At 44.3% G+C, this 288358-nt stretch overlaps 2 protein-coding genes across 11 annotated transcripts; one reads left to right on the forward strand and one right to left on the reverse strand.

Moving 5' to 3' along the window:
- Nucleotides 1–416: 416 nt before the first annotated feature.
- Nucleotides 417–39691, forward strand: SSR1 (signal sequence receptor subunit 1). Of its 5 annotated transcripts, none has more exons than XM_033113572.1 (10): nt 417–609; nt 3116–3228; nt 7539–7626; nt 8863–9125; nt 11064–11140; nt 11879–11957; nt 13480–13573; nt 13856–13870; nt 24059–24122; nt 38863–39691. In XM_033113572.1, exons 1-10 carry the CDS (start codon nt 531–533, stop codon nt 38885–38887), a joined length of 897 nt encoding a protein of 298 aa, XP_032969463.1. In that variant the 5' UTR covers nt 417–530; the 3' UTR covers nt 38888–39691. The 5 variants fall into 5 exon arrangements, with proteins under 5 accessions (XP_032969463.1, XP_032969466.1, XP_032969465.1 ...); XM_033113575.1 differs by lacking the exon at nt 38863–39691 and adding an exon at nt 29990–31658; XM_033113574.1 differs by lacking the exon at nt 13856–13870 and having other exon boundaries at nt 418–609; nt 38863–39690.
- Nucleotides 39692–60875: 21184 nt separating this feature from the next.
- Nucleotides 60876–226219, reverse strand: RREB1 (ras responsive element binding protein 1). Of its 6 annotated transcripts, none has more exons than XM_033113650.1 (13): nt 226128–226219; nt 130172–130289; nt 126705–126832; nt 125875–126087; nt 120571–120660; nt 119422–119585; nt 98378–98522; nt 96902–97038; nt 82008–82197; nt 77496–80412; nt 69815–69979; nt 63660–64478; nt 60876–61944 (listed from the first exon to the last, which is right to left on the reverse strand). In XM_033113650.1, exons 4-13 carry the CDS (start codon nt 126043–126045, stop codon nt 61433–61435), a joined length of 5310 nt encoding a protein of 1769 aa, XP_032969541.1. In that variant the 5' UTR covers nt 126046–126087; nt 126705–126832; nt 130172–130289; nt 226128–226219; the 3' UTR covers nt 60876–61432. The 6 variants fall into 6 exon arrangements, with proteins under 6 accessions (XP_032969541.1, XP_032969542.1, XP_032969538.1 ...); XM_033113651.1 differs by lacking the exon at nt 226128–226219 and adding an exon at nt 189789–189934; XM_033113647.1 differs by lacking the exon at nt 226128–226219 and adding an exon at nt 189497–189743.
- Between the last annotated feature and the right edge of the window lie 62139 nt (nt 226220–288358).

Here is a 288358-nt window from a genome sequence, read left to right on the forward strand (position 1 = left end):
GGACGTGGGCAGATAGAGAACAAGATTTACCACTGTGTATTTTTTCTGCGTTTTGGGGTTTTTAAAACAATTATATTTTTTCCAATACCACATATAGTTCACGATCCTTATACCCCTATTATTTAAACTCATACAACGAATTCATCGCGCCGGACACCAGGCAGATCGTCGTTCAAATAAAGTAACCATTAATGATGCCAATTAATTGGAGCGGAACGGGCAAGGCGGAGCAAGCGTCAAACCGCAAGTCGCCAGCCCGCCCAAAGGCGGGAGGCGGACTCTCGCGGGAATCTCGGGGGCCGGGCAACTGGCCACGTGACTCCCCGGGCCGTCCGCGTACCCCACAGCAGAGAGACATCGCAGCCACGTTGACGGCCTTCCTCGGCCGGAGGAGGGGGCGTGACAAATGTCCGTGCGTAGTGCGTGCCCCGCCCCGCCCCTCCCGGAGCCCGGATGAAGAGTAACGCCATTACCGCCGGAGCCGCCGAGAGCATTCGCGGACGGGGACTGGACACCGGACGGGTCGCGCCATGAGACTCCTCCCCCGCCTGCTTGTGCTTCTCTTGCTCGTGTTCCCCGCCACCCTCTTGCTCCGAGGCAGCCCAGGAGGTGAGGCGAGGGCAGTGGGTGACGGGGCTCGGCCGGGAAGGTGACGGCAAGTTTGAAGCTGGAGGCGGCGGCGGCGGCTCGTGGGTCCGGCGTCCACCTCGCCGGCCTCCTTTCACCTCCTCTCTGTCTCCCGAAGGGTAGTAGGGGCCGAAAGGCGCGCGAGGCGAAACCCCCCCGCCAGGGCCTCCGCCCCTTCCACGCGGCGTGCGGGCCAGTGCCGGGCGACCTTGCTGGGTGGCCGCCGGAGGACTTGGGCTTGCCCGCCTGGCCCCGGACCCGCGGCCGCAGCCGCAGCCGGAGCTGGTGGGTCCTCGGCTCGAGGGAGGAGGCGAGGGGCCGTGGGCACGGCTGCGCCCAGAGCTCGCTGCAGCCCTTTTTATTTTTTCTGGCTGCCTCCAGCTCCACTCCACCCCCATTCCTCCGGCTCTGGGCTGACGTGTCTTTAGTTTCCACGCTAGGAGCCCGCCTTCATTCATTTGCTGAAACCTTTGTTTTCTGAACACCTAAACTCTTAAGTGCACCTTTTTTTTCTGGTTATCTTCCCGTTTTTCAGCACCTGGTCCCTGTGTGTGGCCAGGAGTCTTGATTTCAGAACAATTCCCCATCCTTGCTTCCATTGGCCACTCCTATACTCCCAGGTGGACTGAAGAATCCCTGTGGGATGTCTATCACTTGTGCCCCCTTTTCCCTCTTTTTTTTGTAACCATGTTTTGTTTCGTGGAATTATCATATCCTGAAAAACTACAGTCCAATTTGAGTTTTACTTCTTTTAAATTTAGGTTTATTCCTTCCAACAGTTAACCTGGTACAAAAATAACTTCAATAGCAGAACATTAAAAATGCGGTGACTTGGCTACTTTCCCTGCTTCTATCATGTAGTAAAATGTAGTCTGACTAAAGGATCACTGGGATCCTTCAATTCTGTAAGTTTAAGCGAGCTGTGTGGCAAAATGAATGATAGTGACAGCTACCCACGAGTTGTTTTGCAAAGAAAAGTGACTGGTTTCTATTTAGTGGATAGAAAACCAAGTGTGAAAATTAACCAAAACTGTTAATGAATTCATTTGCAGGTTGAGGGATTATTTTCCTTAACCAGTTGCTTGCTGGTGTGTTCTCACTTGCTTTTTAAAGAAAATTTGCCAATTCTACTTGTATAGAATCCAGACTACATTTTTTCATGTTTTAAACCGTTTTCTTTTTTTACGAAACATCAGTATGTAAACTGAACTGGTTTTCTTTAATTTTTTGTGAGGGATGATCTTTTCTTTCAAAAGATGTTTTCGCTTAAATTTTTACAATTGAAAGTGATTAGATTTTATAGGCACAAAATTGTTATTGGCTAACATTAAAATAAGTTATTTAATGTCCACTGAAACATAGGGTTAAAAGCCGTTATGTGTCAGTCCTGAAATTTAAGTACTTTATGTCAGACAGACATTTTTCTTACTGGTTTTTGAAATGACTTGTAAGTTATGAATGCACAATTTTACTCTGTTCAACAAGAAATAGAAGCTGTTTTTCAGTTCATGATGTGTGATTCAGTGTTCTTTAATACTTTGCATAAATCTTAACAGCCATTGAGAACTCAAGGAACTAGAAGAGACTTAAAATGCGTGGTCCTTAATATATACTGTTTCTTCTGGGTATTGCAGTATGTACACATGCTTCCTTCCCCACATTTTTCTCTTCTGAGTTGCCACATCATCATTCTTTCTGAGAAATGTTGGAAGAGTCGCCAGAACTTTGAAATTTCTTTTGAGGGTCTTGCCTGAAATGGATTTAATGTGACTTATTTAGAGTACTTTTACCTATAAAATTATGATTTATTATTTCTTGGCATTACACTTATATTTAACTTTTACTTTGATATTAAGTGTAGAGGAAATAAGGCATCTTAAAACATGTTTGAAGTCATATACAAAAATAAAAGCATGCTTTCTTTCTCTGCTATTAACTCTGAAGTTACCAATAAAGATTTTTTGGATGCCATACAAATATTTTGTTCTTTGAAATTACATGCTGTCAAGTTCTAAGAGTTTGAGCTGTAGTCAACAATGTTTCTTGCCTAGATATTGAGATTGCTGTTTCCCTTTAGACCTGAGTTTTTTGGTTGTTTTTGTTTTGTGTGGTTAACGACAGGATTAAATTTTGGAATTTCTTACTTTTCAAACACACTTATTTTCCTTAATTTGCTTAACAAAATTGCTTGAATTTCTTATTTGGATTTCAAGACATCTTTAGTTTCAGGAGTTCATTTTTTCAACTGTTAGGTGCTTTTTAAAATTAAACAGCATTTCCCATTAAAATTAAATCAGCAGTTGTTAAGATTACTAAAATAAAATCATGTGAATATTCTTAGATGCATTGTAAATTTGACATCATTCAAATGTACTAGGTGATGGAATTACTCCAGGGGGGAATTTTCACTGATTGTTCTTGAGATTAAAAAACATCGGTATTCCAGGATAGTTAACTGCTTGTTTTACGTTTTATGTTTTATTGTTAGGCTCAGTAGCAGTGGCTCAAGATCTTACAGAAGATGAAGAAACAGTAGAAGATTCAATAATTGAAGATGAAGATGATGAAGCAGAGGTGGAAGAAGATGAACCCACAGATTTGGTTAGTTTATGTATGATTTAATGCATGTACGTAATATGTCTAGAGTTTGTCCTTTTTATAGAAAAATTTGGTATTAAAATTCTTGATTTAGAGGTTTGTTACTGTGATCAATGTGGATTAAAGTTGGGAGACTCGGGACCAGTTCTTAGGGATGGATCATAAGTATTTTCTGAAATAGGAAAGGGAAATCACATGACATGACTCTATGAGGGTGACAGTGCAGTGGGAATAGCAGTGGATCATTTACTGGTAGATTTGGGGTACACACTACTTAGTGTTCTGACCTTGGGCACCTTGTCTGTCTGGGTCTCAGTTTCCTCTTTCTTTTTTCTTTCCTTCAATAAGCAAATATTTATTATTGAGTCCCTTCTGTGTGCCAGGCACTGTTGTGGATACTGGGGTGAACGAACCAGATATTTTCTCTGCTGTCATAGAGTTCATGTTCTTGAGGCAGGGTTTGTGTGAAGAATAAAGGGCTGAGAGAAGATCTCTTAGAAGTTTTCCAGCTCTGATGCTTTTATTATAAAATTGTAGTGTGACAATAGGAACATTGAACTAGAATAAAGGTTATTGCAGCATGCTTCTAGCTAATTTCATTCCTCTCTTGGACTACTGTCATCTATCCTACACAGATGCTTATTTTCTTTCTCTTTCCTTATCCACACTTGAATCTGGAAACTTTTATGATTCTAGATTTTGTCTTTTTCTTTTTTAGATTAAACCATATCCTTATTTTTCTGCCATGTCACCATAAAAATAATTAGCTTCACATAGAGATTTCTGCTCCTCTTTTGACTTATCCTGATTTTTATGGAGTAGCTTTCCAACTAAGCTAATCTGCCTGCTATTTTGTCGATATGTAAGTTACTGTTTTTATGCATCTGTACATATTCGTACTGTTTCACTTGACTTGAACACCCTGATTAATTTTTGTACTTTTCTAATTCCCCCTCCTTCAGGAAACCTTTACTGATTACTATGTGTCAAGTCAAGCCTTTCATGTGTGTGTATACCCATACTTTGAGGGTTTATCTGTGCATCTTCAACCCAGTTCATTGGATGCATGACTTGAACTAATTCAGTACATTCCTCCGTCTTTAGACTTGACTGTTAGAGAAGTGCCACTTATGGTAAGATAACTTGGAGTGAACATTGGAAGGGGACCCATCCACGAATTGATTATTAGAGATGGTATTTAGGCTCTGAAATCGGGGCATGTACAGAAATTTTATAATAGATTATATTGTTAAAACCGCCTTTCTGAAATTACTTGGGCTCTCTAGCACTGGAATGTACTTGTGGAGGAAGAGGGTAGAGAAGAAAACAGTTAGATCTTTGTTACATTTACACTTTAGCCAGGACTTTCTATGCCTTGATCGTCTCCCTTGTCTCCACTCCTTACCCTGGCCAGTTAGTTCAAAAGTCTTAGTACCCTTTGCTGTGTTTCCTTTCTCAAAGCAGGAAATGGCTAAGGCATACTGAAGCAGGAAGGCAGGGAAAGTGTTTTCTTCCTTGGGACTAGACTACACAGCAGTGGTAAGCTTGTGTGGGGCCATGTAAGCTAAAAAGGATAGGCCCCTAGGGCCAGAGGGGCTACAAAAGTTACCTCCAGAACTGAGGGTCCTAGAACTTCTGTTGTTGTTCCCCAGGATTTCTATTATCAACTTACACACAACTGCCTTTTGGCATCAAGGAATTAGGGGATATGGAAGGATCCTTTGCCACTGGGCCTGTGTCTGGAGTCAAGGGACAGAAAGGACATTTTCCTAAGATCTGAAATATCAACAGGTTTAGATGCAAGTTACTGGTTTAAAAATTTTCGGTGCAGACTTTTTTTAATTCACCTTGGGCTTTTCTACCCCCTTGATTATCCTTTAGTCTCTAAAGCTGTGGGTGGCAATGTAGCTTGTCATTCTCTAAAAGTATTTTTAACAGAAGTGATGGCAATTTTTGTTTCAATTTTTTATTGAAACAGGCCCTATCATAGTAACACTAGCTAACATAAAAATGTTAGTATTGTTATTTAAAATAGATAATGCATTCAAATGGATCAGAATTTAAAAGATGCAAGGTATATAGTGAAAAGTTTCTCTTGTACACCTCCCTGTCCTCCAGCTGCTGAGGTCATCTCCTCAGTATGACCAGTGTCTTTACTCTACTGGAGGTAGTCTGTAATAGCTGAAATATTTTAGAGAATGACCACGTAGCAGGTAGGTACTAACAATGTACATCATATATATATATACATGTATATGGCTTATGAATTACTTATAAGATAAATGAGTTGTTTGCCAAATGAGTTGTTACTTAGATATACTTCCGGTTCTTCACAACTAGCATTCCAAACATTTACCACTTTCAAACTCCGAAATCAATCCTTCAGTCTTAGCAACATTGCCTTCAGTGTCGCAAAATAAAGGCCATTGAGTGTGAACTCTATTGAATTTTCTACTTTCTGTTTCTGAATATATTCACCCATCATTTTTACATTTTCTTTACCATCATGCTTCTTAAAAGAGTAAACTGTACAGTTTTTCCTTTCTGTTTAGTTCACATTTGTTCTGGTAAGTTGTGTGGTCCCCTGTATCTAGTAAAACTGTTCTTGCTAAGTCACCAGTGAGTGACCCAGGTGCCAAATTCCTGGCCTGTTTGCATTTGTTATCCTGTTTGAGTTCTTTAGCTTTTGCTGATTACCCCTTCCTTCGTGGTGGCTGCTGTGGTACCCTTGCCCAGCTGCTGCTGCCTTCTCTCCTCTGCTCACCCTCTCGTTGATGAAACCTGTGATTTCAGCCACCCCCACCTTCTGTTGATGACTTGCAGATCTCAGTTCTAGCGCCAACCTTACTGCTCCTGAGCTTTATACCTGTATTTTAAGTGCTTTGCAGGGTAGCACCATCTGGGGGCTCAAATTCTGCATGTACAAAATGGAATTCAGCATGTACTCTCCGCCTCACCCCTATAAACTATTTCTTGTTTTCATATGGCTCCAGCTGTTGCCTTGTTGCTTCCATTTCTTTTTATTCCACAACCCATTAATCAGATCTTAGGGATGGTTTGTCATACCCGTTTCTCGAGTATAACCTTTCCTCTTTATTCCTACAGCTTATTCCTTCCTGCCTTCCTGTCTTTGGTCTGTTTTCCTACTTGTGGGTCTTTTCCCAAAAGTAGAAAATCACTAACTCTTATTAAATGAAAATTATCATTAAGGACACTTAAAATATAGTATATTATTGCACATTCACATAAAATATAGTATATTATTGCACATTCATCAAATGTTTAAGTGCCTTGTCTCAAGCATATGAACTGGGTGTGGTGAATTTTTAAAGTATAAAACAGTCTTTGTCTTTGCCCTTGCGAAGTCTGTTTATTGAAAGGAAGTATTTTATGTAAATGAAAAGTTAAAAACCAATAAACAATGGTGCCTATAAGCATCTCGATTTATTAAGGGTCTGGACACTTCAAATATATGAATCTCTGTACACTGGTGCCTGGAGAAAGGCTGCACTGAGGTTTTAAACTAAAATTTGTTCGCATTTTTTAGCAACTTTATTGAGATATTTGCACATCATAAGTCACCTGTTTTAAGCATACAATTCAGTTATTTTTAGTGAATGTACCAAGTTGTGCAATTCTGCAACTTGAATCAAGTTTTAGGACACCTCCATCACCCCGAAGTGATCTCTAGCTGCTTGGTTGCTTTTTTTTACCCATTTCTTCCAGTTGTGTGACGAATTCTCACAGGAAAACTTTTCTGTTTATCAGGATGGAAATCTTTGTAGGCTAATAAGGTGTTGTAGAGCAAGGTCAGGAAAATGTGGCCACACCAAATCCAGTGTTGCCTGTCTCTGCTTTCACACTGCAGCCACATCAAACGCAGCACAGAGTGGAGTGGTTGCGACGGGGACCATATGGTTCTCAAAGCTGAAAATATTGATATGTAGTCCTTTACAGAGAATGTTTACCAACCTGCACTTTAGAACCTTGCCGTTGAAAGTGTGGTTTGAGTACCAGTAACAGCATTTCCTGGGTGCTTATTAGAAAGAAAGAATTTCAGGCTTTAGACCTCAATCAGATCTGTAAAATCTCGGGGGTTGGTATGCACATTACTGTTTGAGATGCACCACTCTAAAATTTTTATTTTAACTGGTGAGATACAGTGAAATTCCTACCACTACTAATCCCAGCAAAGCGTTGGACAGGCAATAGTTTATCCCAAATTGTAGTGAAGTCATTATTTGTTAATGGTGGTTTGTTTCCGTCCTCCCTGCCCCCCCATAGTAATCCCTTTTTAATGTTGTTTTTCTTAGGCAGAAGATAAAGAGGAAGAAGATGTATCTGGTGAACCTGAAGCTTCACCAAGTGCAGACACGACTATCCTGTTTGTGAAAGGAGAAGGTAATAGAGAAATAGTTGTATTAACTCAGAGGAATTTTGTAAATGACAGGGTCACTTTTTTGGGAAGCGTTAGTAATGCTTAAGGTCTTTATTCATCTTCCTCTCTTACAAGTATAGTGTAAACACATTTTGAGAAAACCCTCCTATATATTTATGAATACCCATGTCTGTAAGGTAGTATTCCTGGCATTTAAATTAAGGGGAAACATAAATACTACCCATTCTAACTGGAAATTAAATGTTCCTTTGAAAGAAGACTGCCACAGTAAAATATCTCATATTTTGAGTGGAAGCATTAGTGAAATATTAAATCTTTACAATTAGGCCTTGGTTGGAGACTGGGTTTCATTAAAAGAAAATAAATGTAATGGCTTGTATTTAATGAGGGCTATATGACAGGCACTGTTCTCAGTAGCTTGGCTATATCATGTAATCCTAACAGAAATCCTGTGATGTTAGTTACTGTTGCTGAACTGAGATTTAGAGGGTGAACAACTTGTCCAGGTTACCCAGTTAGTAAATAGAGTGTGGAGACAGGTTCAGTGCTGTGCTGGGTGAAACTCAGCTCTGTAGAGTACGGTATAATTATTGAAGACTTAACTATTTGAAGTTATTTTCTACAAATAACTTCTTAAGGTTTCTGTTTTATTCCCACATATGTTCCAACTTTATGCCTACAAAACGTGTAATTTGATTAAGAGATTTTTTTTTTAAATCCCCATTTATTTTGGTAGCTTCCTCCTTCCGTCTTAACCTTCAAATTTGCATTTTGACTAATTGCTAATTTTTTTTATGTTCTAACAGATATTACAATATTGGTGAACTTCTTAGACTTTATCTTTTTGTCATTCTTTCCATTATTTGCACAGATAGCACAACTGAGTTAGGGAAGGTGACTTCATCAAGATATATAGCCCCACTACAAGATAATGTTAATGCTAAAAGTATACAAGTCTTTCATAGACCACATAATTTGGATGTGATCTGGTCTGAAATTGAGATTCCCAGTTCAGCTGTTAAGTTGGAATATGGAATGTTGGAGGACAGGGAAGGGTTGAAGTTTATGCACCAACTCCAGTTACTAGTTAGTGGATGGTTGGAGTGATCTGTTGAAAGGGCTATGAAACCAAGTCGACACACGTCAGGAAGGGCACCAAAATCCATTAGTAATGTCTGGTTTTATTTTATGCCCTCAGAACATTTTCTAATCTTTCTGCCTCTTTTTTTGTTTCTTAGATTTTCCAGCAAATAACATTGTGAAATTCCTGGTTGGCTTTACAAACAAGGGTACAGAAGATTTTATTGTTGAATCCCTAGATGCCTCATTCCGTTATCCTCAGGACTACCAGTTTTATATCCAGAATTTCACAGCTCTTCCTCTGAACACTGTAGTGCCACCCCAGAGACAGGCAACTTTTGAGTACTCCTTCATTCCTGCGGAGCCCATGGGTGGACGACCCTTTGGTCTAGTCATCAATCTGAACTACAAAGATTTGAACGTAAGGCCCTCTAAACTTCGGCGCTTTTTTTTTAAGTTAGAGATGGATGTGGACAATTGACATTTGGATATTCTTGTACTTACTCATTCAAGTGCCTGTTTTGTGGTTGAAGCTGTGATAGGTACCAGGGAGGCAAAGATAAATTGAACATCTCTGTCTTCAAGTCTGTAATCCACTGGGGGAGATGGATGTAAACAGGCAATATTACAGCATGAGAAGAGGTACATACTAGAGATTAGTGTAAGGCACTATAGTATGAAAGTGGAAGTGATGTGAGCTGGATCTTAAGAGGAAAAGGAGCAGTAAGCCAACACAGTGGAGTCTATAGTCAGCAGTAAGGTTTATGGTTCACGAGAACCCAATAGCCTAATATAAGCTCTGTTGTCTCATGTTTTTTAATCTATATGATATGTATCCAGTGAATGAATGAGAGAAGCCTACCACAATAGAACTGCTGGGATTTGACCTCTAGATGCCAATTATTATGTCCACCTCTAGATAAGAGCTCATCTAAACCATTCCCTTTTCAAAAAGTTTTCAGAGCAGGAAATTTCATCCTCCCTTGGAGGCTTATTCAACCTTTCATCATCTTGGTATCAACATGTTTACCTTATGTCTTAGTTAAATTTCATGTGCTACAATTAAGTTTTCCCTTTGAATTACTTAGTAGAGAGTAGGAATAGTAAGTACTAACTTTGTGCAAAGCATCAAACACTAAAAACAGCTATCGATGTATTGTCCCAGTGTTTGTGATGTATTTGGAAACTGAAATTGTGTAGAATTGACAATTGTTTCAAGATCATGACAGAAAAAAAAATGTTTTAACTGTATTGGGGAATATTGGGGAACAGTGTGTTTCTCCAGGGCCCATCAGCTCCAAGTCGTTGTCCTTCAGTCTAGTTGTGGAGGGCTCAGCTCAGCTCCAAGTCCAGTCGCCATTTTTCAATCTTAGTTGCAGGGGGCACAGCTAACCATCCCATGTGGGAATTGAACTGGCAACCTTGTTGAGGGCTCATGCGCTCTAACCAATTGAGCCATCTGGCCACCCCTCCGGCAGCTCAGCCGCAGCTCATTGTCTTCAATCTAGTTGTGAAGGGTGCAGCTCACTGGCCCATGTGGGATCGAACAGGCATGTGGGAATCGAGCACTGTTGTTCAGAGCTCGAGCTCTAACCTACTGGGCCACCTTGTCCCCCCAACAAAATTACTTTGATCCTGAAAAGTCACCAACCCATTTATTATAAAGAAATTGATTTCCAGTCTCCTGTTAATTTAGAACATGAATTTAACTTTTGTTCAAATCTAGCTCTTAAAATGATCTGCTACTGCAGCTATTGCCGTGTTTCCCTGAAAATAAGACCTAGCCGGACAATCAGCTCTAATGCATCTTGGAACAAAAATTAATACAAGACCCAGTATTGTATTATATTAATTATATTATATACCTGATCTGATAATTATATTAAAATCAGACCAGGTCTTATATTAATTTTTGTTCCAGAAGACGCATTAGAGCTGATGGTCCGGCTAGGTCTTATTTTCGGGGAAACACGGTGCTGTCATATTCATGCTCTTCCTTTCTTGATTTGGAGGATTACACACAACAGAAGCTAGTATTTCTTGTTAGTGTGTCCTGTGGGCTTTGTTTCCTCCTGCACATTTTATCTCATTTTACTTCCCTAGTTCCTCAACGCACCCCCACCCCCACCCCCACCCACCACCAAAGAAAGTGGGACACAACTTTGGCAAACCTGGCAGCATTTTTTGCTTTGTAAGAGAAAGTAACACGTAATATCGAATCCCTGGTACCGAAGTACTGAACTATTAAGTGATAAGAAAGCTGTAGTGTATCTCTTAGGGTGATGGTTTTAAGAAATCTTGTAAGCTTTCATTTTTCCAGTGCATTTCAGATTTGGGGAACTTTTTTTTTTTTAAACAGGGTAATGTATTCCAAGATGCTGTCTTCAATCAAACAGTCACAATTATTGAAAGAGAGGATGGGTTAGATGGAGAAACGTAAGTAAAAGTTGAAATATGTAGATTTCGATCTCATTAAGTAGGACCAGAGGGCTTGCTCTTCTCAACCTATTTTTATTAAATGATGAAAATGCAATGGGTTATATAGATTTGGTGAAATCCTAGCAATGTAAATCTGTACTTACATGATTCTTATATAATAATAATACCAAGTTAGGAAGGATAGTTGAAACTGACAGAAATTTGCTTTAAAAACAACTTTGACTTTCCATCCTTTTTGTCTTCTAAATTCTTTTTCACGCCATGCTCTTTAAGCTGATCATCAGCCTAATCTAAGTTGCATGCCTCTAAAATCGCTATTGAAAACAAATTTACAGTTTTATCTTGAAAAATGTGTTCTTTGTGAATGGTGAATCACTTCTTACTGTATACTCACATGTAATTCACCAAAAGTGCAAAATAATCTGATATTTGAGGGAGACAAAACCTAATACAATTAATAATTCTATTCATTTTAGTACGTATCATTGCTTTTTAAAATTGATGAATTGTTCTTAGAGATAAGTAAAAAATGTATTAAGTTTATTACCTGGATCTATGTTGAATTTAAAATATTTTATCCCTTTTCCCAAGTTATTTGGAAAGCTGATAGCATGGTAGCATTATAGACGTAATTAACTATCGTGTTTCTTACAAGTTAAGACAGAATTATAGTTTTAATTAGCTGTGATATTTCCTGTGAATTAAGACTGTTTATATTTTCTCCTTCTTTGTCAGAATCTTTATGTATATGTTCCTTGCTGGTCTTGGGCTCTTGGTGGTTGTTGGCCTTCATCAACTCCTAGAATCTAGAAAGGTAATTACAGATGAACAGCTCTTACAGCTATACTTTGGAAGTCGTTACAGTACTAAATTAAATACGGTCCAGTTACCTGTGGCTTCCTGGCCTCACTGTGGGTTTGTACATTTACAGGTTTGTTATACCGTTTAAAAATAAAATCCGAAGGTGAAACTTTGGATATGTGACTTGGGATTTGTTTAGACTTTTCTACCCATGTGCGATTAGTGTCCTTATCCACATTCTCCAGAGTGAGCTATACTTTCTTATTGTTATTGTAACTCTAAAGTGTGCTAGACTTTGTATTCCTTAAACTCAGACATCGTTTTTCTGCTTACTGTACTTTTTCATGGACATGTTTGTTATTTCATCTGTAAACACTGCATCTTTTATATTTGCTTTAATATATAACTGTAGGGATAATTCCTAATTAGCATTTGAGTCTTTTCACTTGAAAAAGAATAAATTTGTCTGTATTTGTTCTAATAGTTTAACTTTTGTTTTCTTATTAGTGTAGTAAAGTGGCAACACTAAAGCACCTGCTATAATCATGATTTCTCTGTCTGGACATAATAGCTAATTCCACCATTGTCCTTATCTCACTCCTCCCCGACCGTGCAAAACAAAACAACCCATACTGTTATTCTAAATGGGAACGTATAACATGATTTGTGTCAACTATATTAATATCCACTATACCCTCATATTAAAACTAGCAGTTAGTATTATTAATAAGCACTTGCTCTTTAAAAAGAAAATACTCAGTGCTTAAGTGTTAATTTCCATAACTTTCTTTGCCTCATTTTCATAATAGTCAACATTGTTGCTATATTAGGTATAATGGCACCTCCAACATTTTTCCATTTGAAGGAAGCCATTTCTTAAATTAGCTGAGGATACTTTTCTGTGTATTCAGAGTCGAATTTTTGGACTGTATAATTAATACTCTCCTATGTTTTTGTTTGTTTGTTTTAAGAACAGGACTAAAGAATGGAATTAAATTACTTTCTTTATAGCTGTCTTTGCCGAAAAAACTCCAGGACAGAGTTTTAGGTTGTTGGCTTAAATGAGATTTTATGTTTTTGTTTTATCTATGCCAACTGTTTAAGTATATTTAGCTAACAATACAGGTATCTGCCTGCATGCAACATTTCAGTAATTATCCTGAATTTTGTTGAATGTAGAAATAAGTTCTTTAAGATTTGATTCCCAAAGGGAAAGAAAAACATCGTTTGAGGTTCTTACTTGGCCCACCAGTTGTGTAACGACCTGAAACTATAGCACAGGAAAATGCCTTTAAAGGCTGAAAAGAAATAATTGTCGTGAAGATTTATTTTTTATTCTTTATCATGTCTTAAATAAGTAAGACCTGATTTCGCCCCTCTGATTAATAAAAATTTGAGTTAGGAGTATGTTTTAAAACTAGAAGAGAACATGTAAGTTTATTAAAATATTTAAGTAGCTTGATAGGTCTGTTTTTAAAATCATAGTAAACAATATAATGAAACTCCTTTAAAGTAATGTTTTTATGTTCTCTTAGCGCAAGAGACCCATACAGAAAGTAGAGATGGGTACATCAAGTCAGAATGATGTTGACATGAGTTGGATTCCTCAGGAAACTTTGAATCAGATCAGTAAGTACTCTTATTAAATTGGCTGGGAACTTTTTCTCTTAAATGGAAATTAAATATTTTAGATTTAGCGAAAGTGCTTGGTCAGTGCTATTTAACACTCATCTTTTTCATTATTTGTAAAGAACCTAATGTAATATGGTTGAGTGCTTTAGAATTTTATTCTGTGTAATATTTTTATACTTTAATTTAGAAATGCTTTCGAATCTGTAGTTTATATGCAAATGTGTGAATTCTCTATATTCCTAATCTTTTCCCTGTCTCTCTTCTTTCCTGTTGCTTCAGTGCAGAGTAGAAGAGGTGAGGCGATTAATTTTTTAATGGTATTTGCTGTGTATTGGGGGCTCTTGTATAGCACATGAATATTTTACAGTAAGTTTAATGAATAATGAAACAGTTTTCTAGCACTATATTTGTTGGAAGAACTATCCACTATGGTTTGAAAGAATAAATCTAAAATACTGCCTGATAGTTTACTTAACAGATATATTTCAGTATTGCACATACAATTAGTTAAAATATTTACCTTTGTAAGAGAATGCAGAATTTTTCTCCAGTTGTAAATGGACTTTTAAAAAACATTTATTATAAAAGCGACAAGACCTCATTGTAAAAATATTAATAGTACAGAAGTGAAAAGTTACTATGACCTCCTAGATCCACTAATCCCATTTTCAATAAATAATTGGAATTTATGTGTTATTCTCACTATTTTTCTATACATGTATCAGCATATATGTTTCTGTACATATATCAGCATACATTGTTTCTGTGTGTTTTACACAGATGGCATCATTTTGCACAGTGTTCTACCACCTGAGTTTTCATACCTTGGATATCTTTTTGTGATAGTTACTTACATATTTACCACATTCTTTTTAATAACTAGAATCTATTTTATATAAATGTGTCATGATAGATTAAGCCTATTCCGTATTGCTGTATTGAAGAATGTTTGTTATTTCCAGTTTTTCACTCTTAAAAGTAAATCTGTAATGAGGAAGCTTGTCATATAGCCACTAAGAGGTGGAGCCAGGACTTAAATAATTTGGTGCTACCTAAAGTAGTAGTACAAAGGTGAGTGAGGTATAATTATCAGATAGTACTAAGTGCTCATATGTAGTCATTTATTTTTTAAAAATGGAATGAAGGTTCTTAAATTTATGGGATTTTTAAAAATTGAGATATAATTGACATATAGCATGATATTAGTTTCAGGTGTACAGTATAATGGTTCGATATTTGTATATGTTGCAAAATGATCACCACAATAAATCTAGTTAACATCCATCACCACACATAGTTACAATTTTTTTTCCTACTCTCTTAGCAACTTTCAAATATACAATACAGTATAGCATCCCCGTGACTTTCTTATTTTATAACTGGAAGTTTGTACCTCTTAACCCCCTTCACCCATTTCACCCACTCCCCCCATGGGATTATTTCTTAAAAGTAAAATATCTAGTTCCAAGATGATGTATATTTTAATTTTTATGGAAAGTATCCCATTTTTCTCCCAAAAGACAGTGCCAGTTTATATTCTCATTAATGTACAATACTGCCTGTTTCTCCTCCACTGTCATTTATTCTCAATTATCATCAAATGTTTTAATCTGTTCGTATGATACAAAATTGTGTCTCTTTTTCATTACAATTAAGAATGAGGCTTGGCTTCTTTACAGGTATTTATTGGCCACTTAGTATTTCTTTTCCTGAGAATTGGCTTGGGTTCAAGTTCTTTCTGGGTTTACAGATTGAATTGTTTCCTTATTATTTTCAGTGAGCTCTCTCTATTGAAACATAATTACAGTGTGGTAGGTGCTTTATTAAAAGTGGGTACAAAGTAGAGGGTTAGTTCAGTTGGTTAGAGCATGGTGCTCATAACACCAAAGTTGCCGGTTCGATCCCCACATGGGCGTCTGTGAGCTGCGCCCTCCCTAAAAGAAAATTTAAAAAAAAAGTGGGTACACAGTAATAAGAGCATAGGAAGCACCCCTCCTCTAGGAGAATAGGAAATCCTTCACAGAAGGGCTTGACATTTGGCCAGAGTCTTGAAAAGTTGGGTGAGGAGTCTTCAAGGTTTTATGTGCTATGCTAAGGACTTTTGACTTTCCTTCTAGGTACAAGGCAGCCATCAGATACTTTAAAGCAGAGAAATAACAAATTTATGTTTTAGAAGAAATTACGATTATTTTGTGGAGAATGGCTAGCAAGCAGGAGTTACGGCAAGATGATTTAAAAAAACACAGAGAAGGCAGTAGGGCCTAAACTAAGGCAGTAGTGATGAGAGTAAAAGGGAGCAGAAAGATGCTTCAGCAGTGGAACAGTCTGGGCTTTTGGAGACTTGGGTGTCGTAGGGAGGAGTGAAAGAGTTCTCTGAGTGTGGCTGCTGGGTGGGAGATGAGCCTGTTAATGTGGGGAATCAGGCAGAGGAGTGAGAGTGCATGCGGGAGAGGTGAGGTGGGATTGGATCTGCTGAATGTAGGAGCTCGTGGAACTCCCAGATAAGGAAGCCTTTGGAAGCTGTGTTTAGAACACACGTGGGCAGATGGGACATACAGCATGGGTGGTAGCTGAAGTTATGGGAGTACATCTTCTGTAAGGACAAATCTCCCATGTCATCCTGACTTCAGTGTAGCAAAAAATAGAATTGGGTTGAAATGTAGACCATAACCTCTTTACAATGCATCAAAATTATGAAGCCTGTGGTATCTTGAAATATATGATTTCTTCAAATACAATTCTATTTTAAATGTCTTACACAAAATTAGCTGAAACTACATTTGAAAAGCATTAAAAAATTATAATTAATCAAAGTCACTGTAACAGCTGTGGAGTCAACCTCTTCAAAAGAATTTTTACATGACAAATAGATTGGGAGGTTGGTTTTGTACTATCTTTCTCCCTGCCATTGTTATTTATGAACTTAAATGCTGCAACTTGTTACATTTATAGAGCAAAATTCAAATCATGTACAATTATGTTTTCATTCGGCAAGTACTAAGTATCTACTGTCATAATTCTCTACTAGGTCGAGGGTATGTTAAACAGGAGTTAAGAAAGTTACTATTTTTTTCAAGAATTTACATTTCTACTTGAGGAAAATAATGCACATACATGAAATACTTGAATAATCATATAGTATGTGATTATGTGCTAGATTGAATAATACGGACAACTTGCACGTTAGGAAAAGGGACCACATTAGAGTCAGGGGAGGTCTTGTTGAAGGATAGAATTTAACTTATGTTAGGTGTCTTCTTGCACTCTGCTGCAAGGTCAGTTGGTGAGAAATTGCTCCTAAGAAAAAAGTAACTTGCCATGATTCACAGCTACATTTGTCTCATTCTAAAGCCCATGTATTTTCCCAGTGAGACTTAATACTCAAAGATGGGTACAATTAAAGTCACTAAATATTTTTAACAGCACTTCCTTTTCTTGCTCAAAATCTGATTGTCTAGCCTGAGGACCTCCATGTTTTGCCACCAAAGACACTTTTATTATTCCTTTATTTTCCCATTTAAGTGAAATTCCTTGTTTTTAAAAAAAACTTCATGGACAACAGAACTTCTAACCAGCATTGAGCTAATCCAATTACCCATTTAGGGCGATAAAATGTTTTATCAAATCCAAGAAGGCTTCCATGCTTTGTCCTCTACAAGCTTATCATTGAGAGGCATGTTATTTGTTGATTGTTTTGGGGAATTTGAAAATAGCCAGAAAGGACATAACACCCATAGCTACAGTCTTTTCTCACTATTAATTAATTTTATAGCAAACCCTGGGAGCCCTAGGTGGAGCCTCATCCTGTGAAATCAAAGGGGTCCTGAGAGCATTTCAGAAATTGGGCACAGAGGTTAAGGAGAAGGGTGTGAAAAAATAAGTATAGTTGGCAAAAACATGATTTGTTCTTTTAGAGTATAGATATCTTTTTTCTATACAAAAGCTATCTTTTTAAACTTGCTTTTTTGATTTGAGGTACTTTAAATTATAGACACAATGACACATGTCAATGTAAGAAACTTTCAAACCTGCAGAGAATTTTTATGAGTTTATTTGAGCCTAATTGATGATATGCCGGGAAGCAAGATCTCAAATGTTCTGCAGAATGACAGTTTGCAGTTTCTTTTATACATTTGAAATTAAGGAGGGAATGTAAGGAAGCGTACATGAAGTGGGAGAAAGCAAGGCGGGGAAACATGCTTGGATTACAGGGTCGTTAACAAGACTGTGCTCTCTGGAGGGTAGTTACACTTTCCAGCCTCTGAAAAAGGGGCATTTATTTCAAAGGTGTGTTAAGCTAGGTGCACAATAGACTGGGCTTGCTTAAGGCAAAGATAAGCCTTTCACTAGGGAAGTTATAGGCCTGAGGCGGGACTACCCACCCTGACCTGCCCAGTTAGGAATTTATGATCAGATCACCCTGTGAGGTGACTTTCAGTTTGATTTATTACAGAGCTCCTTTTTTGTCTACATACACTACCTCTAAAATATTTCAGTTTGCAAAGAAATACCATTTTTCTGACAGAAACATCACATTTAAAGGTTTAGTATTTTATTATATGTAACAACCAATCCATATTGAAATTTCTTTAATTGTTTCAAAAATACTCTTTATAACTTTTTTCCAACATAAGATGATGCATTGCATCTGGTTGTTATATCCTTTAGGACCCTTTTAATTTTCTACGGCTCAAGAGATTGGCCACTTGTCCTGTAGAAAAGGGCTTCTCTAACATTAACTGTGTACAAATTTGGAAATCTTACGACGCAGGTTTGGATTCAGCAGCTCTAGAGGGGCCAAAGTGTTGGTGTTTCTAATAAATAAGCTCCCAGTGACCCACTGATCACACTGAGTAATAAGGTCCTAAAAATTCCTGCCTTCCAGTTTTGTCTGATTGTTTTTCCCTGGTGTCTTTTAGCTAAAATTTATTTAACCTGGAAGATAAATCTATAGGTTTGATTGAATTAAAGTTGATCTTTTTTGGCTAATAGCATACTAATCATAGCTCATGAGCATTTCTTCCTCCATTACATCAAGAAACAGTATCTGATTTTCCCATCATTCATTAGTGACGCTAAATTGAGTGCTAGATTAGGGTGGTAGCCACATGCACTTCCCATGTGACCAGGAAAGGTGAGGTCTTTTTGCTTCTTAAAACCTAGAAGTTACTGTGTGGTACTTTGGCGTCACACAGATGCCCAGTTCTCTAAACCATTCACCAGTTTTTAATCTCTCACGAATCAGTGTTTCAGAGGTTGTGATGATTTTCAATAAAGATTTTTATTTTTACTAACTGCCATTCTTTTGTAAAATAGAACTTTCCGTCATCAAGTGGGACTTTTTGATTACCCTACAAACAGTTATTACTGAAAAAGCAGGATAAATGCTAAGTTTTTCCCTTTATTTTCCAATTTTCAGAGTCTATAAAAGCCACCCAAAATGGTGACAGATGAGTTTTTCTAATTTTCTCCTTTGTTTTTTGATTATTGTTTCTAAATTCAGATTTTCATAGAATCAGTATGTTTTAGTTGACTATATTATTGATGCTCAAATTGTTACAGTTTTGGCTGTTGGCTGCCATTTTGAACTGCCTCCAGTCTTTTCCCATTTACTATCTTTGCTGACTCAACAAAAGAATCCAAATTTTCATACCTTCTCTACCTAGACATGGAGCTAGCTGTTTCTCCAAGGACCCCTGGATGACACTAGAAATGAAAATCTAGACTTTAAGGATGTTATTGATACTTGGTGACATTGTTTCTAGACCCATTCTATGAACTGACCTAGAAAATGCATATTTATTCAAATCATAAAATCATTGCTATTTTCAACTTTAACAGTATTTTTAATTTTGTATGCTTGTTTTTTTGTTTGTTTGTTTGTTTGTTTCCCCTCTTACACTTGATTCCTTGGAGCAGTCTTAAATTTTAGCATTCTTCAGAATTACCTGGACTGCTTGTTAAGCTTGCTGAGCCCCACTCCCTAGAGTTTCCAATTGAGTAGGTCTGGGGTGAGACCCAAGAATTTGCATATCTAAGTTCTCAGGTGATTTTGAGGCTGCTGCTCCAGACCACACTTTGAGAACCACTGTCTTAGAATGAGGTTTTCTTAGAATAAAGGGATTGAGCCAAATTGCAGGTGATTTAGGAAAAAGCCATTTCTTTCAAAGATAAGTGCTTTGCATATTTGAGACTAGAATGGAGAAAACCAAGATGCTTTTTTTAAAATTGGGGAATATTGGGGCACAGTGTGTTTCTCCAGGGCCCATCAGCTCCAAGTCGTTGTCCTTCAGTCTAGTTGTGGAGGGCGCCATCCAGTCGCCGTTTTCAATCTTTAGTTGCAGGGGGTGCAGCCCACCATCCCATGTGGGAATCAAACCGTCAACCCTTTTGTCAAGAGCACGCACTCTAACCAACAGAGTCATCCAGCTGCCCCCTGAGAGGTATTTTGAAGATAGTGGAGCAGAGGGTGTGCCTGGAAGCAGAAGGCTTCTCGGGCTTTGAGGAGTTACTTTTGGAGAGAGGTGGTGTGAGAAGTAGGGTATTTAAAACACCAATATTTAATTTGGCAAGAGCTTTTTCATGTCTGTGCCTCCTCAGAATGTAAAGGAAGAAGGGGTGGTTTGAAACAATTTGAATCCATTACTAAGTTTTTTCCTGATATGTTTTGTATTTCAGATTAGGGTACTTCAACCTCCCTGAAGTCTTTTTAAGTGACAGGTTAGCTGATTTTAATAGACAATTATAGGATATTTGCTTAATTATTACTAGTGTTCTAAGTATACTATACATAGGAAAACCTTAATCAGAAACTATAAGAATGAAGTCTTAATTTTAAGTGATTTTACTTTCTTGTTTAACTCACGGATCCATCAGAAAACGTGCAATTTATATCTCAATAAAAAAGTCCATCTGAAAGCTGTTAGGTTGCTGCAAAAGTCAATGCAGTTTAAAAGGTGAAAGATAATTGCAAAAACCACATTTTGGCACCAACCTAATATTTAGAACTAATCCTCTAGGTAAAATAGGGAATCAGATAGATTATGCAGTCTGAGAAAGGCATGAGGGACTGGTTTAAGTTTCTGCTAACATTTTTGCCTTTGTGTTCTGAAAAGGAATAAGTTGCAGTGAGTTACGATTTTACTATAATTGATTAGGCGTATTTCTTTAACATCTTCCCTTTAAATGGGCAGTGCAAGCAATTTTCAGACATGCCACATTTATTTAACATCATTAAACATTATGTTTTTAAGTTTTGGGGTTTTTTTTTTTAACTTAAGTGATTTCTTTTTTCATAACATTTTTTTCTACCCTCTTGAAACCTGAAATGTTTTGACCTTAAATAATTTGTTGGATTCTTCTTAAGTTTTTTAGGATTTGGGGGTGGTGGCAGGAAGTGGGGGAATGGGCTGAAAAGAGTCATTGTACACACCTGCTGTTGTTCTGTGCTGAAATAAAATGCCGTTTACTGGGCTGTTGAGATATTTGGAGCCATTTTCCCAAAAGTTGAGTGACTCCAGGATGCTCTCTTACTCTGTTTCTCATTTGTCTGCTGCTTAACTTTGATGTTCTAGACAGGCAGGTGATGAAGGGTTTTTATTTTTGTTTTTTTCCCCCATGTATTGCCATATTTTAAAACCTTCTGCAGGTGGTTGAAATTGTTGGAAGTCAGTAATCACCACTTCACATCTGCATAGTAACAGCTGTGTTCACACAGATGGCTGTTAGATTCTAAAGTTCTTTTGAGTCCTCAAAAATTATATTCAGCATATTTATTTTTAAAAATTATTTAAAATTGGTCCACGTAAAGGCAGAAGTTGTAGGCTATCTTCATCAGAAAAATGCTTCTATTCTCAGTTTTAGGCAAGTTGAACCCCCTAAACACAACATTACTGAGCTATTTAATAAAGGTCAGTTTTCATGTGATTTGTAGACTCAGTCTTAATATTTCTGAGTCATTAACTCTTAAGCAGAGTTTTAAAAAGAACTTTCAGTTTCTAAATATGCTTGATAAAAATCAATTATATGTTTTTTAAATATGGGTATGATATAGTGATTTTAAAAAATATAAAGATCTTTTAGGCACATTTTTTTCGTACTATTATTCATGAAATGAACCCCATACGCGGGCGAAAACTTACTTTTCTAGCCCTTCACTTTTTTTAAACTGGAAAAGTAATTAAAGTTTGTGGTTTATAACTTACTCCACAAAGAGAGCGTATCTTCCTAATATGAAAAGTGCTTGTACAAAATAAGAAAAGACAATGGTCAGAGAGAAGACAGCCCTTCATTTTTTAAAGAATCTTAAAGATGACTCCTTACTAAATGGAAGTAGAAGAAACTCACCAATTTCTTGTTTACTAGACCCCACTAAGACGCTAACATACGATAAAGAGAGGTAAAAAGATAATGTTTATCTGTGTAGGATTGTTTTAGTATTGATATATACTGTAATCCTTTATCCTGCTGCTTATTCCAGGTAAATTTATGAAATTGCCAATATTATGCAAACTACATGGCTACATTTGTAGATAATTGTCTTTAATTCATAACCAATATGTTTTTTGAACTGCATATTTAATACCTTTTACGCTATTTCTTTTAATTAAAATTTATTGGGGTGACAATAGTAAAATTACATACTAGTATTCAAGTGTACAATTCTGTAGTGCATCATCTGTATATCACACTGTGTGCTCACCACCCAGGGTCAGTTCTCCTTCCATCATCATATTTGATCCCATTTACCCTCATCTACCACCCGTTTACCCCCTCACCCCGTACCCTCTGATAACCACTAAATTATTGTCTGTATCTATGAGTTTTTGTTTCGTCTTTGTTTGTCTTGCTCCTTTGTTGCTTTCAGTTTTATATCCCACATATGAGTGAAGTCATATGGTTCTCAATTTATTTCGCTTAGCATAATAATCTCAAGATCCATCCATGTTGTTGCAATGGCACTATTTCATATTTTTTTTTAATTGGGGAATTATTAGGAAACAGTATGTTTTTCCAGGATGTCAAGTCATTGTTTTTCAATTTAGTTGTGGGGGGCACAGTTCAGCTCCAAGTCAAGTTGTTGTGTTCAATCTAGTGGAGGACACAGCTCACTGGCCAATGTAGGACTTGAACTGGCGATCTTGGTGTTATGAGCACCGCACTCCAATCACTGAGCCAACTGGTCACCCTATTTCATCTTTTCTTATGGTAGACGAGTATTCCATTGTGTGTATATACCACATCTTCTTTATCCAGTCATCGATTGAAGGACACTTTGGTTGTTTCCATGTCTTGGCCACTGTACATAAAGCTGAACATTGGAGCACCTATATTTTTACAGTTAAATGTTTTCAGATTTTTTGGGTAGATACCCAGGAGAGGGATTGCTGGGTCATATGGTAATTCTGTTCGTAATTTTTTGAGGAACCTCCACACTGCCTTCCATAGCAGCTGCACTGATCTGCATTCCCAACAACATGTATGAGGGTTCCTTTTTCTCCACAGCCTCTCCAACACTTATTTGTCTTGATGATAGCCATTCTAACTGGTGTGAGGTGATACCTGTTTGTGGCTTTTATTTGCATTTCTCTGATTATTAGTGATGTTGAGCATCTTTTCATATGTCTATTGGCCATGTATACTGTGTTTCCCTGAAAATGACACCTAGCTGGACCATCAGCTCTAATGCGTCTTTTGGAGCAAAATTAATATAAGACCAGATCTTATCTAATCTAATGTACCAGATCTTATATAATACAAGACCAGGTATAATATAATACAGTGTAATATAATGTAATACTGGGTCTTATATTAATTTTTGCTTCAAAAGATGCAGTAGAGCTGATGGTCCGGCTAGGTCTTATTTTCAGGGAAACACAGTATATCCTCTTTGGAGAAATTCTGTTCAGGTCCTCCGCCCATTTTTAATTGGATTGTTTGGTTTCTTTCGTTGTTGAGTTGTGTGAGTTCCTTATATATTCTAGATATTAGCACCTTATTGGAGGCATTGTATGCAAATATCTTCTCTCATTCGGTTGGTTCCCTCTTTGTCGATGGTTTCTTTTGCTGTGCAGAAGCTTTTTAATTTGATGTAGTCCCATTCATTTATTTTAGCTTTTACTTCCCCTGCTTTTACACTATTTCTAAAGTGTTTATTTATGCAGGTACAGACATGGTAAATTGTAGAATTCAAGAAGATTTTGGGGGGATGGCTTCAACATTACCAATAATCAAGATTAGGTCTTTTCCCACCCTAATTGCAAAGTTTCATTTTAATTGAGGTACCTCTTGAAGGATTATTTTAAAGATTAGTTAAAATACCTAAACTAGGAGAGAGGCATGTACTATTACATGATATTCTTGCACGTGTATTTGTTTTTTTAACTTAATTGTAACATTGAAGGGAAATGCTTTTTTAAATGTCTTTTGAATCCAATATACTTAAAATAGTCAGGCAAGTTAAAACTTTCTCTTTTCTTCCAGACAAAGCTTCACCAAGAAGGTTGCCCAGGAAACGGGCACAGAAGAGATCCGTGGGATCTGATGAGTAAATGTTCCTTTGTGCAACAATTCAGTCTTTACTTAACCTGCCCTAATGTTTTTCGGCCTGATGGGAATTAGTGCAGAGAAGCCATATCACCATAGAAGGCAACTACTACTTATGTGTGGACTGAGCAAGCAGAGTCTATGGCGATAATATTGCTGAAAATGCACTGCATTCATTTTTCTAAAGTAACACATTTGGGTTTTTTTAAAACCATTAAAATCTATGTGTGTGCGTGTGTATGTATGTGAGCAGTTGGTCTTACCAGAATCATTGTTGAACTGACTGAAGGATACCTTTAGAATACTAAATATAATGCTCTTGTCTCTTGTTTTTTGGTTATTTTCTCCCCCAAATCAATATTTGCCCAATATGATTATAGATGTCCTGCCTTAGACTGTTTTTTAAGAAAACAATTTGCTTTTCTTTTTCCTTAGAATAGCTCAAATGCCAATTTATGGCACAAATTAGCATTTTGTTATTGTTGCTGGTTTACAACTAGTATTCTAAAGGCACAAGCAGGAGTAGCTGCTTTTTAGCAATACAACTGTTTTGGTATTTTGCTACTGTTTACTATGATACGCACCTTCAGAAAACTTCCCTAATGAGTTCAAGGAATTTGGGATCTCTAGCAACAAAATTGTGAACCATGAAAATTCTCCTGATTTTAATATATAAAATCAACCTCAGTCTCTTTTTTTATCAAAAAGAAAATGGTATGTTTGTGGAAACTGAGTTGTTGTGTTGTCCATTGTTGTTTTTGTTTCTGATCCAAGGGATAACTTTGGAATGATTTTAGACCTACTTAGTTTTTTGTTTTGTTTTTTAAGAGATCATTTTTCTCTCCTTAATAGAAACATTGTGCTTAAGAAAAGTTGCCTTGGTCTACAGACTACGCAAGAGATCCATTTATAGGGGCAGAGATATATTCCAACTAATTCTAATTTGTTTAAAAAAAATTAGTTGGGTATTTTTAAAATGGCTAACCAATTGTTTTTATCTAATCTTTTGGGGATTTTGGTTGTTGATATTACCTTTTTTTAGTTAATCTGAAGAATTCCAGAACTAAGCACTTAAGATCTAAGAATCAAAATGAAATTAGACTTCATAAGATCCTCTGAGAGAGAGTTACTCTTGCCCTACGTAGTAAATTAAGTTTGACGTTATTGTCAGACTGGAAGAGGGTAAAATATAATAGTACGAACAAATAGGAGGCGTTTCCCTCTGTCTTTAAGCCATATTCTCCCACCTATGTGTTGTAAGGAAATGGTCAGTGAAATTTTAGTGGCTCCTTAATTCCTGCTGGTCTTCATTATAATGAACCAACCCATCTCCATCATAGTTCCCTCCTCCAGCCACGCCCTCACAAAAACAACGAAACAAAACACCAAAAAATCCAAGCTGTTAAGTATTTAAACGTCTGAGCCAAAGCCAATGACAATAAAATAGAAGTTACTGTACAGTTATTAATCGCATTGCAAGTAGGAGCAAAGGGTGTCAGATTACCTGTGTTGGCGTTGCTGAATTATAAACTTTCTATACCTGTAATATACAGTGTTTGAGTTTTTCATTGGGCTGTATGATCCGTAGTTTATTTTGAAAAGGCTCTATGAGCTCTAAGAAACTGCATGGTTTTTTGTTTAATGTAACATAGGAGACCCTCCAGCTTCTCAAGGAATATATTCAGAACATTATTGTGAATGTCCAAGTTTGTGAAACTACTAGAACATAATGCAGTGAGGTGTAATTACAAAATTTAAATGACCTCTGGAGAGTTCTGTTGAATACCTGGTGATACTGAGGCAGTGGCAAAGCCACACTGAGTTACAGGTGCCGGCCCTCCTGACTCCTAAGTAATTTGCCTTACATAACAGCCCTTCCACTTCCGAGGTTCAAATCAGTGCCTCTGAAATTCTCATGTTTTATTTTTTTAGCATAGATTGGGAACACTTGAAAACTCAGATGCCAGGGGTCTTCTCTAGTATGTGTTTAGCAGAAACTAACTCCATACTAAATGGAATTCAATTCCACACATGGTTTGTTCAAGCACACTTAATAAGTAGCCTATTTTTTAAATGTAAATATTTGGATGAAGTTTTTGTTTGTTTTGATATATCCATTTGCTACGTACGTCAACTATGGTTTCAGAATTTACCTTTTGAACAACTTGATTTGAGAATCTGTAAAATGAACTAAGAATCTTGTGTATCGATTCAGATGTGAGAATAATGTGTTCATAAAGCATGGATCTTGCTTTGGTTGTATAGCTTCATCATTCATTTCATGGTCTTGCATACATAGTAAGTGACTTTTACGACTATTCCTGCCCTCGAAGTGTTGGAGGGGGAAAAGGAAGTGGGACCTCCAAAGTAAAAGCTTGAGGAAAACAAATCAGAAGGAAAGGAGCCTTGACTTGATTTTAGTGAAGTTTTTAATTTTAAATAAGCTTCAGAAAATAGTGACTTTGATAGGAAAAGGTAAATTTAGATCTTAAAAAAAATCCAAAACATTGAAAAGCTACTGCCTTGAAGGTGTGTTTGCAGTGCATCAGCCGGAAGTGTATTTTGCCTCTGGGAGAAATAGATGGGGGTAATGTGACAGCGAAACCTTTATTTAATGCCTTGTGTTATTTTGGAGCCACAGCAGTAGGTACATGTGATAATAGGCAAGCCTCTTACAGAGCGTTCGTTTTTTGTGGTACAGTGATACCCACACCCTTGGTATGAAGGAAAATTTACTTGATTAATGCATTTAAATAATGATGTAATTTTTTTTTTTTTACCATGAACTCAGCAATACACATCTCTCACCAAGACTTTGATAGGTTGCACCCTTGATTTTTCAGCTTTAATTTTAGTCCAAAATTAGATGTTAGTTTACATTTTAAAACATTTCCAGGTACACTTGAAGTAATTTGCTACAGTTTGGGACAGCATCATTTATAGCTGTAAAGTTAATAAATTTGTTCTAATTTTATTAAATCCTGCTTTTTTTTAACTTATCTCCAGCTTAGTGAAGAACAGGCTGACATACAAACAAGACCCTTGTTACTGGTGTAGTGGAATGTTAGGTTTAAGCTGATCCTTTCCTAAGAACATCCTCTGGCCTTTTTAGAGGACGTTAGGAAGGAAGAACAAAACTTAATTGACTTACAGATATCTAAATAATTGTTTCTTTGGGATTCTTAAGAACTTCACTAATTAGCATTTGCATGATTTTTATCCTCTTTAACACAAAAAGTTGAACTTTTACAGTAATTATGTAATTTGAAGCTCTGGAGTTTTTCTAGATTTGGGGATTATTTAGGAATATGGCACTATGGTTTCGGTACCATTTAGCTGCCTTTTTTTCCCCTCAAGCCATAGGAGAGGAACTCATTTATTAAACATCATCAGCCCGCACTATGTTGTGCTGGGACTTTTCAATTATCATCTCAGAAGCCACGACACCCCACTGAAGGAAGGTGATACTATTCTCATTTCATAGATGGAAAAAACAAAGCCTCCTGAGTTCAAGAACCCTGTACAAGGTTGTACATTGAGTATGGATTCAGAGCTATCTTATTCTAAAACTCACACGTTCTTTTTCTTGCACTATGTTTTAGAAATGTAAAACCAAGCATTTGGGCAGCTTACAAACACTTGGTTTTCCAGAATCCAGCAATCTGTTCAAATAACCTCCATAGTGAATATGTATAATACACACACACACACACACACTCTTGCTGTACTGTACAGTACTGCAGACATGCCACTCAATTCCAGAACACTAAAACTCCAGAGTTCTGAGCTGTTATAAATCAATTTATGTGTTGTTTGTGTCGTATGGATACTATATAATTATTTGAAATTTGACACCGTTTTTTTATAGAATAGTTACCCACAATGCCCTATTTAAGATCTCTAGCAATGACACACCTCTTTAGATGTCCCCCTGATTAACAAAATCATTGTCTTTGAAAACATTTTCTTTAAAATAGATTCCTAATTTGGGCTTTCAAATTATAAAAGGTTGAAAACTTCACCTTCTTGGTAGAGATGAGAGTGAAGTACCTGTCCTGGGTTATACAGCCGGATAGTGATAGAACTGGGATTATGTTCGGCTTCTGTCTTCTTTCTGTTCAAATAAGGCTTTCCTTTACTCGGCGCCATGGAGTTTTAAAAAGAAAATCTATCACCTAGAAAATCTTATCACCTAAGGACAGCTCTTTATTTAAAGTCCATAAATCACAGCCAAAGATGATTTGACTAGGGCTTTTTTGTTCCCCTGTTGTCCTTTACGTAGCAGTACATATGACAGTCTGTCATCCTGTTGACCTGCCTATCCTTCTGCTGGACTGTGAGCTCTGTATCTTGTTTGACTTTTATTCTCAGCTTCTAGTTCGCAATTATCAGTGGAAACCTATCACAAGTGTTTAAATAAAGAAGAAAATGTGGGCCAGTTTTTCTTTGGGATTGTGTTCAGAAATATTCCCAGGGATGGCCTGTTTCATTGGCAGCTCTGTGAGGTTACACAAAGGTGGCATGGTGTGCTCGCTTGGGGATTAGGACGTGTAGTCAGCCCTGGTCTCAAACCATCAGTGACCTTCCGAAGGCAGCTCACCTTTGGAGTCGTGGTGTTTGCCTTTTAAATTGAGAGATACTTGGAGTGTCAGTCCCAAATTGTCTGATTCTGTTATCTGCATACCTTTACGTAGTACAGTGTTATTAAGTGATTCTTCCTTAATTATAGTTTACTCAGCAAAAGAAACGAACTAGGGTGTAGAATGGATTCGTGTCAGGCTGCCTAAGTTCAAATCCGAGCTCCTTCCACTTAGTTGGAAACAAGATACATAACCACGCTGGGCTTCAAACACTGGTACATAGGAAGCCATGTAATTGCTGCTGCTGCAGGAACAATATCTGTGCAGCATGTGAAGGGGAGTGAATATGGCACTTTTTGGACTTGGATGTGCAGTGACAGTTACATTCTACTGAACAGAAAAGTTAAACAGTATTTTTTAACTAAAGAGTGGAAGTATTTAGATGGACCTGAAATGTGGGTAGCTCTGGACTTAACAATGAACAAGAGTGATAGGGCTTCCAAAGGGAGTCTTTGTCGTCGTCATAAATCTGTTAGAGCCTGAACATCCACTCGAGAATTATCTTCAGAACACTTGGAGAGGCTACGTGTTCTCCAGTGCTGCCATTGCTATTCAGAAACATTTTTGAATTTCTTTCAGCTTCAGACTGTGAGCCACCCAAAGAGAATCGGTCATATTCTTTTCAGAAATCCATTTGTCTGATCACTTGTTCTATCAACATTTGTCGAAATAGGTGCTCAAGTTCTGAAGGCTTTTAGAAAGCAGTGCGAGAAATTGATTGAGCAGATGTGTATCATGCATTCACTCTGTGCTTTTGCACGTACACTGGCATGTAACCCTCACAGCTACCCTAGACGGCCCCGCTATCTGCGGTGAAACAGCCTCGAGGAGACCAGAGGCTGCTTTGGTCCCAGGGTCTGTCCAGCTTTGTTGGGAAAGGTATATGAATACTTCGTCAGGGAGCACATTCACGTTAACGCACAAAATAGACACACCTGTTAGGACTCGCTTGATAACTTTCCCTGAGCTAGGCATGTCTGTCACTGCCCACAGTCAAGCCATGTTTAGAAATACTCTCGTCAGTGGCTCTCCTGAAAGGATCCGTTGCCGTCATCCTCGGTGATCCTCAGTACATGTGGGAACAGGACTTCTCTCCCCTTGAACTCTGCTGGGCTTATTATAGTTGCACGTATTTTAAGGCCTTGCATGTAATGTCTCCTGTTCGTAATCGAGTTACCTTTTCACGGCTAAAAGTGCTGTCCCATGTTTTCTGAATTTGCCCCACCAGATGATGGCAGTGTCTCCACTAAGTGGGAAGTAAGATCTACAGCAGGCGAACGTGCTCGTCCCCATGCTGTCTGCGCGCAGTGGAGGGACGACCACTCAAAGGCGCATGCGAATGTTTTCACTTGACTTTGGAACTTGGTTGAATGCCACCTGGATAACACATCTGGTTTATATGAAGCCACTGCCTAGAATTACTCATTCTGGTCACTACGATGGCTTCTCACATGTGGCTGACGGCCCGGTAGGTCTGGTTTCCAGAGGTCCTGTACATGTGCTGCCGCAGTCGTGTCTGGACAGTGGAGACCTCACTGTGCCCTCACAGCTGTTACTGACATGCTCCTTGTCACCAGGTCCTGTCTAACAGATGCTTGAGAGATTTTATCTCCAGACGTGCACCTCCTGTCCCATCGCCCTCTCCACCTCTGGCCTCTTTCCTCTTATGTCCACCTATATGAAAACCTTCCTGTCTTGAGTCTTTTGCATGATTCCCTTGCCCCTCTAGCTGCATTTCTGTTTTTTGTTTTTTCCCTTTTGTCAGAATATCTCCTAAGCTGTTGGCTTCCTTTTCTTCACCAGGCTTTCAATCTTTTAAGTTTCCTTCAATTTAGCTCCTCCTCCCTCCCAAAACCTGTTCTCTCAGGGTCTCATGGCTCCCTGCGTGCCAGCCTTCTTCAGTCTCCGTTCTCCAGCCCTGACTCATGCATGTAACCTATTGAGCACCAGCCCCCCAGGTTCCCCGTGGCCTCTATGACCCGCTCTGATCTCCTTTTCGTGTTTTATTGAGTTACCCCAACCTCAGGCTCGTTGTCTCACTGTCTGGCCTTGGGAGAGTTCTTGTGGCAGTTGTTATTTATGGCTTCATCTGTTACTATGTTTATTACCTACCTCAGTCCTGATTTCCTAGACCTAAATAATTTTCTTAGTGCCATTCTGTGATTCGTTTTCACTTAAATTTTTTATTGTGACCGCAGACCAACAAATCACAGATGTTTATTTCCCTCCATAAACTTCCCCCATCTTGTCATTCTTCAGTTAAGTGACTCTCCCTTTTACCCAACATTAAATCTTAAACCCAAATGTGGTGACTCACACATAAGGATTTCATAAATTCAGAACTAATTTTAGCTCTGCGATGAATTAAGTTCGATTTCGGTTCTCTTCTCCACTCAAAATCTAACAATTTAAGAACTTTAAAGAAATCTGAATTCATTCAGTATAGGCAAAATACCTCTGGTTCAAAATATATTTCCTAATTCACTTTAGGAGGTCTCGGGTTTGCTATTTTAATTCTAGTGCTTGCACACTCGAAATGTGGTTATTTATCGGGTTATTTATGATAAAACTTTCATAATCAGGTTACTTATGGTAAAACTTTCTTCTGAAGTGTGAGGTTTTAACTGTTGACTGAGAATGTTATCTGGCTATATTTTAGGATTTTCTATTTAATGAAATTAGAGTAGTGAATCCATAAAACATGTGCAGCTTTGAGAAATGTTCCTGTTCTGTAAGTATCTAGAAATAACAGTTTTTCCAGTTTTGTAAACCCCAAAGCACCTTTTTTTCTTGGTTGCTTCCATCAGTCTGACCTATCACTAAAACTGGTCTGTTGTCCTGTCAAATGTATCTTTTTGAATTTACATACTCCTTAATTAAAGGTGACCTTCAAAGTATTTGTGTGCAATGTGAAATGTTTCCTAAAGAGCAAATGCATATTACTGCTAGGTCTTAAAGATGAGAAGCACAAAGTGTATCTAACATATTAAGCAAAATAAAAGAAAAATAACAAAAACTACAATATTGATCTTAATTTTCCCCTGGAATTTGTAAAAAGCTTCACACATTTCCTGCATATAAAATTTAGACATTTTAAATAACAAAGTCTTGTTTTATGATAAAGACTATTTAAGATAAATATTATAGGTGCTTTTTGGCTGGCAGCTAGTTGACTTTCAGATGATGGTCCTAGGAGCCCCCACAGCCCCACCCACACACGTATTGAGAGCTTAGGTCCCCAGTCATTGTAGAGACAGCGTAGTCTGGCCACTGAAACATTGTTAGGCAAGCCGAGATGGTCCTTGGGTTTAACTTCCTCGTATATATATCTGTGAGTCAGTAGTACCTAGACTTGCCTTTCCAAGATTTATTGTAAGTGGTAGAACTGAATTATGCGTTCTTCATCATAGAAAATGTAACTTTTGATTAGAGGCTGTGCAAACTGGAGATTTAGTCTTTGTGACTAATTAATGTTTTCAGTAGTTTCTGCTGAAAGGAAAAAAAAATCAAATTTAATTATGACAGTAAGAACCAGCATTTAAATTTCTTTTCTACAGTATTTGAAATGTTTAGTGTTAAATAAATTTCAAATTCATCTAAAATCTATCTGAAAAAAAAGACATACAAAATGATAAAGCAGTTTTTGTGGTAAGGTAGTGGGTTTTGTTTTTTTTAATGTTTGTAAATGGGCATACATTTTATAACAGAATAAATGTAAATGTTAAGTTTACCCGAGCCTCTTCTGATAAGTATGATAATCACAGTGGTTGTGGGCAGCTTCTCTGTAGCCCAAAAAGAAAATGAGCCCATTTTTAAAACTTGAATGTGTTGTCATTTGACATATTCTAAGAAAGTCAAGACAGATTATTATTGCTGGAAGATACTTGAAATTAGTTTTCATTTAAAGGAACCCAAGCTTCCCATCTGTTATTTTAAAAAAATGAATAAGTCCCCTGTATGTACAGCTGGGTTTGTGCCAGGCACTGGGTGCCGCCCCTCCTGCCCCACTGTTTTCCGCCCAGGCCCTGGGCACTTAAAGGCTGATGGGGCCAGTCCTGCCCCTACAGGCTGGAACCCTCCTCTGCCCTCCAGTTGCACTTAGATGAACACAGTCTCCACCATCGCCCGAAGACCCTCCAGGATCTGGTCCTTGCTGCCTCTCGCCCTTCCACTTCCCTCCAGCCCCGGCCTTGGCAGTGCGCCCCTCTGCCCAGGTCTCAGCCCCCACATTTGCCGCCTGCTGGTCGTTAGCTTTCCCTGACCATCTCACCTCATCGAAGGCAAGCACCGCCTCACATCACTCTCTTGTCCTCCCCTCACCACTGTCTGGAATCACCTTGTCCTTCCATTACCTGTCACCCTTTTCAGATGTTAGCTTCATGACAGCAAGTATTTTATTTAGGTCACCAGATCACCAAGTCTAAAAACAGTACATGGCACATGGTAGATGTTTAATAAATATGGATTACTTAATTATCACAACCACACACTGAAATAGATGCATCCCCATTTTTCAGATGAGAAAATTGAATACCCAAGTTAAATAACTTACTAAAAATCACTCAACTACCATGTTTCCCCGAAAATAAGACTGGGTCTTATATTAAGGTTTGCTCCAAAGGACGCATTAGGGCTTATGTTCAGGGGATGTCAACCTGAAAAATCATGCTAGGGCTTATTTTCCGGTTAGGTCTTCTTTTCGGGAAACACGGTATTAAGTGGCAAAGCTGAAATTGGAACACAGCCTTCACCTGGTTCTGCTGCTGCCTTGTAATATGGAAGTTTTCCAGGTGACCCCCTGGTCACCACTCACTGAAAACTAAGGAGAAAATAGATTGAATTGCTATGCTTTGGGCACATAACACACACAACTTGAGGCTCATGCAGACGGCTGCACCTTGAGGATTCTAGAGAAGAAGGAGCAGTTGCAGTGACCTCTTGGTTGTACACGGCAGCTCCAGCAGGAAGCGTTTACGAAAACAAAACTAAGGAAACTGGCCAGTAAGTGCCCAAGAGCTGCTATGAGTGTGATTCCTGTGAAATCCCTTAGGTGAGTTCTAGAAAAGGAAGTGAAACAATATGGAGGTCACAGCCAGAGCTTCAAAATGAAAAGTTAGCTCCTAAATTGAGTGAATTGTAACCTCAAATATTTTTCCCTTAAATTCATAATGACAAGCTTAGTGAATTATATCAGGTTGAAACAACTAAATAATCCCTCCTGGGTGCACAAAAGCTGCCCACCTACCATTGCCAGAACGTCATGCAAAGGAAACAGGACGTGCTAGCTCCCTTCAAGTGGTGTTTCAAGTCTAGAGACTGTCATTAGGATGCTCTTAAAAAGGCTGATTTCTAATAAGGGAATAATTCATTACTTGCGGCTTTGTTTTTGTTTGCATAATTTTGTTTTCATAATTTTAAATCGGTAGTATTGCTTTGCAAGAATTCTCCAAATGATACGCAAGTTTTTATAGCAAGACTTCCTTTCCTGGCTCCCCTGACACCCGTCAACAGGAATGTGCTTTGCTGCCCTCTGCTGCTCGTGAGTGGTACAGCGGCGCACAACCCACTCCCAAGGCTGCCTGCCCCTGGGCGTTGCCAGAAAGGTGGAGAATTGGCAGGAAGTTAAGACTCTGTGTTAGGAACTGTTCTGTTCTAAAGCACATTGCTTACTGCAACCAGCCTGTGCGTGCCTGTGCTCCCCGCCCACCCCTTAGCGCGTTTGCTAAGACGTCAATGAAATGATTTGGATGTGTAAGCCATTTGAATGATGCTGTCAGAAAAAATGAGTGCTGTAAGAGACACCCCTGTGGGTCACCTGTAGAACTGGCCGACCTCACTCAGAATGTGTTCTCTAGATTTATCTTGTCTGTCAAAAGGGAAGCATGGTCTCAGGAACAAAACAAACAAAGCCAGCCACCCCTCTACTTGTACCTCCATCGTGTCTATATATACATATGTGTTTATTTTGGATGAACTATCTAAGTATTTTCACTCATTGGACATCAGTATAATATGATGGTTAATAGCTGTTGGAATTAGCTCTTGTTTGAATCAAGACTCACCTACTTACTGGCTGCGTAACCTTAGGCAACTCACCTACCTGGTTACCTCGGCCTGTTTTTTTCATTTGTGAAATGGGGATAAGAGCAACTAGAGTTACTAGTTATTAATATCCAATGAATATTTATAAAGCCTTCACTATAGGTCAAGTGTTTCAGTGAATTTTTAAAGATATCTCATTAAAAAACAACAACGAAAAAAAGTGATCCCAAAGCTTGGCCCAGAATAACCTAATTTTCACTATAAGGGATGTGTCTTTTCCTCATTACATAAGCAGTATTCATTTGACAGCCAACTAAAACCCGTCATCAGCAACTTTTTTCCCTAGAACTATGCAATTCTGTTTAAAAGGTGTGGTCCTCTTATTTTACTCTGTACTGATTGGAGCCTCATATAAAAGTCACCCAGTCCATTATTTTGCCCAGTTCGGGACGCCATAGGGACACCTTCCCCCGGCTGGGTCTCGGTGGCCCATCCTGTCTGTGGACAGCTCAACTGTTAGACAGTTCTTTCTTGAACCCAAATAAAGTACCTTGTGGTCTGTACCCTAGTTCTGCTCCCTAGGCTATCTGAGAAAAACACCTGCTTTCTCTACCTTGTGACCGCCCTTTATATATTTAAAGAGATCTATCACTTTTGTGTGTGTGTGTCAGAAATCATCTTTTGTTCAGGCTAAGGTAGAAATAATAATCACCTCGACCTACATGGATCTTTTTTTCTAAAATACCCATAGAGTACATTTTTTTCCCAAGGAAACAGTGCCATTATTAAGATGGGGCATACGGCCTCACATATTTTATTGAATAATATAAATTAAAGGGTCCCAGATGATTACTTGAGATACAGGGTAACAATAATTGACATTAGTTCTTTCCTTCCAAAATGCATTACTTCCACAATTACTTCTTGATTTTAGGCAGCATTCAAAAACTGAATTGCCTATCAGATGGGAGGCTGCTGGGGCAGGAGGAGGTGAGTTTGAAGTGCAGAGTTCAGGGTGCCATCCCCAGAGCTGCTGACTGTAGCTCTGGGCTGGGGCCCAGGAATCTGCATTTTAATAATCACCACTGGTCCTCCCAAAACCACACTGCAGAGCATTTCTCGGGGGCCTGAGGGCACTACGTGGCTGTCACATACGAGCGGCCCTTACCTAGCCCAGTGGCAGGAAAGCACACAGTGGTGGGGAGCCTGGACTGGAATCGTCCCTTTTCCTTGTCCAGAAGTGGGGTTGCTTCACTGGCCCCTTCTGGTTTTCCTACCCTCGTGTGAGAGGCCCGAGAGGCCCGCTGAAATTGGTAGGGGTGGCAGTTGACCCTTCTGAGCACTTCCTCTGATCCAGGGACTCTTCTAAGCATTTCACTTGTGTTCACTCATTGCATTCTCAGGGCAACCAGCCCTATTTATGCAGGTTCTGATATCACCATGTTGCAGCTAAGGAACTTGAACTGAAGCACAGAGCGATAAAGCAACGTGCTTGTGGCCACACAGCTAGTAAGAGATAGGAAGGCCCCCCGAGAATTTGGACACAAGCTGTGGGGCTCCACGAATCCTCCTCCCGCCCGCTCTGCCATAGCTCCTGGACCTCTCCTGGGATCCTCAGACCCATCCAGCCAAGTACCCACTGTCACAAAGTCCCCTCAAACTCAGCGTGGGAACTGGACATCCTTCCCTGAACTGCTTTCTCCTTCAGTATTTGCTCAGTTGGGCCCACCTGCCCACAGGAAACTCCCCTTTCACAGGTTCTCCTGCATCCTCCTACCTCGCAATGGTCCCTTAAGTCCAATTCTTCTCTGTCCTTGCACTGCCGTGCTGCTAGCCCTCGTCCTGGATACATGGGAAGCCCTCAGCTCAGTTCCTGCATGTTAAGGACGCACTTGACGAATGCGGAAGCCCCACGTGGCTGTGGTGCTGGCGTGGCCTCAAGTGCAGTGAAAGCTTCAACCCAGTCTCCTGCTGCCATCTCATCCCCTCCAAACCCACCACCCACAAGCACCGCGGTGATCGGCTTCAAATGGCCTTGTCGCTCTTTCCCCTGCTTCAAACCTTTCAGCGGTTCCCCACAGCCTGCAGGATGCGGGCCAAAACCTCTGCTGTTTGCTTCTGCCAAGCCTTCGAACCTGATCTCTCACTAAGCCCTGCTTTGAACTTGTGCCCCAGCTGAACTGCTGGTCCCCACCACCCCACAGACCACATCTCTGCCACCTCCCACCCTTGCACAGCCTGCCCTCCTCCTAGGTGGAAGATGCTGACACCCTGCCCAGTTTGGGGGTAACCTTTAATTTTGATACAATTCAAACTTACACAAAAGTTGCAAAATAGTACAAAGAAGTTTCCTATACCCTTCACTTTCACCCCGGTTATTATTATTATTTTTTAAGATTTTATTGGGGAACAGTGTGTACTTCCAGGACTTTTTTTCCACGTCAAGTTGTTGTCCTTTCAATCTTAGTTGTGGAGGGTGCTGTTCAGCTTCAAGTTGCTGTCCTTTCAGTCTTAGTTGTGGAGGGCGCAGCTCAGCTCCAGGGCCAGTTGTCAGTTGTTAGTTGCAGGGGGCGGAGCCCAACATCCCTTGTGGGGACTCCAGGAATTGAACCAGGCAACCTTGTGGTTGAGAGCCCACTGGCCCATGTGGGAATCGAACCGGCGGCCTTCAGAGTTAGGAGCACGGAGCTCCAACCGCCTGAGCCACCGGGCCGGCACCTTTCACCCAGATTATTAACATTGTCACACACACACATACACACACACACACACACACACACACACACGTTTTTTTTCTGATCTATTTGCAAGTAAATTGCAGACATCATGCCCCTTTACCCCTGAACATACCAGAGTTTATCTTTGAAGAGCAAACACAGTCTCTGACATAACCCAATTACGGTCATCAACATCAGCAAATTTAACATTAATGCAATGTCTTCTAATCCACAGGCTATGGTCAGATTTCACTAATTGTCTCGATAATGCCCATCACAGCTGTTTTTTTCTGGTTCAGAAGCCAGTCCGAGATCACGTGTTGCATTTAGTCGGCATGTCTCCCCAGTCTCCTTTTAACCTGAGACCTCCAGGACACGCGTTTCCAAGGACTGCGAGCTAGTTGTTTGCAGTGTCCCCAGCTAGAGCTTCTGTGCTGTTTCCTTGTGATTTAGATTCACGTTAATCCTCTTGGGCGGGAACAGCCTGGAAGTGAGGCCACGCCCTCTTGCTGCAGCCAATCAAGAAGCACCTGGTGCTGCCGACCTGTCCCTTTATTGTGATGTTGATATTGGTGGCTTGGGAACAGTGGGGTCTTGTTGAGTTTTTCTACCTTAGTTTTCTTGTCACCTCCTCGAAGGAAGCTTTCTTAGGACCCCCACTGCCCCACAGCGGGCACCCACAGTTAGGTCAGGAGTCTGTTCCCATAATGCCTTGGACTGAGTCTCCATTCACAGTGGCTGGTTGCATCGTGGTGGCGGTGTGCTTGTCTTTCCCACTCTGCTGCAAGTTCCGTGAGTGCAAGGACCACGTCTTGCTCACCATAGCTCCTTGATAAATATTTGTTGAGTGAATGAAGGAATGAGTGAGACTATTTGGGGGCTGATTCCGTTACAAAGCAAAAACCTCCAAATCTCTCCAGAGGAATCTTTGTGGTTTTTTCTGCTTTATTCATGGAGCATGGCTAAGTTTTTAGATTTCTTTTTATGCCAGATTCTCACTGAATGCACGGAAGTCTGACTAAATCCCAACATAGAGGCACAATGTTTATCCTTCCTTTTGGGAGTCCCAGAATGGACTAATTTAAAAAATTTGGAACCCCAATCCAGGAATTTTCGTCTGTTTCTTCATGGGAGGGAGAGTGGGAGTGAGGGGAGATTCTCTGGGTCTGTTGTCACAAGAAATATTTGGACTCGTAAGAGCTGTATGAAAGGCCTTTCTTAGTAAGACAGGCCCTGGCCCCATTGCCTCTGTCCAGCCACACACTGCACACACCGGTAGGGAAGTGATTCAAGGCGGTCCTGAAGCCTCTCCAGAGATCACCTTCTCCCTTTGTTGTTTCAGACGCAGGAGGAGGGAGACACACTGATGCTGCTATCAGACCTCTCCTGCAGCCCTGCTGTCTTATGGTGCCCAGATGCCAGGACTGCACACTCTGCCAAGGCTGCTACAGGAAAACCCCTGGACGTGTGGTTCCTGGACACTGGCCATCCTTTCAGCACTGTTTTGCTATTTGTGAAACTTAGGACAGCACCAGTCCACTCAGCTGGATCCTCAACTGGCTCCTGTGAAATGTCACCGCTGGGAATGGCTGTGTGACCAGCGCTTTGTGGCTTAGGAATAACAGCTGTTGTGCATTGTTTCTGGGTGGAGATTTTGCAGTCAATCAGGCCGTTGCTGGCCAATAGGAAGGGGGATGTAGGTCCCTGCCAGCGAGGACTGGATGAGCCCTGTGACCCCAGCTGTTAGTTCATTCAGTTCAGCTTGCTCTTAGCCCATCACATGGATGCTGACTGAGGTCAGGAGAAAAGTGGCTCTGGGTGAGGTGAGCTCACGAGCCCCTGTGACATGAGGGTTGCAACACATACCTTAGGCGGCTTCCAGTGTCATCTTAGGGAAATGTTCAAACATGAGCTGGGTGGGGAGGGGCCTCAAAAAGGCTTGGGCAACAGCAGCAATCAGTGGGGCCTCAGGTAGAGGAAAGGCTTGGTGCAGAATGGAATAATCCTTCATGTGAATACAAGGCATCGTGGCGTCTCAGTGAGTAGGGCCCTCTCTGAGGCCTGGTTTCCGTGCCTGGGTGCTCCGGATGGGCTCCCAGGCCTCTTTCATTATGCTGACATGAATTGAGTTGCATTGCATTGGATTGAATTGGACTGAAATAAATTGAATTGAAAGATGTACAAACAAGTGTGAATCTCTTGGTGAGTGCCTGTTGGAGTTGGGGGGAGCGGGGGTGGATCACAGATGCATAAGACAGTTTGTGTCTTCACTGTAGCTGGGCCTGTAACTGTAATCCCGTGGACTTGTGGTGAGAACACTTTTGGGAATGGCAGGTAGAACGGGGAGGGAGGAGAAGAGGCTTCAAGAGGAGGTGATCTTTGAACTGAGCCTTCAAGTACCGAGTGGGAATTTTGGACACGCGGGGGGAGAGGTAAGGACATTACAGACCCAGGAAGCAGCAGGAGCAACTAGAAGAGAGGCGGCAATGAAGCAGATGGTAGCTCTCCAGTTGGCAGGTGAGACAAACAGACCTGGCACAGACACATTCACATGGAAAATGTGCATCTCAGATGTGGCCTGTGAACCACGCGTGTCAGAATCACGACAGCAGAATCTCAGGGAACTGGCCCAGGAATCTGCATTTCAAAACAAACTCCATACGTGGATTCAAAGTTGGAGACTCACTGTCAGGAGGTGGGGGCGAGCCTCTGCTAGGTGAGTGGGAGCCACTTCCTGTGCTACGGTGGGAGCATCAGGTTTAGTTCCTGTGGCAAGTGACTATCACTTGCGGGCACATCAGAGTCCCCTGGAAGGCTCGTTGACACAGACTCCTGAAATTCTGAGTCAGTAGTTCTGGGGGGGCACAGGCAAGGGAGGGTTCAGTATTTGCTTTGTTGGTAAGTTGCCAGGTGGGCGGTGCTCACGCTGTTGGGACACAGACAGCTCAAAGGGCACTGATCTGAGAGAGATTTTGAGGAATCAAACCAGACTGAAGGAGGTCTCGCGGCTCTTCTGAGGCTCTGAGGAGGCAAGACAGTCACAGAATATGGAGCCCTTAGATCTGACCGGATGCGTTGGTCTGATCTGTATACCCACCCTCGGTTTCAAACCTTCTGACAGAAGTGTGGCACTTGGGTGTGTGACAGATGCCAGTACTCACTGATCTGAAGGTGGGCAAGCCTGAGCCAAGCTGTCCAATAATGCCAGCCACGGCATTTTCGTGTCCCAGGGTTGTGCTATCTCCCAAGCAGGCCCCGCAGAGGCCTATGGCTCTGAGGCCACCTCGATGCATTTATAGGGATCAATGCAATGCCTAGATTTCTGCAACGAGAAATGGTTTGGGTTTCCCCAAGGTAACAGGTGAAATCCCCAGATACCCCTTGGAAGCCCTTGGGGCCTGGTCACTGCCTCGCTCTGGAGGCATTTATTAGTAGCCTACAAACAATTGAAATCCGGCTCCACTTGAAATAGCAAGTCTGCTGCTCTTGCTGCCATCCCATGTTCCACTGGCGAAGAGCTCAGCACTGCGCTCAAGCCCAAAGGCACAACTAAGCCAATTCCCATACACCAGCTTTGTGGGTATCACCTGGGACTCCTCGTGGTATCAGTTCCCTATCAGTCAAAGTCCAATCAAGAGGAAAACACATGCTAATTTGAACAGGGAAAGCTTGATGTAGCTATAACCAGGGCTTATAATAATGAAGGATTGGCTAGCAAGAAGAAACAGAACTCTAAATAATATAGTAACAACAGCTGTAAGGAGAAGCCTCTCCTCTAACCCACTCAAGGAAGAGTCCCCCACCCCCAGGGCCGAGATCAGTGCTCATTTGTGAGAGCTCTGCGGCAACTCACTGAACGGCCGACCAGTTGCCTGCGGTGCCACACTCGTGGGGCTGGCTGAGAATCCAGCCTCTGGGTTCCCAGGGTACGCTGTTCACTGGGAAGCATCTTACTAGCAGAAGCTTGCTACAGACCATTTGAGGGGGATGCCAGAGGAAGGACCGGCTGCCGGATGCTGTGCCCACCAGGCATTGCAGGAGCCTGGCCTGGAGAATCCCCGCGCGCTGCAGGAGTCAGCTGAGTGAGCACACAGAAACCCAGTCTTCTTGCAACATCTCTCCTCTGTCCTCCACTGACAGAAATTAACATGGTGCCAGCCAGCAAAGCACAAATATTTGAAAGACCCAGATCCACTTTGTCAGAGAGCCAACATATGGTGAATTTGGAGCTGCACAACACTAAATTGATAGGTGGCACAATTCCCAAAGATTGTGTAGTTCTTGACAAAAGAGTCCGGGTTGTAGGAGTTTGGCAAATGTATTCTTTGATCAGAGGAATCAAACTGGGGAATTAGAAGGGGCCTTAAGAGCTTTTCTGTCAAATCCCTTCACATTGTAGATGCCAAATGGCTCGATCCAGGCTATACAGCTAGTTAGGGTGGAGAGAGGGACTGCTAAACCCTCGCTACCTCACTCTGTCTTACACAGGGCTTTGGCATTTAAATGGGCAAGTAGACTGTTGACGCCCATTTTACACCCAGAGTTGAAAAACCTCATTTAAGTGAATAAATACTTCCCCCCCAAAGAGAACTCAAGTCAGAGATTGGCTAATTGTAGGCCAGGGGAATAGCCTGACTTTCAAAAAACCAAACAAAGCAACATTTACTTTCTTATTTTTCTGATTGTATAGAGATATTTTTAATGAAATATGAAGAAAAGACCGTGTGACCAACACAACGCTTTACACATTGAGCTGGGCACTGTAGGGCCCAGCAAAGATTTATTGATTTGATGTATACCTCGCCTGGCTACCTCAGGTGGCACAGCCCTGGGAAACTGGGCCATGTGTTCTCCTCTGGTGAATACCAAGATAACCTTTCCCAGTAATGCTAGTAACAATCCCTAATGTTTATTGAGTGCTGCCTGCATACCTGCCCCTCTGCTATGTGCTTTGCAAGCAGGAGCTCATGGGACTCCATTTTCTTTCTTCTCCCCTCACCCCAAAATAATCCACTTGTCAGGTATCAAGTACACCCAGAAAATCAAACAAGGAAGTATCCTTCCTCTGCTAGGGCTCATAATGAATATCACAGACTGGGAGGGTTAAATGACAGACATTGATTTCCTCACAGTTCTGGAGGCTGGAAGTCCTGGATCAAGGTGTGGGCGGGGCTGGTTTCTCCCGAGGCCTCTCTCCTTGGCTTGCAGAGGGCCACTTTCTCTGTGTCCTCACATGGTCTTTCCTCTGTGCACATGGGGCCTGGTTAGGGTTTCCGGGTGGGAATTCCCGCCAATTCTTGGGAAGTTTTTTCGCTCTTCCGTTTCCGAATCCTGAGAAAAGTTGGTCAGGAAATCAGGGAAAGTCGGCTCCTTGAACCCAAATGGTTGGTAGTATCGGCCGTCACTTTGTGGAAACGATTCATTATGGAGAACAGAAAACAGTTGTATCTCGGGATTCGGGAGCGGGAAAGTGAAAAAAATTCCTGAGAATGGACAGGAATTCCCACCCAGAAACCCTAATCCTGGTGTCTCTCTCTGTGTCCAAATTTCCTCTTATAAGGACACCAGTCAGATTGGATTAAGGGCCACCCTAACAACCTCATTTTAACTTAACTACCTCTGTAAAGGTCCTACCCACAGACACAGTCACATTCAGAGACACTAGGGTTTGAATTTGGGAGGGGTGGGGGGCGATGCAATTTGTCAGAAGTTCAGAAATCATCGAAGTAAAACCAATGAATCAGTGGAGTAGTAATTGGTAAAATCTTATTGTGCACACACCCGAGTTTGCAAACCAGAGCACTCAAACCAAACATGGGGTGAGGCTCAGGGGTGTATTGTTACAACGCAGCTTATGTGGTCAGAAAGCAGTGACTGTTTACTCTTCACAGCGATTGGTTGTATTAGAATTTTCTTAAATGACAGGGAATTAGCCAGTGGTTACCTTATACCAACCTTGGAAAACAGTTCAAGTCTTGTTATTGATTTCCAGAGGCATAAGCAAGAAATGACCCAGGCCAACCTAGTCTTGCAAAATCAGCTAACGTAAGCTCTGTTTGTATGACTAAACTGGTTTGTCTGCCCCGGAATCTTCAAGGCTGGTCTCCATTGGCTTTTTTTTTTTTTTTTTTTAATTTATTTTTAATTTATTGGGGTGACAATTGTTAGTAGAATTACATAGATTTCAGGTGTACAATTCTGTATTACATCATCCATAAGTCACACTGTGTGTTCACCACCCAGAGTCAGCTCCCCTTCCATCACCATACATTTGATCCCCCTCACCCTCATCCCCCACCCCCCAACCCCCTTACGCTCTGGTAACCACCAAATTACGTTCCCCAGATTAATTTTACATATATATAAATTTTATTGGGGAATATTGGGAAACAGTGTGTTTCTCCAGGGCCCATCTGCTCCAAGTCAAGTCATTGTCCCTCAATCTAGCTGTGGAGGGCGCAGCTCACCTCCAACTCCAGTCGCCTTTTCCAGTCTTTAGTTGCATGGGATGCAGCCCACCATCCCACGCAGGAATTGAACTGGCAACCCTGTTGTTAAGAGCTCACGCTCTAACCAACTGAGCAGACCCTGCATTGGCTTTTGATTTTAACAAACTGAACGTATGAATTTTGGGGTGAGGGGAAACAATTCGGTCTATAACAGGCAGTGTTTCCTTCACTATAACGTTGAATATACACATGGTGAAGGGCTTTGAATACTAATTTAAGAAGTACCATCTCTCAAGTGTACGCTGCCCTTCCTTACATCGTGATCCTGTGAAGTTTGTCAGATAAACTTCAGATCAACACGTAAGATTTGCAGCCTCCAAACTCTTGAAAACATGTGAAGCTCATTCCATTTTTAGAACTCTAAGCGGCTTCTTGGTGAACCTCTTTCTAGTATCAATGAGAAATTGAACTCTGGGCCCAGAATGTCCCACCTGTGACGTTATGCAGTGTCTGGTCCAACCACCTGGGACACAGAAGAGACCCACGGCGGTCACCGCCGATGCCCCGCACACAGCCACGGACGGTGCAGCCACAGGAGGACGGGCTCACTCCTTCGTGGACAGAGAGGGGAAGGGGTATTGGCCACAGTCCCGGCCCCTCCTCGGGGCTCGGGTGGGAATGATGCCAGGGCTCACCGACAGCGGGACTCAGCACCAGGCTGTCACAGGCTGGCATGCACCCAGACTGCCTGCCCTGAGTCAGGGGCCCTCGCTGCCCTTCAGAAAATGACAAATTCTAAAATGAATAGGGAACAGATGATCATTTTGTATAACATGTAGAAGCATTTAAATGGGTCAAGTTAGGGAGATTATGAATTGTCCCCTCTATAATCAGAAGTGAAATGAAGGCTTTTCTTTTTCCAGCTCTGTGAAATGACAGGCTGCCACCGTCTGAGTCATAGCACACATTGAAGGGGGCTTCACTGTCCCCACATGTCCCTAGATATGGAAGACTGAGGGTCTACCTCAGTGAAGGCCTTGAGTACTCAAGGAGCCTGGGGCTGTCATTTTAGGGGGCTTCTATGTATTGAAGCTCTGTAGTGTACATTCGGGGGAAATGGGCATTTTATACCCATTTTGGAGACAGATACCACCATCCAGAGGAGCAGGACTGTACACAAAGGGTGAAGCTGGGATTTGAACCCAGGGCTGTTTGGCGCCAAACTGCAGAAGGCTTGCACTGTATCACCCTCCAGGATACTGTGAGAGGCCTGGTCTCAGCTTCCTTTACATTAGAAAGCTCCAGGGAAGGTTTAAAACTCAGCGTGTAGGTGAACCTCAGAGACTGATGAAATTGGCCTGGGATGAGGCCCCACCATAAGGGACCTAAATGGTCCCCAGGTGAGTCCAATAGGCAGCTGGGGCGGAGAACAACCGCCTTCCATGAGAAGCGCTTGGGAAGGTCAAAGCCACAAAGTGTGCTTTCCACGAGGATGAGGGACTCATTAATTGAAAACTTTCATGTCAGCTTGGCTTGGGCAAACACACCAGTCCTGCCTTTGGGATGTCAAAACCTGGTGTCCCATTGTGGGGACAGAGGCCCAGAGAGCAGTTAGCTATTGGCCACTGATACAACTGCCGTGGCTATGCTAGCAAGCGTGGATCGTGGCTCACAAGGTGGGTGGGTTGGTTGGCAGAGAAGCGGACAGTGGATTGCGCATCGTGTGGAGTCTGCTTCCTGTGTCTCCAACCCAGCCGCCAGCGAGAATATAGTGGTGTGGACCCCGCATCTATGGCTCCGTGGGTGTTCTGTTTGGCTTTGCCATGTCCTGCGTTCTTACGTGGGGAGTGGGACCAGAGACCCCGCATGACACCCTGCACGACCCCCCCCACAGAGCCCCCTGGGAACTGCGAATCAGGGCTTCGTTCCCATCTATGAGAACACAGATCTTGAGTAGCTAAAATGTGCAGGGCACTGCGCTAAGTTGTGGAGGAGACACAAAGAAGAGTAATTACCCCTGCCCTGTCCTTCAGTCTAGCTGATAGCACACAACTCAGCCAAAAAAAGGGGAAAAAATGACAAATACATTCCTGCATATGATAAGAGCCAAGTGGCCAGTGATCTTTCAAGGGTAGTCAGGGAAGGCCTCCAGGAGTGGGTGAGGCGGAGGGAGCAGGACCCTCGGGGAAGGGTCTGCCAAGAGGTTGTGCTGGTCTGGGGGTGCTGGCCATGTAAGGGAGGGGCCCATCAGGAGGCGGGGTGGGCTGCGTCAGGTTTGGGAAGCGGAGTTTAAAGGTCATTCCCCACGCCCTGGGGCCATGGGCGGTGCTGGGCAGGGAAGGCTCTTAGGGCGGCCTCATCTGGTCTGTGCCAGCATCCATTTGTCAGTGTGCTCATCCTAGGGCCCCTCCCCCCCACAGCCAAGCACTCGCCCATAGTGACAGCAGACCTGGGAAGGAAAAGACAGACAGGTGTTTGCTATCAAGAGACTCCCTGGTCCCACTGCCGTACACACACACACACACACACACACACACGCGCGCACACACACAGTCACTCACTAAGGCTTCAGAGTGAAGCAGTGAAGCAGGTTAACCTTTCTCCAGGGAAAGGAGAACGTACAGCTGCTTCTGGGGGCCCTGCAGGCAGGAGGAGTGTTGCAGTTTCCCTGGCCAGGCGGGAACTGGTAAAGCTACTTCAGATGCCCCCCTTTTCTACCTGAGGGCAGGGCTGGGGGCGGAGCTCCAGATCAGCTCCCACACCTGCCCCTGCCCCAGGCTGTGGGGCAGGCCCGGCCTCTGCCTTCTTTCCGGGAAAACAAGGGATGCCCTTTGGACCTTCTTCACTCTCCAGCCTAAAAGCTTGAAGTCCCCAGTCCTGCTGCCCTCTCCTCCCCTTCTCCCAATGGGGCCCCCTTTAGGCAGTTGGCTTTCTCACCCCGATTCTCTCTTTTCTGGAAACATCAAAATACTTAGGGGTTGGCCCTGTCCTGATATGAGTCCCTGCCCCTGGCCACAGCTGATTGATCCAGGTTCACCCCTGACCCCAACCAGGCCAATCAGATGTGCTTGCCTGGGAATTCAGAGAAGGCCGGAGGATCCAGCGTCCCCGAGGTGCCCCGCAGAGAAAAGGACCTGCACGTCCACGGACTTAAGCCAGCCACTCTAGTCCTGCTGTTTTGCATTCAAAAGAGCCCAAGTAGGTCCTGTGGTCCTTCCCTCCAGCTCACCTTTCTGCCAGCCGGTCTCTCCCTTTTGGGCTCACCTGCCTCCCGGGCCCCTCCTCTCTCCCAGACCCACCCTCAGTCCCTCCCTCTCAACCCTGGAAAGAAGGCCCTGTTCTTGGATGCGCAGAGATTAACAGAGCTCAGTGAGACTTATCTTGAGCTGAGCTGCATTTGTGTTGCAAACTGAAGCGGGGGTCCTCCTCGCTCACCTGCATCACTGTTGATTCAGCCCCGACTGGTCCCTGTCACTTTGTCACAGGGGCTGCTCTGCACCCCCCTGCCGTCCCCAGGTCCCCACCATCCCTGCCTCCGACCTTGCTCTTTGTGGAGAATCTCTCACTGCCCTGAAACAAGGGAACCTTCTCATCTCCATGTCTCATCTGCAGTTCTCAGTGTTTCTCCTCTAGGGGCCTGCGTTTTCCTCCTTCCTGGGCTCCCTTCTCAGAGGAATCTGGCCTTTAGACCCAGGTCAGCCCTTCCTCACTTTCGCCTCTTCCAGGACCTTAGTCAACTTTCTCTCTTGCCTTGTCAATGATCCCCTCCCCAGTGGGAGAGGGAATTTTCTCCCCACCACTTGAAAAACATGTTCTTTCCTTTGATCCTTGAAAGTCTCCCCGGGACCCTGCAATCCCATCCGGTGACAATCTTACCTCGCTCCTTCCTATCTCTTGTCTTCACATCTTTACCTCCACTCATGTCCCAGCTGCTTCCGTCGAGCTTCTGCCTCCACGCGCCTCCTGCTGGGCGGGTGGCAGCAAGTCACAAACCCTACAGCCTGCCTTCATGCTCCCCATCCTGGCGGGCTCGGTCACCCTGCGTCCCTTTTCTTAGGCAGTACTGGTCTCACCGCTTCTCTGAGATTTTCATCCTCCCACTCCTTCTTCCCCAGGGTGTTCTATTGTGTCTTCTTCTGGGTCTCTCCCTCTCCGTCTCCTTCTCCCTCTCCCTCTCGCTCTCCCCGCACCCCTCTCCCCATTTGTGATCTCATTCATTCCTAGAGCTTCACCTCCCACATGACTCAAATCCAGCCCTGCCTCTCACCTGTCCCCTAAGCGACAGCGACAGGCATCCCAGTCTGGATGCCTGTAGTGGACCCTGCAAACTCTCTTTCTCCTCCTGGCTGCCACCCTGAGTTCTCTTCTTGGGGAACTTTCCATCCAGCAGTTCAGGGACATCTGGCACGTGACCCAGAGATGGGCACGTGGCACAGACCAGCAAGAATGAATAAATCCTGGTGCCCAGTTAGAACTTACAGCTGGGTTTGCCAAAGCATTGATTTGTGAGGGTGAGCTGCTGGGCCGGTTTTGCCTACATGCTGGCTGGGGCGCCCGCTTCAGGACGAAAGCAGCATCAAAGAAGCAGAGCGGGGAGAAGGGACAAAGCCACTGGAAAGCCATCCCGTGAGCATCTGGATCTGGCTGTGCAGAGAGCCCCTGCTCTGGGACGGCCAGCACCGTGGGCTAACGCAGGCCCATCTGTGCGTAAGCTGGTCTGGCTTCTGACCCTGCTGTTGAAGGCCTCCTATGGGAACCTCAAACAAGATTGAATCCACGACCTCCATGACCCCACAGACCAGCTTCTCAGCTTTCCAGGCTTCATTCACAGCCCCCTCCTCTTCCAACCTGGCACCTTCACCTCCGACCTTTGACCCTTCCCTCTCTAGCCTTCCATCAGGCACAGTGCCAAGTGTTCCATCTCCATCGCTCCTCTCTTCTCCATCCCACTTCAAACCCGCGTTATCTCTAGCCTCGACCGTTTTAACACTTTCTCACTGGGCTTTCTGTCTCCAATCTACCCTACGCTCTGCTGCTTGGGTGTTTCTAGAATGCAGCTCTGACCTGCTATCTGATATGCTCCACGACCTTCAGTGACCCCACTTGCCACCAGAATCTAGCTCAAGTATTCAAAGTTCTCCTAATTCACTTGCTCATGTATTTTTCACTGTCCAGGGGTGGGTCAGCCATTCGCCCGCCTCACTCCCCGGGCCGCCCACCCTGCGCCCCAGGTGTCCCTGGGCCTGGCGCGCCTCCCGCCTCTGAGCGCCCACGGTGCCTCTGCACCGTCGTACTGCACTGTCCTCCTACCAGGTTACTTGGATGCATCTTCCCTGCCTAGACTCCTGGAGAGCAGAGTCTGTGTTTCTCTCACCTGTGGATTTCCTACTAGAGCTTGCACATCCTGGGCGCTGACAGGAATCTGCTGAATGAACGAAGGATGGACACACCTGACCACGCAGCCTCCTGGGCCCCAGCTCCTCCTTCGTCCTCTGACCCGCCTCCATCCAGGTGATTCCCACTGGCCAGAGAGCCCCGTTTCCTATCTGCCTGGCCCTGTTCCCCCAACACTCATCTCAGACAAGCCAATCTGCAGACACTTTTCTTGCTCCTTCCTTTCCCCCCAATTAAACAAATAACTTCCTCCCTGCACTCTGCCCAGGGCCCCCTGGCCCTGATGTCCCAACACAATACAACGCAGGGAGGGAGCACAGGAGATTTTTAGGGCAGTGAGATTATTCTGTACATAATGGTGGATGCGTGTCATCACACAGTTGTCCAAACTCACAAAATGTACAAGACCAAGAGTGAGCTTTGATGTCAACCATGGCCTCTGGGTGATACTGGTGCCAGCGTAGGTTCATCGATTATCACAAATGTCCCCTCTGGTGGGGGTGTTGATGGCGGGGGAGGCTGTGCAGGTGTGGGAGCGGGGGCACACGGGAAATCTATGTATCTTCCCCTCAGTTATGCTGTGAACCTAAAACCGCTCTAAAAAAAGTCCTAAAAAAAGAGACAATACACAACAGGGAAATTTGGCATGGTGTAATTCAGTTTCAATAAAAAACTTACTAAGTGTTTTCCTCTGTTTATTTTTACAGCACACATCCTCTGTCCCCCTTGCCCACATCCTCCCTGGATTTTCACTGTGTCCTTTTCACACTGGTGGGGCCCCTCTCGGACTCGCCCTCAGTCTGCCTCCTCCCCTTCTCCCTTCACTCAGGGTCACGGAGCCATGCACATTTCAGCCCTACCTTTCTCCAGCAGGGTCCAAGGCTCTGAGAATCGCCGCTTACCTTGGGCGAGGGAGGGGGCAGGTGTGCTGTCTGGTATGGCGCCTCGTGGCTCACAGGCCCCAGAGCTGGAGGAAGGGAGGCACTGGGGAGCAACCACACGCCACACATCAAGAGTTCTGCGCTTTCACCAAGAGCTCAGGGCAGGGCTTGGCATGGGCCTCGTGTGGTGAGATGGAAGGAAGGCAAACCTAACATTTCTGCTGGCTTCACTGAGCCTCACTCGCTCTGATCATGAAACTAGACATCATTTTCAGGAAAGCAGCAAATACCACTGTTTGCAGACCCAGGGAGAGGAAGTTCTGGCTTGAGGTTAGTGGGGGGACAGCAGCCCCTCAGGAAACCAGCGGCCTGGCCTGAGACACTAAGGCGGGGGCGTTGGGGCTGGGGCAATGGAAACACACAGCTCTGGGTCCTGGACCTGAGGTGAGGGCCTCAGAGAGGAGGGTGGAGCAGTGTCACAGTAGCAGTGCAGTGCCACAGGGAGCTAAGTGCTTGGAGCTCAGTGCTCTCAGGACGCCATCTTGAAATTCTTTATGAGTTTATCTTTGAACTGGATTTTGTAAGTGAAGTCTAATGACACAATGGAAAGTGCGCTGGGGCTTGGAGCCTTGGCTCATGTGTGGTCCTGTCTCCCTCCACCTCCCGCCTCTCTGGGATGGGGTCTTGGCTGCCCACTCCCCACCCTTGCCTAGAGATTGCGGCTCCTTCTGTGCCTTGTGGAGGCCTGGGTGTGGATGCAAGAAAGGTCGGTGTGTGTGTGTGTGTGTGTGTGTCCCACATGCCTGGTTTCAAGGGAGGCCCCAGACACCTGTGGCCACCATGTCTCCAAGGCCGAGGGAGTGTGACCTTAAAAACACCATGGAGGGAGGGAGGGAGAGAGACAAGGGAGAAGGAAGAAGGGAGGGAAAAGGTTTTTCCTGCTATTGGAACCAGGATTCCACATTTTCATTGTGTACTAGGTCGTGCAAAGTACGCATCCAGCCCTGGCTAAGGAACAAGTGGGAATCAGAAGACAGGGCAGCCCAAAATTCCAGGAAGACCAGTCAAGGCGAGGCACTGGCTTGCCAAACATGGTGCCAAGGGACAAGTGAGAGCAGAAGTCTGGGATCGTCTCTAACTTCCGGAGCAGTGGTTTTCACTCTCCTGGGCTTCGGAAGTCTCTGGCCATTTCCTAAAAATGGAAATGGCTGGGTCCCATCTCTTGAGATCCAGAATCAATAGGTCTGAAATGGAAATTTTAACAAGCAATCCAGGCAATTCTTTTCAGTGGGTGGGTTACCCACACTGAGGTCCCTTGTGGGAGGGAGAAGAAACTTCTGGAGGTCCTGGCTCGGCAGACACCTGTGGGCAGAGGGGAACCATCCATGCAGAGCACTGCCCACCGCCAAATCCTGACCCTAAGTTTTGGTGTCATTTGTTTAGCAGCAAAAGAGAGCTGGAACAGTTGGGAATCCATTAAGTGACCTTGGGAACATATGGATGGCACCCAAGTGACAGGTGCTTCCATGTTTCTCAGAAGCATGTGTTGGAGTTGGTCATTAAAAGGACATGACCACTGGTTGACTCTTGAGCTGGGCCTGGGCAATCTGAGGCTCCTCTGTCCTTGACATGTATGTTCTATCCACTGTCCCCATAGTTGGAGCCATTTTCAAGGATGCAGCCTTGAGAGGATAAGATACTGTTGCCACCATTCGGACAGTACATGGGACCCAAGCCAGGTAAGGCCCCTCTATAAACTTTTAAGATTCTGGCACCGGGTGTGGAAATCTCGTCTTGTGATTGCCCAAGACAAGCCTTGTATGTCAGTTCTTTGTTTTTTAAAATTGCCACCTACCAGCCTGGTCTGCCTCTCTCTTCGGTCTCTCCTTGCCCTCTGTGTACAAAGGTTGATGTAAGAACCAAAAGCATGTGCTCCCAGTTTTTGGTAACTACCCTTTCAGTGGACAAGACACATCACAGATACCCCACACCATCTATATTCAGTTTTAGAATTTTTCTGGTGGGCAATTTCATCCTAACAAGGCCACTCATTAGCTGGTCAACCGGGGCAAATCATTTCAACCCTCATCTCTGCTCTGAGGTGATAAGGAATTTTTCCTACCCAGCTTATTGCACGTGGGTGAAGACAAAAACCAAAAACCACAGAAAAACACTCTGCAATGTCCAAAGTGCTGTAAAAAACGTGTCCAAAAATGAGAAAGGAAAAAAAGTTGGGACTAATTAAAACTAATATTCAATGAATAAAAAATAGCATCTGAGAAGCGAGATGACTGCTTCAATATTTTTCTTCATATTTTCTGCAGCTCCCAAATTTTCTAAACTGAGCAGGTATCACTTTTATTTAAAAGTCCTGTAAAAGAGTTGTCCCAGGTCCAAGGACAAAGGCAGGGCCTGGAGAGTGGCTGCCGGGGCGCTGGCCTGCTACGCCGGCCTGCACTGACCCTGCCCGACTGCCAGCAGCAGGGGCCACCAGGTACTGTCACTCCACATTTGGCTGTGGCTTCCTTCCCCTAAAAGTAAATCGGGAAAGGAGCGCCCGCTGGTTTCTTATTTAGGACATTGACTTTGGCAGCCTAGAATCAGAGGGCACTGTTTTGTTGTTGTTAAACAGCAACCTTCAATTTTAAGTTTAAAATAAACCCAGTTGTCCTCCCTAGTTCCTGGTTCCTTGGGGAGTTGGGGATGGAAAAGGAGGGGCCCTGGCTGCTTGGCACCAGACGTGTAGCAGACAGCTGGGCTGTCAGCAGCACTCAGGAATATCTTTCTCACTCCTTGGCCCTTTCAATGAGCCTTTGGAACCCATGAGTAGGGCAAAAGTGTAGAAACCGTGAAGGAGATTTTTGGGTAGCTTGTGTGTTTGGCAGTGGCTGAAGCAGGGGCTGGAGCAATTGCGACCAGGGGGGCCCATGACCCGCACACTCCACAATCCCATCTGGGTCACATTCCTCTTCCTGGGACGGTTTCTCTCTTTTAAGAGAGCATCTTCAGCTGCCTCTGCAGTGGTTGCCAGGGCCATCTTCTGCGGAACCCAGCTTTGGGCTCTGGACGGGACTTCTCACACATTCGCTGTGTGCACGAATCCCTGGGGTCCTGTTACCAGGCAGCGCTGCTGACTCCGCCCTTCTGGGCCGGCTGAGGGGCTCCTTTCTAGCCAGCCCCTGAGCGGGGCGCTCATGCTGCAGGTCCGCAGCCCACACTTGGAGCAGCCAGGCCACAGAGGCTGGGCCTCATCCAGGTGCTGGGGCTGCGCCTGCGTGGTGCCCTCCTGTACACAGAGGGTACTGCACTGCAGTGGGGGAGGCTGAGACCTGGGGCTCCTAGGACGCCACCTGGTGTGAGGGAGGAGTGAGAGCTCAAGGGGCTCCAACACCCCACACCAAACCTCAGGGCCAGACATCTTGGGCCACAGTGATGCTGGTGGCTGGGAGAGGGCAGGTGACTGAACTGCAGAGCCACAGGAGGCTGGCCGCTCTCTGGGACCTTCCTCCTTTGTAGGGAGCATGTTGACTGGCTGGGCTAGGTTGGGACCCCACGCTCCTGCAACCCTGGGTGGGCAGCAGAGCAGGTAGCCCCAGGAGCACGTGGGAGGCTCCTACCATGTTCTCCTGAATCCCTTCTGCTCCTTCAGTCAAACTGGTGAAGGCCAGGCCCACAGAGGGGTGGGAGGAAACATAGGCATTGTGGGGGCCCCCAGCTGACTTGAGATCTCCGGGACTGAGTGGTACCCGAAGCTGGTCAGGATTCAGGACCTTCAGTCCCCCACCCAGGGGTCCAGCCAGCAGGGGCTCTGTCAGCCAGGGAGGAGGGGGTGACCTCCAGGGCAGTGCCTGAAGCTCAGTCATCTCCCACAAGCCCCCTCCTCAGGCTATACCCCAACATCTGTGGAATGAGTGTGTCCTGTGGAGGCTCTGCCCACTTGCCTCCTGGGCAACAACTGCAGCATTCTTAGGAAGAGACGTCCACAGAAACTACAATAACAAGAGATGCCGACGATTCCTGTCATGTTTACTCCGCAGCAGATGCTGTCCCAAGCACTTCATGAGTCTGCACAACAGTCCTGTGAGGCAGTTACTGTTGTTACCCCTTTCTTAGTGGGGAAACTGAGGCACAAGGCCATTGATCAGGCAGAAGAGGTGGAGCTGGAATTTGCATGCCAACCAGCTTGCCCCAAGTCCTAGCTCTTGGCCATTTCTCTACCCCACTTTCTGACGCAGGGCAGACAGCTAGCTGTCTTCAAGCAGGAGGACTTGCCATTTGAGACCCTCCTCCCAGGGGTGGTTCCCCTCCACCTTTGCCCTTGATAAATTCCCTGGAGCCACGTCCCGTGTCTGTGTTCCCACATATCAGACTCTCAGGGTGTTGATTAAGTTCTTTATCTCTTAAAGATTTAAGGTTGTTCCTTTTATAGATTTGCTCTAGAGCCAGTGTGCAAATGGAATACTACATAGCCAGTAAAAATCATATTGTAGTAGAAAACAATTTCTTGACAGGGGAAAATGTTTATGATCTATTGCTTAGTGAAAAGTAACAACTTCCACAGCAGTGTGTGCAGAATCATATCCATTTCGTAAAAACTATAGTGTGTGTGTGCACACATGATATGTATTGTATATGTGTGTATATGTTAACATGGATCCACACATACCTAAAGTGATGAAATGATAAAGTGGACATCCCTGGACGGTGGGACTATCCATGAGTTTCTTTTTCTTTGTGCTCTTCTGTATTTTAAAGTTTCCTGCATTATGCATGTATTACTTTTGTTACTAGAATAAAAATGGTTTTTTTTTTTTTCAGAAAAAATTCTCTGTCTCTCGGACATGTGACGATGTTCTTTCCACTTATATGAGGCACCTAGAGGAGTCAAATACATAGAGACAGAAAGTAGAAAGGAGGTTGCCAGGGGTGGGGGCAGGGAGCAGGAGTTAGTATTTAATGGGAACAGTGCCAGTTTTACAAGATGAAAAGCTCTTCAGGTGGAAGGTGGTGATGGTTACACAGCAGTGTGTGAATGTACTTAATGCCACTGACCTGTACACTTGAAAAATGTTAAGATGGTAAATTTTATGTATTTTATCACACACACAGAAATAACAGGTGTTCTAAGGAGATCAGTGGCAAGAGGTAAGTACTTACTCCATAATGCTATTTCTGGGGGGAGGCGCATGATAAAAGGGCCGGCTTGGACTAAATCCTGAAGGCACAGAGGGACTGAGGGTCCCTTTGTGGGTCAGGAGCCTTGACCTTGGAGTCAAGCAAGCCACACCCAGCCCCACTTACTGGCTGTGGCTCCCCCAGTGAGGGCCAAAGCAGAGGGAACTACCCGCGCATGACTCGCTTGTACTTGTGCCCGCTTTGTTGTCATGGGCGCACTCACTGCCTGGAACAGAAATTAAAAGCAGGGCCCGTTGGGCGACTGTCCACTTATCCCATCAAAGCTCATCTTGCTTGGGCAGAGCCCCCGGGATGCCGTCAGGAACTCGAAATCCTCAGGCTTTCCCGCCCCTCGGGAACAGTTCCATTAGGACAAGTTTTCTGGTGCTCCAGCCTCTTGTCCATCAGGGACAGTCTCAGGGAGGGGCCTGGAGCCTCTGCTGGGTTTGAGACCTTCAGGAGCAGCAGGCAGGATGGGCCAACACTGTACCCACACAAGGATGAGGGCAGGTATCGGGATGGTGGGGGCAGGCCCAGAAATCACCCAGGGGAGAAGAGTGCTCTTTCTTTGGGAGCCACCACAGAAAGACTCCCATGCCCCAGCAGCCACTTCCTAGAAATGGGGTGCTTATGTGGGGTGCAGAGAATATCAAGGATTTCTTCTCTTTTTCTTTCCCTTGGCAACATATCCTCTACCAGGATTGTTTTCCAAGAGTGAAGCTCCCTCTTTTAAAAGTAATTCCAAACGTCTAGAAGTCACGGTTGACCTCCAAGTCTGTGTTCTGGGTGGACTCTCACAGCTTTGATTTCTCTGTACTAGCTCGTGTGTCTGATTTGTCAATCACTCCCATTGGCTCCTCTTGAAAATATACCCCAAACCCAATGTCTTCTCAACGCCTTCACCCCCATCACTGCTCCAAGCCACTGTCGTCACCTCCTGAATCACTGTGGCCGCCTGCATCCGCCCCTGTCCCCTTACCCCACAGTCAGTACACAGCCAGCGCGCCCCTCCACCTCGTCCGGTACTGGCCCACCCCTTGATCACCCACTCCAGTGACGGGGCTTCTGCAGGGCCTGCACGCTCCCTCCCCAGGGCCTTTCTCTTCAGGTTCCTCCCTACACTTCTGGGTGGGTGGCTTCCTGCACGCTGTGCTGAGGCCTCTCGGCCGTCCTGCTCTGTGCCTCCCCGGTCCCGCCCCGCTTGTGGCCTACTCTTACCCTTGGACTTGCATTAACTCTATTCATTTTCCTCATCTAGTCCTTTTACTCTCTCCCACTGTTAAAAACTAAGTTCCACACGGGAAGAAATCTGTACAATGCCTGGCACACAGTAGCTGCCCAGTGAACACTTTGTGGAATAAAAGCATCATCAAGGTTTCCTGGAGCCTGGGCCGAACAGACGGCTAGAACACCCCACAGCTCAGTTTAGGTCACAGGCTTTAGCCGCGGTTTGACAACTACATAAGTAAAACTGATTTTTAAACAGAAGCTCCTTTCATTTTTGCGTTCTAATCAGGAAAGTCAACATCAATGCCAAGAACAGGGTTGAAGTGAGATGCAGAAAGAGCTGACGAAGGCAGCCGTTGGCTCCAGGCGGATTGCCTGTGCTTGGCTGGCATTCTCCGAAGGCACAGCTGAAGAGAAAACCCAAAACCATTTTTTCACTTAATACACACGTTATTCTTCGGGATGAGGCTCAATCACTATTGGAATCAAAAACTAAATTCTGCAAAAAATGTCCACTCTGCCCACGCCTAACTGCCTTCTTCCAAGACGACTACCTGGAAAACTGGACATGACCCAAGACCTGAGCTTTCTCCACCGTCTGTCCTCGGTTTCAGCTAGCGCAAAAGACACTCGAGGGCATGGGGACAGGACCCTGGGGAAAATGAGGGGATGCAGGAGAGCAGCGGGATCATAGGAGCGGGTAGTCATTCCCGAGGCCCGAGTCAGCTCCCAGGCGCCAGCCCACATGCACTGCACCTGCTCAACACCAGATCTCTAACAGGCAGAACTCTTGATAAATTCCATCTTTGCACCTCCTGTGTGCCTTCTCCCAGTGTAGCTCAGACCCAGGGCCGTGCTCCGCGCACGGCAGGCTCTGGGTGGGTGGGCGACATTTCCTACAGGGTCTGCATTCTGGTCTTTTCTATCACATTCCACAGGGCTGCTCCTTCACTCTTCACTTAGACCAGACGGTCCAAATCCCGTCAGGAAAAGGATTCCACCCACGTGGAGGATTGGAAATGTTGCTTGTCGGGGGCCAGTGGCACTCACCATCACAACTGGAAATGTTGGGGGGCTGGTCTCTTGTGAACTGCTTGTTACAACCATTCCCGAGTTATCTGGTTGTTTTACTTAGTACAACTCAGGACCCTTCACTGTTATCTCAGCACAGCCTGTGTCCTGCAGCTGACGGACGGGTGTGTGGCTGTGTATGTGTGTGTTGGGGGCGGGGGGCAGCAGCAGAGGACCCTGGGAAACCTTAAGGACTAGAACACCGTACCTCTCGTTTTGCTGTGACCTGGCGCTGAGAACCCTAGCAGTCAACACATCTGAATCATCGTCTACATTTAGTTTACCCCCAGCCCAGCTTCCTTCAGAGTTGTTTTTCAAGAACCTCCCAGCTTAGAAAACTCAGGACTCTGCTCTTTTGCTGCTTTACAATGACAGACCTTCCCCAATGCAGAGTTGGACCTGGGGTTACCGTCCCATCCAGGCCCCTCTTTTGAATTATGGGGGCTCTCCCCAACCCAGAAGCAACTCTAACTCTTGTAGGTGGGAAGAGAAGGAAACGTAGACGTCTCAGGAGCTGCTGCCTAGAAAACAGAATTCCTGGCTTTAGCTGTTGCTGAAACGCTTGGGGCCCACCCATGGGCCCTGGGAAAGACCATCCTCTGCTCTGGGGATGAAGTCACGGCCATGGCCAAGCTCAAGGGGCCGCTGGGGGATGCAGCTTTCGTGGGTACCATGGATGCGCATGCTGACGGGACGTAGGACAAGCTGACAGGAAGCAGGCAAATAACAGGACAGCTGTATGACAGGCAATCTGCCATTTTTAAAATATAACATTTATTGCTTAGATGGTTTGATACAGAACAGCTTTTCTTCTCATTTTGAATTTGGAAGTACTATACAACTGAATACAAAGAGGAACAAAAAGTACCAAAACCAAACTTGTGATTCTGTTCATGTGGCATAAACCAATTTTGTATATAACATGTAGCAGCAGTTTTTAAGTTCCCTTTAGAAAAATATGAATTCTACACATTTATTATTGTTTCCTGTTTAATGCATGGGCTGAAATCACTAGGATCAACTTCCTTCTTGAAGAAAGAAAGGAGAGGAAAGGCGAACAGAGGATTGAAGGTATGATGAATCTTTCCGAAACCGGCGTCCGACTGTCATGTAGCTTCCCTGGGGGCCACCTGGGAAAATAGCCCTTTGGGTTTTTCGTTTTATTTTCACAGCCAGGAGTTTCATGTAGTGATTGAATCTCAGCATTGTGTCCACAAATCAAAGAGAAAAACAAAAAGAGAAAAACTTGCACCTCAAAAAACTTTTCAGAAGATCCATATATATATATATGTATATATATATATATATATATTTTTTTTTTTTTGTAAAAGCCCTGAGAGAAGGAGAAAGAGAATCAAACAAAATGTATGGAAACAAATTAGCTGGACATGCAAACTAAGCTATGATTCACCCAGAGTTTAAACAAATCACAAATTTCACAGTTTAATATTGGGGGAGAGGGGTCGAACAACAAACAAATAATACATTTCTCAACCTCACTAATAAAATGTGGCAAGACCTTATTGACTACGAGGGTACAGATGAAGGCTAAATAAAGCTTTAAATCAATAGTGATTATTGCGAGCTGCAGCCTCGGCTGTGTTGCCGTGGCGATTCGTGCTACATCTTACTGCAGCGTAGAGTTAAGTCATGGCTTCTCCCCACATGTTGCGCGTTTTAGTGTGGAGAGTTGCAAAGAAAAACAAAATACAAGAAACCCCAAATAATAATAACATGAAAATAACAACAATTGTCATACAAAATTAAGGGATGCATGAACTGGTTTTAACTAAGCAGACCACACTTGGTATGAAGTGATCCAGGGGGATCACTGCTTCTGATGTGTTCATCTAGAGTAAAGAAAACCTCGTTTTGAAACTGGTTCGTACATCCCCAATACAGTTAAAAAATTATATATACCTCAACTTTTTTCCTTTCACATGCAAAGATATCACTTTTCATTACCTCAAGAATATGCATCTTCCTTTGAAGTCTGGGCGGTTGGATTTTGGCCACCAGCAACTGGTGAGGAAACGGAGGAAAGGGTCTGTGCACCTGTCTGAGCACTTAGCTGAGTATAAAGGAGAAGCACTTAGGGTCAGAAGGTCAGGGTCCCGGGGTGGAGGGGGTGGGTGGGACACAGTGGAGGTATGGGGAGGCCCCCCTAGGCAAGGCGAGAGGATCTGAGTTGGGGAGCAGCACAGGAGGCCCCGCAGCACTGAGCCTCAGGCGTCCTAGAGGTCCCGGCTAAAGGACAGGGTGCTGAACACAAGCTCAGCTACAGTAGGATATATTTCTTTTCACTGCTGGCGGCTACAGTGAGGGAAGGCTATCGTCTGCATAGGATGCTCACAAACAAACAAACAAACAAATCCTGCCTTTTTGCACCCAGGGGTTCAGGCTATTTCAGAAACTAGAAATAATACATTATCATCAAGCACCAATCCCAAATCGCAGGAAGGTAAATATAAACCTATTTCTCGTCTTCAATTTTGCATGTGCAGTTTCATTACCAGTAGTAGTATTTCTTCGCTTTGCAAATGACAGTAGCACAGAAGGGTAAGGCTTGGGCTGGGTTTGGCAGAAGACCGGTGAGTTATAGGTCTCCTTGATGCCTGGCTTTCTCAGAAGCCTCAGGCACACGCACCCCTGCTCTCCCCTCTGAGCTGCTCCTCGGCCACAGGCAGAGGACCATTCACGGCCCCTGCTGGATTCTGCAGTCACGGAAGAAAGGCTTGTCTAAGTACAGTAGAAGAGCTCCCACCCAACGGTGGCAAGGAAAGCTGCGGGCAGACGCTTACACGGAGACCTGGGGGGGGGGGGCAGCCCAGGTCTCCAGGACAAATATTGCCCATTTGTTTCTGCTGACTGCAGAGACCAGCAAACTGATGAACTAAAAATAATAATAATAATATTAATAATACATATATCGAAAGGGGGATATCAGATATGTGACATCTGTGTATGTTCTCCATAGATTAAGTTGCCAGGGTAACTCTTCTCTGTAAGTTAAGAACAAACGTCTTGAAACTTGAACAGTAATAGCATGTCTACACTGAAAGAGTGAAAACATGTATGAGGTTGAAGCTAGAATCTTTCCTGGTTTTGGCTTGAACCAAATTGGAAACCTTCATCAACCACATCCTGTAATACCAAGGGCCAAATTATAGCTCCATCATGTAGCAGACAAAAAAAGAAAAAGAAGGTCTATTCAAGAAATAAGCATATCTCATCCATATTTCCTCTGGTAATTTACATGAAATTCACATCATTTTCTTCCAGTTATTGGCTATGAGTGTCCAAGGGCATGTGTTTTCTTGTTTCCAGCTCACAGAACAAACGTTACTATCACAGATTCGCAAGAACAAGCTCACACACACCAACACAGAAGGTAACGTTAATGCTTAAATGAAAAGGTCCTGTCCAAATAATTCATTAAAATATTTGCTCTGTTTTATAGTCATTTTGGGAAAACGCAACACCCAGGACGACACTGAAGGACCAGTAAGTAGTTAAGGCACTCGAATCGTCCGTGCTGGTCTCCTGCACGGGCACGTGTAAGGCTATGGCACCAAGCGTCGGCTGCCCCTGCTTGTCTCTCTCTCTTTCTCACTCCCAGACAGCTGAAGGGCACTGAGGAAACCTCATGAAACATAGATTCAGGATACTTTGCTCTGCTGGCTTTTGTCTGTGTGCTGGGGGACAGTGCGAGCTGTCATTCCATTCCCAGGAGTGGCGAGGCGCCATCCGCGGTGGCCAGGATGGGGTGGGCAGGCCTCTGGCTGTGCAGCTCCAGCAGGTCCTGCACCAGGGCGGCCGGGCTCTCTGGGTCAGGGTCACCCTGTGGCGCCTGCTCCTTGGGGCTGCCCGCGGGAGTGGTCTTGGGGGCACTCCTGCTGGCTTCCGCCTGCCCGGCACCAGCCGTCCGACCTGCCGCCCTCTCCTCCCTGCGGCTGGCATCCTTGGCCAGGCTCTCCTTCCGGCTCCGGGTGACAGCCACGTGGTTGCTGGCTAGCAAAGCAGAGTCAGCCTCATTCTCCGAGACGGGGTTGTTGCCGCTGTGGGTGGACTCGCTCTCACTGTCCTCATCACACCGCTCGTCTTTGTCGCTGTCCTTCCCGTGGTGTTTGGCGTGCCTGGTTTTCTGGTGGACCCGTTGATGGCGAACCAGGCTGTGCTTCAAGGTGAAGGTTCGCTCGCAGGTCTGACATTTGTATGGCCTTTCTCCTGGAGCAATGGGGAAAAGAAATGACGTCCGTTAATGGTTAAGGCCACCAGTCTCTGCTCCATGCAAGAGCAGCCACGAGAGAAAGCCAAGGGATAGTGGGGAGGCCGGGGCCAGGACTCCCTTCTACTCAGGGAAACCCTCTTATTTGTTTGAACTGGCAAAATGGGGAAGCAGAAATGCCAGGGACCAGCCACGGCTTCTCTCCCTTTCATCTCTCAACCTAGTTGTTTCCTGTGCTGAGCCAGGAAACAGAATCTCAGAAGGGGAAGCCTCAGGAACATCCAGACTGGCCTGAAAAGAATCTCACGGAAGGACAGCAGTCGTCCCTCCCACAGGGACCGGCACCATTTCAGAGGGCTCTGCTGACAGTGGCATCTCCTAAGTCAAAGGCAGACGATACTCTGTGTGTTCTGACACGAAGCAGCTGGGGCTTCCCTCTCACAAACACTGGGCTGTGAACAGCTGAGACCACCACCTGCCAGGAGCTCAAGAATCTCTCTGCTGGGGAGCCAGGCCCAGAGCCCTCCAAGTCCCCCAGCCCAGGGCTGGGCTGAGCAGACAAGGTGTGGGGAAGGTGCGGAGCACATGTGTGCACTGTGGGCTGCGGCCAGATGGAAGAAGGAAGCCCAGACAAGACAGAGGGACTAAGTTTTGGTTTTCTGATGGGGGTGGGGGTGGGGGTGGGGACGTGGGCGTGGTGATGTGCTTGCATCGTTTGGCTTCATGAGTATATCCAGATCTCCTTCTTTCTACCCAAACAACGGCCCCTGCAGTGAAGTTTGTGGCCTCAAACCTGTAGCTGGGGAGTAACGACATGTGCAGGGCACGGACGCCCCGCTTGGCCTGTGCGGCAGCCAGGTGATGATCCTGTCACTCCCACTGGCCCAGCTGCTGCTAAGCCAAGACACGAAAAGCCCCTGGCGGGCGGGTCTGCAGCAAACCTCCCACCTGAAGGCTGATGATGACATGAATCCAGATGCATTCCAACAGAGCCCCCCAAGTGCCTGTCCCTACTGCCTGCTCCCCAGGCCGAACCCCACAGTCCTTACAGGCTCAGGACTTGAGGAGACCACAGGCCCAAATGCCCAGCACCCACATTCTTCTACACCAGGGGTGTCAAAACTGCAGCCTGCGGGCCAACTGCGGCCCGCAATCCATTGTTAATTGGCCCGCAGCAAATTCCAAAAATATATTTAGTTTACTTAAATAAACCAGGTGAGGCAACACGTACTTCACCTCGAGTGAGTGGCCCGGCTGTTGGTGTATTTTACTGCATATGGCACCTTGGTAAAAAACGATGAAAATGTTTGGACACCCCTGGTCTAGACGCTCATATGAGAAAAGGCAGCCATCATCCCCGTTCTATAGACAGGAAGACTGAGGCTCAGAAGGCTGAGGGACTCTCACAGTGCTCTGCAGAACACCACTGCTGAGGGGACACGCCACTGCTTCCCTGCAAGGAGCCTGTATATTTCACGTGTTAGGAGAACAACTCACTAAGTTCCTAGTTTACTGGGCATAACGGGGACATGTGCAAGCTCAGTCAATTCTCTCTGGCCTCTGGCCTGGGTTTGGTCACTGCTTGAGGGGAGGTTCCTTCCTCCTCCTGACGTGGGCGGGTCAGAGGGAAGAGGCAGGAACCAAACTCGCCCCCTCAGAGGCTTGGACCGGGTCCTCCCTGACACGACCACGGCCCGGAGCCGCCCGCCCTTACCCGTGTGGGACCTCATGTGCCGGGTCAGGTCCTGCAGAGACCAGAATCGCTTGTTGCACACAGTGCAGACCTTCTTCCTCTTGTCCGCCTTGCTGGGTGCGCTTCTGGAGGAGTCTGTCTTTGGCTTCTTGTCATCATCACTCTTCTCGGAGGACTTCTTCTCGGCCGTGCCCTCCCCGTCAGAGATGCCCTCGGCCTCCTCACTCTGCTTCTCCGCTGAGCCTTCTGACGCGGCCTCCCCATCAGCTGGGGGCTGGGGATTGTCCTCCGGCTCGAGGGCAGGGGTGGCGGGCACAGGCAGTGGCCCTTCGGCCGCCCCACTCTCACCCTGGCCCTCCCGAGGGAGCGCACTGTCCTCCCTGGGCTCCTCCCGGCCATGGGCCTTTCTGTGGCGGCTCAGGGTCCCCAGGAACTTGAAGCTCTTGCCACAGATATCACAGGCATGCTTCTGGTCCTGCTGGGCCACGCCTCCGCTGCCCACGGCTCCGGTGTCACCCTCGGCCAGCTTGAAGCCCATGAGCTTGCTGGCCAGGTTGAGGTCCAGGCTCTTGTTGCTGACGGTGTCTTCCTCAGGGCCGTCGGCATCCGCATCCCTCTCCTCCACACTATGCTTCTCCTCCGGCTCCGGGGTCTCCTCGCCTCCCAGCTCCTCCCTATCTACAGGCTCTGCTGCTCCGGGAGTCACCTCCTCCCCGGGGAGCCCCTCTTTGGCTTGGCCAGGCTCAGGGGCCGCCTCTGATGACGGCTGCTCTTTCTCCCGAGACGTGAGATCCAGCACTTCGCCTCCTGTGGCTGATGTCTCCACATCGGATTGGCTGTCTGTGGGAACAAGCACAGGGGACCGGGTTGAGACCAAATGCCACCACACACTTCCCTTCCAAGGGCTCTGACGTGACTCTCAGCTGGACCCAACCCCCAACCCCAGCAAGGATTTGGCGCACCCTGAATCCTCATCACCCCTTACTTCCCTGGAGGACCCAGATGAATCTGGGGCTAATTTATAAAAGGTAGAAAAAGCCTCTACAGACACACAGGCTGGGGACTCAGGGCTGAGTGTGCCTCGGAACCCCTGCCCTCCCCTTTCCTGCCCACTGGCCGTGCCCCGTGCCCTCCCCTGCCACACACAGATGCTCAGGCCCCAGGAAAGTGTGAGCGCTTGAGGGCAGCGCAGATAGAAGAGACGGCGAGAAAGGCAGAGTTGTTGCATTCCAGAGATTCACAGCGCTAGGGAGGCTGAGGAAGCTGAGCTGTAACAGTTATTTTTCCAGTGCAGATTATACAAACATGCAACATACACGGGACTACCCCAAACACCCCAAACATGGTGTCTGAGGAGGAAATGGCACAAAGCATGTACGCTGCGCTATGGTACACGCTCTCGCCTGACGCCTAATTTCCAGGTCGGGTTCCAAGGCAAAAGGAGACGCATGCACACCTGTGGGCCTTCCTGGCTGCTGTCAGGACTCCCTGCAAGGAATGGAAACACATCTTGTCTCTCGATTTGTTCCTACCTGTCCACTCTCCACAGCAAAACGTATTTAAGGCCTTCTTAAGGAATGGTACTGTGACAAAACTAATGACACTGAACAGATGGCAATATTTATCGGAAGCACCAGTTTGTCTTCACTCAGGTTGAACAAGGACTTTATGACTTTTTAATTATGTGCTGTGGTAGGGAAGCTGTCTGCTGAGACCTACTGTTGTGTTTCCCCAAAAATAAGACTGGGTCTTATATTAATTTTTCCTCCAAAAGACGCATTAGGGCTTATGTTCAGGGGATGTCATCCTGAAAATTCATGTCAGGGCTTATTTTCTGGTTAGGCCTTATTTTCGGAGAAACACGGTATGTAAGTACCAGACCCAATGGCCAATTTATTAGGCTGACGGAATTCCGTTTCACAGCACATGCACGAGCTGCGTCTCCCTCTGGGCTATGGATTCATCACCTAACCTGGGCCCTCACTTGGTGTGGTCACTCATACAACAACGTCCACCGACATCCGTCATGCCCTCTCAGTCACACGCTCAATCAGCTGCCCTCCAGGTGGTTCTGGGGCTGAGGGTAAAGGAGCTGGCACCAGTCCTGCTGGGGTCACACCTGCCTGGGGCTTCTGCTTACCTACAACCCTCTTTCAGCACTTCCACTTACATCATTTCATTGTTTTTATTCTCACCGTACCTTTTGACAGCCAGTGTCTGAGTATCTCAAGAGGTATCACAAGGAAACAAATCATTATGGTGTGAATATAAAATTTCTGACAATGATTTTTGAAAATTATCTGAAAGTTTAAAGAAGAATCCTGAGCTATACACACCAATGTCTAGGCCATATTCTAAGGAAAAACTAGACGCTCATTTTCTTGAATCATGCCAATATGGGAGCATCTATTAAATGGACTTTGGTATAAACTCTACAATAAAAAAAACCGCTCAGTTTCTTATATGTTGGCTTTGTAGATAGTTATATTTTAAAACAGAAGGCTTACTCTCTGGTTACTTCCTATTTGTCCCAGTACATTCTAGATGGTTTCTCTTATTTTTCGCTTCACCAAAGAACATGGATTATTTTCAAGTTTAACTGCAGAACATATTAAGATGACCCTGGAAAAAAAAATCATGCGCTCTGAAACCAAAACCAAGTAAATATACGAAGATCAAATCATTCTCATTCATGGGCTCTTTCTCAGTGTGGATAATGGAGAGCTCACCCTGAATGCAATGAGAGAGGCCAACTTGCTTCCTCTGGTGAACAAAGGGGGCTTGGCTGTGCTCCACCAAACTTCCACTAGGGGGAGTGTTTTAGCAGGGCAGCCCATGTCCTTCACGCTCCAAGCAACTCCAACTGATTTTAATTAGTGCTTCTTGAAACAATAGACTTAACCGCCTCTCGTCACCTCAGGAATATCCAGCTTACAGTACCAGGTCCTATTTTGATCCCTGTCCTTCTCAACCACTCACACTTCCAAATGCAGGTCGCTGAACTGATGAGTTCTATAAGCAATGCTACCTACCTTAACACCTTGCTTCTCTGCCCCAGTCAGTCAGTCCCTCATTGGTGATGCTAAATCTAAGAAAATTGCTAGAGGAAGGAGACAGAATCCTGATGGCACTAGCAGATAATAAACCCACAGCTCCTCCTATGGGAAAATGGAGACTTTCATGTCAACTCGACAATGAAATGAAGTAGCTATTGCTTCCTAGAAAGCCCAGGTTACTTAGCTGATGTGACAACCAACCTAAATACGTACTTAATCTGACTGACTGGGCAAGGGCACAGCTGTCAAAGTCTCTGCTTGCACTTCACCTACCGAGAAGCCCGTCCTGTGGTGCAGTCCACGCTGGCATATGGGGCTTCGGGGCTGGTAAGGGCGGCCACCATTCAGGGACAGTTTAAAAATGTCTACATTTACGCTGATGTAAAAAGTCACATACAGGTGCCCACAAATACGAAGGCTCCTACAGGCAGCATCCAAGGAAGAAGCATGAGTACTCCCCAAGGGCCCTCTCTGCCCCCAGGAAAGTAAATGAAGAGTTTAGCTCTCAATGATCAGTATGCCCTTTAAGCTAGAACTGCCCCCATCATAGCATTTTCAGCATTCCTTTGGGGAAAATCTGGGGTATATTTTCGTGAAAGACCTATGTGATTGAAAAAGTCAGACCTACGTAATAAAACACGTTTAGGGATTTTAAGAGAATGCAACCCAGGCATATAAACCTAGAAAACCCCTCAAGAACTTCCTTGGTCATTTCCTGCCTTTGTGTGTGTGTTTTTAATGGTCTTCCTCTACGGCCTCACTTTTAACTTCATGGGAGGAAGCACCAGAAGGAAACCTTCACCCTCTCCATCATACTCACCTAGCTTTAAAAATTCTCCTTGAAATCACTGAACTCCACCTCCCTGACCCTTTTCTTCCCATTCTTAAATCACAGTCCTCTTTCTTACCATGGATTGTGACCACAATTAAACCAAACATGTATTTTCTCTTTGCTGGTTTCACATTACAACTTTCACTGAATTCTCTTTTTCCAGAGGCCTTGTCCCTTAGAGAAAACCTACACAACTTCCAGGGCAGAGGTGAGGAAAGGCTGATGGGACCTGGGAAAACAACTCTCGTAACTGCAAATTGAAAAACTAAACACACCCACAACGCAAAACTTGGTGCTGAACGGAAGCTAAGATATAAATTCTGATCAGCTGTGTGTCTGCAGGCTTGTACTGCAGCTGCACCCTCACGTCAGTGGGAGCCCCAGATTTGGTGTTTCTCCTTATGATCAACAAGCTGAACCCCAAATATGCATGCAGCACACGGTTATTACACTTTTAATTATCTGCAAACTCGGGAAACGAAGGGCTCCCCTTGATCACCTCAATTATGTTTCTCTCCCTCCTTTGGAACCACTGTGGGTAGAATCACATAGCTGCTTTCTAAACCAGGCTGCGAGGACATATGCTGGCCACCAGGTCACACAGTGCCCACTGTTAAATATTAAGAGTGATTGTTCACAGCAAACTCAAGTTCTGCCAGGGTCTCTGTGGGTTTCCTGGGGGATGAATAGATCGTCCGCCACCTTTGGCTCAAGGGTATCCAAGTCATGGCAAGATTCCGTGAGTGTCCACATCTTTCTTTACTCAAAGATCCTAGCAAATTACGTGGAAATAGAAGCTAGGGGTGGAGCAAGCAAACTGGCCTTCATTTTTGTACCCTTAGTGCAGGAGTGTCCAAACTGCGGCCCGTGGGCCAACTGCGGCCCACGATCCATTGTTAATTGGCCCGCAGCAAATTCCAAAAATATATTTAATTTACTTAAACAAACCAGGTGAGGCAATACGTACTTCACCTCCAGTGAGTGGCCCGGCTGTTTGTGCATTTTACCGCATATGGCCCTGGGTGAAAAACGTTGAAAAAAGTTTGGACACCCCTGGCCTAGAGGGTTTAATTTTAATCAAACGGCCTGGCAGTTCAAGAATTGCTTTCACTGAGGAGGTACGGGGGAGACAGGCAGAGGGTTCCAGATCAACTCCTCTTTCTGGATCTGCTATCCATCCCGACGCACCTGCCCCCCAGTGACTGTGGTAAGGGTAAGGGGGCGATGACTAAAGCCTGACCCTTTAGTCTATACTGACTGGGGGAATGACTCCCAGACAATACAGCTCCCCATCCCCACCCAAATCTGAGGGTGAGAAGCACAGGACGCAATTATAAAACTAGAAGAGTACATTTGGGGGACTCTCATCTGCTTCAAGCAATGAGGAAACGTCAAGCTTTCAAGATCTGGAGACCTGAATGCATACCTGTAAGACTTAGGAACCAGTGAAATGGCCAGCTCGCTGGTATCTAAGTGACCTGCAGCAGCCTTGTATTGTACGGGGGTGCAGAGCCCCAGCAGTTGGAGATGACGAATGTACTGAATACAGGACATAGGTAAATACAGAAGCTGTAAGGGGGAAGGTGGCAGGAGACGCACTGGGCAGCTGTTAATTGCTCTGTGGGGGTTGGAGGAAGGAAGCGCACATCAGTACAGGAGAATACTACCTGGATTCAGGTCAAGCAGAGCTGTGATTAAAGAAAGGACATGCAGAGTGCTATTCCAAACAAGACAAAGTTGTTTGTTTTTTATTTTGTTTTTTTACTGGGAAGAGAGTTATTGAAAAGAAAAACACTCCCACCCCACCCTGCCCCCACCCCTGTCAAGGGCTGGGCATCCCTAGTTCCTGCAGAACCCTGACATCCGTGAGCCCATCCCTGCTCTGCAGGATGCAGTAGAGGCTGGGGTTGGAGAAAACACCCCAGGCCTCTAAGGTTTCACATCCCTTTTCGATGCGTTCCTACCAAGAGCTCAGACTACACCCTCCCTCATGTCCCACCTCCAGTGGAGCCCAACAGCCTGAAAAAAGGGGTCCGCTGGGAAGGCACAGAGCTTCTCTAGCAGCTCAGAGAAGCACCTAGGGGCGTGTCATGGTTCCCCACACCCCCGTCCTGCTGCATTGCTCGCAGCCCTCACCAGGGCCCACCTTTCTGGACTGTGGAGTCCTACAGGGAAGTGGAGAAGGCAGCCCTGCCGTGCTGGGAGGGCTGCAGTTTGCTAGGCTAGCCGAGGCTGACCACTGGCCCTCCTCTCTCCCTCTCCTCCGCTCCATCACCTGGAAGCACTACCTGTGCTATCATGGGGTCCAACATCACTCTCTTTTGACTGGGGGATAAGCCCGTTTCTTCTCAGGGAGCAGTTGGTAACTCCGTGTTTGCGCAACTGGTGGCGTTCACAGTTAGATTTGGTAGAAAAGAAGGCATCGCATTTTTGACAAGGGAAGGGTTTCTGACCTGAAGCAGGAAAAAAAATAGATATTTATCTGGCTTTCTACTGCAATGAAAAAGAAAAGTTGCTTTTGGTTCATTCTCCTGGGATTATCGGCATTATTGTTTCCCCCCCTTCCTCCACCCTGCTCTTTTAAGAAAATAAACAAAACACAGTAAAAAAAAATTACTAAGAACACCAATAAGTCAAATGATCATCTCCATTAGCCTGAGTGGAACAGAGTGAATGTTTTGACTTCAAAATGCTAAAAGTTAACAATGAAACCAAGATACACAAACGTTTTAAGTAAAACAACAGCATTACAATTAAAAATCTTAGTAACAACAATGAAAAGTGAGCACAGCAAAAAAACACCTATAGTCTTGTCATAAGAAGATAACTTGTAACCATTTGTAGCATGGCAAGTACTACACACGCTGGAAAATCCAATGGGATGCCCGGGCCGCCGGAGGAATGTGGAACCCCTTGGATGTCTTTGGAGGCTAGCCCCCTCTTCCTGACTTAAGTGGGCCTGGCCTCCCACAGAGGATGGGAAGCGGTGAATTCTGACTTCTCAGGACTCCTCCTGTCTGAGTTGCAGAGAAGTCCCGCAGTGACCTCTGTTCAAGGTCACTGTGGCCCTAACCAGCAAGTCAGAGGAGGTCGGTTCGCTGCATGAAAGGTTCTTTGTCCCCCTGCTCTAAGCTCTTGCTAGTAGTAAGTGACCAACAAATAACTGAGTTTGCATTAGGAGATCATATGCTCCACTCAAAAAACCTGCATGCAAAGAAAAGAAGTCACTGAGCAGCCCCCAGTCCCACCCACTTCCACGAATGGGGTCACGTGACCGAAGAGGAGCATGACTCCCCTGCCACCCGAGGAGTTACCTGCTTTGGTTTGCCTATCCTCTTTTTACCTGGATTCCTTCTGTACAGTAAACATGATGTTTCAAAATGTAAGCCAAGCTACTCTGCAACTTGTCCCTTGTTTGCGTGGATGAGCAATGGTCAGGGCAGAAAGTGTGGACAGAAAGAAGTAAGGGGGAGGAGGGGAAGTAGGGAAGTGATTAGGTGGGCCTCAGGAGACAGGATGGGGTACAGCATTTACTGTATCACTGGATTCTTCTGTTTTCCCCCAGTCACCAGATTCCAAGGTCCCAGTTTCCGATTTTACAGGGTGAAAAGTTCATAGTTGCAGCCCAGTGTGTCTGTCTCGTAACCTTGGGGTTGCCACAGTCAGACACACATGTTAAAAAGTGGCAAGAAAAAAATAAAAATAGAGCTGCCATACGATCCAGTGATTCTACCACTGGGTATTTAGCAGAAGAAAACAGAAACACTGATTGGAAAAGATGTATGTATGTACCCCTAGGTTCACTGCAGTATTACTAGTAAGACCCAAGATGTGGAAGTAACCTAGGTGTCCATCTATAGATAAATGGATAAAGGATATGTAACACACACACACACACACACACACACACACACACACACACACAATGAGTATTATTCACCAGTAAAAAAGAATGAAATCTTATCATTTGCAACAACATGGATGGACCTAGAGGGTATTATGCTGAGTGAAATAACTCAGATAGAGAAAGATAAATACCATATGATTTCACTTATACATGGAATCTAAAAAAACAAATGAATAAACAAAACAGAAACAGACCCACAGATACAGAAAACAAGCTGACGGTTGCCAAAGGGGAAGTGGACAGGGGGATGGGAATAAAAAACAATAATACAAATAGAAAAAAGTAATAAAAAGGCATGACACTAAATGCATGCAATGCATGAATCCAGACTAGATTATACAGATTGGTAAAAAATAGCTCAAAAGAACATTTTTGGGTTAACTGATGAAATTTAATTATGACTGTTGATTAGGAAAAAAACTGATAGGAAAGTCAACCTGCACATTTCCCTCAAAACACACCAATCATGGGGCATTTAGCCTTCTATTTAGGTTACTATGGAAGTGCAGGTACACAAACCCAGTACTCATTGCAAATGGACAACATGGCTTGGCAGCTGGGCTTTGCAGAAGGGGAAGGGGAAGGACCAGGACCACCAGCACCACCAGCACCACCACCATCGTTGCTGTGTTGCACACTCCAGGGGGAGCCATTCACACAGAGCATCCTGGTGTGTGACCCACCACCACCAGAATCACTGCCTGGCCAAACTCAATCATCAGTACTAATCTGAGTCGAAAGACCCTTTTCGGTGACAGTTCCTGAGCTTTTAAAGAACACAGGTGCCTGGAACAATCAAAGGCATGGAATTAGGAACCTGGGAAACCCAGCATGTGAAATTTTAAGGAACTCCACAAGAGCCTCTAGCATAAAGAGAATCCCCCCCGACTGCTTTAACGTTTCCCTTCACAGAGCTCAGTAGGTCTTTTCTGCTAAAATTATAAAAATGACCACGTTTAAAAACAAAAATGCTTTTGCGTGAAGATTAGTTTTAAAAGTATTTTAGGGGTGGCTGGATGGCTCAGTTAGAGCACAAGCTCTGAACAACAGGGTTGCCAGTGCGATTCCCACATGGGCCAGTGAAGCTGCGCCCTCCACAACTAGATTGAAGATCAGGAGCTGCCGCTGAGCTTCTGGAGCAGCGGTTGGATGGCTCAGTTGGTTAGAGCGTGAGCTATTTACAAGGTTGCCGGTTCAATTCCCGCATGGGATGGTGGGCTGCGCCCCCTGCAGCTAAGATTGAAAACTGCGAACTGCGACTAGACTTGGAGTAGAGCGGTCTTGAAGAAACACACTGTTGGCCAATATTCCCCAATAAAATACTAAAAAAAAAAAAAAGTACTTTAATGTTGATGGTGCACCCTCCCAATTATTCCTGCTTTTGACTAAAAATTGAAAATAATATTTAATAATTACTTGGGCTCTGTTTTAAGGAAGCAGGAAACACTTTAAGATTTCATTGTCAAAAGGCAACATCATGGCTTTTCTGAGTGAGGCCAGATGACAGGGAGAGAACCGGGCTGAGAGGAAAACAAGTCAGAAGCTATTACTAGGAACTATGATAGGATTCTTGATTTCAAATAAAACGATTGGTTTCTTGCTTCTACCTATATTACATGACTTACTCTGTAATTTTCAAATTGGTAAATGTTTTCCTTTTACAGCTGGTTTGGTCAGGCTAAGGTCCCATGATGAAGATAATTCAATGACGACGAAGTATTGTATCAAATTAGGAAGATTCCCCAAGCTACACTAACAGAAGTCCTTAAAAGTTCACATGTCACTGCATAAGTCTTACACTTTAAATAGCAGTGCACTCTCCAGATTGTATGGACAGAGGAAAACGTAAGCCCTTTCAGTACTTTATAATCGTACAGGTTTCAAAAAAACTTGTTGACTGGTCATCTATATGGAAAGTACCAAATGATTTTATTTGGTAACTGCCACAAATTAATGCTTCAGCAGGGGTGTTCCAATTTTCACTCTCACAGAACAGTCAAGAAAGGACAAGAGAAATTTTATACTAGATGATATTATGTGGCAGGCACTGGGGCAACAGAGAGTAGAAGGATGAACGATGAGAATAAGGTACATGACGCGGCTTCACACCTCACACTTCTCTCCATCCTCCCTCCACTCGCGGTGAAGGTTTCTTTCTGTATCTGGCAGAGGTGCACACAGGGCTCGCTGGGTAAAAATGGCCAAAGTTGCCCCTCAAGAAAGTTAAAAGCAGACAAACACACCTGGTGTCAGAAGCGATTTCCACACTTAGGTTTGTACATCTTATTACCTATGACACCTGTGGCCTGAGAACAGTGGGAGGAGAGGTAAGTGGGGAGGGCCCCAGGCTGGTAAAGAAAAGCGGTGAAACCCACCGTGAGAAAGTGAGTGAGCCAGGATCCCAGAATGTCAGAGCTGGAGGGCACCTCAGACATCACAGGGTCCCGACCCTTTCATGTTGAGGAGGAAGGGAGCACAGGAGGAAAAGGTGAGGACAGGCTGGAAACCGACGGGCTGTGTTTTTCTGGCACTCACTCCCCGACCTGTGGCCTGAAAACACATGAGATGCTCTCAAGGTGGAAAAGGAAGGAACAGTGAACTGTCCTCCCCGAAAGAGCCCACACTGTCCAGACAGAGAAAGGTAAGGAATCAGGAAATGTCCCCGATCTACAGGACACCGTGGGCTAGGAGGAATGGGAGGAAAAAATTCAGCGGTGTGCAGAACACACTGGGTGATGTGAAATTGACCCCCGACGCCAGCTTCCTCGTAAGTCACAATTCCTAGAACCCGAGCCACGCAGAAAGGGCCGAAACCAGCTGCTCCTAACCCATAGCAACAGGGAAGCCCTGGCTGGACACGTATATTTGGTCTACTCAATGCTGCCCGTTTGGAAGGTGGGGGGGTCTGGAAGCATGTACGAAACCACGTACAGACATTATGGTAATCCATGCATTTGCTGAGTGGTTGGGAGGAGGCTGACTCTCAAGATACAGACACAGTTCACCCAAATGCAGTCCAAAACTAGACACTGCTCAGAGCTGCTGGCTGTACTGTAGCTAGATTTGAAATGCTACCAAAAAAAGAAAAAGGCTCTTTCCTGTGTAACACTGTTCACAGGATGATTTCAGAGTCCATCTCTAAATTCTATTAATTACTCTTACGTGTGAGCCTTAGTCTTATTTCAAAGTTTCTGAAGAGAGCATGTCTCAGAAAGCTGGGGAGTGGGGAGCTGCCAGCTCAGATTCTTCAATGGCAGAGCTGCCTACAGGAAAACACTGGTCTGTGGCAGAGGGGGTGGACGGGATGGTTCCCCAGGCTCTGTCCAGCTCTCGTGCTTGATGAATGGAAAATTTTCTAACACAGCACCAGACATAGCCAAGCGCTCTAGAAAATGATTTAACAGAGGTGATGCTGAGATTGTCGCTGGAAGCTGAAGCAGTGCCACAGCAAAAGAAGTTAACAGAGCCCAATGGGAGCCACCTTTACATGTCTATGCATGTGGCTACTACCATTCTATGGTCGTTCAATCTCTGTGTTCTAGCCTTTTCTCAAACCTCTTACCAATCTTCCACACTGGGGCATGCGAGGATACAGAGGGAGGAGGCACAGCTTGTGCACCTTCAGATAGAGGACCAGCAGCCACACCACCCTGGCCAGGGGGCAGCTGTAGGGGTCTTGACCCTGGCTTTGAACTCCAGCTCGACCGCTCATTGTTCATCACTCCCGACCATAGGCAAGTTACTCAGCCTTCCTAAGCCTCCATTTCCTCAGGACACTGCCCTCCTGGAGGGGACCGTCATAAAGACTGGCTCGGAAAGCTTTTCTCGAAAAACTCTGAATGTTTCCCCTCATGGGTCAAGGCCTGCAACCCCACTATAAGGACACAGCGTGACGTGACAGGATGTCAGCGACAGGACCAAAACAGACACAGCCATGAAGGAGTCCAGTAACTGTGAAGGGAGAAGTGGCACGACACGTGTCTATTCACACCCACCCACCCTAGCCCATCTTCAACAAACCTCCTACCTTCCTCACTGGGTTTCAGCTGCTACCAAATCTTAAACCAACCAGAAACTTTTGGCATTCAAAAGCCAGGCAATCGAAATGACTGGATTCACAAGGGGAACTGAACCAGGCATCTGCAAAGACAGGCAGAACTCCGGCCAGGCCAGTCCTCCGGGGCAGACGGGTTTGCTAGGAGGAGAACGTCCGGGAACAAATGGCCTCATCACATACACAGGATCTATCTACCAAGCACAGGAACCCCAGCTGGAGGAAGGTGGTGGGGAGGCTGGAAACAGCAGGGGGAGTGGGGAGGGCCAGAGCCACGCTCACCGTCAGGTCCAGACCATCTGCTTTCTGAAAAGCGGTAACAGAAATACTCACTTCTCCAGACTCTGCAGGTGACAAATAGGTGTCACCCAAAAAAGGACAGCAAGAGAGACTGCTGTGTGGGGCACCTTCCCTTTAAGATGCATCTCCTTTTCTGAACTGCTTTCTTCATTAGAAGTGTTACTTTACTTTGTCAGGCTTAATGGATTTCAAATGGAAAGAAAATGGCAGCCTGAAAATGTAGCATATACCTTACAAATCTAGACATTCTGGTTCCTGTTCAACGAGTCCACCGTGGACAAGCATGCCTGACGTACCACCGCTGGATCCCTGGATGCAAGGCCCCTGCACACCAGAGAAAAAGGCCGCACCTACACGGCAACCAGCCTTAGAGACACCCCACAGCTAGAGCTCCCCTCCCATGCCCTTTGTACGTTCCCTTCGATTTCCCCTTCGTAGAAACAGCCTTCCTCTGTGGGCTTCTCCGATGTATCAAGTGAGGACCAACCCTGAATGAAGCATTTCCACCTGGGTGCACCACACAGCTCATACCCATTTCCCACCACCCCCCTCACCACACCGGGCAAGCCTCCTAACCGCCTAGACTTAGCAACTAAAAATACAGGCTGCCCATCTAAATTTGAATTTCAGAGAGATACCAGGTAATTTTTTATCCCAAATACTGCATGAAAAATATGTACACTAAAACATTGTTTGTTACTTATTTGAAATTCAGATTTAATTGGCATCCTGTATTTTATCTGGCAATCCTGTTACAATACAATTCTTTATTTGGTTTTAGGTCCTATCTATTAATATCTGGGTTTTCCAAATATTATCTAAAGGTTACGGATCTCACCCAATTTCTCCTTAGTCCAATGGATATGAATCCCGTATTAATATTCAGTAATTTAGAATTAAGAAGAGAGTTGTATGGTCATTTGAACAACAGAAGTACCTGGTATAAAATTATTTAAAGTATATTTCTTACCTTAAACTTCTCTTTAAAAATGAATGTACAGAAACTAACATTTGAAAAACACTTTTGGGATATTGTTTTGGTAATTTAAGTCTGTTAATTAGAATATATTTATATTTGTGTGTTTCAACAGAACAGCTGACAATTTCAGTATAAAAACTTTTTAAATTCTAAAACTATTCATCACTGATTTTCACAATAAACAAAGATGCCACTACTTTAGTGAAATGAAAGATAACTGCAAAATTTGCAATATTTCCCTTTAGGAATACATGGCAGTCAAAAGAACTTCACAGAATGTTGAAAATTTTAGAAGATGCCTTGAGAACACCAGGATGCAATTCCTCCTCCTAATACCCTGGCCCAATACGTTGATACAAAGTTCCACTTCTCCCGGGCTGTCTCCCTTGGGTAACCAAGTGCATAATCTTGCTACCTTCTTCAGAAGGAATGGGGTGGATGGCAGTGAGTGATCCCATGGGCTTAGGACCATTTTTCAACCTAAAGACACCCTACTTTTCACACTTCCCTTCACCAGCAGCCCTCAAAGGGCTCAGACAATAGAAGGTCATTCTGGTTACCCGAGCACATGGCCCAACCCGGCAAGCCCCCTGCTTCTGAGACTGGGAATGGGGCCGTGGGAAAAGGGTCCCATGCTTTCAACCCCACCCCTCGCGCTCCCTCACCCGGGCCGGTGGCCTGCGAGTCTCCCTTCTGGGAAGCAGCACCCACAGCCTGGTGGGCCCTTACCAGTGTGTGTCAGCATGTGCCTCTGGAGGGAGCTAGCCCAAGGGAAGACGCGGGGGCAGTGGGGACAGTTGATCTTCTGCAAGCAGTTGGCGTAGGAGTTCCGCTTGGCCCTCAGCAGCTTGTCTTCCGGGGGGCTGCCTTGCTCTTCATCACTGGGTCCGTTGTGGTCAGCGGGGGCACCAGCCACCTCATCCTGGGCGCTGTCCTCCGTGGTCTGTAGAAATGGACTGAACTTGTTGGTGTCTGTGGTGGCCAGCATCTTCTCGATGCTGGCAAACTCCCCGCTGGAGTCTAGGTCTACCCCACCACTGCTGGCGCGGGGGCGGCTCCTCAGCCCCCTTTTCCGGCCCCTCTTCTTTGACAAGCCAGCTGGTCCCTGCTCCGTGGGAGAGGCTGCCTCTGGACTGTTGGCAGCAGGGAGTGGGTTGCTGGGTTCTTTTGGGCTGGTGGTGTCGGTGGAGGCGGTGGCAGCTTTGGGGATGGTGCCTCCTAAGCTGTCTGAAGCTGTGGTGTTACTGCTGGTGCTTGTGGGCCCTGGTTCAGCCACCTTGGTTTTCAGCAAGGTGGGGGCTGAGGACACGGATGAGATGATCTGGGCAATGGAGGCCAGTGGGGGTAGCTCTTCTGTCACGGGGGGCTTTGGCAAGAGCAGGGGGGGCTTGGGGCGCAGCGGCCGCAACAAGGCTGGACTGCTTATGAGGGTAGAGTTGCCCAAGAGGGAAGAGCTGTTGACAAGAGCTGATGAGTAAATGGGGACAGCAAGCTGGACGGAGCCCTGCAGGGGCTGAGCGTGGGCTTCCAGAGTGGTGGCTGTCAAGGCTGCTGCCGCAGGGGCCACAGATTTTTCCAGGATCCCACTGGGGCCCAAGGTCACTGGCAGGGTAGGGCACGGTGGTGGACAGGGAGAGGGTACGTCCCTGCTCTCGGCTTCCTGCTCAGGCTTCTTGGCTTCGCTGGGAGCAGCCAACTCCTTGTCTCCTCTCCTGAAGTTCTTGGGGATAGACAGGTCAATGGGCTCCATGGAGTAGTCATAGGGGGCCGAGGAAGAGGGGCTTAGGAACAAGGCCGCGTTTTCCTGCTTCACTTGGACCAGGGCCAGGCCCTTCTGGGAGAAGTCCAAGGGCTCATTGAAGTCCACTGCGAAGTTGCTAGCGGGCTCCAACTTGACCGAGACATGAGGCGGTGGCGGCTGGGTGGGGCCCCCATGAAGATAGCCATTCTGGGACTCCAGGAAGGTGGCAAGGGGTTTGCGCTCGCCAAAGGCCCCGGTCCCCTCCTCCATCCTCCCCGAGGCCTCAGCCACTGGGGCCTCCTTGGGGCCCAGGCTATCAGCTGCCAGGATGTAGTTCTCGATGTCGTGCTCGGGCACATGCAGGTGCTGCTTAAGGATGTGGTGGATGCAGTTCCGCTTGGCCGAGAAGGCGGCGCTGCACTCCTTGCACTCGAAAGGCTTGCGGCCCTTGGGGCAGCCGCCCAGGCCACGGCCGCAGTGCGTGCGCATGTGGATGCGCAGGGCGCGGTAGTGCTTCAGGTCCTCGCCGCACAGCCGGCACACCGTGTCCGGGGAGCAGAAGGCGTCCACCATCTCAGCCGCGCTGCTGGTCACGTACTCGATGTTCTTCTCAATGTCCTTGCGGGTGGCTTTGAGGTGCTTCTTGCGCAGGTGCCGCTCGCAGTTGGCCTTGACCGTGAAGGGGTAGTGACAGATCTTGCAGATGTAGGGCCGCTCGCCACTGTGCGTACGCAGGTGGCGGATGAGTGCGGCCTTGTCGGCAGCGATGTAGTCGCAGATGTTGCACTGGTAAGGCGAGATGCCCAGGTGGGAGCGCACGTGTGCACGCAGGACCCCCGAAAAGGCAAACACCTGGTTGCAAAAGCGGCAGGGGTAGAGCACCTTGCGCATGGCCGGCGATTTCTTGCTGCTGGGGCCCGTCATGATGGCTTTGAGGTCCCCCTCCGTTATCTCCTGCTTGATCTTGGCCTCCATGTTCAGGGGCAACAGGGCCTCGATGATGCTGTCCTGCTCCAGCTGCGTCTTCATCTCGGCCTGGCCTGGCAGATCCACCCGTGGCTGCTGCAGGAAGAGCTGCATGGCCGTGTTTGGCTGGGCCCCGGGCTTGGTCTGCAGCAGGTGGGTGCTGGAGGCCACTTCCACGGAGCCTTTGAGGAGCTTCAAGGGCGGCGGGGGCAGGCTGGGGCTGATGCAGCCCGGGGAGGCCTGCTGGGCATTGATGAGCGGCGGGGGCGTGGAGGTGGCCACCACCGTCCGTGGTGTGACCAGGGGCTTTGGCTTCAGAGGGGGCATGTGTTTGAAAATCGCCTGTAGAGGGGCCGCAGGGGCCTTGGAGAGAGGCGGAAGACTGATCTGAGGCGGCGCTGAGGCTGCCATCTTCAGGATCTGCTGGATGTCCGCCAGCTCGATGGCGGACTCCCCGGAGATGGGCTTGACCACAATGCTACTGTCGGGCTGGATGATGAAGCCCTTCTGGAAGGGCTGCAGGGACAGGTGCTTCATGCCCTCCTTGGTAGCCGGGAGCACCGTGAGAGAACCGCCCAGGGAAGCAGCTTCAAAAGGAGACAGCCTCAGCATGTTGGTGCAGCCAGGGTCCTGAGGTAGCTGACACTTGAGTGTCTGGAGCTGTATTGCTTGGTTGTCGTCCGGCAGGGGCTCCTCGGCCGGAACAGGCCTGCTGTCTTTGGTGTGCTGCAGGCCCAGCAAGGCCAGGAAGACCTTCTGCTCCAGGGCATCGCCAGACAGGCTCTTGGCCTGCAGTCTTTCCCGTCCCTGGTCCGCAGCGATGTGAGTCGGCTTGTGCAGGGCGAGCGAGGAGAGCATGGGGAACGCCTTGTCGCAGATGTCACAGACGAAACGGTGCTGCTCGCTGATGCACCTTCGCAGGTTTGTTTCACACCAGGCCTGCACGGAAGCCAGGTCAGCAAAAGCAAAGAAACACAGAGGAGGATTTAAAAATCATCACTAAACTGAGATGCAGAAAGACTTTATACAACTGCCCAGTACCCAGCCTTTGTCCATAACATTTAAGGAGCTGACCTTTCCCTGTTTGCTAACTCCTGGACTGAATAAGGAAAACCATAAAGCATCTTAAGAATCAGGTTTGCCTGATGAAGGACCAACTCCCAGGGTATCTCGGCAGAGAAGCATGAAGTATGGTTAAGTAATAACACCACGAAGGTAGGATTTGCTTTTTAAAAATGTGTACCCTGCAAAACTAACTCTTGGGGACTACCTACCTGCAATCAGCTACTTCTGTTGTATCTGAAAAGAGGGCACTGCCTGAGAAGGGCACGCATGCGGGTGCACCATCTGGGTGTTATATGAGTGTACACATATGGAGGCCTACATATGGGTGTATACACATGCGATAATTCACTGAGCTTGAGACTTAGGCATCTGAAGAATTTCACTGTTGATACCTTCTATTTCAATTTTTAAAAATTGGAAAAAAATAGTTTGAAAGTAGTTTTAGCAGGTGCTTATAAGCAGAGAACAAATATGGCTCAGGTTAATAATAACCCAAAACATTTTAAATAAAAACTACAATACTGAAAATATTTAGCTGTAAGGCCAATTAAAGCTATAATATAATTACAGAAATATTTAAAAAAATACAAATTCAATTCTGATAGGGCTGGGTGGAGGTGGAAAACAATTCACAACTTTAAATCCAAATGCCCAAGAATGGGCAGAAGTACTGATGAGCTCGACTCAGGAGCAAGTATGAAATTCAACACAAAATAAAAGGCCATCTACACTTCTCGACCCAACAGCCAATAAAGACTAAAAGGGCCAAGCTGAATTTCAAGAGAAAAGTTGTTATTAAAAAAAAAAGGGGCCGGCCTGGTGGCTCAGGTGGTTGGAGCGCCGTGCTTCTAACGCGGAGGTCGCCAGTTCGATTCCCACGTGGGCCACTGAGCTGCGCCCTCTACAGCTAAGATTGTGAACAACAGTTCTCGCTGGAGCTGGGCTGCCGTGAGCAGCTGGAGGTTGGCGTGAGTTGCCGCAGGCTGCTGCAGGCTGCTGTGTGCTGCCGTGGGCTACCGTGTGCTGCCAGGAGCGACTGGTGGCCTGCAGCCAGTGTGAGTGGCCTGCAGCCAGCGTGACTGGCCGGCAACCATCGTGAGCGGCCGTGTGCTGCCATGAGCAGCCGGCAGCCAGCATGCATCGTGAGCGGCCCGTGAGAGCTGCCGTGAGTGGCCGACCAGCGACCGGCAACCGAATGCCTCAGTGGGGTGGGGGTGGAGGGGGCTGCAAGGCTCAGAACACCAGCATGGGCCAGGGAGCTGTGTCCTACACAACCAGACTGAGAAACAACGGCTTCAAGTGGAGGGGGCGGGGGAAGTGGAAAAAGGGGGGAAAAACAAAAAAACAAAAAACAAAAATCCCAACGGACAACACTTTAATTAAGGAAAGGAAACATCAGGGTAAGGAAGTTTAGTCCATCTATGCAGACTGTGGAGGTAGCTTCCAGTTCTCCTGGTCGATCAGCATACCTGAGAAATCCAAGGAAACTTCCTACAGGAGAAGTCAGTGAATCCTAAGTCATGGAAGCCAGCAGGAATGGAAGGGTTGTTCTGGATGAAAGGCCTTCCCATTGCGTCTCTGGGAAGCTGTTTGTGGACAAGCGCATTGTGGCGTAGCAATCCTCGATGTGTCCGAAAGGTGACACAGCAAATGTCACATCTGAGAGAAGAAAGGGACAGGATATAAGGAGGCTGCCAGGTCAGAATTTCCACTTGTCCATTAGTCTTATTATATTTTTTTGTCGCTTCATTTATAAATGAAAATAAAATGATGTAACAAATCATTATAATAAAAATGTTATGACATCAAGAAAACAGTCTGTTCACAGTTAGCAACAAAACTCTTGCTTTAAAAATGTATGTTCTAGCAACTTCTGGATATCCAATCTCTGCAGACAGCACAAGTGCGTACGAGCCACTGTCACAGCCTACTTGTTCTTACCGGAATAACATCACATAGAGTGATCATTTCAGAAGTTTTCTCCCTCCCTCTGCTCAATGGGTTCAAAGCATCAGAAGTGTTTAAAAGCCCAAAGGCACACATTTACACAGCATCTAGAGTAATCACATCAGCATCCCTGGTAACTGATCAGGATAAAATAATAATCAAATTCTCCAACTGAAGTAGTAGCATGTGACAGTGATTATGTATTCAATTCTGATATTGTTATCATCAGCATCTGAAAAATAGCCATAGCTCCTATCCACTGAGCTCATACAGCATGCAGGACACCCCGTGAGGCAAAGCGCTTGGCCCTGGTATCCTGGCGGGCGGGTATCCTGACCCTCACCTTACAGGTGAAAACACTGAGGCTCACGTCACACAGCCAGTATGAAGCAAAGACAAAACGTGAGATCTGTTCATACTCCCACCCTCACCTATCACCAGGCTGCTTCCCTTTTCTAGAAAAAGACCTCACAAATTCAGTCCCTCTAAAGATCATCATGTTTCACTTTAGAGAGGACATGCTCCTTCACCTCCTTCCCCCAGGACACTGTGTCCTGGGCCACACAGATGTGTAATAAACTCCACTTTTCACACCAATGTCGTCTTCTAGGTCTGTGCTGAGAACCACCATCTTGAAAACCATACAATCATTAGGATATTACCAATATCCCCTCGACGGGCACCATTACAGTAGCCACAAAAGCCACATGTGGCAGATTAAATTTCAAGTTTCCTCAGTCACGTTAGCCTCATTTCACGGGCTCCGCTGTGTCAGGCAGTGCAGACCTAGCACATTTCCATGGCCCCCGTGCCCTGTGCCAAGCATCATTCCAGTATTGACACATACAAGCGCATCTGCCACTCCCCAAACCTCTAAGGGAGGTCCTACTATTGTTTTATAGAGAGAGAACTTGGGCGCAGAGGGGTAAAGCAACCTGCTCAAGTTCACACTGCACACACCTTAATGGAAACTTTTTTTGCTTTGAAATTCTTCTCTGGAAATAAAGAGATAACGAAATCACCTGTGAAGCAGCTGAGCTCATTTTCATCTGGTGATGAAAGAAAGAAGTGCCAAGTATGTGCAACTCTGCCCCCCTTATCACGCTGTGGCAGGACACAGCCAGCGCAGCCCTGCCGTGTCTCTGCCTCTCCCATCTCCACTGCTAACGCGGCCCCATCTTGCCATCAACGTTCCTGTCATCATTCACTTACATGTAGAATACCAGGTTCCTCCGAGCCACTCAAAAACGCAAAACTGCTTTTGAGGGAATTATGCTTAAGCTCACCAACTGCGATAGAGGCTCCAGGGGCGCGATGGCTCCAGAGAGCCCCAAACACCTTCAGGTAATCAAAGTTCTCTCAGCCAGGGGCCCAGCCAGTGCAGCTTCCTTTCCTCTCCTGGCCCTGCTCCCTGGCAATCCCTTGCATGTAGGCCATGCTCTTGGGGGATGAACCCCAAACCATAGGAAACATTCCTTGCCAAAAGTACCAGAGGGCTAAGAGACAGGTAGGTAGGGAAGAAAAATGGTTGCAGCCACTCTGGGGGAGGCTCTCTTTGTGGCAGAACACATTCAAGTTCCACACACATGCTCCGGGGCGGCTGCCACCCTTGGAGCCTCACGGCTGCTCTGTCATACTGCCCTTGTTGAGTGCTCTTTCTCTTCTAGCACCCCGACTTTAGTCCTCCCACGCTCAAGTTCAACTGCACACTTCATATACTCACCAACCAATCACCACACCACCAGTCAGCTGAAAGCTCTGTACTGAACTGAAAGGACAAGAGAAACATCCGAATTGGGGAAATTTAACACTAACCAGATATCAGATGATATTAAGATATTACTGTTAATTTTTTAGTTATGGTCATATGTTGGCCACACTTTTTTAAAAAGTCCCTTTCCTCTATAGATATAGAATGAAATATTTATAAATGAAATGTGTTGTCTGGGATTTGTTTTGAAATCTGGGGCAGGGAAGAGATGAAACACAATTGGCGGAACTGATAATCCCTGCAACTGGGTGGTGAGTGTATGGCCGGTCATTAGACTATTCTCTCCACTCCTGCTCATGTTGGGAATATTCCTTAATACAGTTAAAAGAAATCTCTCATGACAAATGGCTAATGAGACTGGGCTGACTTTTGCCTCTTTCTTCAAGTTTCAACAATGTCTACTATCTGCTGCAGGTCCGTGTGTGGGGTGTGCGTGTGAGGAGCCTCAACTTATAAAAACTCTACAAGAGAAGCCCCTACACCGAGTCTCATCGTGGCACAGGTAATGTGAAGGAGCGCATTTCTCCAGCAAACGTACTGGACAATCAGAACCTCTGCGGAACAGTGAAGGGGCCAGGGGGCATGGGATTCACAGGCTGGCAGTGAGCCACCTCGGTTAGGGCGGACTGGGGGGCAAGCCTGTAGCCCACCGAGTGTGGTGCTTTATGAACCAGAGCTACTTCAGATTTTTTTTCTCCCTTCCCCTCTGTCCTGTTGGGGGCATGAGCGGATGAGGTTTGGGGAGCTGTGGGAGATGGACGCGGTGTGTGCCTTCCCTAGAAGGTGCGACTAAGAGAAGGAGGTAAGGAAGACTGGGGCGGGGGCAAGGCGGTAGAGAGCTGTCACCCAGTCGTCCTACAGACACCTTCCACTGGAAGTCTGCACTAACTCATACTTCTCGGATTCTAATTAGCAGTGCCTATATACATTTTGCGTAGAACATTGGCAGAGTGTTTCAAATGAATGCTTACCAGTGCCAGGCACTGTCCTGGCTGCTGGCACGTTTCAACCAATACTGAGACGCATTTCATCCTGATGGCGCAGTGCGACAAACAGCATTAGTAAGAATCAGTGACAGTGGGATTGTTCCCTCACACCCGAAGGGGAAGGCCTGTCCTAGCCCACCTTTTCCCTGTGAAGACAGCAGGGCTTCCTTTGCCTTGGAGGGAGGGGCTAGGTAATTAAAGTCAGGTAAAAGGGGAGAGGGCGCTCAGAATTCATACACACCTTAAATATTTTACTTAACCTATACAGTTAAATACACACAGTTGATCCTCATGATTTGTGGGTTCTGTATTTGTGAGTTTGCCTATTTGTTAAAATTTACTTGCAACCCCCAAATCAGTACTCACAGTACTTTCTCGGTTACTCACGGACATGCACAGCATGGGGAAAACCTGAGCTGCCCTATGCACACACGCCCAGCTGAGGTCGCAAAGGAGACGCTCTGCCTTCTCTTGTCAGCTCTCATGCTGTAAACAAGTGTCTTTCACAGTCTATTTAGTGCCACACTTCTATATAATGCCACAGTCTATTTAGTGCTTTGTGTTGGTGGCTTCGCTGTTTGAAATGGTCCCAAGCGTAGTGCTGACGTGCTGCCTAGTGTTCCTAGGTGTAAGAAGGCTGTGACGTGCCTTATGGAGAGCAGACGCGTGTTCGATGAGCTTCGTTTGGGCATGAGCTGCAGTGCTGTTGGTCATGAGCTTAATGTTAATGAATCGATAGTATTTATCAACCAAGGTGCCTTTAAACAGAAACATATGAAACAAGGTGATGAGTTGATGAACACGCTGTGACCCTGTGTGTCCCCGGGAACAACGGCCCAGCAGTCTGTGTTCAGGGTGACTTTATGGAACACGACTACTGTGTCTGACAAGATTTGGCTGGACAGCCACCTGCCCACTCACGTTTGAGTCTAGTTCCAGGGTCACTGTCATCGCGTGAATCATACTCATAACATCTTTGATTTCCAGTTTTAGACCCTTTAAGGTAGAGCAAGAACCTAGACTTTTATAAACCAAACTAAATCAGAATCCTAGGTTTTTATGATTGTCTCTCTCAACTGTTCATAGGCATCTTGTCCATCCTCAATTTTTTTTTTTTTAATAATAAATTTTACTGGGGGATTTTGGGCAACAGTGTGTTTCTCCAGACCTCATCAGCTCTAAGTTGCCGTCCTTCAATCCAGTTGTGGAGGGCGCAGCTCAGCTCCAAGTCCAGTCACTGTTTTCAATTTTAGTTGCAGGGGGCACAGCCCACCACCCCTTGCGGGAATTGGACCCACAGCTTTGTTGTTGAGAGCTCCTGCTCTAACCAACCGAGCCATATGGCTGCCCCTTGCCCACCTTCAATTTGACAGGGGAAAAAAAAAAATCCAAAAAACCCGAAAAAACAAAAAACAAAACAAAACAAAACAAACTGTCCAATTTGGACTATAAACAAGTCTGCCTAACTTAGTTTTCAGAGACTATTCTTTTTTAAAAAAAACAGTATCTCGTTGGCTTATATAAAATTTAATGAAATTATAGCAAATAGTTACAAGTGTCACTGACATAAACAGGTTGGGAAGAAATAATACGGATTTTTGGTAGCAGGTAAGCGAGCTGTAAAAAGTGAGCAGGTAAGACCTGAGAAGTGGACTGCAAACTTTGGGAACTGTACTTGTAATTAAAACATTTTCGAGCATAAGTCCTTGTATTTGATGTTTAACTGAGAAATGTCTATTGTATCTGATAAGTATTTACATACACACACATATCTGCACACACATATAATATGCCAGGTATATTATAAAATGTAAAAATAGAAATTTTTAAAGGGCAAGATACAGAGAAAGTTATTACTTGTTTTTGTATCCCCCAGAGTTCTTTCTGAACACCCTCCCCCTTTGAGACAAGTGCAGCCTGTTGGCCATAAGAACTCAGTGTGAGGGGCATCATAAATAGGTTTTATAGACACAATGGAGAGGCTCTCCTAATAATCAGAACTTGCTGCACTCCTACTGTAGCAATTAATGTTTAACATCATGTTTTCATCACTTATTTCTACACGTCTAGCTCCTTTATTCTCTAGTTCAGTTGCAAATCCCTCGTTTTTGGCATTTAGGACAGTTTCACACTGATGAGGGGCTCAATAAACACATGGCAGAACGAACCAGCGCCCACCCCAAACCCGTGTCCTCTGTGGAAGGCAGTTGTGGAGCAATGTGGGGATGGGCCCAGGGACCACAGGCACTGGAGGGCAAGCTCAGATTGCGTGACCTTAGATGACTTATTTCATTTGCATTTCAGCTGCCTGCTATGTAAAATTTCCCAAACATGCATGAACTAAGAATCCCCTCATGACCTGTTAAGAAACCAGAATCCAAGTAACTAGAGAATGGGTCCCGAAATCTGTATGTGAACAAGCACACCAGGTGATTCACAGTTAGACAAGTTTGGAAAACAAATTATAGTGACAAGTGAGAGGATCTCGAATCTATAAACACCTTCAGCTACAAGCCTGTGTGAGTTCCTCATCCTTCCTTCTCTAAGCCTGTTTTCTTTCTCATCTACAACATGGGGATTTTTTGAGTTACTCTGAATAACAACAGATAACAAAATGCTTGGAAAACTGCAGGTGCTATTCCAAATGCAGGAAAATGGAATTTTAATTTCAAAAGGATGTGTTCTCTCTTTTCACTCTCAGGAACTTCCCCAATGGTCTCTACCTCTATCTAGTGTTTAATCTTGAGACTTGTGGGGAGAAACGTGTGTTGCTCCTGGTAAACCCTCTGTCCTACATACAACATCTGCTTCCTCACCACGCCCGCCTCGCCTCCCTGGAGCCACAGCTCACCAAGAGAAGTGTGTACCTTCCCAGCCTGCACACCCACTCCAAGCCTTCTAATAACGTCTAAATAAGGCCCTAGATCTACAACTTCACACCTCTGTTTTCATGGGATTTCAACCAAGGTGTATTCCTGTTTCACTTCATAAAAGATATAGAATGTCATCTCACAAACAAGCAGCTCGAAAGCAGCAGAGAAAAAAAAATCTGCTTTGAAACCAGAAGAACATCTTGAGGCTGGTTAAAAAGAAACACACACACACACACACAAAACACCCACAGAAAAACAGTGCCTCCCATCTCATACTTGGCACCTGTTGACAGACCTTAAATAAAACCAGTGTGGAAACCCATCACACAGGAACATTTAGATTGGCCTTTGTCAGCCACAGACATTCTCCTTCAACCAGCCCTCCCAAGGTCCAAGGAAGAATACTTTGCAACTTTGTTTCTAAGCAGCTCTTCAAGGACAATGAAGGTCATTGTAAATCTGTAAGCAATGCTGCTGGATGCAGAGCCTATGCGGGCATCCATTGGTCATGGGGTATTTGCTAACTGCGCGTGGGCCTGTCAGTCTTCATTAAGGCCACAGCCATTGGTCTGGGTGGTCCCCACAACTCTCCCCTTACTCCTAGTCTGGGGGAATCTCTCAACTCTGCCAGGAACTTGTGAACAGAATGATTGCAAAATATTTCAATGGAGTAGAACTGTATCATAGGAGAGGGGAGGATTTCATTCTGCAAGTGATTTTGACAATGTGCCAGAGGGAAATTTTACAAACCCAAGGCTGCTTTCTGATTTTCTGGCACCCTGAGATGGCCCTCTGTTGGAAACTAAGGGTAACTGCTCCAAAGGGAAACTAACTGCCTTAAGACAAGTACATTTGGGACAAAGTGTATCTAACTGAAGGATTTAAACAAGATAATAGAACCCCATCAACTCTCCTAAAAACAAAACTTGTTTGTTTTCTTTTTAAATCACATATGGAAATGCAAATACAAAATACCTTACTCTAAGGAAAACAAAAATTCATCAGTAGAAAAACTGCAAAGGACATTTTAAGTAAAGGTGAGATCACATATGAAACACCTGATGAATGCTAATGTGGGCATTCAACCTGTCCTCAGATTACAAAAGGAGGGTCACCTGTATGAGAAGGCCAAATCCTTTTGCTCACAGACACAGTGTTTCTGTACCAAGGCAGCTCACCTGCGCCTGTCTCACATGAATTCCAGTGCATGTTAGCAAACGCTTCTCTAAGGTAAGAGAACTTAGAAGACTAGAGTGCGATTTCAGCACTCCCCACTCCCCCACATGTGCCATCCCAGCCCCTGAACTGTGGGTCCTGCTTCTCGCAGGGCTGCTCCATCGTGGTGGTTCCTGTGACGGGGCAGGACTCTAGTTAGCTCTGTTAGGGAGTGGGTGGAAAGAAAGGAGCTAGTTTTGGGTATGCAGAGTCGGGCTCTCCTGAAGAGCAGAGGGGAAAAGCACTTGCCTGCAGCGTGTCTCCTCTCTCCCTTAGCACCACTTGTAATGTCACAGAAGAGGCAGGAGTAGGTGTGAAGTACAGACCGGGGAGGGCAGAGGTGGGGTCACAGGGCAGGGAAGTACCTCCTGGCAGCATGCAGTGGGATGAGCCCAGTTTCCACTGTGGCCGCTGGTATGCAAAGGACAGATGGCAGGAATGGGGGCTGCCAATGCTGGGGCCAGGGGGAGGCGCCCCGATCACAGGGGGCCTTCGACATATACTCGCGCCCTCCTTGTGCCTTCTCCTGTGGAAATCTGACAAACGAGCAAAATCCCACAACACACTGGCTCTGGCCTGGAGACTGGCTGGGCTGGAAAGAGTACATCGCTCATGTGGTCAGTGAAGTCTGACTCCCACAAGAACAGCCAGCTGCCCTGGTCCTGAAGCCACAGAGAGACCCAGTCTGCCCGCCAGTGCTGTCCGCCTCTGCCTATGGCTGCCACAGGTAAAGGGACAGCAAGGTAAGGGCTGCAACAAGCCAGCTTTGGTAGTCCGAGGAAATACTCTCCTCCCTTAACTGAGGGTTTGTCCTTTCAATTCTCAAAGGACTTTACTGCAGATGAATGATGCGCTTGCTCATAGGCAGGCCCACTCGTCCTAAGAAAACAAAAGTTAAAGTTTTAAACTTACTGAACTGAGAACTGAAATGTACCACAACTCGCCTCATGGCGCAGGGCACCCCGGTATCGGTTCTTTTTCTTTTCTTTCATTTTTTGAAAGAAACCTGCCTAATTTGGGGTGGGGTAGAAATGCGGTGACAGATGTGACAGATGTGCTATTACGGCATGGGTATGCATTGTGTGCAGGAGCAAGGGTACAAGAAGCCCTAAGTACAGCCAGCTGTTCTGAGGGCACGCAGTAGGACTAACAGGCACTTATCAGGAATGACTGTCACCATTAAAAGAATCAGCCCTGATAACCAGTGACTGAAGCCAAATAACCTTCCCAAAGTACCCAAAATGGGATGGGAGCAAACATACACATCAAAGATTAAGCGTCAGCCCGGGAGGCAAGTTTATCAGAAATGGGGTTTGCAGCAATGGGAAACAAGGCCACCAAAAAGCCTTTTTTTCAAACCTTGTGGCTAAACAACTATAGGATTAGTTGTGACCTTAACTCTCCAGGACAAGAAGATCTTGAAGTCAACCAAAAACGCTTAAGAGCAGCCCAAAACAATAAACCTTGGGCACTTGACTTTTATATCATTCTATCAAGTCTACCATCACAGCAGGTAACGGATAGACAGATAACCCCATTAAGAAAGGGTAAAAAAACAAAACAAACAAACAAAAAAACTTTTTTTGTTAAATTATGCTAAACATATTTTCAAAAGAATGTTTTGGCAAATCTGAAACATAAGGAAACACATTTTTTCAGAATCTCAGGTTTCCCCAACAATCTAAGGAAAATGATGTGTGGTTCTATTACTTAAAGGTATCAAGTCCCTTTACACTTCTAAATATCTGGCTTTCAACACAATACCCACAATATCTGGATTACAAAATTTGGTAGGTAGGACTCAAATCAAATTTAAATAGCCACTCAGTTTCCCAATTTTAACAAAAGCAAAACTAGACAAAAGCAGCTCTTTATAACAATAAGGACTAAAGGACAACCTGCTTTCATGTTCCCTGTCAAGTAAACAGTACCTGGGAGAAACCCAGAAATGTGACTCCTTCTCAATTTCACTGGAACGGGGTACCCAAAAGAGTGGCACAGTACCTGACTGTAAATGTTGTCAGGTTTAAAATATCAAAAAGTACACAATCTGAATAATATCAGAGGTAAGTGTTCACTTAGCATTTGTTACAGTCTGAGGACTATGGACTGCCCCCTTTCTCCTCACAGCAGTCCTCAAATTCATTTTCCAGATGGGGAAACTAAGTCTCAACTCGCTTGTGGCCATGGAGCTGCCATGCAGCTGGCATGGAGCCAGTGGCTTAACTCCTCCCTGCTGTTCTCCTTTGCTGTCTGTTCAGAGGATAGTTATTGCAGAGGCCCAGCTCCTTCTACAACCCGGGCCACATTCTTAATGCTTGACACTGGACAGCGGCCCACGGGGAGCCTTTCCTCCCACCAACTCTCTGCAGGCAGCCAGCAGGCCCAGCCCATCCTCAGAACCTGCGAAATACCTTGCTGAGAAAGCTGCTGCTCGCCACGGCCACTTCCCTGAGACACTGGATTTATTGCTCATTATAGCGTTTTAATCGAGAGACTGACATTCCTTTTTTAAAGGGATTTCATGCTTCATTTTTCCTGCTCTGTTTCTGGAGGCAAGAAGGGCTAAGTGCAAATCACCTCTCAGAACCCCGCCCAATTCAGACATTCCTCTCCCCTCCAGCACACCCTCCCCTCTACATCAGTCCCAGCCGAGAACTGACATCCAACAGCTGCACTAATCTCTCCCAGTTGCTGGGAGCAACAGTGTGGGCCCTGTGACGGCCCTGGCCAGTGGAGGGTGGCAGCCTGCCCTCCCCACACCCAGGAATCCACCAGGCTGCACACCGCCTCCCGACACCCAGCTCAGACTGTTCAACCACAGCAGCGTGCCATGAAGCTGGACAGGTCTAGGACTTCACCATGGGAAGGCCGGGGTGAGCCCAGAAGCTGGGCTGTGCCTGCCCAGCACAGAGCAAGTCAGAGAGGGCCCTTGGGCAGGTGGAGAGGGGGCAGTCCTGACAGAGGCACCTTCCAGCTTCCGGGGTAGAAGCAGGAGTTGGGGGCTGGGGAGAAGGGGCGTGTCCTCCAGCATCATTTTAAATCCGCTTCAGCCTGGCCGAGCCTAGCAACCCTGAGACTCTTAAATACAAGATGCTGACAAACCCCTCCCTATTTTTAGAATGGCATTTGACAAGTGAATTAGGGCCAGTGCGACGTGAATCACTCTGAGGGTCTTCCTGCAGGTGACGGGGGGGGGGGGGGGGGGGGGGGGGGAGAAGGGGGCAGTAAAGGGAGTTGAACACTCCTTGGAACACTTGAGAATCCAAAAGAAAGAAGGTTCTGGCACCTCTTTCCACTGCCAAGATGAGGCCCGGCCCCCAGCCCACCCTCCACGCCTGCAGCGACACTTACCTTCCCCTCACACAGCCGTGCCTGGCAGAGCCTATTCGGGTTCCCCACTTACTAATTCCTGACACAGATTTAAGGGTATCACCTCAAAATTGAAAATCACCTCACCAACAACCAAGATCAATAATTCGACCAGAACGAGGAAGGCGCCCACTGGGGGAAACACAGTGAAGGGCTAACACCCGATATAAAATGCCGAGGGGTGCTGCACCAGCTGATCAGGCTCCTTCTGCTTGGACCACAGGCTCCGTGCCCCGCTCGGCCCTGAATTTACGCCTTTGCTTTGTTTCAGAACAGCCCTTTACTTGTTTTCTGACTGGCCCCTCAGGGGCCCTGTCTCCAATAGCATCATTTTTTCCCTCAAGTCTGGTCAAATGCCTGACACATAATAAGCACTCAATCATTTGCTGGGTACCTTTCAGCTGAAATAATTTAAAAATGATTTGTTACCTGATCTCCTTTAATCAAGAAGCCATGTAAGGTTGCACAACTTTTGCCAATTTTGCCCCCCACTGCAGCCGCATCAATATGGTGACCACCCGCCCAGGGGTCATCCGACCCAGCCTCACCCTGGTCAGCCGGACAGAAGTTGTTCAGACACACGAGCAGGGCCTCCGAGGCAAAGCCGCGGCCTTGGCGCCTCCCACCACCTCGGGCCTGTGTGTGCAGCGGGGCTGCCGAGCCTGGAGGCGCGCCCGTTCAGGCTGAGATGGGCTGGGATCGTACCACACACCCAGGACTGCAAGACTTAGCATGTAAACAAGAAGGTAAAATGTATTACTGACGATTTTTACAGTAAATCTATACTGACATATTTGGGATATATTGGTAGAACAACAAAGCATGATCAATTTCACTTTTTTTTCAAATGTGGCTACTAGAAGAATTTAAATGATCCATGTAGCTCTCATCTTACTTCCGTGTTTCCCCGAAAATAAGACCGAGCTGGACCATCAGCTCTCATGCGTCTTTTGGAGCAAAAATTAATATAAGACCCCAGTCTTATTTTACTATAAGATTGGGTCTTATGTAACATAATATAAGATGAGGTCTTATATTAATTTTTGCTCCAAAAGACGCATGAGAGCTGATGGTCCAGCTCGGTCTTATTTTCGGGGAAACACAGTTGTATGGGTGGGTGCTGACTGATTCCCTCCCAGCTGACTTTATTCACGGCAGTGGATGGCCTGTTACTCTGTTCTATTCTTATAACCAAGCAAAATATTCCACACCCCGAAACAGCCTCGCTCAGGGATGTCCTGTTTGGATCCACCTGCTCAGTGAACACTCTTGCCCGTCACCTCAAGAAGATCTGTGCTTCTCCTGGTCTGGGGAGCTGTACAGAGGGGTGGATTTACTGCCGGTCGTGCCAGGATGCAAGCAACAGCCGGCATCAAGAGCCAGAAGCACTACAAGCGGCTTCGTGTCCTCCTTTTGTTCTGCGCTGACACTTCGTTAATTTGAAACACAGGGGAATGGAGGAGATTGGCCTCAGAGTTTACAGTTTGGATTTCTAATACTTTTTATTAAGAAACAACGGGCACCTTGCCACCTTTCGGGGTGGGGAGTAAGGGCAGGACAGAGAGAAACGAACAGCTGTTTTGAGTTAAAAACTTTGTCTAAACTGGTAGCATCCATCGCACGGTGGTTCCGCTGCCTTTGGAGTCTGCAAATGGAGTTGGTGTCTATTTTAGCTCTGGGTTAACAAGCAGTTTCTCCCACTAGCTACTGTCACAGTTCACTGCTTGGCTGGGCCCTGCTGGCTCCTGCCTGCCCCAATGGCCTCTTCTGATAGCAGCAGGCTATTATGTGGAACGGCAGAGCAGAGAGGAGAAAAGGAAAATTAACTATGTTCTGTAATCAACTCCTTTTGGTTTCCAGACACAAGTCCCACCCCATCTAGCAAAAGCCACCAGACAGGGAATGGCCTGGCTGTTCCCCACAAGGGACACAAGGCAACACTCCCTGCCAGGTGCCGTGGGCGCAGCGTCCAGGGCTCCAGTGGGAGGGAAGCTGCCAGGAGGAGCTGAGTCCCCACCAGACTACAAAACTTCTCACATCAACCCCTCACCAAAGGGCGTTACTACTGAGCAGGCAAGGAAAACACGCAGGGCCTGAGGTTCAACTTCATAGCCCACCGACGACCCTGGGGGCCTACGTAGGAGTCATGGCAAGTGAATTACCCACCGAATCGTGCAGAAAGGAACAACCAGGGCCCCGTGCCAGTCCCATCTCCATCCTCTCTGAACAGCAGCCCAGCCTGGCCCTGGAGTAGGTATGTATCCAGAAGGCCCCGCGCCAGAAGAACCCACACCCTTGTCCAGGCCAGCATTTAAGAAGGGCACACTGATCTTTATCTATCACCGCTATACACTGCTGTGCAGGCTTCAGCCACTCAGACGTCTCTCTTGAGAGTCAACTTCTTTTCCCTGTAAGATAGAATTATCTAGAAGGGGCAAATGGATAGTTCCTAATATCTGAGCACAGAATAAAGCATGAAGTAAAATGAAACACATGAAGCAACTCAGAGACTGACTAGCAGTGTGTTTACTTCGCAGCCTGGGTCAGATGGCTGTTCGGCAGACATGGGAGTCGGGGGTTCCACGGGCTCTTCCTGCCTCTGGCCACGACTCGCCATGTGAGGGTCATCTGGTAACGTGAGCTCTATTTGCTCAGGTCCTCAGTCTAGCAAACTATTTCAATACTCATCAGCCACCACAAGCCCACATCCTGGGGATGCTGTTTACGTTAATGAAACCATGAAGTTCCTGAATCTCTCAGACCTGCAGGGCCTTTGAAAGGAGGAGCCAAACGCCTTTTCCTGGTAGACCGAAGAACAACTGTAAAGGGACAGGTTTCAGAATCACAGAGTTTGAGGCCCGAAAGGGAACACGGGGATTATGTGGCCCAGCTCCCACGTGAGCAGACGCCCCTGGGACCCAGGGTTCCAGCCCACTCCCACACACCGTGCAGTTTCCCGAGACGGGGGGAGGTATGTAAAGACGTTTCCTAGCATTTCAACTGCTCAGCAGTTTAAACTCTTCATAAATCCTTCCCCCCCACCCCAGTGGAAAAATGTCAAGCTAATGTGATTAAGGATAATGATATTTGACATGGCTTTAAGTTACCGTACAATTAGACTTCCCCCTAACACAAACGTCTTCAGCTTGCTCAGACCTTTTCACTACAAGTCATGACCAAGCGCGTGTCTTCAGGAAGGAAAAATAGTCCATATATCGGTGAGCCACACAGATGTCCAGATCTCGCCACTTCCAAGCTGTCATCTGAGACCCCAAGCTGCAGCCACGCACACAGTCACCTCTGCTCTGGTGACCCTGGCAACATGCCGCCTCCCAGTCCTGCCCTGCTGCACCAGGGTCCCTGATGGCACCTCGCTCTTTTCAGTGCTTACAGGCTATGTAACATTTTTAAAGTGGCTGTTCTGTAGGAAAAAGTGCCAAGCCTATCTGCTCACTAAGAACACAGAACTTTCTGCTTGACAAAAATGTTCTCAGAGAAGGTAGGAAAAGAAAGCCAACTCCCCCACCCCGCATAACCCCCGATTCTGCTGGAAAGTCATATAACCATCCACGTTTTCTGCCTGGGAAGGCTGAGGATAAGAGAAAACCAGAGCCAGCAAAGATCTAAAACTGAGGCTGGAGCAGCAGAACAATCACCTATCACTGTTTTCCTGTGACGGGCTTCACTTTGGGTTGACAGTCTTACCTGAAGTAGAACCTGGTCTTACCCCCAAATGCGTTCTTAGTGTTCGGTGCTACCAGGCCAGTCCAGTCCAAACACCTACAGACACCTGATATGCCTTTCCTGTCCTTACCACACACTCATGCACAGCTAACGATCATTTGGGTTGCAACAGCTCTGTGAAGACAATGTGTCTGCTGCCCACAGACCCCTGTGAGAGGAGGCCCCATGCATGGGGAGCTCGGGGTGATGGCTCCAGGGGCCTCGCCAGGAGTGAAGGAAGCAGACGGAACCTCGGTGAACACATCCTGTGGCCACAGCCACCTTGTGTCTCACACCTTTCAGTCCGACTTCTTCCTTACACCACACACCATTCTTAACGGCCTTACTAATGTCATCACACCCAAGTTAAATCATTTCAGCCTAGTGGGAAGTGATGGGAAATAAGGATATGCCAGAAGAAACAGGAAAGAAAACGACCTTTCCAGAGTACAGATATATTCCCCCCTTTCTCCTACCTTAGTGGGTTATCTGAGTGGGTCTCCATGTGGGTCTCCAGTCCATACTTGCAAACAAACTCCTTGAAACATACTGGGCAGTGAAACACTTCATCAGCCTTCTTTTCCAAGTCACCCGACTGCCCATCTTCTACCATCTTAGGAGAAAGGAAAAAAGTGCAGTCATGAAGGAGGCCCCTCACATGTGTTTGCTTCTGAAGAGAAGCCAGCACTAAATCCAGCGGCTATCTAAAAGGAAAGGGATGCCTCCCTCCCAGGTATTAAAGATGCTACTGAGTAGTTCTTCATTCATGTGACAAATACTCACTGAATACTACCATCCACCCACCCATCTACCCAGACATCCATCCACCCAAGCATCCATCCACCCAGACATCCATCCTCCCAGACATCCATCCACTCAGACATCCATCCACCCACCCACCCTCCCATCCACTCAGACATCCATCCACCCAGACATCCATCCACCCACCCACCCTCCCATCCACTCAGACATCCATCCACCCAGACATCCATCCATCCACCCAGACATCCATCCATCCACCCACCCACCCACCCACCCACCCACTCAGACATCCATCCACTCAGACATCCATCCATCCACCCACCCACCCACCCACCCACTCAGACATCCATCCACTCAGACATCCATCCACCCAGGCATCCATCCACCCACCCACCCATCCACCCAGACATCCATCCATCCACCCACCTACCCATCCACTCAGACATCCATCCACTCAGATATCCATCCACACAGACATCCATCCACGCAGTCATCCATCCATCCATCCATCCATCCATCCATCCACCCACCCAGACATCCATCCACGCAGACATCCATCCACGCAGTCATCCATCCATCCATCCATCCATCCATCCATCCACCCACCCAGACATCCATCCACGCAGACATCCATCCACGCAGTCATCCATCCATCCATCCATCCATCCATCCATCCATCCATCCACCCACCCAGACATCCATCCAGACATCCATCCACTCAGACATCCATCCACTCAGACTTCCATCCACCCATCCACCCAGACATCCATCCATCCACCCACCTACCCATCCACGCAGACATCCATCCACGCAGACACCCATCCACCCACCCTCAACCCACTCATCCATTCAACAAATATTGATAGAGCACCTAGCATCTAACAGGCTCTGGGAATAGAAGAGTGAGGAAAAAAAGTCCCTAACACTTATGGAGCTCCCATTCTAGCTGGAAAAACAGAAAAAGCACATGAACAATGGAACAAGCTCTTCATCAGTGGGCTCAGCGAGGGAGCTCCACAGAGGAAGTGCACAGGTCCTCTTTTCTGCAGACACCTTATAAAACAGTGTGGAAAACAGTTAAAAGCTAAGTTTGCATGTCTGCCAAGTCCCCAAAACTGTACAAATAAAGACCAGAGATATCTGCCCCATGTCCCATGGCTAGGCACATCTGTGCTGGGAGCAGAGAGGACCTTTTTAGCAGGTGCTGGGTCTTCCTTCTCCGACTCGGCATCGTGACTCAGTTTCCTTTTGGAGGACAGCCGCCTGCGCTTCAGTGGGGAAGGAGGGGCTGCAGCAGCAGCACTGTTCGGGTCCTTCTCATGGATCTTCATGTGTCTAGAGAACACACACACACACACACAATGTGATTCAGCAAAAAACCGAGTTGGTTTATTTCTGTTAAATTTTTTATATTTAGATGTTGGTAAATTTTCTTTAGTTAGAGATATGGAATTTAATTTATATAGTGACTTCTCTCTTTTTAAGCCTTATAACCGGAACCCCTTAAAGCCTTGCAAATGTTATCTAAAAACCATCACTTAATGCCTTGCTGTCTGTGGGGAGATACTCATGAACTTCACTGGCACTGAGATAAAAACAAACTGTCTGATGACCTGTTCTTATTGAGACCAAGTAAATTATTTGAGGATACATAACTCTATAGAATAAAGAATTCCCAGATACTGCGTTTTCATAAGCCACGTCATCACTGCATTTGCCCCAGAACTCAGCCCCGTCTACTAGTGGCGTATGTCCTCTCTATTCTGCCCTCCGAAGGGTCAAAGCTGAGAAGTGCCAACAGAGCAAATGTCTGGAGTGCTTATGAAGGCCTGAAAGCCCTTCCATGTTGTTCTTGGTATTACATGGATTAATAGATTATGAGAATAGCTGGGACAATGAAATGAGGAAATTACATGTTGCAACCCTGACACCTATGGGACGAGGAGTACACGTATGAGGAAATATTACATACACACACTATATGGATATGGATGAAGAGAGTTTTATGGATGACCTGATTTAAGTGGCCTAACTTTATCAAGTTCTAAAACAAACATCCTAACAATAAGGTACCAAGACCTATAGGGAAAGAATGACATTATACAAAAAGATAGTCAGTCTCAATTTCCTTGCTCTATGACAAAAAAGGTTTAGTTTTCCTAATGACAATCATCACCACCATCATCTCTGACTGGGGTTAAACTGTGCCAGATGTAGGAAAGAAGCCACAGCCTTTTATAAATAGCTCTTGTATAGGATTATCGTAATGGTGACGTTCTTAGGCACGGGAAAACGACAGCCGTGTTTTCACAGACTATCCTGTCACACTTTCAAAAGCAAGTTCAGCTCCCTTTCTGCTGTGCCTTCTCCAGAGGAGGCAGGCTGAGGATGAAAAAGCGAAGAAGCTCGTGAAGCACAAGCAGCAACCATCAGACTGTGAGGTCAGGGATTCAAGGCCAGGGCTAAGAGCACGCCTTCCCTCCCACAGCCCTTGGCCCGCCATGCCTGGGAGACCCCTTTTCTGAGAGTGTGGAGGTAAGACGCTGACTTCTCTTGTTCTGCTTCTACAGACAACTCTAGAATGTGGAGGGGTCCCTGCTTCAGGCCCTGCCCCAAGAGCAACCATTGGCCGGCAGGTGAGAGAGAGGTGGCTTAACCTTTGAGTAAATGGGCCTCAGGGAGCGAGGCGGAGGCCAAACCTCCGTTCTCTTAGGGGGGATCAGTGTGGGGGAGCAGAAACACCTAGTGGGAGAGAATGGAAGGCATCACAACCATCCTGCCCACGGCCACATAATTCCTTGCTTAGATTATTAGGGAAGGATGGTTTCTTATTAGTTCTTGGTCACCTAAAGCCTTGGGAAACTTAATGGAAGCAAGTAGCCTTGTTTGAAGTACCTGCTCTATTCTTAGGTGATTTAAGGCAACCATCATTTAATATCAGCGCGTGGAAGGAAAAAAGAAAGACCGGCAAGTTTCTTTTGACATTTATTGTATGGCACGTTCCATCTTTAGAAATGTAAAAAAAATAAACAAAAAAAGGCACAAACTTTTTTCGAAGCATTAAGAATTGAGGAAGAATGATACTAAAAGATATAAATTAGTACCATACCTACCTTTTTCAATAAATCGCTCAAAATAAATAAAAAAAATCAATACTCTTTTCAACAGTCGACACGTTACTAGTGCAAATCAACATGAAGCTACAATAACCAGTGAGAAATTTGGAAATCGGAGATTGACAAGTGTCAGCAGTTCAGCAGCTTATTTTCTGTCATGATATTAACATTTATAAAATGATGCTTTATGATCCAGTTCTTGGGACTTACGACAGAAGCTGTTTTCACAGGCAGAGGAAGAGGAGGGACCAGAGCGAGCACTCAGTGAGAGAGGACCTAGGTGGAACTCACACAGATTATTTCCATTTTGCAGATGAGGCAGTTGAGGTGTGGAGAGGCTGGCACACCCAGGGCCTCACAGCTGGCACAGACCCAGGTGTGCCAACTCCAAAGTCCATGCTTTTCCTCCAAAGCCTTGGGATCTGCATTCTGGATCACAGGCTGCCATCTTAGGGCTTGAACCTGAACCCAGACACTTCCTTTCTGAGTGACTGTGGCCCAAGGCCCAGCAGTTGTAACCAAACTAATAACCGAATGTCAACAGGGAGTGAAGGGCCCAAGGTCAGGCAGAGAACATGCCCCACCTCTAGTCCTGTCTCTCTTATTCTGAAAAACGGGGGATGCCCTTGAAGTGCACCTCTGCCAAAGCCAGGGAGAGGAGACAGGATCAAAGCTGTCTCAGGAGCCTGGTGGCAAGTACAGGCTGCTGAACACACCAGCCCACTGCAGGTGTCTGACGGAGCTCAGCCAGAGGCCCAGGCTCAGAGCTCAAGCACTGCTCCGTTTTAGGGTTAAATGTCCGGTTGCTGGCCAAGACACAGGCTGTCCCCAATCTGTCCAGTCAGCTACACGCTGACCAACAGCTGCAGGCTCAGTTAAGAACTTAATTCAGTCAATAGTTGAGCTGCCAGGTTCGGAGCCCCAGCCATTTCTGAAGTGGGATGTGATCTGTAGTTAAGGACTCTCCCACCCTGACCCCTGCTCTTCTTCCCTGGCCTCTGACAGGAGCAGCAGCAACACTGGCAGTCCATTTCCTCCCAAATGCTCACAGGAAGTGGGGCGACTCACCACGACGAGCCAGCCATGGCCTGTTTTCCGCAGAATGTGGCCAAAACAGAGGAGGGCCAGTGGAGAGGAGACAATTCTGTTTCTCTTCTCTAGAAGGCCTGGGTCTGTTTTTCTCTTGGGTTTTATTTCAAGGGCAAATTCATTAATTTCCATGTGCCTTAAGAATCAGTAAGTTATAATGAGCCTCGGAACTGGAGAAGAGCTGAGATGCTATCCAACCTCCGACTCAGCACAGGAAGTCCTGTCCACAGCACACTGGAGAGACCATCACTTAGTTCTGCTTGCGGACGTTCAGCCACAAGGACTTCTCCATTTTCCACAGTGCTAACTGTTAAAATCACCTTCCACATGCTGAGTCAAAAATTCCATCCTCCCTTTAAAAGTCTGTCTGTCCTCCGGGACAACGCAGAATCAATCTGCACTCTCTTCACATGGCAGCTCTTCCAAGAGTTCAGCATGATGACCGCATTTCTTAAAATAGAACAACTCCGCTCCTTCAGCTAGGCCCCCCAAGCTCTGCTCTCATGTCTGTTGAATTATACCGATCACTACTAACCCTGGAATACTCTCCAGTCTGTGAATGTCCTTCATGAAATGTTGGATCAGACGCTAACACCAATTTGGATGTGGTCTGAGAGTGAAAGCCACAGGCTGGGACCACCCTCCAGAGGCTGTGTAAACAGAGCGGGTTTCTTTGTGTGTGTTTTACAGGGACGCTGCCCTCTCAGTTCCTACTAAGACCCCCATGATTTCTTCATTCAAACTGCTACTCATTCTGTACCTGAACAATTGACATCTTTCCACGCTTTCCAGATTGGCAAGGATGAAAAGTATGCAGTGGTGGTGTGGTGAAGTCTCTCTCTCGTTCTCTGCACTAGCCCGTGAGGGGGGTCAAATCGCTGAATGAATGAATAAATGAATGAGTAAATATTTGCTGAATCTCTGAATGGAGGGATGGATGAATGAAGCACATGCAGAAAATCTGTTACATGTGCAGTTATCACTACAACACATGTACTGGAACTCTAACACGCTGCTGATGGGAGTGATAACTGGTAATAACTCTTCTGCAAAGTGCCTGAGCTACGGGGATCAGATTTTAAATACGTACACCCTTTTATCTCAGTAATTTCACTTCTAGAAACTTGTCTTAAAGAATGATAATTGGACAAATGTGCAAAGATCTATGTACAAAGATTGATGTATCATCATTCACAGACAGATACAACAGGAAAACACTAACAACAGAGAATTTTCAACCAGCTAGTCTTAATAGTTTAAATCGGCCACCCTGCTTTCCCTCTTTGCCCTCCTACTGTCCACTCTCCACATAGCAGGCAGAGTGAGCATCTAAAACATGGATCAAATCATACCACTCCTGCAGACGGTGCCACTCTTAGAAGCAAGTCTGGCCTCCGCCTACTTCTCTGACCTCATTTGTTTGCACCCTGCCCCAGCCCCACAGCCCTCGGACACACTAGCTCTCTCTGGCTTCCTCAAACGCAGCGGGATCCTTCTGCCTGGGCTGCTCCGCCAGACCTTGGAGGGCCCGCTCCTGCCATCAGGTTTCTCATCAGGTGCCCATCCCACTCCGGCAGATGCTCCCAAGCCCCCTACCCAGGTTTACTTTCTTCACAGCACACAGCAGTAAACTGCAAACATCATCTAATTACTCGTTGGACTGCCTCCTCAGCCTCAGTCGAAAGTAAGTTCCATTACAGTAAGAACCTTGTCTCTCTCATTCTCTGCAGCAGCCCCTGGCAGCACACACCGGTAGTAGGTGCTCAATAAATATCTGCCAATTGCCCAATGGATGAAGCAACGAATGAATAAGTATTTGCTCAGTCACTTAATGGAGGGATGGGCAGACAGATGAAAGATATACAGAAAACCTTTTCTACTTACAGTATCACAAGTGTCACATATGTCCTCAGTTTCCAACACAACTTATAATTTACTAGGATTTAATGTCAGCAAACTTGATGACACTGTATTATAGCAAACAGTGCCACAATGAAGAGATTTTAATGAAAAACACCCCAAATATGAACAGAGGACATGTGCTGATTTTTTTCTCTATTGGAATTTATCTGTGTTCATACATTCAAAGTTACACCTACATTTATAGTAGAGAGAAGTTAATGTCAAGTTGGTCAGCATCTGCTTTTAGATTAAATTCTAGAATTTTCTTTTGCAGGCATGCCAGTTTCATAGCAATCCTGCCACACTGTGGTCTGAGGCAGGAATTTTATCAGAACTCTCAGGAGTCAAGGGAAGTTTTCTCCCATTCGTAACACTTGGAGGGGCTTTAACAGTAATGAACCCAAACAAATACTGCAGACGTTCCTTAAACTAGGAAAAAAAGTCTGAATCTGAGAACTTTTTTGAACTGATAGGGGCCTACTTTGAATTTGGGGATGGATGCTGATTTCCTCCTGTAAAGATAACCATTCATATTCTAACATGTGAAAAGATCCATTGTAGCGAGGGTGGGCTACCTGCAAGGATACAGAATGTATCAGAGCTAAGCCAAATACACCTTGTAAAGGGCCGAATGCAGAGCTAATAAATTAAAGGAGACAGACCCATCTCTAAGGCATATCCCCCCACCTCTCTGAACTTTCCAGGAGCCAGTTCCAAACACAGGAACTTTCTGGGAACCTTTTTTAGGTATGTAAATTCGTCGATCTGGAAATGGAGGGAAACTCTTAACCATTTGAGCACTGGCTTGCTCTAAGAAGCAAGCAGGAATTGGGATGAAAAAGCCAATCTGGGTAGGAAGATGGTACAGGAGAGAGAGACCACATGATGGCAGTGAGGTCTTGGGACAGTCTGGGAGCTGGGAGACATGCCAGAAGCCACTGTCCTGGTCTTACCAACTAATAAACACGGGGACCTCCCAAGTTATTTAGGCGGCCTCGGCTTCAGCTTCCACATCTGACATGTGCCCGGAGAACACCACCTGTCTGCTGGAGCGCTGGTGCTCAAACGGAGCTGTCACCAGCAGCAGAGCATCACTGGGGAGCCGGTTACAAATGCAAGTTCTCAGGCCTGGCCTGGGTTTCCACGGGCCTCCCAGGTGATACTCATGCCAGATCAAGTGTGAGAATCACTGGGTCACAGGAAAATCCGACCCCTTCATACTTTTCACGGGTATGGTTAACGGTCTAAGGTACTAAAACCTCTCCCAGGCTCACCTGCAGTATACCAGCAGTCCCTGCACCACTTTAGCAGGTATAAATACATAACCAAATAAGTTGAGAAGTTTAACATACGTAAAATTATTTTGGGGGTGAAATCCTTTGGAGAACTCTCAACAAGTGTAAAGGATCATGCAGTAGAAGGCGTGAAGGCACGTCTCAAAACTCTTCAAGCTTTCCCATATCTAATTCACGTGTGAGGGTCAGAGCTCAAGTGAGATCTCAACGCTCCCAGTATCTGCGAACTTTTCCGTCTTAATTTCCTCAGAGCTTTTATTCATCCAAGAGCTGAATTAGATTCTCTGAGTGATGGCATTATAGGAAAGGTCATTATTTCAGGACACAGGACACCAACTGTACACAAACAGCGCCTGGCCCGCCAAACTGAAGCCAACAGATTCAAACAGTTTTTACGGCCTGATTACAGACACACCTCACACCTCCACCCCTACCCCGTACCCTGTGCTACCTATGCTTTTCCAACAACGCCTTGTGACAATAACCAAAGAGGGAATGAATGAGATTCAGAAACATCGCAGCTTGACAACCTATGTTTTGAGCCAAAGAAAAGCAAACCTGCAGAAAGATTTGTGTATGTTTCCGTAACAGATGTTTACAGGGGGCGTTTAAGGGTGGGAAAGCTGTGAGTGACATTTGTAATGTCACCCGAGTCTTGTGCCAGCAAAAAAGGGGATGGGGAGTGAAGATGGAGGTGGAAGGGAGGCTGGGGAAAGGCTGGCAAGGTATTCACCAAGCCACTGCCACTGTGGTTCCACGTGTGAGCTCAAAGGCACCTTCTAGTAATTCGGGGGTTGTTCAAGTTCAGTCATGCTTATCCAGAAGGCAGATCGCACCAGCTGGGCCTGGGTGCAGAGGGAGGTTGGACAATGGTGTAAGCTGACCGAGGAGACAGCATTCTCAGAAAGATGTGAAGTGCAAACCTCAGCAAGGCGCTGCTGCTGTCTGCAGGCTGGTTGTGGGAACGCCTCCGCCAGGCTGCCCCCAGGGCTCGTGCGTTGCTGGGCTGTGCGCCCACCCCACAAAGCCAGTGAGATTCCATGACCTCTGACACGGGCAATGGGAGCAGCAGAAGCCAAGGGAAGTTTTGCATTTTGGTCCTAACACTCAGGTTTACTCCTGCTGCCTCTGCTCCCCTGCAGGGCAAAAGAGGAGGGCGGGGTCTAAAAGACCACACCCCGCACACCACCTTGTAGACTGCAGCCTGACACTCGGATGCGCCATCATCCAAACTGTATGAACAGTTAGGGGAGCTTAACTCCAAGTGTGCTGGGGATTCAGGTTCACATTATTCATTAACAATTGTGTTTGTGCTGTCCCTACCACTCCTCAGCCCAAAGCTACTCTCCGACCCAACTCAGGGGCACAGTTCTGCCTGGAACCTCCACCCCCCTCCCCGGCCCACTCTGTTCTCCTGTCCCATCAGCTCCTGTCTCCTTTGTCAGGTTGGAGAAGGGAATTCCTTCTCCATCTTGGTCTCGTGTAAGACCCTGGTACAAACACTTCCTCGTTGATGGACAGCTGGGAGGATGATGTCTGAGAATATTTTTTCCTCAGTGTTCCCAATCTCTCAGCTATCCTCCAGGTAGGAGAAAGGCAACCTTTTGGTTAGGGCATGCCTTTCCCTTTCTTTCGTGCTGATACTGGAAGTTGCTGACCTCAGAACACGGCTGAGGTAGAATGTTTTCCCGTTATTGACTGTCTACTTAGAAAACAGAGAGCCCTTGACTGCTCATTCTAAAACTGCCTCCTCCTCTCCTGACTTTCAAATGCAGGGGAGCTTGGCAGGAGGCCCGTGTCAGTAAATATCAACCTTTAAAAGGTCTTCATTCTAGACTAGACCCTGTTCCTAACTGCCATGCCTTTGAATCAGTACACCCAACACCCTCTTGTACAATTTTTTTCTTTGCCTGCCCTTGTTTTGCTAAAATAGTTTCTCATTTGTTTTAACACTCTTCATACATTATCTGGCTCCCTGGACACCTGTTTATAATACCCACAAAAAGACACATAGTACATATTTCCATATAAAACCACAAGTTCTTAAAAAGCAAACAAAAGACCTCAGCAGTTGGATGAGTTGTCCTCTCTCTCGCCCAGAGAGAGCGGTCTCGGTCATGCAGTGAAATCGGCCTGCCTGGACCTTTCCTGTGCTAATCCAGAGAAATGATACGTGGGAAGTTACCACTTTTCCTTAGGTATTTCCAGGCAGCCACCGTGTTGTAATGGACTCTTCTCCTTCCCCAGGCTCTTCTCCCTCCATTTCTTCAGTCTCCCCTACAGCCCAGAGTCCCAATCACAAGTCAGAGCTGCCCTGTCCCAGGACTCCAGGACCTATGGTCCTACGTGATGGAGCCCATCGGAGCTGACAGCCCCCGAGTGGCCTCCTCAGCCCACAGCCATACCTCTGAGGGAGGCCATCACCACCACACCTGGGAGCAGGCCCTTCTGTGGCAAATGGCTAAAAAACACGGGTCAAGCCAATCCCCAAGCCTATGCTTATGGCACAACGGAAACACACGCTCGAGTCATGAAGTCACAGAGACCTTTTCTCACTTCAGCCCTGAGGGAATTAGCGTTAGCTTTCTTAAGATGGCAGAAGCTGGTTATTCACATCCTCTTTCTTCTTGCAGAGGAGGAAGAGATGATTATCTCCATAATAAGGTGGTGCCAAGTCACTGTTTGCTGCTCCTCAGACACTTCCAAAAGAGGAACATAAAATGCTCGGGCCAGGCCCCTGGAGATGGCCTGCCATGCCACAGAGGGAAATGGCAGGTGTGGGTGGTGGGAGCAGAGAAAGAGCCCTGTGAAAAGGAAAGTCACCACCACTACGGGGACAGCATTTTACACTACTCAGGGGCCGTGGAGGAGGAACGGGGTACCAAGATCAGTTCACCTGTGAGTCAAGAGAGAAATAACGAAAATGAATCCAAAGAGAAACATCACCTGAGAAACCCAACTAGGCCACACAGTCCCTGCTCTGTGACTGCAGCAGGGTGGTCACCTTCTATCTAAAACGGGATGAATGCAGTGCACAGCCTCTGCCTGCCACAGGTGACACGCGTCATCAAATGATGTGTTGCAGGGAGAACATCACCAAGAACCCGGGGAGATGAGGAGCCCAGGAGAAGGGGCCAGGATTTGCTTCCGATCTTGGCTGCACCCCATAACATTGCAGACTTCGGTTTTTCTACCCGTAGACCTAGAATACTCCTCTTGAGTGAGCGGGGTGATATCAGCATGAAGACTAAGAGTGAAGTGCTGACATCACATACCAATGAACCCACCATGCCACTGAGTCTCTGGTTTAAGGAGATACAGTATCTCTCCCCATGGAAGGCCAACTGCTCTCCATCAACCCAGAGCCTTAGAGGAAGCAGAGAAGAGAGGCCCACGGGCACGCACACACGCCCAAGGGGAGGTGAGTGGGACCCAGGGTGACATATACATATGCTAAGATTTCTGCGCTGCTGGATCACTTTTTAGTAGAGGAGTGGGGGCAGATTTTGTTGCTAATCACCTTCCTTAACAAATCAGAAAGAGGTTGACAGTGAGTGGGCAGGTTTAGATGTTTGCTAGCACCAGCTTGTTCAGCCCAAACAGGTTGGACAGGTTGAATATTTAAACAAAGGTGGAAAAATGCAAGGTATAAAGCAGGACGTGCTGTGGAGGAGCTGCAGCCAGCACCTGCAGGTTTAAGTCTGTGATCTAACGCGGGCGCCCCGGCTCGCTCTCCTCCTCCTCTCCACGTTAGTGCTTTCGTATTGTCCAGCGAAACGGGACACCCACTCGGGATCTGTCCAGAGTTCTCAGGACGTCAGGGTGGAGTGGTGGGAGAGGGGCACGCCGCCGGTGACACTCCAGAGCCCCGGCCCGCTCTCCGCTCCTCTTCACACCCCCAGCGAACACATACCGTACCTTCTGTGACCTAATTTCTAGCTCACAATTGCCAGGTTGTTCAAGTGCAGGCAAGCAAGGATGCTGCAGACTGTGATGCCATTCACCAGTTTTACCTGGTGCAACTGAGCTTTTTAAATATTTCAACAAGATATGTCAAAACTGCCATACTACCTGCATTCAAGAGAATATTTCTTTTGCATCTGCTTAATCTCCAAAAGCAAACTAATAGACAAACACCATCTCTGCCAAAACAGAAGAAAACCTAAGTTAAAAACGACAGCATCCAGTTGGCTAAATGACAATGAACTATAAACTATTTAATTATGAAGCAGATCATAAATTTGAGAATCAGCGATAGGATGAAAAAGGCTTGACCGGTGTTGAACACATCCCAAACTTGATGGTTTTATGGACAAACTCTGGCATAACTGAACTTGAACTGGTTCGTCAGAGAAAAATACAGAATCAAAAGTGAGCACGAGCCACAAGCACATTTTTCAAATATCCGTTCAAAAAATGTAAGATAAATTATTCTGATTGTTAAGGAGCACTAGAAAAGAAAACAAAAAACAAAGTGGAGGAAAAAATGTTTCAGAGACTGTCAGTCTAGCAAACATAAAAGAGGCTGCACACAGACCGTCGGCTGAAATGGGTCCTTTCAGCTTTGCTATTTTCTTACACTTTTTTATCTCATTTGAATAATAGTCATGTGACAAATCGCTCTGACCTGTCCCTTTTTAAAATTGAGGTACAACTGACATAGCATTATATTAGTTCCAGGTGGACAATGTCATGAATTGCTATTTGCACACTGACGTGTTTCTTTTCTCAGGGAATAGTGAGTGGTAGCTTCCTACTGTTGTTTACAGATTTCTAGAACGTAAAGAATTCTGAAAGGGACCACAGATGCTCATCTAATAGTATAAATGCTTATCCACATGAAAAAAATAAAAACACCACAGAACAAGCAAGCCCCAAAACAGTGTTCAAATGATGAAGATTTTCACAATTCAGAAAAGGAGATGGGGGCACAGAGCACACAGCTCCCCTACAGATCATGGCTCTCAGGCCGTTAGTTGGGTTCTGAGAACACAGCTTCCGCACGCTGGTGCTTGAAGGGCACAAAATCTACCGTGTTTCCCCGAAAAGAAGACCTAGCCGGACAATCAGCTCTAATGTGTCTTTTGGAGCAAAAATTAATATAAAAAATAATATGTATTATATAAGACCCGGCCTTATATTATAGTAAAATAAGACCGGGTCTTATTAATTTTTGCTCCAAAAGACGCATTAGAGCTGATTGTCCGGCTAGGTCTTCTTTTCGGGGAAACACGGTATTTTCTTGGTTTTGTAAAATACACTTGCTTCCCAGCATGCACAGGGACTGATGGGCTAAACTTTCCTCAGGAAGACGAGAAAGGGAGGGAACTACAATTTGTTGAACATCTTATGTGAGCCAGAGGCTTGGGTATATATGATAGCATTTAATTCCCACAGTAACTCAGTGAGCAAAACATTACCCTGTTAGAGATGAAGAAAAGGGATACGCTCTTCACCATTTCGTGAGCACCTTGTATTTGGTCCTAGGCAGAGAGGGAGGAGGAGCTCGCAGGACACACACAGAGGCCGCCTTTACTGAAACCACTACTGAAGTAAAAATAAAAGCAAACAGGCTTCAATTCTGGCTGATGAGATTTAAAAAGAGGCTAAAATCATTTACATATAACCAAACAACAGACTTCTGATATTTTTTCCCCTCTGGTGAAAAAATAAGTTTCAACCCTTATTAAAGAAATGATTTTTAAACTATACCTGAAGTATGTCTATTTCAGGACACACAGCACTAAAACTGTGTACAGAAACTGCCTTGATACCAAGTACTACCATCAGGAAACTACCAAATACTCAACTCAACACCCGCCATACGTAAGGATCGCGTGTCCAGCACAGTTCATACGGATATGCTGTGTCTACATCATCAAAGTCTCATTGACACAAACCTCTCAACCCCCTTTGTACAGAGCACGGAGCATTTATCATCTTCTAAGTGGAGCTGAGTATCGTAAGATCTTTGAGCATCCTCAAAAGATATTTTCTTCTCATTTGTCTTTCTCCCAAGGGAGAGATACTTAGTTGTAGATAACTTAAATGTTATTATATGATCATTTCCCCCTTCTTTTTAAAATAAGTATTTCCCCCAAAAAAGCAAATGTTCGTAACAGTCCTGAGTAGGGTGACCCACAGATTTTTATTCTACAAATAAATAATTTCTTCCCATGTGAGCTGGCCCGATACCTTCCTTCCCTCACAGGAATTTGTCAGGGGAGCATGCACCTGGAGACTAAGACTCGTTTCAAAATGGAACTAGCTGAGCCTTTCAGTGGTCACTTCCACTTCTGAGAAGGTAGCAAGTGCCAGAGCTAGTTACAATGTGTCTCCAGACGCTCAGTATTACCACGCTGGAAACCCACAGCGCCCTTCCTCTTGATATGCTCCAAAGGTGAAAAGTGAATGCTCCTTCCGAGACACTGGCCCACCTCTGCTCCTTCTGTCCTTTAATGCCAGCCACCTGTTCAGATACCCAAGTTCGGCTGTGCATGCCAAGGGCTGGCTCCGCCTGAGCATCTGAAAGGAGTGTGCTAAATTCAGAGCCTCTGCGGTCTCATTTGTCATGGAGTAGGTCACATTTCTGTGCAGCGAATGTTTTCTTCCAGCATAATAGGAACACATAAGCCTCTGTTCCTGAAGACTGTCCATTATCCAGCGGCATCCTCAGGGGCTATGTTCCTGTACTTAGCAACAGAAAACGTCATGCTCGCTGCAGGAGGAAAGAAAGCCCTTGGCAAACAAGGAGAGGATGTTCCAGGGACTTCCCTCCCTCATCCTCACTCTGCTAATGCCACAGCTGAGATGAGAGCACACCCTTGCTCTCTGGAGAACAAATGGAGAAGTTAGCTGGGACTCCTGCCAGGCTCTTCAGCGTGTCCTTACCATAAGATACATACCACAACTCTCTCTATAGCTTACAAGCCTATAGTTTGTAAAACGAGGAGCAAAGTGGGAGCTAATTTCCTATTTTACAATCTGCAGAAGAGAAAAACACCCATTTCAGAGATAAGATTTCTTTCAAATGAGGTCTGTTTCAACCCTCTCTTTCAAGTATCATCACCTCTTCCTACCTCTGCAGTCCAGCACTTTCTGGAAAGTTTTGCAAATCACAAAGCTCAATGCCCTTTTTCCTACATCGAGCTCTCCCAGAGGGCGTGCTCTGGCTCAGTTTCCCAAGTTTGTTTTGGAAGACAAGCACTGCTCGTTTAAATTTTCAACGTGGGAGCAACTGATAAAGAGTTCTGGGAAGTTAAAAGCTGGAGCCACGGTGATGTTTCCATGATACATGTTTTGTACTTGATGGCAAAGTGTTATCCTGCTCAGGAACTGAGCTGTGGTTAGGAAGGTTTGGGATAAAGGATTTTCAAACCCCAGAAGCACAAAAATCCGCAGACAGGGAAGTGGCAACTTAAAACACTGTACCAGGTATGGTAATAAATTGAGAAGGTCTCTTCCCAACCTTTCTCAAAATGAGCTAGAATTACATCAGTGTTGTCTCCCTAGTTACCAAATATACAATTACTTTTTAAATATTTGAATTTATTCACTAGAATTAAATTATAAGAAGTTTTGGGCTTTATCAGAGCTGCAATGCAACTGTGAACATGATAACACCTAACATAATTTAATATGCTGATTCTGCGGTTTATTTTCTTTTTCTTTTTTGTAAGGAGGGCACAGCTCACAGTGGCCCATGTGGGGATCGAACCGGAAACCCTGGTGTTACTATTAGCACCATGCTCTAACCAACTGAGCTAACTGGCCACCCCAACAGTTTATTTTTTTACTAATATAACAGTTCTATTGAGTTGATTATGTGCTGACGGTCCTCTCATAAAACTAAGATAAAGGAAACTAACACATCCTCATAAAATGACTAGTAGTCAAAGGAAATGCAGTGAGTTGTTCTACAAAGTGAGTGGCTACAGAGAGTACCTCACTACCAGTTAAGAATAACGAATAACATTGAAAAGGACGCAGTTCTTGGGGTCCATGTGGTAAGATGTGGCACGAGGCCCTCTGAGTGTCGCAGCAACAGAAATCTGAAGAGCCCAGACCTGCCTCCTACAGCACGCTGCTCAACAGTAAACATGGGGCGGGCGACGCTTATCTGGAGGAATGTGCACACGCGAAGATATGCATCACACGTGCGTGCACAGGCAACCTTCACAACGGGGCGGTGAGCAGGAGGCCAGGGCAGGTGAGCCACGTGCTTCTAAACACACCGTGTTCCAGGCCCGCAGGAGCAAGGGAGCTGGAAATGCACACGCAGGGACTCCAGTCACAGCAGACATCCCATTCAATCTGCATCCCTCAGGGAGGGGAGCGAGAATCTGAGCACAGAGCGATGATGTCACATGAAGCCTACCGGCAAGGGGGGTCAAGAGCAGGTTACAAACAAGATGAATGGGGACACGGTGGGGGGTGGTGCTCAGGGCACACGAAGCCAGGCTTGAGGGTCTCTAATCTCTCAACTCCGCATGGGCTCCACGCCGCCCCTCCTTCCCCCCAGGGCAGCTCCTGGCTCTGCTCAATCCTAGCTTGTCCACAGACTTTGGGAAGCAGCAGCAGAGGAAGGAAAATGAAAAAAAAAAAGGACTTCGGTCTTCAACACAAACGCAGTCAACTGACTTCCTTCCATGCTTTGTAAAGCAAGTGAGGATGCAGCTGATCGGTTTGGGTTTCACAATTCTGTTTAATTCCTGCACACGTGTCCCAGGGCAGCTCCGGCCCCTGATTAATGTTAACACAGGTATGTGCCCATATCGCAGCTCACTACGCAGTCTGGGATTCTGGAACAGATCCATCCAGACAAATAAATCCAACTCCACTCTCTCTGGCACATTTTTGTAACTATTTTCACATTTTTATAATCTTTTTTTTTCAAAACTACAGTTTCACCAACAAATGAAGATGTTAGTGATTGTGACTGATTACCAAACAGCAAATATTCTTTTAACCCATTACTTGAAATTTTCTTCAGAGAACATAAAATAAACGTGGTGTGATAAACTCAAATATTCTAAATAAGCTTTTTGTTATTTAAATTATAAATTTCATATAGCAAAAAGCAAAACAAAAACAAAAAACAACCTCTCAGTTTATTACCTGGCATTATATGAACGTTTACTTGGTATATTTTCCCTCAGTGGCACACACAGTATTAGTGACCATTTATTTATAAATACTGTTTAACAACCATCAACCTAAACGCTTTGCAAGTATTCATTCACGAATCTCCACAATGTTCCCAAGATGTTAGTGCACGTATCACAGCCTTCTACAGATGAAGTAACTGAGACACGGGGAGGTCAAGTAACGGTCTCGGGTCACACAGCTAGGAGTGGCAGGCCTCTCACAGACTATCACAGGGTGGCCCCAGCTCTAACAATACAAACTCAGGAACACCCCCCACCCGGACATTTCCATAGTACACTGTCAGACTTCACAATGCTTACACAAACATTACTGCATTTGAGCACAAGTTCTAAATGAGGTTTTTCTATGAGGTTCTTCTATGCCATTTTGTTAAAGTGTAGAAAAATTAAAGAGATTTCTGCAAAGTTCTGCAGGATTAGGACTAGAACTCAGTCCCCAACAATTAGTCCTCTCCTCCAAATCAAGATGATTCATAATAAAATCAGTACAAAATCCAAAATTAGCACAAACATCTCTAAGGCCTGCTTTGAAAAAATAACAACTGTAATATATACACTGTTCATAAGTGAGAAATGTGTCTTAGGATAAAATCAAGGGCCGTGCTATAAAAAATTCAAGATCATTTCTAAGTCTATCCATGTATACCCAAACAACACACCGTAATAAAACTCAATAAAAAGCTATTCCATGCTCACCAAATACAATGTACTGTGCTAGTAGGACGGCTGAAATAGTTTAACAGTGAAAATAACACTCTATGACAACATGGAATTGTTTGGTTTTTTTGGGGGTGGTGGTGGTGGGGCGGTACTTTTTTTCTAAGATGCCGAGAAGATGGAAGGTACACAATTATTCCTCAGATTGATGTTAAAAAGTATGGCCTCTAAGCCTACGTGCAAATCCCAGCACTGTCTGTTACTCTGATCCTAAGCAACTTTCCTTATTTGCAAAATGGGATAATAATGCTACAAACCTTACAGGTGGAGTACATAAAAATAAATGGAGATGGACAAGCAAATAGGAGATTTTAACAATGTATATACATCAGCTCATCTAGAGAACACTGCACCCAGCAACAGCAGAATACACACTCTTCTCAAACAGACATGGGATATTCTCCAATATGGACCATATGCTGAGCCATAAAATGAGCCTAAATAAATTTAAAAGGATTGAAATCATACAAAGAAAGTTCACCAACTATTATGGAATGAAATCAGAAATTATTAAGGGAAGGAAATTTGGAAAGTCACAAATATGTGGAAATTGAACAACACACTCCTAAATAACCAATGGATCAAAGAAGAAATCACAAGAAAAATTAGAACATACTTTGTGATGAATGAAAGAAAAATACAATATACAAAATCTTATGGGACACGACTAAAGCAATTTTAAAGAGAAATTTATAAATGCAAATGTCTATATTAAAAAAGAAGTTCTCAAATCAATAACCTCATCTTTTCTACCTTAAAACACTGAAAAAAGAGCAAACTAAACTTAAAACAAGTAGAGGGAGGGAAATAATGTTTAGAGCAGAAAATTAATGAAATAGAGAACAGAAAAGCAATAGAGGAAAAATCAATAGAACTAAAAGTTGTTTCTTTGAAAAGACCAACAGAATTGACATATATTTAGCTACATTGATTAAGGAAAAAAAATAGAGAAGACTCAAATTATTAAAATCAGGAATGAAAGGGGACAATACTACCGACCTTACAGGATAAAAAGGATTATAGGGGAATACTATGAACAACTGTATGCCAACCAATTAGATAACTTATGTAAATGGCAAAATTCCTGGAAAAGACATAAAATACTGAAACTGACTCAAGAATAAATAGAAAGTATGAGCAGGCCCATCGTAAGTAAAGAGACTGAATTAGTAATTTAAAAACTTCTCAGAAAGAAAAACCCAGATGGTTTCACTGGTGAATTCTACCAAATATTTAAAGAATTAATACCAACTCTTTACAAACTCTTTCAAAAACAGAGGAGGAGGAGGAAATACTTCCCAGCTCACTCTACGAGGCTGGTATTACACTGATTAATAGCCATGCACAGACATCACAAGAAAACAAAACCAATCAGTCTCTCCTATGAATACAGGCAAAAATCTTTAACAAAATACTAGCAAACCAAATCCATCAATATATGAAAATGATTATACATGGTGACCAAGTGGGATTTATCCCAGGAATAATGTTAGTTTAATACCCAAAAACAGAATAAAGGACAAAAACAACCTGACCATCTCAGTAGATGCAGGAAAAGCATATGACAAAATCCACTCTGTCATGATAAAAACACTCAGCAAACTACAAATAGAAAGAAACCTGAATTGATAAAAGGGCATTTATGAAAACCACAACTACCATCATATTTAAATGTGAAAAGACTGAATGCTTTCTCCCTAAGATCAGAAAAAAGACAAGGATGTCCATTCTCTTCGTTTCTAATTAACACTGTGCTGGAGGGTCTAACCAGGGCTAGCAGGTAAGAAAAATAAAAGGTATCCAGATTAGTTTCAAAGGAGAAATAAAGCTTCTTGTAGATGCCATGACCTTGTATACAGAACATCCTAAGTAACTATTAGAATGAGTAAACAAGGTCAGTGAGATTGCAGAAAACGAGACAAATATAAATTCTGAATTGTTTTTATACACTAGCAATGCAAAATCAAAAAATGAAATTAGAAAACAATTCCACTTACAATACCACCAAAAAGAAAAAAACACTTAAGAATAAATTTAACAGAATATAAAACTTGCACTCTGTAAACTATAAAATATAGTTGAAAGAAATCCAGTAAGACCTATGGAAATGGAAAATGTCCCATGGTCACAGATTTAATATGGCTAAGATGGCAATGCCCCCAAATTGATCTATACATTTTGCAATGCCTATTATTATTCCAGATGCTTTTTTTGCGGAAACTGACAAGCTGATCCTAAAATTCATACAGAAATGCAAGCAACCCAGAATAGCCAAAACAATCTTGAAAAAGATCAAAGCTGGAGGACCGACACCTCCTGATTTCAAAACTTACCCAAAAGCTACAGTAATCAATATAGTGTTAGCCAGGATACACATGTAGATCAATGGAAGAGAACTGAGAGTACAGAAATAAATCCTTACATTTACGGTCAACTGAATTTTGACAAAGGTGGAAAGACAATTCAATAGGGAAAGAAAAGTCTTTTCTACCAATAGTGCAAAAGACTGAACTTGGACCCATTCCTTACGCTACACACAAATATTAACTCAAATAGATCATGGACTTAAATGTTAAGAACTAAAATTATGAAACTCATGAGATTTCACTTCACACCTATTAGGATGGCTGTAATGAAAAAAGAAAAGCAAGTTAACATGGGTTGCCAAGGATGTGGAAAAACTGGAACCCTCATACACTGCTAGTGGGAATGTAAAGTGCTGACGTAGCTGCTTTGGGAAACAGTGCGGCAGGTCCTTGGGATGTTAAACACGGAGTTCCACAAGCCAACAATTCCACTCCTAGGTATCTACCCAAAAGAAGTGCAAACATGTGTCCGCACAAAAAACTGTTCAATAATGGTCATTATTCATAATAGCCAAAAGGTGGGAACAACTCAAATGCTCAAATGTCCACCAACTGAAGAAGAGATAAGTAAAATGTGGTATCCATACAATGGACTCAATGGACTATCATTTGACAATAAAACGGAATGAAGTACTGACATACGCTACAACACTGATGAATCTTGAAAACTTCATGCCAAATGAAAGAAGCCAGTCACAAAAGACCACGTATTATGATTCCATTTAAATGACATGTGCAGAATATGCAAATCCAGAGACAGAAAGTAGGTTAGTGTTTTCCTAGCGCTGGAGGATGGGAAATAATGGGAAGTGACTACTAATGGGTATGGGTTTCTTTTTGGGGTGATGAAAATATCCTCAAATTGATTGTAGTGATGGTTGCATAACTGTGAATATTAATAAACCCCACTGAATTGCACACTTCAAATGGGTGAAACGTAATGTATAGTGTATAGATTGTATCTCATAAAGACGTGAACAAGTTTTTTAAAAATAAATAGAAAGTGCTTAGCCTGATACACAGTGCACCACAGCGTTAGTTATGACTGTTTTATATATTGTCAGACACGTCACTGCAGAAGGCAGTAACTACGCCTTTTACAGGTGTGTTAACATGCGCCACAGTGAATCACAGATACTGTCTCAAAATGGAAATTCTCCAAATCAGAAGTGATTGGGCCTCAGACCAAAGAGGCTCATGAAGGATCATAAGCAGCAAGTGTCAGGCCCACAGCAGCAGGAGGAGGGTACTTCTCACGAGGTACCCACCACCCTCTGCCCAGTAGAGCTGGCCCTTGGAGAGTGCCACTGAGCAGGGGGCTCGGGAGGAGACAGCAGGGAAACCGCCCAAGAAGGGAACAGACAGGCAGTAATACCTCTAGGACCAGATTCTGAGAGGACAAGTATGTAAGGAAAGACATGGGGGAGAGAGAAGTAGGCAAAACAAAACAAATTGGCAAACAGAAGGCAAAATGATACTAACAGTCTGATACGGTGGGAAAAAGCAAAAAGCTAAAATACAAAATATCTTATTAAAAAATGGCAACGGGATTCACTCCTTCATTGTATCAAAAAGACTCCTAGGAGGAGATGAGGGGCAAAGAGGACTGAAGTTTTTATATGGGGAAAAAACCCAAAACACTTTGTAAAAAGCCCTTTCAGAAAATCATACTGTACTTCATTTCCAACAGTTCAGACTGAGAAATCCATAGGCTTTAAATTATTGCAGTATTACTTAGAAATGCAAACAATAACGAGTAACATTTATTGTCTTACCGCGTGCCAGGACCTGCAACCTGAACGTATTTCCTAGTCCTCATCCTAGTCCAATGATGTGAATACCATTAAAAATAGCATTTTAAAGAGGAGATAACTGAGGTACAAAGGTTAAGTAACTTGCTAAAGGATGGGAAATTTACAAGTGGCAGAGTTCACATTTGAAATAAGGTGCCTAATTCCAAAATCCAGAAATTTAGCACTATACCAATATGTCCCAAATACCATCAGTGGTTCATGAAATGATTTTAGGTGGAACAAACTGGACCATCTTATATTAGTATTTATAGATAAAATTTTAATATGCCCACCACTCAGCTAAACCTCTTTCTCCCTCAGGAAGTAAATTCCTGACGTTTATCAGATTTTTCCCCCTTCATTTTATCCTATCCTGAAGCTCCAGGACCAGATCACTTAACTGTTTATTCAAAGGCCCCAGACAGTTTTTGCAAGGAAAAGACCTGCAGACATCTGCAAGTAGTTTCAAAAAGGCCAGGGTTACCGTGTTACTCCTTGAGGGTTCCTCTATTATCTGATAAGCTGCCCACCTCTGGCACCCAAACAAAGAAACTCCGATTGGCAAAGGGGGAAGGACTCTGTTTCACCCTGATCCCCAAAGGGCCAAAGACCTACCCAGGCCTTTCTGTTTCCCACAGCGAAAAACCCCTACTACACAGGAGACAGTATGCACACCCAGAACCGCTTCCGGCCTTTCCATACAGTGAACAGAACTCAGAACTCAGAACAGCTTTAGGCCACTCTGTCAACCTCCAGACCCAGCCACCAGCCCCGGCGGCCCTCACCCACCTGTGCATGTTCCCATTGGTGGTAAAAGACTGGCCGCACACAGTGCACTTGTAAGGCCTCTCGCCGGAGTGCACCAGCATGTGACGGTCCAGGGAGCTGGCCGAGCTCAGCGACTTCCCGCAGATGCTGCACGAGTGGTCTGCCCCTCCGGTGTCCGTGTTGTGCTGCAGAGAGCAGGCGTCACAGGGGTCACTTGGGAAGATGGGTCAAAACTGGGGGACGCAAATTCAGGGCTTTGTAAAAACCCCGTAAAGCTGCTCAGCTCTTTTTTTCTGTTTCATTTTCAATATCTTCCTGAATGTCAAAATCTATCAGGAACACAGGCAAATAAATACTTTGCACCATCTTCTTTCATTCCCATGTTCTAGTTTTGAAAAATACTTCTTGCGCAAGACTCAGAGAGGTGGAATCTCTGAAGGTCTTTCTTGGAGATACATATAGATTAACTGGCCACATATATGAACATGAACAGAAGACTCTTGGCTATGAAGCAAACATGTGAAATATGGTCAATGTGCAGTCCTCAAGTTTGATGACTCAGTCTTGCTGTCAGGGAAAGAGAAGTGAAACCATCTGAGAGTTCTGGCCTCTGAAATAAGATGGAACATGTCCATCCAAACCCAAGTTACTAAATGATGTTATTCTTCAGTACCATGTTATAATTTTATCACTCCTTCATTGCTCTAGATCCATCAGTACTTTGTTATGAATGAGCAATAGCAAGTGAGGGAGGAGGAAAAAAATCTCCTAACAAAGGACAAGAGCCCAAAGAGATCCCACATCCAGCCAGTTCCCTGCTGCCCGACAAGGTTACAGCAATAGAAAGAACAGGAGTCCACACCTCCAATCTCACTGTACTTACTGTAAGGGGATCTGTTCATGCTGACAAGTGATGCATGGTGCAAAGTCTTCTTTATATGTGGTCAGTTAAGTCTATGCTTGCTCAAGTCTGAAAAGGTATTCTGTATTGACCTGGGACTTTACCACAATAACACGGACACACAAGAATTATTTCATAACCACCCCTCAACATAATTAAAATAGTCAATATAAATTAAACACAGCCACTATTCATCATCAGGATCAAATCATTTTGCCCTCTCTTAATAAGGAATGATTGAAAACAAAAATATAAAAGCAGCAGCAAACCTGACGAATGTGCATAGTTAACTGATGCTGTGTAGTGCAAATCTTTTCACACAGGGGACAGTTATAGGAAGACTTCTCCTCTTTCATTTCCTGAAAAGATATAATAAAGGGAGAATCAATTTCACTTCGCAGTAAACTAGTACCTCTTATTTCTATTATAAGCACCTGTGTCTCAAGAGCTGTAGCAATGAAACAGCTGAGAGCATGGGCTCCGGAGCCTGTCTGGCATGAGCTCGGGCAAGACACCGTCCTGGCAGCCCTCAGTTTCCTCATCTGTAAAATGGGAAGAGTAACAGCATCTAACCACATCACACTGTGATGAGGATTAATTCAGTTAACACATGGAAAGCACTGGAATGGTGCCTGGCACAGAGTAAGTGCTCAGTAAATATTAGAGTTCTTATCAGATCAACACCATTTCATTAATCAGTGATAGTGAGAAATTAAGCACTAAGTCATGGCAGAGCTAAAAAAGGAATATGCTTTTCCCCAAGTCTGACCCAGGATCCTGCCACTATTTTCTACTTGGTCTCGAGGTCCCCAAAACACATGAGAGGCAGTGAAGTTCTCAGGACAAAAACCCACCCTCCCAATGGAAGGCCAGAGCCCGGCTGTGCGCCCAACAGGCATCAGTGTGACCCTTTTACTTGCTGCCAGCCAGCGCCTGCCCAACACTGTTCCTAAATAGCTAAGAATGAGAATGAGAATGTCGGCCTGTCGAAACTGTGATAGGGAATGACATCCCAAACTGAAGACGTCCATAGAGGTGACAAAAGAACCAGCTCACTAGGTGAAGTGGCTCATGTTCTGCTCCCTCAAAATGAATAGGACAGGCTTCCTTCAGGCAATAGATTTTACCTTTTTAAGGAAAATGACAAGCTCCTTCACTGAGCATATGCTGTAAGTCCTCTTTCAAAATAATTCATGGAGGGTTGCCATGGACACGTCTGTCTGTCATCGCCTCCTCACCCACACCGGCCCTGAGCTCCACAGGTCTCTGTCACATCCCCAGAGCTAACGGCATCGAGGCCTGGTCACCTCTCCCAGGAATTTGGAGTAGAGATGCTTAGAGACCAAGACCAGTGGGTTTCCAAAGACCAGTAGAGCTTTCTGAAATACAGATTTCTACCAGACTCATGACAGGCTGAATCAGAATCACTGGGGAAAAGGGGGTCTGAACTCCAGGAATCTGTTTGTTTCACAAGCTCCCCAGGAGATGATGGTACGTGTCCAGGTTTAGGGATGACTGAGTTACTAAGTTACGTGATCACAAGCACTTGATTGAAAAGTTCACGTAGGGTTGGAGCAGTCGCAGCATCGTCGCAAGCCCAAGCCATGAGATGCAGCCGGGGAGAATGTCCACACCAGTGGAAGTGGGCATCATACCAGGCAGCCTGAGAAAGAGGGTGGGCTGGACCCACGGGCATCTTTCAACAGACCTCTTTTTCCTTGTACTCATTTGAATGAGTTTCTGTTCCTTCCAAAAATACCAGTTATTGAACACTTACTATGTGCTAAACTCCGTACATAATAGAAACGTTACTTTTTTCACAACCACTAAGAGACAGCCACTATTACAGATCCCATTTTCTGGATGAGGAAACTGGGGTACAGAGAGGCAAGTAATCAGCCCAAAATCACAAGACTATTACGTAGCAGACCCAGGATTAAAACTCAGGCCAGCTGCTCAGCAGCTCATGCCCTCCCTCACTGTGCTATAGAAATCTGACCAAAAAAATAAAAGAGTAACCCCAAGGCACAGAACAGAAACACCTTTGTGGTTGGCTTATGAGAGATGATGAAAATAAAAGTCAACTTGAAGACTATAAAAACGAATGGCACCATAACGCAGACAGAGTGGAGCGAATGCACAATGATTTGTGTGGCTGTTTACAGTGGTTCTCTCTCTCTCCTCTTAAGAATGACAACTCCCACTGTAAGCAATACAGGAGTCCCCCCCATCCACAGTTCCACTTCTTGCGGTTTCAGTTACCTACGGTCAACTACAGTCCAAAAATATTAAACGGAAAATTCTAGAAATAAACAATTTGTAAGTTTTAAATTCTGAACCATTCTGAGTCGTGGGATGAAATCTTGCGCTATCCGGCTCTGTGCGCCTGGGACGTCAATCATCCTTTTGCCCAGCGTCTCCATGCTGTAGACACCCATTAGTCACTTAGTAGCCAGCTCGGTTATCAGGTCGGCTGTCGTGGTATCACAGTGCTTCTGTTCAAGTCACCCTTATTTTACTTCATAAAGGCCCCAAAGTGCAAGAGTAGTGATGCTGGCAATTCGGACACGCCAATGAGAAGCTGTAAAGTGTTTCCTTTAAGTGAAAAGGTTTGTATGTATAGGAAAAAACTGTGTGTGTGTGTGTGTGTGTGTGTAAGGTTCAGTACTATGCATGGTTTTAGGCATCCACTGGGGGTCTTGTCTTGCAGAGTGTCCCCTGTGGAGATGGGGGGACCACTAGACAAACCGTCTCCTAGTCTGTGGCACTGGGTCTGAGAACTAGGTATGCTATACATTTTTTCACTCTCAAATTTTAAAGAATTACAGATATGAATTTTAAGGAAGTTGATTAACCCACAGACAACAAAAACAAAACAAAACACAAAAAAAACACAAGGAAACAAAAAACCTGTCAGTCTCTCCCAGCCATCCATACACTTCCACTCCTCCCAGAGGTATATTGTGTTAATGTGTGTGTGTTTGGGGTGTGAGGTGCGGGTGTCAGACCTTCTCATCCCAGTTCTACAAAGTCAGAATGGGTCTGGCTAAGAACCATCAAACAGAAAAACGAAAAACAAAAGTAGAAACAACAAAATAAGAGCACTCGCTATAATAATGAAAAATGTCTCACAGCCAGGCCAAAACTCAGTCTTTGGGTGTTTTTGTTAAATTATTAGGTTAGCAATAATATATATTTAAAAATTTTTAAAGATTCATCAGGAGGATGTAAATAAATGTTAAAAAGCCAGGTCTCCAAGTGACCAGCTTCTTGAGGAGGTTCATTAAAAAATGCAATGAAACCATCTTTCATTCCCTTTGAGGGACACACTGAGCAGCCCATGGGGCTAACCGGCCTTGATTCTGGGGTTTATCATGAACTGGGACCCAAACTTTCTTTGAGGCTGGCAGTGGCATACTACAGGCCCACAAAATCCATGGTGGTTTGGGAGAAGGAAGTCTGTGAACTCAGATTTAATTTTTATAATTAAACCAAATAGAAAAGGGAGCAATATGATGCTGAAAGAAGCCATACTGGAGAATTCTGAATCCAGTTATTGGGGCTGTGCAAGAGGAAAGAGCACACTTCCTGAGCTGACAGATAACATTAGCAGCTAATGTGATAACTAACCATTCCATAATGAAACAATCTGGCACCTGTGTCAGCGTCTGGCTGTGGTCATCTGTCCTGGAACTCAGTGCTAGCGCTGACGGGACGTCTCCCCAGGGCTCCCTCGCAGCGCTCCCCATCCAGTCCCAGGTGAGGAGGAAGAACACTCTCTGCCCCCAACTGCACCGTTATTGCTTTTTTTTTTTTAATGCACTGTCGTTCCCATGCTACCTCTGGCCCACCCCTCCCTTTCAAAAACTAAGCTAGTGCCCTGAGGAACCCTGGAGACTACAGGAGGCAGGTGATAAAAGACCCAGGCACACACCTGTACCATTTGCTTCACCACACATGCAGGGTCACCTCCACTTACCACACAAGGATGGAAGTGCTGTGGGTCCCCTCTACAGCTCTAGCTACTGTCTGTGAACCACACAGGGGAAAGGATCCGAGCCTGGACTTGTGCCAAGTCTGCCTGAGCTGGGGCAATGCTGGGCTATTTAAGGAAGAGCTTATCCCTACCCACTGCACTTTTTCCTAGTACAACAGGGGAGGAAGAGGAGACAATGACCTTTTCTATCTCGTTCATTCTGAAATGCTTGAACCCAGGGTAGTACCTGGCAGAAAGTAGGAGCTGGGTATATACTGTGAAATGGATGGATGGAGAGATGGACGAATAGATGGATGGAGAGACAGTCATGTGAGAGTGGAAATAAACCTTTTCTTCCCAGAGCTAGCGCTGCTTCTTGACTCAGGCCACAGTCATACAGGCTGAGTATTTTCTTGGGTACCCATAAGAAGAGAGGCACACGGAGACAAGGGAGAAAAGAGAGAGAAAGGTATCAATGTTCCAACCCTAAAACATTGGTTAACTCTGCCAAGTCTTCAGCCTTGAGGAAGGTGTGGAGAAAGCGGACACTCTCCCACACTGCTGGAGGGACTTCAGGCTGGTACAACTCTTCCTGAAGGGTAAGTTATATCAAAAGCCTTCATTCATGTTCTACTTCTAAGAATTCACAGAAAAATCATCATGGATGTACTAGACAATCTGTATAAGGATAGTCACTGTAGGATTATTACTAAAAAAAGAAAATTAATTCACAAAAGCCGAACAGGTTTACTTTCGTCCCCATCCCTGGTATCTGGACAAACTCATAAGACTGCCTTCTCCCCAAGGGTTTGGTTAAAACCCCATTAAATCAGTTAAACTGAAAACTAAATGTGGAGGAGTCAGTTCCTAGTACGTGGATTCAGAAGAAATGAGAACTATTTGCCCTCTGCCTCATTTCTTGAGTTTCGTTGAAAATGTTGCTAACAGGAGAGCAACAACTTTTCAAGTGGCCCATTTGTACCTTAATTAAAAGATTCATCTTATTTCTCGGGCTTCCATAGCATCATTAATCCTGCCAGGCCCCATCCACTCATTGACTCTTTCCCACTTCTCCTGATCTGTCTGACTAAAAATTCAAAGCCCACTAAAAGTTCAACAGGACGACAATGCCTAAGATCAACTCCCTGAAACCCAGTTCTGTGCTTTGTCTGGATGGGAAGCTGGACAGCGGCTCCCGCACATCGGTCCGTAGTTACTTGTTCCCTAATCTGAAGACACTTAAAAAATAATCAAGGAGATGGCTTCGAAAACCAAATTAACCAGATGTGTAAGGAAATGAACCACATCACGGTAGAGGACTAAGTCAACTTCTTTGTCTTGACCATCACGTGAAGAAAGCTGACATGCAAATCAAATTATAGGGCGCCTTCACCAATATTGACACCACAGAATAGAAAATTTTCTCCACGTGAAGAAACTGGAATAAGCTATGAAAAGCTCGCTCTAAAAAATGGTTACAATTTCTGGGTATGTCTGGTTAATTCTGAACACATCCAAGACTCTGTCTTAGGGAGCTGGGCTCCCAACGTTCTGACTGAAGCCACCACAGCTCCCCACCTGGCGAACAAACGCTTACCTGGTTCCTCCTGCCAATCCGATTTGGTCCTGGTGGCTTCGCGGGGGACTTGACGCTCGGGGGGCTCCCGCCATTCTCCGTGACCTTCCCTACACTCATTACCGCTGACATCATGGTGTTGATGGAAGACAAGTCTGAACCTTCCAAGCCAATGGGCGAACTTGACGTCATTGGGACAAGGGTTTAAGCTTTTAAGAAGCCTCTGTCACAGAACTGAAAATTGGAAATTGCTGATGTGATCCCTGGGAAGTTTGGGCTTCTGCTAGAGCCAGCTGGCACTGGCCATAGCTACCATAACTGTAAGTCAGGGCAAACCACCGAAACCCCTCCTTCTCCGCTTCAAGCTGACACTCGTACGATAGTGACTGCAGCTTTTATCTACATGAAGTATTATCATTCCAAAGAATACCTTTGCTTCCTAGGTGTATGCCACCGACACAACTCCCAGAGCCACCCGAGGCAAGTCTCTTGGCCTTTCCTAATCTTTCATTAGGCAGAGTGGGAAAGGCTGAGCCAATAATTAGGAGGCCCAGGGAGCTGCTATTTGGCCGGCACCCTCCTAATAACCTAACTCATGTACTACTACGGGCATGTTGCAGACCTGACCGCTAACGATGAGAATCGTCAGGTGTCACTTAACTCCACTGCTGCTATCCAGTGATTTCAACAGGGACAGAGTTGTCTATGCCAGCTGAGATGCCAACTCTATCAGGATTATAACCAAATTTCAATCGACATAAAAAAGACTCTTTCTTAAAAAACACACGTAGGTAATATGCCTACACCCCAGAAAATGGACAGAGGAAAACCCAGCCCCCACTGCCAATTACCTCCATTTTCTGCCCCAACTGATACACTACGAAATTTTCCCCTGCTATAGCTATCATCCACGTGGAGGAGGAAATGAGTCTGTGTTTCACTCTTTTTTTTTTCCTTCTCTTGGTATCACTCGTTGACGCTGGAAGGGAAGCAAAGGTAAAAAGATTCAGTGAATGTCTTTTCAGTTAGTGAAGAAAAAAGTGAAACCATTTATTTGCCATCGACTCAGACCATGATATTCACAAGAACACAGGGAGCACAAACAAGATGCAATTTCTAAGCCTTCTTTTCCTTCCCAAACCGTGTTCTGTGGTTGTTTTTCATCCTTAACTGACGTTCCCTGCGGCGCTGTCATCCTCCCTCTCAACAAATAATTCTGCGATTTTTTCCTTTCTGAAGCATATATGTACCGTGTTTCCCCGAAAATAAGACCGGGACTTACATTAATTTTTGCTCAGACAAAAGACGCATTACGGCTTATGTTCAGCGGATGTCAGCCTGAAAAATCATGCTAGGGCTGTTTCCAGTGAGGTCTTATTTTGGAGAAACACGGTATATATATATATTTTCTTTCCTATTCTACCCACCCCTCCATAAGGACTCCCCGACTCCGACTTGACCCACCTCCCACCTCTACCTAAAATTGACCAAAGACAAGCAATTGAGGAATTCGCTAAAGGTTCAGAAACCAGGGAATATGAGAAGAATGATCCAAGGAAAACTGGCCCATGGGCACATCAAAAGTTCCTTCTTCAGGCCTCTTCTAGTTGTATTCCTTGCAACTAGAAATACTACGGCTATAGGTATGGTCCAAACTAAGTTTATGGGTACACAATTTCTCTCATTTTATTTGGGAAGATATTATTTTATAGCTGAGGTCCTGCCAGTAAGCAACAAACCCTACAATCCTACAGTGTGCATTAGAAAATACGACAAGTCCACAAGTGCCACCAAAGATCAAGCTCATTATCTCAACAGCAAAGTGAACGCTTAGGAACAACACATGCGTGCTTAGAAAGAGCATGATTTCTTGTGGTTTCCTCCTCCAACTTTAGGCAAGCGGCCTAGGGTGACACATGGTAACACCCCGAACAACTACAAATGTGTCCAGCACCAGAGCAGGAACGGCCTCCTGGGAATATAAACTTTACGAAGTGATGTTGCCACCAGCTCACAAGTCCTACCTCTAAAATCCTACCAGAGAGTCGCCAAGGATCTCAGGACAGTACTTTTCTTGAAATACAGAAACATACACCTTAAGACAACTGATTCAGCCTCACTTCTCACATATTTCCCCATCAAGAGAAGAACGTTGTGATCAAAATTAAACAAAAAACCAAACTGGTGTCTATGAAGTTTCCCCCCATGGTAGAACACCACTGAAACTTACTAAAAATTGTGCTTCAAACTTCCCATTGTTAACTGTCTTTGAAAGTTTATTTGGCAGATTTCTGTCTAGGAAAAAACATGTGACATGGCGCGCGCGTGCGCACGCACACACACACACACACACACACACACACTTCTTTCGTAATGGATTTCTAACAAAAGTATCATGAGTTTCCTAGAACTGTTGTAATCAATCAGCGCATAGTTGTTTGATTCAAAAAAGTGGACACCTTCAACATCAAAATCATCTTCATCCTTTTAAATATACTTCCCCATAGTTTTAATGTATAGTAAATTATAAAACAACTGACTAGAAATCTTTGCTGTAATTATGTTATGTCAGTAAAAAGAAAATTAACCTTTCTACCAACTTAGGAGTTTAGAAGATGATCTTGCTTTTGTCCTATGACTATACTTCGAAAAGAAAAATGTGGTCGAGTTTACTCAAATCTGGGACTTCGATTAGAGCAAACACCTTTAGGACTAAATATAAAATTTTAAGGTACAAAAAAAATATTTTTTAATTTTATCATTGGAGTTGAGAGGAGGGAAATAGTCGATATGAAATTAACAAAAATGTATTCACTAAGCAGAGCCAAACCACCAGTAAGAACTTTTGTCACTGTCCCTATAACATCAAAGATAAATCCTTGCTTAAGCAACCAGAAAGTGTATACTTATTTTGTAGCTTGTTATGACGCTGAGTTTCTTAGGCTGTTTGCGACAAAGTGCAAAGAGCTTTCTGGTGATTGCAAAGGTCTGTTGTGAAGGTTCCAAGGACTGTTGACTTGCATTCTTGAGGTCACAAACATTTGTAACAGAGGAAAAAAAGACACAGTCTTGCAAACTACCTAAGTGTCTTAAGCATGGGATACCTAGCAATAGTCACTATACCTAAGCAACATAAGGGCTGAACATCCCCAGGGCTCATCCCAACTGGAAAAGGAGAAAAGTCATGCAAACATGTTTCCCATTCTGTGTAGACAGGAAGACACTTGGTAAAAATTTATTTCCTCCTTTGGGATAAACTGTAGTGTGACATTACCCATTGATGACACCAAGATCACCTACGTTTACTTCTTTTTCCTGGCTGAAAGGTAAGTAAACAGCAATTTTTTAAAACAATAGAGACTCTTCTCATTTCTACTCTGAAAGCGCAATTAACAAAATAAAACTCCCAGCTACACTCATCCTTGAAGAGCTGCTTCAGGTGGAACCCAAACCAGCCCCTTGGAGAAAGATTTCACTCCAGTTTGCTCTTGTGTCTTACTCGTGAATTCTCCTTTGGGACTATGGCGCAGGGAAAAGTGAAAGCACCTGGGATGAGACACAATGCAGAACACTGTTCCGTGTTGGGAAAACGATCTACGTGAACACGAAGGCTCATGTATGCACGCATTTAACCGTACGCCAGCTGGCCAGTGTTAGGGAGCTGCACCTACCCCACGTCTGCCTCTGGGCTACGCTGTAACCCCACCCACCCCACCTAAACCTTCGGATACTCCAGCTCAGGCAACGAAAGATAAGGTTAACAGTTTAAGGGCTTTTTACAAAGCACATTTTCCTTTATGGGTATTAATATTTTCACTCTCTCCTTTGCCCCATTTCTTCTCCCTGACAGCATCCACACATCAGCCTCACCACTGCAAATAATAATAATAATAATAAATAAAATAAAAATAAAAACCACTGACCCCATTCTAATACAATCTCCAACTGCAATCAGAGAGGATTGGGAACTCAGATGAAATTCCTAAATCATACATATGAGAAGAAATCACTGTCTTCATGGACACGGCCAAGCAGACTGGCCTGGTATTCCAGCTTTTAACACAACAGTCTGGACTTGGGAGTCGGGAGGGAGAAGCCCAGAATGGGGGTGTCTGAAGTGTAGCTTCTTGTGAGACAAACACTAGACACCCTTTCCAAGAGTTCTCATCCCACACCTCAGGCAAGAACTAGCAATTCAGTTACAATTTTACCGGAGGACCTGCAGAAGAGGGAGGGAAAGGGAGGGAGACGGAGGGAAAGGAAGACTCAACATTCAAAGTTATTGTGACTCAAGGAAAGTCAATAAAGTTTAACTGACCTGTTTACCTCGTCTTATCAAGCTGGCCCTCCTTACTGAGGAACTGGTGCTGGCTGAGCCCAAACGTGGGCAGGGTCACACCTCAAAGCAACCACCTCTGGAGGAGAATCAGAGCAACCTACAAAAAGGAGAAAAGATGAGGTTATGAGGGAGTCAACACCCAAACGATCGCATCTCTGTATCTATTTCTCCACTCAATGCTACCAGGAGTCACAAGCTAAGGACAGCAAAACATTTCCTACCCCTGCCTGCACTTTATAAGCGTCCAGCTCCCAGGTTGATTCCTCCCTGTCGTCTACTAGCATCGGAGCCAGAGCGACCGGAGGCAAGAGTGCCTTGGACCAACGGGAGCTCCCAAAGCACGCTCCCACAATGTCAGGGCAACATCACCTGAGGATGGCTGGGACCACTGGCTCCAAAGGGAGCTCAAGCATCTTAAGGGCGTGTTTCAAGAGTAGAGAAGGATGAGATGTCACTAAGTGCTATCAGAAATAGAGAGGAAAAAAGAAGAGCCAAAGAAAGTAAAACATATGGAACTAAACAGTCCCTCAATGTAAAGGAGAAAGTATTAGATCTCTTCCTGAGTGACGGGGGAAGTGTCCATATAACAGTTCAAATAGGACCAAATGAGTAGTTTTTTCTTTTCTGTAGAGAAGACGCAGAAAACTACTCAAATTACAGGCGCCCTTCAAGAGTTTGAGAATGTCTGCTCTGGGTGCCAAGGGCCTCAAATGCCTGACCTGGGAGAAAACTGTCTGGTCCTCTGCAAAGTGAGAGAAAACTGGAATGCAGCATTTTCCAGAGCTACAGTGTTCAGCCACACTCTCTAGGTCTCTGAAAACAGCATCCCGCAGCTAAGCTCAAGAGTGAAAAACTGGGAGAACTAAATAAGTAAAATAAACCACAACACGGACAAAACCTCTAGAGAAATATTTGCCTGGTATGTGTTCTCATTTTTCTCCCTTTTTGGAGAGTTGGGAAAAGCTACCCAATCATGTGACACACCCAGTTATCACCTTGAATCTCACTCACTTTGTCCACACCACCGCAGTTACTGAGCACCAGAGGTGGCAAACCCCTGCCAGACCGGTCAGTTGGGGGCGAGAAAGCCCCACCAGCCCTTTCTGTTAGAAACAGCTCCTCACAACTTCTGAGACTGAACAGTTTCTCTCTCTTTACATCTCACTGCTTCCATTCGCCATCTTTTTTCCTTTGCGCCTCTCTTGAAAAGTCCTTTGGATTTTGAACAAAGTATCAAGAAACAAGGGGTGACTCATACTGGACAGCCCCTGAATAGGGCAGAGATCCTGTAAGCCTGGAGGGACACTTCCTACTACCCTAGTAATTCTCAATGTTTCTTGGGGGCAAGACCTTCCCTGAGGATCTTATGAAAATTATGGACCCTCCCACAGAAAAATGCACAGTCTAACATTTTCCTTCAGGGGCCCCAGAAACCCATCAGGGAAAGGTACGACAAGAATCCTGGTTTTACTTGATATATAACCCACCTTCCTTGAAACTATGAGTTGAGTCAATTTTTATTAAAATTCTCATGAGGTTTCAGAAATACAGGAACAAAACATCCTTTCAGATCATCTCCACCCATCTGAACTTAAAGATGCCTAAGGTGAAATTAAACACACACACACACACACACGCATACAAAAGCAAGCAAGGTTTCCCTGTTATTATTCATTTTTAAATTAGTGGCAGATTTTATTAGGAAGAAAGTCTAGAGAGGAACAGCTCCATGATTTTTTCTAGAAACCACCAAGATCTCAGAATAAGTGAATTTAAATTCTATACATAATTAACAAAAACACACATCAGAGAAACAAGTCTCTGGAATTAAAAAATTTTTCAGAATATAACTAAGACTCTCATTAAAATTTGGACCCACTCCCTCCCCTCATTTAAAAAGAGACTTTAAAATGTTCAAGTAACCTCCTCGGCACCCGCAGAGGGCCAACCTGACAGACTGGAGCCTGAGACTGCCTTCCTCTGATCCTGGATGGAAACGACCTGAACATTGGGAAGGCCCTGCAATTCAGCTGAGTAACAAGAGTCACCATCCTGTTTGTTTTGGGTTCCACCAGGCTGGAGGGATTCACAGAACTCAGAGAGTGGAAAAGTACAGGACAGATCTTGGAAGAAAATTCAAGATACCCTTTACCTCTATCAACACTGCCTCAGGGGGCGAAAACAGACTGGAGAGGAGAGGCTGCGCCCTAGGAGATGACTCCTGGAGGGACACGTGACAGAAGCCAGGCCGGGGAGGTGTGGGTGTAGTGGCTCCTCAGGGAGGATGCTGGAGTCCTGGATTTGCATCGCTCACACGCTTTGCTGAGGCTCAGACCCAGTGGAAGCGGGGTGACTTGGGGAGGGGAGAGGTCCATCTGTGCAGATGAGGGGGACGGGAAGGCCAGCCCCCAGCCTCCGAGGAGATAAGGGTCAATGCTATGTGAAGCCAGAAAGAGAAGATTTAAGGAGCCTGTCCCCAGGTCCAAGATAGCAAAGAAGAGATGAAAGATAAAGGAGAAGATGCTCTAGAAACAAAGCTTTCCAGCTTCTGAAAAACCTGCAGATTCTTCAAGTGAAATCTAAAATCTGTCCTCAGGCTTCCAGGAAAGACGAGCTAAGTTGAGATGCCTGGGATGACAGAAGAGGCCCCCAGGACGCTGCAACAGTGAGCTTGACAACACCGAACCAGGAAGGTGCAGTGCTGGGCCTGCATGGCCGTCCTCAGACACGTGGGATGATGGATCCAACGGCGGGAACACCCTCGTAACAGCCTGGCTGGCCACTTCTGGCCAACTGGCCAACCCAGGACAGGCTAAAAGAGCTGAAGAGGAGTTCAGACATGAAAATGCTGTGAGCGGTGGAGCTTAACATCTCTGGAGGGATGGGCTGAGGCTGAAAGGCAATGTTCTTGCCCAGTCTTGGCTAGCTGCGGACAGAAGCAAACCAGGCTACATGTGGCACCTTGGCATTGCCTGTTTACTCTCCCCTGCCTGCCAAGCTCAGGGCAAAACCGTCTCCCCTAAGCAGGACAGCCTCGCGTGTGCTCTGAAGGCTAAGACAGCTGTGATGACGGCTCTGAGTTCCAGGAAGTTGATGTGTTTCTTGGCTTAGGGTTCAGTCTGTGCCTTGGATAGGGCGGCAACCCATGCAAGTCACCCTCCCCCCTTGCTGACAGGGACATGGTCAAACGGAGCCTTAGATTGTCACACAGAACATCTGAGCAGGCTCTGCACAAGCGGGTGCAAAGGGATGCTCCAGCCAGTTCTGGATCTTCCCCTGGGTGAGGAGGGACCACTAAGAAGGGGAGGGGGGGGATACACCTCTCGGCCCACGTTCAAAACAGCAGGGGGAGAGGGAGGGGCTGCAGGCCCCCACTTGGGTTGTCTTCTGATCTCCGTCTCAGGACTACAAGAAATGGTCAGACTTTCTAACTTGCCATTCAAAGCCCTCCATGCTCTGGCCTCAGTTTACCTTCTGGCCATCTTGCCCCCCAGTCCCCACTGTTACCTCTCTGTTCCATTGCTTCCCGCAAAACATCCGCCTGCATTCCCCCACCACCCCACCCCTCAGGGGCCACTTTCCACACGCAGCCTCCCTGATGCCCACTGACCCCAAGCTCTTTGTTCCGAACTTGAACTCTATGGTAGTGGTAGCAGCAGCAACAGCAGCAAACACTTTTGAATCCACATGCTTTCACCTTTATAATAAACACCCTATGAGGGTGTACAGATGAGAAAATTAAGGTTTAGGGGTTAAGTAACTTGCCCCCAAGATCATGGTGGTAGAGCGAAGTAAATCCAATTTCTAATCTCTGTTAAGTTTCTTTTGGACAAAATTTGCAACCCTTGGCACATGGCTTGAGAGAACAGATGCACTCCCCTCAGTCACATTCTCTGACTTCTAAGAATCATATCCTGAGTCATTTCTGCCCCTCCAGACTGCTCAGTGCCTGGCCTCTCATTTCTGTGAGAAGAGAGGCAGGAAAAGGTGGTTCTCTCCTCTCGCCTTTACCTGTTCCTTACTTTCTGTACCAGGAGGCAGGACTGCACTTTAATCTCACACTAAAAAGCTTACTGCACAGGGCAAGAGTTTGCAATCACTCACAGCCCTTGCTGAACAAAGGGAACGGGACTCCACACCTGTCACCATTGTGATCTAGAACCACCCAGGCCAGGACCATCCTGTCCGAGTGGCGGAATCCAACTGATCCACCAGTGTGAGAGAGCCTGAGCTCAGCAGTGACCTGTGTGCTCCAGTCACTTCTGCTTCCATGGAAATTGAATGCAGACCTGCAGCAAGAGGAAGCTCGGATGGGGGAGCCCACACGTTCAGGTGCTGGGGTTCCAACAAGGTGTGAGTATAGGAAGTAGTGGGGGGCAGGAGATGGGGAGCGCAGATGGTGGGAGTGAGCAGGCAGACCGGCACAGTTCAAAAATTAAGCAACCACCATGTGAAGAGAACCTTACAAACAGTCTCATCTAGTGAACGAGAAGTTACCTGCCACTAACCCCCCAACACAGCCACCCCCAAAGAGTGGTCTCCATCCAGCAGCATCGCGGACTGTTTTTAGAAATGCAGATTCTCAATACATGAAGTCATTGGATGACACCTTAAACTTACACAGTACCGTGTCACTGTATTTCAAGAAAATAAAAGAAAAAGATTCTCAGGCCTCACCCCTGAACTGCTGCCTCAGAAACTCCTCTGGGCTCCAGGGGACTGTGATCCAACCTTGAGAACCAGGACGCGTGTCTTTTCGAAGAATTCTGGAAGAAGGGTGACCAAGGATCTCCCGGAAAAACCTTCCTCCAGTGAGGGTTCAGGAATAATTGGTTTATCACACCCTCAAAGCAAAAATCAAGGTGCTGGTTCTAATTTTAGCTTTGTTCAACCCAACAAAATAATAAACAAACAAGGAGCGATGAACCTATGCAGGGCCTATTTTAGCTTCCTCAGGAACGGGATGTGTCGGACGTGAGCGTCATCAGGCAGGGCCGGGCCGCTCAGCCCCCGGCCTTGCAGCCCTAGAGCCTCACAACCACCTCTCCAGCAAACGGCCTCACCGAGCTGTGCCACTCGTGGAAAGGCTTCCTGGCGGGTGCTGTGGGATGGTCTCCCACGTGGAGCCCTTTGGCCAGAATTTCCAGTGGTCTTAGACAAACTCATGGTCCCCCCAAATTTCTCTGCTGCCTCTGGGCAGTAAGTGTGCCACAAGGGGCAGGTGAGAAGGAAGAGTTGAGGATAATCCTGAGGGAAAGCAACCCTGTCTATGGTTCCCCCGCCCCCAAACCACCTCACCATCTACCGTGGTTCCTCTCTTACTGAGACTCATGGATGGAGGAGGAAAAACCAAAGGGAGATCATTCCTGCAGCCCAACGCGACTGCCCCTTCCTGAGAGGGTCTCAGGTGCCGCCCAGGGGGGAGGTACCGGGACTAGCAAGCTGCTGGTGCTACTTGTCAAAAGGCACGTTCACTGTCCTTAGGGAAAGGAACACTTTAGTGTTCTGTCAAGTGGGGGGGGAGGGGCTTGCACGCGAGGGACAGGTTCCACGCCAGAAGCAGCTTCTCTCTTAACAGTCACTTAGATATTTTAACTGTTATATTACAAACACGCAACTTCAGCAGGGAGGCAAGTATTGACTAGGAAGAGCGGGTTCTTGCTTACCAAAGTCATCTACGTCAGTCAGATTAAACGTACTGGTTAAAATATGAACTGCTGGAAAGGTGGACAGATTTTCTGGTACAAGCTAGATAAAACTATCCTATGTCCCCCGCCCCCATTCTTCTTCCTGCATTTATCTCTCTGCAGGCTCTTGGCTTCTTGAGAAGGAGGAAATGGGGCAACGTCCGATTATAAGCTTTTCTGTCAGTAAGTAAGACTGTGAAAGTCTTGCAGCCTGGCTCCTGGGAACAGGTCTTACTGACAGGATCTGACCACTGCCAGACCAGAGAAGCCACATGGCAGCCATTAGCCCTGCCTGCTCTTCCGGGAGGGGACCCTGTCACTCTCCCCAGGTGAGCCAGTCTTTCCCTGAACACTGCTTTTCTGCCACCAGGACCTGCATTTCATCACCTTTTTGCCCAACTTAGCAGGAACCTGTACGGTTCTCTATTCTGCCTGAAGAGGCTGGTGAGAAAGCAGGTGGGTGGCCAAAGGGGCCTAATAAGGGAGCATTGCTGCCACCCCCACCCCTGGGGCAGGGCAGGGTCTCCCAGGCTGAGGCAGGAAGAGCACCCTGCAGGGGATTAGCCTGGAGGACCCCGCCCTACCCTAAGATCTCCTCCTGCTGGCTTATCAGGAAAGGGTAGGGAGAGGCCTCCACACCATACCTTGGCCCAGGAGTTTAAAAACAGAAAAGGAGACTATTGCTAGAATAGAAAACAGGGTTTAAGTCAGAGAATGTCAGAAGTCCAGTGTATATCCAATTACGCGTCCCTTCCCCAATAACTGGGGGGTGGGGGGGAGGGTGGCATTAACTATTCGTGACATAAGCTCTAAGGCCAGAAAATGTGTTAGGCCCTTTACATGTATCTTTTCCAAATCTTGTAAGGTAATGATTAGATTATTTGCTGGGTAGTACACAGCTTTTAAGGGGCAGGGCCAAAATTCTTGTACTTTCTGCTGCACCACAAAGAGGATCACTGAAAAATCATTCAGAGAAGGGCCATTAGCAAACTACACGATTGAGAAACCAAGTCAGGGGGAAACAAGAAATGGCTGAAGTAACTAGAGATGCTCAGCCCATCGAAGAGAAAGAAGTGGAGACGGGCAAGGGCAGCTGCGAACATCTGCAGGCCTGGTGCAGGGAAGAGGGGTACACTCTCCCCGCGTGCCCACCACGGCAGAAATAAAGTTTGGGTGGCAGGCACAGAGAACCCCATCTGGGGCTCCTCAATTCTCCCTACCAGAGCTTTGCACCACGAATGCTGCCCACAAAAGGAATGAGGCCCCGGAAGGCAATGAGCTTGCTCTCCCTGGGAGTTTCCAGCACAGAGTCCTGCAGTAGTGGGAGACCGAATCAGATCATTCTTCTCACGTCCGGATTCTGTGCTTCTAAGAGGGCGGTCCCTTTTTGACAATACCGTGAGATTCCAAAACAAGCAGCAGGAAAATAAAGCACGGTAGTGTAACTTAAACAGCACCTGACACAGAGTCTTAAATCTTGGACTGGAAACTCCGCTTGCCATCAATGGAACAACTCCAAGTCTCTGAGCCTCACTGCTCTCATCCAGAAAACGAAGCCAGTAATACCTGCCCTCCACACCTTATTGTACAGAAATCCATCAAAGGAACACTGATTACAACACTTTACAAATGGCACAGCACCCCGCAGGATAAGCTATTGATGTTGTTCTCTTTACCCCCAACATTCTGGTTCACTTAGCCCTGGGCAGCTCTCCCCAACTCCGTGATTCACTCACCCGCCACCCCCTCTGCCAGTGGACTGCCAGTGCTTTGAGGGCAGGGCCAGTTTGATGACCTCAAAAATTCTCTGCTCCAGCCCCTAAGTTTAGCAATGAAATACAAATACAATTTAGCTCATCGTACATGCAATCCCATCAACAGTAAGGAGCAGGAAATAAAGCCCCTCCAGCTTCAGTTCGCCACTGAAACAAGTCCTGGTCAGCTTCACATTTGCTGTATCAAGGGAGTTGGCACTGCTGGCTCCCAAGGGCGAGGCTCACTCTCCCTTACTCTCCCACACCTCGTCCCTCCCAGTGGCAGAATCTGATCCCGTGCAGCAGACACCCAGCCACTAGCTTCCGACTCTCAGGCACTGGACGGACCGTAGCAATGGGACTGTTTGGACAGGACTCTGAAGAGGACCTCAGTTTCTTCAGTCACATTTACAGCTCAGGGGAGCAGGCTGGGGTCAAGTTCAGTCACAGTTTGCTGAGAGTTTTAGGCAATATCCTGCAAGTCTTTAACAGGCTCTAAGGTCGTGAGGCTGGCCTTTCTGACATGCTGAGGTAAAGGGTCAGCAGCTGCAGAAACAGGATTCTCTACTTCCCCCCTTCTCTCCCCCAGAAGGAGCTGGATGCAACCTAAGTACCCCAAGGCAGGTGGTTAACCTACCATCTGGGGCTTTAAATTGCCAGGATTCAGGGCAATTCAGCAGGACAGCCCTTATAAACATAACCCAAATGACCTTGTGAAAGACAGTGTTACTCGAAATGCTTCTACCCTAACAGCTCAAAGAAGGCAGTGGAAGGAGATCACATCTTTCCTCGCCCACTGGAAAAGCGGTCAGCTGTGGTCAAAATTTCACAGTGGGTAACCAGACATTACAAACCATCAGCTGACAATGACTGCGCTCGGTGAATGTACCGGGAGCTGATGGCCTGCCTTTGTGCCTTCTACTGGATGACCTTGTTCCCTGTGTTGCCGCTAAGAAAATTATTCACTACTATATCTATGAAGAAAACAAATACTCCAAGATGTAAGTGGCTGATAAGTGTTTATCGCAGGCCAACCAACCAAAAGCACTAGCAAGCCAATGGATTTTCTTAAAGGAAACTGAGCAAAACCCAAAGGCTACTGCAGGGCAGGATGGGACGTTGGGAGGGAAGGTGACACGTGGGGCAGGTTTCTGCCCCCACCCCCAGCACCAATAAGCTGACCAGCAGAGGCACCTTGAAAGGAAGGCAGGGGTGTGGGCCTGCAGGAAGTTGGAGGCACTGAGGTCCTCCTGGTTATTTCTCTCCTGACCTGCTGAGGGGAGGACAACGGGACACCCTGGGGTGTCTGTCTGAGCTGCTGCTACTGCTGCTGGACCAGCACAAAGGGCCAAGCGCCCCGGCCCAGCAGGGTCTGAAATAAGTATCATGCACCCAAAGCACATTTGTTCCTTTGCGTATTGACGAAGCTCACACGGGCCGCTGACCATGCCCAGGCTCTTCAATGTGGGTTCACATTTTATAAACCCCACCCTGAGAAACAGACAACCCATGTGCAAGCTCCTACAAGCTCCCCACCCCCACACACCAAAGTTACAGAGAACAGGAAGGAAAATCTAAAGGGGGAGAGATCCACACCAGCCTGACAGGTCGCGGCTTCAGCCAGGTATGCGAGTGCCGGCTGTATCCCCACTGGCAAACGGGGTACACGGCTGCAGTGAGGGGCTGCCGTCTCTTCCGCTTGGCCCAGAGACAGCCTGACACTTCCACCAGGTCCCCCTGGGTCACATCCATCCACAGGGAAAATCTCTGGAGCACAAAGCTTTGGAAACCCAAGCTAAAGCCCATTGACTTCAACAGTATACGTAAGGCAAACACTCCCAGTCAAATGGACTGTTTTAGATGAAAAAAGAAGGGCCTCTACCAGTATTTTCATGACAGGAAATTGTTTTAGTGCATTTGTGAAACCATGTCCTGCTTCTCAATAGAGTCCTTCAACGCACTTGCAATCATAAAGCTGAGGGTCTCTTGCTCACCCCCTTCATTTGACTTGAATGTCTGTGATAAAGGCACCCTCCGGTTGTTCAGAAAGAACGTCCCTGCTCTTTGCTTTTATCTTCCCTTAACAGTTTGCCATCCACTGATAGGAGGGGCCTTGCCTCCAACAGTCCACACTTTTATCTCCCGCTGACCACGCAGCAACATGAAGCCAAGGGCTGGATTTCCTGCAGCTCGCCTAGAGGGGCTGTTTGACTTGTTTAAAATATTACTGGCCTCCAGAACCTTGGAATGATGCCCAAGCAACACCTACCCAGCATCCATTTCAGCTTCAACTTTAAAAGGTCTCCAAGTCCAATGTACCAGCATTCCCCGTGCTTCAGTGTGGGAGAGACTTGGCCACTTCCAAGAAAGAGAACTCGGTTTCTGGGCTCACGTACATATCTGCTGTCTGTCTGCAGCAGACAGACGTAAGAGCTATCTTCATCTAAGTCCACATAACTTCCCCAGAAATTAGTTATGGTAGCTCAAGTAAAGCTGAGTTTATACTACTGTTATTACAATAATTCACCAGCACACAGAACAGGACACCACGTGTGTCCTTGCATAAGCAAATGGCCAGGAACACACTGAACCCCTATCTGCAGTGGTGAGACCATGTCCTCTGACGTCCCTCCCAGGCCTGAGTCTGCGTACGAGAGTCGACTGTACTGGCACGCTCGTGTGCTTTTAGGTCCAGCGTCCAAAGCACTTCCACCTCCGAACGCTGTGAGCATTCCCGGGAGTATCTACCCAGAACTAGGAATAGCAGCAAACTCCACTTGTTAATCCAGGCAGTTGTGGGACCATGTGCCACTTACGGGACGGGCTGGCCCGCGGGAGTTCACACATCAGGGCAGAAGACCCTGAGTCCCTGACACTCAAGGCCCGGAGTTCCATCGTCTTGGCATCACATCCGTGTCTGTGAGGTTAATGGGTTCAGAGGATAAGATCAGGTGTTTAAAACAGTCCGCCAGTGTTCCTTCTGGAGTATAAGGAATCTTCCCAGAATCAATTAAAGCAAAGACAAACGTCCTTGCCTAAGGACCCTTTAACCCCTCACGCTCTCAGAGGTAAGAAAGACAACGGAGTGATGACAGTAGGTGCGAGGCTATGGAGAAAATGGTGGCAACGAGCGACAGAAGCCAGGTTACACGTTAAACTCACAAGGTCAATTTCTATGCCAGCTCTCCAAAACTCCAGAGCTGATATTTTTAGGATCTTTTTTTTAAAACAAGGCTAGATAGTAGAGTAACAAAGGGTGTGCAGAAACCAGGGCAGCCATGCTAGCTCCACGCAAAACCTAGTGTGCTGCATTCTGGGTGGCCCCTCACCTATAGCCACAGGACTTGGCACTGTCATTGGCCCATCTGAGAACAGGAGCCAGCTAACCGGTTTGGCCCCACCGGCCAAACGGCAGGCACTCTTTCACATCCTCAGTTCCTCCCAGCCATGAAGTCAGGAACAACCTGTACAGACAAAGAAAGTAGGAAACTTGCGAAACCACGGCATCTACCGTGCTCACTCAATATGCCCGAGGAAACTTTTTCAAAGCCCTTTAAGATGCTTCATTACAATTCTGGGAAAAAAAAGCCGTCCACTACACCCAGGCATGCACATGTTCACACAAACCCAATTTCATGCTCTGCCGGCCCCACAGCTAAAACACACAGTTCAAAATATAACTCAAGAGAGTGGCCCTGGTTGCTTAACAGGTTTGGAATTGTAACTGACACTTTTCCATAAACTCTATTAGAGGTCAGTGACATCCTGGCATGTTCCCAATCTGGAAACAGCCTTTTCCTAAGGAGGGAAAAGAGGTCTAACAGATTATACAACAATTTGCTACCTGGCCACAGTGAAAATGCTGTATGCAGGACGTCAGGAAAAAAACCCTTCGTGTCTCTTTATTCCTAATGCTGTGCTCGGGACAAGGCAAGAATGATCCTTTCAAGGCTGCACCCACAAGAAACTGCTAATTGTGAGGATGATTTTTTTTTTAACCCTACTAGCCAAGATTTATTTAATGGGATGAGAGTTTGGAAGACAGATATGAAAAGTAATCCTGCGTCTGCCTATCTTACATAAAGATTTTGAAAGAACCATACTACTCATATATTCTGTACAACCCAAATTTGTAGCCAAATATTATTATTCTCATTCACAACATTAGGCAAATGCTCCTTTAACTTTTTTTAGCTTGTAGAAAGAGAAAACAAAGGGACACATTACCCCATCAGAGTTGCCAGGACTTAAAACTTTCACAGCCTATTCACACTTATCGTTTCTATGGCTTCCTATGGCTTCGGCCACCAAACAGGTTACATTTCACAAATGGGTGGTCTCTTTAGTTTCCTGCAGTTTGAGTTCCAGGGCCATCCTTGCTCTTTTCAGTATGCTCAAACCAAAGTTTAGGAGAGTGCACAGAAAAATGTACATTCTCTGCACGGTGTTAAAATTAGTTGCTTAAGATGTTTTATACTAGTTTTGTATCCTATACCATTTTTACATAGGGCAAGATTTGGTATCAGTGTGAAGACTTGAAATAAGATCATTCTCGGACATTTGTCTACTAATATTCCAGCTGTTAGAACCATCAGGAGCTGAGAGACAAAGCCCCTGGCCTCCAAGGCTGATGTTCAGGCTGGGGAGATAGAGTAGACATGACACAAAGAGATAAATTCCAATCCAGGGGAAAACGTATTTTGAGTCAAACACTCTGTAAGAGCTGCAGGGCTCCCCAGGGGAGTGTCATCAAGCATGAGGGCAGTAAGCAAAAGCAAACCTGAGCTGGAAGGCAAGATCTGGCTTTCGAAAGACCGGGCCTTCCACTTAGAAGGGAACGCATGTGGGAAAGCACGGAGACCAAAGAGGTGCATCTGGATGGAGCAGGGTCGCGAAAACATTAGTTCCTAAATGCCTGTTTTCACCCTTCTCTAGTGAAGTGAAAAAATTTATTGAGATTCGCACAATGCTGAATGCATTTTCTTTTTTGTTAGGTTAAAACACCCCCTTTTAAAATGAGATGATAAAGATAGCAGATGATGGAGACTGTTTTTTAATGTCCTTATTTGGAAAAAGAAAAAGTGGCAATCCCGTGTCTAACTGCATGAGTTCTGCCTTACGTTCCTGGCCCATGAAAACAGAGCCCCTGGGAGACCCAACTATAGCAGCATGTTGTAGGAAAGGAGAAAGAGGAGTGCGGGAAATGACAAAGAGGGGGCTGGCAAAATTATGTAATTATGCAGAAGTCAAGGTTCCATCTCACAGGGACGGACTTTATCCTGTGGCCATGGGAACCCACTGAAGGGTCCCCCACTTTTGTTTTAACCCTTGGATGAAATAATCATATCCATATTTAAAAAGCTCTGGGCAGCAGTTTAAAAGACGGAAGATTAGAGGCACATACCCAGTTAAGAAGCTACTGCAATATGGTCTAAGGGACAGACATAAGGAGCACCGGGATCCAGAAAATGCCACCAAGGGACCCACCTTGCTGTGAGGAATGAGGATGAGACAGACGCTGGGCTTCTTGCATTAGCAAGAGAATGGGCAGCAAGGCAGTTCACTGAGATACAGGAGAAATTCCCAACAGCAGAGGATAAAGAAAATAGAACAGGAGGAGACTGGGTGTGGAGCAGCAGGATTGAGAGGAGCTCCGTGTAAAAGAAAACCTAAGAATGTCCACAGACAGGAGCAGAGGGGGAGGAGGAGCCGGTGCTGGAGGAGGTGGGAAAGGAGAGCCGGGGGCTCCCAGGCACGGGATGAAATGCTTGTGACTACGGAACACCTAACATGCGAGCCATAAATGCACGTGTCATCGTCAAAGCAGACTCTGCCAACGAAAACTGACCATGATGAGCAGCCGATGTGGGGGAAAGTGCTTAAGCAGCCTTAACTTAAAGTTACAAGTCTACACGAAACTTTACCAAATATAAAACACCAACAAAATCCCTCCTTCCCTCACTCTTCCTAACATGCTAGTTACGGAGTTAAAACACTTTACTGAGTTGATATGCTCTGGAGCAATGCTGTCCAGCTTAGAGTTCTGTAAGAATGAAAACACTCCTTGTATGTGGTGTCCCAGATGATAGCCAGTAGCCACACATGACCATTTGCATTTGAAATGAGGCTAATGTGAGTAGCTAAACTTTAAATTTTTATTTACGCTTCACTTAAAACTTAAATAGCTACACGTGGCTAGTGTCTGTCCGGCTTTTGTATCGGACAGCACAGGTGGATGGTATTTTTTCTCTCTCCAGTAATCTTGGGTTTCTAGACTGTAGTCCTTATTTTGTTTGCTTCCTGGGGTTTTTAGCCTTAAGGCAGGAATAAAAGTGGTCCAGTACGGTTTTGTCTGCAGGCAAGGGAGGGGATCATAAGCTGATCCCTGAAGTAACTTCCTTTGCTATGATTCTTCTTTCTTCCTGGTGTTTATCAGAGTTTCAACGTATAAAGGGAAATAACCCAGGAAACCAACAACAGAGGGACATCTCAACGGACTGTCGCGTCCTAGTAGGTGAGTCATCACCACCATGCCCCATCTTCCCAAAACCTGCTCAGGCCTGGTCCCACCTCAAACACGACGGTCAATGTGTGAAAACATGGCAAAATGTTTTTAAAGTTAGATCAAGTTTAAAAAGCAAGTCAGTACATTTACGCACTCTACGTTCTGAGAATGTATCTATGGACAAAGGCTGGAAGATGCACCCTGAAGTGTCACTGAAATATGGTGATTTTCACTGTAAACTTGATTATTTGTAATTTAAAATTATTTTTAAAAAATATACAAGAAATGGAGTGGCCGGTTAGCTCCGTAGGTTGGAGCATGATACTAATAACACCAAGGTTTGCCGGTTCGATCCCCACATGGGCCAATGTGAGTTGTGCCCTCCTTAAAATGAAAAAAGATAAAATAAAATTAAAAAACAATAAAGAGAATAATCAAACTGCACTCCTTCTTAAGATGTGAAAGTGTTCCCCTTCTTCCCTCCACAATTTATATCTAGTCATAGCCAAGTGCCTGGCACATAGTAGGCATTTGCTTAGTTCACTCTGTAAATATGAGCCTATTATGGGCCACCCACCTATTAGGGGTTGATATGTTCAGGTTCTACTGACAAGTACAAGATTCATACCCATGAAACTTGTATGTAAAAGTATGTAAAAGTATTACCACATATGTAAAATTTATGGGTATTCATTTTGCGGTGGAAGAGTCCATAAATTTGATTAGACTTTCAAACCTTCCTTTTCTTGTAAAGATGAGATCAACCATGTAATTCACTTTAAATAGTACCTGACACATACATGGCAATAACGCAATAAAAGTTAGTGAAATCAATCCCCTGAACAATCTCCCGATGCCTGCTATAAACAGTTATAATTTTAGAACAGAACTCACCCTACAGAAGGGATGGAGGGCCCTTGTGAGCCCCATCTGTGTCACTATGTGTCTGTGGTTTCGTTCTGTCCCAGTTATTCCAGGAATAACATTCCAATAACTGTTAGAAGGCTAATAAGAGGGAGTTTCTTGACTCTGACTATTAAGTTAAAGCTTCCTGAATGCATATTATCACCATCTCTGGACCATCCAAGGCACCAAGGAGTTCTCTGTAATCCGTGTATAGATGTAAATGTGGCTGGCCCAAGCAATTCCTGGGAATCTCAAAGGGGTCCCAGAATAGTGTGTGGTCTTGTGGAGGATGTTTGTTTTCCAATTAACAAAAGGTAAGGGAGGCATTAGTGAGCCTTTTAAATAGAAGCCAAGAACTAAAACCGAGTTCTCTATGCACCTAACAGTTCTTACTTAAATTGTAATGCATAAATAAAATAAATCGGCTATAAAAGGGAGGATTATATCAACTATAAAATTCAACAGTCACAACCAGGGGAGTGGGAAAAGTGTGATTAAAAGGTGTGTTGTTTTTTTTGGGGGGGCTGTATCCTTGTTTTCTCACATGTTCTTTGAAGGTGAAAACAACAAAAAAAAACCTTTCTGAAAAAATAAATGGGACCTGTGATCCCCCTTCAAATGATTTGGGGGGGGGGGATATTCCAGTTAAGGCCCTCAAATATGGCTTGATGATAAACATGCATTTGTCAGTTATCTCAATTAGTTAACTATTGATCTACTACTAGACTTGGGGGTGGGGGAGGGGAGTTCCAAGAGCTCGCCACCTAGCTAAGCTGAAAAAAAGAAAACATGAAAAAGTAAGAGAATTAAGCGTGTCTACGCAATATTAATTTTCAGTCCAGAAAAAAACACTGGCCTGAGTAAGTGAAAGAGGTATCAGAAGTGGAAGAGAGGGTGGAAGAAGCTGATACCAAGTAATGACCAGGAAAAGCTAGGAACCAGGTCCAGATCACAGAGGGTGCATAGGGGCAAATTACGAGAGCTGGGAAAGCTGGGGTAGTAGGAGGTGTCGACTCCGTGGAGGCATGAGAAGATGATGTCAGTTTTAAGAAAACCTGTTTGAACATGGTATGGGGCTGCAGGGGAGAGAGACCTGCCTAGAAATGGGAACAAAGGAAGTAGAGAGGGAAAGGTAAACCTGAACACCTTTCAAAGAACTGCAGGAACCTGGAAGCAGGCCGGTATACAATGCAAAGAGCAGAGGGAGCTAAGGAGTAAGTCACTTTGCCACAGACTAGATTTCCTGGGGCACTTGAATGGTGATTGTTAAGGGGTTGGGCTAAGTCCTTTTCAGACACTCTGGAAAGTGAAGAAAAGGAGAGAAAGCCTTGGTACTATGGGATTAGTATACTGGTGAGAAATTGGAGCTAATGAGTGCACTGGATCAACCTTCTACCGAGAGGTAAAGCCTGAGCTAGGTGAACTGAGACTCACAGAAAGGGTGTCCAGATGGAACACACATTTTAAGCTGCCGAGGTAGGAATAAGGTCTGGTAGGAATGCGGTCTCCAGGAAGGAGGAGAACGTGTGTGGTGTCCAAATAAATGTGACAGCATTAGCAATGCAGGGGCATAACCCTTCTGAGTCTGGAAAGATGAGAGTAACGGAAAGAACACTTGACGGGGTGCTCAGGGAAGCTCACGGTTAGATGGTCTTAATCTTGAGCACATAGTAGGCATTCATGTATTTTACTGATTAGTAATCTCAAGAAAATAGGCAGCTGGTCATGTGCTGTGAGTAGGAGGAAGAGAAAAGGGGAACTGATGGCGTAAGGAGCAAAGGACCCCAAGGAGCTGGCGGGAGGAGCACAGTGGCAGCCACAAGAAAGGCCTCCCGGGGCAGGGATGACAAAGCCGAACAGACGGGGGCTCTCGGTCAGCTTCCATGTTTACAACCACTCGGTCTCAAGGTGCTCTGGAACAAAACCGGGCTGGGGCTGCAGCGAGGACGCCCTCTGGAACTCTCTCCTACTCAGGGTGCGTTTGCCATCCTGTTTCCTACTCTGGATGGCTGGCTCAGGAGGAGGGAGGAAACCCGTGCTGTTTCAAATGGTTGCATCTTTTATTACTGCCATTTGAGGCAAGCCTGTTAACGTTTCTTCCAACAGATGCCCAGTTCATACAGGTAGCTGCTCTCCTAAACAGTAAACACGTGGACTCTCTTCACAGACAGCAAGGGCACCAGGTCTCCCAGAGAAGAGAGAACGTTTTCCCAACACCCAACCCAAAATGGCTTTCACTTTTTTTTCAGGCTGCACTTTGCAAATCTAACCCAGATGCACCTCCGTGCAGAATACCACCGGGACACCGCATGGGACTCGCAGGACTTGATTCGTAGGAGGCACACAGCCCACCCTGAGCACGGGTCCCAGCCTTTCTCCCAGAGCGGGCTGGTCTGGGCAAACGTGCATGCGCGCAAGGCTCTGTGATTCAATTAGTGTGAGTTCAGTTGCTCTTTTTTAGGTCAGTTCTTTCTTTTGTTTAGATCTGACTCAAGATTTACTTCCATTATCTACACCTCCGTTAAAGTACCTAAGCAAATGAAACCACTTAAAGCGATGATGGCAAAGGAAGTGATGAAGGGGAAGGAAAGGAACTGGATCTTTAAAACGTACACAAATAATCTCCACTCTCCCCCCTCCACCATCTTTGTTCTCTTAAATTCCTAGACTCCTAGACAAGGAACTGTTTCTCAAAGGAAAATTCTAGACTCTAAGTCTGAATGTGAAAACCCCTGGTTAAGCCCTGGCTTACAGAAAACTAAAAATTTCAGCAATTCTGGAATGAAATGTTACGTTTAGAGCTATACAAAGCATAGCAGCTGTTCCTAGTCAACATGAAAACCGAAAGGGGTGATGCTATCTTTATCCTCTACCTAGGCTCAAAGCTGGTACCGTCCTGGGCAGAGCTGCCAAGAAGCCGTCTCAGTTCTAGTCTGCTGAGCACAGGAGACAAAGAAGGCAAGGGAATGCATGGGCCAGCAAAGTACACCTAAATAACAACAAATAATAGCTCACCTGTGAGAAAGAAAATGCAGTTAATAATTAAAAATGTTTAAAGGATGCGAGGAAAAAGAACTGCCTGAAAAGTAGTTCTCAATGCCACTTGGAAAATCCTTTTCAATCAAATCAGTTCAAAATCCAAAAGATTAAATCATGTGTAACTCTACCAGAATTTCCCAAGTGAAAGAGGCAGAACCCTTTTGTTAATTTTCTTGGAGGAAAAATACATTTTGCCTATTAAAACTCAAATCCTGCTCATAAAAACTTAACAGAAACCCTCTTCAGACTGTCTCACAGGATCAGGCCCCAGATGAACTTCTCAGAGAGAGCAGATGATGATGGAAAATGGAAGCCACAAGAAGACTCAAAAGGGAAGGTTATGAGCACAGGCTTCTCCCATCAGCCTGAAGCTCACACACCAGTTAACTGAAGAAAATGTTCTTCTGACGCGACTGAACAAGCTCACTCTGAGAAAATACTTCCCGCGAGCAACTCTGTTCTACCCCTCACAACCTCATGCTATTTATCGTTCGGTTTTAAATGACTGGGCAACTGCTGCCTAGCCATGCATCTCCAGGATTGGCCAACACTGCCAACCAGCCCACCACACATGTAAACCACCAACGAATGCAGCTGGTGGTGAGGGGACGTGTAATGTGAACTGCCACCGACACATCACACTTCCTGCTAATTCTGACAGACGGCCTCCATTCAAGAAAACGTGAAAAACTACTGCAGAACCTGGTGTGTTACCACCCTAAACTCAGCAAGCAGAATTGCACAGCAGTTAAGGAGTGGGCTCGGGAGCCACACTGCCCAGGTTCAAATCCTCCCTCTTCCACTTGGCAGCTCTGGTAAGTGGCCTGACTCACAGCACTGCCCGCCCTTAGACGGTATGGAACCTCTTTCTGCCTCAGTTTCCTCATCTGTAAGATGGAGACAATGATAACACCTACTTCATGTGGTTGTGAGAAACAATGAGTTAAATCTGTAAAGTGCTTAAACACAGTCTGGGGCATACAGTACAAACCCTGTAAGTGCTTTTATTCTCACATATGCCCTCACATCTGAGAGGACGTTTACTACACAAACACACCAGCAAGTGCGTGTCAGCACTTCAGGGATGATTCACTAATTATCAGTTAACAGATGGTAGGGACATTCCATTCATCCAGAGCAGTGGTTCTCAAATCTAAGCTCGCATCAGGTTTGTAACAGATTTCTGGGCCCCACCTCTAGTTTCTGATTCAGGAGGTCTGGGGTGCGGCCTAAGAATGTTTTCCACAAGTTCCCAGGTGAGGCTGGTGGCTGGTATGGAAATGAAACTTTGAGAACCACTGCTCTATGGACCGCTTAACTCATGTTCTATGCTTCGGGCCTAAGCCTCACCTATATTTCTGTGTTCAGTGAGCCTGAAGGAGATAAAATAAGAAAGCAGAGTGGCAAATATGCCTGTGGCAAAGAGCTTTGCTGCAAGAGAATACCCCGGTATTCTTCCATGTTGCCTAGCACCCCTACACATCTGCACATGGCAGAGCACATGACAAGTTCTGGCCAGTCGGCTGCTGTAAGGAAAGATGACCCACCTCCCTTCCAGTCTGAAGCTTTTAAAACCTGATGTGTGACATATGCCCTCACATCTGAGAGTACGTTGAGCTGGCTAGCCTTTCCTTACTGTGGTGATCTAGAAGCATGTGTAATGGCAGGGGTAGCTAGAAGATGACAGCAGCCTGGATCCCTGGGCCACTGCTTGGAAAGGAGCTATACTAGAGAGCTGCTAGACCTGCAGCAGATTCCACATGAACAAGTAAAGGCATTTTATGGGGTTGAGCCACTGAGATCTTAAAGCTGGTTTGATACTCAGCCTCACTTAGTTCAACCTGACTAAAACAATTCCTATCATCATTAAAAGGACCTCCACATCAGTCTTACTAGGTCTAACCCATCAAACACAGATGTGAGGCATTTTATAATAAAATCAGTTAGTTGGGATTCCTACCCTACTCTCGTTCACTTCAATTCTTCAAAATAGATGAGGTGTTTTTTCTTAAAAAACCTATTTGGGGTCTGTTTCTCACCAAATATAGAAATTTTTCACTGCAACATAATTATGTAACCGTTGTCAATAATTGAGGAAGCTAAGTATGCTAAGAAGTGTGGAAAATGTGAACATTAAGTACACGGAAAGACTCACATCGAGCCCCACAAAACAAAGCACATGTACTAATGCTATAGGGGCAGGCCAGGGGGAAAGGGTCTCCCATTTTTACTTATCAAATCATGTATGACTTGATAACATATTTTGCCCAAATGGGAGAAGGTGGTCTCTTTAAGGTAAAAACATTACCATTTAACCAGAAAACTGTTCTTAAAATATATATAATAATAATTTCTAGTCAACCTAGGTAAAGTCCTTCTAGGCCATGTGCCATGTGGAATTAAACATAATAAAGATTCTCCTTACACAAAAATTACCACCAAACACACACACGCGAAACAAAGTATAATCTAGAACTCAACTGACAACTCTAACTAGAAAATTTATGAAACACAAAATTTAAAATAATTGAGGAAAAAGAATTTAAAAACATGTACTGGAATGACTTAGGTCTCCTGGTCTAGAGAGCAGCACTTTGCAGGGCCCTTGAAGAGGGCTTTCATTAGTGGGATCGACAACTAATCTCAAAGGTGAGAGAATTCTCCTCAACTCTTTTTACAAAGGGCAGGAGAACAACCCCTTTGTGTACGTACACACACACACACACACACACACACACACACACTCCAACTCATTTTCCAAGGAGCTCAGTGGCTCTCTGCTCCCCAATCCGACTGGCAAAGCTCAACGTTGAGATGGGGGATCCTGCTGCTTCTGGCCTTCTCAAGTTCTTAGGCCATTTGAGTGCCTCCTTCTCTGGGTGTGTCACATTCCACCTGTTTAGGTACTTCCATGTGGCCAAAAAGAAAAAAAAAGGTAAATACTCACGTGATGTATTTGGTCACATATTACAACTCAGTTCTAAAATCAGAGTGGAAAATAATAAAAAGACCCCAATGAGAAAAGCTGAATTTCTCTAATATTAATGTTTTATATGTTGGGTTTCGTTGGTGAATGGTTTTTTTTTTTGTTTTTCCTTTAGGAGACATTTAAAAAATGAAAATCTGAAATTTTAAACGTCTCTATTTTTTTAAAAATCATCTGACATACTACCGTTAAGACATGAGGAAGACCAATAGTCTCCATGCATACCCTACAAAAAGGTTTTATTCTTCACTTTTCATTAAGGAGCTAACACTGGGGGACATTCTCTTAGGATACCAGAGATAATAGGAATAATGTGCAATTTGATAATAGGTGGATGTATTAATAATCACAGAGCTAAAAAAAAAAAAAGCCCAAAACTCAGCATCACATCTTGCTGGCACTCTCCTATAAAGCCCCTGAAAATTCTCTATTAAGCAAGTTGATTTTATAACACTCATAACCCATCCTCAAATCGGAGTCACTGTGTGTGCATCTCTACAAGGGAAACATAATAGGAACATCCGCATTTAGAAAACGAAAACCATATAAAAGATCTCATGTGATTTTTGTAGTTGACTTGCTCGGTTTATTTCTTCCAGTCATCTTCATAATGAGAATCAAGCTATAAGTAAATTCCTGGGCGTTTATAAACATTGTGCTTTATAATATAGCCAAAAGCCTCTTTCCATTAACTTACGCCCAGAAGGGTTTGTGGTTGCAGACTTCTTTCTACACATTGTCCACATGTCAGGAATTGATTTGGGAGCTTAACAAAATGGTTCAGTCCATTCCCTCTGCCCATCCCAGCAGGGCCGGCCACCTCCTCCCAGGCAGTGCAGAGAACTGCGTGTGCACGTCGGCAGAGCTGCTCCCTTTGCTCTCACGATTGCTGCCTCCTCCAACTTGCACCCAAATAAATCTAAAGCCACACAAATGTCATGTCCCTGCGATGTGCCAACTTTTATGCAGACCTAAGACCGCGACCCAAACCAGTTCTTGGTTAAATGAGTCCCAACCTATCACATCCCATGCACTCTGAAGTTCCTGCTCTCTCTCCACGGACTCCTCTGCAGAGACTGCTGCGCGTGCAGTGCAGCTCCTCGGGCTGATTTGCAGATCATATGACTACTGAAACTCCTCGGATAAAAAGCAAGCACTGTCCACTTTTCCTTGAAATCTCGAAATCCCGGTTAAGATCAGCAATCAATTAACACTTCAATCCTCCAACAGCCTCAAATCAATTGATCAAGTTCTTCTCTTTGGCTCTCAACACCCCCTCCCCCTCAACAAATAACGAGATGTCCAGTAAAAGCCATGTCAGTCAGCTTTTAAGGCAGACTGACAGCATTTACTTTATTTAAAAGATTAGGATTCTGAGAAGGAGGGGAAAGCTTTCAAACAAACAATGAACGTTACGGACTGAAATGCTAATAAGTGCCTGGCCAATTTCTGTCATGCCTTTAAAGTGCTCCGGGGGCATCCGAGTATTAACTGACAGCATGCTCCCTTCCTTGTTCACCGTCAGCCTCCAGTCCCACAGATGAGTTCTCTGGGCCTGCGATTCATGGAGGCTGATCGCCAGGCGGCCAGCAGCTGTTCAAATCCATGCCTGGATGTTTTCCTCCCCTGCACCTCCAGCCACAGTTGTCCTTGAGGCCCGCTTACTCAATGGATGCTACAAGCACATCATGTCAGACGGAGCCAACGCCAGGAGCTGCAGGTCACTTCACAGGTTACACACAGAATGAGGCACAAGCCCCCTGTGCCACTTCCCTCCTGCCTGCTGGCCAGCCCTCTCTGCACTGTTCCCACCCAAGGAGTCTCTGCTCCTTGTTTCCTTAGAAGTGATGGCTCTCACTACTTTTCCATCTGCTGTGAGCGTCTAACACCCAGAGAACTGATTCCTATTTCTTATATGCAATTCACATACATTTCCCTTCCCTGACAGGCACAGATGTCTAACCAGAAGAGAATACTTTCCCCCTTCAGCATGGCTATCAGGAGGTACGGTCCCCACCGACATTCAGAAGACCAAATTTCAAAACTAATTACATTTTCAAAGGGAACAATTTCTCTTAATTAAAAAAAAACAACCTACTCGATTCAGGAGCAGGAGAGTTTAAACGAGCCTTACTCATAAGTTAACTATGAATTATAGCAAATCTAAATGCACAAAAGACTTAAATTTAGAATTATTAGGAGCTAATGTGGGAATATTTAAAGCTATGTGGGAGTATGGTTAAAACTTATCCATGCTCCATACTGCTTCAGGTAAAATCAAAATGCTTGAAGTTTAAAACCTTTAGCTACACTGGGGAATTTTCAACCCTGAGATTTCCATAAAAATGTCCGAAAATCCTTAACAATGCCAAGACAGATTTTGGTATACCACCATGGAGTGCCGGGGTCATCTCCATCTGTAAAATGGAGCCACTAAGAAGAATAAAATTGACAAATACCCTGAAAAATATAACAAACTCTGCCAAGGGAACACATTAAAATTTTCAAGTTAGGATTATTCTTCCTGGACAAAAAAGCCATGCAGACGCTACTCTGGGTGACATATTCAATTCTTGGCACAGATATGAATTATGAAAGAAACTTCATTTACTGAGTAAAATGAAGGCAAACTCATAAAAACAGACCAAGTAACTGCCAAAGCCCCTTCCGGCCCTAAATTCTATGGTTCTTAGAATGAGAGTGTAGTTGGGATGAAGGAAAACATACCATTTCTTCCTTCCATTTGTCATCAGATGGTTTAAAGTTAATGTCTTTAAATATTTAAGTTGTCTAAGGCTTCCTTTACGCTTAGAACTCCTTTTTTTCAGAGACTGTGTCTCCCAGGGTTTCTATGATTTCTCTGGTGCCCACTTTTTAAATGTACCTACTTTTTAAAAGCCATGACCTATTATTGTGTATTATTTTAGTTAAAAACATGAAAGAACAATTCACATCAGGAATACAGATAAACAACCTGGTAATGGTATTTGGACATCATACGAATCTGTTAATGAAACACTTTTTTCCTGCAAATCTGGGCAAACTATATTTTAGTAGCTAAATAAGTTATATTTTAGTATACACTGGAAGGTTCATTGTAACCCTTAATGTTCACTCATAAAGCAGCTGCACATCGCTAAGGGATGTTCAGAAGTTTCTTTTTTCTATCAAAATCCTGGGTGGAAATCATTCTAAAGTATCATTCAGACTTCCCCTGTCCTTCAGGCGAGCGTGGTGAATCAATGTATGATGAATCTAACTTTTCTGGTCAGTGACTCAGCGTCATGACAATGAATAACCATTACACAAGAAGCCTTCAAAAGCGAGTGTCACATCCCTCCTGCTTCAGTCCTTCCCCTATACCACATGGCCGCAAGTCAGCCACGCTTTTTTTCTGTTTTAACTGAAAATTTTATTTTTATTTTATTTTACTTTTTTAAGGAAGGCGCAGCTTACAGTGGCCCATGCAGGGATCGCACCGGCAACCTTGGTGTTAGCACCACGCTCCAACCTACTGAGCTAACCGGCCGCCCCTGAAAATTTTTATTGAGAACATTGTGGATGCTGATGCAGTTGTAAGAAGCAACACAGAGGGCTGGCTCCTCTCTTCACTCTGCCCAGTCCCCCCAGTGGTACACAGCTGTGCTGTTTGCGTCCTTCTGTCTCATCCCGTGACATCCTTTCTTACTGCTGTCCACTGCTGTCCGTTGTTTCTCCTTCTGATGGCTTTGCTCCACCCTGAACCACCACTTCTGGCCTCTCATTTAATGTTGACTAGAATTGGGAGCAACAAGGTGGCCAGGGCCTCATCTACAGTAAGAATAAACAGTGCTAAGTGTGACCTAAAGGATCATCATGAATCGAGGGGAGGGTCAGTCCCAGGACTTGCTACACCTGCATGGCTTTTGAAAGCTTTATTTTGCATGTCCCCGCACTTCCTGCTGATCCTCCCTCACTCACATGCTGAATATTCTGGACCTAAGAATGCCAAATAAATGACTTCTATATAAGTGATATATTACTTTTTCATCAATTGAATACTAGCTAATTGGTTGCTGTTTCCATACCGGTAACTGGGACTCTGGCAGTACCCAGTGTCATACTCTGAACATTTTCTAACATGCCCTCCTAATACTTTGAAATGAATACACATAGCCTTAAAAAAATTAATTCTTTTTCTGTACTCACTGATGGTTTGAGGAAGTTTTAACTCATCAGTCACTTGTACTACTTGGAACAATTATATCAGTTGGAGAAATAAAGTTCTAAAAAAGATATGATAGAGAGCATAATAAATGTGCTTTAGAGACTTCAGTAAATAATAAAAAAAACTGTCACTTTGTTCTTTTGCATTAGGAACGTCTCAAACAAAGAGGCTTGATGGAGGCAGACAGAAAGGGGCTTAACAGCTTAAGAAACGGGAAGGATGGTACAATTAACTGTCACACAGTCCGATATAATTCACTCTGATGAGGCCAAAGAAAAAAAAACAAAGCAAAGAAAGTGCCCATCTTGTCTCTTTACATTAATACCCAGATATCCCAGCATCGCAAAGCACCTTTTCCTCAAGGGTTATCTATACATGTGGCCTGAGAAGGAAACAGCCTTTGGAGGGAGGAGGGCGGAAGGAAAAGAAGAGGAAGAGGAAGAAGTCTCTTATCTGAACCACAAGTGCCTCCCAATGCTCACTCCAGCAAGCTCAAGTGCCTAGCCTAGGTATTCCGAGGGAAAAAACAACTGCATTTCTTTCTTATTACTGTGTCCTCTCCGCTTCACAGACCCAATCCTGCCAAGTGCAAAACGGCTGCCATCAGTTCTGTGGAGAGCTGCATGCTTTGCCCTGGCAATCTGAGGGTGAAGCGTTGTGAACACAGGACAGGTCAGGAAGGATCTGAGAGGAAATGGGGCGGGGGGAGGGACACAGACACTACAGCAACTTTTCCACTGGTGCCAGTAACGCACGTTACAGGGGACAGCTCACCCTCACAGTGCTAAGATGCTCCAAAAACAGACAGCTGAAGACAGGGAACCATAAAACACAAAATGTGTGTGCTGTTAAAGATACTAAGAAAAACAAGGTTTTTATTCTAAAACAGATGTACAAGGAGAATTCAGTTTCTCCTCACATGACAACAGTTTCTTTAGTTTTCAGAGTGCCAAACACCCTAGGATCAGAAACATGTTTCAAACAGTGTGAAGACGGAAAGAAGAAAAGCCCACTTCCCCCTGCCTCCAAAAAAGAAAAAAAGAAAGCCACACCAGAAATAGCCCGAGCCTGCTGCTAAGCACCTAGGATCTGTGCATTAGGAGGTTCCCCTGCAATGTTATAGTGAGCTCAAGCATGCCTATATATGGTATGTTTACGGAGGGATTCGACACAAACATCACGCAGAACTTCTATCAGACCAGACTGGCTTGGAAAGAGCTCCGTTTCTCTGCATTTATGGCCACAACATATCCTCTAAGTCCAAGCTAACTCCAGATGCTTCAAGAAGCAGTGTCGCATGACTTCTGGCCCTGGGAGCACTGACTAGCCCTCATGCCTTCCACTCTCCATCCTGACCTCGCCTCGGCCCCTCCTTGCCTCCCACTTCCCCCTCACAGGCACCCGCCCCCAGGCCCACAGAGGCATAAATGCACGCAGAAGAATGTCTCTGCTGAATGGAGCCTATGTTACATGATGAAGGGCACGGACAAGCGCGCCATCAATTCCTTGAGAAACAGCTGGCCAGGCGGAGGCCTTTCACATAGGCTCCTCATCCCCACAAAGTATTTTCATCACATCAAATGTTCTGCCCTGGAGAGGGAAAGCCAGACACTGAAATGGGGGGTGGGAGTGTAGGGGATGATCTGAAGATGTTTTAAAGTCCTGGAGAGGAAAGGGGGAACAGAGGAGGAAGGAGGGCAAGAGAGGGAGAGAGGGAGGTTGGGGGGAGGGGGGAGGGAGGAAGGGGGGGAGAAAGAGAGAGAGCGAGAGAAAGCCAGAGAGAGAGAGAGAGAGAGAGAGAGAGAGAGAGAGAGAGAGAGAGAGAGAGAGCCCGCTTCATCACTGGCTTTAACAGTCTTGCCCAACCTGTTCTGCGGTATGTTCTGTTAACTCCTTTCTGGCAAATGGATGCAAACAGCAACCCTTTTCTTTCCTCTTCTTTCCCACAGCCATATTGCAATTTAAGGCAGGCTTGTATAGAAAGGTCCCAAAGAAAAAGGCTAACCCCATTACTGACCACACTCAAACCCATAATTTTTATCGTATAACTGAGACCCTCACTACCAGCTCCTCGGGCTGTCATCTTGCTGCATATTATGAACTTTCCAGCCGTCTGCAGCTCCTAACCCTTTTCCTCCCTTTGAAAATACAGAAATTGAGGTTAGCTCCTCAAAAATAGGTTAAGTCGAAGTTAGGTTGAGCCAAGCCCAGTTTTCATACACTTGAACAATGCACCGTGTAAGAAGGAAGTATAAAGTTGATGGTGTTTCTTCTTGTTTTTTGCTTGACATTAGGCATTTACACGGTTAACAGACAGCCTGCAGACCAGAAATCTACCTGCTTAGCAACAGAAGCATCAACTAAGCCTCACTGGTTGTTTTGACATAGGAAAAGCAGTTTCTACCTGGTGAAAATACCTGGTGATGTTTCAGTTGCCATTTTAAGCAACACACATATTAATCACATGAGAAGAGCAGTCAAGAAACAATGTGAAGGGAGAAAAGTCCAGGGAGAGCTTACCCAGCCTAAGGGTACAGATCAAAACCAAGCATGAAAATGCAGGACCGCATATGGAAAACAGTGCTCTGAAAGTTAAGAGCAGACGCTCTTGGAAGCAGTAAAACCTGGGCTCACTTTCCCCTGAACTTGTATGTAACTGCTTAGTCTTCAGGACTCTTCAGGCAGTGGGAGACTTAATCCTCACAGAAAAGGCTGATTCCCCCTCTAAATACTGAGATGAAAAAGGAAGCATGAATCTCACAAAAGGTTACAGTTTTTTCCTTAAACATGTTAGTATATCTCAATTTTAACAAAAACGCCAATGCAACCCTAGGCCTCCATAACCTCTTCGAAAGACTGTAACAAATATTCCTTGAAACCCAAATGTCCACTTTAAAATTCAACTACAGAAAGCTTCTTCATTTTCAGCAAATGACTGTTTCATTTTTGGAAGCTCCAGGATGCTGAGGTTGATACAGCTGGTTGCTGTAGGATGCTTACTGCTTTTTTTTTCCTAACAGAAATTTGTCTCCTTAGCCAGAGCAAGGAAGGCCTAAAAGCAGTTAGAACTAACAATTTGGCCCAGTTGTTGAATATGTAAAACACAGCAGAAAAATATGTCAATATACTTTTAACAAAAAAACAATTAAATAAAATGTAAAGAAGGGATTCTATCAAGGTATGTATATATAACACATATATAATTGCAGGGCCCAAGGATATATATGTGACAGAAGCAAAATAGAAGTGAAAATATTAACATTAATGGTATCCTTCTCAGACGGGAACCTGTTTCAAGAGGAGAAAAGGATAAATTAAACTGTTATTTGTGATGATATTCCAACACTTTAGAAGACCACATTGAGAGTTTGATTTTGATAGCTTCCCTTAAATTCAAAACTGAAGACAATACTTCATGAAAAAGAGATTGTCTGTAAAGCTTAAAAAGAAGGAAATACAATGATCCAGGGAAAAGCCAAACTTTCTAACTTCAAAGCAATTTCAAACAAAATATTCAAAGTCACATGGTTCTGAGGTTATGAAAAAAAAGCATGTATGCAAAGCTAAGCCATAACCTCCTCCTTTAATAAAGTAAAAGACTCCCACTCATTCAGAACCCCCCTACTAAGAATTTGAGCAAATTAAACTCTATCTCTGAAACTTACATTTTGAAAATGTTAAGTTGGGTCAAAGCAACTGTAATGTGGATAAAATGGTGGTATTTAAAGTAAAAATCTGGCTTATGCAGAAACACCAAAAAAAGAAAAAAAACAGGGAAAGGAAAGAAAAGGGGGAAAAAAAGGCCACAGTGATGCACTCCGGTCTCAGGCAGAGTGGGCTGCAAGGCCAGTTGTATCTAACAGTTGTGCTCGAAAACAACAAATGGTGCATTCATCAACTGCAAAAGCAGGGGCTGTTCAGAGGCTGTAGAGTCTGCACACAAAATGATGAGCAGCCGTCTCCGCTGTTGTTCCCCAGCAGTGAAAGGACCACTGAATTCAGTTAGAGGGACAGGCGGTCCCCTTCAGCTGCGGCAAAACGGTGAGCAAGAGGATCTAGATAAAGAAGTCCCAATACCCTTTTCTAACAAAAGCTGGGCCCAATGATAATTGAGTAAACACCTCTACATAGATAATACTGCAAGGGCCTTGCGAGGGTAAACGGCCGAGGAGAAACCAGAGTGTACATCCTCCCCCTGCCTTCTCTGAAGAAAACAGTCAGTCAGCATCCCGAAATCCACAGCCTCAGACCAAAGGATTAAACACCCGTAGCCTTATTACCTGTGACATTACCTCTCCATGGCCTCAACAAAAGAAACATCTGGTACCAGCTACTCAGCATCCCTGATAATTCTGTCAGACTGCCAACTTCTTAAAAAATTAATCAGTGGCATTTACACCTGCCAATGGAGATGGCCTATCAGGGTTCTAGCACAGGTACCACAATACCTTGCTCGATAGGAAACTGAGGGTTGCAACAACCAAGCATCAGATGGAAGAATTTCAAGGTTTCTATGTCAATTCCTAAGTCTGTTAAAAAAAAAAAATCCCGGTGCCTCAAATGTATTCCTTTGTCTCATTAGACACAATTCTAAAAGGAACCTGTTTGAATCACCTGGGGAGCATTTTCAAATGGACAAGCCCCAGCCTTACAACAGACCTACTAAATCTCAATCTCCTGAAGTGGGCCCTGGCATGTTGTGTTTGGGAAAAGTTTTCCCCAGTTCAAGACTCACCGTTTTAGATGGTGCAGCCCAGTGAAAAAGTGATCACCAAAGAAATCACACCAAAAATGAGACAAGTCACAAAGTGGAGAGGCTGTACAACGTAAGTCACTGGAATTGTTCTACTGTACTATTATTGCTCACGGAGTAGAGCAAAGTCTCCCTGGTGCAGATGGCAGTGTCCCTGGTTCAGGTGGCTGGCCACCTCGGGTATTGGCCCAGCCACCTAACTGAACAGAGAAGCAGGCAGGAGCCAAGTGCATCGTCTGCTGTGCCAGCTCACAGAACAGGGTCTGCTTGGGGAGGATAGGGCACTCAGCAGGGTGCCTCGGTGGCAGGTGGACGGCAGCCATCAGAAATAGGGCTGATGGTTACCAAAAGACCCATTGTCCTAACTGGTCATCTTTGGGAAGTACAGAACATCAACAAAGTGCATCCCAGCTGAATGGGCTCCACATTCACACGCTGATTCTGGAGGGAGAATGGGGTACCTCACTTTCAGGAGGGGTACACAGGGTCTGACTCCAGCAGTGCTGCGAAGTGGTTGACATTTAAAACCTGAAGCCACTGTCACTTATTTGGTTGTATTTTTGCCCCTCTGCCTCCATTCTCAGAAGGCGGGTCATATTAGAAAGGAGAAAACAGTTGCCCAATACTCTTTGGAAAAGGACAAAAACACCAGAAGCTGTCCTGCCTCCAAGCTCAATGCACCCCACTGCTGACACTCTCCTGCCTCATTACACAGAAGCCGCTCCGCTCTCCTTTCTCCTCCACACCTTCTTTTCCCTTCCAGGTTCAGGTTAGTGCTGCAATGTCCGCACCCCTCCTCCTCGTGATAAAGGGCTCCGCAGGTAGGTTGTGGTTTTTTTTAGCTACATGCTGCTTTCATTTTAAAACAGCAATTAGGTAAACCAAATGTCTTAATGTGGACTCCTTCTGGGAAATAAACACAAAATGTTGAGTGAACAAGCTGACGCCTATGCAAGACTTCTGAAAATTTAGAAGTGGTCACAGGCTAAATGGCCTCAAATTAGCCTCCCCCCAAAGAAAATGGAGGGGGAGGACTTCGCTCAGAGCGCAGACATTCTCTACTCTCTCCCTAAGAGGAATTCATTTTTCAAAAATGAGCTCAATTATGGACTGGGTTCTCTTAAGACCTCTGGTTGGTCATTCAATTGCTACTCCGGAGAGGAGAGCGCATCAAGGGATTGGAAGAGACAGGGGTGCTACCTACCAGGGAAAAATGGCCCCGGGCCCCGCCCCCGCCCCGCCCCCGCTGGCCAATCGCGGCCCGCTGCCCTGACTGACGGCCCCGCTACCCGTTCACCGGGCCGCCCAGCACCCGCGCTGAGGTGGGGCAAATGGCCCAAGAGGGCCGGGGCTGGACCAGCCCTCCGTGGATCCGGTCCTCTGCCCGCTCACCACTCGAGGCACCCACGGGGAACCCTACAGGAATCCCCAGGGTCCGCAGCTGATGCACTTTCAGCGGTGCAAACACTTCAGCTTGGACGGAGTCCCTTATGCACAAAGGCTCCTTGGCCGGAGGGCAAGGCCCGCCTGCCCAGTCCAGGCATCCTCCCGACCCCTCACACGGCCTAGCCCACCTCTCAGGACGCCTTTCTGACGCCCGTCCCCGAGCACAAGACCCAAATCCGGCCTGACAGCCTCAATTCAGTGCTTCCAGGGAAGGGACACAACCCTACGGAGCAACTCGTGTTTTCTCTTTGCAGCTTTACCCTTCAGAGTTGTCTGCGGGGCGAGTAAGTCGCCAGAGCAAAGGCAGGAACCACCGCGCAGCTAAGGGAGCAAAAAACAATGCCCAGTGGCAAACTTTATTTGGGTGCTTCCATACATATTGAATTGAAGGGCAGTAAGAGGATAATGTTATTGTCAGTAAGTTTTTAAAACTTGCATGCCCTTTTAATTAAAAAGCATAAATCACATTCCTGTGTTCGAAAAGGATAGAGAGGGGAGAGTTTTCAAATATTACATGATTTCCAAAAACAAGCATGTTCAATCTATGTTTGGCAATTTTTCACTCTAGCACTTGGTTTATGACTTACTGTGCTAACTCCGGAAATGAAATTGGTTATCAGGGAGCAATCCCAAATAATCTTTGAGAAATTAAACAAAAGGAATCCCTATAAAACTGAAAGAGAGCTTAGCTTCAGAATTGCCATGATAAACGTTGTATTTGGTGGAACCTTGAGAACCTTCATCCTAGACGGCAGCCCTGAATAAAGCCGAGATTTTTTTTTTCCTAATGAAAGAAAAACAATGTTTTTTTTAAAGTCACTTGCCTTGCCATTCAGAGGGAGCATCTGAAAAGAACTGTTTTAACCCCAATACGCAGAAATGGTAGGCAAAGCAGCCTTGTCTTAGGCCCACAAAACTAAAGAGATATTTAGTGTGAAACAGTGTCTTTTCCCTAAATTGTCAAATTTTTAAAAATGCAACATCCATGTGACCTTGGACTCTCTCATTTTCATCTGTCTCTTGCAGTACACTCTCTTTGCTAACAATTCAGCACACTGCAAGTCCTGATAAAAGTAGTTAATGTTTACTGAAACCTGCGCATGAACTGTACTAAACCTGATAGGAGCAAAAAGGCAAAGTTCTGTTAACAGCATCCATGTACAATAACTAAGGGGGGTGAGGGAGAACCAAGAAGGAAGAAATCGGTTTTTTCTTTCTAATTTGAACTTAAATTTTCTCACTGGTGAATAAATTGCTATCCACCACCAAAGATGCTTTTAATCTATTTTATCCTTTCCGGAAATTTTTGACACACATATACTTCAATTATTTAACATTTTTCCAAATGTTTAAAATAGAATTTAAAACTGAAACCAATCTCTTTATAGCTCACGTTCTCTCACTTTTTTTGAAGGCCCAGCTACCTGATCAATGACGAGTTTAAATTATACTCTCAGCTGTTCATTTAAGTGGCTACTTATAGGTTATAGCTGAAGAACTATCTCATGCAAAATAAATTTAACATTTCAATGGTTACCATATAAAATAATTTTTTCCCTTGATTTAGTTTTTCAAATGTAAAAAGATTTAATTTCAGTCTAATCAGATCTTTAATTCTAACATCTCTTACTTAATATTACATTCACTCTAAGTATACTGAGTTAAGTATCAAACTTTCTGAAATTTTTAACTTAATGATAATCTCTTTCTCCCATTTCCACACTATCCCCTTTCTCCCATTATCTTAGTTAAAATAATATTCAACTTACACACATACACACACACCCAGACTGTATCCAGAACAGGATGCTCTCAGGTGTTTAAAAGCCAACTTTCTCTCTCCCCCATCCCCCCTTTGCTTAAAGGGCAGCAATAGAACCAGTCACCTTGGAAACAAACATCACCCAGTGTTTGCAGAACAAACAATGGTACCTTTTCAGCCAGTACCAGGCAGGCAGGCCAAGGGGCAGCCGGAGCAATTCTGGGCCGTACAGGAGTGTTAACATATTGCATTCATTCAGTGCACGAAAAAGTAGTTCAGTGCAGAAAATGAAGTGCTCTCAAATGTGTGAACCTTTGGCTAGAAACCATAGACAAAGCGAGTAAGTTTTGTCAAATAAGGCTACCACTAGTTAGGAAAAAAAAAATCTTTTCATTATTTTTAGAATTGTTTACGTATCTTATAAATATGATAAACTACACTCTTGTCACTGAAAATTACCTTCTCCAGCAACCAGGAAGAAGTTGCTTAAAACACATTTTTTTAAAAAAACATGTTTCATCTAATTACTCCTACAAAACATCATGTCATTTTTCTTTTAATATGCCACCATATATTGGTTTTTAAAACATGTATGTTGCTGAGCACCTTAATCCACTTGTGAATTTTTGGTATTTCATAAATCTGACTCTAAGCTAGAAAATTAGATTCAATTTTTTTAAAATGGCACCAAACAGATACATAAATTTATAAGGGCCCTGAATAACAATAACCACTTTTTAACCTTGAATAACAATTACTAAGCTAGTCATTTATTGAAGATTTACAAAGCTAATCATTTGGGGTAGCTTGAGTTTTCAGGGAGATTCCTGTTACTGTTTTTAAAAAGCTCAACTGACTAGTTAATAAAAAATGTTAAGTGTTCTTCATTCAGATCCTTCAGAATGAAATTTTAAAATGTTAAATATAAGTAACAGTTTCCTCCTTATTCTGGTGTGTGCTGACGTTTTCCTTTTTTTAACCACTTAAGAGAGGAGGCTGGGCCCAACTGAATTATTTGGATGGGAGTTTGATGTCAGTTAAATACCACAGCATTTTCTATCACCTCCAAGCTAAGGGACAATGCCTAATTAACATGGACCAACATGCAGCTTAAACTGGAAAAGTGCCTGTCCTTCTTTCTTTTCTTTTTTCTCAAAGATTCAGGTCTTTAACATCCTTGAGTTAAAGTGCACAAAAGGTGTTTAATGCCATCTGACTGAGGTGTAAAAGTAATGCTTTTTTCCCCAGGGACAGTAAATCAGTCAACAATATTAATCTTCCTCACGGGGCATAAGTTAGTGAGGAGGGCTATTGCAAGGGAGCTCAACGGTTATACTGGGTGCCCTTGAAAATGAAAAGGAACTCTGCAAGTGATGACTGATAATCCTGAAAACTACCGGGTAATACCCGGGAAATACTTTAAAGCACAACCACTGGGCGTAGCACCAGGCCTGATACTCTAAAAACTGAAGCTGCGGTTCCAGGGCAGGGAGAGGAAGAGGAGGAGTCAGAAGGCAGCTGAGAAGTGACTCTCATCTCCCATCCTTTCCTTCCAGCACCACAGAGAGAGAACAGAGCAGGCGCCCAACGAAAGCAGAACTGGAGCCTTCCACGCCTTTATCTGATGTTGCACCTTTCCAAGTAGTTTTTGTAGTAGACCAAACAAAAATTACTAACTGAAGTAGTTTGGGCAAACGACTCCCACAGTTTGGCCAGTTAAGCTTGCTTCAATTAATCAGTAAAACAACTATTTCAATGTTTGGCTTCTTCATTTTATTGCCTATTCAGTACCGCAAAGACGTACATGCATATCACACTTATATTCACAAACCAGAAATTTATCAAATGCATTCACTGAATGCCAAAACCTGCAGACAAAAAGCCAACAGCCAGACAACTTCCGAACCATTGCTTGGTGACCCCCTCCAACCCTCTGAGACTCTGGATTCCAACTCCCTGTCCCCCACCCAGCACCCATTCCAGAAGGCAGCTCTTTCTCTGGTGGCCCAGAGGACAGTGGGGGGAGGGCGGGGGGAACCTGGACTGAGGAAGGCACTTTTCTCAGTAGCTCCCTGCTCCTGCCTCTGCCTCTCAGGCCTTCCCAGGGAAACCGGGACAGGTCTGAATGTGAAGAGTCAGCGCTGGGCTTTAAGGAAGGAACTCCCAGTGCTTAGCCACTCCCTTCCCCAGATCCAGAGTGATGACCCCAACCGCTAGCAGCTTCCTCCATCTTCTCAAAGGGGCAGAGTTGGGAAAGGAAGTGAAAGACGGAGGCCCAGGTGCCACGGTGGCTTTATCTTTTTCTCTCCTCCGTATTTCTATCAAGTTTCTGTTTCACTGCCCCCTCCCATATGGGTATGTGAATCGATGCATACCTTTTAAATGAAATTCTGCAGGATACACAACAGGTTTGATTAAGGACATGCTTTTACAAGCCACCTCATAATAAAGCACTCTTGGAAGTGTCAGGGTCCAGAACTGAATCCATTTTGAATAAAGATCTTTATACTTTGTAGATTTAAATTGCAATGTCTTTAGAGACTGGTATACATTACTTTGTGCACTATTATGCCTAAAAATCATCTTTTCTCCTCAAAGAGAAAACTCTACTTTTGTATTCCTGTTTATTATGTATTCATAATACCCTCCTCAAATAACATCTCTTACAAACAGTTTGGTTGCTATTATTGCCTAGTCACTGGGGTCTGAGGCAAGTTACTGAAGGGGGGAAACCCCAGTTGATTAAACAATTCTTTAAAATCAAGTCCTTAGAAATAATTTATTATTCATTTCTGTTTTTTCAAAAAGATAATAACATCTATAAAACCAAGGCAAGAGAAGGCGCTGATGGGATCCCCTTTCAAATCAAAACTTTTAGAATCAGAATTGTAAAATTGCTTTGGAATTCTTGAAATTAGGCTTGGAGGGTTTTTCCTTGGAGACCTTTGTGAGGTCAGTGTCCCTCAGAAGTGACCACTGCCTTCCGTGCGTCTACAGGAGCCTCACGGTGGCTGAGCGCACAGTCAGGGGAGGCACTGGCCCCACTGGACAGATGGCCACCACCCTGTCACTGAGGTCTGTGGGCTGTAGTCAATGCCGTCTTTCTCACCAGCTCCACTTACTGAATGAAGCACGGAACTCTTTCTGCCTGCTTTGTAAGAATCCCGTTTTATTATTTGCAGAAAAACCCCAACAGCATGGTCTTTTCAGGGGAGTAGTTTCCCAAACCCTATTCTTCCCCAGGCTCAGCCGGTATGCGCTTACTGTGACCCTGTTTTGCTAAAAAAACTGCTTAAGATTCCCTAGAGCAACCTGAAAAGCAACCACAAGTCTGAAATAAAGATTACATTCAATGTTCACCACACAACCAGAGCAGCTGCTCCCAGCCCTGGCTCCTAGGAAAAGGGGAAACACTAGGACAAGTTGCCTTCAGATAGTAAGGGGACGTCAGCAGTGAAGCAGCTTCTTCTCCTACCAGCTTCTTGGGCTTTAAGCAATACAAGAAATTTTGTTGTCAGAGCCCTAGAATAGCATTAGAGGCACCACTGCTAAACAACAAGCACTAAGTCACTAACACCCTCATTTTAGAGAGAAGAAAATCGGACCACAGATAAGGTTTTTGAGGAAGGTCACTCCACTGACAGGACTTTTGGCTGCTGCCCTGCCTTCTGCCTTAAAGAAGCTTTCAGGATGCTTAGAATTCCCAGAACGTGATGGTACTTTTCTCCTTTATATGAAAACAATAGCTTCTAAACTCACAAAGATTTTTCTGTTTGTTTTTACGGAATAAAAAGAAAGAAAATGCTGCCTGGCGCATTATGTCACTTCCTAAGAATATGTTCAAGGAAAGAGATTCGGTCCATTTTACAGATTTCAAAACCAAGGCACCAATGTTATATTTTTTCATTAACTATAATCAAGGTCGGGCTTGGGTTTAAGACCTTAGTTTCTTAGCTAACAAAGTCAGCCCTCCCTATAATAGATCATGTGGGGGCGGCCGGTTAGCTCAGTTGGTTAGAGTGTGGTGCTAATAACACCAAGGCTGCCGGTTCAGTCCCCACATGGGCCACTGGGAGCTGTGCCCTCCTTAAAGGAAGGAAGGAAGGAAGGAAGGAAGGAAGAAAAGATCTAACAGATCACATGAAATTAATTAAAAGGGCTAAGGAAGATAATGCGGTATGTTGAAATGTTTCTGGTTCAGTTCACTTCTCCAACAACATTCCTTCTTTTTGAATGATGAGGAGCATGAAGCAAAGTGGGCAGCTCTAGAAACCTCAGCAGTGAGCAGTTGGGAACAAAATGCGTCTTCCTAACTTGTCAAGCAATGGCCCTCAGAGGCTTCACTTACAGTCAGGCCTAGAGTTGACAATTTCACTCTCCTTTAGAACTGATCTAACTGTTATCTCCCAAACATTAGACCTTAGAGTTATTCATATGCAGATAGATTCTGCATACACATATACTATATGTATTATTATTTCGCAAGTGTATGCAGATGCTGAAGTAATTACTATTGATAAATTCCACTAAAAGTATTTTGAAGAACTTTTTATAAGAGCTTCCCAATAAATTCTAAAAATATCGCTAAAATTATGTTTGCTCTGGAAAAATTTTTACATTAAAAGAGATCTTTATATTTGAAAAGATTGGGAATAATTGCTCTTAAATGTCTAAATAACATACACTGATTAAAGCAAAAATACCCAACTAAAAATACAACCACAGGTAAATGACATATCACACCATTCATTAAATTCACAACACAATATCCTGTAAGATGGAAAACACCTTCCTCTTAAAAGAATTTGACCCTTTACAAGGACTTTTTGAACTGCTTGATTTTTTTCATAGGTGACTCATTTATTTGGAGTAATAAGATGACAGATCATACGTTAATCAAAAAATAAATTTGTTAGTGCAGTATTTTCCTCTTTAGAATAATCGATTTCTGATTAACTGTGTATTCATATACAGAGGGTGCCAAAAAACATATACACATTTTAAGAAAGGAAAAAACTATTAAAATTGTAATATGCAACATATACCGATAATAAAAGATGAATACAAGTCATGTGTATGTTTTTTTGGCACCCCAGGTATTTATAGTAACAATTTTAGTCCCAGATCCACTTCATTTAACATAGGAAAATACCCATCTTCACCTCACACAGAGAATACCCAGGGAATGTAAAATAATTAAAATACTAGCCTGTGACCCCCCTCAACAAATTATCATCAAAATGTGATTTTCATGTCAAATAACATTTGAATACATAAGAAAATACTTATCACTAATTTTAATAGATGGGGCATAATTTAAAGGCATGTAAAAAATGAGCTTTTCTTTATTGTCCACAAATGTAACAAATCTCATTTCTGTAATATGTGTATATAGCCATAGAAAACCATCTACAGGAGATATATAAGTTATCTCTGACTCATGAAAGTAAATAATTTTACTTTATTTTCTTTTGTGTTTTATTAGATTTTTCTTCCTTTCTGTTCATTTAGAATTTATAGTGAGTATGAATTATATGTGCAATGAAATAAAAACTCAACAGGAGAAAATTTTTATACTTAACCAGAGATTACAAAGGAAATATTCCCAAGTATAAAAATTTTTTCCCAGGATGACAGGTGTTTTTTATTTTCTTCACACTCCCTCATATTATCTACAGTGAATATGAACATTTTATAATGACAAAAAATGTTTCCATAGTTCTGTGATTTTGACTCACCAGCTCTTGGTGGGTTCTTGACATATAGTCTGCTCACTAACGTCCTTAGCAGGAGTGATGACGGCTCTACCTACCACACGAGCGCTCACACAGCCCAGAGGGCCTCACCCCGGGACTTGGCAGGGCTGCTGACACGGAAGAGACTCTCATACACAAGACGGAGGTTCCCCTCCAGCCCCGCCCCTGCATCTCTCCCAGCCTCCTGTTTCTCGCCTGTAAGTTAAAGGGGGGTAAGGACAATAACTGGGCAGTGATCCCTGAGGCACCTTCCAGGACAATATTCTGACTGTAAACAGAGAAGATGCAAATACAGTTTAATCAAATCTTGCCAGTCATAACCACCTGCCTAGGGTAGATTCAAACTGATTTCCCCAATTTCACTGCTTGTATCACTTCATAGACAGTACAGCAAAGACAAGAACATTCGATTAATAAAACATGCTTCTACAAGTTTCAGTGGCTAGCAGATTTTCAGCCTGCTGATTTGTATAGCAACCCTGCCCCAAATGGAGGCATATGCAGACCAGAGGCCTCCAACACAGCCAACGCAGTGCCACGCATTGAATGTGCCCACTGTGCCAGACCCTGGCTAAGTATTTATAGTGCTTTATATCATGCTCGATGATCCCATGACATAGATCTGATTACTCCCTAAATTTTACATGGGTGACAAGGATCTGCTGAAAAAAACAAAAGATCTGTGAAGAGCAAAAGTTCTTTTCAACTGTGGTGTGTGCCCGTGGGCAAGTTACCCAACTGCTCTGTCTCAATGCCTGCACCTATAAAACAGGTAAAATAACCCCTGCCTCCTTAACTCATTCAACAAATATTGACTGATCCTTCCGGAAGTGCCAGGCACTGAGGTCGGTGCTCTGAATCATGGGTGAACAAAACAGAGAAAAAGGGACAAAAAGCTCTCCTGGAGCTTACACTCCAGCACCAGGAGAACAGGTGCTACAAGCCGAAAACACAGTGGGTGTGTGACGAATGTTAGCTCTCTTTCCCCCCTTTAGAAACGGAAAAGCACCAGAAAACAAACCCAATAGAAGCCACCAGCTTTAAATCAGCCCCAAACTAGAAATTTTTATTTAGTAAACAAATCCAGAAGAACAAAGGTTAAGAGCACTTGTACTGGAGTACACGGGCTGGGCTCAAATTCTGATTCTGTCACTTATGGCTGGAGTGACCTCAGGTAAGTTATTTATACTCTATAAGCCTCAGCTTTCCCATCTGTAAAATGGAAATGATGACCTCATAAGATCGATGCAACGATTACACGAGACAAAGGACAAAAAGCAGAGAATACAGTGCCTCCTATGTATGAAGGGTACCTGGTATGATCTTGCCAAACCCCATTTCCACATCTGCACAAATGGACAATTATATCAGCTTGGGAGGGCTGTTGTGACAATGAGACAATGCATGAGAAGCATTTAACACAGCATATATGATGGTACATATTTACTTCCTAAAAATGACTATTAACTGGACTTGGAGCTGAGCTGCGCCCTCCACAACTAGACTGAAGGACGACTTGGAGCTGATGGGCCCTGGAGAAACACACTGTTCCCTAATATTCCCCAATAAAATTTATTTAAAAAAAGAAAAAGGCTTATTAAACAAATGAACGGGGAAGAGGCAACGATGGCATCCCCAGGCACAGAGCACCAAAGAGAAAGGGCTGGGGAGGCCACACCTGGGCTTAGGAGCCAGGGAAGAGTGCCCTGCTCTTAACAGAGGCGCTGAGTGTGGTCACAGAGCGGGATCAGATGTAGGTGATTGTGAAATGAGGAATCAACTGAATCGGAGTCACTGGGGTGGCGTCCAGAGTTGGGTAGGTTGTAGGCCCTAGTTCTGGTCACCTCTCCTTTCGGCACTTCCAGCTTCACCAAAGGGCTGAAGAAGCAAAGGAAAGCAGCAGAAAGGGGATTATACTTTACAGGGTTCTAGAGGAAGGCGTGCTGGCTGTGGAGGGGAAAAATGATCTGGGGGATTATCGGTAAAACTCAGACATCCAGACCTCCTGTTGCCCTCAATCAGGGCAGGAGAAGGCATCCCTGCTCTCTTTTTGGGCTGTGGCAGACAATACTAGTATTCCTGGTGGTGATCAGGATGCCAAATGCTAAAGACTTAAGACTGGGGGTGAGGGGGTGGGCAGGCTGGGGCCAAGTCCCACCACGGCTGCCACACGGCCGGCAGGTGTTCACAGCGTGGACCAGGTCTCTCCATACACCACACTGCGGCACACACGTGTGCCAGGAGAGCTTCCCGCCCTACCTTCAGTAAACCAGTGTTCTTAATATGAGTATATAAACCAGCATGCCAACATTATAAAAACGATCAAGTATTTAAGCAAACAACCCCAAAGCGCTGTATCAGACCAAACCTCCTCCGTCAGGGCCCACGCTGGAAGGTCTCCGGTTACCCTGTGCACACTTCACACCACACATCACTCTCTGGACGGTGGCTCACCTGAAGCTGGTAGCTACGAAGTCAAGTACTAAGCCCGAGTATGTGATTCAGCTTTTGAGTAAGTCTGTGGCTGTAAAGAAGTAAAGTCTGCCTGTGTGTGTACATCACTGCAGTGGCTTCGGGCAATTCAGAGACCCCGAGTGCTGCTTGGCGCGTCCTGTACCAGTTGAGTGGGATGTGCTCTCTCTGCCTTGGGCCAGAAATAAACGAAGTGAGCCACAGCAGCCACCCACCACAGCACGGCCACACTCCCCATTCTGAGGACATCTCCAAAGCCTCAGCATGCCACCAGCCACTTCTCTGCTCAAAATCACGGTATTCCCTCCCACGTGGGGGGTGAGGCTGCCCCCCACCTCCCACCTCAGGTAGCCCTCCAACCCTATCATCTTCCAGTACAGGTCCTCAACCCCAAATTCCACCTGAAATTCCACCTCATCATGTGTCTTCCCGTTTGGACCTCAGTCCACGCTTTTTGCTTTTTCTGTAAGCCTCAGCCTTCCGGGGTACCTGGCTCGGGGTCCACACAGCACTGCAAATCCCCTTCATAATACAAACTCCCAAAGGCGACAACAACCATGCTCCACCATGCCTAAACCTAGTGTCCTAAACACAGGAGGTGCTCAATTAGAGGTATTTCAGATGAATTTTCAGGCAGGCAAATAATGCGTTATGCTCAAATCCAAGCAATCTGTTGAAGAATCGAGACAAATGAACCAAGAAAAGGTTCCGAATTGCTGGGCTAGGCACTCTCCAGGTACCAAGGTCTAATGAGATTGTGTATAACAAAAGAACATCCGGTAAGCCTGTGGAGATGGGTCACAAACCTTCCTGGTAGTCTAACTCTGGCTGTACCATCTCAGAAACGTGCAGATCTCTAAGCTTGTTTCCTGTCTTTAGAAAAGGAGAATAATACCTACCCCTCAGCCATGGAATAACAAATGCCGCCATCCAGCACAAGCCCTGGGGAGAAGGGCGCCTTCCTTCCCTCACCAACGTGCTCTGGCTGGTCACCCAGGCACAGGGAACCACCAAGCGGCACTTTCAATGCCTCCTCGCCCCAATTCCCCTCCTGGGCCTCCAAAGCCCCTACAGCTAACCAGCATCCCACTTCCTCCTGCATAATTCTAGTGTAAATGAGAGAAAACATTAAACAAAACTGAAAAAAAAGAAAAACAAGAAAAGGTTGCCAATAGTTTGTTAAATCGTAACATACATAAATGAGTTTTAGGTGATAAAAATTATTAACTTTAAGGTTCTATCCAACATACCCAATCTACACGGGCCTACCTACCCAATTTTTCACAACCGTCTCATCCAGGTCCCTTAGTCCGTGGGTATGGACTTTGAAATAAAGTCACACGTGCAAAACAAGAGAGTATGTTCTCCCCAGAAGACAGAGGACTCTGAAAACCGATGAGTAAAAAGCAACACAGTGTCTCTGCAATAATTAATAAACCAGTAAACTGTCTTTGAGGCCTGCTCTCTGACTCCCTTCACATCTGGGCCAGGGAGTTTTTGAGCCTTGGGCAGCACACAGTCCCCCTTTCCTGGCTAAGCTCACCTGCAGGGAGGGAGCGGGACTCTCAGCAGAGGCCTGGGAACACAGGAAGGGCAGAGCCACTACCTGGGTGAGTGAGGATGCTACGCAGGTGAGCATGGCCCGTTCAAAGTCAGCCCATCTTTATGATCAGATTCTATTTCCACCAGTAGCTTTCAGACCCTAAAACCTTCATCCACAGGGTCATCAAGACTGCAAATCGCCAGCCCTCTGCCTGCTCCCTTTCGAAACCCCACTCACTCCCAGCAGACGACGTCGTGGTGATTATGAGTAAAACAGTCCCCATCCAACAATCAGTGTCCACCTTCAATATTTTCAAGGGAAAAAGGGAGTCTCTCTCCTCTAATTCCACTACCTGATGAGCTTCAATAAGTACCAATGAGTAAAACGCAACTAAGGAAGTTTAAACATTGTTAGATTAAATTCAATTTGTTGAAAATAAAGGTGCCACCTTTCTAATCATTTAACTTCAGATGGCTGCCCACAAGTCCTCGGCTGAAACATCTCTTGGGGAAAAAAAAGAGGGAAAGAAATTATTCTGCTAAATATGGCACCAAATTCCAAGTTCGTCATGCACTGTGTTGAACAGGTCTCCTCTCCTGCCTGATGTTCTAAACGGTTAGCAGTGTTCTCCGCTGAGAGAACTGCTCACACCACGGCCCTGCTTCAAAGCACCTGATGGCCCACAACTGCCGACACAACTGAGCTCCTGGTTTTCTAGTCACCTCTCAATACCCATCTCATTGCAACTCAACACAGCACCCCAACGTGATTCTCTATCACACTGCCGCCCGCCCCATCTTACCCCCCAACAAACCTGTTTGGTACTCCAGGCCTGTACTTACACTGCTCTTTTGCCTAGAAGTCCACTTTCCTTTCCCCACGTGCTTCTCCACGTGGTCAGCGCTTCACAGCTGAAGACATCACTTCCTCTTTCCCATCATTTCCCACTTCCAGGTCCCCTGCTTGTCCTGCTGTCCCTGCTGGTTTGACGTGCTGGTTAATTTTAGGGCAGGGACCATGTTGTACTCATCCCTGCGTCCCTAGAGCCTGGAGTAGGTGTCAAAAAGCTGCTCCTGCTACACGGGAGCTGATGGTGGCACTCCACAGATGAGAAAAAGCACAGAATGCTAGTCGCCCAGTCCAGATTTCTTTTCACTACTCTTCTGCCGAAACTAGGAAATTGCCATGAGCCAAATGACAACTATTACAGTAACAGCAGTAGTAATAGATAAGAGATCGCTCAGTTATAACTGAGCTGGTGGCGCACAAGGCTGAAATTTTCTATTTGTTACTAATTTCCAAACAGTCCTTCTCAACAGACCCATCAGAAACAAGAAACAGACCATCAAGCGCCCATCTTAATTCAACATCTGCCAGTTCCATAACTTGCGCAGGTACCCCCACAAAAGGGGAGGAACCACATACTGGTGACCCCACCCCAAAAACATCCTGAGCCACAGGACATCCTCCTATCACTGTCCTGCCGTGCACATGGCTCCCTGCTGCTTACAAAGCAGAACAAAAATACCCCCTACACATTGTATCCTTTGAATATGGACAAATTTTAAGATTAGGTTAGTAATTCCAATGGTTGTGCCTACTTCACCCCAGATCATTGGGCCTCTTATATCGCCAATCCTGACCCCCAAGACCGATTTTAAGGCAAAATCTTGAATTTATACATTAAATAAAATGACAATCACCCATTATAACATAAAAACAAAGGACCCTGTTTTCAAGGCACTAGCCCTACAGAAACCCAAGCAACCTCAACCCCCCCAAATGCTTACAGAGCTTATAGTTTCCAGGCTCCTCGAAAGTGGCTGACACAACTGCTCTTAGTTAGAAACAGAGCCCAAGCACTTTTCCGGAGGGCAGAGCAGGTGTCCACAAGAAGGAAGCTGCAGGCAGGCGCACGCCCATCACAAGCCCCAAGCCCACCGTCTCCCACTGCAGGAGCGTCTGCCATCATGCGAGACCACCTCCCTTCCACTGCAAACTCTCGAATGGGAACTCGGGGGAAATGTGACCCTCCAGCAATGTGACCCTCCCTCCACGGGGTCTCACACAGGGCCGGCCGGGGCGCCCTGGGGGCAGCCACTTCCCCACTGGCTGACCTGTGAACCAGCACCACCTCTGCAAGTGTCCCCTCCGCATCTCCCACAGAAGTGATGGCCTAACTCGCTGTGTCAAATACCACACAGAACGACCTGCTATTTCCAGAAGCCAACAACCCCCTCACACTGGTTCCTGCCCAACTTTCCCCATGCTGTGCATCGCAGAGCTCTGCCTACGGCATGTTTTCAGGGGATATTTATTTGGTGACTATATCATGCCAGTATGGGAGGTAGTGTGGCAATGGCTGCAAGCACACACGGAAACAGGATGCACTCTTTGACTCTGACGAGCTGGCTGCCTCCCTGGGTCTCAATTTCCTCTCTGAATATTGAGGTTAATGATTATACCTACATCATAGGGTCAAAGAGCGGTGAGGAATGAATGCGATGCTCCATGTCAAGGATTTAGGACAATGGTAACTAGTACTTGCTCAATAAATGTTAGAGCTGGTTACCCCTATTCCCACTACTCTCCTGCTGGCAGTTTTTCCAACAACCAAAAATGGGTGAAAATCAAGGTGGAAAAACTTTAGATTTTTGACTTATCAGACTGGAGCCATACAGATTAACTCTAGCAAGGCCAGAAGACAAACTGAAAGACTTAACTTCTGGCTTATCTGATTTAAAGCAAATATGGGGGTGGGGGCCTTGACTGCTGATGTTTTTCACCAAAGGTGGTCTATAACTCCAAGGCCGTCTGCTCAGCTTACTGAAATGCTCCCTAGGTAGACTCTTTTGTAATCATCGTTTCTGCTACTTAAGGCTGGATTTCTATGCCTCCCGTTCTACGTGGAGATACAGGAGGCAGCAGCACTAACTACTATCAGGCTTCCCCGAGACAAGCCAACCGAAGGCGCCCTTCCAAAATTCCATTTACCACGAAGATAACCATGCCATAAAGCTGCCGGGCCATTTTGATCACGTTCTCTAAATATAATAATATGACCAGTGCTAACCACACTACCTCCCCGATACACATACACTCGCCCCTTTTTATCTTGACTACGACACAACATGGACACATGACTACACACACCATCTACTTTCAGTGGACTGATAAAGACCCAAAGCAAGCTTCAGAAAACACGTGCCACAATCGTTCACCCTATCTACATCAAGAGCTGCTCAAAAGGAGAAACAAAGACAACTACTAAAATGAGGAGAGGGGGAACCACCGGATCGTCAGCCCTTCACCCACAACACGACCCGCCATGCACGGCACCCACCCACTGGGAGGCACAACAATCTTTCCAGCATGCACCCCCATGTCACAGCCTTAGCATGGCCACAGTGGCTGCGGGTTGACACTGAAGGGACATATCACAGACACCCTTAATAAGCAGCACATGGCCTGGCCTGACTGTTACCACTTTGAACTTCTCTGAAGAAAGCTCACTGAAATTCCAAAGCATGTATTTCTTTATTACCTAGTTTCAATAACCTCTTCAAGAGCTTTACATAAGATATATTCAATGTTCATTCAGTTAATCTTAACACAGCAGATGGTCTAACATATCCAGAAGGCAGCGAAGTAGAAGATATTCCAACACCCCAAAGGCTGGGGAACCCAACACCACAAGCCCTTCACAAAGCAACACCAGGGATGCAAGTACACAACTGTTTAAAGAGAAAGGATTATCCAGCAGAGAGAGGGCCTCGGCAGCACTATCTAGCAGCTCTGGATTGGGTGGGTTATCCCAAAGTTGAGCTTATATGCGTTTGTCACCAGATGCTGGCTACTGAATGTGCTACTGACACCAATGCTGGACATTCATTACAAAACCGTCATCTAGAAGCTCCAACATCTAGAAGTTCCAACAAACTTACGAGACCCCCCAAATACACGCTTCTGCTTGGGTCACAGTGAGGTGCAAGACAGCTGTTTGTACAATATCTTAAGATTAAAATTTTCAGAAACCATGTTTAAACCCAGTTTTAAAAAGTTTTCTTCCCGGCATCTCCTTACAAAGCTATTTCAGTTGGACAGAAGTGGGAGGGGGCGAGGTCTTTGTTGAGGTTTTTGCCCCAATCGTTAATCTTATCAAATGGAAGGCTGGAATAAAGTGTGACCTGTTCTCAGGGATTTATGCAGGAACACCCGTGCTCCTAGTCACAGACGGAAAATCACGTTCTCCCCACTGTGGGCCAACAACCAGCTCTACCTGGTGCCCAACGAGACCTTCCGTTTACATCTGTCAGGACCGACATCTGTCAGGACCGACACCATAAAGGAAAAGCATCTTTGGGGCACACTGGGGCTCACCTGAGGTTTTCATGAATCGTTTGGATGACATCAGAGAAAAGCATTACCCAAGTGCTGCTAAGACTTTCTTGTGAGATGGTCTGAAAGGATGTGTCCCAGCTCACACACCAGGGGATGGTGTGCAGGAGTGAGGCAGACACGCCCTCAGAAGCAGGAATTCCAGTACAGGGGAGAGTAACAGAGGGTGGCACTCATGAGTTGCCCAGAGCACTCAAGGATGGAACTCTCGGAGGGTCAGAGTGCACGGGCAGCACGCCTGCGCTCCAGCTTCCAGTTTTTACCTACTCAGCAGAAAAGACATCACTTTCTATCTTGTTCCACATAGATTTTGTTTCCCTTGGGAAAAAAAAAAATGGTTAACGCAGTAAAAACCCAAGGACTGCTCTGCCGTGGTGAGAACACAGCAAGCAGGTGGCCATCTGTAAGCCAGAAAGAGGGTCATCGCCAGGAACCAAATCGACCAGCAGCAGCATCTTGGACTTCCCTGCCTCAAGGAAGGAATGAGTACCAGTGAGAAATGAGTATCTGATCTTTAATCTACCTAATCTACGCTATTTTGTCATAGAAGCCTGAGTTGACTAAGATATTGTTGTATACCTTCTGGATGAAGTGTCTGTTCAGGTCTTTTGTCCATTTTTTAATTGGGTTGTTCATTTTCTTATTGCTGAGTAGTAAGAGTTCCTTGTATATTTTGGGCAACAGCCCTTTATCAGATATGTCTTTTAAAAATATATTTTCACTCTCTTAAGAACTTTATGATGAACAGTCCTAATTAATTATCTTTACCTTAATAAAGTAAAAACAAACAAACAAACAAACAACAAAACCCAAGGACTGCCTGGGGGTAGCCAGTCTGCCATCACCAGAGGTGTTCAAAATACAGACTAGAGATGGCTCAGTGGGGACAAACTCCACTCCTTATGGAAGGGAGTAAGTCTTTTTCTTTGGCACCCGCAGATCTAGTGTATAGCCGGCACACAGCAGATACACAAGTTTTGTTTACTAAATGGACTTTGTTTTCACACAGAATACTGATTAAGCAAAACACTGATGTAGGTTTAAAACGTCAGAAGATAGGTGACCACTGAGAACGATAAATAAATTGGAAAATCAGCTCATGAGAGGAATCCTAGCCCTCCTAAGTAAAGAGGCTCCAGCGGTTTTGAGAGAGTCCTGACTTGGTTCTTACCTCTTGCCTCTCAGCCCACCGTTGTAAGTCCCACTGACAAAGCGTCAGGAAAACAGACAGCAACTTAAATGCGCCCCAGATTTCTAGTTTATATCTCACCTGAAAACCATTCAAAGCTCAGGCTATCTACAGAATCTTCCATGTTCCTTTCGGCATCAGGAAATTAAAAGGAAGGAGGAGCCGTTTCGGTATGAGAACATAACTTCCCTTTCTCACTTTTATTAGTACTTTTGCATGCTTCATCCATGCCAGTGATTATAATTTTAACCAATGGACATGTCATACAAGTAGAGAAAATGCTGAAAAAGTTGATGAAACATAAAATGTAACTCTTCGAAGGGTAGGATATGTACCTTGTTCATAACAAATCTGCTTTATCCCGCATTCTTTTATCGGAGAAAGGCGAAGCACCCATCCACCCGCTAACAAAAGCCGGAGACCTGAAAGTCACCTCTCTCTTCCCCAGCCTACCCCCCCCCATCCTAGCAACCAGCAATTCCTATCACTTAAATCTCTATCGAACGCATCTAGTCTCCCCTGCCCTCTCGCCACCACACTCCAAGCTACCACTGGTTTCAAAGTTTGAAAAACTAGCCATCTCACCAATCTTGCAAACAGAGGCAAAATAGTCCTTCTGGTCCAGTCTATTCTCCACTCCGGACAGGAGTAATCTGTTAAAATGCAAATCTCATCATGCCAATCCTTGGCTTTAACATCCTTTATGGCCTCCCAGACTTCTTAAGAAAATTTCCAAGTAAATGGGAGCTACAAGCAGCATGCTCTAGCCCCTGCCCTACCTCACCATGCGTGTCATTTACTCCTTCTGTCTTTTCACCCTCCACACACATATACCCCGTGTCTTACCTCAGTAGACACCACTCGCCACTCCAACCTCAGGGCCTTTGTACAACTATTCTCCAACGTACTTGTCTTCCCTTCACACATCTTTCAGATATTAGCTCAAATGCTACTTCTGAGGGACGCCTTCCTTGACCCTGCTCCCAGCATCCTCCACTCCTCCCACAGACACAGAGGCCAAACTTCACTTCATATGTTCTTGTCCTACTTAACTTTTAGCACTTAGCACAGATGGAATAACTCAGAGGTTGAATATATCTCTTTCAACATTTATGAAGCAGCTAGCAACTGTCTCTTTCTCATACTAGTACCCTTGGTCCTTATCACAGCTTCACATAGTCGATATTAAAATATTTATTGAATAAATGAAAAATCAACAAATGAAGATCTGTAAATGTTAAAAAAAAAGCAAACAAAAACCACTATGAGGCTGGCAAATTTTGGGTTAGAAAAATGCGTTTTTCCAAAAGGATATGAATTTTTGATACTATAATAGTTTAGGAAAGGTGGGGTTGTGAAACTTTGCTAAACTCCTGAACCACAAATAGTTCTCCGAAACCTTATTTTCACGATGTAAATACAAATTAAATTCAAAGATGTAAGAGTTAGCCTCCTTTTAAATGGTTTAAAATTTTAAGTATCATAGAACAGTCTAAATCTAATATAGGTTTAACTAACCAAGTCATGGGAAACCTGTTGAGAAGTTCATTAAACAGTTTTATATAGTTTTCCCTCAAAACAACAATTAAAAGCCCTAAAGTGGAAGAGGAAAATGGCTTAAAACATGTTTTTAATTCCTGTTTGAAAAGAAAGCCCTTCACATGGTTCAAAATGCCAAAGATACAAAGTCCATAAACAAAACGCCTCTCACCTCATCTTCCTGTTATCTTCCCTATTCTGAAGATATGGTATGTACCTCTTTTTAAAGAAAGAAAAGATTTTGAGATGTTTACGTATATTCAGAAGTTTTTTTTTTTTTTTTTTACAATAAAGTCTCAGCATAAACGAAGCTCCCCTAAAACAGTGAAAATGATTCTTTCTATAAACATTACCTATAATCAACTTCTATCAAATATATATATTGCACACACACAGAAAGCCAGACCCAGACCCCGTAGGTTTCTGGTTTGGTATTTTGTTTTAATCAAGGAGTAACGGGAAAAAAGAAAAGTTAAATTATACACAGACCGACACTCCTCTTAACTCATACCACTAATGAAATAAAAATCTAACTAAGCAGAGAAAATGGGCCCACACATTGGAGCTCTGAAATGATTCTGGTCTTTGATCTCTGTGCCCATCTCTCCTATTTAATATAAACTTCAAACCAAGAGCCATGAAAAGTGGTTATAATTAGTAAGGGCCTGAGTGTGACAGCTTTTAGTGCCAATCAGGCATTCACAAAGATTTTTTTTTCTCTTAAATTTAGAGCAAATTAAGCTGAGCAAATGTCTGTAACTCAAAGTTCTTTCTCACCAGTGTGCACTTAGCACAGATTTCTGCATGATAGGGTGGCTAAAAAACGGTTAGTTTACTTTTGTTTCCTTCTCTTCCTTTGTACTGATATTTAGAACTTAGTTTCCAAATTACGTGTTCTTCTCTAAAAATAACCCACACCTCTTCAAAAACTCATTTTTGTATTAGTAAACAGCTCCAATCAATACACATATCGAATAAGCCCACCTATGCCATCTTGAGCTACGTACAGAAGGCAGAAAATCTGAGTAAAAGTTCCTCCCTATTCTTGATGGTAGGGAAAACATGTCAACAGGTAAATTATGACAGACTGGACAGGCAGGGGTTAAGCATCATTCTGGGTGGAGGACCTAATTCTCCCTACAAGAGATGGTATTTGAGATGCATCGTGAAGAATGATTTAAGAAATGTTTGCTAGAAGTGGATGGGTAGGAAACAGAATGAACAATCCAGGCAGAAGAAAGAGCAGTGAGCCATTACCCAGGGTAGCAATGGTTGTAAGAGAGAGAGTGGCAAGAGCTGGGACTAGAAAGACAGTTTAGAGCTGATGATGATGGCCCTCGAGTGCCAAGGTGAGGAGTTTGGGTTTCTTCCTGCAGACAAAAGGGAGCCAAGCCAATGTTTTCAGCAGGCAAATGCCATGCACAGCTTAGTTTTTGAGCAGAGCAGAGAATGAGCTGGAATAGGGAGACACAGGTGGCAGGAAACTAACTTAGAAGGCCTTTGTGACATGATGAGAGCCTCAGGTCAGCAGCAGTGGGACAGCTAATTATCAGTCAGAATTGAGACACTGGGGGGGGGGGGTCTGGGGACTGAAGCTGAGGCTGGGAGCCCCAAGTCACAGACAGCAACACACTTTCTGGCTGCAAGACTGGGGGGACGGTGAATTTCAGATCACCTAAAAATGAGGAGATGACTTTTATCTTTATAAGTTGCCTCTGAGGTGGCTGCAGGTGTCCAGGTGACAAAGGTCCCAGCTTGTAAAAAGATATACATGGGGACAGACAGCAGGAGCTACCTGCCAGTTTACAGGTTAGAGGAGAGAGCAGGAAAGCACGAGAATCCATGGCTCTTATTAGCAGGTATGGGAGGGCACAGTGGCTTCAGAGCAGGTCACTGGGCACCATCAGCACAAAATGGATCTGAACTGGATGCTGACAGTCTGTCCACTGATTTAGGATGTGAAAAAAAGCTACGTCAAGCGAGTTACCCGTTTCTAGAAGCTAAGTGAGAGCCCATGTCATTTTGGGGGAACTATCACTTCCCACCTCGCAGCCAGCCCTTCCTTTTCTGCATTCTGTCTCTCCCTGCCTTCTTCTCCGCACCAGGATTTCATCCTCGCCTCCTGCCAGTGTGACAGCCCTGGGGGGGACCAGGACAAGTGGCACCTGTGGCTAAACAGATCACTCCTGTCACTATCCAAGACATCTGTGGTCTGAGGAAATGTAGTTTTATATCTGTACGCCACATTTTTTTACTTTAAATCAACCACTTTTTTGTGTATTTGAAGTTTGGACGTCCCAAGAACATAAAAATAACCATGGTACCCTCTCCATCCCTTCCAGCCATCTGCTGTCCACCCTCTCAAGGGAAGATGTATGGACAGAAGACCAGACTCCAAAACACTGCCCTATAAAGAAGGTAGATCCTATGTAAGAATTTTGTGAAAACTGGAGAAAACCAAGTAAGGGAGGACTACTAGTGCAGAAACATGAACTGTCAAAGGAGTACGGGCTAGTTAAAGATGTTTTTAAAAAGGGCAGGGGGGAGGGGTGTACTCCACATGGAAGTTAAAAACATGACGGTGGACAGCAGCTGACAGCACCAGAGCAACCTTCCTAAATGACTGAAGAAGTAACTCAGAAAGCCGAACCACCTACCAGACAGCTCTCCGTGCCAACGAATCTGGTTTGTTTTAGAAGCAGATGAGTTCTAGACTTTTATTTACTAAGAGGTTTTCAAATGCGTTTTAAACGCCACAACGTTTTTCCCCACCCCAAATTTTCTGTGCAACTTTGAACTTGCCAACCGTGGTAACTTACAGGCATGTAATAAGAGCTACTTGCTTTATGAAACTTCAGATGTCCAACTATATCACGTGCAATACTGCGCGTCCACCCAGGCTACCTGTACAGACGCCACAGGTCACAACTGCAGGACCTTTTAAAGCGGGTTTTCTCATCCTGCACTGACACTCGGGGCTGGGTAATCCTTTGTTGTGGGGCCATCACTGTGGGATGGGCAGCAGCATTCTGGCCAGGAGCACCCCGACCCCCCAACCCCCAGCCAAGCCATGAAAAGGTCTCCAGACACTGCCAAATGCCCCCTGGAGGCAAAAACCTCCGCTCAGTACCACTGCATTTAAGGGGGAATCTAAGCTTGCACACTGCCTTGTCCTTAGAATCCAGTCCTACGTAAACTTCACTAAGAATAATTTGCTAGTTGTTTGTCTCGGCACTCAAAGCAAAAGAAAGTGCTGCCTTACCCGATTTGAACATAAACTCCTAGGAAAATTCTGTCTACGGTAATGGTGCACAATTCTGGAAAGGAAATCCAGAGTGGGCACCCACAAAGCTTCCTGAGCTCAAAATATACCACTTTCTTCCATATATAGATTTGGCTTTCTGGACCATTTATTTCATCCTTACAACAACCCCATGATGTAGAAAAATCTACTGAAAAAAATGTGTATAATCATCTTCATCAACAGAAAATGCTGCCAAAGGCTAAAAAATTTTTTTAATTGCCTTACATCTTCAAATTTAACCACAGTACTGTGAAAAGAATCCAGTCTCATTTTAAACACACACACACACACACACACACACACACACACATGAGGCACTGTATATTTAATGCTCAGTCTTGAGGCCATGCTGACTTTAAAAAGCAGGTGTTGTACTGAGCTAGACTGGGCTTAGGAGTTCTGGGTCCTAAGCTTGATTTATTACCAGCCACTGGGTGGGAAATTGGCACAGTTGTAAAATGGGTTAATATACCCACCCAACCTCACTCTGTTGCTCTGAGGATAAAATTGGAATCTTTGTTAAAGGCCTTCACAAAAGCAGGGTGAAGTTAACTTGGTCCAAGGTACACCCTAATGAAAAAGGAAATTTTCAAAGTAATTAAACCATTTAAGGTCTCAAACATTCGTGTAACAATCCTACCCCACAGTCTCTGAAAAGGGGGTAAAAAGAGATTGAGATACCAAGCAGGCCAGGGGAAAAACAAACAGAGCCATTTAAAAGCTTTATCTAATTACCCCCCACTGAGACGTTTTCTCTGCCGTTCTGGCTGGCTGACAAAGAATGTGAAGTTTCCATTGGGCTTTCTCCTCCCTATCAGGACCCACCCGCCCTCATGATGTCTCAAAGGCCTCAGGTGAATCCTGCAGGAGCAGTCAGTACCCGGTCTTGGGGATTTTACAGAGGCTTTCAAATTCTCTTAGCATTACTTGCTTGAATCACACTGAACAAACAGTCTCCACCCTCTCCCACTTCTTTTGTCTGAAGCACCTATTCACAGGCAGCCACCTTTACAGATGGCTGACTGGCTCACCTGTATCCTGAAGTACCATCAGAAACAGATGCACCAGTAGCTGGAAGGAACAGCTCTCTGCGCCCTCCTCTCGGGGCCTCCCTTCCTGTCCACCCCACCCCATCGCCACCAACCAATGTCAGAGCGCAATCTCCAGGTACTTGGCTTGACTTCACACCAGTAGTCAACACCCAGGGAAGGTGACAAGAGAAACTGAGACCAGCGCACTAGATCCCACAGCATAGCTAACATAAAAGGAAAAATGTCCCCCACCCCTCAGTCCCCATCTTCCTCATTCTTCCCCCTCAGTCCTGATGCAAACACAGCAGATGGTCTTCCTCTCTGTATTCTGCCTCTTCTGGAGTGGGGGAAATAAAAATAGGTGATGCATTTCAGAAAGCACATAGTATGCTTCCCTCTGTGTTTCATATGGTACACCTTTTACTTCTGATTTATGGGGAGGCCCCCCAGGGCACGGAAATCACTATCTGACCCCTGCTTTTTGAAGAGGGCCATGTCTATTTCTACTCAAAAATCACTTCCTAAGTCAGAGGGAGAGAAAGCTCATTTTACCCTGCACCCCCTTCAAGAACCCATCCAATTTCTTAATTATATTTGGATATAAAAATATTGCTCAGATCTGCCTGTTCGGTAGGACAGATGTACACAAGTAACCTTACAGCAGGGAAACTTGTGACTTACAGTGGACTGCCTGGTTACTAACTATTGGCTTCAGTTCGATTTCAACCATTTTATCTCACTGAAAAACTCCAAGATCCTTTAACATACTTATGCAGAAATGTAATGTAAATCACAATTTTCCCCCTAATATTTGTGAGGGAAATGTCAGCCCTTTCAAACATACTCTAAACCTAATATAATTATTTTTAAAAAGGTATTAAGAACGGGCTGAATAAACTGAGATGGAGAAGTGAAGTGAAAAGGACAAGCCCTATCAAAGCCTAAGAGAACCTCAGTAAAAAGGGGAAGAAAATTATCGTCCGTTATCAGGAGTCTATATCACATACTTCCTATTGATAGTATTATTTCATTTTTATCTTTATAATGCAAATCTATTAAAAAGGAGTGAAGGAGGACATTGCTTTGTGTATTAGGTAGATTTTCCAAAACAAACTAAACGTTCCATTATTAATAAATGAAATACAGTGATGTTACTCACATATATCCTAGGGAAGGGAAGGTTTAACCTGAACACACGGGTAACAGACAAGAAGTCTGCCCAGACAAGCTGCCATCTGACACCAGAGTTGGTCAGAGAGCATGAACTTCAATTAAAAGACACCGTACAAAAGAAAGAGAAATTTCTTAAATACGATAAAAACAAAAACTCAACATCCTAACTTTTTGGGTCAAAGGACATGGAGAACTCAGAAATTAAATAAATCTAGTAAATAATGTAAAACAGGGAAGGACTCCTTTTCAAAAATGCTTTGGTTAATTTTAGCATCCTTCTGTTTAGCTGCTTAGCAACCCTTATCCTATGACCTTTTAAGCATCACCTACTTTTCAGAAGGATAATGAATTGAAACATCAAAAGGATTCACTTCTGACTGTTTCTAGTGAACATGGTTAACCAATTATTGTAGGACTTCAACTTATATTTACTATGCCATACAAAACCTTAAAAAAGTAGACGTTTAAAACTTTATTAATCAGGAAATATCCTTTGCTGAAAGTAATAAATGATGTTGAAAACTGAGCATATGATTTCTAAACTGACGTAGGAAGTGGACCAACACAGCAATTCAAAATTGAACAGTAAAAATGAAAGCTACCTAATGGCACCTGGCTCCTGCCTGACATACTGCATGTAACTGATAAACAGCTGTTGATCAGGTGCAGAACTAACAACATTAGGTTTTATTTTCCTCCAGTATTCTGTACCTGTCTTAGATGCAAATGAGACCTCAGGAGTCAGCATGAAGAAATTTAAAATAAAAGACCCTTCAATCAAAAGGTCACTTGTTGGATGACGTAAACAGTTAGGAATGGATGAACCACCTTGCCAGCTGAGTCAGACCCATCTTCCCCTTCACATAAACACTTCTCTGCCGTAAGGGCTTAGACTCTGATTTTCTGATGAGAAGTCAGTAGTATCTAGAAAAGCCCAGAGAATGACATACCATATAACAGTAAGCATCAGCAGCATTTAAGAGTAGCACGTAACCAGCAAGTCCTCTTTAAAGAACAAAACATCCTAAAATGCAATCAGTTTAGCAGTAGTTTTAAAAAATGATAAAACAGTGCAAGTTCATTAACAACCGAAAATGGAACACAAGCAAAACAAATAACTAAATCAAAGGGCTCTCTCCCTTTCTTTTGTAAAAGGGGTGAAGGAGGGAAGGTATTTTTTCACACATTTAAAACTTGATAAAAGCCATTCAAATGTTTAATTCATCAGTGTAACCAAAGCTCAAAACACATCAAAGCAGGATCCATCAGCCCTAACCCAGAAGTCTCCCTCCAAAGGGCAGAGGTAAAAAAACAAAAACAAACAAAACCCTAAAATTAGTAGCTCACCTTTGCTTAAATTATTTGAAGAATAATTTCAAACCCATTCCTTCAAAAGTTCTTTGTGACTCTTGAAGGAAGCACAGAACTAAACGTTTGCAAACAAGAGGAAAAAAGTTTCAGCCAAGACTTTGGCCTCTTAGACTTCCGGGTTACATGTCTTAGAATCATACCTGCCCACTAGAAAAAGCACCAGATCTAGAGGATGCTTTTAAGGGCTGTGAAGGTGGATGGGTGGTGCTGGTGGCGGGGGCACCCCAAAAAACAAAACAAAAACCATTCTTTTCTTTGCAGTTCCCTTTTCTCCAACTTCCACTTCAATTAAACTTATTTCAGAATACAAGCACATGCATGCACACACCACTGCATGTCTAAAAGAAAAAAATATCTCAAAAAATATGGGATGCACATTAGCAACCCAGACTTTGCAGAAATCACCTCAAGTCTCCTCTTCAAGACAGAAATACCTCGCTATTTTCCAGCATCCTTATCCAACAGGCAAACTTTATTTCCACTGGCTTTCAAAAGCCTAAGCTTAAAATCTAAACTCTAAAACAAGCATGAGGGTTAATTCTGCTACTGATGAAAACTCTAGGACAGGTTTTTCAGCATACCAAAAAGTTGTATTTTTATTCACCCTTCTTTCTATGGTTCTCCACCACCATCACCATCCCCCCAAAAAGAGGAAAAAAACTCCAAAGTGCCCCGAATGTGTGCTGCTGCTGGCTCTGAAGCCGTGTAGAATTTCGTAATGGAATGTGAACTGCTCGTCCGGATCTGGGCTCACGTTCTATCTTCTAACCAGTAAGGAGCGAGGGAGGGCAAATCTGCTGAGCAAGGAGAAATACTTTCCTCCTCTTTTATAACCCATCACGGATGCACCGCGGCCGCTGGACGCGAGCTGCACGCTGCGCCTGTCAACCGGCCCGCCGGCCTGCGGGTCCCCGCGACCCCTGGGTCCTCAAGCCCCCAGCGCCTCTTCTCTCTCCGGGGCCGCCCCCGCCTCCCCCCGCCCGAAAAGTAAAGTAGCCTCGCCAACAAGCGGGCTCGGCCTCCGCGTCCCGCACTCACGCGCCTCGCCCGGCCCGGAAGGTAGCCGGGGAGCGAGTCACTAACTACATCCTCGACGCGACCCTCGGCCCGGTTCAGAAAACACGCCGCTTCCCAGGGTGGGGGCCGGCGACGGGAAGGACCTCCTCTGCTCCTTAGCAACCATTAAGGTCGCAGTTTCCTAAGAGACCGCGAGCGGGGAGGGGGCGCAGGGGGCCGGGCCCAAGGCGGTGGGGGGGGGCGCACTGGGTCCCCAGCCTCTCGACGCCGCCCCCCCCGCCCAGCTCCGCACAGGGGGCCGGGATGGGAGGAGGAAGGGAAGCCCCAGAACTCGCAAAAAATTGGTCCAGCGGGCGGCGGACAAAAGTTTCCGAGCGCGCTCCACAGCTGGGCGGCGAAGCGGGCCCCGGCGGCCGGCCCCGCCTCGGATGCTCCCGGCCTCCTTCCTGTGCTCGTGACGGCGCCGGGCGCCGACCCCCCCCCCCCCGCGATGCAGGCTCCGCTCCACACCGATGGCTCCCACGAAAACACGGCCAACCGAAGGGCAAGGGAACAATACGCGGACAGGGCTCTGGCCCCCTCCTCCCCTGGTCACCCGGGACAGTGGTCTGCGTGACCCACAGCCACGAGCCCAGAACGGGCGAGGGCGCAGGGTGGCCGCGGCCCCCTCCCAGCCGGCGCCGTCCGCCGGGGAGGATCAAAGTCCGCAGAGCAGGGCGCGGCGGATGCTCCCACCGCGCAGCCCCGAGCGGGCACCCCCGAGCCAGCACCCCAGGCAGGCACTCCGAACGGGCACCCCCGGATACCTTGCGGCGGCGGGCGGGCGCCGTCATCTCCGCGCTGCTCGGCCCGAGAGGGACTCGAAAGTATGTAGGAGAAAAGTTTCCCCTCCCACATGGGGGGGAGGATGTCGGGGGAGCGAGGGCGGAAGATGGAGAGCAGCGCTGGGAAGATGTTTCTGGCCGGCGGTGCGTGCACCATCCGAGTCCCGGCGGTGTTGGTTAAAAATAAATTGGGCGGCGGGCGCGGCGGCGCGGGTCGGGCCGGATTCCTGCGCTCGGACGGCTAATATGGATGCGCATCAGGTCCTGGCGGCGGGGCGCTGCGGCGACCGCGGCGGCTCGCGCTGGGAGCTGGTTGGCAGAGCCGGCAGCTCGGGAAGGGGAAAGGAGCGGAGGAAGGGGAGGAGGAGGAGGGAGGAGGAGGAGCGGCCCGGCGCGCAGCCCGAGGGGAGAGGGCTGCCCAGCTCATCCCCGGCCGGCCCCACCGCCCCGAGCGCACGTAGCGCGGCGTGGGGCACTCGGGTCCTTCGCTCTGGGAAACGGCGAGTTTAAAAAAGTACAACGCGCTCCACAGACTTCACCCTCCCCATCCCCAAAAGTTCTTTAAAAGGTCGCTCCCTCTCAGCCCCAGACATCTCGCTGCCACCCGAGTCCCGCGAGCCGGAACTCCGGGCGCGTACTTACGGCCGGGCAGGGCGCTTGGCTCCCAGGCATGATGCCGTGGGGACCGGTGGGCTTCGGGGAGAGAACGAGGAGAGATGCAAACTTGTTCCGGAAAAGGAATCAAAATGGCGTTTCTGGATGTGCAAAGTTCATCAACTCCGCAGTCACTTCCCCTCCTCCTCTTCTCCCACAGGGAGGGAGGTGGGCGAGGAGCTGACGACCCCGGCGCCCCAGCCGTAGTCCCGGCCCCCGCCTCGGCCCCCCGCCCCGCTTCCTCGCCCGCACGCTCGGAGACTCGCTCTCCCCCTCTCACCCTGATAAGTAGACACATCACGTGTTGCTCCTGCGAGTCTCCTGGGGACGTGTTACTGAGCGGCCGCGGCGGCGGCGGCGGCGTCTCGGGCTGGGGGGTGGGAGGGATCGCGGTACCCGCCTGTAGCCCCCGCCCCGATTTTAGCGGGGTGACCGCAGTTTCCATCCCGGGATGGATGGAGGTGGAGTTCCCCACCCCACCCCCACCGCAGCCCCAGGTTTGCCCCACACCCTCCGCAGGCGCCCCGGGCCAGGGGATGGGCCGGGCCGCCCCAGGGAAAGGGTCTCAGCGGCCGCAGCTGAGCCGGATCTTGGTCAGCCCAGCGCTCGCCGGCCGGCCACCGTGGACCACTTCGCCCCCTCCCCTATAGCCCCTCACTGCTAGCGACTCTCCGCCCCCAGCTTTCCATCACATCACTCTAGAGTTTGTTTCACTATTTTAACAGAGGAGGGGGTAGGCAGTGATGCCCCTGAGGCGCGAGAGGGGCGCCTCGGAGGCCGGGAGGGGGTGGCGTGGGGTCGCGGTCTCTTGGTCTGGCGCCGCCCCTCACAGTCTAGGAAGCAAATGGGAGGGTGAGCCCCACCCGCGCTGTTCCCTCTCCACGCGGTCCTTGCTCCGCATCCAGGTGGGGCGAGTAGATGCTGGGTCAGGAGATTAAGGAACCAGCGCTTCACCCCGCCCCCAACTTTGGGCTGTTTCTCTCCCAGGGCCCCGTTCTTTTAGCTCTGGTGCTGCCGTCCCGGAGCGTGCTCTCCGTCCAACAAATTCAACGTCCACTCGGCTTTTATCACTTTCCCTTCACCACACTCCACAACTGATGCTTAAACGGGGTCTGCTGGCTCCCAAGGGGCCGAGGATGGCAGAGGCTCCTACAGCCAGTGTTCCCACCCCGCGATGGAAAGGCTGATGCTGTGTCATCCATATCGCCCTCTGAGGCATCAGGGAAGCCACATGCAATATCTCTTTCTCTCAGAGGGCTCCTGTTTCAACTCTGAAAAGCAGGGCACTCTCCATCTCTACGGCTCCCACCACCACGCTTAGCTCTGGCTGTTGAGGCCCAAGTTATCACTGAGCCCAAGGAAACCAGGCCTGGGCTGTGCTTCCTCCATGAAGCAGCTGACATGTTTCCAACTGTTAGTATTTTTCCTACTGAGGTTCTGAAAGGGCCTGTTCTCAGGCTTTGGAAAAATCATCAGACAGATAAGAGTGACTGTGGTTGTGGAAAATAAACACACACCTGAAATCCTCAAGACAAATATGCCTCTTAACTAGTTGCAGAGACTACTACTATTGAATTAGGCATTTGAGACTAGTGAGGCAAGGTGATGTTATACAGAAAGCTGGCTACTACTGTAGAATCACGCATTTGAGACTAGTTAGGCAAGATGATGTTATACATACAGAAAGCTGGCTACTCTGCTTACTATGACCTTTCACCCTGACTCCACCACACGGATTCCTCTGAGGACACCTGCACATTATACAAAGTTTTAGGCCCAATCATGGGCCTTTAATTTGCAACTTTCAGGGGAACTCTGGTTTTCAGGGCTGCAGATAAAAGTGTCTATCTAGGGATGGACTAAATGGATGAGTTCTGGCCAAGATAGAACTCTCTAGAACCAAGCAAAAGCAGTTGGGCCATTACCTCTGACTTGAGATAAGTAGGCTAAACCACAACCCAGGAGGGAACTGATTCAGCTGGCTGTTTTCCTGACGTCCAGAGTCATCAAAATTAAGTTTTCAGAACCTGTTATGTTTCCCATGGTCTACTGTTTACTGAGGAAAACTCTACCGGAGAAACTTCGGCACTTGCATTTTTCTAAGTCTCCCCTTCCCCCACCCCATGTCCCCAAGTGTATTATCAAATGCTTTTCTGAAGACAGGCCTGCCCCTGGAGGAAATGGGCAAGTCTCTGAACAGTCACCACAGAACTGGTGTATGGAGCTTCAGACTTTTAACATGTTCCAATGAGAAGGCAAAGGAAGGGCCATTTAGGGAATGCTACTTTATTCATTTGTTCTGCCTGGATTCGGGAGTTAGCCTTTCACGGTCCCATTCAGTTTAGAGTTTGACCAGGAACAACATCAAAGTTGGAATTTTGCTTGTAATTTCACTTATTCTATAAAATACATTCAAACCTGCAAAGCTACATGAATTTTCATGACAAATCACTACTTTTATAATGTCATCTAGATAACATCAGCAACTAAAAAAGAGAGAAAACAGTTTAAAAGTAACTTTTAAAAATTGAATCTAATGATATAGGCCTTGTGTTCATTTTTTCTAGCTAATTAATAAATTTATAAGTCAACCTGTTCAGAGGTGTGTTTATTCGTATTACATATAAATATCATTTATTGGACAAATACCTATTTGTTGAACATCTAATAGGTAAAAAGAGTCATGTTATCAAAACCATGACGAGGTGCTACTTCACACCCACTAGGATGGCTATAATAAAAAAGAAAGGAACAAGTGTTGGCAAGGATGTGGAGAAATTGGAACCCTCGTACATTGCTGGTGGGATTGTAAAATGGTACAGCTGCCTTTAAAAACAGCTTGGAAGTTCCTCAAAATGTTAAACATTGAGTATATAACCTAGCTAGTCCACTCCTAGGTATATACACAAAAAATGAAAACATATCCACAGGAGAACACGTACACGAATGTTCATAGCAGCATTATTTGTAATAGCTAAAAAGTGGAAACAACCCAAATACCCATCAACTGATTAATGGGTAAACAAAATGTGGTCTATCCATACATGGAACATTATTCAGCCATAAGAAGAATAAAGTACCAATATACGCTACAATCTGGATCAACTTTGAAAACATCCTAAATGAAATAAGCCAGACCCAAATGGACACATACTTTATGATTCGGTTTATATGAAATGTCCAGAATAGGCAAATGTATAGAGACAGAAAATAGATTAATGTTTGCGTAGGGCTGAGGGTTTGGGGGGAAATAGGGATTGACTGCTCATGTGTATGGGGTTTCTTTTTGGGGTGATAGAAATGTTCTATAATTGATTGTGGTGATGGCTGCACAACTCTGAATATATTAAAAACCACTGAATTGTATATTTTAAATGGGTGAATGGTAGGGTATGTAAGTTATATATCTCAATAAAGCTGATATGTGTATATATATACATGAAATTGTGTTAGGTTCTACAGTGGAGAAACAATACAAAAATGGGTAATTTATAATCTGTGCCTTAAAACAGTTCAGAATCTAATCTCTGCACAGGAAGTAATCGTGAAATGCAAACCAACAATAAGTAGGAACCATCAAATAGGTACAAAATTCAGGGGTTCAGAGAAAAGAGGTCACTTCTAATAAGAATCATTGGAGAAAGCTTCATGGAAGAGAAAGCAATGGAGCTGAGCCATGGAGAATGGCTAGAAATTTCATAGGTGGAGACAGATTAGAAACAGCAGATTTGCAAAGGCACTATTGTAGCAAGTCATGGGTCCTCCTCAGAGATCACTAAGGATTCCAGTGTGGCTGGATTACAATATGTACAGGAATATTTAGGTAATGAGACTGAAAGGTAAACAAGCTGAAGCTATCTCACAAAGAATTTTTGAATATGATCCATGGAAAACCTCAGGTATGAGGGTGGGGGCAGAGGTAATGGAGAGCAGATGATCAAGAGCCACTTCAGAGGAAGAATTGACGAGAAAGCAACTGGTGGACCAGGAATGGGGGGGTGAAGAAGTGAGGGCCAAGATGATGCCTGGGTCTTAGCCAGGTGCCTGAGAGAATGAAGGACAACATGAGAAAGTCAGAGGTAAGAACTCATTGAGGTAGAAGGTGAAAGACTAGGTGATACTGAGCTTGAGGCAAAAATAAATGGAAAACACAGAGCTCGGCCATGAAAGAGGATCAAGAAGAAAAAGGATGTGGATGTTGGAGAAGGCCACTTAGATGAGGTGACACATTCTGCTGAATCTCATATGTAGGTGTCCCCCAGACAGAGAGGACGGGGCAGGGCCCTCCAGGCAGAGGGAGCAGTGAGTAGTAAACTCAAGGGCACTGAGGTGTAAAACAAGGTCAGTTTCTTGAACTACAAATACCTCACTCTGTGGCTGGAGCAAAGGGAGGAGGGGAGGCAGTAAGAGATGGAGCTGGAGAAACAGCCAGTGGGCCAGACTGCCCAGAGTTCTGTGCAGCGGGCTGCTGACTTGGACTTTATCCAATGGAGAAGCCCTGAAGGGACTTAAGGAATAGGGGAGACAGAGCATCCCTCATGGTACTGTGGAGAAGGGTCTGGAAACCTCGGACAGAAGGTAGTTAGGAATTAATAGATGATCCATCTAAGATACAATAAGGACCTAGTAAACCACTGGCTGGAGAGGTGGAGAGGAATGGAGTGATTTGAGACATTAGGACATGGATTCAACATAATTTGACCAATTTGATGAGAGGAAGGAAAACAAAAATCCCTCTGGAGCACTGACCAAGGAGTGTGCCACCAAAATAAACCATTGCAGTGGTAGAGCGACAAATGACAGTGCAGGGATTAAAGCGAAAACAGTGGGATAGGTGGAGGTAGGAGATGTACTAAAGGTAGGAGATATTAAAGAGATGAAATCCACTGGGCTTGGTCTCAGTTGGTTTTGGGGTGAGAAGAAGAGAGAATTAGGAAGAGAAGAGGAAACCAGGAAGGTTTCTCTGGTCTCAGTTGTGGGTACCTGGATGGGTGGTGGGTCCATTCACCAGGGGCATGAGTCATGGGGGGAGGGTGGTGTGTGGAAGATGAAAGGTGATCAGACCCAGGACAAAGGCCTGGAGAGACATCTGAGGGACAGAGAGGGTGGACAGTGAAGGGCTAGAGGTTGAACCCAGGGAAATGCCTGCAATTAGATGGCTGAAGAAGGAGTGACAAGTGCGCTCTTTACCTCTAAAGAAGCAGAACAGCCAAAGCAGTGGGGGCTGCCAAGGGAAAAGGTGATTAACTGTTAAAATGTAGAGACACCAAGACAAGTAGCTGAAAAAGGGGTGAGATCTAAGAAAGTAAATTGATTTGAGAGTAGAAGACAGGGGCCAGAAAACAAAGGGTTAAAGAGTAACTGGAAGAAGAGGAAGTGAAGCCCATGCTTTGTGAGAAGTTAGGTGATAAAAGGGAGAGAAAGGAAAGTAACAGCATAATGGCAGCTAATATTTACTGAACACCTACTATGTGTCAGGCACTGTTCTAAGGGCCTCAGATGTATTATCTTGCTTAATCCCACCCAGCCTCAGATCTGGTAGGTGCTATTATCGTCCCCATTCTGCAACTGACTCAACGGGAGTGCAGACATCACACAGCTGGGAAGAGGCAGAGATGAGATGCACACCAGGCAGTGTGACCCCAGAGCCCCACTCTTGCATTGCTGTCACCGCTATTGTTAGTTAACTGAGAATTAGTGTGCTAACAACAATGCCTCCTTGATAGTCTCCACTAATCTCAATAAAATGCTCTTGCTTGGACTTTTGCAGAAGGGCCATTATTGTCTGTGCAGTTGTTTAACAAGGATTTAATTGGAAAGATAAGTGAATGTGCAGATGTAAGTGTTGCTAATTTGGTTTCTAACCATCTCTCCTTCACATCAACCTGAAGTACAAACCTCTTTCTGTTCTCCAAGTATTATGATCCATACATGCAGACTACATTCTGAAGTGGTAGCCGGATATTTTATGTACCCAGGGCAGTAGGCCAGAGTTGATCAACCAGAGTCTGCCCTCTTAACGTCTACACCAGCAGTTTTCAACCGGGGTGACTCTGACCCCCCCCCCCCCGAGGGACGTTCAGCAATGTTGGGAGACATTTTTGGTTGTCACAAGTTGAGGGAGGGGTACCACTGGTATCTATGGGTGAAGGCCAGGGATGCTGCTAAACATCCTGCCATGCACAGGACAGCACCCACAACAAAGAATGATCTGGCCCCAAATGGCAGTCATGCCGAGGTTCAGACACCCTGCTCAATGGAGACTTGAAAACTATCAGAGTCTGGGAAAGGGGTTTTAGAGTGGGTAAACCACCCAGACCATGCATGTCAACAGGAAAGGAATGTAAATCCACAGGGGAGAGAATACAGATCTATGAGACAGACACCACCTTTGAAGAGAGGGGTGTGTGTGTCTATGGCAGAGAAAACATGGTAGGAGATCAGCCCTGGGGAAAAAAGAAGGCTAATTCACATTTTACGATAGAAGGGAAGGGAAACACAATAGCAGGAACATACTGAGAAAGAGTGGAGAAGAAGGCAAGCTCTGGGACTTCCCATCAGATGGCCCTGGCTCTGGTAAAGCAGCAGTGTAGGAGAGCCTGGGAGCAGCACGCGGCTGGGACTTAAAGAAACCAGGAATCAGTGGTAGAAAACTTCAGCCCTGTTTCAGCGTCAATGCCATGGAGCCACAGAGGACAAAACACATATGGGAGGGATTACTGACAGTTGGAAATTGAAATGAGTAAAATCCATCACAAGGGGATGACACCGGAAGGGGGCTGAGACTGTGAGAACTAGGAGTGGTCTAGGGACAAGAAGATGAGGAAGAAAAGCAGGTTCAGTGGCTGGGAGGGTGAGGCAAGGCGTGAGGGAAAGAAGGGGGCTGAGGGTGGGGCAGCAGGGACAGAGACCTCAGAGGAGAAAAGGAACCGATGACTCTTCTGAGATGAAGCAGAAAACCTACTCACAGGGTTGAGGAAATGGAGAACACTGTAAAGAAAGGACAGGACATGAGTCTTGATATGGATGGTCCTGTCACTGAAAATGAAGAAGGGGACAGAAGGCTCGAGAGGAAAAATGTGAAGTTGGTCTCTAGGGTTACGGAGAAGGAAGGGTGTCTTAGAGATCAGTAGGTGATTGGGATACAGATGAGAAGCAGGCATAAACAGATGACACCAACATCAAAGGAGGTATTATGGGCTACAATATGTCCCCCAAATTCGTATGTTGAAGTCCTAGCCCCCGGTACCTCAGAATGTGACTATATTTGGAGATAAGGCCTTTATAGAGGTAATTAAGGTGAAATGAGGTAATTGGGGTGGGCCCTAATCCAATAGGACTGGTGTCCTTATAAGAGATTAGTACACACACACACACACACACACACACACACACACACACACACGACCAAATGACACAGAGAGAAGGCAGCATCTACAAGCCAAGGAGAGAGGACTCAGAAGAAACCACCCCTGCCAACACCTTGATCTCAGACTTCCAACCTCTAGAATGTCGAGGAAATAAGTTTCTGTTGTTAAAGCCCCCCTGCCTGTGGTACTTTGTTACAGCAGCCCGAGCTGACGGAACTCAAAGACGACGGTGAGTCAGGTGTGGAAAGGATAGTAGGAAACACATTCGTAGACTCCATGGCCTCCTCCGTGAACTGGGAGAATAGTCTTCCTGAGGAAAGGCTTTTGAATGAAGTGATTATCTCTAAAGAGAAACCAAGTTCCAACTGGAGTGTAGAGGTGGGGAAATGCTGTGGGGAAGGCTGAGAATGAGAGTTTCTTAGAACAAGGGGCTCCACAGCATTCGTGGACAGGACGTCTCTTAAAAGCAGGAACAAGTCTTAGCTAAGGATTTCTCTATCCCAAAACCAGCACAGGACTGGCACACTGCAGGTTCTTAGTGAATAGATTTTTTTAGTGTGCAGAGGTGGAAGAGGCATATAGGAGAAGCGGGAATAACCTGAAAAGGGGACACACGGGGGCATTTTCTGGAGGAAGGGATTGCCTAGGAGTGCCGACTATAGTAGAAGGGTGAGAGGCAGCGGGGGAGATGCCATTTAGAATTTCCCAGTCCCCTTAGTAATGCAGCCAATTAAGCTCTTCCTCTCAGACAAGCAGGGCAGACATAGGGGTGGGCTATGAGAACACCTTTATACAACTTCTGTTATCGTAAATTATTACTTTAGCTACCCAGGTAACTTGAGGAATGCATTATTTCTGATGGTTGACAGTTTTCCCTTTAAGTGTTAACCATTTGGAGCAGAAATTTTTTCTAAAATGTATTATGCACTGCCTCGCTTTTTCTCCCTTTTCTAAAAAAACAAAATCAGAAAGTTAATATAGGAACAAAATGGTATCATACATTTCAAATATTATATGGGATTGTGATACAAAGATATTTCTATAAACAAGATTCAACTTTGTAGAAACAAGATTTATATTAGGCTACAAGATGGTCACATCCTAAGAAATTAGACATCCTTGAGGTATGTAATAGCTATTTGCTAGGATACCCTAGGACTCCACAGTAAATTCCAATTTGATTTTTTGTCTGCTTTTGTCCTCCCTCACTAACTGGTTATGGCTTGTCACTTTTTTCTGAACTCAGTATGTGCCTGCCAATAGCAAGCTCCTCTTCCCTTTCTGATTGTTTCTAAACTACAGTGGTTAGGAAACTGGATAACCAAGATCATTAGAAATGCATGGAAAATAATCACGAGCACCGGCATCTTCCTTTGCTTCTCAGAAGCCAAAAGTTGCTTATTTGTTGATTCTTAGGTGGGTTTTAGATTGATGAGTTGTTAGCATATCTCTAAACTAAAAAAGTTGCTTGAAAGATATTAGAATATTAGGGAAGATTCAATAACTCTTCTAAACCAACTTTCCCTCCATGACATCAGTTCATTACTTACTACTTTTAAATGATTTAGCTTCAGGGGACACGGAAAGGGCCAGCTATCCCTCCTTCTGACTTCAGACAAGATAGCAGATATTAGAAAAAATGATTCTATTTTCATTGGATGAAGATTCTTTCTTTGCCTAAAATACCTGGACTAATAATTCAATATTTGTCTCTTTGAAAGATAGAGCTCTTCATTCACAAGCCGGAGTGTAAATAAGTGAAATAAATACTTCTTCAATAAGAAGTATGTATGTGTACCTTTGTGTGTTCAAGAGGAATGCATAGAACCAAAGTAAAATTTCTGCAGTGTCAGTTAAGTACCCCAAACGGTACTTATAAGTGGAGACCACTCCCAATGCTTTAGTATTCCAATGACTCTGTCCACACTGCCTGGCCACTGGTCACCTTGCTCATAGAACAGGTCCCCATGTTCCCAGGTCAAAGGATCAAATCAGAGTTTTCAGCTGTAAAAAGTGCTGAAGAAGTTGCAGTAAATCACACAATTAGGTAGCCGTGAAAAACCCTGACCATTTGTAAATACTGAAAATAACAATGTGTACTTTGTTATGGCAGCCGTAGGAGACTAACACAGCCTCCAAAGCCTAAACCTTATCTGCCCAAGTGTAGAGAATACCTGTAAGCTAGAACAATTTCATCAGAACTACTGTATAAGCAAGGATGTTGGGATGCCATTGCCTACATGGAGACACAGTGGAATGAAAAGAGCCTAAAGGAGCGAGACAGTATTAGCTGATATTATGGTAAGACAAATTTGTGATAATACCACACGTAAAGGCAACTGGAAGCAACATGTTTAAGAATATGAAAATAACTATTAAAAATATCATGTATCCATGAAATGAATACTTCACACTTATTAAAATGATCCTGGACAGAGACCAAAGGGGTGGTTGCCAGAGGGGAAAGTAGTGGGGAGGTAGGTGAAAAAGGTAAGGGAATATAGTCAACAATATTGGTAAGTTTGCATGGTGACACATGATTACTATAATCAGTGGGGTGATCACACTGTAAGGTATAAAAATGTCAAATCACTATATTGTATACCTGGAAGTAACATAAATAATATTGTATACCAACTACACTTAAAATTAAAAAAAAAAAATCCTTGAGAAGAACAGTTAATTTCATTTTAAAAAATGCATGCTATACTTTTAAGTAAAAAAGCTTACTACAAGTAGATAGTCCCATTTTTGTAAACTACAAAAAGTTATACTTACATACAAATTTTATAAGACAGAAGAGGTAAACAAGAAAAAGTTAACCAGTGGTTATTTCCAGGTAGTGGGATTATGAGGGATTTTCTCTTTTGCCATTCTGCTTATCTATTTTTTTTATTTCTCTATGATAAGCACGCAATGATTTGTTATAAGGACAAAAAGGGGGTTTGGGAGGCTTGGCGAGAAAGGTGAAGGGATGAAGAAGTAGAAATTGACAGTTATAGGAGTCACGGGGATGTACAGTACAGTGTGAGGAATATTGTCAATAGTATTGTAAAAACTGCGTGTAGTGTCAGGTGGGTAGTAGACTTATCAGGGGATCACTTCGTAAATTATATAAATGTCTAATTACTACGTTGTTTTGTAGACCTGAAACTAATAAAAAAATGGGGGGGAAGATACGATATGAATAATAAGGCATTGGCATCCGGCGGAAGTAAACTGCAGCGAGTCACCTTTAAAAAAAAAACAGAATAGTGCCACATCAAGGTTATTATTTCTTAACTGCTACATGATCATCATCCACTTATGAGCATATATATATATATATATATATATATATATATATATATATCTGGATTTATATATGTGTAGATATATATGTGTGTGAGATACTTATAAAGTGAAGTTGCTCATAATCATCTTAAAGTTATTTAAATTATATCATGATGGCAGTAACAAACAAGTAAAACAGCCAACATTATATTTCAGAGTGAAAAGCTAGAGGAATTCCTTTGAAAATAAGAATAAAAATCTCCCAGAAAGAAAAAATTATTTAGTTTTGTCCTGCAGCTTTTTTGGCCAATGCAATAAGACATGAAACAGATAAACAGATCTAAACATTGGGGGGGGAAAGTTAACATTATCATTATTTATAGATGGTATCATTGTCTAGCTAGAAAACCCAAAGAAATGAATGGAAAATTATATTCAAGAGAAAGAGACTAGTAATAGCTATCATTTATTGAAATCTATATGTCCCACACTGCAGTGCTATATTCTCAGAGTCAGGCTCAAACCGAACTCTGACTGATTCCAAAGACTTCACAGACTGTGTTCTTTTCAGTGCTTTGCTCTGTAAAATGGATAGTTATAATGTGCACGCGCTTGTGCGTGCACACACACACATACTTCCTATATGAAAGCAATACCCATCACAAAAGTCCATTTAAAAAACCCCTTTCACAGAGCAACAAATTCAACTATGTTTGTGCATAATCAATAAAAGAAAACAAACCCACTGAGACAGACAGACACACACACACACAAAGAAATAAACATGAAGTGAGATTTAGATAGGAAGAATAAACTTTTATTTTTAAATGTATATTCTAAATTTATATGTTAAATGTAATTCTGATCAAAACCCCAATTCTATAAAATATTTTATAAGGAGAAATATAGCAAGATAATTCCCACATGTGTCTAAAAGAAACAAACAGGTAAGAATAATAGTACAGAAAATTTTGTAAAGAACTATAGGAAGAAGGTGTACTATATATTATAACAATTATAAGTCTATAATTGAAAGAGCATGGGACTATGCAAGAAAAAACAAACTAATTAACAGAACAAAATAGATAAACTAGGAATAGATCTGTCTAATATACTTATCAGAAATCCGTTTATGATAAAGGAAGCACCAGCAATCATCAGAGATGGAAAGAATTATTCAGTAATTAATCATTGTTGGAATAATTGGCTACTAATCTGGGATGGGGGAAATCAAGGTAAATTCTTACTTCACACTATACACCAAATAAATTCCTTAGGAGTAACAAGAGATGTATTTTTAAAACAGAAAAATAAGATAAAGACAAAATGTGTCATACTCCCAGAGAGAAAGAAAAAATGTATTATACCACTATGGTAGAGGGGAAAGAAATTTTAAAACTTGAATGCAAATAGGATTAGACTATGTAAAATTAGAAATTAAAGGGATATAAAAATGAAAACTATAAATAGCTGAACCTTCTCTATGTCAAAAATTTAAAAATGAAAAGAAGAGAAAAAAACGGAAAAAATATTTTGTAATAAAAATTACAAAAGAAATATATATTAGGCAAAGTAGTGTTTAATTTTTCTCTAGAAAAATACCGAAAGTCCACCAAGATGTAATGAAATGAGTGGATATTTTCATATGCTGTATTGCTAATAGCATTGTAAATGGGCATTAGCCTTTTGGAAAGCTTTATTTACATACTTTATGCATGTATTATTACAACTATGTGTTTAGAAAAGTAAAAAAAAAAAACCAAAAACTGGAATTTTACCAAAATGATAAAAAAAATATGAGAGTGATGGAAATGGATTATAGTTTTTCCCATTTCCCAAATTTGATGTAATGGCATTATCATATTACTAATTTAATTAGACTTAATCTTACCCATGTTGAACTTTATGTGTTATCTCCTTGTATGACAGAATCTGGGATTGGAGACACAATTTTCAAAATCATCTAAAAAGCCATCATTCCACTTAAAACATGAACCTGCAATAAATAGGTCTTGTATTTTTCTATTTACCCTGGGAAACTTAGGCTTTTGTTTCCTCTAAAAAGCAGTGGAAGGAGTAGGACATCTCTGTAAAACTAAAAATGTGTCAGTGGTGAGTTAGCCTCCCAGTGGAAGCACACCCCTCAGCAAACAGGTCAATTTAAGTGCCTCTGCTCCTGCCCTCATGCTTCGGAAAAAGATCTTCAAAGAATCCCAACCCACACCAAGTTGCTACATGCTCCTTTCTCCAGGTGGAGCTAAGACCAAGATCTGATCACATGTCTTTTATCTGTAGTTGCCCAAAAGAACCTCAGAGCTTAGCTGGGGCAGACCAGAAGACATGCTGAGATCGCTAGACTCCAGGCAACAAAAGGGGAAGGAGGCTTCTCTTTGAGCCTTGTTCCATCACACAGAAACACAGTTCAGCTATGCATGCCACCAAACATCAACGTTAAAGCAACCATTGTCCAAAGCCACCATGAGATACCACCTTACACTCATTAGGATGCCTAAAAAAAACAAAAAAAACAGAAATCAACAACTGTTGGCAAGGATATGGAGAAAATGGAACCCTTGTGCACTGCTGGTGGGAATGTAAAACAGCACAGCCTCTATGAAAAACAGTATGGAAGTTCCTCAAAAAATTAAAAACAGAACTACCCTATGATCCAGTGATTCCACTTCTGCATAAATACTCAAAAGAATCGAAAGCATATTTTGAACACCCATTATTCACAACAGCTAAAAAGTGGAAGCAACCCAGGTGCTCATAGATGAATGGATAAACAAAATGTAGTATATTCATGTAATGGAGTATTACACCGTCTTAAAAAGGAATGAAGTACTGACACCTGCTACAACACAGATAAACCCTGAAGACATGCTGACTGAAATAAGCCAGACAGGAAAGCACAAATATTGCATGATCCCAATTACATGAGGTACCTAGAGGAGTCAAATTCATAGGGACAGAAAGTAGAACGGTGGTTACCAGGCGCTGGAGGGAGGGGGAATGGGGAGTTAGTATTTATTTAATGGGGACAGAGTTTCAGTTTGGGAAGATGAGAGCATCCTGGGGATGGATGGTGCTGATGACAGCACAACAACGTGGAGGTACTTAATGCCACTGAAAAATGGTTAAAATGGTCAATTTTATGTACTGTATATTTTACTGATATATTTATATCACGTATATTATATATAGAGAGACCATTGTCACACGAATGCTTAAGGCACCAGTCACGTTCAGGGAATATTTTATCTGAAGATGCAGTTGCTCCTGGCAACAACATCCCAGTGACACACAGCTCATACTCGAACCTGTGGCTGAGTACACGGGACATACACGGAGCCGTGGCCCATTCTAGGTAACTGAGAGCAGCGTCGTGCTTGCTTCTTAGGCTTCGCATGACTCAAATCAAAGAACACGGGACACCACAGGAAACTGAATGCTGGAACCATAAAACAGTGCCGAGTAATTTCCTTATCGTCATCTCCTCAACTTAGAATTTTTTACAAAAGTAATTCACACAGGACAAAGTTCTCAGCCCATAGAACTCCTGGGGTTTGGCTCCTGTGGTGCTGACAGAGTTCTTTCATGCTCCGGAGAGAATACCTGAGAGGCTTTCTGTGGAGCTGCAAAGGATGACAGCACAGGAGGAGGGTAAAAGGAGGCCGGCTGAGAGGTCTGGTCTCACTACTTGCTTCAGCAGTCTGAGCTCCAGTTTCAGGGATTATTTTGAGAACTTAATTTAGCTATAGTCAAACATGTCAATTTGTAACTTGCCTAAATAAGTCACCTGTTCCTAAGCCAGGGTCCTGAAGCACCATTCAACTCCTCCAGCATTGTTTGCTGTACAAAGATACAAGCACACTTTTCTTTTTAAAACCTGGTCCAAAGGCTCTGTGAAGCTGTCTTTAGTCTTCTAAAGACTCTTTGGCCACCTACTGGATTTTTTCAGTGCGAGAACTGGGCAGAAAAAGAGCAACTTACTGCCCTTGTTCAAAGGAAAGCGAGAAGAGTTGCAGACTAGAAGCTAGACAGACTTTATTATTCAGTACCCACGGGGATTTGCAAGAGAATAGCTCAGACACAGTCTGTTACTACCCTCCTCTCAAGGAAAAAGCCAATTATTTCTCCTACCTAAAGAGTTTAGCAGGAGTGTGGAACATAAAAGCCTCTACGACATCTTTATCATGGGCACAAGGAGAGAAAAATAAAAGGTGACAAATTCAAGGAACTTTGCTTATTTTTTCTAAGTTACCAGGAGGAAAAAGATTTAAATGACTCACCAGTTTTTTCACATATAAAAAAGGATTATCGGCTACTTTCACTTTCTAACGAACAGCTCTAGTCTTCTAAATGAGTTCTGTGTAAGGCATTTAATTTAAACGGAAGGGATTTTGATTAATAGAGAAAGAGATACTGAAAAAAAACTTTTTTTTTTTTTTTAACCCAAGCATCCTGTTGGATGTGGCCCTTGAGATCAGAGAGCACAGCTAGGGGAAAAAAGAAAGGAAGTTACAATTCCCGCAGGAAGAGCACACCAAGAGTCAAAGATTCATTGATGAGTTTCTAACTCTCAGGCTGTGTGGCAGAAGAGAAGCAGGCTCAAGGTGGAAGCCGAGAAAGGCTGAACTGAGGGGGAAGCAGTAGAGCAGCTGGGCTGCAACGTATGCTGGGAAATGGTGAGTTAGTTGTTTCAGCAACCTTGGTCACAGTTGCGTATGACAGAGTCCAAAAACTATAATTTTTCAAAAATGGATCGGGGTGTGAGAGGTGCTGGTCGTCAGAGACTGCCCCTCAGATGCTAATCCTGACGGGTGGCGCTGCCTCTAAGAAGGGCTGGAGAGAGCGTTTCAAATGCATACACATCAGTGTGGGAAGGATCTCAGGGCCTGAGTAGTGTAGTGTAGACACAGACAGACACACACATTCAGAATACTTATGTATATATAGGAAACTGGGTGCAGAGCAGATGTGACTTGCTGAAGGTCCAAAGCTACACAAAGTGGGAGCCTGGATTGAGGCCTCCTGACTCCCAGAGCTGAGTACTCTTCTCACTCCGGGGAATCTGAAAGCACTCACTGGAACTAGCTAGCATCAGTCAGAAAGCGGCCTGACAAGGCCATGTTGCTGTGTGCAAGCACCGCCCGTGTCTGCTCTGTCCTTGGGATGTATGGCATTGGTACAGATTCCCAGAACCCTGCCAAGCTCTGCAGCTGTCTGGTGGCAGCCCGGTCAGTAGTAAGTCAGCAAAAGAGGGGAAAGCACCTAAGGGCCGGCAGGCTGGGGTGCAAACACACCCAGACGGTTCCCGAGCGTGCATTGCTCTGTGTGCTTTTCATCTGCCTCCAGCCTTTCTCTCTAGCAGTTCTCCCAGCGTCTCAAGTTGCTCGAAGCATTGCTTTTACTTCCTGCTCTGTTCTCTGTCTCTTCCATCTTTCCAAGCAGCTAAAGATCCCCTCACGGACATGTCTCCTTTGGCCTTATTAATGCGAATTGTAGGGGGGTTCAGAGCAACAAAAACTTGCACTGTGAACAGGTGTGGATCATGAAGTCGGATACAAATAAAAGTTCGCATATACCAAGAGCCTTGACTCAATCCTGAGCCCAATGGGTTGCCCACCTGATCTGTTTAACCCTTGTCACTGCCCATGGAGGCAGATATGTGCCCCCATTTTGTAGAAGACAAATTTAGAGAGGTTCAATTGCTCAAGGTTAGGGTGAGCCTGTCTTCCTCTAAAGCCCCCACCTTACAACCACTGTTCCAGAAACCATACCAGTGAGGGTCCCTCCGACTGGGTTGGCCCCTACTTGAAATACGGATTCTGACTCTCTTCAAAGGGGCTGTGGTTAAACTAGACCAACAATTCTAACTTGCTTTGTTCAGACAACTCTGCAGGGCATCAGCCTGCTGCACAGCACCGTCCCGAACGACGTGCCTTACCTGAGGACAAGAAGTGACAGGGCTGCTGAAATGCCAGATGGGAGGGAGAAGCTGACAACCCATTTTCTGAGAAAAGGGAGTAAATTTATGAATGCCTCTTGTCAGCTAAACACACATTTAGCTATAAATACCCTACTTGAATTGCTATTCCCTCTTTTCCCCAGATGCAAACCAAGACTCAGGATTTGAGAAAGGTAGGGAAGGGTCCTTATTTAAACCATGGTCGAAAGAGTTACAGTGATAAGGAGGACTGTGGGATGAAAGGGGGAAAACTGTTCTGAGCACAGAGGTATTGTTTTCCTGCCTGCCCTGCGAATGTACCAAAAGTTCACCGCGCTAACAGGACAAAGGTTAGGGAGCGATTGATAAGTTGGGCAAGAGATCTGCGGGCTGAGATTACTGTAGCTATTTAAATGCTGTGATGAGCAGCCACCAGAAAGGCGAGGAAAGTGAGGAGATGAAACATGGCGTGCACGAGTGAGAGGGCTTCATTTGAAAGCTATAGTAAGTAATTTTTCAACAGAAGAAACCATCCAGAGGAAACTGGTAAAACTGAACGTTTTGAACTCAAATATATGATAAATGGCTTACCACTACCAGCTACCTCTCCATGCTTCATCAGTTACGCTTACAATGAGTGTTGCAAATTATAGAACAATATGCATGGAGTTAGGATATAACTCAAAAATCTGGCAAGCAGAGGCCCTAATTCCATCCTGAAATGAAGAATATTTGTGAGTGTGTATGCATGTGTGCTCTCCATTTGAAAGAGACTTATTTCCAGTTCCTGAGACTTCTGAAAGATTCCAAAGTTGGGCACAAATATTGCACTGTTTTCTGGAGGGAAGTCACTACACTGGGCTCTGACCACAGGTGACAATATCCTTCTGGTAGTTGAGAGAGAAAGTTCTCTGGGAGGGTGGATGTGGGACGGGAGGGGGTGCATTAGAGAGCTCAGAGGAGGCCCCTCCAAGACCAGAAGTACCTGCCGTGGCAGCTGCCAGGAAAACCCAAGGGGCTGAAACTTCCTGGCTTGGAAGCCATAGGTGCTCCTAGATCGGGCCCACCCCACATATCAGGGTCCAAATTACACTATTTACAGGTCCAGAAAGGTCCCCTCTAGAAGACCCCTCAGGATAATCTTCTCTAGCAAAGAAAGAAGAGATTTTACATCGTTACTGGCTGTGGCAGAACGACGGCCTGAGAAAACAGGCCTTGCCATGGTTATTGCATTGGCTGCTTTTGTGGTGGAAGGTTCCCAACTGGACATAGAAGTTTCTATACCATTGCTCTCTGCACGTGTGAGAACATGGTCCAAGACACACTGCCACAGCATGGCAAGGCCAGTCCCTTTCTCTAACCGGGATGTAGGCCTGTTTAAAGGGGAAGTCTATTGTTTCTTTGTAATAGAAAGACTACCTAATCAAAGATGCTATAAATGCACAAATCCTGATTCTCTCTCTCTCATCAGCTGACAACTTAGACAAATTATCTAACCTTTCTGAGTTTCAATTTCTTCACCTACAAAGGCACACGATGTTATATACTACACAAGATTGTTATAAAAGTAAGCAACAGACACAAGCACAGGGCCTGGCCCATAAACGGTATTCATTCAATCAGAGATTCACTTCCTTCCAATTCCAGACTCACAACTGGATACCCACTGTATATACTGACCTTTTATATACAGTACTGCAAATGCTTAACAATCCGCTTTCTCAACATTTACTAGAAATAAGTTCCAAGAGGACAGAAATTGTTTCTGTTTTACTAACTGTCAAAATCCCAGTGTTAACTAAACATCTGTTGTATGAACACATTAATAAACAAAGTGGAAATGCCAACAGTATCTGGAACCATCATGTGTGTTTACCTATCTGTTTGTGTCCAGGCAACGTGGCAGAGGAGCATTTCTCAGATCTTAGGCACCACACTGCTTTGTGTGCCACTAGTAATGCCTGGCACCAACACAGTCCATGGTACGCATACGTCTAACACAGGGGTTCGCACTTTTTAGTTTCCGGACTCCTTTGATGACCCCAAAGAGCTTCCGTGTGTGTCGGTTCTATCAACTGGCATTTTCCATGTTAGAAATTAATCTAAATCTAACTTATCAACTTATCTAAAATAATAATGATTATCACATGTTAACATAAACAGCACATTTTTGTGAAAAATAACGGTTTTCCAAAACCAAACTTAATGAGAAGTGTACACTGCTTTCCATTTTTGCAAATCTCTTTTAATGCTGGGCTCTAGAGATGACTGAATTCTCTGCCATCTGTCATGATACCTCACATCGTACGCTTTGGGTTAGTCTAGAGAGTAAAAGAGTGAAACAGCAAATCTTATTATTGTTATAAAAACAGTTCTGACCTCACGGACCTGCTGAAAAGATATCAGGGATCCCTAGGCTTCCCCAAACCAGACTTTGAGACCCATTGCTTCACCAATGATGACAATAAAACATATTTGCTTCTACTATTAAGGATGGTTTTATTTTATTAACATCTGCATTTCAAATCTGAACGGTATTTTTTTCATTTGCCTTTATGTATATGCTCTGATTTAGCTGCAATCTGCTAGATACTCTAGCTAACCTAACAAGGGGGTGTGTGTGTGTGTAATATAACTTCCCATGCGGGGGGCTGCAAACCTGATGTCCAAAACTGATGCCTTATCCTACCCCCACACCTGCTTCTCAGTGGTGAGGGGACCATAATTTTTTCAATGAAGCACATTTTTCACCTCCCCAAAGTCAAGTCCTTCATGGCACAGACCTGCATCCTCTCTCCAACTGGACCTGATACCTAGAAAGTCCACTCTATCTCAGCTTCTCCCAAACTCATTTTCCCAAGCACTTCCTGAAAATCATGCTTCCTCCTTAGAGTATTCTTCAGAAGAGTAATCGAAAATTCTTCTTTCCTCATCCGGCTTAAACATACACTTCCCATTTACACGCCACTGTTTGGTAGACTTAGAAACTTTATGAATGGATTTATCGGATACATGTAAACGCGCATGGGTTAATTTTCATTGTATCATTGTAACATAAAATGGAAAATAGAATTTCATCAGTTTATGGTCATTTATAAAACTATTTTTGCTCAATTAGGCATGCGTTTTGTGCCACCTGTATATACTGAGACAGAGCCTAAGACACAGCACTATATATCATTTTATTTATTACAGGGAATCCTACCATTTTTTACATCATGTTCTCCAATGAAGACCCACGGAAGGAAGGTCTGCGTGCCAAAGATAAAACTCTGTTTCTCCTGCACAACTGGTTTGTTTTGACATCACAACGGCCCTCTGAATCTTACTACTAATCATTTCCCTTATTTGCTTTGAGTGCTCGGAAGCTCAAAGCCAGCTCTGAAACCCACATTTGGCAAATGGTCTGGATTTCATGATAGAATTTTGTGTTATCCACCTCCCCCAAAATTTAGCTTACAACTCTACGTTAGCCTCAATTCACATACTTGTTCATCTTTAAATACTGGGATACTACGTGTATTTCTGTAATCCCTTCTTGGGATGAAGCAGGGTACGTATGAAAAAATACATAGCGTGAATCTTTAATCTACTTCATACCAAGTTTCTCAGATGAGCCCTTAAAGAGAATGGGCCAAAATCAGTTGTAGCAAAATAGAAAGTAGAGAAACTTTTAGACATTTGTTTTCTGTAGTCTATATTATTAAATACACTTCTAGATTCCTATGAGCTGTTACTTAACATTACAAACTTTCAACTACACACATCTAACCCACTTAGTGGGTGTTCATTTGCAAAAACTCTCCTGGGATTACGGCAAAGAAGAAGAACACCAGGTAAATTATACGTATTATCTTTCACTCCCGACAAATACCTATGAAATGCTATTATGAGGTTGGTACGAAAATAATTGCAGTTTAAAAGGTGAAAAATAATTGCAAAAACCACAGTCACTTTGCACCAACCTAATATTTCTTTCTTATTTGGTAGGTGAGAAAACTGAGGCTCAAAAAGGTCAAGTCCTTTGCCTAAGGTTACACAGGTGGTAAGCGGGGAAGCCAGGTGATGAAACCAGGTCTGTGGTACTCAAATGCTGCCAGGGAGTGCTCATTTGGTGAAATCCAGGGAGCTGTCCTTTTATGATATGTGCACTTTTCTGTGCGAATATTACACTTCCGTAAAATGTTACAATGGAAAGAAATAGGCCCTGGGGCCCTTCTACTATATCTCAGGGTGAAGTCAATGGGACAAGACTAGTATGAAGCGGAACGGAAGGACACAGTGTGAGTTAGAGGCACGGCCCTGATGGCACTGCCTTAACTCAGCACTGATGGACTGTTCTTAATGAATGGATTCTGTATTAGGTCTCCTCCGGGCACATGTTCCTTCTCCAAGGACACTGGGATCGAGGGATGGCGTCAGTTACAACCCAAGCCTGTGTGTCTGAGGCCTCCACAATAAGGTAGGCGGCCTAGAACAGATTAAAAAGTAATAATGATGAGAACAACAATATGTAACTCTTCCTTTTATTATCTCTTTGTTAGGTCTTCTTCTTCATCATTAAAAACATATATAAGCAAATGGAATATCCATAAGTAGGTTTTCCACTTTACTGGGTATTAAACTCTCCTGCAGGCCTGATAGTATTTTAGGAGAGCTTCTCCCAGCATCTGCCATTGTATGTTTAGAGATGTAAAATAACTTTATCACTAGCCTAAATAACACATCATAAGGAAGACAAATCTGCCTTTAAAAGAAAGCCCTACCATATGAATCATTTTGAAGTTAGAATTCTTATGGCTTAGTCATGACATGATTCAGCTTGACTAAGGCAGTGCTGGTATAAAATGAGATTAAAGGGGTAGAATGAAGGTACTGAACTGGGTGTTATCAGGAACCAGGTTCTAGTCCTGCCACTAACCTGTTACCTTGAACAAGTCACTTAATATGTAGATTTTCCTACCCTTTTCAGTAAGATGGAGAAATTGAACTAGATGATTTGTAAGATTTCTTCATAATCAAATACTCTAAAATTCTGAGATGGCCCAAAAATAATTCTATGGAATTCCCACCTGCACATGGCATGATACCAGAGACTGAACATACTATCATGAAAATTAAGCAGCCCAATTAGGGCACAGAAGGCCCACCCCCTTTCGCACAGTGGTCAGCAAATGGAGTACTTATGGGCAATGCTATGATGTTCCTTCAAAACATCTGGGCCTCCTCCAGACATAGACATCCAGTTCCTAGACATCTGTCAATCTTGCTAGAGGCCACGAACCTACCTCCGAAGGATTCTTACCTGGCCCAGAGGCCAGGCAAAGACAAAAGAACCAGGGGTGAAAAGAGGCAGGCCAAGCAAAAGATGAATGACACTATAAGCCATGAAAAGATCAACCTCAGAGTGATCTTAATGACAGGGCTGTCTGGGTCACTGTCACATAGATAGCAATTCTGTAGAAAACAGAAAATGCTATTTGACTTCATAGCGAAGGGCAGAAAATACAGTGGAACAAGGCTAGGCCCTGGAGAGAAAGAGGCATTATGTTCCTATCACAACCACGAGATGTACAAATTGTATGACCACGGGCGAGTTTCTTTATGCTACTGAGCCTTAGTTTCCTGTTCAACTGATTATTAATAGAAGTTAATTAAGAGGGTTCTGGTGAGGAATAAATTGGAAAATACCCGTAAAACACTTATCACAGAAGCCGGTACAAGGTATAGCTCAATGAACAGTGGTTCCTTTATTCCATCCCAAAGTCTCTCTCATCTATACATGAGTATCTGCCAAGAAGTTACTAGTTTGTCTGAGAGACTGTAAGTTTCTTTTGTGGAATCCCTATCCCAGGCCATGAAGAGTCTGAATGCTCAGTAAGGACTTCCTAAAGGAATAATCTGTAAGGCACATAACACAGTACCAAGGTACGCTTATGATCTAAGTAGACCCTTTGGGCCCATGTCTGCTGTAAACCAGTTTTTTTTTTTTTTTTTTTTTTGTAATTAACAAAGGTCAGTTTTGTTTTGAGGATCCACAAAGACAATGACAAATCTGCATCAGCTGTTTGACTGTGGGGCAAGTTATTTAACCTCTCTGTGCCTCAGTTTCTTCTTCTGTGAAATGGCACTAATAACCATACACTACTCCTAGGTTTAAATGTGAAGTGCCTAACACATGGCACTGGATATGTGTTGGATGTATTGTTTTAGACCTCTTGTGAAATGTTCCATTAAGTGATATGTGATCAACAAAAACCTGAGCCTTCCATACCTGAACACTGTGGCCAGGTCCTGCTGACTGTCAGGACCACCAGGGAAACTTTTCAAATATTCAGATCCCTGCCTCCTCCAGTCCCCTTGTCTTATTCCATTGGTCTAGGTCAGGCGCAGGAATCTGCATTTTTAATGAACCTCTTGAGTGAGTCCCAGTCGGTGGTCAGTGAACTGACAAATACTCCTCTGGAACATGCTGAAGAAACCGGATCAAATGTTGGGTGATTCCCCTCTCCCTCCAAGAGACAGATTTATGGTTTGGGTAAAAACCATTAAGAACATATTGGTTTTGTCATTGGTTTCACTTTGAGTTTCTGCCTCCTGCAACACAAAGTGAAATCATACAGAGCCTGACAGTTTGGGTCTTCGCCTCCCACGGGAGGTGAAGCACCACATGACCAGAAAGCTCAGAACCGAAACCAGAGGAACACATAAGTCAAGGGGACTCTCTACTTTTTTCCTTTACTTTCTTTTTATTAAAAAAAAGAAATTATAACACTATAGATGCTTGTGTGACAAATGGAAAAGGAACATGAGCTTTTTGTCCAGATAAAGCTTACTTATGCTGGATGCAAGTCAATGTACAAAGTTGTGACTCCACTCTCAAAGGCTGTGGCATCTTTACTACAGAACTTAAGGAAAAACAAAAGCATTGGAAATAAAACCTACAAGGGTCTGAAGCACTCTGTGGATAGTCCATAAGCAAATTTTGAAATATAATAACCTCATAAATTTAAAAGAAATAAAGAACTGAAAGTAGCCTGATATACAAGATAAAACAAACCAAACTGCCAAAATTCTCAGATGGCTTTCAACAACAGAAGTCAATGGGATACAATGGTTTAAAATTATGCAAAATTCATAAAATGTTCAACCCCATGAAACCAGAGCAGCAACTGTGATGGGCAATCATCCAGATGGAAATATCCAAACATCTTGACAGCTCCTAGAAGCATTGTATGCAACACAAGAACCTAATAATTATTAATCAAGCATGACTATAATCAGCTCATAAAACACATTGCAGACCCCCCAAAAAACTTTAAAAATACCATTTATAACAGCATCAAAAATGGTAAGGTTCCTGGGAATATACATTATATATATGTTTCTATGTTATACGTATATGTAGCAATACATTTTATATATTATATATATAGTTTACAAAGAAAATTATAAAACTTTCTTGGGACATTGAAGAGAATATAAATAAACAGAGAAATCATCACTTACACAGTGCTACCTACGTACCGGGCACTATATTAAGCACTTCACACATATTATATGCAACACATTTAATCATTTAATCCTCCCAATTACCCTACAAGTTAGGTCTTATTATGATCCGTATTTTACAAGTAAGGAAACTGAGGCACACTAAGGTTAAATAAGTTCTCCAGGGTCATAAGGCCACGGAGGAGTGGAGCCAGGATCTGAACCCAGGAAGTTGGGTACCATCCTTTTAAAGACTGCACACTTCCTTGCAGTGTGGTAGACTCCCTACTGTAAACATGTCAGTTCTCCCTAACTTGGTCTGCAGATTCAGTGCAGTCCTAATAAAAACTCCAAGAGGTTCTGTTAGGGAATTTGAGCTGTTTCTAAAATTTATACAGAAAGGCAAAAAGCCAAGAACAAGACATGCCTGAAGAACTAGGGGGAAGAACAGGCCCTCCTGGATGTCATGATTCACGATGAAGCTGTGATAATTAACACAGTGAGGGTCGGGTCAGGGGTTGACAAAGAGAACAGTGGAATAGAATAGAAAGCACAGAAACATACCACTCAAATGGCCGCTTGATAAATGGCACACACAATATTCCAGATTGTGTGGGAAAGATGGGCACGTCAATAAATCGTGCTTGGACAACCATTTATCCATTTAGACAACAAATAAAAATAGATCCCTACCTTACAACACCCATAGAAATCAGTTTTAAATGAATAAAATAACACGTGAAAGGCAAAACTCTAAAGAATACAGTAAAGTATCTTCACGAACCTAGGATAGGGAAGAATTTCTTTTTTCCCCCCTTTCTCCCGCCCCCAACTCTGGTTCAAGCCGTTGTTTCTCAGTCTAGTTGTGTAGGACACAGCTCCCTGGCCCATGCTGGTGCTATGAGCCTTGCGCTCCCCTTGCTGAGGCAGTGGGTTGGCCGCTCACAGCAGCTGCCAGCCAACCTCACCGGCTGCCAGCCACGGGCCACTCGGTAGCCCACAACAGCCCACGGCAGCCCACCGCAGCCCACAGCAACGTCCAGCTGCTCACCACAGCCCAGCTCCAGGGAGAGCCGTTGTTCACAATCTTAGCTGTAGAGGGCGCAGCTCACTGGCCCATGTGGGAATCGAACCGGTGACCTTGGCGTTAGGAGCATGGCGCTCCAACACCTGAGCCATTGGGCCAGTCCCAGAAAGAATTTCTTAAACAAGATACAAAAGGTATTGACCTTAAAGGAAAAGATCAATACATCCAACAATGTTAAAATTAAGAGTTTGTGTGCATCCAAAGGCATCATAAACAAAGTAAAAAGACAAGTTACAAAGTGGCAAAAGATATTTACAACACATAAAATCGACAAAAGATTCACACCAGAATATATAAAAGAGTCCTACAAATCAGTAAGAAAAAGGCAATCCATGAAAAAATAGGCAAAATGTTTGAATAAACACTTAAAATGAAAGAGTATCCAAACGGCCAATAAGCCTCAGTCAGGGAAAAGAAAATTAAAACCACAATGAGACACCATATTACATTCACCAGATTGACAAAGATTAGAAAATCAAGTAATACCAAGTGGTGGTGAAACTGTGAAACAACAGGAACTCTCAATCACTGTTAGAGGGACTATAAACATTTTGGAAAATAGTTTGGAATTATAATGTGAAGTTAGACACACAAATACCCTATGACCCTGCAAGCCACCTCCAATATACACCCTAGAAATCCTTTGCACATATGTGTGTGTGCAAAGAACACACACACACACACACACACACACACACACACACACACACGTTCTTACCAGTCTTTTTTCATAAAAGCCAAAAACTGGAAACAGTTGAAATGTCCATCAACACTAAAATGGATTAATACCCCATTGTGAAAACCAAAAAAACACAGCTATAGGCATCAACGTGGCTAAGTCTTGCAATCATATTGTTGATAAAGACAAACAAGTAAAAAGTAACATATACCAAACACTTGTAAAATTAATTGATGTCCTTTAAGGATACCTACATAATTGTAAGCTTCCTGTGTAGAGAAGAGGAAGGTGGTTTTGAAGTAGAGAAGGTTCTAAGGCAATATTCTATTTCTTAATGTGCATGGGGGCTACATGTGTGTCCATTTGCCAATTATTCATCAAAGCATATACATCCAAATTCTACATTCTTCTGCATGTATGCTATATTTCATAATTTATGATTATCCTCTTAACAAAGTGCAATTCATTTTTCCTAACTAGGAAAGCGACCTGCTTTTCAAAAAGAAAAGCACACCACAAACTTCCAAATTTAAAATTCAAAGATATGTTTCAGAAGATAATCCATTCAAGACTGCAGGAATGTTCAATTACAAGGAGTCCTAAATAAAAGCAACCAAAAGCTCACCAAAATCTGATTTTACTACCATTTTTATGTAAGTTAAAAGACAAACCCTGATAATTAACATAGATGTTGGGATGTATTATACACCTGAGGAATTACCATTAAAATAATTTGAAAAGACGTAAGAAATGCAGAGCAGAGCAAATCCCTGATGATGTTTTAGTCACATTTTAAAGGCAAGCTATAAAATTTAAAAATAGCAATACTTTTTATCTAATAATTCTTCTATATTTCTTCATCTTTATCTTCCTTATTTTTTTAAAAAATAATTAAGAGCCTTTGCCCAAACCTCAGACTTTCCACTCTGAATGCAACTAAGTACAAAACTACACAGAAAGTAAAATTTTCCCCCAAATATCTAAACTGACATTCTGACATCAAATAGATTTCTTCTGCTCAGCCAGAGTTTTCTGAAACCAGTTCTGCATTTGTTTTTACTAGGAGGCCACTTAAATTTTACCCACTTGTTTAGCTGCAAGGATTGAAACAAAATGTTTGCTGGCAAAACAAACACTGGTTTAAAATTCTCCACTTGGGCTGCTGGATAAAACACTTGTTTACTGAAACAAATGTTTTATTTGGAAAACGCCTGCCAGTGTGGACACTTTCCAAGAAATACACCAGGATGTGCTAGGATGGTGATGTCACACCCTTGATAGAAGCTGGTATTTTAGGGCAACTTCACAAAGTTTACTTTCAAAGAATAGAACAATAGGAAAACCTGTTAAAAAAAGCAACCCCCAAGGCCTAAAATGCTCTTACTGTGTCATTAAATAGGCCAGTTCAATCCCCCCAAAAGCTAACCACTTTACATAATCAAATGAGTTTTATAAATGACATTCTAATAATAATTACTATTACTATTTTAGAGCCAAACTCCTCCCTGTACATGTATTGTATGCCTTCTGGCTCTCCTATGTGACATGGCATAGAAAACCATTTCTATCTCTTATAAGATACGCTAGAACCCCGAAATGCCATTATTAACCACAAAATAGGACTGAGCATAGGCAAGTCTAACTTGAAGCCCATCCAAGATTTACTTTGGTAAGTACCAAAATGAAACATTCTGAAGGATATCCTTGGGACCATGTGGTTAGTTTCATATGGGGAGACTCCAGTATGATTCTCAAACATATTATATTTGACCAAATCAGATGTGCTTAAGAATTTTCATCAATAGTTTCCTGCTAATGTCATGCAGATAAATAAAATGGATCATTATTCTCGTCCATAATAATAATGATCTCCAAACTTCTTAAAGTATATTCCCCATATTTAAAAAATATTTTGCATATATCCAAGCATATGCATATTTTAATTTATAAACTATATAGTACTATTAGACATTATAAAACATAGACACAAAAATGGACAACGCAAAGAACTTAATAGACATTCCTCTAAAGAAGACAAACAACTGACCAATAAGCACATGAAAAGATGCTCAACAACATTAGTCATCAGGGAAATGAAAATCAAAGCCACGCGATGCCACTTCATATCCACTAGGATGGCTATGATTTTTAAAAAAAAAGAAAAAGAAAAAAACAAGGGCGGGCAAAGATGGGGAGAAATTGTAACTCTTGTACATTGTTAGTGGGAATGAAAAATGGTACAGCCGCTGTGGAAAACAGTGTGCTGGTTCCTCAAAAGAACTGGAAACAAGGATTTGAACCGATAACTTGTACAGCCACGCTCACAGCAGTATTATTCAAAATCGCCAAAGTATGAAAACCACCCAAATGTCCATCACCAGATGAATGGATAAACAAAATGTGGTTACACAGACAAAGGAATATTATTCACCCATAAAGAGAAGTGAAGCACAGACACATGCTACAACATGAATGAACTTGGAAGACATTATGCCAAGTGAAATAAGCCAGACCGAAAAGGACATATATTGTATGACTCCACTAATATGAAATATATATAGAATGGGCATAAAAGACAGAAAGTAGATTAGAGGGTAAAGGTGGACATGGGGAGTTATTGTTTAATTGGTATGAGGTTTCCATCTGAGGAGAAAAAAATTTTGGAAATAGACAGTGGTGGTGGTTGTACAACACACTGAATATAATTAATGCCACTGAATTGTACTCTTAAAAACTCTTACAATAGCAAATTTTATGTTTTATCTATTTTACCACAATTTTAACAAAGAGAAAAAAAGTACTAACTGAAAATACAGCAGAGGTTCTAAGACTTTTTTCCTCATATTCTAGTGGGTCACCCTGCACGCTACAGGGCTGGGCGGAGGGTGAGGGCAGAGCTTCCAAAGTCAAATCAAGAACTGGTGAATTGGCTATGGGGTAGAGGGAATATTGGGGAGATAACAGGCGTTTTGGTAATGCCTACAATCGAAAATAATTTTATTTTTAATTTCAAAGGAAAGAGGACCCCTTTCTGTAAAACTTTCCACAGAACTGAGTCCAGACCATGTGTGAGTTCTACCATATCTCACACCACAGACCTAGAGCTCCCAATCACTGCAAAAAACACCAGGAAAAGCCTCTTCACTTCTACTACAAAGTGTTCAAGCACCGCCTTACAAAACAGACTGTGTGCTTTTTCAATCGTTTTATGCTCTCAGGTAAGACCTAAATCCAACTTAAAATACTCCTTTTCAAAGTCATTTTCATCACTTTTCCCCCCTCAGGCTCAAGAGCATCAATCATGGGGAAAAGTGACAGGAAATAATAAAAAGATTAACAGCTCAACATCAAGAAGCACCTAGACCGCCTATGCAAAGTGTCGAAGGTGAGGCTGGCCGAGGACCAAGGTAATCAAAAGCTAAATACACAGGAGTCTGAGGGCTAGGCTGACATTTCAGGAGGCAGAAGGTCCTGTTAAACACAGAAATGACAAAGCAAAGGGGCATGGCTGTGGAACAATGTATTTTTGTACTAACATGCAGCACAGAAATGTTTATCACCCAGTTTCACCATAAAAAAGGCTCATGCAGATTGGGGATGGTTTGATTTTAAAAGCTGGAGTATTTTTCTAGCAAAATGTAAAAACTCAGCTTTGAAAGAAAAGTCAAAATTGAGATATGCTGGACCCCCAGGACCATCTGAATTTGCGTTTTTTATAGACTTGTGATGCAGCAGGATGAAGTAACTGCTGCTTTCCTTTTGGGAAATCAGTTGAAGCTCATGATTACACTGCACTGGAAAGGAAAAACCCTTCTAAAACTGCAGTATGAAACAGTTGATTCATACCCTTCAAATCACTCAAGTGATTGACTCCCAAATTAATTCTTTAGAGAGGGCTCTCTCTCTCATCTGATATACTGTATTTTTGTATGAGTACAAAATATTAAAAAATCTATGTCTGCTTCTAAACAGAATCAGTAAATTATAATATATTGCGTGCGGGTGTCTACAGAATTGTGACTATGCAGGTATTGCCTGGTATTGCTACCCTTACTTCCATTGGTAATTAGGTCCTACCATGAAATCTTGGTTTTTAAAAGATGAGTCTCCCAAGCACACAGAAATATATATCATGAATATTCTTGTTAAAAAGAAAATCAGTTTTAGTTCCAACGCTGATATTGTTTCAAAACTCTTTCTCGAGGCCCTCTAGCATGCTATATTAAAATAAGTTGCCAAACTGGTTTTAACACATCTTCTGAGGACTGATAAGCAAAAGTTACTAAAGCAGTTCTGAATAAGGTAAACTCAGGAGGAGTCCATAAGTTTTCTCACATTCGGCAGCACTTTTTAAATGGAAGGTTGGCAATCTCCAAAGCCAGGCAAGATAAATGAAAGCATGTCTCCCTGGTAAAACACGAACCCACAACTTCTTTGGAACTGCAGTTGACATCCTGCTGGACTGACTAGCTTCAAACCTGTTTTGTGGGTATTATGAATGACTGAGTGCAAACAGTAAGGGGTTGTGAAAATAAATTTTCTAATATAAAAAAAAAAAAAAAGAAAGAAAAAAAGTGTCCTGTTAGTAGATTTGGGTTCACTTAAGAACTCCAATGAACAGCAATAAAGTTTCCAATCTTTCCTGTGAATCTTAACTAATTTAACCTTAAAAAGTTTCATTTAATGATGTGAACATTTACATAATAAATGTAGAGGTTCTTGCTCATTTAGAATATTTTTGGTTTTTGATACCCGTATTTTCATAAATAATAAGACGCATTTCACTAAAAATACTAGGATAACAGCTGCAAATATTGCCTACCCCTCAGTGTGCGTCAAGAAAATACCGAGCGGGGGAAGCAAAAAAAATGTATTAAAATTGTAATACTCAATATATACCGATAACAAAAGATGAGTACAAGTCACGTTTGACTCCTGTAATTACAAGAGATGCTCAAAGTGGTTGCCATCAGCGTCCGGACACTTCTGATTACGGCGAGCTACTGCTTGAGCAACGTTGACCAAAGTGTCCACTTCATTTTTTTTTTTTGGCACCTCTGGTATTTCCATAGAATATATAACAACAAGCTCTGGAAACTCCAGGAAATTGTGTAAATTAAATTCTGTAAATTCACATTTGAGCATTTTCTCTCATTCTACACTCATAGCTTCAAGAAAACTTTTTAAAAAATCTGTATCAAGATCTGTAGCACTATTTCTAGTTTCTGAAAGAAATCTCAAGCACAAAATTGCCCCTTTCCTCTGTACTGATTTACTTCATAATTAGCTGCTGTGACAGGATGTATTTGGACAAGCCCATCCTGCAAGAACCATCTATCTGCCTTCCCTTAGAAGAGAATATGAATGCTCTGTTTGCACTTAATGCCATTTTCTCTCATTCAGTTTTTTGTCTAACCTGGGTTTCATTTTGTGACATTTTTAGAATACTCCCTTATATTCTAAATGAATTTTAAAAACCTGGATTCTATTGCATGACTAAATGAACGTACTGAACAGTGCTGAACTGCACACTTAAAAATGGTGACGATGGTAAATTTTATGTGATATGTATTTTAGCACAATTAAGGGAAAAAAAGCAAACATAGATTATGTCATCTTCTACTGTTCTTGGGGCACGGGGGTAGGCTCAACAACAAAATAACCCACCCTTGGCTTCGACAGTTAGACTTAGAAAAATGGAGAGTTTAAATTCTTATGTGGGGTCGGGGGAGGGGCCTCTGCCCCTACAACCTTCACCATCAATTTTAACCATTAGTTTCTGCCCGTTAGATCACCAGACCTGTAATGATGTGGACATGTGAATTTGTCTCTTTATAAGCTTATAAACAAGAAGGAAAAGGAAGAGCAAATGATCATTTGTAGCCAGATAGTTAGCATCAGGCCACCTGAAAGTTGGCTGTGACCAAATGATTGCTGCTGCTCAACAGGACAGACTTTTGATTTTCAGACAATAAAGGGATAAACAGAACCAGGTATTCCTTGAAAGAGGTGTGAACAGTCATCACCTTTCAGAAATCTAACCCCACATTTCTGACTCCTCATTTCTTGCTAAACTAGACCTGTGCTGTTTAGAGCTGACAGTTTGCCTCGCCTTACCTCTGACTACTCAGCTTCCCTGGAGAGGATCAGCCAGTCTCCTCCTGAGAATACTGCCAAATACCACACCCTGGGTCTGCACAGCCAAAGGTGCAGCAAGTGGTCTGCCCAGGGCCCAGGTTATTGCATCAGCCTAAACATGCTTCATGGACACAGTGTGAGTCACTCAGCACACACACGGTACTTCAACCCCAATTCTTCCTACCAGCAGGGAGAAAGACTTTTAACACATCCATCCCAGCTTCCAAACCAGTGCTAAATTTGGAAAGCAGCAGGTCATCTAGATATAAACAACTTCAAGCATTGCCAATCAATAGCTGTCCATCAGATACAAAAGCCAAAGAACAGGTTGAAACCAACATATGAAAAGTAAAAACTCTTGCTCTCCCCAGGGAAGACAGGGGCTCAGGGGGAGGTCTGCGGAAGGCACTGGTTCCCCAAAAGGAATCCACACCAGAGTGACCTATAAAGCTTATTAAACACACGGACTGCTAGCCCAGGAGATTGTGAGTTAGTGCCCACGGGGTGGGACTCTTTAATATGATCAGCCAGGTTAGGGAGCTGCTGGGTTAAAGCACCTGGGTTAAACAGTACTGATTCAATAAGTATCTCTAACTAAAGCCCCAGGAATGACTACTTTGTGCTTTATGAAGAAGGAAGAGAATTTTGAAAAACTGTGTGTGTGTGTGTGTGTGTGTGTGTGTGTGTTCTAACGTCCCCTAACACTGGTCCTTTCCCATCAAGTTCACATGGAAGAGTTCATTCTGTACCTCTCACCAACAATCACCTACTTCTATGCAGATGACTCACATCTTTACTTTCAGCCAAGACCCATCCATCTTTCTTAAACCCAGCTACCAATCGCAACTTCCAATTCCATTTCTCAAATCAACGCTTCCATTTACCTTGAACTCTGGCTTCCTGTTTCAATTTCTGTTGACAGTGCCACCTCTCAAGGTATCTAGATTTAAGTTGTCAGTCATCTTTGACTTTTCAACTCCACTGCACCCCACATCCAAACACTATAAAATATTGTCAATTTTCCTTTTGTAACAACTCACAATTCATTGCCATCCAACCAATTCCCATCGATACTACCCTCTTCTAGTCTCCCTTGGATCCATGCAATACCACTGTGGTCCCTAAACCCTCCCTCCAATCTAACTCACAAAATTAACCTTCCCCCAAATCTAACTTTGTGTATTTCCCTTGCTCAGAATCCTGTCACAATTCCCCATTACCTTCATAGCCAAAAAGGTACAGGAAGTGGTGCCCCCTAACACCAAACTTGGCCAAGCATTTATGGTTTCTCATTGGTCTGTCTCTAACCTATCATTCAAACGACAATTTCATACTTCATCCATCGCCTGTAGCAAAGCTGACCTATTCAGATTCCCCAAATGTGCCCAGCAACTTCTTGTCTCTTGGCTTACCTCACTTCTCCACTAGGAATGCTTTTCACTCACTAGCTATAAAAATTGGGTATATTCTTTAAGACCTAAGTTCAAGTTCTACCAACACCCTCTAGAGCACTTCCTGATGGCTGCCAGCTGCCAGCTATCCTCCCAGAATGCAAGCATGCTGCAGGAGCCTTTCTTAAGTAAGGGTGTGTCCTCTCTTACCTTCCCTCTCACCCTCTGCTCTCTGCACCCTCCCCCCGGAAGTTCCAGGCACTTTATGACTGAATTCCCATTGGCAGTCAACCATACAATGTCGGCCTGGCAACATCTTCCTAAAATAAGCAAACTTTGATTCTTCCACAGAAGCAATACAGGTTCATTGTTAACATCTTAGAGAATAAATAGACGAAAACAATTTTTTTAATCTCTCATTATTCCACTTTTTCAACTCATTGTAATCTTCATCTACGAATGCATCATCTCTTCTTACACATATATGCACATTTTTATTTTTTACTGGTGTTTCTATTTAACTTCTGAACAGTTAAACTTAAACGTCATCTAGGTTTTGTCCCCAACTAAACCATATTAGACTCGACTCTTTTAGTAACATGAATATGCTTCTCTGTAATCTCCAGAGTGCTGAACACAATTCTGTACACAAAGTAGGTGGCTAAGATAAAGCATATGTTCATTCATGAAAATATTTTGGGGGTGGCAGTGAGTAAATGGTTACAAATGAGCACTGTCCAAAATAATCTATGTGAAAACCTGATACATAGACGATTTCTTGAAAAGTGCCCAAAAATTTATGTAACAAATGTTTTAAATATAGAATACTTCACAATATTAAGGACCCTATTGTTAATCCTTTTTAAATAGATATTAATTCCTTAATTTAATTTGCTTTATAAATATGATCTATAAATAAAATCACCCTCTATATAAATGTTTCATGAATTCAGATGAAATTTGGGGTTGGGAAGAAGGGATGGGAGGAAAAGGGAAGTGTGCCACTTCATTTTTAACTTAAATTTTCAATTCATTTCTATAGCAACTCTTCTGGTTTGAACCAAGACTCTAAAGCCTAATTATCTCACAAAGAAGGAAATCATGTTCCTTAACAGAGTGACAAAATCTAAGATCATGAACATGTTCTTTTTTTTCAAACTTCCAGAAAACTTTTGTATAACCCTGCCATTTTCATTCAGAATGCAAGACTATTCAATGTATGGAATTTGTCAGCTTTCAACTATAGTTTTTCCACAGTTTAGGCAAACATCATAAGTGAAAATAATGGCTTTTGCCGGTTGAACTGAAGATCCTGTATCTAGAAAGTAATGTAAAAAGTCCAGTCTATCACCCCAAAGAAGACCAACTATTATTATGATTATTATTCTCATTCTACTAATGAGACAACCCAGTGAAGTTTAAGAAATAAAAGCAAACTGAGGATGGTTAGATCTCCATAAATTTTCACTTAATCCAAAAGATTATTTCAACAAAATAATCTTTTACATATTTAGAACATGATTCAATTTATAAAGATTCAACTTACTAGTTTTTGCTTCCTATGAAAATATACTCTTTAATGCAAAATACATCTCAGTTTAGATTTCTTTATTTAGGGTTGCCTTGGAAACAGAAATTTACATTAATTCCAAAGTCAGCTTTTCAGATAATTCTTAAGATCTCACACTTTTTAGAGGGTAACACACCCTTTTTGCTTCTGAATGAAACTCCAGCAGCTACACAAGTTTCTATTTTAGGCTTCATGCTTCTTTGGGCCTTGCATCCACAGCCTGGTCCTGCACTCTGTGACTAAAGTCCACTGGACAAAACCAACAGGAGGAACAATGGGACAAAATTCAGGAAAAGTGCTCAAGAAGAGTTTGGGCTGCAAACTCAACACGATTCAGCTTTCTCTCTGCAGTCTCATCTTTTATTATTTTTTCCTTGACTCTGCTTGTGTCACCAGCATTCAAACCCAAAGCCCATCACTTTTAAATCTGGATCCCTCCCTGTTTCAATCCCATGTTTGGGTGTGAAGTGCCACTGTGCTCAGGGGGGAACTGACTGGCCTGCTGTCACTTCTTCTGCTTTGAGGAGGATTGGGGTTTTTGGTGGGTTTTTTTTCCTCTTCTTCTTTTAATAGAGGCCTTTTCATGTTTGTTTCTCAGGCAGTTTCCAAATTACAAAACTGTCACTGTGCCCTGCTCCTTCTAACTCTTAGGATACCAACTTCAAACCTTTGTATCAACCAAGTTTGCGTTTGTTAAGAACTCTGGTAAATTTATGGCAGCCTGGGCCTGCATTTGGGAGACTTGAACTCTAACGCAAAAACGTTTATGTTCTCTGGACCAGTAAAAAACGAACACGAAACAGGGCAAAAAACTACCTCCTCACCGGCCTTCCTTTCACGTTTGGTTCAGTAATAAGAAGTTAATCCACTCCCTAGTGCAACTGCAGCCTCCTCTCAGTCAGCCTCACCTAGAACATTCACTGTATCATTGCATCCAAGCCAAACTCGGTTACTGAGGCAACTAAGTTTTTCTTCCCAAAGGGTCACAGGGAAACATCCCTCGGGATTCCCTGGTAACCGTCCACCGATAAAGCTGGGGAACCACAACAGCAGAGACTCGCTTTCCAAGGCTGGCTCTGGCCGCGTCGGCCCGCAACCGGGGTGGAGGGGGTGCGTGGGGGGTGCGTAGCGTCCAGTTACATTCCTGACCCACTTTCGCATCCCCTCCCTCCCCCTCCTCTTCCTTCTCCTCCTGGGCAGGCCGCGAGGGCTCCGGCGCTAGAAACTGCCACCCGCCAGTAGTCCCCAGACTGCCGCGGGCCGGTGCTCCCACCGTCGGGCTCTGCCGGGGACCCAGAGACAACCGGCCCCCGCCACCATCCCCGGCTTCCCCTGCGCGGCCCCTCCCTGGTCACGTGGGCTCGCGAGCACCTGTTGGCGACCTCAGCCCCCGGCGGAGCCCCTCCCGCCGCCCCTGGCTAAGCCCCCTGCCGGAGGGGTTAGGAACACCGCCGAGTTCCCGTCGCGTTCTGCACACCCCGCTTTCCTCCCGGAGGGCGCGGAGGCCGGCGGGCGAAACCTGCCCAGACGTTCAGCTTTGCAAAGTGCAAAAGCGCCACGGCCGCGCGGCAACTGGGTGGAAGGGATCCTCCACGCCCTCCATCGCCGCCCCCACCCGGCAGAGCGGGGAGGTGGGGTGCTCCCGCCCCCAGCCCGCCTCCGCTGGAAACCTGGGCTCCTCACGGACGCCGGGAGGGAGGCTGCCGAGTCAGGCGGGGGCCGCAGGGGCGAGGGCAGGTAGCGGGTGGTGACGGGTGGGTGTGTGTTCCGAGCCGCCGAGTCCAGGAAGGGGGCGGGAAGCTGTCGTCTCAGCTGCAACTTCTGAGCGTGCAGAGCAACTCAGCAACTTTGCCTGCGCCGCGCCCCTCCCCCGCGCCGCCGGGCCGGGGGCTGCGCTGCTGCGCCTGGGGGCCCCGGCGCCGGGCCCCGCAGGGGACAGACCGGGGTACTGGCGAGTATGAGGGGGCTGGGCTGGGCTGGGGCTGCAGGAGTGGCACAGCTGCCCAGGGGGAAAACGGGGGGTGCGCCTCCACGCGCCCCAAGCTTAGAAACGCCGCGCGGTTCCCGAGCCGCGCACGCCCCCCGCGGCCCCCACCCGGAGGGGCTGGGCGTGAGGAAGGGGGCGGAGGATGGCGGCGGAGCCATGGAAACTGTGCGGGGTGGATAAATAAGGAGAGGGCCGCGGGAGGCCGTCCGCAGGCTGCCAGCATCTCGGCGGCGGATGCAGCGTCCTGGGAAGCGCGGCCGAGCTCGCCCAAGTTTTTCCTGCCGCCCCGTAGCCCCCTCCGGGCCAGGGAAGGGGGGCGCCGCCTGGAGAGCCAGGCCCTAGTCCGGCGGAAGGCCGGCGGGGGAGACCAGCCCCGGGGCAGGGAAGAGGGCTGCGAGGTGGTGGGCAAAGGCGAGTGCGAAGGTGATTTGGCCCTCCGGGGGTCATTGGCTGTTTGTTCCCGGCACGAAGGACGGCGCGAGGCCCTGGCCGGTCCCGTCAGACCGGAGAGCTTGGGGGAACCCCCAGATCCAGCGTCCAAAAAGGTGGATACATCCAGTTCAGATTTTCAGAAGCGTCTGAGGGGCTAAACTTGGGCGTGCGGGGGAAGATAGGGAACCTGGGGCAGCCTGGGGTGGTGCACGCTGTCCCTAAGTCATGCCCACACCCCCTCAGGAGTCGGATTGTCAAGATGGAGAGGATGTAATTGGGCAGATTTGGGCCGGGCTGTGTACCCATGCATAGGGAGCCTGAAGAGCCTGGCCGTCCACAGCACCCTTTCCCTGTAAACAGATTTACTAATCCTCCCAATTCCCCCCAACACTCACAAACGTCATCTGACTCACTGTAGGGTTACTGACGCTTTACGCCCAAGCCTATTGCTTGTAAAGTGCTAGAGATTTGAAAGGCGATGTTATGAAGTTGAGTCACTTCGGGGTGTGAGGCCTCTTAGAGGCAAAGCGGTTACTTCAAGTGAAAGTGAACTACCTGCGTGCCAACCGGCTGAATAATTTAATTACATGCCATCTTAATTTAAAGAGATTTACATGCTCACTGAACCCAACTGGTCAGTTAAATTCTGATGTGGACCTGGAAATTAGTTTCTAACTGAACAAGGTCTATTTCACACCCCAAACGGGTGACCAGTATTTCTTCTCTTCTCTTTTTAATTCAAACTTTTTAGTTCTTTTACTTCTTAATAGGAAAAAAAAGCCTTTACTCTGTCTCTCTGAAATAATTGTGATAGCTCTAGACCAGAGCACTGTTTTCTAGAGTGTTCCAGAGAACACTAGATCCTCTGTATGTCCAGGGATGATGTTTGAAAAATAAAAGGGGGGTGGGGGACTTTGCGGTCATATACCACATTTCATTGATTCCAAGATGCACTTATTTTTGAGTTTTAACATCCCTGATGTCATATTTGATGGCGTCTTAGCATTAAGCCCTATTGGCAGTGGTTTTTTTTCCTTAGTGGTACATACAATAAGGAAGTTTGAGAAATGCTGAGTTAAAGAATTTATTTGTTATACCACAGACACAAAAATGCAATATATAGCTTTATAGCAAGGCCTTTCTGAATCTTCTGTGTGCTAAGGTGTTTGTGAATCACCGACAAAAGGTTGTAACATGCAAACTTTCCTAAATGTATTTGTCCAGTCACCAGTTTTTGTGAGCACCATTGCTTAGGACTGGTATTCCTTTCAGGAAATGCTGTAGGGCTTGTGCCAGATTTGAACACAGTTAAGGGAAATGTTCACTTTCAAATTGTACTTGAGTATAACTAGGAGTCATTAAATGATAAACTAGATTTAGTGTCATTACAAAAAAAGAGATCATTTGGGGAACTATCCAAAGGCAGAAAAAACTGTTCATATTCGGCTACAGTAGAAACTGAATCTGGATCATCTTTAGGGAACTGGTTCCAGTGAACATACAAGTCATCAGAAAATTCATGTGTCTGATATATACAGTTGCTGTTACACTACCTCCTGCATTAGTTTGATTTGTAGAAGTTAATAAAAATGCCTTGTTTAAATAAGACTGGCATTAAGCTATCAACCAGTTACTCCAAAAAATCCCTCCAAAAGATTGTTATGAAAAAATAAAAAATGGTGAGTGCATAGAAGTATACTTTTAATTAGAAAAAAAGAGAAAGAAGCATATAAAAATTTCCAAATAGGATGAAATTTAGCATAGGAAAGAAAAAAATGCATGTTATTCAGCCCTTAGCAAAGGTTAGAGGCAAGATCAGATTTTTATGAGTGAATACAATCTTCTACTTGGAATGTTTCAAACACAAATAATAACATTTAATGTTTTTAATATAAAAGATGCATTTTCAGGTGTGAGCTCATTTCACCATATAATAATCTTACAAAGTAGATGGAACAATCATTCTGACTCTCAGCTTGCTTACCCATCCATTTGTTTATATATGAGGTCTGACAATTAAGTTTACAAACTTGTTGCAACGATGTTGCTAACCTTTTTTGATATCAGAGGGATTATGCACTATGAATTTGTACCAACTGGACAAACACTTAACCAAAATTACTGTTTGGAAGTGCTGAAAAGGCTGCGTGAAAAAGTTAGACGACCTGAACTTTTCGCCAACAATTCATGGCTCTTGCACCACAAAAATGCGCTGGCTCTCACTGCACTGTCTGTGAGGGAGTTTTTAGCCATAATCAAATAACTGCATTTACTTAATCAAATACCTCTCCCTACTCACCTGATCTGGACCCCAATGACTTCTTTCTTTACTCAAATATAAAGGAAATATTGAAAGGAAGACATTTTGATGACATTCAGGACATCAAGGGTAATATGGCTCTGATGGCCATTCCAGAAAAAGAGTTCCAAAATTACTTTGAAGGGTGGACTAGGCATTGGCCTCGGTGCATAGCTTTCCAAGGAGAGTACTTTGAAGGTGACCGTAGTGATATTCAGCATTGAGGTATGTAGCACTTTTTCTAGGATGAGTTTGTGAATTTAATTGTCCGTCCTCGTAAGTGTGTATCAAGTACCTACCAGGTTCCAGGCAGGACATGAGACTTTATCATAGATGATAGATGAATATGAGAAAATACCCCTCTGCAGAAGTTACATCTGTTAGGAGAGATGGATAAGTAAGATAAATAATTGTAATATAGTATGACATTGAGGCTTAGAAATGTTAATGACTTACCCAGGAGAATTAGAGTCAGGATTTAACACATTTTAGGATTTCAGATACCTTGCTCTCTTCTATAATAGATATGCTCTCATCTTTACAAATAACATCATGTAGATAGATACAGTGTTTGAAACAACTGAACATAACATCAAACATGTTGAATCTTAAGAGTCAGAAAGAAATTTAGAGATTACGTAGGCTAACCCACTTATTTTTCAGGCCTAGAAATTGAGACAGAGAAGAAAATGGATTTGCTTAAGGTTACACAGTTATGTAAGGACCGAATTAAGATTAGCATCAAGGTTTCCTGACTCCCAACTCTTTGCATTGTAAAGTGCTGCCTTACAGTAAGAGATAGTGAGAAATAGCCTCAGCCGAGTCTGTTTCTCCTGTTATAAAGTGTGTGGGCCCATCTTAATAAAGGCCTAGAGTGATTGTAAAAGCTGTGATAAAATGCCCCGTGACTAAGCACTTACTTAAAGAAATATTTCTAAGAGGAACTGCAAGGGCATTTCAGCTATGTGAGTTCCTTAAAAACAGCCACTATCCTTAAAAGTTGAAGAAATATTTGATAAAAAATAAATAAGGGACATTTGGGGAAAATTTGAACACTGACTATATGTTAGAGAATATTAAGGAGTTATTGTTACTACTTTGAGTGGATTTGTGATTATGCTATTTTTTAAAAAAGGAGTTCTCACACAATGCGATATATAGGTGATGTAATACAGAATTGTACATCTGAAACTTATGTAACTTTACTAACAATTGTCACCCCAATAAACTTTAATTAAAATAAATAAATAAATAAACAAATAGGGAGTTCTCTTGGATATTTATAGTGACATATTTGCACTGAATACATGTGATGTCTGGTATTAAAATAATCCAGCATTTTTGGTGGGGGAGGGGAGGAAACGAAGACTACAAATGAAATACAACGCCATGTAGTGAAGCTAGGAGGTGGTAGGTATGGTATGTGAGAGTTCATTATACTATTATCTCCACTTTTTGTATCTTCAAAAATTTCCAAAATAAGACTTCTTTTGTCTATATAAAAGAAAAATTTATCACTTCTTTTCCCCCCCACCCCAGAAAAAAAAAATCTCTTTGTAACGGTGCAACACCTTCTCGCTGGAAGTTTCAGAAAATTATTTTTTCCTAACGGTTGAGTCAAGGTGAGGGAGAAACATAATCAGTCATTTTAATTGCTGACATTTGCATAGACTAGCGCCTTATAATTTACAAACTCTCTTCACATCAACACAGACCTTTCCTCACGCTCCTGATTTGTTGACGTCTGAAGCTAAAAGCAAAAGTTCTCAACTGTGCTCTGCACAGAACAGTGCCTGAAGCCCTGTCTGAAAATTAAATTTTCTTAACACTTTTAAATGGTAGTGAAAATCTGAAGGATATCCAGGAATACTGAAGCGAGGCACATGCTCAGCTGCTTCTGCCTTGCAAGAAGATATTTTCCCCTTCACTTTAGATGCACAGAAGGGGGGGTGTTAGGATTTATTTCAGCGGGTTAACATTCTTCCTACCGACTGACTATTAGCCAATCCCAAAGCCGCATCATCATGGCCTCAATAGTGTTATTAAGGGCCTCTTTGCGGCTAAGAAGAGTTGGTGTGTTACTGTTTTTATTATAAGATTTATAGAGCTGGTTTATAATACTGTACTCTTAATTGTATGGGTAATATATTTAAAACACATGTGGTAGCTACAGTTCTGGTTCTATTTTGACTTACTTTGGGTTGTTTTTATTCCCCCCCCCCTTTCTATTCATATAAGGTATACCTGCATCTGGAAACTATCAAAATATCACAAAGACAACACAATGAATGTGGTTAATTAAAGGGATAGACACCACAGAGGTTATAAGCAAGATCATTATCATTCAATAAATATTTTATTGGCAATACTTCTTGTTTTGTAGAGAGCTGGAAAACTGTAACATGGGTGGGATTTCCAAGCACATACCTAGAAATGAAACTAATTTCAAGATGAGACTAACTTCATGTGCTCAGATGTTTAGTGGAAAGCAGTTTTATCTCACCTTGCTTAAATTACAGGAAACAGTTTAAGGATGTGTTGAGCATCCCTTCCTGTTTTCACATCATGTTTCGCCTCTAAGTCAGTGGGTCCCAGTTGGTGGCTGAATACTCCCTCCGGGACACGAGTTACTGCAAGGGATCAGAGACGCTTTATGTGCATCACACACTTTCTGTAGACTAAATAATAAAATGACTGGCACAGAAATGTACTCTGTCCAATTAGATGTGTGTCATTAATTAATAAACTACAAATTCATTTAAAAGTTTTTCTAAATTTATACTATCACTTGGTTCTTATGTATCTTTTAACAATGAATACTGAAAATACAACTACAGCTGACCCTTGAACAACACCGGTTTGAACTGCGTGGGTCCACTTATACATGGATTTTTTTCAGTAAATGCGTACAGTACTGTAAATGTGTTTTCTGTATGCTTTTCTTAACATTTTCATTTCTCTCACTTTATTGTAAAAATACAGAATATAATACATATAACATGCAAAAATGTGTTACAACGACTTTATGTTATATGTTGAGACTTCTGGTCAACAGCAGTTGGCTGTTAGTTAAATTTTTGGGGAATCAAAATTTATATGTGGGTTTTCGACTGTGCAGGGGGTTGGCATCCTTAACGCCAGCATTGTTCAAGGGTCAGCTGTACTATGTGAAGGGGGCAAAGGAGGAGAACCAGCTCTCTAGGCGAGAGGCTCTTCTTCATCAGTTTGGTAAAGCAAATTTCCTTTCTAGCCTTATTCTAAACAACAGGTAACTTTTTTGTTTGATTATATATTATATGACCCAAGAGATAAAATGGTACCAGGGACAATTCCATGCACTCATCTGATTTGTTTTATCATTTGGCCATCAGAACTGGGAGTTCTAGGCAGAACTTCTTGCCACTTTTTAATACTTATCTAATACACTCACTTTAGTGTCCAAAGCCAAGGAAAGTTTTCACAATCTATGCACACTATCAGACCTGAAATATCCAGGATATAGATCTCCACGGGAGCTTTTTACATTACAGTCATGGAAATTTTAAATTAGGTGATACTTGTCAGAAATGCAAATGATGTTCAGAGTGTTTCAGAAGGGCCTTAACACAGAATAAATTTGTATTCTCTAAATTTGTCTACTTGCTCTCTATACACTCTGCCTTCAGCAGGGTATCGTTTCTTTTTCTTTTTCTTTTTGTCATTTTAGGGGACATTAGTCTTGGATTATTGCAGCAAGCAAGCAAGCAGATGGCATGTGAGTTGGTCCAGTGTGAAGGATGATACACTGAGCTCCCAAATCATAATCGGAGGTGGGATTAGTTGGGAGAGTCTTGTTTATTAACAAATCCTCTTTACTTCATTTATTTTCCAATAATTACTTGACACTTACTAAACCCTTATTCTGCACCTGGCACGTAGATCAATCTTCACAACAACACTAGAAGGTAAATATTATCATTATTCCATTTTACAGATGAGGAAATTGACACAATAAAGAGGTAAAGTAATTTATCTAAGGTCATTCAGCCAGCAAGTGACAGAAGTAGGATTTGAACCTTGGTCTATGACTCCAAACCCTTAATCAGCACAGGCTACTGACTCCTCCTCAGAGAGGAGTTTAAATTCTTGTGGGCCTCCTCTCCAGCTCTTAGGTTTAATGTCCTTAGCATCTGCCTATTCTTATCTATAGAAAGGCAAGAATTGCTCTAAACTGAACCAAAATAAGGACAGCTGTTTCTGTAGACCATCCGTCATTAGTCACTTCTTCCGTCATGACTTCCCCGTGGCTAGTAGGTTAGTAAGTGGCTTACCTATTACCAAGAGCATCTGCACAGTCTATGCACAGATGGCACTGGGCTGCTTATGACTTCACCTAATGACTCCGGCCTTTCTAACATTTCACTTCTAGAGACAGTCATCAAAAAAGGGGAGATTTTGAAAGACTTATATGTCGTACTACCTTAAAGAAGAGGGAAATTATTTTGGGGGCAAATGGGTCCTGGCTTTCCATAGAAAAGGAGATTATTTATTTATTATTTGTCCCAGTAGAAGTTCATTAAGAGGGTATCGCACACAATAGCTATTAAGTCAGTAATGACATGTGGAAGCTGAAAGATCCCATTCTTCGACACATATGGTGGCTAAAAAAATGAGACTTCTTGGTATGACATCACCTCTACCCTCCCGAGTGCTTTGACATGGAGCTCACTCTCACCTCCTAAACGCAGTTCAGAACCCTAAGCCATTTTGCCATCATCATCTTCCTCATTTTGAGATGGATGGAGATGAAGCCTTTCTAACCCTGCCCCCACTTTAAAGCATCTGCCAGAAATAAACTCTTTCCCCTCTCTTATTAGTGAGACCAAAACCAAATGTAGGCAGTAACACAGGCTGACATGTTATAATACCTTCCACGCCCCGCATAAATCGTGACCACTCCCTTGGTACAGAAGTAGGAGGAAGCCACTTATATTTGGGAGTTGGAAAGAAGGAGAGTGTCTCGGCAAGGCCAGAAGCAGTGGTTTCTGGGTCCTAAGAAGCAGTGAGACAGCACTGCTGAGAGCATGTGCCAAGTGTCAGGTAGCAAGCACTGCAGCTGGCCCTGAGCCGGGGAGGGAGGGCCTGTGGGGTGAGGGGTGGGGGGACCGTCCGGACAGCAGGAAGACCAGACACTGCCTCCCTCTTACAGCAGCTAACACCCCTCAGTGAGACTGACAGACTGCATGCTTTGTGGAAATAGCTGAAAATATAGCATGAGGTTAGGCCCTGAGCACTGGCTGCCTGCCAGTGGCAAGGAGGGAAGCCAGGGTCTCCTATACATAAGACCAGACAACAGCCTTTGCATGCCCGGGGCCTGACATGCCTGCCTGCCTGCCTGCCTGCCTGCCTGCCTGCCTGCCTGCCTGCCTGGGATTCCGGCTCTTAGCCCTGCCTCGTGGAAAGAGCTCAACTTTTTAATACTGTTTGTCCTCTGGCCTGAACAACCAAGAAATTGAAATAAAAAGGTGTGTCTGTGTTTTTTCCCCCTAATTGGTTGATTTGGGTCACAGTTGCAGTTTGTGCTGTGCCTCTAAATTTCATGTGGAAGAAACAGCAGTATGTCAAACCACAGATTCAGCTGCCAAGAGACGGCTTGCTCTGGCTGTTGTTCTTGACCAGATGAGGCAGGTTAAACCCATGTCAGCCGTCCATTGATTTGTTAACACTACCCATGTCCCAGGTAGCAGGCCTAGATGGGTCTCAAAATAGACCAGGGACACATGGCTGATAAGATGCCAGTGGGCAGAAGGTAATGTTACACCATCTATGACATAACTTCAAGAATCATCGCTGCTGCCCTTTGCTCTACAATCCAGCTCCAGTACATTACAAAGTGGGAAGTCTTCAAGCAACTGGGGGTTTAGCGTGTGTGTGTGTGTGTGTGTGTGTGTGTGTGTGTGTACGTTCCCTAAAGTTGGATAAACCTCCATGTAGCTTTGGAAGCTTTTAATAAGCAGTTCACAGCCTTTTCTTTCTTTTCCTTTTTTGGCTTTGAAGGGACAGATTGCCAAACTATCTGGTGGTCGTTAAGAAGGACAAAATTGTTTGCGGAAGCACGTGCCAGCCTTTTACAATGCACAGCACACACATGGGTCAGTTGGAAGCTTTTGGCACACACTGGGGCACAACTGAGTTCTGGGGCTCTAGGGCCGAAGAGTGCTGCTGATTTGTGCAGCCACTGCTTTAGAACGTGAGCAGGGAAGACTCACTGAAGGAGCAGGAAGTCAGGGCGCCTGGGTAAGTTGATTTTCCAGGCTGAGTAATGCTGGTGAAGGAAGGGGAAAGCCCCATATCGGAAGAAATTTCAGTGTCTGCCCACCTGTGTGTGTACCTGATGTCAGGTATCAGGCCCCTCCCAAGAATGACCTGAATCTCCCGGCCATGTAGCCTGGAAAGCTGCCTCTCTGAAGGGAATGTACTCTAATATTTACAGAGGAGACCAGGAAGCCAGCAGTCAGAGCCCCAGCTTCCTGGTCAGGCTGCTGACTCACACTGTCATCCTTTAGGCCATTTCCTTCATTTCCCTGTACCTCAGTTTCTCAGTTAAATGAAGGATGAAAATGGAATTCCCCTAGAGGCGTTGGAAACACCTAATTAATGTTTATGTTTCTTTGAGATAACTGGGATTAAGAGGTCCTATTACTGCAAAGCATCATTACATGGAAGATTACATCTTTATTGTCATCTCCAGGTATACCCTGAATACATAGCTTCAGTCTTTGCGGCCATCTTTCCACTCATGACATCCTCTCCCCGTCTCCTTTTATTCTTTTCCATGTTGACTTCAAGTTACATCATTTGCATGAAGTTTTTGGTTTCTACAAAGAAGACTTTAATTTCTCTTTGCTCATTTCAGAACCTGGCAACCCATAAGTATCTGTCACAGGGCTGACTAGATGAGAGAGGGAGAGAGAGGAAGGGAGACGGAGCGCGAGCGAGAGGTTTTTGAGGAAAGGCATGGGATGCTGGTGACTGTAGCCTTTTCAGACACCATCCTCCATGTTCTTTCAAGGAATTCCGGCCGTCCCTTTGTACTTGATTTTCTTTTCTGCTTTCAAAGTGTTGACTTCATTATTTGCCTGGGGTAAATACATCACTTCCTCTTTGGGGAGTGGAGCGGGGCGGTGGTGGTGGGGGGGTGTCTGTATTTCATCTCCTGCAGGGTCTGAAATGTCATGTAATTTGTTGGGTTTTGCAGGATTCTGCTGGCGGTTTGTTTGTTTTGTGGTGTTCCCAAGTCATCACTGGTCACCAGCACTGTTGCCACTCCTACCTCCTGATTAATGATGTGATAGAAATTTGCACCAAGAGATATGCGTTTGTGTGTAACTGCTCTCTTGGTTCTGCTGCCTATAAAGGGGGTTCCCCTGCCAGGGCAAAACCCAACAAAACCCACACTGCTGTTATCTTTTCTTCCTGCTGTGCGGTCAGGCTGCTTTGCTCATTCTCTGAACTTCATTGAAGAGTGGATCTCTGTGCCTCTCACCCAGAATAGGATGTCAACCTCAGATCTTTTCCTCTTCAGACTTACTGGTCTTTGCTTGGCTCCTCGTACAAGACTTTTTCCGTTCCTGGAAACAGTGTTTCTCTGCTCTCATCAGTACATTTTGGTCGATACACTTTGAATTTATTAACTCATACCACAAGCATTATTGATTTACTGTGTGTGCCAGGCCCACTAAACACAGGGTGTGTGATGAGAATTGTGAGGCTGAGCTCCTGGTCTCTGAGAGCAGTGCTATGGGCAGGGCAGGGGGGTGGAGGTGCAGGTGAGGACCGGGAGGATTGAGAAAGACACACAGACTCATAAAGTACAGTGCAAAGAGAAAGGTTTCTGAAGGTGCCTGGGACCTCGTACTGATGATACTCATGATATTCACAGCATAATATTATTATTTACTATAACAAAGATATTTCCCTGAGCTCTTACTGTGTGCCAAGCACTGTGCTAATTAATCTCAGCTAATCTTCACTCAGCCCTTTGTGCTCTTGTTCTATTCTCACCTTTATTTTCCTAATGAGGGAATAGAGACTTGGGAAGTTAAGTCATGGGTGCAGGGTTATTAGCTAATTTCAAACAGCGAGGCTGTGTTGTCTAGGGAAAGAAAAGCTGCCCAGCGCCCTTTCGGATGGGGTCCTGCCTGTACCTGGGATAGCACTAGAAATTCCGTCCTCTCCTCCATGTTTCCAAAAAGGATTTGTTTCTTGTGTTCTAGCAGGACGTTGGATGAAGTTGCTGGGCTCTGAAGCGCATCGACATCTTGGGTACTAGGCTCCTTTAACATATGCCTACCTCAGGGCCACCGCAGTGAGCTCTCTGTTGGACTTAGGGAAAACTTTGGGCCATTTGAGGGGGCATCTCCTTAGAAAGGGATTTTTCTTTTTGGGTGACACCAGTGGCAGAGTACCTCTCCCTTTACCTAATCATAAAGAAAAAACTCTTTCTCATGTGTTGAAAACTATTAAGCTTACTTTGTAGACCTCAGACGAGCATCTCTGAAGCTGAGGTGCCTGCCAAGGTCTTCAGCTAAGTCCTTGTCACTGTATTCTAGCGGTCTATGACAGACACTTCTTATTATTTGACTTTTAGTATAATCTGCTGCTGACCACCATCTTTTGAATGAACCTGTTCTCTTGATTTCCTCATTTTCTTCCCGTCCCTCTGGAAATGCTTTATTTGTCTTTTCAGCGTTGGTACTCTGCAAAGATATATTCTCTTATTCCACGGCACTCTCATTTTCAAAGATCTCACTCATTATCCTGGCATCAGTTTTCAGCTTGTTGTGAAGGGCTCCCCAGTCTCTATCTCCAGACTGGATCTTTCTTCTAAGGTGTGGAACATATGCCCAACTAATTTGTGTGGCTCACAGTAACCTCAAACTCAAAAGGTCCAGCACCAAACGTGTCCTCTTTCCCCCAAACCCTCTTCTCGCAGTCTCTCTGTGAAAGGCACCGCTTGCCCAAGCCAGAAGCCTGGACAGCATCTTTGAGTCTTTCCCTCTCCCCACAGCAGCTACTTCTTCAACAAGTTCTGTTGTTTCTTATTCTAACTTACGTGACTCTTTTCTTCTCTCCATCCTATTGCTACCACCTTAGCTATGCCTATCATCACCGTGGCTGGCCTCCTGCAGTAACCTCCTAATCAGTCTTCCCTGCGTGGGTTCCTGTTCCTACCAGTCCATTCTCAGCCAGGCAGCTAGAGTGAATTTTCTAAAATGCACATGTGATGCTGTGACTCTCCTACTTAAAACTTTCCAGTGGTTGCTAACTGCTCTTAGGATACAATTCCAATGCTTTAATGTAGCTTAGTCCTCTGTGATCTGGTCCCAGTTTTTGTTATATTCCCTCAATTTATACTCATAATGCTCCAATTTAACATGCTACACCTTGTCTGTATAGTCTTTAGTACATGCTAATCTGTCTGTCTGGACTGTTCTCCCTCTCCTCTTATGCTTTCAGCTGGTGTCACCTGGTGTCCCTCAGCCTCCAGTTCATATGTTGAAATCCTAACCTCCGGTACCCTAGAGTGTGACATTATTTGGAGAGTGGATCTCTACAGAGGCAGTCAAGTTAAAGTGAGGTCACTAGGGTGGGTCCTGATCCAACATGACGAGAGTCCTTATAAAAAGGGGACATTTGGACACAGATACACGTAGAGAGAAGATGGTATGAAGATGGCCATCTATAAGCCAAAGAAAGAGACCTGGAGCAGATCTTTCCCTCACAGCCTCAAAAGGAACCAACCCTGTCACCACCTTGGTTTTAGACTTTCAACCTTTAGAACTGTGAGGGAATAAATGTCTGCTGTTTAAACCATCCAGTCTGTGGGACTTTGTTATAGCAGCCCTAGCAGACTAATACATCTGGATATTTCCTGCTTATCCTTTGGATCGAAAACTTAATTATCACTTAGCTATGACCTGCTAGATGACCCTCTTCTGTGCTCCCCAAGTCTCTTGCTCATTGGTAGCTCATCCTTTCATTAAAGCGTAGGTCACTCTATATTAATTGTCAGTGCTGCCTAATAGACTGAGCTCGGTGAGGGCAGGGCAGATCTAAGCCGTTGTATCTTAGATCTGACAAGCCGTTGTATCTCCAGAGCCTTGCACATAGAAGAGCAGAGGCCGGTGTGAGGTGTACATTGCTGCGTAACAAATGACCCACAACTCAATGGCTTAAAACAACAAGCATTTACTATCATATAGTTTTGGTGGATCAGGACTTTGGGAGCAGCCTAGCTGGGTGGGTCTCTCATGAGATTGCAGTCAACGTTATTTCCCAAACATCTGAAGGCTTGACTGGGGCCTTCCAGGATGGCTTCCTCACAAGGCTGTTGGCAGGAGGCCTTAGCTACACACCTTCTCCAGATGCCTGTTTGGATACCCTCATGACACGGCAGATGATTTTCCCAGAGACAGTGATTTGAGAGAGAGAGCATAGAAACTTGTAATGTCTTGTATATCCTCATCTCAGGTGGACCATTATTTCAGCCATGTTGGCCACATCATGTTAATTAGACGTGACTAAATATAGTCACACTTTGAAGGGAAGAGTATCAAAGAATTTGTGGACATATTTTAAAACCATGACAGGACTTGTTGAATAAATGAAAACATTTTGAATAAATGCGCCAATATAAGAAGACTCCCCCATTCATTGAGTCAGCCAGATATTTACTGAGCGCCTACTATGCAGGACTTCCCTTGGTAGATGAAGGCTGAAAATTTCACTGGGAGAATGGAAAACACAAAAGCACAGGTGGCACTGGGTCTCATCTCTCAAACATGTGTGACTAAGTCAAAAGGGCCACTCTACCTCAGAAGCCCTGTCACTGCTGCCCCCAAACTATCCCAATGCCTGGTCTAAGTTCACCTATTTCCACCATTTGTTTCTCTTTCATTATCCCTGAGCTTTTAATAACAGTTCTTTCTTGTTTTTTATTTTCTAGTGTATATTTTGGAGTCGTTTTCACGATTATTTGTCTCATATCTCCTTAGATCACCAGCTCTTGGAAGAAAAAGCTGAGGTGTATCGTGTTTAATATAGAGCTTTGCACACATTGGTTGCTGAATAAATGTTAACATACTGTAGGTGCAATCTATCATGTACGAGTGTGCACTTAGTAGGAGCTTTGGTTTATGCAGCACAGTGGTCTGCTGCTGCCGTCATTGTGTGGAGGGTTGGGGAACACCCATAGCCCTTCTCCCACTCCCTTCCTGTCCTTCTGGCCCCATGTAAAGAGTCAGAACCTTGACTTCACTTTTTGATAGGTTGCCAACCTCTGACACAGCCCTTTCAACTTTTTAACACTCATTTGCAAAGATTGCCTCATTTCCTTCCCCGGCAATCCCTAAGACTCAGGGAAGTCAAAGTTGTGGTTTTTGGAAAATCGGAATGGAAGAGCTAGAAAATAGCCGTAGAGCATTGTTTGGCCAAAATTTTCAGATCTTTCTCGATTTTACTCAGTGTCTTAGAATGAGCTAGTGGCAAGTATCAGAAGTCAGACCGGAGGCCAGTTCAGTCTCCTGACTCCTTTCCTGTGCTCTGTCCCCCTATTCAACAGGGAACTAGTAGAGCTCAATGGTTAAGAATGTGGACTCTGTAGGAAGACTGTCTGAATGCACAGCTTGGTACTGCCACTGGCTAGATGCTTTAAGCCTCAGTTGAACATCTGTAAAATGGGAATAATAACGGTAGGCCTAAATGAGATAATCTATGCAGAGCGTGGCATATAAGTGCTCAGTAAATATTAGCAATTATTATACTGTCCCTGCCTATATTTTATTGGGGGGGTAGGCAAATAGAAAGATTCCTTATTATCCATATCGGTTGAGGATTTATATTTCCTCACTTTTATCCTGATTTAGGATACAACTCTAAATGTTTTTTAAATATGTTTGCAATATGCATTTTGTTTCCCTGAAGTAGAAAGCTTGCTAGGAACAGTTCTGCCTGTTTAATTTAAGGTGGGGTGTGTGTGTGTGTGTGTGTGTGTGTGTGTGCACTATTTTTTTGACATTTTGCATAAAGTTCCTTACTTTTAGCATGTTATCTTTTGGTTATGACACTGTGTTGGTGGAGCTACTCCACTAAGATCAACTGATTAGAGACTCCTGTTTCATACCTATGAGAGAGAGAGAGAATGAGGGAGATAGATGAAGCCTTTTAAGTTTTGCCTGACACTGACAAAAACTTAGGCTGGGATAGAGATTGGATATTTGTTGCATGAGTCATGCAGAGGGAAAGGTGAAAGGAGGGAGCATGTTCTCCTTAAGTACTTGGATAAGGAGAGAAAAGAGAAGGGAATTTTTTTAGGTGGGTATCAGCATCCGAGGAAGGAACCATAAATAAGTCAACAGTTCCCAATTTTTTAAAACTTCCTTTGTCATGTTGCTCTCTATCTGATTAAGGACTTCCCCTCTGCCAATATTTTTTTCAATTAAGGCAAACTGAAAATAATTTTATTTGAGGATAAACCTATATCACAATTCACTGCGGTGATGATTGAAATAATGACATTTATTCAAATGAGGCCCAGGAATCCCTCAGCAACTTTCTCTGCCAGGTGTTGCCTGGGTGACTGAGGTGGGCTCCAGTGCTCACTCTTCCCCCCTCTTTCTCCCACCCCGCCCCCACTCCGGTTCAAGCCGTTTTTTCTCAATCTAGTTGTGTAGGACACAGCTCCCTGGCCCAAGCTGGTATTATGAACCTTGCACCCCCCTGGGGCTGAGACAGTCGGTTGCCTGCCATTTGTCGGCCACTCACAGCAGCTCTCGCCGGCTGCCGGCCGCTCACTCTGGCTGCCGGCCACTCACGTTGGCCACTGGATGCTCATGCAGTGCCCACTCTTGATGCCCCTTCTTGTGTTTCATTTTTTTCCGGAGCATTGGTGGTTTTTTCTTTTCCTTTTAATTTAATTTTTCCAAAGGAAAACATTCCCTTAGAAAATTCCCTGTAGCTACTTTATTTTGCAGAAATGGAGTTCAACTTTCTACATAACCTCAGTAGCTTAAGCATGTAGCTTAATTTTCATTTGATTCTCTTATCCCCATACAGATAACTTAAGACAAACTTCAGATAAGTTCTCAGGAAGCAGAAAATGGATTATTTGTGGCATAGACTGAATAGAGGGAGGAACTTGGATAACTTTATTTAACCCTAATTCCAGCTTTATTTTACTAAGGCAACTTGGAGATGGAGGGAGGAGAGTGGGGACAGTGATTTGTTTATATGCTTTTAAAGTGCTGAAAGGCTTCTTCTCCCTTCCCTCCTTCCCCCTTATCCCTTGGCAGTGATTCTTCTTTTGCAATCCAGTATAGCCTTGCTGTTCGCAGTGCCTCCTGATATAGGCTGCACGTTCCTTTAAAGGCAGCAAAGGCAAGGGCCGATGTTCTTGAACACCCTAATGCATTTGTTAGAAAGGACTTTTTATTTTTAAATTCCTTTGAATAACTCTATTTGTGTTTTCCCAGTTTTTGCCTTCCTTTCATTTTGTAAATTGTGAATCTAGATTCTGCAAGTCAGATTTATCTGAGTGAACGCACGATGGAGAGTAATGAATTTTAAGAGAGGAGCAACGTGATCCAGTGCCTAGAACTTGGGCTAGGGGACCATGCATGTGCTGCCCAATAAATATTTGAAGTGACTTGGGTAGAACGATTTCCTCTAACTCTTATGACTTGCCTCTCTTACTGGAGGGTACCAGTCTCAACAATTTGCAATGTGCATTTTCATCTTAAACCCAAGATTTTTCATTTCTTGATCTTTCTGCTCTGCACCTCATCATTTTCCTTTTACTTTCTGCTCCACATTGTTGCTGCAGCTCTTCAGTTTTCAGACTCGGGAAGTCAAGGAGCAAGAGAACGCAGTGCCATGAGGCAGAAGCAGAAACTGCTCCGAAAACATTTGTCTACAGACAGGGCTTAGAATTCCAGTCAATGTTCCATTTCTTGTCCTTCACTGACAGGCGGTATCAAGTGTGAGAGAGCTGCTTGCTGTGCACGAGGCAGAGCGGAGGTGGGTAGTTTTCAACATTACTATGTGCAAAAATAAGGTGCCTCAGAAAAAAGGCCCCCTGTTGTGTAGACTTATCAATATTGTTTAAAGCATCTCATTTTGCATAGAGTATTAGACCATTTCCTTGAATGTGTCTCCTTTCCAGAAATACATGATAAGCTTGTAATTCCCAAGTACCAGAGAATGACAAGAAAAACCACACTAAATGGAATTGGAACACACAGGAAAAATAGACAGCAAGGACTCCCTGACACAGGTACACCTGGGTTGTGCACATTTACACCAGAATGGATTATTTTTATAAAAGCAAAGAAACTATAAAACTATCAGAATCTTTCAGGAGGCAGCTTTTTACTTTTCAATGGTTTTTCTTCTCTGTAAGCTTTATCATATGTACTCATCTTCTTCAGGGTGTGTTCATTCTCTAGGTATGAATGAAATGCTTTATAAGAAAATCTCCTTAGTGGTGAGGTTGAAAGGTCATCAGCCTTAGAACCATATAGACCTAAATTAGAAACTCTGTCATTTATACTAGTTGTGTGATGTTCAACATATTTCTTCACGTCTGGGAGCCTCAGTTCCCTAGTTTTTTAAGGGAATGTGTGATTTATTATATTTAAGGTTGGTCTATAAGACATGTTCCGTAATTTTTGAAATAGGACCAACGATATCTTCCTTTCAAGATTGTCACTGTGAGTCAATGAAAGAGTGAATATAAGTATAGCGAGCAGCCCCAATACATTCTCAGCCGTCTCAGTCCCCTTTCTCTTTGTGTTTATTGTGCCTGGACTGCAGATGTGCCCCACTGTTCACAATCACATGTTGTGCACACACCAATTTTTATTTAAGGGCTTTAGAGTAACTCTCTAAGAAACTGCTAGTGAGTTAGTTGGCACAGTAAAATTAAATTGGCAAAACCAACAACTTCTTTGGCTCACATTTATTTTATCTAGTACATGGCAATACTTGTGGGGAAACAGATGAAACAGAGGCTCTGCCATCAAAAGCGCTTTGTGTATTATATTGAATCACATGAAATTGACATTTTTATGGGACAAACACACTGATCTTAGGCGGTTTCATGTGGTTCGACCTGGTGATAGGTGAGAGTAGGGGATGGTTGTGGCCGAGGACCTGGGAAGGCCTAACGGAGAGGTAGCTGCCAACCTGGCAGAAGGCCCTTAAGTAGCCACGCCCTGAGTATCAGGTGCCATGTTAGAGAGGAACTCCCACACCATCGCTATGTGTACAGGCTTCCGCCCGAGCTGCTTGCTCACACTGATTTCTTGCTCTGCCCTTTTCTGCTCTCGATTCTCAGCATTACAGCCTAGCCCTTGGAATGGGACACAGCCCTGTGGGCATTGACCTTGGTCTTCTTTCCAGCTGGCTCAGGCTCCTCCTCCGTCTGGACTGTGTTGGGAAAACAAGGCTTCTGGTTGAACTTGGCCCCAGAACCCTTTCCTCAAGGTCACCTATTTGAGTATATGGGGTGCTGGTGTAAGTGCAAAGGATAATGTTCTCAAAAGGCAAGGGTGGGGTGGGGGGGTTGGGATATGACTTGTGGTCCAGCTGGGCAGCAGTGCAGAGTCCTGTCCTGGGACAGGCCTTAAGGGATCCCTCTCTCATCTTTGACTCAGCACTGGAACTACTCTTGGGGCCCCTTCTGCCCAGTGAGACATGCTGTCCTTGCATTGGGCCTCGTGGATGCTGACTATACTTTCACCACGTGTCCTGAAACTTGCCACTGACCATCTTCTTCCTCTGAGACGGACTCCCTCCCTCCCACCCACAGCAGTGGGTCTGCCTCTCCCAGAGTCTGCTTCACCCGTCTTTGCTACAAGAGTGCCAGCCTGCTGCAGCGAGCCTCGTGGGTCCTCCAGGGTCACCCCCAAACAGGACACCTGTAAGGGTGTCGTGGAGTCAGGGGACAGGCAGGTTTGTCCATTCGTTCACCTATCGACCAGTTACTGAGCTGTTCTCTGGGCTGAGTGCTGGGCTGGTTGTGATGGGGAGGAGCTCACGGTTTGGTGGGGAACCTCGGTCTGTGAGCAAACGGTCCGGTATAGAACTCTGAGTGCTAGCAAACAGATACACAAGGATAAGGACATGTCTGATGGACAGATACAGAACGGCAAAGCTTCCACGAAAAGGGGAATCTGGGGGACTGAGAAGGGAATTCATTTGTTTTTTGTTTTTTAATTTTTTTTTTATTAGTTTCAGGTTTACAAAAAACATAATGATTAGACATTTACATCCCTCACAAAGTGATACCCCCCCAATCTACTACCCATCCGACATTGTACATAGCTATTACGGTACCATTGACTATATTCCCCATGCTGTACTTTACATCCCATGACTATATATATATATATATATTTTTAAATTATCGTTGACATTTAATATTATTTTATATTAGTTTCTAGTGTATAGCTCAGTGGTCAGGCATTTATATAAACTATGAAGTGATCCCCCTGCTAAGTCCAGTACCCATCTGACACCTTAGTCTTTATTATTGATTATACTCCCCATACACATCCTGGTGACTATTTTGTGATTACCAATTTGTACTTCCTAATCCTTTCACCTTTCTCACCCCGCCTCCCCAACCCCACTTGCCGTTTCATGAAGCCAATATTGACTAGGCCCCTATTTTGTGGCAGGCATTGTACCAGGCACTGGGGGATGCAATGATAAGCAAAATCAGATAAGGTTCTGCGTTTGTGGAGTTTAGTGTCTATTGGGGGAGGCAGATTATCAGTCAAATAAGCACAAAGATAAATGAAACTTATAAACTGTAGGAAGGGTAAGGGAGTGCAGGGGGAGCTTATGACAGGGGACCTGGCTGGTCCGGGGGCATGGAGGAGGAATTGGGGTTTGAAGAATTAATCTGAATTATCCAGATGTAAAGGGGGTGACCAAGAGCATTTCGGACAGAGGGACAGCGCTGGTGAGGGCTCAGGGGTGGGGGTAGAGAGCCGTGGAAGGCCAGGGTAAGGATGTGTTTAGGCTTTATCCCAAGAATGATGGGAACCCAAGGTCAAGTTTTAAGCCAGGGGGCAGGGTGGGCAGAGGCTTGGTGACAGGATCAGTTGAATTTTGAAAAGGCCTCTGGCAGCAGAATAGAGGATTACAGAGTCTAAGGGTAGAGGCAGGAAGTCGGTATTTATTTATTTATAGATAATGGGACTCTATTGTATGTATTGTTCTGTAACCTGCCTTTTAGAAAAACTTATTATGTCATTGATCTAGCTCATTCAACTTAATGATGTCGCACAGTATTCCATACCGGTAGTATAGATAGGCGTGGTCTATGCAACCATTTGTAGCTTATTTAATGAGTTCTAAGTTGTTCCTAATTTTTCATTTTTACAAACTCTCCTGGCAGGAACATCTTTCTCCTGGCAGGAACCTGGGTGTGGCGGGTGGAATTCTGAGATAGCCCCAAGATTCCCACCCCTGTTGCACTCACTGCTTGTAGTCCCCTCCCTCTGAGTGTGGGCAGGACCTGTGACTAGGATGGGATAGAATTCCTGCAATTGGGTTAATGGACTTGGATTATCATGGGTGGGACTGGTTAAACGGGATCCTTCAAAGGGGATCTCTGAAATGAAAGATTTGAAGTGTGAGGGATCTGAAGGAAGGGATCCCATGGCAAGGTCCTGAGAGTGGGCTCTAGTCACTGAGAGTGGTCTGTGTCTGTCAGCTAACAAGGAAACAAGACCTCCCTATGCAAGTGCAAGGAAATGAATTCTGCCAACAGCCTGAGGGAGCTTGGAAGCAGGTCCTTCCTGCACTGAACCTCCAGAAGAAAATTCCCTGGGCAGACATCTTGACTTTAGTTTCATGAGATCTTGGGTAGAGGACCCAACTAAAATGTGCCTGATTCTTGACCCTCAGAAATTGAGATAACAATTTGGTGTTGTTTCAAACTGTTAAATTTGTGGTAATTTGTTATGCAGCAATAGGAAACTAATATCACAATCATTTGAATACATTTTCCAGTATTTCTCTAGGGTAGACCTAGAGCAATGGATTTCAAAGGTATGCACATTTAAATTTTTAATAGGTATCTTCAAATTGTTGCCCCAAAGACTGCACCAACTTACATTCCCACCAGTGGAGAATAAAACTATTTTCCCATACTCTTCCTGATTATATTCAGTTTTTAAGTTTTGCTCTTCTGATGGGTAAAAATGGTATCCCATTTTTGTTTTCTACAAAAATATCCTTTGTTTTTACTCTATAAAGTGGTCTTTTTCTAGTATAAAAAGGTCCTTTACATGCTAAGTGCTTGATAAATGCTAGTGATCATCACCGTCATCATCAGTGATTCATAGGAATTAAAAATATAAATATTGTATTATTCTTATTACAAATGTTGCATATGTTTTATTTCAGCATGATTTTTATAAAAATAATCCCATTCTTTAAATGTTAGCAACAAATCCAGACAATTAAAATGAATAGGTTAACTATTTTTTATTTATTTATTTTTTTAATTTATTTTTTTAAAGATTTTTTTAATTTTTTTTATTTGAATTTGTCCGTCTCATTGAGATGATTTTTGTTCCAATTAGTATGGGTTAGTAAATGCAGTTTTTTTTTTTTTTTTTTTATTGGGGAAGGGGAACAGGACTTTATTGGGGAACAGTGTGTACTTCCAGGCCTGTTTTCCAAGTCAAGTTGTTGTCCTTTCAATCTTAGTTGTGGAGGGTGCCATTCAGCTTCAAGTTGTTGTCCTTTCAGTCTTAGTTGTGTCGGGCGCAGCTCAGCTCCAGGTCCGGTCGCCGTTGCTAGTTGCAGGGGGCACAGCCCACCATCCTTTGCGGGAGTTGAACCGGCAACCTTGTGGTTGAGAGGATGCACTCCAACCAGTTAACTGAGCCATCCGGGAGCTCAGCGGCAGCTCAGCTCAAGGTGCTGTGTTCAATCTTAGTTGCAGGGGGCGGAGCCCACCATCCCTTGAGGGAGTCGAGGAATTGAACTGGCAACCTTGTGGTTGAGAGCCCACTGGCCCATGTGGGAATCGAACCGGCAGCCTTCGGAGTTAGGAGTATGGAGCTCTAACCACCTGAGCCACCGGGCCAGCCCCTAACTATATTTTAATTAAAAAATTGATAGAACCAATTGTGTGGGTCAAAAAAACCACTAGTGTGCTTCCCCCTCCCTCCTCTCCTCCCTCCCTGCCTCCCTCTTTCTCTTCCTTCCTCCCACCCTCTCTCCCTCCCTCCCTTCCATTTTGCTATCCTTACTCATTTTTTTAGTACAATAATATTTATTCCTATTAAATGAGTGGGGATGCCTTGGATAGCTTCCCATGTCTGGAAACAGTTTATAAGTAAGAATTATCTGTTTTTTGAAGGATTGGCAGACCTCAACTATAAACCTATCTGCATTTGATGTTCTTTTTTGGTGGGGGAGGGATGAGGTATATTTTTGGCTATCTTTTTAATTTCTTATCTGGCCATTAGGCTGGTCTATTTTTCTGTCTTTTCTTTGAGTCAATTTTTGACATCTATATTTTCCTAAAAATTACTCTTTTCATCTAGATTTGCATATGTATTGGTATGAACATTTAAATGTGGTTCTCTGATGTTTTTTGAATTTCTATCAAATCTATAATTATGACCCTTTTGTCATTCCTAATGTCATTTCTTGTAAAATATTATTTTATTTATTTGTGAATAGGTTATTATACACGTGATACAAAATTTAATATGCACACAGGATACACAGTAAAATATATATATATCATATACAGGGACATGCCTGTCCCCTAGCTGCCAACAACTGTAATCTGTTTCTTGTGCAACCTTCACCACAATCAATTTTAGAACATTTTCATCATCTCAGAAAGAAACCTTGTACCCATTAGCTGTCACTCCCCATTCCCCCCCAACCCCCTCCAGCCGTAGGCAACCATTGATCTACTTTCTACTTGTAGATTTCCCATTTGGGATATTTCATATAGAACATATTGTAAATATGTGGTCTTTTGTGATTAGCATCTTTCACTTAGCATAATGTTTTCAAGGTATATCCAAGAAGAAGAAGGAAAACCAGAGTGGTCTAGAGTTTGAAGAAGGAAGCGAGTGATCAGTGTGAGATACAGTAGGAAAATAAATAACAACAATAATTAAATTAATGATATTAATTACCTTGGGAGTTATTACTTCTCTACTTTACCCACTGACCTCTGAAGAATGAGAAAACCATTGTGCTTCATGTGTGAGAGTGTGATAACTACTGATACATTTTAGTAACTCTGAAAGATAGTGTACGATTTGGGTCTTTGAAGGTAGAATTTAATCCACAGTCGGGTCTTTGTTGTTTGGGGAATCCAGGACCTTAACACCACCCATGAATCGAAAAGCCATTGGGTGAGCTTAGTGGGTCCTGAATAAGTCATTTTTGCCTCAAGTCCTCCAGAACCTGCCTGGAGCCTCCAGGGTGAAGCCATTGCGTAGGGTACGGCACGTGACAACCTCGGGGGTCTGGCCCTGGCCCCGTCTCCAGCCTCACCTCTCTCCATCCCACCTGGTTCTCTGCACCTTGCCTCACACACAGCCAGTGGAATGGGCTACCTCTCCAAGAGCCTTTACCCATGCCGCTTCTTTCAAGCGCTCTCTCTCCTCCCCATTCCCTTGCCTGATGGAGCAGTTGGGGTGATCACTTTAAAACACAAATCTAATTATGGCACTTTCTGGCTTAAAACCCTTTAACAATTTCCCATGATGCATACAATAAAATCCAAATGTGCAGCTCTAATCTATAAAGGCTTCTGTGATCTCGTCCTTGCTTACTATCTCCCTGACCTCAGCCCCTTCACGCTGCTCCTCCCCTACTCAATTTTAGCCACGTTGGTCCTTTTTTCTCCCTGTTCCAATGGCATACCAAGCTTGTCCTTGCAGCCCATTTCCTCTGCTTGAAAAACCCCTTCTTCCATCTTATCAGTAGAGTCTTAGCTTACGCACCACCTCCTCAGGCCTCCCTGGCCATGTGGTCACTCTCTGTCACCTTCTTTCGTGCATTGCCACTAATGCACAAACATTCCTCCTGGAATGTTTCTAAGGAGGAGGACCTCGAGTGTCGGGTCCTCTGCTCTGTCTCGGCACTCAGCGCAGCTCCGGGAACACGATAAGCACACAATATCAGTTGAATGGATGTCGGTGAGAGGGTCACCTCCTCCGGCAGTCTTCCCTGACTCCTGCTCCAACTCAGTCTGGTTTGAGCTCTGCTCTGATGTGTTCACAGGGAATCTGGGCTTCTCGTGGGTCTAGCACCTTTTACACTGTGTTGTAACTGCCTTCCTATCTGACTACCCCAATGCCCAGTGAGCCTGGAGGCCCAGGATAACTCATCTTGCTATTCCCAGTGTGTGGCAGAGCTCCTTGCCAAACACAGACCTGCAACCAATGTCCATTGGATGAATAAGTAACAGTGACTCAGAGAGGTGTCCCTTCTTCCTGTGACTTCCGGATAACATTCGGTCCCTGTGGCTCCCTCGGTCCCTGTGGCTCCCTCCTCCTGGACGAAGCAGGAAGCAACCATTCTTCCAGAGTGAAGGCCCTTCCTGCAACCCCTGGTATATCATTTCCTGGTATGTCTGTTCCAGACAAATGCCAGCAGATCTCCCTGGGAGAGCCAGGTAGTTGGAGTGTCCCTGAGGGGATAGGCCAAAAGGTACAGACTGCCCCAGAGGCTTGTCCTGTTGGCGAGAAGGTAATGTCCAGAAACTGGTGTGGCTGATTTTTATCAATCTGCCTTTCAGTGAAATTGCACGGTGCAAAATGTAACCAAACAATTACTTAAGAATCACTGTCTACAAAACCATTTTAGACAAAAGCAGTTTTTACTCAACTTGATTTTGGTGAAATAATAATTTAAAACTTTGAAAATCAAATACTTGGATTTAAGTGCCAAACATTATTTAAGAATTAATGTCACTAAAATTTAGCTTTCTAATTGCTTTAAAAAAAAATGCCACGCCTGAGGCATTAACCCCATAACTGTTTTATAGGTGCGGTGCTAAAGTTGAGGTGGTAAAATTAATTAAATGATGTGGGGTGGCAGATATTGGGTTTTTCTTGCTCAAGGGAAATACAATAAAGCAGAGTGCACAGAAATAGGAAATTAAGTAAATCCAATGAAATAAATGTCCTTTTGCCTTTCTCATTCCACTCTCCTGGTCCATCCATTCTCATTTCTTGACCTTTTTGATCTCTTCTCTTCATCCCTCCCCCACCAATTCTTCACCTCCAACTCCTCAGAAAAGTTTGATTCCAAGTCACACTTCCTTGTTCAAAATTAGAGCCCCAGGCATTCCCTCAGAAGGCTGGAATTTAGGTTGCGAATCTTGCTGTGACAAAAGCAAGGGGAAAAAATGTTTGTGGCAGATTGGACCTTGAGAGAGAAATGAATGAAACAATTATTATTAACCTAGTATTGCATACAGGCACACAGCTGCCTAGTGACAAACTGACTCCAACCCTGGCAAGTCTCTCCCATTGTGGCACCTGCAGAAGTGCCAGATGGAAGCGCTGACGGGATAGGTTGTCCCAGAAGCTGGAGACTGTGGGCTGGTCTCATGTACTCTGACTCCACAGAAAGACCCTTCTTTGGTCCACTCCTCAATGTATTTCCCAAAGTGTAGGAAAGCAAAGTAGCTTTTTTATAATTATTATTTTTGTATTGCAAAGCACTCCAACATTGCCCCTCCCCTTCCTTTATGTTTACTTGCTTTTTTTTTTTTTTAAATTTTTTATTGGGGAATATTGGAGAACAGCACTTTTCCAGGACCCATCAGCTCCAAGTCAAGTCGTTGTCCTTCAATCTAGTTGTGGAGGGTGCAGTTCAGCTCCAAGTCCAGTCGCCGTTTTCGATCTTAGTTGCAGGGGGCGCATCCCACCATCCCATGCGGGAATTGAACTGGCAACCTTGTTAAGAGCTCGTGCTCTGATCAACTGAGCCATCCAGCTGCCTCCACTTGCTTATTTTTGAGAAACTGGTATTACTGTTGTTTTTTGGGCAGATTGGAGTGGGATGAAGGTTCTCAGAAGCCCTAATCCCCATCCCTGGCAAAATCTGTTTTTTCCTGGACAACTTCTTTTACTTTATCTTTGCTCCTGATTTTTACTCTTCCAGGCCTTAGCTGAAACAGATGTCCTCAGTGCCTTTGCCAGTAAATCATCCTGACTGGTCAGGTGGGCCACCTGGTTGACCTTGAGCCCAGGCCTCTCCAGAGACACCTGTGGAGTCTTCTTTCAGTATAGGGTCTGCACCATGCCACCCAAGACCCCAGTTTAATCTATCGACTTTTGTATTTGCTCCCATGTCAAAAAGGTGTCACAATGTCTCCAAATGTTTTTATACAGCTTGTAATACTGCTAAGCTATGGGGATTTTCTTCCCTATTTCTTTTCTCCCTGAGGCATAGCTTCCACTCATATTTTTGTAAGGGCTCTCCAAGATGATGGCCCAGAATTTCCTATTTCTGTCTCTTCCGCATAGCCTTTGTCCATCTTTCCTCTTTTGATACTTCTTCCTACCTGTGGATCAGCTGTTACCAGGACCTCCTGAACAGATTCCACTCCTCTGATTGTGGTTAGGTACTTCTCCCCGCAGCCTGCATCTTGCATTTTCTCAGTGGGGGGCCCTTGGAAAACTTAGGTTGGCTTCAGAGCCTCTGCTGCTCTGACGAAACTGTAGATGAGACTAGGTTAGGTATGAAAGATGGAGGTCTCTCAAACCCGAAATCTTCTTTGATTTCTCTCTAAACTGCTACAGGGGTAAGAAAGACAGATGGGCTTTCCTTAGGGAGCCCAGAGCCTACTAGGGGATAAGAGAAGTTAAGCAAGGGTGATAACCCAAAGATAAGTGGGCTGGGGACTATTTAGGGAGATAGAAGTAACTTATTTTTTCACCTAGACACCCCACCCTTTTCTTTTATGGGCACACTATAATAAATAATGTCAGGGGAAAAGACAGAACCAGAAGGAAATTCTCCCATTACCTTCTCCATCCAATGTGTTTGTCTCATCCATGCCTTCCAAACAACCCTTGGCCCTGTCTTTCCCACCTCTGTATCCACATCACCGGCTCCCTGTTGTGTGTCATGTGGGTCTCCTTGCTGCTCTCACTCTCCCACAGCCTGCTGATGCAAGCCCAGTAGATTCTCTGTCACAGCTGTCTTCTTCTTTCCTCCCTTTCCTGATTTATTACTGGATCGTTCCCTGCCACAGCTTCCAGCAGTCTGTATTCTACTCTGTCCCATCCTGGACTCTTTAAATCTGGCTGACGAGCCCACACATCATATTGTGCTTGCATGTTAGTACTCCAGCACTTTTTGTTCTGGGTCCTTGGCTCTGTACTGTAACTTGGTCTGCCCCATTGCCCTCTGGCCTTCCTTGGTGTGCTACTTCATCTCGCTTGTTACCTTTATTTGGATCTCTGGTCTCCAGCATGCTTTCTGGTCTGGCCAGAGCCAATTCCTTCTGGCACAGTATTTTGTAGAGATAGATAATTCCTTTGTTTTTATGTAACTTTTAGTCAAGTGAGAGGGGCTAGATTCAGAGAACAGGTTGAAGGGGCAAGTTCTGAGGGGGTCACTGTAGAGATCAACCCTCTCTCACATTTCTGCTAAAAATCCTACAGGGAACCTACAGAAGACCTAGGATCGAAGCCATATTTGTTAAACCAGATACACTACTGTAATTGTAGAATAGTGAATAGGACATGTATAAACACTTAGAAAAGGTACTGGAAGAATAGAGTATACCAAACTGATAAAAGGAGTATTCCATACTTCTTTCTATAGTCTTTCATAACAAGAACGTTCTAATGTAATGTGTTTTGCATATATAATTTTTTTAATGAAAAAATAAAATCCAGGCTACCAGTGCTGGAGAAGACAATCCTTACTGGCATCTCTGACCATCCTAACCAGGTCCTGGGAGGTGATCAATACTGTGGGGAGGGCTGTACTCGGCTCCGTCAGTGAAGGGTTAGCTGAAAACCGTCCAGTGTGCTTCCTTAGGCTCTGTGAGATGGAGGATAAGAAGACCTCTGGGGAAGATTTTAACAGGTAGGTAATATGAGGTTGGCCTACTGGGAAATGCGAGGGAATAAAACAGATGTTGACTCAATTAACTTGCCAATGAAGTAAACCAAACATCACCACAATGGGAATTAGATTAATGTTGCTATTTTTTTTTTTAAATTGTTTAGGTTAATTTAGTGTGAACTTACTTTGTTAGTGTGGACTTTACTTATCAGATACTATACACATCACAGTGGCAGGACCTTGGAAATACTGTGTTCTGGATTTTCATGAAAGCATGATAAATTCTTAGTTTCATAAACTGTATAGGTAATGTGTATAAACTTCCCTGATTACTAATATCTGGTTCTGTTTTAATTACTCAGTTTCCATATCCTCTTGACTTCTCTGCAGATACAACAGTAAATCTCATGTCCTATTTCTCAGTTACTTGTTATTTTAACAAGTAGAAGTGTTTCTGTTGTCGTTGGCCTTGAGTTTTAGGATTGCAAAAGGCTCTATACATCATTTGTGTTCATTGTCCAATGTATTTGTATATGTAGCTTTTCTCGAGCTCTTTCCTTTTTCAAACTTCATTGTTCTCACATAGGCATAGTGGAACCACTTCACAGTTTTGGAATTGGAGGTGGACATGACACTCCCCTTAAGAATCAACCTTGTTATGATGGAGCCAATATACTTATTATGTTTACAACAAGCACTTTTTGACCCGTGGGATGTCCGGATGTTTCTGCTAATGAACTGTGTTAGGATGAAGTTCTCCTGGTCTTCTAATACTACCTTTTGCAAACAGAGCCACCTCAACTCCATCATGAAGCACATTTGGCAGCTGGAGAGATTGAAACCTGTTGAAGCAAAATGACTTCCTTGGCTGGTGATACATTTGGGTATTTTTCATTTTTGCTAAAAGAAAAAAAAAGTCTTCCTTTGTATGGCTGAGGAAACCTAGCAGAATATTTCATTAACATCCAGAATTGAGTCATGGCCATAATTCATTTATAGAAAACCTGTACTTTGGCATGAAGCACCATCTACAGTAACAAGCAAGCCAGAGAGAAAATGGTAGTGTTGCCTGCATTGATCTTTAGCCTTTTCTAATTTCACTTTTTGGGGTCATAAGACTCTCAACACTGGTACTGACTACCCCTGGATACTTGGAGCTCCTCAAGACATGATTGTCTCCTTTTAAAGTGTTTATACTTAAAATTCTTCATGACACCACCTCCTGTCCTCGCATCGACTGTCCTGGACAGTCTCTGTTTCCTAAGAAACTCACTTTAAGCTTATTGTTCGGTGGAAAACCAGTCTTTCAAGACAAAGTGTGTGGGTCAATAATGGCTTTCCCTCAGAGCTATTTTTATTTTACTAGGAGATTCTCAGTAAAAGTACCAATGCTTTCATCTAAGTAAATAAATCTCTGCTGTTGGGAATTTCAGGTATGTAGCATGACAAGTTGGGTAGATATTTTTGCCTGGGAGAGGGGTTCCCTTCCTCCGAAAATGTAGTAACTAAACATTTTACAAACCCTCCTAGTTAAGTCAGTTCATGTCCATTTCCTCATCTATAAATAAATGTACATGATGATTTTATAATAGTTTCCTGCTCTACCATATTCCGATTCCATGAAATGAGTGCTTTCCTGGCACCAGTGAGATAGAGGTCACCTACTTAATTTTCCTGGACCTACGTGGCTCACCAGTTCTTAAAACCTGCATTGAATATTTGTATACCCATGTTCATAGCAGCATTTTCCACAATAGTCAAAAGGTGGAAGCAGCCCAAGAATCCATTGATAAATTTATTAGGTTGGTGCAAAAGTAATTGCAGTTTTACAGGTTAAAAGCAATTGCAAAAACCACAATGACTTTTGCATCTACGTAATATAAAGTGGTATATACAAACAGTGGAATATGATTCAGCCTGAAAGAGGAAGGGAATTCTGATGCGTGCCACAACATGGAGGAATCTTGAGGACAGTATGCTAAGTGAAATAAGCCAGACACAAAAGGACAAATATTGTATGATTCTACTTATATCAGTTGCCTAGAATAGGCAAATTCACAGAGACAGGAAGCAGAATGGTGGTTGCCAGGGGTTCGGGGTGGGGGAATGTGGAGTTAGTTTAATGAGCACAGAGTTTTAGTTTCTCAACATGAAAAAGTCCTAGAGATGGATCTTGGCGATGGTTGCACAACAGTTTGAATGTACTTAATGTCACTGAACTGTACACTACAAAATGGTTAAAATGTTATGTGTATTTGCCACAGTAAAAAGTTTGCTTTGAACTTAGAGTGAGTACTCAATACTTGATAATTGATCAATACATAAACACAAATGAATCATATTTCCATTTGTAGTCATTTAATTTTGCCCTATCGGTTTGTACCCGCTACAAGTAGTGGAACCGTGTTACCACAACTCTTCGGCTGGTTTTTAAACAGCAGCTTTCCAGCCATGTTGGTTTGGAAAGGTGGAGGAGTGGCACTGTTGGGACTCTGCCACATCTGTGTTCTGCAGATCACTAAACAGGAAGGTATAGCACATTTTTTTTTTAAATTGGGGAATATTGGGGAACAGTGTGTTTCTCCAGGGCCCATCGGCTCCAAGTCGTTGTCCTTCAATCTACTTGTGGAGGGTGCAGCTCAGCTCCAAGTCCAGTTGCCGTTTTCAATCTTAGTTGCAGGGGGCGCAGCCCACCAGCGCATGCGGGAATTGGACCACTTTGCTGTTCAGAGCTCACACTCTAACCAACTGAGCCATCAGGCCGCCCAAGGTGTACCACATTTTGCCAAATATTACCACTCATCTAAATGGAACAAATGTGACATAATATAGGAAATCCACAGGCAATGTGACACTAGCCTCAATTTCTCTTTCTTGTGATTATACTTTTTTTTTTTTTTTTTAAAGACAAGTATATCTTTTATCGCTAAAGCACTGAGTTTAAATTTGGAATTTCTTTTCTTTTCTTCTGTCTCTCATTCTCTCTCTGTCTGGGGTGGGGGGAGGATATAAAACATAAAGCAACTTATTAAAAGGAAATAGGCTTAATTCTTTCTACTCAAATAACTGCATCTCTAGGCACCTGAGTTTTGAGTCTGAAGATCTCTGTTTAGCTCAATCTTGGGGCACTCGGCATGTTTATGCTGAAGGTCCATGTTGAACATGGTATTAAGGCATGGAAGGTGAAAGCTGGAAGAGAGACCATCTAGTCAGAACCAGCATTTTCCCTTAATTTTATTTTTCCCTGATCATCAGAGTAAAACACATACTTATTGTACATTTTGTTCCTTTAAAATTTTCCATTTTTGTAAAATATGCATAACATAAATTTTACGTTATGCATATTTTAACCATTTGTAAGCGTATATTTCAGTGGCATTAAGTACAATCACATTGTTGTGCAACCATCACCACCATCCATCTCCAGAACTTTTTCTTCTTCCCAAACTGAAACTCTGTCCCCATGAAACACTAACTTCCCATCTCCTCCTCGCCGCAGCCTCTGGCACCCACCATTCTATTTTCTGTATCTGTGAATTTCACTATTCTAGGAACCTCATAGAAGTGGAGTCAAACAATGTTTGTCCTTTTGTGACTGGCTTATTTAAGTTAGCATGGTGTCCTCAAGGTTCATCCATGTTGTAACGTGTGAAAATTTCCTTCCTTGTAAAGGCTGAATCATATTCCATTATATGTGTACATCATATCTTATATTACCATTCATCTGCTGATGGATATTTGAGTTGTTTTTCACCAAAGATAATATTGGAAAATACAGAGACACATAAAGAAAAGGAAAAAAAATAGAGTTCTGTTATAATCCCATTGCCAAGGGGCAATCACTGTGAATATTTTGGCACATTTCCTTTCAGTGGTGAACACTGACATTTATGGTTAACTCTTCCCAATTGTAAGGGATGATATTTTCATGTGTATCTCTTTGTCTGAATTTCTGATAATGTTTCTTAGAAAGGGAATCACTGGGCCACTTGGTGTGAACATTTTTAAAACACTTGTTGGATAATGCCAAAACACCTTTCAGAAATAACTGTAATTTTAACACCAGAAAACCGAGTAGCAGAGAGACAAAATGAGGTGTCTTTGTGGCTCTCTTTACAGCGAAAAAATAATCTGATAAAAAACAAATTTACACATTCAACTGAGTAATTTCACATGTGCGTACTATTTGTACCACACTAATAAAGTATCTGGATACTTGATTGATTTCTCTCCCCCCCAAGGATCTATCAGAGATTTGGTACCCGAACATTTCTCTTAATGCAGGGATAGAATTATTGCTTCTATGTGTGGGTCTGGTTGGGATCTGGGATCAGGAACTGGAAAGGATTCAGGGATTTGAACTGATTTACACGAAGTGATGACGGCCAGAGGGAGGATGTGAGATCTGGGACATCACTGGCGCTACGTCTAGACTCACTCTCTGCTGCCCTGAGAGTGAGGCTGAGATGGAGTAACTCCCACGTGAGTGAGTGGTATGAGGTCCACGCTGTGAGAGGGGAAGGCTTGGCACTCCCCCTCACTAACCCTTCCCTCTAGAACTCTTCACGCGGTGTTATAAACAAGCCCAGCAACGGTACTGGTCCTGATGAATCTTGGTCAACAGTGGGCAACCACTTTGAGATTGTAGGCTGCCCAAACTAGGCAGTTTCTTTCCAGAGGCCATGTGATTTTGCTGCCAGAGAACCTCATGCAGTTTTGGCAGTCCAGTCCTGCCACTCATTAACTTGGTGACGTTGGGATGTTGCTCATGTCTTTGAGCTTTGGTTTCTCCCTTGGTTTCCTCAGTGAGAATCAACTCAGATGGCTCTTTTAAAGGGACTTGGAAACCAGAAAAGATCCAAATAAATATATTGTGTTATTATGAGTCCAGGGGCAATTATTTAGTGCTGCAAAGATGGTGGTGTTTATCAACTTTGAAAACAACTCGTTCTCTGATTTTATTATCGCCGTAATAGTATCCCTCTAAAAAACACAGCATTGCTTAATTACTGCTTGATGCCTTTCATTTACTATATTTTACCTTTGCACAGTTCTGGTACATGTATTATCTCATTTAATCCTTATAGCAACATGAAGTAGGTGCTGCCACTTCTAATACCGAAGCACATGCTGTCCCAAGAGATTTAGTGATTTATCCCAGATCACACAGGAGCAGAGCTGGGGCTGAATGCTGGACTCCTGCATTCAAGACCATTGTATCTCTACCAAATCCCCACAATCTGAACATCCTTGGATAGAAAGATTCCATGGGCATTTCCTGCTTTGCCTTGTGTGAACTTGGGCAAGTTACTATAAATTGAGAACCAGGCAGGCTAGAGTACAAGGGATATGGGGGGTCTTTCCAGATCTAGATTCTGGCGTTCAGGCAGTGTTTACTCTGCAGGCTCTGCTCTTGCCACGACCTTACGTGGCCCTGCCTCCCTACTCTATGCGGAGTAATGTGAGCACAAGAGCTGAGGCCTGAACACCTTCTGCTACAGCCCCCACCCTCCCAGTGAAAGCTACTTCTACCGTAGTGCCCCAAATAATATGCTTCTTCTCTGTTGTTAATTTTGAAGGCAAGATGCTTATTATTTATTAGTCATTCCGCAACAGTCTATTTAGAGCAGTTATTGCCTGTTTTGCAAACACACTTTAGCGATATGTACATATTGTGGTGTTTGACCCTGTAAATAAGAGTTTATTATTATCCTCAAATGCTCATACTGCCGTATAAAAAAGTGACATTAATATCTTACATTTTCCCTCACTGTGGTTAATGCTAACTAGCAATCTGTGTTAACCATTTTCAGACTGTTCTCATGGGGAGGAAGAAAGAGCACTTCTTATGCTGTTTTTGAGTGGAAAACGGCAGATAGTTGGAGGAAAGGCAAACGGTAAAGATTTCAGTGCTTTGCTCATTTTCAGATGTGTGGAACTCCTGTGGAGGCCCGTGCTGGGCACAGGAGTGGGAGGTAACCAAACTTTGGTGTGCTGGATCTGATTTTATGCAAACCTGTAATGCTGCCCACACTTGGTTTCAGCATGAGATGTCCAGACAGCCTTCTGTGGACTGTGGCCATGGAAAACCATCTGCTGAGACGAGCAAATCCAGAGTCTACTAAATACCAGCAATTGTTCTGCTGAGAACAGTTCTGTGCTCTGTGGGGATGGGTGATGCGAGTCAAGGAAATTACAGGCTGCCCAGCCACCAGGCCTTCCGAAAAGATTATGGGGTGACTTACTGATCTTTAGGTGGCTCAGGGGTTTTGGGGAAAGGTTAGATTTAAAGCATGTAGTTAGAGTTAAAAAGAAGAGGCCGGGCCTGGAATCTCAGACAGACAGAGATGAAGTGGGAGAAGCTCCAGACAAAAAGAGATGTGGGCTCTGGTCCTGCTTCTGACACAGCCGGTGGGTGGACCCTCTCAGGGCCCCTGCATCGGTGCGTGTGGACCCCTCCGTCTCACTTAAGCTGTTTCAGCTGGTCAGGGACATGTGTTTTGATGTCTAGGCCCGGACACCTTCTACTGCTTGAAATCATTGCATTTTGCTCATTCACCATCGCATTTTCTCTACTCCTTTGGCAGCTTTCCAGGTGCTTCAGATATTCTACTTTTAATAAATTTCATATTCAATGAAAGAGGTATAACTAGGGACAATCATAAAAAGAATGACTACAAGAGAAGGTGGTTGGGAGGTGTCAGTGGGAAGAGTGACCTCTGCCCCTGTTATAGGCTTGAGTTGTATCCTGGAAAATTCATGTAGTGAAGTCCTAACCCCCAGCACCTCAGGAAGTGACCTTATTTGATACTGGGTCCGTGCGATGGAGTTAGTCAAGGTGAGGTCACACTGGAGTCAGTGGGCCCCTAATCCAGTATGACCAGTGTCCTTATAAAAAGAGAAATTTGGACACAGACACACACAGGGAGAATGTCGCGATGAACGTGAAGATGGAGGCAGAGATCAGGGTGATATTTTTACATGCCAAAGATATTTCTATAGCAAACCACTGGAAGCTAGGAGAAAGGCCTGGAACAGTCTCTCTCACAGTCCTCAGAAGGAAACAATCCTGCCGACACCTCAGTTTTGGACTTCTGGTCTCCGGAGCTGTGAAACAATACATTTCTGTTGTTTAGGCGCCCAGTTTGTGGCAGCCCCGGCAGAGTCGTACACTCCCCCTATTCAGTGCTCCTCAGACGAGCACCTCACTGGGTGTCTGCTCTACGGTCTTTGTTAGCTTTTTCTCCCACCCACATATTTAAAGCTCTCTAAAATATTTTTTTAGTACTGAAAACAGTGTGGTAACCAGGCAAAAAAATTAAGGAAGAAGTAAGCACCACATTTAATTTTAAGACTTGTAGTTTTAGTTGATGTTTTCTGACACAAAATGAGACAAAAACACTGTCTAAAGCAATTTATTTGACAATTTTTCTTGGGGATTTTATTGGCATTCTACTGTTTAGGCTACTTACATAGGTGATGGATCCCTCAATCCAGTCCCAGGATTTATATTGCCTGTGAGATTTGTGTCAAACTTCCTAACAGAGAATGTACTCCTTTTCTATGGCCTAAATATTGCCCATACTTCCTAGTCGGAAGGGCTGCCAGAACACCAGGGTCATTTATTCTGTGGAGCTGTTGCTAAAAGGTCCCACTTGTCACTGTGGGTCCCTCTGAGGTCCACTCTCCTAATATATCTTTGGCCTGAGCTGACCCCTCAGAAGCCATGTCACAGAGAGTGGAGCTGCCGCCTCTGCAGTCAGGTCCTCACAGGAGTGAACTGGCACATGACTATCACATCTTGAAGGACTGTCCTTGGCTTATAGAGCCCGAAACTTAATTTTGTTCACTCACCCAGGCTGCTCTGTGACAGAGAAACTCTTAAAGGAACCACATGTAAGCCTACATGTCAAGAGGTGTGTATCTTTCTGGGAATCAGTGTACCATGCTCTTAGCCCAATGCTGCTTGGTGGGCATGAGGTCAGAACAAAGGAAGCTGATACCCGTGAGAAAGCCTCGTGACCACTGCTGCCCCACAAAGCCACTGAGTTCTCCTACTCCATGCAGACCACGCTGTATCTGTTACCAAAGTTCTTCAGACAGGTTCAGATACAACTGATTAGATTAAAGCTTTCCTTTTGATTCTAGAGTTAGCTATATGAAATTGCTGTTTTTATGTATCAAAACAGCCGTGTTGACAAGTTCATGTAATTCAATCTAATAGGTTTTTTAACTTTTTGTTTTCATTTAATAACAGATGAACAAAACGTTTGGAAAGTAGAGGTTCCATGTAGCCATCACCCAGCCTCCGCTAGCAGTGGCATCTTACATATAATATGGTTCACTGTCAAAACCAGGAAATTGATATTAGCACCATACAATTGACTAGTTTACAGGCTATACTTGGCTGTACCACCTTTTCATTTATTATTGTTTCACTGAATGAAAGATCAAGTTCTGAGAATGATTTCCTGCACTCTGGTTGGCGACTTTCCCTGTATTTTAGCTCTCTCCTTTAATCCAGTCTCCATGCTGCAGATGAGATTGTCTTCCCGGAATTCCCTGCCTCCCTGTCATTCCATTTTCTCCAAACAATTCCATTCTTTTCCACCAGGGTCTAAACTGGTGTGAACTCCTGGACCCTCTCTAGTGGGCCAGCTCTTCTGCTTTCCCTCTCCATCATGGCCAGCCACGTGAACTAGGATCTGTGATCCCTCCTCCATCGGCCATTCTTGTCACTTAGCATTTCTCATTTGCCACAGCTGTGTCTCTCCTGATATTTAATTTGGAACACATTATTCAATCTTTATGGACTTCTGTTTCCTCATTATTAAAAGGAGAGGGCGGGATCAATATAGGCTATAGGGTCTAGAGCAGGGGTGGCAAACTTTTTCTGTAAAGGGCCAGGTAGTAAATATTTTAGACTGGGGACCATATGTTTTCTGTCAAAACCACTCCACTCTGCCCTTGTAGCACAAAAGTAGCCATACAATATGTAAATAAATAGATGTGGCTATGTTCCAGCAAAACTTTATTTATGGACACTGAAATTTGAATTTCACATCAGTTGACATGTCACAAAATATTCTTCTTTTTCAAAAATCTGTTAAAAATGTAAAAACCATTCTTGAATCACAGGTGGTACAAAATAAAGGTGGTAGGCCGGATCTAGTTCATGGTTTGTATTTTGCCAACCCCTGGTCTATGCAGAGGACACTCAATATGACGAGTGTTAGTTCCTTTTTCTTTTCCTTGAGAATCTTTTTAAAACTAGAATTCAGTAACCCAGAGCACAAAGTCCTTTTCTGTCATGAAGACTTTTAGACTGGCTTTAGCATACTTTTGGCCCTAATTGAAAATGTACATATGTGTGTGGAGAGCTTTTATGTTTACCTCTGGGTTCCATGCTTCTCCATGACAACAGGGAGAAATTACCTCTCACCATGTCCACCTACAAGAAGTTCTGAGTTTTAGATTATATATGAAATGCCTCAATTTAGCAATTCCTTAACCTTTTAGAATTTTATAGCACTTTATGAGGGTGTTTTTTTTTTAATCGGGAACTTTTAATAAAATTTTAAAAAATCAATATGCTTCATATTTTCTGCAAAAGAGACATTTCAGTAACTCAAAAACCCTATTATCTGCCACGAAAGTTCAGGGGTTATGGCCCCTGGATGAAGAATCTTTACAGACCTCCTCTGGACTTTTCTGGACACTTCCCTGTCTACCCAGGTCCCATGCTTGGATATTTCAACTCATTATAGAATTTAAAGTGATTTACCTGGATTATTTTATTTGATACCCAGAACCTGTTTGATTAGTATCTTTTCGCATGAGGAAACAGGCTCAGAGAGGTTAAAATAACGACCGACACCACACAGTGGTGGGAGAGACTAGAACGCAGGCCCTGAGACTCCAGGCCTGGTACTCTGTCTGCTGCACAGCCTACTTCCAACACTGCTTCCAACACTGCTTCCAAATTCTCTAAAATCTTGTGTTTGACTCATTCTGCTCCTTCATCATGTAGTTTTTGAAGCTGACGTCTACAGCTTTTTTGTGTTCTGTGAGAGATCCTAAGTGACTTTATACAATGCAATTTGTCAATTGGCATTCAATAAATACTTGTTCATTTATTCAGACATTTAGGAACTGTCGTTTAGTCATTTCCTTTCAGTCAGTCGGCTGTAAGTACTTGCTGAGTGCTTTCATGAGCCCAAGGACGATATAATAAATGCTATGGAGGTTACACAGAGATGGCTGTGTCTCTCAGGAGTTTTTCAATTTGGGAAGAGTTTTAAGGGCAGGAAGCTCTGGCGTTAAACTGACTCGGATGTAGATCTCAACGCTGGGTCTAGTGAGGTGGCAGGTTATTTAACCTCTACGGGTCGTGTCTCCTCATCTGTAAAGTGGAGAAGTGAGCAGCTACCTCAGCATGATGTAAGTGTGCAAGTATGTGGTTTCTAGACAGTGCTTTAAAAATAGTAGGTATTAACAATGATGAACAATTAATCAACGTATCAGGCATGACGAGTGAGGTTACACTGTGGTGAAAAGCCTCCAGATCTCCGTGGCTTACCGCTCTGCTTCCACATGTTTATGCTCTACGTCCATTGTGGGCGAGCCGTGGCTCTGTTCCAGGTCATTTCCTTGGGACTCAGGCTGACCGAGAAGCTTCTAACTGGAACACCAGGGCAGAGGAAAAGAGAGCTGGGCAAAGCCCGAACTGGCTGTTAGAGCTGGAAGTGACATGCGTTACCTCTCACCTTCTGTTGGCCAAATCAAGTAAAATAGCCAAGCCTGCCATGATTGGGAAGAGAAAATATAATTCTCCCTTAGGTAGAGGAAGCGAGTATTTTTGAACACTTTTACAGTTTACCACAATGTTATATGCAAAATAACCTGTAGGAAGTACAAGAAAAGGTGGTAATGAAAAGACATGGAAATGATGAATAAACATTAACACTGAGTGTGCTTCCAGGCTTAATTGCTTCCAGAATAAACGATTCTTTAAGAATTTTCTGAGAAAGTCTTGTCATTGTCACTCTCCTGTCAGATTTATATAAAACGAAAGATTATTGTACATACACTCCCAACAATTGTCAAATACACAGAGTTCTGTGAAAGCCAAGCTTTGGGTTATCATCTTGAAGGCTTTCAAGGGCAAACACTGATCAAAGCAAATAGTTCCTTTTTGTCAGCCAATCTAGGTTTTAAAATGAATTTGTAGAAATTAATGGCTTTTGGAGACTCATTAAGTTAAACACACACACACACACACACACACACACACACACACACACACACACACACCACGAATTCTCAGCCCTTTGGATCTTTTATCAGTCAGGCTCTGCTAGTTACAAACAATAGAATCCATTCTGGGGGGGTGGGGGGTGGGTGGGTGGAAATCTAGTAACAGCAATTAGGTATTTCAGAAACTTTCCAGGAGAATTTTGCACTTAGAAACAATGGCTGAATTACATTGATTACATTGCCTGACTGTTCCAGTAGAGAAGTGACTGCTGCCAAAATTGGGCATGAGGCACTGTTGCTAGAACCTCTGCCAAGTTGCCCCTGAAAGCTAGATGCCTGCCTTCCCCATGCTCTGACACCTCGTCACAATGGATTCTGGGTGACTTCTTCCCTTTTTTTTTTTTTTAATTTTAATTTTTTTAAAACAATCTTTTCCAAATCAAAACCTCACGCATTTACCACCTTAATCAAGTGATCAAAGTTTGCATCCCTAATCGTCAGAAAACCTGATATAGCATGTCTCCTATGTGATGCGTTGTAACACACAACGTCACCTACAAAATGTTCTTTCATCAGGATGCATATGATGTCTGATTATCTTTGTTTTCGTGATGATAGCATCTATTGGTAATTGTTGCCTAGATCCATTAATTCATCGGGGTTTATTCTCATTGGTGATATTCTAATTTTACTATTTCTTTAAACAATTTTAGTTGAAATAATTTAATAATAAAGATACTCTTTCCCTTATCTACTTTTGGGTTACCCAGCTGTTCAGGTCGTAAAGGAAAGGCAGGATAAATATTTAATTTTTTATTTCTTTTTCCCTTTATTGATTAGTTTTCAAGATCATGACTTGGTTCTTTATCACCCGATCATTCTCTAAAGATGACCAATCAGTTTTTTTTTAAAAAAGTATATACTATCATGACTTCTGGAATAAAAACATATTTGATGAGTTTCACTCAAATTGCACTTACCATTTTGAAGCTCAAATTGTTGTCTTTTGCTAGTGGAAGCCTCTTCAGTTTGGTTCCTGAGTCCTTTTAACATGACCCTTGTGGTTTTTCTCAGTTTCCTCACTATCTGGTATGACAATAAGTGGCAGACTCATTTTGTACATTTGTGCCTCAAACTAAAACCAGTTATTTCTTCAAGAAGCCCTGGTTTCTTTTACCGAGAAATAGCATTTCAAGACCATGATCTGCTCATAAATAATGCTTGTTGCTACTGGGTTGCCATTGTGTCAGTGGATAGAGCTAGATCTATATATATAATATTGTACATAAGTAATACTATATATTTTTTAAGATAAAATAAAGGTAAGATAAAGTACTTCATGTGTTTATAACTGGTACTTCCAATTCACATGTATGACTAGTTTTTAAAATATTTGTATTTATCTTTTGCTATGTTAAATCTATATATCCTTACTTTCATACTGAAAATCCTGATCCTGATATGATTAGAATATCTATAATCACTCATTTATTTTATCTCATATTGAACACACAATAGTCTTAAACTAACAATACTACTACCACCACAAATGGAATTACTGCGACTAAACATCTTTTTCATATGTTCTCTTTCGATTTTTAAATAGTTGTAATATGTCTAAGTTACCCGAGCATATGGTCATCGCATACTGTACTCTCTCCACTTTAAACCTCATTTAGTCTTAGTTCTACAAAAAAACTATATATTTAATGCTCATCACCAGTTCTTATGTCAATGTCTCTCTGGCCGTTTTCGTTGTCTGAAGCATGCTGTCTGTTACATTCTTCAGAAAAGGTTATGGATGGCAATAATATTCCCTGATTTCTTCCATATTAGCAGTTTGTGCCCTTTTTACTTTTAAGTCAGGTTTTCAGGATCTAAAACCCTTGGATCACATTTTCTCTCCCTGAGAATGTTTATACATTGTTATTTTTTTGGCATAAAGTCTTGCAGTCAAAAAGTTTGATGAATATTTAATTTTCTTATCTTAAAGACGACTATTTGTTTTTGCGTAGCTGCTCAAAAGTTCTTTTAATCTCCAGTAATTTTTTTCTGGAATAAAACCCTTCCAGTTTCAGCTTCTATTCTGATTGTCCCATTGAGCTCTTCTTTACACACCTGTTGGCTATTTGGGAGTTCTCCTTTTCTCAGGTCCAGCAGACACCTTGCTATTTCTCTGCTTTCTCCTGCATAGACGCTGAGAACATGGAGATGTGTGACAGTTGGTGATCTTGTATTTTGGGGTCTGTGGGGAAATATTGTCATCTAGTTTTGATATAAATGTTGTACATAGCAATTTGGTTTTGCTATCTAGTTATTTCATTTGTTTATATGTGGCGATTCAGAGAGATTAAAAATTATGCCCCTACCTCTATCCTCTTGGAATTCCCTCTATAATTCCCCTTAGACATTGCCTAACACAACTGAAAAAAAAATCTCAGGCAGGTGTACCTGATGGGGTGACTTTAAGTCGCACGTCTTTGGCCCAGTTGCAGAGAAGGCTAAGAAAGTAGTTTCTGGATTCTACCTTGGAAACGTGGGACTCATAAGCCTGGAAATGCCCTAACATAGGAAGGATATTGACAATGCATGAACTATTTCCATCATGGGTCTACATACCAAAGTGTGACTTTTACTCAGATAAGCCAGGCTGATGCCTTTGCAATGTCATTTGAAGGGCCTCAAAGGTCCCAACTGCCTGAAATATTTGTACTAATGATATGTCAGAAATCAGGGACATCAGGATTACTTCTAGGATAAAGATATTGTCTGTAGAAGGCTCCAAATTTTATTTTAATAATGAAATTGTGATACTTAGGAGTGTTAGGTCAGTTTGTCTGATCAGAGGACTGGGAAACGGGTTGGTTCATCTCACAAACCTGTCATTTGGGCAACTTTTTTGGGATTGACTTAATTACCATCACTGGCTGTGTGTACCTAGAGCTTTTGACTCCAAAGATCAACAGAAGACGCCAAATGTAATTTTGTGTCATTTTGGATATTTCTATGAACTGAGGACAAGCCAGGGTCTGCTACCTCTCTTCAGGTCTTTGGTGTCATACTGCTGAACATCTGTTTCTGTGATAGTACTACATACAGCTCAAATGATTTTGACCCTTTCCTGGTGTCTCCCAGCTTGTTCTCCTTTCCTACTGGCCTGCCATGGAGGTCCTAGCATGCTATGGAGTGAACTCTTATAGCTTACAAATCAAGACATTCAGAAAAAAAAAATTAATCTTTCCACATCTACCCATTAATTAAAGAACACAGCTTTCTTTAATTCTTTCATCACAATGGCCCAAGTTGCATAGGGCTTAACTAAGCATGCAGCAGATGAAATCGACACATCTGCGATACACATCTGCCTAGTCTTTTCAGTAAATGAACGCCTTCTTTCTGTACCAGCCTAGGGTTTCTGGTAGAATATGTTATTTATAGCACTACATACAAGTGCCTGGCAATACAGTGTGGGCAATGAAACATGACAAATGGAAGTTGACTCCAAGGGGAAGGAAGCTTCCTTTAACATTGCCTTGTTTCCTGTTTTTGCTGCTATATTTGTTAAGAGTGTCTGAAGCATGTCATTTAATGAGTGTCTAGTCTGAACACTTTTTACCCAGAAAAGCCAGGACTACTGCTGACTGTTTTCTAAGGAGATGTTGGTAACAGCAGGAGAGAGCCTGAGGAGTAGAGCCCACCAGAGATTCTGAGGGCAAAGGGAGTTGAGAAGCGGCAGGAGAAATCCTACCAGGTATTGAGCACTTACTCGGAGTCAGGCTCGTCTCACACACGTTTATCATTTAGACCTCCCAAGGACATCATGAAGTGGTACTAATAGCTTCACTTTATAGAGAATTTTAAAGTTCAAAGAGATTAAACTGTTCAAGCTCATGAGCATGCGATCTGTGTAGTTGTTCTGGTCCCAAGCTGAGAAGGGGCCTGTGTTTGGTTCAATACTCTATTGTTACCATCTTGAAATTCAGACGAGATTGGGCGTGTTCAGGGTGGCATGGCCGTAGATGGTCTTGAAATTCTTAATCATTTCTTTTTTTAAACTGGAGGCTCTACATTTTCATTTTGACGTGGATCCCAGAAATTATGCAGCCAATCTTGTTTAAAAGCACTAACGCTTGCATTTTTCAAATGCCCATGTTTCCTTCTGTGGAAGTCATGACTGCCCTCAACTTCCAAGGCCTCAAGAGGCAGGCTGGGTGGCTGTGTCAGGTGACGAGGGGCGTTTCTGGGATCAGGAGGAAGAGTGGCTATACACGGCAGAAGGAGTGGAAGGAGCTCGCTCAGAGGTTCTGGCTTTCTCCCTCTCCTGTCTGACCCCTCGTCCTCTCCTCCCATTCTTCCCTTCCTTTTCAGTTCTGCTAACCTTCACCATACTCACAATGGGGTGCTGGAATTAGAACCCTGGTCTCCTGAATCCCAACTGCACGCTCTCCTTGCTAACCCTACCTGTGGACAGGTGCGCTTCTTAGTTACAACTGTTTTAGCAATTCTTTCATTAGCCCAGATTCACACCACCCGCCTCAACATTTTGTGTTCTGGCTGGACTTGTTTGCAGTTGGGAGGATGATTCTCCAGCTTCAATCTCTAGTTGACAACAGCCTTCTGTACTCCAGATGTTTATTTCGAGATACCAACTGCTCAAAGGCAACTGGTATTTCTGCAGGAACCTCTAGCAAATCATCTGCTCTTTCACAGTTTGCCTTTCTTCCCATAGTTGTGATCTCAATTAAGGAAGTCACCTCTCGGCCCCATGCCCTAGCTCAGGAGTGTCCAAACTTTTTTCAACGTTTTTTACCAAGGGCCGTATGTGGTAAAATACATAAACAGCCGGGCCACTCACTCGAGGTGAAGTACGTATTGCCTCACATGGTTTATTTAAGTAAACTAAATATATTTTTGGAATTTGCTGCAGGCCAATAAAAAATGGATTGCGGGCCGCAGTTGCCCCTCAGGCCGCAGTTTGGACACCCCTGCCTAGCTGAATGGCCTTAAGGTGACTCTACCTCTTCTCTTTCTCTTATTCTTAACATCACTAAATTCTATGGAGTCTTTTGTGTTTGTTTGTTTGTTTTTCCCTTCAGAAAAGTCCCTTAACCTTTATTACCACTGTAGTGTGTTCCTTAGTTATCTGCTAGATTTTACAGCCATGGTAATTTCTCTCTCTCTCTCTCTCTCTCTCTCTCTCTCTCTCTCCCTCTCTCTAACACTTTATTTTGTAATTACATTTATAAAATCTATATTTGGTATGTTGAGAAGCAGAACGTTTTTTTATTTTTATTTTTTATTTCATTAATTTACTTTTAAAATTGAGGTATAATTGGCATATGGTATTATATTAGTTTCAAGAGTACAACATAATGATTCGATGTTTGTGTACCTTGCAGAATGATCCCCACAGCAAGTTGACATCTGTCACCTTACATAGGGTACCTGGTGTCTTTGCCCTATCATCATCCCCTTCTAGGCCATCCTCCACTTTGCGGCAGAGTTACCTGTTGATAAAACAATCCTGATCGTTCACTCTCTTGCTTGAAACCTCCATGGGCTCTTTGTTGGCTACAAGATAAAGTCCAAATGCCTTTCACTGTCTGGCCCCACTCTGCCTTCTCAATTTTACCTTCTTTCGTTTTTCTCCTGCACTCCATGCATCAGCTGCCCCGGATTACCTGTTCCTCAATAAAAGTACCTTTTATGCCTCTCTCTTTGCATATGTTATTTCTGCCTGGAATTCTTCATCTTGTCTTTTCTCATCTTCTTAGTGATGTATGCATTTTCCAAGACGCGGTTCAAATGTCTTCGGTGCTAGAAAGTCTTCCCAGATCCTCACTTACCCTTGTCTTCTTCTCCCACCTTGTCACACTATATGGTAAGCATTTGGCCGTGCATCTAACTGTCGGTGGTAGGAGGGTAGGAATAATGTTTATTCATCTTTGTAATTCCAGTGACGAGCACAATGCCAGGCACATAGGAGGTGTGTGTGTGTGTGTGTGTGTGTGTGTGTGTGTGTAAAATCTTGAGGAATTGTATTGTTTTTAAAACTTATTTTGTTTTTGAATTTTTAAACAGATAATTGCAATTGATATACATTCTTTTTGAATTGGAAAAAATGCCATCAATAAAAGTGTTTTTAAAACTATTTTTCAATGGTGTATAATTAATACACAGTAAAATGCACAGGTCTTCAGTATTTAGGTTAATACATTTGACAATTTGTACACACCTGTGTAACCACCACCCCAGGCAAGATAGAGCGTTTCCGCCACCTCAAAAAGTCCCTTCACTTTCCCTGACCCCAAGAATGACCCACTTTTCTTTGTTTTAATAGTGTTTTTTTTTTTTAAGCTTTTATTTATTTTAAGTGTGTTTTTCCAGGACCGATCAGCTCCAAGTCAAGTAGTTGTTTCAATCTGATTGTGGAGGGCGCAGCTCACAGTGGCCCATGTGGAGAATCAAACCAGCAAACTTGCTGTTAAGAGCACCGTGCTCTAACCAACTGAGCGAACTGGCCGCACCCAAGAATGACCCACTTTTTGACTTCTATCATTGCTAATTAGTTTTGCCTGTTGTAGTATTTCATAGAGATGGAATTATAAGGTATGAACTTTTCTGTATCCGCCTTTCCCCCTCATACTTAATGTTCCTGAGATTGCTCCGCTTTGCAATAGTTCACTCCTTCCTATTGCCGAGAAATATTCTGTTGTAGGAATGTACTACAATTCATTTGTCCATTCTCCCAGCATGCGTGAGTAATCTTGAAAATCTGAGAAGGCTTAAGCCACCCTGGGAACCTCGACAGTGGCATCAGTGAGTGAGAGTAGAACCTCTTATCATGGACCATCAAGGTCAGGTGTTACGTCTGGTAATGGCCTATCTGTTCCTGTTATTACTTTTGTTCTCCCTGTTGCCATTAGACCGATGGTTGACACCTTCTGCTCACACTGTGTCTGCTTACGGCGTATCTCCTGCTGATTTGGGTGGGGCTTCTTGGTTGCTATGGAACAGGTAACCACACAGCTTAGCATCATGCTCTGCGGAGTGCTGAGAGAGGCTTTTTTTATGAGGGTCTGTGATATTGATTTTGGCTCCCCTGAGGTTTTCTTCCTTCATATTTCTAGCTTCTTAGCCATGTTCCAGATGGTTAATATCACTCCTGGATTGTGCCCTCTGGCTCAGTTTGGGTCTCTGAGATCCAGATTCCTCTCTCCTCTGACCACAGGTGTCCTGGGCCCACTGCTAGCTTGCATCTCCATTGACTGGCCCAGCCTGCACGCCTTCCAGGCACGCTTCTGACCATCTTACTTAGGATTCTCAACACTGACTCAGTCTCCTTCTTTGATATTGAAACTTGTCTGTGTGTCCCTGAGCCCACTTTGTGTCCCAGTCCCTGACTTCAGCTTTGCCCTTGTCACTCATTATATCACACACCCTCTTGGCACAGACACCTTTCAAAGTGAAACTACATAGGTGCCAGGTTACGGACACTGGGAACAGCCAACTGTACCCTTATTCATCACACCTGCCCACGACCCCTCGAACATTGCAAAGTGTTGACTCTGTACACTTGTACAAATGCTAAATACTTTGACAACAGAGCTGAGAAGCTAGTGATACCCTGTTTTCCTGAAAATTAGACCTAGCCGGACAAGCAGCTCTAATGCGTCTTTTGGAGCAAAAATTAATACAAGACCCGGTATTATATTATGTTATGTTATATTATATTATGTTATATTATATTATACAAGACCAGGTCTTATAGTAAGATAAGACCAGGTCCTATATTAATTTTTGCTCCAAGAAATGTATTAGAGCTCATTGTCAGGCTAGGTCTTATTTTCGAGGAAACACGGTAGTGTAGTGTCACTGTTTTAGGACAAATGTAAGAATGAGTATGGAAGAATGAAATAACCCAAATGAATGCCCCACCCCAAAGTTTATGCACTCCATAATGGGTTCTCAGTTCCACATAATTTAATAGGATGACCAGCTATCCCAGTTTGCCCAGGACTGTCCCATGTAATACTCCACCCTGCCTCCTGAGAGACCCCATGGTTGTAGGCTAACCTGGAGAGTTGGTTAACATAAAATTTAAAAACAATGTTGAATATTGAAAACACAATTTGTTTTAGTCAGAAGGACCTCTTGTATTTAGTTTACTTGATGAAGCCATGATATTGAAATCGCAAAGTGTATTTATTAACCCAAAGGAGATACATTTTTAGAGCAGGGCCTTTATAGAGTATGCCCTTCCATAGGATGAGCAAGCTGCATGTCTGTTTTTTCCCAACGCTTCAGAGTTTGGTATAGGCCAGACTGAGGACCCGCACACAGGGCTTACCTCCCTGGAGAGTCCAGGTATTCACATGTTCATGTTTGGAATTTCTTTCTTAAGTTTTTCATTTTTTAATTTCACGTCTGGAATGTAACACATTTTGGCTCACTAATGTCTCGCACTTTGTCCCCAGAATGTATATAACTACACAATATAAAACTATGGGAAGGGACATTTACTCCCTCTCCGCAAACTCAGGAAGTGCTAGTTTGCATGAACTCTTTCTTCTGGAAAATCTCCTAGAAGAAAGCAAGAACAAAGACAGGAATGCTCTCGACGCTTCTCGCACAGGAGTGCGTGCCCTGGACAACAGAGCATGTGGCATCCTGACTTTCTGACAGCAGAGATTTATAGCTCTTTGCTTCATGTTTTTTCAACCTTGGGAGAAGGACATTGTAATGTAACTGAAATTTATGCTGTTATCAATAGAATAATTTCTTCTCAGCAGATATCTGAGATTCAGGGAAAACTTTTAAAAACAAATCTGAAACTGTTGTGGTGGGACAAGCTGCAGAGCAAAATTGGACTTCTATCCAGGCAGCCATTGCTGAGCTGGGAACAATGTAAATACGTGAAAATTGGAATCATTTTCTAGGCAGAAAGGGACTCATTTTCAAAAGAGTGAGGGAGACCACCATGTCAGGGAAGGGCAAGTTCATCATGAGCTACAAGGCTTTGGGGGGAAGGAACGACCTAACCTAGGTCCTGAAGGAAATGTAATATATGAATGAGGGTAAGGGCAGGAACGTGAGGTACATCCTGGACACAAGTGCACATGCGTGTTTCTGACTCCCAAGGTCATGTGTTTTTCACTCTATGTGGGCCCTCTTATTTTTGCATTTCCCCAGCAAAGTGTCATAGCAAGCACTAAATACATAGGCTTTTAATTGAACCAGTAAAACTCTTTATTTTTGTTAAGGGTTTGGAGTCCCGCAGCCCTGGATTTGAATTCTAGCTCCACTGCATACGAGTTTTGTGTCCCTGGGTGAGTTGTGGAACGCCCCCAACCCTCAGGTTCCTCCTCTGTACAATGGGGTAACACCTGCCTTGTTTCTCTCCAGATTTGCTGTGAAGATAAAAAATGAGAGTGTACATGAAAGTGCTTTGAAAATTGTAGACTTCTCAATAATATTGTAATAACTATGTATGGTGCCATGTGGGTTCTGGACTTATCAAGGGAATCACTTTGTAAATTATATTAATGCCTAACCACTATGCTGTATACCTGAAACTAATATAAAATAATATTGAGTGTCAACCATAATTGACAAATTGTAGATTTCTATGCAAATAGGGTGGCAAGTTGTTAGGAACTAAATTGTGTCCCACCCTCCCATTCTTATGTCGAAACCCTAATTCCCAATGTGAGTGAATTTGGAGATAGGGCCTTTAGAGAGGTAACTTAAGTTAGATGAGGTCATTAGGGGGGCCCTAAAGCAGCAGGACTAGTGTTCTTATAATAAGAGGAAGAGACCAGAGATCTCCTCCCCCTCTGCATGAGCACAGAAGACAGACCGTGTGAATGGGTGTGAGAAGGTGGCTGTCTGCAATCCAAGGAGAGAGGCCTCATTAGAATCCAACACTGCTGGCACGTTAATCATGGACTCCCAGAACTGTGAGAAGATAACTAACTGTCTGTTGTGTAAGCCATCCAGTCTGTGGTATTTTATGGCAGCCCAAACAGACTACTACAGTGGCAAACCATTGTTTACATGGAGGTTAAAACGTACAGAACACTTTCCTATGCATATTCTTTTATTTTAAATTTTTGTTGACAGAGTAACAAAATACTACCAAGTAATGTGTAGAAATTTAATTTGATTAAGTGCATACATTTCTTGCGTCATGAAGGGTTGAGAGTGTGTGTCTTGTCTTCCTGCTGCCTTTGCATTCTATGAAGCAGGTGGAAATGCCTGACACTTAAGGAGAGCAGCTAAAAGTGCAGAACAATTGGTATTCTTTGGAAGAAACTCCTTGCACTTTTTATCTTAAATCGCCACTGCCATCCCCCTGCATGTTGCTAGAGCTTCTGGGGCTGATAAAATCTTTTTTTCCAGCTGTGATAAATGGTGTGCAATGCTGGTTTAAGATAAGAGGCTACCATCTTGTGGAAAGAATTCTCGGAAGCAGAATCCCCTCTTTCCTCCCTGAATCCCCGACTTCTTGGACTGGTAAGTCGTGGATACAACTGCTACACTCTGGTCCCAGTTTATTGTTTTTAATGGTTCACATGAGTTAATCTGATTTTTCTCCCCTCCTCTTTGCTCCCTACTAACTCCTTTCCTCTCTCGCCTACCCACCAACACCTTGCCTCTCCCTCTTAATGTTAGTAAGAACCATAGACAGTTGGAGTTAAGAGGGACCACGTCATGTTATCTTAATGCAGAAGGGCCTTGGAAAGCTAGAAGGAAAGCATCACCTTTGTCCTGTTGGTAATACGTACTACGTACTGAAGCACTTCAGTTTATAGTGACACTGCTGGGTTACTGACTCACTGATGGAAAATGAGGCCTCTTCTGGTCTTTTCTCTTTCCTTTATGAAATATGTTAATCTTGCCCAGGTGGGGTAAGTTCCCATCTCCCAAAGTCTCTGAGCATCGACCTGTCACCTGTCGATAAAGGTGACAGTTTTAAAGGTCTGGCTGGGAAGAATCAGGGCCAGTGAGGCCACAGGCAGTGAGACAATACGGGTTGCTCTCGGCGGGAAGGCTAGCCTCAGAGTAGGCACCACTTTTCCTCTCCTTTCATATGTTGTGGTCAAATACACATACGCATAAAATTTACCATGTTAACCATTCTGAAGTGTACAGCTCAGTAGTGTTAAGTACATTCACAGTGTTGGGCAACCATCGCCACCATCCATCCCCAAGACTCGCTCACACTCCCAAACTGAAGCTCTGTCCCCATTAAACATTAACGCCCATTTCCCCTGCCCCTAGTTCCTGGTGACCATTATTCTACTTCTGTTTCTAGGGATTTGACTATTCTAGGTACTTTATGTAAGTGGAAAAAGGACAATATTTGTCTTTTCGTGGCTGGCTCAGTTCACTGAGCATTATGTCCTCAGGTTCATCCATGTTGCAGCGTGTGTCAGGATTTCCTCTCTTTTTCAGGATGAATGGTATTTAATTGTATGAATAGACCAAACTTTGCTTAATCATTCATCAGTTGATGGATTCTTGGGTTGTTACCTTTTGGCTATTGTGAATAATGCTGCTCTGTATTTTGGTGTATAAATATCAGCTTGAGGACCCTGCTTTCGATTCTTTGGGTCACATACCCAAAAGTGGAATTGCTGGATCATGTGGTCATTCTATATTGAAGTGTTTGAGGAGCCACCAAACTGTTTTGCACAGTGGCTGCACCACGTGACATGTACCCGCAATGACAGGCATCTTTGTAACGGGTGCAGTGATGTGTTGGGCACATTCACATGCTTAATTAAAGCTATAACTAAACAACAGGTACACATTCCAAAAAGTACAGTAGCACGAGGGCCATTATGTGTCTCACAGAGCTGCATTCTCCTCATGTTTTCCCATCCAACCAGATAAAAAGTACATGAGCTTTGGGTTTAGGAGGTTAAATACATAGAAATATTTGATCAAAGACAAACCAAACTCCTCGTACTCTATTAAAAGTGATCTTTTCTCCTAATAAATAAATACACTTGCAGCCGTATGTCCAAACATGATATGGCATTTACATACCTAGCAACAAAATTTATTTCTTCATTTGTTCCATGAGAGTTTGTTGAGCTTATTGGGGAAAGTTCTTCCTTAGTCTATGTTTTTTCTCTTTGCCCTTGAAATCAAATAGGTACCGTATTTTGCCATGTATAATGTGCACTCATGGTTTTGGCCCAAACTTTCAGGGAAAAAAAACCCTTTCGTTTTAATTTTTTAATTCAAATTTTTACTTGTTTACATTTAGGTACTTGTTTTTTTGTATTTTTAAAACATATTATGGTACAATAAAATTTATGTAACAAATAATTGCAAAACACAAGATACAAGGTACAAGAAACTTTATGTACCGATAACAAATTTACAATATTTACGGATCATAGAAGGCCAAGAACTCTTCGTCGCTGCAGGTTCATCTTAAGTTTAATAAAACCAATGATCGTATTCCAGGCTATTATTTTGCATATGGGTATCGTTATTGATTTCTAGAGTTATACTTCTAACTCATGAGCATAAATAAAATAATTAAAAATATTTATATAGGTACAGAATTAGTACTACTCATGTATAATGTGCATTCTATTTTTCTGTCACAAATTTGGGCCCAAAAGTGTGCATTATACACCACAAAATACAGTATATACTTTTCCTTTAACTGAAAATTCTATCAACTGTGTGGGCATCTGAAGGGTGGCATATAGAAGATGCTCAATAAATGTTTTCTGGAATGGAACAGATGCTTTCTGATTAGGGTCCATAACCAGTGGTGTATCAACTCTCTCTTACCCCCAAATTCTTGCAGGGGGGGAGTGGGAGGGAGAATTTATTTCCATGGGTTGTTTTAGAGAGATGTTTGAAGTGAGACTTCTGTAGTACTTACCAGTGACAAGCAGAACACTAGTCTTGAAAGTGAGCCTCTGCTTTGCTCTGCCCAAGTCTCCCCCACAGCACCGACCATACTATGTTTAAATGGTCCAGTTAAGCAGCTGACTCTCCTACTGGAGTAGAAGCTCCTCAAGAGCAGGTTAGCTGGAGGGTGACTGATCCTGTCGGGGTGAGACCAGGAAGGCCCAGCCCCTAAAAATGACCCTTCTTTACCTGACAAGATAGCTTAGAAGCCAGTGGGAGAGGACTGAAGGCCCACGAGGAATAATAAACACGAATCCTGGGTTTGCTGGGAGAAGAAGCAGGGGCACCCCTTCACCAGCTGAGGCTGTGTGCCAGGCCTGCTGCCTACCTGTGCGTTAGACTTCTTCTCCAGAGTGCATGTGTGCAACTCTGCCCATCATGATCTGAAAAGGGAATACAGTGGTACCTTGGTTTTCGAACATCTCCATTGACGAACATTTCGGTTTACGAACACTGTAAATTTTATGGATCTATGGTATTAGATAGTAAAATTCATGCTAAATTTGCAGTTTTAGGGGTTGATTTTAAAGATCTGGAATGGATGAATTCCTTTTGATTACTTTCTATGGGAAAACTGTACCTCGGTTTTCGAACATTTCAGAACTCGAACGGTCTTCCGGGACGGATTACGTTAAAAAACCGAGGTACCACTGTGTTATCATCCGAGATGGTCTCCCTTTCAAATGCTATATCTAACACAACAATCACAGCATGACATCCATTTCTCGCTAACACACATATTCATCTTAAAGGGGCTCATGGTGGCCAGCTGTGGTTCCACAGGAGCAGAGCCCTTAGGTGAAGCTGCATTCCTCAGGGATGAGAGCCTGTGGTCTCACTCATGGGTCACGCATGGCTCCATGTGGGATGCTGAGGTCAGCAGTGAGCCTGAGGCTTTTAACACACATGCTTTCGGCATGGACCTCCTGATCCCTTTGCAAATGGAACAGGAAATCCATGCGTGGTGAAAGGAGGAGGTTCATTGTCTCTAATTAGCTTCTGTTTTTCTTCTTTTTACAGCCTGTTGACTTCACATGTTGATCGTAATGTCTGTACTTCCTGACTGCGAGTTTCATTCCTCTGGCTGGATGAATGGTGGTCCAAGTTATTGGATAAAGAGCCCTTGACACTGACAGTGTCTGTGGTGAGAGCGTGGGGAACCTGCATTTTGAGCATCCTTTTGGGTGCCATCAAGAAGACACTTGGTTGAGTTGGGTGGGACCAAAACAGATTTTTTAAAATGTTTTCCTGCCTTTTTCACACATTTGCTTTCCTACTAGCTGAATTTTGGTAGCTTTCTGGAATCTGGGTAAGTTAGCGGATTGGGGGAGGTTTAGCCTTTTTCTTTCCACATGTTTTATACCTAAGTTTTCACTGCTTATGGCCAGTAGGGAGGGTAATAACTCCTGGGGTTCTGAGGGCTCTTTCCTTTCCACAATCTCTCCAAGAATTTCTTCTTCTGACTGATGTCCCTTCCTCTATTTCTTCACTTTTTGCAAGGCAGCATATTTGTGTAAGCCAAAGCAAAAAACAATCCATAAGCATAAAATTTAGCATCTTAACCATTTTTAAGTGTACAGTTCAGTAGTGTTAAGTACATTCACATTGTTGTGCCACCATGGCCACCATCCATCCCCAAGACTCATCTTTCCAAACTGAAACTCTGTCCCCAGTAAATATTAACTCCCCATGCCCCCTCCCCCTAGTCCCTGTGTCATGAAGGGTCTCAGCTCCCGTTCCCCACACAAGAATCCAGGATATGGTGAGGCCAAAAAGGAACACCAACGGAACCATGGATAGGGGGTTCATACCACTATACTCTCGATGGCTGCTGGTCGAGACACAAAAGCAAACATCTGCCAGTACCCCAGTGAGGGGTCTTCCTGCACCCCAATCTCGCTGGCAGCTGGGCAAGACACAGGAAGTAGGATCCAGAAGTAGGATCCACACAATTCGCAATCCGCCATCCACGCTTGCTAACCATACTTGCTGGTCGCAATCCACTTTCTGCTTCTCTGCCAACCAACCCCCCTCCCCCAGTGTAGCCATGGCAGTTATATCAGTGGCTAATGGCTAACCGGTAACAGCTGACGGCCATCTACTACCCGAGCCAGCACCTTTCCACGTGAGGCCGAGAGCCTGGAAACTGCTCTCTGGGACTCTGTCCCCACACCACTAATGGTAGTGTAAGTAAGAGACGACGGGAATCTCAGGGGTAGACATTATTCTCATTGCATTAGACAATACTTTTTGGCCTAAATCAGATTCAGTTAGTTTTCTCTTTGTATGTCAGTCCCTGAGACCTTACTATGTACCAGGTTCCAGTGGCACAAGCAGCAGCAGAAGACAAATTCCTTGCCTTCAAGAAGCTTCAGGAAGGGACTGAGAGGTAAACAGTCACATGCAACATGATCACTGCTCCTGCAGAGGTTTGGAGCTGATACGGAGAGACTGCTTCTCTCTCTTTCATGGAAGAAAAGAGAGCTTTGGAGGAGCAGGGTTAGTAGGGGATGAGCTAAATTTAGACCAGGGTTTCTCATCCTTGGAACTGTTTACATGTGGGGCCAGATCATTCTTTGTTGTGGGGGCTTCCTGTACTTTGTAGGGTATGGAGCAGGTCCTTGGATTCTGCCCATTGGATGCCAGTGAAAACAACCCTCCTCTCTCCAGGTTATAGCAATAAAAAAGTGCCTCCAGATACAGCCAAGTGTCCCCTGGGGGACAAAACTGCCCCTGGTTGAGAATCACTGAGTCCTCAGGGAAATCAGGTAGGAAAGGGGTATTCCATGCACAGGCATGGATGTGGAGAGATCAGCTCATTTGGATACCCTCAAGTGGTTCAAAGTGGCTGGAACTCAAGACACCTGGAGACCAGCAAGTAAATGGGCCTGGTCTTGAAAGTCTTACATGCAAAGCACAAACTAACCACTTAGATGCAGGGAGAGGCAACAGGGAAGAGCGCTGCACAATAAACTGGGGGTGTTACTGGGTGACTTACTGACGGTTGTCATTAACCATTTGCACCACCGGGCAGCTTCCTGTCATAACGAATTAGTCTTGCTAAGTACACTCGAAGCTTGAAAAATCATTATTTTAAAATGTTGTTCCTAAAATTTGATGCCTTGGGGCAAAGCCCAGGTCTCTTTGTTTATGGCCATGCTCTGGAAAGAGGGTGTCGTGAGGGGCGGCCTGCGGGGCCTCGGTCCTGCTCCCCACATAAGAACGCAGGATATGGCGAGGCCAAGAAGGAACACCCACGGAGCCATAGGTTGGGGAGTCATACTGCTATAGTCTCACTGGAGGCTGGATTCACACGATGTGCGACCCGCTGTCCGCTTTCTGCCAACCGACCGACTCTCTCCTGGACTTCATTCCCTAACGCAGCTGCGGCAGTTATATTAGTGGCCAATGGCTCACTGGTTACAGCTGATGGCCATCCAATCACAGTTGATGGCCATTTACTACCTGAGCCAGCACCTTTCCACATGAGGCCGAGAGCCTGGAAACTGCACTCCTGGCTCTGTCCCCACAGAGGGCTTCATGTGTGCTCACCAGGAGCTGGTGAGGAAGGAAAGAAGACCCTTGTCATAGCCAGACAACCTGCTAGGAAACATCAGAGGGCACCAAGATGGCGCCTGGGAGACCAGGTAGAAGGCAACAGAAATATTGAGGACCTGAAATGAAGATACAACGCAACCAGAGTGGAGAGGAGGACAGGCTCGTGAGTCCATTAAAAGGTATAACTGCCCAGACAGGGGTCTGAGGAGGGGAAGGAGCAGCCCCGATGAGCCCGGCTTGTCTTGTTTGGACTGTGTCAAAACCCTCTGGTAGGTGACACAGATGGGAGCTAAGAGACGAGCCAAAGCAGGTGGAGGTAGGGGGTGAGAGGGTGGGGGCTCGGGGGGACAAAGATGGCAGGTCAGAGTTAGGACAGTGGGGGAATTACCTCATAGACCACTGGAATCTGGAGTTGGGGAGAAAAGACCAGGCTGGAGATACAGCTTTGTGGGTCATTGTACTGAGTGGAAGCTGTGGGTGAGAGAGCCCAGGGAAGTGTGTTGAAAGAGAAAGAGTGCAGAGAGTAGGATGGAGTCCTGAGGAACAACAGCTGTTTTCATTCCTATCAAATCCCACTCAACTCCGCCCCCCATGATCCCTTTACAAACCCACAGCCTACCGTGACTGCTTCCTGACTACTCCCTCCTTTTAAAATCTAACCCACTCGTGTTTCACCTAAACAATGACCATACGGAGACGTTTTGAATCCAACAGCTCTGTATTTCTGTAAACTTTTGTTTTGCTCTTGTCTTCCCAATTTCACTAGGGCTTCCTTTTTGTATCCTTTCCCCCTTATTTTAAATCATTTAAACCTAGTAACAAGTCCCTTCTAAGAGCTAGGGGAGCCGTAGTTGAAGATTCTGGGCCCAGTTAGGCATTTTGACTGGAGGACAAAGGTCAGTTCCCCTCAGAAAAGCCCTACGCCCCTGCCCTTCCTGCCCCCACCTGGGGCTCAGGGCTGACTCACTGAATCAACATTTCTTGGGTCTCTTGGTGGATTCCAAACCCTGACTCCATGAGCAGCCTGAAAGGAGAAGCACCTCCCTGGCCTTAGCTCTGAAAACACCTCTTGGAAGACTGGTGGTTTATTTTACTAAATATAATCAATGAGTGAGCTATTTTTTTCGTTTAAATAAATTGAATAAAAAATAAAAATAAGCTGGATGTTGAAACAGCATGTTGAAAAATAATGCACTGGGCTCATTGTTTATTTTGGAAAAAATATTAAAATTCCGTTAATCCTGTTGTAATTGGAGATCAGCACCAGAAAGACTGGTTGGAGGTCTTCCTTAGCGAGGCTGCTGGAAGGGCAGCTCAGAGGTATTGTAAAATGTGTTCTCTCCTGCTGGGGTTATCTGCCAGCTGATCCCCCTGGATGTTTTCACCAGGCTGCCTCTGAACTTTAACCCACTGTTGCAATTGGGGTCATGTGCAGGAGTGACAGGCACTGGGCCCCTGGTACAGCTAACTCAGGCTGCTGGCGTGATGTCAGCCGCGTGCTCCGACCTGCACAGCGGGCGCAGGCTGGTGAGGGATGTCAGCGACCCAGTGAGTAGTTCTGTATTAAAACAGGGTGTGACGGCAGTGGGAAGTGACGAGTCCCTGGGGAATCAAATGTGGTCCAGACTGAGCGCGGCTTCTCTACTCCAGGCTTTCCGTTCCTTGGGAGAAAAGCAGCACCGTCTGGGGCAGAAGTTGGTCAGCAAGTCACACAATGTGTGCCCATCCGTTTGTGTGCTCCGACTTTTTACTCTTCAGTTTTTGCCTGGAGTGCTGGGTCCTGGGTGATACTGTTTCTTGCCCAAGTTGCCGGCTTAATAATGGTGTGAATCAGAAGCTGCGATTAGCCGGCACCCACAAGCATGTAGCACCCAGACATGTTTCAGCGTATCAGAAGCTGCGGGAGTTCCAGCCTCCCTGAAGTCAGGGCTTCATTTCAGGGCTGTGGCTGAGGGCTGGATTTACTGTTGCCGGTGGTACGTTCAGGCCTTCCTCCTCCTTCCACTAGGCCATGTTTCCGTCTCCCCACTACCAACAGCTCAGGGGTGGAGACTCGCTTTCCTGGAACTTACTGAGGTTTCAAAACTTGTGTGGGGTATCAGAGCCGAGAGGATGGATACACCTGTTCCACTGTACCCCAGTCTGTCATAGCATGGCTGTGATGGTTTTGGGTTTAAACCATCAAGAGAAACAGCAGGGCATGAGTGCTTCCATTCAGAATAATGTAATTTAAAATCTGTAGGTCCTACACTCTGCTGTTATTTCCACGTGTGTGCCAAGTTTGTTGTCAGTTGCCACAACCTTAATGGCACATGACTTTTTCATTTTACTTAATTCTGTTTTGGGTTGGAGGCACATGGAGCAGAAAGAAAGGTGTGCCATGCCCTGCTTCTCCATCTCTACTCAGAGGTGTGCTGACAGCTCGGGGTGGGTGCAAGCCTCACATGCCTCTGTCTTTGGGGCAGAGGTGAAATTGGGCTAAGATTGGGGGTAGAGCGGAGAGTCAGGGAGACCTGGCCTTCCCTTCTGCAACCCAGGGGGGCTGGTTGGAGAGGCTCAGCATTCTGCGGTTGCTTTACATTACAGGTAGCCTTTAATCCTTCCTTGCTTGTGCCAGTGTGCTCTTTATAAATCTCCATTCCACAGTACTCCCACCTCACTTTGCATGTGAGTTGGTGTGACTGAGGGAAAATGGACAAATGCTTTGGAGATGCAGACGGTAGAGGGAGAAGCAGGGAGCCAATCAGGGGAAGCTTTTTAAATTCTCCCTCCATTGCCAACGCACTTCCACCCTTCCTCCTCTGACGGAGACACTGAAAACCAGCCATGTTTCTCCTTCCTTGCCGGATGAAGGGGGCCCTTCTGTTTAGCACAGGCAGAGGCCCTCTGGCTGCTGCCTGGGAGCTGTGGAAACACGAGGCAGCCACACAGGCAGTGAGTCAGCATCCCACTTTCCTAAGAGGCTCTGGGAACCCAGCGAGAGTGCTCATTGCCTCAGGTTAATATTAACTGTCCAGGCAGGCCCAAGGCAAATCCAGGAAGAGGGGTGTGGCGTCCTCAGGGTGGATGGCTGGGTGGGGGAGGTGGGAACCAAGAGTCTTCTTAACTTGGGCCCTTCAAATCACCTAGCTCATGCCCTCCTGAAAGTTCATTTTCTCTTTCCCGACCGCCCAGGTATTGGGTGAAATACTCCAGCTGGCTTGGCTGGTGGTGTGGAGGGGCCCGAGGGCCATCGTGTAGTCATGATTTTTTAGTGGTTAAGAATGGCTTTGTGGGGGAGGCCGGTTAGCTCCGTTGGTTAGAGCATGGTGCTATTAACACCAAGGTTGCCGGTTTGATCCCTGCATGGACCATTGTGAGCTGAGCCCTCCTTAAAAAAAAAAAAGAATGGCTCTGGGGTCGGAACAGAATTAGAGGTCAAGGTCCACTGATGATGGCTGTAAGGTCGCGGAAGGGTTTTTCTCTAAGCCTTCATTTCCTCATCTGAGGAAAACAGACACCATAGTATGTACAGTGAGTGCAACATGGAGTAGGTGGCAGCTATTATCTTCCTTCTCGAGATGGGGTTTGATACATTGCAATTCGCAGTTGGCTTCCGCTTCCCTGGGTGGGTGTCAGAAGGGGAGGGTGACGCCCTTCTGAGGTACGGGAACCACACGGGGCTGCCCGCCAGTTCACAAGTAGTGGAAGGGCCACAACGAGTTGATTCACCTACAGAGGGTGATCGTTAGTGATCCAGAGCCCATGTGGGACCTGGCAGGTCTTGATTATGGAATAACGTCAGGCCTCTGACTTGTGGAAAGGTGAATCCAGAACGGTTGTGCGTGAGCGCGCTGGCCTTGGGAGCTTCGGCAAACCAGTCATGAAGTCGACCTTGTCAAGTCTCCTGTCCTTGGAGCTTTATCACCGTCCACTGACAGATAACCAGCCGCCTGGCCAGATGACTCAGGAGGATGTTTTAACTCCTTCTGGGATTGTTCACGACCAGCTCCTGGGGAAACTGGGAAACACAAGCAAAAAGAGGAAGATTTGTTTGTTTATTAGACACCATTATGTGACAGGCCTATTCTAAGCCCCTAAAGATGCAGAGCCCTGAACAAGACAGATAAGTACCCAGATTTCAAGCATCTTCCATTCCCACGAGGGAGGATGAGAAAGAAATAAGGCATTTAAATAAATAAACAAGAGAACTCAGCGAGCAGTAAGCACTGTGAAGATAAAGAGCTGGGCAGTGGTTCTCAAACTTGCATCAGACTCACCTGGAGGGCCAGTGAACACCCCGATGGCTGGGCCCCACCCCAAGTGTTGCTGGTTCAGTGTGTTTGGGGAGGGACCAGAATTTGCCTTTCTAACAAGTTCTCAGGTGACAGACCACACTTTGAGAACTGCTGACTAGGGTGCTTGTATCAAGGGGTGGGGGCTAGTTTAGAGACAGAGTTCAGGACGATTATTAGGTCAAGGGTCTGAGGACTGCATTCCCTCTGGGTTGGCTGGAGGTGGAGGGGATGGAGGCTGCTTGTTATTTGCAGCTCTTTTGTGAAAAGGAAAACGGAATCTCCCTCCCCTCTCACAATCCTTTGTCCCTACTCAGATTAGGTTGGAATCCCATTGCTCTTGGGAGCTGGCCATTTAGTTGGTCTTAAGGCAAGATGCTACTTTGTGGCCTAGAGCATTCTCATGAAGCAGCAATTTAAAGGCCAGATCTGAATCTAAACACTTCAGAAATATCACTGACACCAAGGAAAAGGACCTTCTTGTTCTAGTTGGAACCAGCTCCGGGGCTCACTGGGCCCCTTCTCACCAGTTCCCACCAGGTAGTTATTTTTCTTTGTAAAAATCTACCTGTATGTGAAATAAAGATAAAAGTCATCATAAATTAATAGATTATAATTTATGCAAGGACAGAAGACCTACATAACTTCTTCATCTTTCTATCCTCAGTGTCTAGCAGCATGTCTGCCCCTAATGGTAAGCCATTAATGTTTGTTGGTTTCAAATGTTCATTCAATCATTTATTCACAACTGGGAATTATGCTAGGTGTTGGAGATAACAATGGCAAAGGAGACAGACCCAGGCCCTACCCTTGTAGAGTTCATGGTCTAAATGAGGTAAAAGTTCTAAATGAGGGCAATTACCATGTGGCACGTCGGCTTGCATTCTACGCTAGGAGTAGGACAGGGTGCTATGAAAATATATAACCTAGGGAGATCAGGAAGGCTTCCTGGAGGAAGTGACATATAGCATTGGGAGGAGTGAAGCGGATAAGGAGTGGCACAGATGAGGGAACCAAGCAGAGAGTTTTCTGGGACATGGCATTTGCAAAGGTGAAGAGGTGAGAGACAGCTCAGCACGTTCCCTGACAAGGGGCCCAAGACCTGGAACTCTTCCTGAAGGGCCTGGTGGGGAGGCGTGAGCAGGCAATGGTAGGGGGCGTTGAGAAAGTGTCTTAGTGAGGTCAGTGGTTGGCTGTTGTCCTTACACTAAGTGTAAAGGTTCTGCTTCATGCCCAGAATGGAAATTAACCTAGTATCCAGGTTGGGGAAACCTGCTGTGGTGACGATTCGATTGTTTTGTGTTGGCTCTGTTTGCAGGTCCTGGTTCCCAGATATTTACTTCCTCCCACCTGTTGATCGAGGAGTTCTGGGCAAACCAGTTTGGATCAAGGAAGAGGCTTACTGAACTCTTCGCCATCAAAGAGCATTTCACCATTCTTGGAACAAAAGTGACAACTGTATCACAGTGTGGCTTGGGGAAAGATCTGTCCAAAATGATGCTTTTTGAAATGCTAAAACAGAATTTTAGTGTTCATGGCTTTGGGCCTGGAGAGGCACAGAGAATTTCCTGTGAACTCTTTTTGTCTGCCTGGCATGTGGGCCCCAGCTAATGACTCTTTGACCTGGGGCAAATCAGTTAGCCTTTGGCACCTCACTTTTTTCTAGTTACAAAATGGAGATTGGCTCTGCCTCTAGGATCATCCTGGGAAAGTTGTGTGTAGAAATGAGATGGAGTTTGTGAAAACACTGGGCTCCTGGAGGGAAAGGTCAGACTTTCAGGATGCTGACTGTTAAAGGCATTCAGTTGTGGCGGCGGCCACTGCTTACTCTGTGTGTGTATGTGTGTGTGTATTTAATGGTTGAGTATTCAGCCTAGAGTCTATGTCTAGTTTATTTCCACAAAAATACTTTCTCTTTGCTGTTACATAGACCTTCTCCTGTTTTATTTATATGTAGTATGTTCAGAAACTTTAGGTTAATAAATCTTCCCAAACATAAAGAGAATGGGCTGAACACAACTTTTTCTTTTTCAGTTA

The sequence above is a fragment of the Rhinolophus ferrumequinum genome, chromosome 9 (genome assembly GCF_004115265.2).
Source record: "Rhinolophus ferrumequinum isolate MPI-CBG mRhiFer1 chromosome 9, mRhiFer1_v1.p, whole genome shotgun sequence".
Lineage (NCBI taxonomy): Eukaryota > Metazoa > Chordata > Mammalia > Chiroptera > Rhinolophidae > Rhinolophus > Rhinolophus ferrumequinum.

What these genes read in the sequence shown, in the direction of transcription:
- SSR1 (XM_033113572.1), top strand. Translation starts at nt 531, where the DNA reads ATGAGACTCCTCCCCCGCCTGCTTGTGCTTCTCTTGCTCGTGTTCCCC. An exon ending in AAGATGAACCCACAGATTTG is followed by an intron (nt 3,229 to 7,538) that starts GTTAGTTTATGT and finishes TGTTTTTCTTAG; the next exon opens with GCAGAAGATAAAGAGGAAGA. An exon ending in TGAACTACAAAGATTTGAAC is followed by an intron (nt 9,126 to 11,063) that starts GTAAGGCCCTCT and finishes TTTTTTAAACAG; the next exon opens with GGTAATGTATTCCAAGATGC.
- RREB1 (XM_033113650.1), bottom strand. Translation starts at nt 126,045, where the DNA reads ATGACGTCAAGTTCGCCCATTGGCTTGGAAGGTTCAGACTTGTCTTCC. An exon ending in ACCAATGGGAACATGCACAG is followed by an intron (nt 98,523 to 119,421) that starts GTGGGTGAGGGC and finishes TGTGTTCTCTAG; the next exon opens with ACACATGAAGATCCATGAGA. An exon ending in GCACATGAGGTCCCACACGG is followed by an intron (nt 61,945 to 63,659) that starts GTAAGGGCGGGC and finishes CCATTGCTCCAG; the next exon opens with GAGAAAGGCCATACAAATGT.